We start from the raw sequence: 288,358 nt of genomic DNA on the forward strand, positions 1-288,358 counted from the left end.
TATGTGAAAACAAAAGCAAAAGATTACATTACTAACATGCCTGGTATTCACAAGCAAATTTACTTATATCAATAACAATGATGTAACATGAAACACATAGAGCTCCTTTTACAAAGGTGCGCTAGGGCCTTAATGCGCAGAATAGCGCATGCTAAATTGCCATGCGCGCTAGCTGCTACCACCTCCTTTTGAGCAGGTGCAGATTTTCTGCTAGCACGCGCTATAGCGTGCACTAATCTAGTGCTTGTGCTAAAAACATTAGCGCACCTTCGTAAAAGGAGCCCATAGTAATAAAAACAGCAAACCAAATCAACTGATTTGATTCAGCACTGTAATAATTATGCAATGTCATCACAAGCTTTAAAACAAATAATAAGCAGCAAATTATATATGATGTATTGTTCTTCCAAAGTTCAGCTTGAATATAGGAAGAATTCTCCAAAGACAAATACCATTAATACTTTCAAATAGTTCAAGTTACGCTGCTTTGACTAACTAGAATTCAATTGCAAATTTCTTCTCTATACAAAAACAAAACAAAACATCCTCCCGAAAAGGTTGCTCTATCCAATGCTTTTTGAACCAAAGTGATTGCTGGTGTCAAAACTGAAATACAAGGTTTCAAATGTGGGTAAAATTTGTTAATATTTTTGCTGCTCTGTTTGACTTGCAATATCTTTGCAAATAAATTAAAGCGGGCCTTGACAGTTCCAGGGACCGTTGTGGGCTATTCATTGGGGTTTGACTTTGGACTGTTCCTGTCTGTGGCCCTGGTTCCTTGTTGTTCGTTGGTGTGCTGTGTTTTTTTTGGGGGGTTTCTTTTCATACATTGGGTGTTGGGTCTCCCTCAGGGGGACTCATGTAATTATTTCTGGGAAGGGGTCCTCTCTGAGTGCTCCGCACACGCCGCTAGGGTACGTGTATGGTACAGGGGAGGTGGGTGGGTTGGTTTGGAAGCGATGGAGCTTTGGGTGGGAGAGTAGGGGTTGGGGGGTGTCTTGCATTGTTTTCAATTGTGGGTTGGTGGGGAGGATGTTTTCACAGAATGTGGGGTGGACTGCTGGTGGTTTGGGGTGTTTTCAATGGGAAAGGAGACAGGTTCAGGCTGGGGTGCCGTCTCCTCTAGGTATCTGTTCTGCGGTGGGGCTTGGGGACCTCTGATTTGCTGACATGTAAAATTGACTCTTGGAATGTGGGGGGATTCACTCCCCAGAAAAGCGCAATAAGATCCTGCATATGTTAAAATAGCATGGTTTTTCTACAGGAGACTCACTTGTCGGCTGTTGAATATCAAAAATTGTGTACCTGGTGGGTAGGGGATACTTTTGATAATCCTGCCGTGCATAAAAAGGTGGGAGTGATTATCCTATTTAGGAAAGGGCTTCTTGTGGAGAAACATTCCATCCAGGTTGATGACCTAGGCAGATATATTGTGGCTCATGCAAAAGTGGACCATCAGGAGTTGATTTTGGTCAATGTTTATGCTCCTAATATCTACAATAAACAATTTTTTAGGAACCTTATTCGACATACTCTGGCAGCCTCTACAGTACCTGTTATTATGGGGGGAGATTTTAACTCAGTCTTTGACCCCTTAGTGAATAGATCATCCCCGAAAGGAGTGGCTCCCATTGACTATACCAAAGAGGTACCATTATTATGCTCTGCTCTGAAACTCCAAGATGTGTGGAGATTTTTTCATCCGGATGGCAGGGATTATACCCACGTTTCTAGAGCACATGGGACCATGTCCCGTATAGACTACTTGATGCTTTCTGACTCACTCACCACCCATTTTGTTGGAGCTGGGATTGGACCATCATGTATTTCGGACCACACCTTTGTATGGATGGAGCTGTGGGAGGAGGGGGGTCTGCGAGTCCCTTCGCTCTGGAGATTCCTGAAGTCGCTTTATTATGATACTAAATTCCATGAGTTTCTGCAGATGAAATGGAGGGAGTATTCTGAGTTCAATCAGGGATCAGCCTCTCAGCCGGTTCTTTTCTGGGAGGCTGCCAAAGCAGTGCTGAGTGGCGAAATTATCTCCTATGCGGCCCATAAAACGCGTTCGGCAGCTGCTGAGTTGAGGAGGTGGGAATGTCAAGTTCAGCTTGATAGGCAACAGTATGGGGCCTCAGGACCCCAGTCTCATAGAGCGGCGTGGCTGACCTCTCAGGCTACCCTTAATCATCTTATTCAGGAACAGGCTCAGAGATCTGCTCTTTATTTTAAATTCCAACTTTATAAACATGCTAATAAACCAGGGGCTCTGCTAGCTAAGCTGATTGCTCAGGAGCGGGGGACAAGTAGAGTGTTGAAGGTCCGCAGTCGTCATTGGGATTTGATTCATGATGCCAGAGCTGTCCAGCAGGCCTTTCTTACTTTCTTTGCAGACTTATATAGCCCGCCTGATAATATGGGATTGGACTGTTCTTCGTATCTGTCTAATGTGGATCACCCCACTTTGTTGGATGCACAACAGCATGCGTTAAACTTGCCTATTCAGGAGGAGGAGGTGTCTTCTCTCATCGGGCTTAGCCCTCTGGGGAAGGTACCTGGTGAGGACAGCTTGGTGGCTGAATTCTACAAAATTCTTCAACAGCAGATATCTAGCTGTTTGGCGGCAGTCTTCAATTCTTATATTTCAGAAGTAGAATTACCATCTTCTCTCCGTAATGCTTTAATTATCATACTTTTGAAGCCCAGATAGGACTCTCAGGCTTTAGATTCATACCGGCCTATCTCTTTGTTATCATATGAAGCTAAATTATTTGCAAAGATTTTGGCGAATAGAATGGCGAGGGTGCTCCCTGATCTTTTACTGTCGTCCCAAGTTGGATTCGTCTGGGGTTGCTCGGTTTAAAAAAATCTGAGACACATCCTTCTGTCCCTGGAACAGATGTGGACTGCTTTCATACCCTCCTTATTGATTAGTTTGATGCTAATAAAGCTTTCGACCGCATCCAATGGGATATTTTTTTGTTTGCGCTTCGGGCTTACGGATTTGGGGGTACATTTTTAGATGGGATATGAGCTTTGTATCGTACTCCCCAGGTGCAAATTTTGGTGAATGGGGGTCTCGGAGAATTTTGTAGTGCGGCGGGGTACGAGACAGGGGTGCCCTTTGTCCTCACTTCTCTTTGTGCTGGTCTTAGATTCGGTACTTCGGGATATTCAGGCTCATCCAGAAATTGAAGGTGTGAACATTGGATTGTAGACTTTCAAGATTTCCGCTTTTGCTGATGACATTTTAGTTCATATTACCAATCCTGAGAGGTCTCTTCGAGCTCTTCTGGACACCTTTGCAGAGTATGGTGATCATTCGGGATTTTGGCTCAATCTGGATAAATCAGAGTATCTGTTCACCCAGCTGGACTGGACGCCCAGCTCGGCTTTTCACTGTCCATTGCGGCAAGTGCATGGCAGCTTTACATATTTGGGTATATTTTTGGGAGTGGATCCTGCCCAGTTATATCACCTTAATATACCGCCCTTGTTGCATTTAAAGGCGGCTCGTTTGAGCCAATGGTCTATGTTACCACTGTCTCTTATGGGGCGGGTTACTCTGTATGCTATGGTCATCTTTCTCAAGTGGTTGTATTGTCTCATAGTAACATAGTAGATGACGGCAGATAAAGACCCGAATGGTCCATCCAGTCTGCCCAACCTGATTCAATTTAAATTTTAAAATTTTTTCTCTTAGCTATTTCTGGGCAAGAATCCAAAGCTTTACCCGGTACTGTGCTTGGGTTCCAACTGCCGAAATCTCTGTTAAGACTTACTCCAGCCCATCTACACCCTCCCAGCCATTGAAGCCCTCCCCTGCCCATCCTCCACCAAACGGCCATACACAGACACAGACCGTGCAAGTCTGCCCAGTAACTGGTCTAGTTCAATATTTAATATTATTTTCCGATTCTAAATCTTCTGTGTTCATCCCACGCTTCTTTGAACTCAGTCACAGTTTTACTCTCCACCACCTCTCTCGGGAGCACATTCCAGGCATCCACTACCCTCTCCGTAAAGTAGAATTTCCTAACATTGCCCCTGAATCTACCACCCCTCAACCTCAAATTATGTCCTCTGGTTTTACCATTTTCCTTTCTCTGGAAAAGATTTTGTTCTACGTTAATACCCTTCAAGTATTTGAACGTCTGAATCATATCTCCCCTGTCTCTCCTTTCCTCTAGGGTATACATATTCAGGGCTTCCAGTCTCTCCTCATACGTCTTCTGGCGCAAGCCTCCTGTCATTTTCGTCGCCCTCCTCTGGACCGCCTCAAGTCTTCTTACGTCTTTCGCCAGATACGGTCTCCAAAACTGAACACAATACTCCAAGTGGGGCCTCACCAATGACCTGTACAGGGGCGTCAACACCTTCTTCCTTCTACTGACTACGCCTCTCTTTATACAGCCCAGCATCCTTCTGGCAGCAGCCACTGCCTTGTCACACTGTTTTTTCACCTTTAGATCTTCGGACACTATAACCCCAAGGTCCCTCCCCCCGTCCGTGCATATCAGCTTCTCTCCTCCCAGCATATATGGTCCCTTCCTATTATTAATCCCCAAATGCATTACTCTGCATTTCTTTGCATTGAATTTTAGTTGCCAGGCATTAGACCATTCCTCTAACTTTTGCAGATCCTTTTTCATATTTTCCACTCCCTCTTCGGTGTCTACTCTGTTACAAATCATCTGCAAAAAGGCACACTTTTCCTTCTAACCCTTCAGCAATGTCACTCACAAGCATATTGAACAGGATTGGTCCCAGCACCGAACCCTGAAGGACTCCACTAGTCACCTTTCCTTCCTTCGAGCGACTTCCATTAACCACCACCCTCTGGCGTCTATCCGACAGTCAGTTTCTGACCCAGTTCACCACTTTGGGTCCTAACTTCAGCCCTTCAAGTTTGTTCAACAGCCTCCTATGAGGAACTGTATCAAAGACTTTGCTGAAATCCAAGTAAATTACATCTAGCATATGTCCTCGATCCAGCTCTCTGGTCACCCAATCAAAAAATTCAATCAGGTTCGTTTGGCACGATTTACCTTTTGTAAAGCCATGTTGCCTCGGATCCTGTAACCCATTAGATTCAAGGAAGTACACTATCCTTTCTTTCAGCAAAACTTCCATTATTTTTTAACAACTGAAGTGAGGCTCACCGGCCTGTAGTTTCCTGCTTCATCCCTGTGACCACTTTTATGAATAGGGACCACATCCGCTCTCCTCCAATCCCCAGGAATCACTCCCGTCTCCAGAGATTTGTTGAACAAGTCTTTAATAGGACTCGCCAGAACCTCTCTGAGCTCTCTTAGTATCCTGAGATGGATCCCATCTGGTCCCATCGCTTTGTCCACCTTCAGTTTTTCAAGTTGCTCATAAACATCCTCCTCCGTGAACGGCGCAGAATCTACTCCATTTTCTCGTGTAACTTTGTCAGACAATCTCGGTCCTTCTCCAGGATTTTCTTCTGTGAACACAGAACAGAAGTATTTGTTTAGCACATTTGCTTTATCCCAGGACAAGCAGGCAGATATTCTTGACTGATGGGTGACGGCACCGACGGAGCCCCGGTACGGACAATTTTAGAGTGATTGCACTCTAAGAACTTGGAAAGTTCTGGTAGGCCGCACCGCGCACGCGCGAGTGCCTTCCCGCCCGACAGAGGCGCGCGGTCCCCAGTTTCTTAGTTTCCGCGGAGCTAAGAAGACGCGTTTCCTCAACGGCTGTTGAAGAAAATTTTTCGATCTTCCCGCTCGCGTAAACCTTTGCTTAAATAAAGGTTTCTTTATTTCATTTCTTTTCTTTTCTTTAAAAAAAAAAAAAAAAAAACTAACTTAGTTGTTTTTCTTTTCATTTTTCGTTTCGCCCCGGCGGGGCCTGTTGCCACAATCGAAGCCTCGGCCTTCGATTTGGCAGAGGCTGTCTTCACTTTCATGCCCCCTCAGCCCGGGTTTAAAAAGTGCCAGCGGTGCGCTCGGCCAATCTCACTGACAGACCCGCATAACTGGTGTCTGCAGTGTCTTGGTCCCGACCATCAAGCGTCCACGTTCACCCGCTGTGCAACTTTGAAAAAAAGAACACTTAAAAACCGCCAAATCCAGCAGTGGTTACTCTTCGGTGCCGAGATGTCCGATTCCACCGTACCGGCACCGACATCGATTCCATCTCAATCGGCACCGACTTCATCGACACCGCGCGATACCGCGCCGGCGTCGCATCCAGCAGGTAAGCCGGCTAAGAAGCCTTCCCCGCTGGAGCATCCTCCAGTCTCCACTGCAGTGAGTCCAATCCTGCCGACCTCGAAGCGCCCACGGAAGCGCTCCGCTCCGATTGAAGTTAGCCTCTCGACATCGGGTTCTTCGTCGGAGTGTCGAGCAGCACCCAAGGTACCGCAGAAGAAAAAAGCGGTACCGGTGCCTTCGCTGGACGAGCGTATTGCCGCCGTTCTGCAGGTACAGCTGAGAGAGCAACTCCAACAGCTACTGCCTGCTCTTTTACCCCAGAACCTTCCAGTTCCGGTCCGGTCGGAGCCACCGGTACCGATAGTGGAACGCCCTCTTCTATCGGCATCCACTTTGTCGATACCGGTTCTTACCACCTCATCGACTTCGATGCCGATTTTAGCTCCAGAACCTAAATCTCACCACCAGGCGGTACAAACCTCGGTACCAGCACAACAGGTTGCATCGCCTGGTACCGTATCCATGAGGTCGGGCAAGTCCACCCATAAAACCCGACACCTGGATCCCTCCACACCAGAGTCTCGACACCATGGCTCTCAGGTTAGGGATCCTGATTTATGGGGTGATTCTGAAGAGCCCTTTCTATCCGAAGGTGAATGCTCTTCTGATGAGGAGGAACGCCTTGTTACCAATCCCTCTTCTCACCCAGATTCCACATCTTTTCCATCTTTCTTAAAAGAAATGTGTGAATCTTTGTCTATTCCCTTGGAGGCTGAGTCAAAGAAATCTAAGGCATTTCTTGATGCATTGGACTTTGACCAGCCTCCAAGGGAATTTCTTAAACTTCCTCTCCATGATATCTTGAGAGAAACGTTTTATAAAAACCTAGAGACTCCCCTGACTGTCCCAGGAGCCCCTCGTAAACTGGACTCCTTATACAGGGTGATTCCTATTCCTGGGTTTGATAAACCCCAACTCCCGCATGAATCTCTTTTAGTGGAATCCACTTTAAAGAAATCAGCGGGAGCTAATGTGTATGCCTCAGTCCCTCCTGGCAGAGAAGGCAAATCAATGGACAAATTTGGCAAGCGTTTATATCAAAACGCCATGCTAGCCAACAGATCAGGAAACTATGCTTTTCATTTCTCATTTTATTTGAAGCATTTGATCCAAACAATATCTACTTTTGAGAAATATCTTCCTGATCGCAAAAAATCTAATTTTCAGGCCTGTACTTCCTCTCTTCTCCAGTTGAGAAAGTTTCTAGTAAGATCAATTTATGATACTTTCGAATTGACTTCTAGAGCCACGGCTATGTCAGTGGCTATGCGCAGGTTGGCATGGCTCAGGGTCTCAGAACTAGAGGTAAACCACCAAGACCGTCTAGCAAATGCACCTTGCTTAGGGGATGAGCTGTTTGGTGATTCCATGGATTCCACCACACAAAAACTATCGGCGCATGAGACACGTTGGGATACTCTCCTAAAGAATAAAAAGAAGACTCCACCTACTAGGCCTTTCCGACAACAATCGGCCTACCAACGCCGTTTTGCTGCTCGGCCCTTACCTCAGGCTACTCAACAGCCTAGACGTCAGCGACAACAACAACAACGTCAACCTCCGAGGCAGACGCAACAGCAACAAAAACCTCCTCCACCTCAAAAGTCTACCCAGCCCTTTTGACGTGTTTCTCCAGAGCATAGCCATTATTCCACCATCTGCCCATCTTCCTCAACCGATAGGAGGGCGCCTGACCTATTATCTCAGCCGTTGGGAGATCATTACATCCGATCAATGGGTCCTCAACATCATTCGCCACGGCTACTCTCTCAACTTCCAGACTTATCCCGATCAAAGTCTGCCAAAAGAGTCTGCTTTGAACACTCCTCAATCCTCTTTCCTGATTCAAGAGGTTCAATCCCTCCTTCTTCTAAACGCCATAGAAGAAGTTCCTCTAGATCAGAAAGGACAGGGATTTTACTCCCGTTACTTTCTAGTACCAAAGAAAACAGGAGATCTCAGGCCCATTTTAGATCTTCGAGATCTCAACAAATGCTTGGTCAAGGAGAAATTCAAGATGCTTTCCTTAGCAACTCTTTATCCTCTTCTCAATCAGGGCGAATGGCTATGCTCCCTCGACCTCAAGGAGGCATACACTCATATTCCCATCCATCTAGCCTCCAGACAGTATCTCCGCTTCATGATCAACCACTGTCATTACCAATACAAAGTTCTCCCCTTCGGACTTGCTTCATCTCCAAGAGTGTTCACCAAATGTCTGATTGTGGTGGCTGCTTTCCTTCGTTTACATCATCTTCAAGTTTTCCCTTACCTGGACGATTGGTTGATAAAGGCCAATTCTCCTCAAACAGTGCTACTGGCCACCAATCAAACCATCTTGTTCTTACAGTTTCTGGGGTTCGAGATCAATTTTCCCAAATCTCATCTCATCCCCACTCAGAGACTTCAATTCATTGGAGCGGTGCTGGACACGATCCTCATGAGAGCATTCCTGCCGTCCAACCGTCTCCACACTCTTCAAGTTCTGTGTCAACAGGTTCTTCCTCAAAGTTCCATCTCTGCCAAACAAATGATGATACTATTGGGACACATGGCTTCAACAGTTCATGTCACCCCTCTGGCACGTCTTCACCTGCGCACACCTCAATGGACCCTAGCTACCCAGTGGTCCCAAGCGACGGATCCTTGCTCACGTCACATATCTGTGACATCATCTCTTCGTCAGTCTCTACAATGGTGGTTGGTATCCTCAAATCTATCCAGAGGTCTTCTGTTCCATCTACCTCCTCATCAACTAGTCATCACAACCGATGCCTCCCCTTATGCTTGGGGAGCTCATTTGAACGAGTTCCAAACTCAAGGCCTTTGGACAGCCCAGGAAAAGAAGCATCACATCAATTTCCTGGAACTCAGAGCGATGTTTTATGCCCTCAAGGCTTTCCAACATCTTCTCTTCCCTCAAGTTCTTCTGCTGTGCACAGACAATCAAGTGGTGATGTACTACATCAACAAGCAGGGTGGAACGGGCTCTCGCCTCTTGTGCCAGGAAGCCCAGAAAATCTGGACTTGGGCCATAAATCATCAAATATTTCTGAAAGCAATTTACATTCAGGGAGAAAAGAATTCCTTAGCGGACAAGCTCAGCAGAATTCTCCAGCCTCACGAGTGGACAATCGATCCCTTCACTCTACAATCCATCTTCGCTCAATGGGGCACTCCTCAGATAGACCTCTTTGCAGCCCCTCACAATTACCAGCTGCCCCTATTCTGCTCCAGACTCTACTCTCCTCACCGTCTCGCAGCGGATGCGTTTCTCCTCGACTGGTCAAATCTGTTCCTGTATGCTTTCCCTCCTCTGCCTCTCATGTTGAGGACCTTGTTCAAGCTCAAGAGGGAACGAGCCACTATGATTCTGATTGCTCCGAGGTGGCCCAGGCAGCATTGGTTCTCCCTTCTACTTCAACTCAGTTCCAGGGAACCTTTTCTTCTTCCAATGTTTCCTTCTCTGCTTACACAGCATCAGGAGACCCTTCTACATCCCAACCTCCAGTCTCTGCACCTGACAGCTTGGTATCTCTCGGGCTGACTTCTCATGATACACTTTTGTCTCAGCCTGTTCGTTCAATTCTGGATGCCTCCAGGAAACCGGCCACTCTGCAATGTTACCATCAGAAGTAGACACGTTTTTCTTCCTGGTGTCTTCTTCATCATCATGATCCCACTTCCCTTGCAGTGGAGACCTTGTTGGATTATCTTCTTTCTTTGTCCGACTCTGGCCTCAAGTCCACTTCAATCAGAGTCCACCTCAGTGCTATTGCGGCTTTTCATGAGCCAGTCCATGGAAAACTCCTCTCAGCTCATCCCTTGGTATCCAGGTTCATGCGGGGTCTTTTTAATGTGAAACCACCTCTTAAAGCCCCTCCTGTTATCTGGGATCTCAATGTAGTTCTTTCCGCTTTAATGAAGCCTCCATTTGAACCTTTGGCTACCGCTTCTTTCAAGTTCCTCACTTGGAAGGTACTTTTCCTTATTGCTCTTACCTCTGCCAGGAGGGTCAGCGAGCTACATGCACTAGTTGCGGATCCACCTTTTACAATCTTCCATCATGACAAGGTGGTTCTGCGTACACATCCAAAGTTTCTCCCTAAGGTTGTCTCTGAATTCCATCTCAACCAATCCATTGTTCTGCCTGTCTTCTTTCCGAAACCTCACACGCATTCTGGAGAACAGGCTCTGCATACTTTGGACTGTAAGAGGGCACTGGCTTACAATTTAAACCGTACTAAGCCCCACAGATCATTCCCTCAACTCTTTCTGTCCTTTGATCCGAATAAATTGGGACGTCCTGTTTCTAAACGTACGTTGTCTAATTGGCTGGCAGCGTGCATTTCATTCTGTTATGCTCAGACCGGACTGACACTGGAAGGTTCTGTCACGGCCCATAGAGTCCGAGCTATGGCAGCATCTGTAGCTTTCCTCCGTTCCACTCCTATTGAGGAAATCTGCAAGGCTGCTACTTGGTCCTCAGTTCATACTTTTACATCTCACTATTGTCTGGATGCATTCTCCAGACGGGATGGACACTTCGGCCAATCTGTTTTGCAAAATTTGTTTTCCTAATGGCCAACCTTCCCTCCATCCCTCTTTTTGTTAGCTTGGAGGTCACCCATCAGTCAAGAATATGCTGCCTGCTTGTCCTGGAATAAAGCACAGTTACATACCATAACAGGTGTTATCCAGGGACAGCAGGCAGATATTCTTGCGTCCCTCCCACCTCCCCGGGTTGGCTTCTTAGCTGGCTTATCCTAACTGGGGACTGCGCGCCTCTGTCGGGCGGGAAGGCACTCGCGCGTGCGCGGTGCGGCCTACCAGAACTTTCCAAGTTCTTAGAGTGCAATCACTCTAAAATTGTCCGTACCGGGGCTCCGTCGGTGCCGTCACCCATCAGTCAAGAATATCTGCCTGCTGTCCCTGGATAACACCTGTTACGGTAAGTAACTGTGCTTTCTCCTCATCACTCTCCACATATTTGTTCCCAGCATCTTTTAGCCTAGCAATTCCATTTTTTATCTTCCTCCTTTCACTAATATATCTGAAAAAAAATTTTATCTCCCTTTTTTACATTTTTAGCCATTTGTTCTTCCGCCTGTGCCTTCGCCAAACGTATCTCTCTCTTGGCTTCTTTCAGTTTCACCTTTCTGCTCTCCTCTTCTTGGGGTTTTTTATATTTCATGAATGCCAACTCTTTCGCCTTTATTTTCTCAGCCACTAGGTTGGAGAACCATATCAGCTTCCTTTTTCTCTTGTTTTTATTGATTTTCTTCACATAAAGGTCCGTAGCCATTTTTATCGCTCCTTTCAGCTTAGACCACTGTCTTTCCACTTCTCTTATGTCCTCCCATCCTAACAGCTCTTTCTTCAGGTACTTTCCCATTGCATTAAAGTCCGTACGTTTGAAATTTAGGACTTTAAGTATCGTGTGGCCGCTCTCCACTTTAGCCGTTATATCAAACCAAACCGTTTGATGATCGCTACTTCCCAGGTGAGCACCCACTCGAACATTAGAGATACTCTCTCCATTTGTGAGGACCAGATCCAATTTCGCTTTTTCCCTTGTGGGTTCCGTCACCATTTGTCTGAGCAGAGCCTCTTGAAAGGCATCCACAATTTCCCTACTTCTTTCCGATTCCGCAGACGGAACATTCCAGTCCGCATCCGGCAGGTTGAAATCTCCCAACAGCAGAACCTCCTCTTTCCTTCCAAACTTTTGGATATCCACAATCAGATCCTTATCAATTTGCTGCGATTGAGTCGGAGGTCTGTAGACTACACCCACGTAGATAGAAGTTCCATCTTCTCTTTTCAGAGCAATCCATATCGCTTCTTCCTCTCCCCAGGTCCCTTGCATTTCGGTCGCTTGGATATTGATCTTTACATAGAGAGCTACTCCTCCACCATCTCTGTCCTTCCTAAAAAGATTATATCCCGGTATGTTTGCATCCCATCCATGTGATTCACTGAACCATGTCTCTGTGATAGCAACAATATCTAGATCTGCCTCTAACACCAGGGCTTGCAGATCATGAACTTTGTTGCTTAGACTGCGAGCATTTGTGGTCATCGCTTTCCAGCTATTTTTCAACGATAATCTCCTTTTTCGTATGGATTCTTGTGTCGTTTCACTTTCCGTTGCAATACTAAGAAATAAGTTGCTGATATTGCTTATGTTGCAGCCTTTACTACTATCACATCTTTTCTTTTGCCGGGGGTGGTCTCTATAATTGTCCTTCGTACATACACCACCCCCACCTTCTAGTTTAAATGCCTAAAAAAATATTGTCTAAATTTCTCTGCAAGGTTTCTTTTTCCTGCTGTAGTAATATGTAGCCCATCAGTGCAATATAGCTTCTTGTCCTTCCATGTATTTCCCCATCCTCCTATGTACCTGAAGCCTTCTTGATGACACCAGGCTCTGAGCCATCTATTAAAGTCCTCTGTGTTTTTCACTCTTTGCTCTCCCTTTCCATATGCAGGCAGTATTTCAGAAAAAGCTAAAGTCTTTACAAAAGGTTTCACTCCCTCACCAAGCTCCCGAAAAACTTTCTGTGCTGCAAGTGTGGAGTTGTTGGCCAGGTCATTTGTTCCCAGATGGATAACAACATCAGTGTTAAAATCCTTAGTTTCTTCCTTAATTATAGACAGTATTTGCCTGGAACTCCTGGTAGCTGAGAATCCTGGAAGACATTTTACTATTTTGGTCTCCTCACCCTGTGTTCCAAGGTTAATGCCTCTGATGATGGAATCCCCCAACAGTAATAGTTTTCTGTTTTTGGCTTTTTTATTTGTACTTAGGGTGCGCTTGTTCTCTTGAGTTACCTTCATTGGTTCCAGTCCCACCTCCCTTCTGTTTTCTTGAGTATCGCAGTGCACTAGTGGAGCGAAAGAATTCTGTAGAGGTAATATTAGTGAAGGTGGATGTTTCTGTGTTATATGTCGCAGTCTTCCTGAGCCTACTGTGACCCATTTATTCCTGGGCTGTTTTATTCTTTGAGGTAGAGGTGGTAAATTGGTATGATTTTGTATTCAATTCCTGTTTAAGTTTGCAGAGCTCCTCCTTAATACTGGCAAGTTGAAGACAGATGGGGCAAGCCTTAAGCCTCCAAATAGTATATCTTGGAATTAAAGCACCACAGTGATTGCATAGAATAAAGGTCATCTTGATTGGTTGTGAAGTATCTTGATTTGAGTAGTCCTGATTATATGGGTCTCTATGTATGAATAGTGGTCCCTGGGTTTGGTGGGACTATAAGTCTTACCCTTATTCCTATGAAGGGAAAGGGAAAGAGGAAATAAGATTTAACAGAGGAAAGAGTTCTAAACCCTTCTAAGGGTTTATTTTTTTGTGCTTTTTTTTTTTTTTTTTAGTAAGAAACAGGGATGAGAAGAGAAATTAAGCAGATATAATGCTGAAAACCAGTGAAAAGAGCAGAATATGAAATGCAGAGCAACTTATCTTATTGAAGTTCCAGGGCTCCAGACTCTTCTGCTTAGGGTGACCTCTAGGGATATCAACTTGTTGTATCAGGCAGTTGCACGTTTCTGTTGGGAGGAAAGAGAGCTCGCATGCGATTTTCGCGGTTGATTGGGAATTGGCGAAGGGGCGGCATGGGGATTCCTGATTTACACTTATATAATTTGGCCTGCTTGTTTCGGCACATGGGGGATTGGTATAATAATACTTCCCACTTCTCTTCTTTGGCACTGGAATATGCCTTCTGTACCCCTTGGCATCTTTTTTATGTGTTGTAGGCTAGGCCGCGCATGCTTCCAGGCCACATTCACCGCTCGGGCTATTTTCGATCTGCTCGGATGTGTTGGCAGGATCTTGCTAAATGGAGGGGGCTTTGACCAGCACAGTAGTCGTCTTTTACCAATGGGGAATGGCGATTTTCGCCCGGGATTGGAATCAGCTGTTTTTCAGACCTGGGAATTGAGGGGTATCAATCTTCTTCATCATGTTCTGACGTCTGCGTACACTGGGTTCCTTTGCGGGATTGGGTGGCTCGTGGCCGGTGGTTTTCGCCCATCGCCAATTGGATCATTATATTGGGTCCCTGCCCTGGGTTTCCTTATCGGACGCTGGGGTCAGCTGCTTAGACAAGTTGTTCTCTCTTGAGGCTGTAGATCAGCTGTCCATCTCACTTCTTTATAAAAAAAATTGGTTCAGGGACTGCCCCCACGGCAGCTTTTGGAACTCCTGAATAAATGGCTGGCAGATTTGGGTGTGGAATTGTCAGGGGCTGAATTTCTTCGCTTTAATCGCTTGATTCCCACTTGAGTGGTATCAGCAGAATTGAGGGAATGTCAATTTTGCATCATATATCGTGCTTATATCTCCCCAACATCAACTTTATTTAATGGGGGGGGGGGGGGTTAGCCACGGATTGCTGCGAATGTTGTAATGGGGCTTCCAATACTTTTCTTCATGCCCTGTGGTCCTGCCTTGTCATTGCAGACTTTTGGAAGGAGATTCTTCAGTATTTGAGGGAGGTTTTGCGGCAATCTCTTCGACCTCATACTGGCAGGATTTTGCTGGGACAAGTGCAGGCTTTGCAGGTTCGGGGTAGGGGTGCCCGTCGTTGGGTCCTGAAGGCTTGTCTTTTAGGTAAGAAGTGTATTCTCCAATTCTGGATGCAGGTGGAGGCTCCTTCTTTTTGGCACTGGAGGAACCGTCTACATGCCCTGCTGTTACTGGAATTTTGGGCCTTGACTTTCTCCTTTAAACGCTCCAAATCCTTTTATTCGGTCTGGGACCCATATATTCATAGACTGCCCCCTCAGAGTTATTTTCTTAACAAACTTGGGAACTTTATTACTCCTACCACGTCCACAGTTACTAGGCTTCATCCTCCTGTGATGCATTCGTAGGGTTGGGATTGGGAGTAGGAGGTGGGGGGGTTTCCCTAGGGTGTGTGGAGTCCCTGGGGACCAGGGGGGGTTGGGTTTCCAGGGGGCGGAGGTTGGGGAGGGCTTGTTTCTTCGGGAAGGGAGGTTTTGGGGATTGGGTGGGGGGATGAGGTTGGGGGGTTTCATTTGTTTTGTGTCTGCTACGGGGGAAAGGAGGGTTGGGGGACATGTTGGATTTTGTAAACTTTGATGATATTGTGACCACCACTGTGGTCCAACCAGGACTCCACAGCATAAGAACATAAGTAGTCGCCTCCGCCGGGGCAGACCAGAGGTCCATCCCGCCCAGCGGTCCGCTCACGCGGCGGCCCATCAGGCATATTGCCTGAGCAGCGGTCCCTGACTAATTTTATACCTACCTCTACACTTATCTCTAAACCTTCCACTGCTCTTATCTGTACCCCTCAATCCCTTTGTCCTCCAGGAACCTATCCAGGTCTTCCTTGAAACCCTTTACTGTGCTATTTCCTATCACGGCCTCCGGAAGGGTGTTCCATGTGTCCACCACCCTCTGTGTGAAAAAGAATTTCCTTGCGTTTGTTCTAAACCTGTCCCCCTTCAATTTCATCGAGTGTCCCCTTGTTCTTGTGGTTTCTTTTAAATTGAAAAATCTGTCCTTGTCAACCTTTTCGATGCCCCTCAGGATCTTGAAGGTCTCTATCATATCTCCTCTGAGTCTCCGCTTTTCCAGGGAGAACAGCCCCAGCTTCTTCAGTCTGTCAGTGTATGTAAGGTTTTCCATACCCTTAATCAGTTTAGTTGCTCTTCTCTGGACTCCCTCAAGCATTGCCATGTCCTTTTTGAGGTACGGTGACCAGTACTATACACAGTATTCCAGATGCGGGCGCACCATAGCCCGGTACAGTGGCAGGATGACTTCCTTCGTTCTGGTCGAGATACCCTTCTTAATGATACCTAACATTTGGTTTGCTTTCCTCGAGGCTGTGGCGCACTGTGCCGACGCCTTCAATGTCGTGTCTACCATCACTCCCAGGTCTCTTTCCAGCTTACTGACCCCTAGCATTGATCCCCCCATTTTGTAAGTGAACATCGGGTTCCTTCTCCCTATATGCATGACCTTGCATTTCCCTACATTGAAGCTCATTTGCCACTTTTTCGCCCATTCTTCCAGTGTCGTAAGATCCCTTTGGAGATCCTCACAATCTACCGTGGTTTCAACCTTGCTGAATAGTTTGGTGTCATTTGCGAATTTAATGACCTCACATTTTGTTCCCGCCTCCAGGTCGTCAATGAATATGTTAAACAGGAGCGGTCCCAGCACTGACCCTTGAGGAATCCCGCTCGTGACCCCTTGCCAGTCCGAGTAGTGGCCCTTTACACCAACCCTCTGCTTCCTGTCTGCCAGCCAGTTTTTGATCCATCGGTGGACCTCCCCTCGCACCCCGTGATTCCATAGCTTCCTGAGCAACCGCTCATGTGGTACCTTATCGAAGGCTTTCTGGAAGTCTAGGTAAATTATGTCTATGGGTTCACCTTTGTCCACCTGGCTATTTACCCCCTCAAAGAAGTACAACAAGTTTGTGAGGCACGACCTACCCTTGCAGAACCCATGCTGGCTCGACCTTAGCTGTCCATTTTTTTTGATATGATCACAGATGCTGTCCTTAATCAGCGCTTCCATCATCTTTCCCGGGACCGATGTGAGGCTCACCGGCCTATAGTTTCCCGGGTCGCCCCTTGAACCCTTCTTGAAGATGGGCGTGACATTAGCTATTTTCCAGTCCTCCGGGATCTCTCCAGTTTTTAGGGATAGGTTGCATATTTGCTGAAGTGTCTCTGCTATTTCATTCCTTAATTCCTTGAGCACCCTTGGGTGAATGCCGTCCAGACCTGGCGACTTGTCGCTCTTTAGCTTGTCTATCTGCCTGAGGACATCCTCCTGGCTCACCTCTAGTTGGACCAGCTTGCTATCTTTATCTCCATTTTCTATTGCCTCTGGTTCCGGAATGTTGGATGTGTCCTCCCTTGTGAAGACCGACGTAAAGAAGTCATTTAACTTGTCAGCTATTTCTTTTTCCTCCCTCACTACTCCCTTTCTATCCCCATCATCCAAGGGCCCCACTTCCTCCCTCGCTGGTTGCTTTCCCTTTACGTACCTGAAGAATGATTTGAAATTTTTTGCCTCTCCCGCTAGTCTCTCTTCATATTCCCTCTTTGCTCTCCTAACCACTAGGTGGCACTCCTTCTGGCTTTCCTTGTGTTCCTTTTGGTTGGCCTGCGTTTGGTCCTGTTTCCATTTTTTGAACAATGCTTTCTTGTCACTGATCGCCTTTTTTACAGCAGCTGTTACCCATGCTTGGTTCTTTATTCGATTTTTCTTGCACTCTTTTCTGAACCTGGGGACGTACAGGTTCTGTGCTTCGTGCACCGTACACTTGAGCAGGGTCCAGGCGCTTTCTACGGACTCTATCTTCCTGTGCTGCCGTTGAGTTTCTTCCCCACCATTTTCCTCATTGCATCATAATTCCCTTTTCTGAAGTTGAGCGCTGTTGTTGTGGTTCTTTTCACCCTGGATGATCCCAGTTCTAGTCTGCACTGGATCATGTTATGATCGCTGTTCCCCAGTGGGTCTAATACTGCTACTTCCTTTGCAGGTCCCCCCAGTCCACTGAAGATTAGATCAAGAGTAGCTTCTCCTCGTGTAGGGTCCGTGACCAGCTGCTCCAGGAAACAGTCCCTCGTGGCTTCCAGCACCTCTAGTGGTTACAATAACAAACAGCACTAACGTGTGACCCGGACTGGAGTCACCCTGCAGGCCTGAACTGACACCATTAGAAAACCAAAAACAGAAAAAACCCACAATCCATTCAAAAGGTTATAAATGAAAATGTTTCACTTTTATTCCTTGGTAAAGCACCAAAAGTTAGGTAATTATAGGTCCAAGCAAACAGGTAAGTAGACCACAAACTTAAACAGTCCAAACTCAAAAGAAAAGAGCAACAAAACAGTGCAAAATAAAGTCCATACTGCTTTCCTTCTTAATTCTTCACCCCTGAGGTTTGGGCTCACCTCAGAGCTTAATACAGTCTGCTCTCAAGCAGATTATTCAGTTTGGCAACAAAATAGAGTTCAAGGCACTGGCTCACCTCAGAGCCAGTATAATGAAGCCTCTGGCAGTCATGCACTAAACTGCCAGGCACAGGAGAGTGCCTCCGGTTTGCTTTAATTTTAGCTATTATATAGCCTACAAAATTCCCTCCCAGGTAATAGCAAACCTCTCCCAAAATAACAGACACTATCAGCTTCCTAAAAGCAAAAATGCAAAACAGTAAAGAAAAACCAAAAGATCCTCAAAGGTTCAGCTTCAATCAAAACAGTCTCTCAAACAAAGCAAGCTGAAAAATACACTCACTGTTTCTTCCAGTTAGCAGTTGCAGCTGGTGGAAAAACCAACTTCCATGGCTTCCTCACCAAGGCTCATTTCCTCTGGAATGTTGTCAGTCTCCATCGGGAGTTCAAGCTCAGACACTGATCTCTCCAGCATGTCTCCAGCCTCCTGCACCTCCATAGGTGAGGCTGGTTCGCTCCTGCTTGGCCCGAGGAGACTCTCAGGGAGGAAAGGTCTCAACCTTCTCCCTAGCCTGCCTCCTTCCTTGTTCCCCACTGCTGGTTTATATATTCTAGGGACACACCCTAACCTGGCTGACTCAGCAGGGAACAACTTAGCTCTAGGGCTCCTCCTGTGGTGGCCTAGATACTGTTCATCCAGGAGGTCCTTGGAGAATTCAGGCTCCCCCTGGTGGTCAACCTGAAAAACATCCCTTTTTACCTTAGGACACCCTTTCTACAATCCCATTTGGGTTTTACTAGGGGTCCTCGTAGGAGCTTTAGCTGGGACCAAGGCAGGCAACGTGTTTGACTGGTCACAATATATACTTATTTATTGTTTGCTGACAGTTTGTGTGGTTTGTATTGTTCCTTGCTATCATCAATAAAAATTGTTTCTACATAAAGCAGGCCTTGAAATTTTTGTAGATGAATAGGAACCAATAGTTGAGCATGTGTACCAAGCAAGAAGTCACCACTTGCTTAACCTAGACTTTTAAAACTCTAAAAGTTTATTAAGTATAAAAAGTTGCAGCAGTAGACTAAATTTCAGGCTGATGTTAGCTATACCTTGAAGTTGCTCATTTATTTCATACAACACGCACAAAAAATTTTAAGGCCTCTACTTAGGCACCTCTTACTATATGAATTTCATGTTTATGGGGTCGAAACTTTGAATGGCTTAGTGCCATAAGTTAGGGTACCTACATGCCAAGTTTCATTAAAATTGAAGATGGTAAGGTGGGGACCACTTGTACAGTTGACATGGACTGACCCAGGAGCTCTGTTCGACACTACTCATCTCAGGACGTTTCTACCGCAGCAAAGACAGTTTGATTCAGCTTTGCACTCAGACTTATCATCTGCCATCAATCTCAGACAGACAAATTATGGTATTTCTGGGTCACATGGCTTCCACAGTACATATTATTCCATTTGCAAGACTTCACCTCAGGATACATCAATGGACTCTCGCATCTCAGTGGTCTCAAGCATTCAACCCTCTTTATCAACATATTACAGTCACTCCTTCGCTTCAGCAGTCGCTGCAGTGGTGGATGAACTCTTCCAGTCTGTCCATACCCCTCATCATAAAGTTCTGACCACGGACTCGTCCACTTATGCTTGGGGAGCTCATCAGGACTGTCTTCATATGCAAGGTCACTGGTCTTCAGAGGACTGCCTTTGTCATATAAATCTGTTGGAACTCAGAGCTATCTACAATGCTCTCAGAGCTTTTCAGCATATTGTGACCAACACCATCCTTGATATTAAGTTGAAAAGATGAAGAGATTGCTGAATCGCTCAACTTACTAAAGTCTCTGGTGGAGATGGTTTTGGGATGGAGTGAATTAATGACTGGATTTAGGGAGCAAGAAGTAGTAATGAGAGAAAGATCAGACCAGGGGACCTGGCATATTTGGGGCTTTGAGAAACTGACTATCTGAGATGCTGGAATGAAGATAATATCAAGTGTATAGCCCCTTAAAGATTGGAGGGTGGCCAAAGTGACACCAATTTTTAAAAAAGGGTTCCTGGGGTGATCCAGGAAATTATGGACTGGTAATCCTGACTTCAGTGCTGGAGCTTGTAGACACACAGGGGCTCATAATCGAAAGAGAAAAACATTCAAAAACTGGCCTAAGTCGGCACTTGGACAAACATTGTCAAAATATGTCCAAGTGCCAATAATAAAAACAGGTTTTGGACGTATTTCTAAACGACCTAGACCTTCATAGTGCTGAACGACCAAGGCTAAATGGGGTGTTTCAGGAGGAGTGTCGAGGGCGGGATATGGGCCGGCTTAGACTTAGTCGTACAGCATGTATAACCGAAAGTTATACAGCCCAGGATCGATGGAACTTGGACGTTGTGACTTAGACCATTTAAAACATGGTCTAAGTCACAAAAACCCACCTAAAGTCACCAGATAAGCACTGCAAACACATAACACAGACCCCCCACACACTATCCCAGTGACCACCGACCCTCCCTCCAACCTCATAAAAATAATAATCACACCTTTAAAATTCAGCCTCCAGACCATCATCACCTGGCAGCCTGGCATAGGAAAGCCTAGTCGTCCAGCACAGAGGCGGCTTACGCCATCTTGGGGGTGGGTTAGGGACCCATGCCCATAAGCCCCTATAATCACTACATTGATAATGAAATGTGCACTCCCATATATACCCCCAAAAACCTTTTTTACTGGCATATAGGTGGCTCCTGCAGCCATAAGGGCTATTAGGGTGGTAGATAAGTGGGTCTAGGGGATTCTGGAGGTGTTTTGGGGGGCTCACCATGACCTATAAGGGAGCTGTAGTGAGGAGAAGACATGGCACCGTTTTTGTGAAGTTCATAGCAGTGCCCTGTAAGGTATTCCACTATTTAGGTGCCATGTCTGGGTGTTCAGTCCATCACTTTGCAGCACCCCTCCCATGTCCAATAGGGCTTGTTCTAGGCATTTTTGACTTGGACAAAAAGTTGGATGAAAATGTGGTATAAAGACGGACGATTTAGCGACATGGATGATCAGATCAGCAGGACATATAGTTAGACGATTTTTGAAACAAAAAAATTTTGGACGTATTTTTCGAAAATGTGCCCTAGGCTGGTTTTTACGTTGGATGACTTGTGACTTAGACGAAAACGGACTTAGACGTTCCTTTCGATTATGCTCCTCACATTGTTTAATGGGACAGAGTCAGCAGGGCCAAGAAAGGCCTTGTCTCATCAATTTACTTTATTTATTTGAAGATGTGAATAAACATGGATAAAGCTGAACCGGTTGATGTAGTGTATCTAGATTTTCAGAAAGCTTTTGACAAAGTTTCTCATGTCTCATGAGAGACTCCTGAGAAAATTATAGGAGGCAAAGTTCTGTTGTGAATTAGGAATTAGTTATTGGACAGAAAACAGAGCGTAGGATTAAATGGCCACTTTTCTCAATGGAAGAAGGTAAATAGTGGAGTGCCCCAGGAATGTGTATTGGGACCGGTACTCAGTGGCGTACCAAGGAGGGGGCGGTCCGTCCCGGGTGCACACCCCAAGGGGGTGCACAGCTGGCTACCCTCCCTATTCTGCTACTGTTGCTTTCCTTAACCAGCAGCAGCAGTAAACAGGGGCGTCAGCGGCAGTAAACGGGGGTGTCCATGGGTGTCCGCAGCAGTAAACAGTGGTGTCTGGCGGTTCTTCAGCTTCTGACGGCTCCCCTGCTCAAAGCCATGGGCGGCGGTTCCTCGCGTGATCCGCGGCTGCATCGGAAGCGTTCCCTCTGACGTCATGACGTCAGAGAGAAGGCTTCCAACACAGCCGCAGATCAGGTGAGGTAGAGACGCCCGTGGCTTTGAGCAAGGGAACCAACCAGAAATGCTGGGCAGGGAAGAGGAATGTTGTTGCTGCACAGGGAAGGGGGAGGGTAGAAAAGCTGCACAGGCAAGGGGGAGGGTAGAAAAGCTGCACAGGCAAGGGGGAGAGACATGCTGCTACTGCACAGAGAAGGGGGAAAAAATGCTGCACAGGGAAGGGGGGAGGGTAGAAAAGCTGTACAGGCAAGAGGGGGGAGAAATGCTGCACAGGCAAGAGGGGGGAGAAATGCTGTACAGGCAAGGGGGGGAGACATGCTACTGCACAGGGAAGGGGGAGAAATGCTGCACAGGGAAGGGGAGAGGGGAGAAATGCTGCACAGGCAAGAAGGGGAGAAATGCTGTACAGGCAGAGGGGGGAAAAATGCTGCTGCTGCAGCACCGAATTGGGGAGAGAGAGGGAAGGAGGGAGAAGGAAAACAAGGGACGCCACTGCCAGTACTTGAGAACTATGAAAAATTGCAGAAGAACTTAGGAAATTGGAAGACTGGGCATACAAATGGCAGATGAAATTTAAAAAGGACAAATGCGACGATAGGAGGCGGAGCTTACCCAAGATGGTATCTGCGGAGACGCCGTCGCGTTCGTGGTGAAGGTTTCCTAAAGTTTTCTAAAGTTTCTTTTTCTTCCTTTTCTAATTATGTAACTTTACCCCTCCCCTTCCTCTTAATCATCACTTTCAAGTTTGTCTCGTCCATGTCCTTAATGTACACTTCCCTTCTCTTTAATTAAACTTTACTTTTATAAGCATAACTTTTTATCCCTATTTTAACATTTTATTGTAAACCGGCTAGATATCCGTTTTGATGGTCGGTATATTAAAAATTAATAAACTTAAAACTTGTTTCCTAAAGTGCTATGGTGAAAAGGAAATCGAAAATACGGGTTTTTCCCGTTGAGGCAACGGCACCATTAGGCCCGATGGATCTCTTCGTCGATTGCGGCTCACGAACCCCACAACCGGAGGTTTCTACAGCTGGAGAGAGCGCGCAAGCTGAGGCACGGGATCTCTCCTTCTAGGCTGCCACCTTATCTCCGGATGAGCGAAGTCCACCTAGCTGTCCCATTGCGACGGAGGAGTCGTTTTTCGACGTGCCGGCTCGGGATGCTCTCTTGCTGTCCTCTCTGAGCGGGAGGACCGACCCTGGAAGGGGGAAGGAGGAGCTTTCAAGATCACAGCAAGCGGTGGTGAGATCACAGCAAGCTCAAGGAGATTCTTCAAGCACTCAGGAGGCTATAGGTATTTTGTGAGCCCAAGAAGTTTCTTTGATACCTGAGGTGGTCATTGGTACTGTGGGCATAGCAGGGAATCCTGGAATTGAGATTGTTCCCTTACAAAGGCCTAAGGTAATTACCATGGAATCCATATGGGAGGCCATATCAAATATGCAAACTTCACTGGGGAGTCAAATTCAACAATTATCTTCACGATGTACTACTGTTCTTTCAGAAAATTTGGAACTCAAAAATAAAGTATCAAGTTTGGAGAATAAAACATGTGACATTGAGACTAAAGTAAAAACTTTGGAAGTACAAGCTCTGACTTGGGTCAAGGACAGTGCTAGTTTGCACTTTAAACAAGAAATGCTGGAAAACTCTGTAAGAGAAGTAATCTCCGGATTATTAATTTTCCGAAAGTACAACCTATAACTGCCCTATCTATGTTTAAAATATATTTGTCTGAAATTTTGAAGGTACCAGAAACCTCGTACCCACCTCTCTCAAAAATATATTACCTTCCGAGAGCTAAATCTCAAAATCCAAATCCAAATCAGCAGAATTTATCTGTTGATAGTTTGGATTTGACACAGTTTCTAGAGAGGTCTGATATTGACATTCAGGTCCCTGCTACATTAATAGTACAGTTTGAAATTGATTCAGATAGGGATTGGATGCTTAAGATGTTTTTTAAGCATATAATAAGGATGTACCCTGATGTATCTCGTTCAACCCAGAGAAGAAGAAAGCAATTTCTAATATTGAGACCTCAGGCTGTACAGTTAGGGGCAACCTTTGTCCTAAGATATCCCTGTAAGTGTGACATTTGGGGGAAATAGATATGTATTCTATGATCCACAGCAGCTATCTAAGTTTATCTCTGATAGAGAGTCTTCATGAGCTTCTCTGCTCTCAAGCTAGCTCTAAATAGAATTGTTCAAGAGCAGTCAGATCGCCTCTTTAGTTTGCCTGATACTTAGTTTCTTGGTTGCTTTATTTCAGTTTTTTTTCCAGCTTCATCTCTAAAGTTGTGGACTAATATTACATTGTATAGGCTGATATCCTTTAAGCAATTTGGAATTTTGATTTAATTTCAGTTTACATTGTATGTTTGCTTTTATTGACTTATAATTATTGTCAATTGTTAAAATTATAAATAAATAATAATAAAAAGGACAAATGCAATATGACGCACATCGGGAAGAATGATCCAAATCATAGTTGCCTGCTGCTAGGGTCCACCTTAGCAGTTAACACCCAAGAAAAATATCTGGATGTCATTTAGACACTATGCTGAAATCTTCTGCCCAGTATGTGGCTGTGGCAAAAATAGCAAACAGAATGCTAGGAATTATTAGGAAAGGGATGGTAAAGAAGACTAAAAATATTATAATGCCTGTGTATTGCTCCATTGTGCATTCTCACTTTCAGTATTGAGCACAGTTCTGGTCGCTGTATCTCAAAAAAGATATAGTGGAATTAGAAAAGATTAAAAGAAGAGTGACCAAAATGATAAAGGGGATGGAATTTCTCTCGTACGAGGAGAGACTAAAGAGGTTAAGGCTCTTTAGAATGGAAAAAAGACAACCGGGGGGTATATGATTGAGGTCTACAGAATACTGAGTGGTTAGAACAGGTAAATGTGAATCAATTTTTCACCCTTTCAAAAAGTAAAGAAAAAAAAACAGGGGGCACTCAATCAAATTACATAGAAACATGATGGCAGATAAAGGCTAAATGGCCCTTCCAGTCTGCCCATGTGCAGCATCCACTATCTTTTCTCCCTGAGATCCCATGTGTCTGTCACACTGTCTGGAATTCAGACAGTCTTTGTCTCCACCACTTTTATTGGGAAACTATTCCAAGCATTTGCCATCCTTTCGGTAAAAGTATTTCCTTAGATTACTCCTGAGTCTATCACCTCTTAACTTCATCCTATGCTTTCTCATTACGGAGCTTCCTTTAAAACAAAAGAGCTTCACCTCATGTGCATTTATGCCACTTAAGTAAACATCTCTATCGTATCTTCCTTCTCACACCTTTCCTCCAAGATGTACATATTGAGATCTTTAAGTTTGTCCTCATATATGCCTTATGATGAAGAACACTAACCATTTTAGTAGCCTTCCTTTGGACTGACTCTATCCTGTTTATATCTTTTTGAAGGCGTGGTCTCCAAAATTGTAACCAACATTCTAAATGAGGTCTCACCAGAGTCATATACAGGAGTATCCCTACTGGCCATTCCTCTCTCTGTGCATCCAAGCATCCTTCTAGCTTTCGCCATCACTTTTTCAACCTGTTTAGCCACCTTAAGATCATCACACCCAAGTCCCGCTCCTCTTTTGTGCACAAAAGGTCTTCTCCCCCTAAATTGTATTCCCTTGGGTTTTTGCAGCCCAAATGCATGACCTTTTATTTCTTTGCTGCCAAATTTCAGACCATTCTTCAAGCTTTACTAGGTCCTTCCTCATGTTATTCGCACCATCAAGGGTGTCTACCCTTGTAAAATTTGGTATCATCCTCAAAGAGGCAAATTTTACCATACAGCCTTCAGCATTAACACTTACAAAAATGTTAAAAAGAACAGCCAAGAACTGAACCCTGAGGCACAGCTTTCCTCAGAGCAATCTCCATTGACCACTACTCTCTGTTACCTTCCAATCAACCAGTTCCTGACCCAATCTGTCATTTTGGGGCCCATACCGAGGGCACTCAGGTTTTTTTTAAAAATTAGATGTCTGTGTGGAACACTGTCAAAGGCTTTGCTGAAATCTAAATACACCTCATTTAGCACTCTCCCTCTATCCAATTATCTGGTCAAAGAAGTTGATCAGATTTGTCTTACAAGATCTGCCTCTAGTGAATCTATGATGCCTCAGGTTGTGCAATCCATGGGAATACTTTTAAAAACAAATAGGAGGAAATATTTTTTATTCAAAGAATAGCTCTGGAACTTTTGCCAGAGGATGTGGTTACAGCGGTTAGAGTATCTGGGTTTAAGAAAGGTTTGGACAAATCCACTGCATGCTGTTGAGACAGATGTGGGGGAAGCTATTGCTTGCCCTGGATTAGTAACCGGAAAAATTCTTTAAGGGGGGCCAAGAGGATAAACTATCGTGCATGGAGGTAAGCCTCGAAGACGTACTCAAACAGATAGACAAGCTAAAAACTGACAAATCTCCGGGCCCGGACGGAATCCACCCAAGAATACTAAAAGAACTTAGAGACGAAATAGCGGAGTTACTGCAGCAGATTTGCAACCTATCCTTAAAAACGGGGGTAATACCAGAGGACTGGAGGATAGCAAATGTTACACCTATCTTCAAGAAGGGATCCAGAGGCGACCCAAGGAATTACAGACTGGTCAGCTTAACCTCAGTTCCGGGGAAGATGGCTGAAGCGATAATCAAGGACAGTATCAATGAGCATATAGAAAGAAATAAGATGATGAGAACAAGCCAGCATGGTTTCTGTACTGGAAGATCTTGCCAAACGAACCTGCTGCACTTCTTCGAAGGGATAAGCGGACATTTGGACAAAGGCGACCCCATAGACATAGTATACCTGGACTTCCAGAAAGCCTTTGACAAAGTACCTCACAAGCGCCTACTAAGGAAACTGTGGAACCACGGGGTGGAAGGAGACATACACAGATGGATCGGAAACTGGCTGGCGAACAGGAAGCAGAGGGTAGGAGTAAAGGGACACTATTCTGACTGGAAAGGGGTCACGAGTGGGGTCCCATAAGGGTCGGTGCTGGGACCACTGCTATTCAATATATTTATTAATGACCTGGAAACAGGGACAAAGTGCGAAGTTGTTAAATTTGCAGATGACACGAAACTCTCCAGTAAGGTTAGATCTGTAGAGGAATGTAAAGAACTTCAAATGGACCTGAACAGACTGAGTGAGTGGACAAATAAATGGCAGATGAGCTTCAATGTAGAAAAATGTAAAGTTATGCACATAGGGAAAGGGAACCCGATGTACAACTACACAATGGGGGGATGGTACTGGGGGAAGGCAACCTAGAAAAGGACTTAGGGGTTTTGGTAGATAGAACAATGAAGCCAGCGGCACAGTGCGCTGCGGCCTCAAAAAAGGCAAACAGAATGTTGGGCATTATCAAAAAAGGTATCACTACCAGAACCAAGGAAGTTATTCTCCCGCTGTATAGGGCGATGGTGCGACCGAATCTGGAGTACTGCGTTCAGTACTGGTCGCCGTACCTTAAGAAGGATATGGCGATTCTCAAGAGGGTCCAGAGGAGAGCGACAAAAATGATAAAGGGCATGGAAAACCTCTCATATGCTGAGAGGCTGGAGAAGCTGGGGCTCTTCTCCCTGGAAAAGCGGAAACTTAGAGGGGATATGATAGAAACTCATAAGATCATGAAGGGTATAGTGAAGGTAGAGAGGGACAGATTCTTCAGACTAGCAGGGGCAGCAAAAACTAGAGGGCACTCAAAAAAAATTGAAGGGAGATAGGTTCAGAACAAATGCTAGGAAGTTCTTCTTCACGCAGAGGGTGGTGAACACCTGGAATACGCTGCCAGAGGAGGTGGTAGAGCAGAGTACGACTTTGGGGTTCAAAAGGGGATTGGACGAGTTCATGAAGGAAAATGGGATCCAAGGGTACAAATAGAGGGTTACTATACAGTACAGAAGGCTGTAAAGTAATAGAGTAGTAGAGTAATAGATCACTACAGGTCATTGACCTGGGGGGCCACCGCGGGAGCGGACTGCTGGGCGTGATGGACCTATGGTCTGACTCAGCAGAGGCAATGCTTATGTGCTTATATGTACTACTACCTGGACTTCTGCCAGGTACTGTGACCTGGATTGGCCACTGTTAGAAACAGGAAACTCAGCTATATTGACCATTGGTATGACCCAAAATGGCTGTTCCCATGTTCTTATGCCCTGAGCCACATGCCATAGGGGGCCTCAAAGCTGAAAAAGACACAGCCTGCTGGCAGGCTTTGGGTCCCCCTTCCAAATTTCTGCCCTGGGTCCAGGCATGTCTAACTGTAGCTCTACTGTGACAGCCAGTTATAAAGGCACATAAAATGAACAGTGCTTTTCAAAAATTTGAAGTGCTAAAAATACAAGAAAATTCTAGCATGCCTAAGAGACTTCTGTGCATAGAACTGGGAGTTGAGTAACCCAGGCAGTAGAAAAGTGCTTTAATGTCCTGGAAAACATGACCAGGATTGTCCTCATTCTGTTAGAATGGCAAAGTATTTTATCCTGGTTTCCGTCAGACAAACTAAACTTTTGAGATTGTCAAGTTTCTTTATTGGTTATCTTTTAATAACTTATGAACCATTCATCCGAATGTGATAGTAGCATCCCAGTGAATCCTCCAGCTCCTATTTTTCTAATAGGGTTACCAGACATCTGGGACTGAATGGGTGCCAGGAGTGATTTCCCAAACCCAGAAGTTTGTCCAGGTTTTGGAAGACCTTAAGCTAGGGGCTGCATCTGGAGGCCCTCAGCACATGCAATGATGTCATACATACACATGCATGCGCATGATGACATCAATGTCCACACATGCACAGAGGCCCTCCCGACTTTAGGGAAAGAGACAGGAGTTTTGTGGGGGGGGGGTGAGGCTGGGGTAGAAAAGGCGGAGCTGGAGGCACAAGGGGTGGGGCTGGGGCAGAACGGGGCAGGGCCATGTATCTTCTTTTTTTTTTTTAAGAGGAAATCTGGCAACTCTATTTTCTAATGTCCTCCCCACCATTAAAAAATGTATTTTTCTTTCACTTAGGAAAACAGATCACTTCAGTTCATATCTCAGGAGGATCAGATCATACTGTGATATCATCTTGTGTTTTTTAAAGCTGTCCTGTAATTGGTGTCATTGCTCACTTACCCCCCCTCCCCTTTTTACAAAGGTGCAGTAGCAACTGCCGTGTGGCAAACACTCCGACACCTATTAAATTCCTATGGGCATCAGAGTGATTATCACGGCCCGTCACGATAATTGCCTTTGTAAAAGGGGGCTTTAATTTTCAGTTTAGTTTCCTGAAGCAAAAAATTGTCTCATTATTGATGTACTTGTTTCACAGAGTAATTCACATAACAAACATGTCCAAATTGCTGTCCGATAGAAAGAATCTAAGCATTATTAATATTCACAAACCTTTAATTGGTTTTATTTGATTTTAATTTCCCTGCATCACAAAGCAGCCTTATATGCAAATCGTATTACAGATTGTCATCTGTTACCAGCCAGAATAAGCACAACGGAATATTTTATATCTAGTTTTCATTTAACAGTCTTTTTTTTCCTGTGTTTTATGTAGTAACTATATACAGATGTTACAATAAATTATCATAAAAATGTGATCCTAAATTTATAAAATAACATAAAAAGGATCCTAAATCCATTCTATCATTGCACAATATATCACAAAATCGGTGCATGCATTTATGTTGCTGCATTCGTTAGCATCCCGTTATGTAGCATGTTATCCGCCATCTGGTTGTATAGCATTTCTCCATTGTCTGGTCATCTACTGTTCTCTGTTGTCCAGCTCTCACAGGTCCCTCATATTGGTATTGTATCTTAACTCCATATTTATTTGGTGCTAAGGGAGGCAGGTTTCCTATGCTGTGCACTCCCTCTAGGTAGGTTTGGTGATGCATGAGCAACGCTCACATCTGTTGAAAAAAGGGCAGAAAAGGTTTAGAGCAGAGAGGAGGCTAATTTCCAAGTTACTCGGGGGGTCAAACATTTTATTTCCTAGTTGAGATCTCCTAGGCAGGAACAATGGTTAGGTAAGGAAAGAGCTTCAGGACAGGAGAAGAAATTATTTCATATTCTATAGAAGAGATAAGAAGACCCAAAGACAAAACAATTAAACAGTCTTGGTTGGATTTCCTTCATGAGGTGAGAGAAGATACTAAGACAAAAAAGCAAAACACAGCAGTGACTAAGGGGATAATTAAAAAATAAAATAAAAAATTTAAAATATGACATAACAGGGAGATGGATAGCCATCCATCCACAAAACGTCCAAAGCATATAATAAAAAACCAACCCAAAAAATGTTGCACAATGCTAGTCGCCAAAATCAAGATGTCTGCAAAGTGGACATTTCATGGGTGTAACATGGGTGGCATCAGAGGATGTGCATTTTGTCAAGATAATGGATAGTCAAACAATTTGTTTGGGCGGTCCAAAGCATGGCTAGACATAGACCTGCTTTAAAAGCAAATAAGGTGAGCAAATTTATTTTGATCCACTAGCGATTTGGTTGTATTGGAGATTGAAGAGCAAGAAGTAAGCATTTGTCTGAACTACTAGAGAGTTGCTGAGTGCTGTATTGTCTGTCTATGTCCTTGTCTGAACCTTCACCTAACCAGCCCTGCTCCTCTGCCTGCCACTACTTTTATCCCACATCCATACCTGCCAGACCTTTGCCACTCCATTCTCTCACCCCTCTTACCTGTTCTCATCTTTCACCCACCGTTTCACTCCCAGTCAGTCACTGTGATGTCACTGTGTGTCTGTACTCTGTTCTAGGAGCTGGAGAGAGTGCTGATTGTATTACCTGTATATCTGGAACATGTGAGGGGGTGGTGTGTCTAAGTGAGGACTGCTGTTGCTGTGTGTTTCTGAGGACCGTGTTCCAGGGTTGGAAGAGTGAGTGTCTGTGCATTGCCTGTCTGGGGAGGGGGATGCAAATTTCAAGTTTATTATGGCTTGATATACCGCTTATCAATCCTAAGTGGTTTACAAAAATAAACATTATCTAAAAATTAGGCTAAGATAGGGTAAAATAGACAACATGATACACGATATGTGAAATGAAAGGAGAACTTTTGGGATACATAATTTAATAAAATTAAAAAAAAGGGAAGGGGTGGAAATAACAAATTGGGAAGGGAATAAGATAATTCAAAACATCTGATTCATACTCCAAATGCATCTTTATAAAGGACGGTTTTAAGGCTTGCTTTGAATACACGAATACAAGATGTCCGGGGTGGTACTTGGAAAAAACCCCCAGGAAAGAGACTTGGGAGTACTGGTTGACAAGTCGATGAAGCCATCCGCGCAATGCAGAGAAGGTTATCATGCTGCTGTAACGGGCCATGGTACGCCCTTACCTGGAATACTGTGTCCAGCACTGGTCTCCGTACATGAAGAAGGACACAGTACTACTCGAAAGGGTCCAGAGAAGAGCGACTAAAATGGTTAAGAGGTTGGAGGAGTTGCCAAACAGTGAGAGATTAGAGAAGCTGGGCCTGTTCTCCCTTGAAAAGAGGAGTCTGAGAGGGGACATGATCAAAATATTCAAGATAATGAAGGGAATAGAATTAGTAGATAAAGGCAGGTTGTTCACCCTCTCCAAGGTAGAGAGAATGAGAGGGCATTCTCTAAAGTTAAAAGGGGATAGATTCTGTACAAATGTAAGGAAGTTCTTCTTCACCCAGAGAGTGGTAGAGAACTGGAATGCTCTTCCGAATCTGTTATAGGGGAAAACAAGACAAGGTTGGACATGTTCCTGCTGAACCAGAACGAATGCAGGTAAGGCTGGTCTTGGTTAGGGCACTGGTCTTTTACCTGGGGGCCGCCGTGTGAGCGGACTGCTGGGCGCGATGGACCACTGGTCTGACCCAGCAGCAGCAATTCTCATGTTCTTATGAATTTGGCCTCATTGGTTTCTTGCTTCATATTTGAAGGGAGAGAGTTCCAAAATGTTGGAGCTATTACAGAAAAAATTGTTTTACGGGTCGTGTTGTAAAAAAATCTGGCATATGGATGGAATAACCAGAAGATTCTGTTGGGATGATCGAAGAACCCTGGAAGTTGTGTATGGAAATAACAGGCTATCTATGAAAGCAGGTGAGTGATCTAGTTTAACTTTAAATGTGAAGGTAAGGAGGAGAATTTTGAAAGTGATCCTATGTGTAATAGGCAACCAGTGAGCATTTTTCAGAAGTGGAGTAACATGGTCATATTTTTTTGCCTTGAAGATTAATTTTATTGCCGTGTTATCTGAAGCCTCCTAATTTATTTTTGCATGATTCCCTGATAGAGTAAATTACAGTAATCTAAGTTGGATATCACCGGTGAATGGATGAGTATATTGAGGGCATTGTGACCCAAATGAGATGAAAGAGAACAAATCATTTTGAGTTTGAAAAAGCATTTTTGAACCACAGAACTGACTTGCTTATTGAAGGATAGCTTATCATCAAGAATTACCCCTATGAGCTTAATCAAAGTTACTGATTGGATGGGCGTTGAATCAATACAGATAGGAGATGATAGAGCTTCATTATCGCTTGTTGGAGATATCAAGGTTTTTTTTTATTTACTAATATTAAGTGAGAGAAAGTTCTCAGAAAGCCAATTGCTGATTGAGGCAAGCTTTTGGTTAATTTCCTGAATATTATTTTTGTTTTGTGTCTGAATAGGGTTAAGTAATTGTATATCATCAGCATAGGTGAAAATAATGAAACCTATTGATTGTGCCAATGTCAATAGAGGGGCTAGAAAAAGATTGAACAGCATGAGAGACAAAATGGAACCTTGGGGGACATCAAAGCTTTGTGAATGTGGCTCTGAAGCAGAGTTTGGAGTCTTAACCTGATAAGTTCTATTGGAGAAATATGATTTAAACCACTCTAGGGCTGTTCCTGAGATTCCCAGTGAATGAAATCTGAGCAATGATCAATTGTATCGAAAGCGGCTGTTAAGTCCAAGCAAGGATACAAGCAGGACAGATTTTCTCTGGTCTAGAAAGTATCTAATGGAAGTTAGGAGTCGAGTGAAAGCTTAGTTGAATGATGTGGTCTAAAGCCAGTTTGATTGGGATGTAAGGCGTTTGGTTTTTCCACACAGTGGGGATAATGGGGTGCACTGTGGTGGTAGGTGATGGATGCACTCAGTGCACTAGTGGCAGTGGAGGCTATGCTGCAGCCAATTAGGAAGAGGACATTGCTTTAGTAAGATTTTCTTCTGCTTTCTCTTTTCTTTCATCAGGTATGAGTACTTCTGCAACCACAGTCAGGGCCGGTTTCAGACATTCTGGGGCCCAGGGCATAAATTAAGGAGGGGGAACTTTCTCTTTCCTCCCTGCCTCTCACTCCTCCCTAATTTCACCACTTGCCATTATTTCCACACATAAAACAACTTTAAATGAGATGATTTCTTCACAAACAAAACAAAGACAGTCCTTCACAAACAAAACAAAGACAGTCCTTCACCAAATAGAAATCTGAAGATCAAAATTGAACTGGAAGCCCCAATAAATTAAACTCAGTAAGTACTTCAACACTTGAGAAATAAAAACAGAAGTGCATTTCTTTTGTACTGAACATAATCAGTAGCAGAGCCATAGGGGGTCCTGGGCCTAGGCCCCATTAAAATTAGCCACTTCCTTTACTATGGCTGGTGGGGATCCTGAAGCCCTGCCAGATGGAGACCACCTTCTCATCCTCCTCCTCCAGTCTGGCAGCCAGAAATCTCTAAGCTCTGCAGTCAACAACAGTATCCCTTAGTTGCCACTGGCTGCAGAGTTTGGCGAGATCTGGCTGCCAAACTGAAGGAAGAGGACTTCAGTTGTTGGGACATGTGGATTCTTGCCAGATCAGATATTTATATTTTGCATTTGGGCAAGGGACATGGAGAAAATTTTCCCCCTCCCCTTTCACAAAACCGCAAAAGTGGTTTTTAGCATAGGTCAGTGCACTGAATGCTCTGTGCTGCTCCCAACACTCATAGAGTTCCTATGAATATCAGGAGTAGCGCAGAGCATTCAGTGTGCCAGCTTGCGCTAAAAACCATTTCTGCAGTTTTGTAAAAGGGGGGCTCAGACCTCCCCCATCAGCTGTCTGGCTAAGTGACTGAACACATTACAAAGAGACCTGTGATGCACATATTCCAAAGTTAAAATATTCCACTTAAATTCAAAATAAAATACATTTTTTTCCCTCTGTCCTCGCAGTCTCCTGTTCATTTGACATTTCTTCTTTCTCCATGTTCATCCTCTATCTTTCCTCTGTTTATATCTATCATGTCCAGCATCTCCCCACTGTGTCCTTGCTCCTTTCCTCCCCATATTCAGATTCTGCCCTCTTAGTCTCTATCTTTCCCCCTTTGATCGGTATTGTCCCTGTGCTCCCTCCATGCCCAGCCTCTTCTCTGTGCCCCTTCCTCTCCTCTCCAATCAGCCCCCACCCTGGGCTAATACCTCTCCCTCTCTATTCCTTGTTTTCCCCTGCAATACAGTGTCTCTCCCCCTTTTTCAGACATGCCTGCTTAGTCAGATGTCTTGTTTCTATCGCCTACCTGATAGGGTCAGGAACGAAGAGGAATTTACTCATAAAAGACTCATAAATACTGAGCAACGAAACTACTGGCGCAGATGGCACATAGGTAGGTGTTTCCTTTTATTCTCATCTTGTTTATTTCATTTAGTAGTGGTTTAAAAGCACTGTTGTTTAATGTTTGTGTTTAATGTTTGTATTTAAAGCAGAATAGACTTACCATATTTTTTGCTCTATAAGACGCACCTGACCATAAGATGCACTTATCTAAACAGGAGGAAAAACCAAGAAAAAAAATACAGGCCATAAAGGATAAAAAGCCACTTCCTGCATTTGAGTGATCCTAATGTAAGCCCTATTTAAGCCATCAGTTCTTAGAAATATGATTGACACCAACCAAAAAGCTTGTAGTATTTACCATAAATGGACAGACCCTTCTTATAAATCTAGCAGGACCACAAAATATGCCCTCTATAGCTATAGGAAAGATCTGACTCATAGGTGCCTCTCTACTCAGATCTTTTATGAAAGTGGGCCCCAAATGAAAATGCTTGAGAGCTGGTATTGTAGTTAACCTGGTCCTTTTATTTCCTTAATGTGAGTGCAAGATTGGATATTATGCACAAAATGCAGAAGAAATGGAGTTCTGCAAATACTGTACTTTTAAAACCAACTCCAGTGAATGGGTAGGCAGATTGAATGAGAAATAAGGAAAAATAAAATAAGGGCTGGCACAAGGTGGGGAGGCTCCAGGGGACTAGGGCAGGACCGGAGAGAAAGGGGCTAGTTGGGGATAGGTGGGGGAAGAGCGGCAAGAGCTTTAAATAAGTGACCTCTGTATCTGCTTCACTTCAGCTGCAGCCTTCGGTCCTGGAGAGCAGAGTGGGCAGAGCTGGTCCCAGAGAGCAGAGCAGGCAGAGCCACGGCAGCAGAAAAAGAAAGAATGAACAGTCTGCAGGTCCAGTAGAAGTGCGTGTCAGGTCCACGTTGCAGTCAGCGCATCTTCAGAATGCGTGCCGGGGTGAGGCATCTTCAGAATGCATGCCGCGGTGAGGCATCCTCAGAAAATGTGTTGGGGCGAGGCTGAGAAGAGCAGGCATTTTTTTAAATTACATCCTGTGGCGATAGTGGCTCAGGACGGCTGTACTCTGCTGGAGACAAGAGCACCTCTGCATCTGGCAGCGTCCCGCTAGCAGCGCGTGGCAGCACTGGGGCCCAATGGACTAAAAAAAAGTACAGGGAGGGGGGGTTGGTGGTATTTGCTCCATAAGGCGCACCCTTATTTCCACTCTCTTTTTGGAGGAGAAAAAGTGTGTCTTATGGAGCGAAAAATACGGTATGTAGTTTTGGCAAGTTTCCCCCATACCCCTTGCTTATATTTGCACTCTAGGAGGAGGGAATGAGAGAAGTACTGCTGGAGATAAAAAAGGGAGAGGGAAAGGTGCTGCTGGACAGGGGAGGAAGGAAAGGGAAGGGGGAAGAGGTACTGCTGGACCTGGCAGAAGGGGAAGGGAAGGGAAAGGTGCTTCTGGACTTGAAGGAGAAGGTGAGGGATGGGAGAGGCACTGCTCGCTGGAGGGAAGGGTGAGATGGTGCATGGGAAGAGAACCCATTAGTTGTGTGTGGGATTAGTGGGAGGGAAGGAAGGTAAATTATTGCAGGAGGAGTGAGAGTGATGAGAGAGGGAGAAATGGGCATGGGGTTGAGGGCTGGGAGAAATAGTGCATGGGGTGAGAGCATGTTAATTGTGAGTAGGGTTGTGGAGGAGGGAAGGAAGGAAAATTGTTGCAAGAAGGATGAGAGTGGTGAGAGAGGGAGAAATGGCCATGGGGTGGAGGGGGGTAGAAACCGTACATGGTGAGAGAGAGTATTTTAGTTGGGACTGTGGGCAGAAAGGAAGGGAGGGAGAAATGTTACACTAGGGGGGAGATGACTCAAGAAAGGGAGAGATGTCAGATCTGGAGAAGGGTGAAGGAAGAGGAGAGAGAGAAATGCCAGACCAGGGAATGGAAGGGAAGAAGGGGAGAGAGATATGCCAGATTGTGGGAAAGAGAGGAGAGAGATACCAGACTATGGAAAGGGGGGAAAGGAAGGAGAGAGGTGTTGGATCATTGGGTGAGGGAGGGAGAGAAGGAGAGAGATGTCAGACCATGGAAATGGGGAGGAAAGGAGAAAGAGATGCCACATCATGAGAGAGGAGAGAGATAAGAAGGGAAGGTAAAGACATGGGAAAGTAGAGTTTGAGAAGAAGCAGAAAAATGGAAAAAAGTTGAATGTTAAAAGTTAATGCCAAAGATGGATGCAGGGCAGAAAGTGAAGGAAAAAAACAGTAAAGGGCTTATAATCGAAAGTTAAATACGTCTAAAAAACTGACCAAGTCGGCATTTGAAAGATCTAAAAGACAGGCCATCCAAATACTAATAATTGAAACGGCTTTTTAGACGTATTATGGTATGCAACCTATGCATTCTAGCGGTGTCCCCAGAGCAGTGCACACATTTGAACCAGACACACATAATACAGCATAGTTTAAACCTCAGATGGATAGGTTTGAGGGTGTCCCTCAGTCTAGAGGGAGCAAGAGGTCAGAACTGCCTACATTTCACAGCATACTTCACTTTAGAACTTTTCCCTGCAATCACAAAGGGGGTGGTAGCAAAGTTACTAGAGAAACTCCTATACGTGAGGATTTGGGGCATGGCTGTTCCTTTTTTTTAACTTTTTTTCCTAGACCACCCACTATTAGTCTCGTATGGCTGTGCCTTTTTACACTGGAAGGCAAAGCAGCTAGAGGAGAGGCATGCCAGACAGCTGAAGAGCCAAGAACACTCAGAGCTGAGGGTTCTGAATGGTAATGAGGAGCCAGAGGCCATGGACCTAATGGAGGCTGGACCAGAGAACCAGATGGTTCAAGCTATGGAAGCAGAGCAATACAGTGAAGTGAGGAGCAGCAAATGGAAGTGTGCTGTAATACTAGAAGCAAGTGAAAAAAATAATGCCTTATTTTTTGAAGTCTATTGCTAATTGTAACTTATGATTTGGAGCACTAAACAAATTTACTTTTTCTGCTGGTAATCCTTGGGAAGAGTTTTTGTTTACAAACCTTTTGAGGAACTTTGAAAGACTATTATTTTTCTTATTGTTTTTACCTACTGGAGTGGGGGTTGGAGTTTTGAAAGTTCAAGAGAGTGGGAATGCTCTATACTTAACTGTGGTAGGAATTGTGGGTATAATATTATTTTGTTATACCATCACACAGAGCACATTCTCCTGCCAGCATTCCATGAGCTGGTGACTAGTGCCTTAGCACTAGGTCAGGCTGTGTATCAAGACATGAGCTGAGTGGAAGTATTTAAATGAACTGTTTGCTTTTGATAATGCTGATAAGCTGATGGAGAAAAGACTTAGGCCAAGATTCACTAAAAATAGCGACTCAATCGCTGTTGGCTGATTCTCTGGCTGATTATCACACAGCGATTGATTCACTATCAAGTTTGCATGCAAATGATTTGCATGGAGGTGCAAATAATTTGCATGCAAATTCACTGACTCAATCGCTCAGTGAGTGATTGAGTCGGTGCAGAGCCTGACAGTAGTGCTGCCTGATTCGTGATTCACCGATTCGGTTTGAATCGATTTGTTTGCACAAAAAAATTGAACTCACTGATTCAAGGTTAGCCCTCTTGAGACCCGTTCGCGTACGGGCTTTCCCTCTGCTGTGGCTGCTGGAGTCCTTCATCTAATGTAACTTCCGGTTTTGCAAAACCGGAAGTTACATCAGAAGAAAGGACATTGGCAAAGGGAGCGCCTAGCGGACCTCTGTATGCACCTGTGTGAGTGTGCGGATCGGCAGCGGTGGCAGCAACTTGCAAGCACATTGATTTTTTATAGTTGTTGGCTCTTGGCTGGCTCGTTTCCGAAAGCATTTCTCCTCTCCTCCTGAGTCCCCACATTTAACGATCAGCGTAAGTAAAGGCTCTCTCTGCTGTAGTGCTCTCTTCTTTTTCTAAGGCCATGGAATTGGGGGGGAGGGGAGTGGGAAGCTGAGGTCCTTTTGTTGGGGAAGCTGAGAATCGGGGAGGAGGGGGGCTGGGGAGGGGGAATATGAGGTCCTTTCTTTGGGGATGCTCTGGGGAAGCTGAGAATTGGGGAGGGGGGCTGGAGAGGGGGAATATGGGGCCTATTTCTTTGGGGATGCTCTGGGCCTGGGGAAGCTGAGAATCAGGGGGGCTGGGGAGGGGGAATATGGGGCCTCTTTCTTTGGAGATGTTCTGGGGAAGCTGAGGATTGGGGAGGGGGAATATGGGACATATTTATTTGTGGATGCTGTGGGCCTGGGAAAGCTGAGAATCATCTCTGTAGGCTGAGAGGGGGAATATGGGGCCTCTTTCTTTGGGGATGCTCTGGGGAAGCTGAGAATCAGAGAGGAGGGGCTGGGGAGGAGGAATATGGTAGTGCTACACAATTTCCTTGATATTGCCTTGGTTAATTAAAATGTTTAAACTTACAAAGCTTTGTCATTGAAAGCGAATCGAATTGAAAAATCGATTCAACAGGATAAATCGAATCGAACCAAAATATTTTTCACTGAATTGGGCAGCACCACCTGACAGTAGTGACAGGAGAAGCAGCCCTCTCCTTCCCCCCCACGCTCCCCCCTCCTGCCATCGTCCCCCATGCTGAAGTGATATGGTAGGAGGGATGCCCACTCCCTCCTGCCGTCGGGCCCCTCGGGTTGGGTTGAGTCTCCTTCCCCCGGTTGGGTCGGGTCTCCCTCCTTGGTCGTGTCTCGTCACTGCATCCCCCTCCCTGTATCTTTAAGTTGGAAGCAGGAGGGGTGCTCAGTCCCTCCTGCTCCTCCTTTGGCCACCCATCAGCAATGTGGACCTTAGGCCCCGCTCCGGTACATCATGTGATGCACGGGGATGGGCCTAAGGCCCTGATTAGCTCAGAAACCTTGGGCTCTGCCCTTGGGAGGGGCCTGAGGCACCTTTGCCAATCAGGGACTTCCTTAGGGAGGAGCCTAAGGAAGTCCCCGATTGGCTCAGGTGCCATCAGAAGAGAGAGAACACTGGAAAAGGACATTATGTTTGGGAAGATTGAAGGAACCAGGTGAAGAGGGCGACCTGCAATAAGATGGCTGGACACATTGAAAACAACCATGGGGATGACGCTGGAGGACCTAGCCAGACTAGCACAAAACCAATTTATTTTTAGATCCGCAATTCATCAAGTCGCTAGCAGGGCCGGATTAACCAATAGGCCATGTAGGCACATGCCTAGGGCCCAAAATGGTCATGGGGGCCCACTGAAGGAGACTACTCAAAAAAAAAATTTTCAGACAGCGACAGCCCGGCCCCCCCCCCTCCGCAGCGATCAGCAACACCAGGCTTCCCCCTCAATCGGCAACACTGAGCCCCCCCCCTCGGTTGGCAACACCGTGCTCCCCCTCGATTGGCAACACAGGGCCCCCAGCTCAATCGGTGAAACAGGGCTCCCCCTCGATCGGCGAAACAGGGCCCCCCCCCTCGATCGGCGAAACAGAGCCGGCGACTGCTTTCTCCCGCTGCTGCTGAAGCCTGTAAACAACTTTAACACACACCATGGGGCTCTAGCAGTGCACGTGACGCTATCGGCTTCAATCCTCCTCCTCCATCAACCAAATAGGAAATTACGTCATGAGGGGGGAGGAAGGAGAAAGGAAGCCGTCGGCAGCACGCGCACTCTTAGAGCCCCCCAGCATGTGTTAAAGTTGTTTACAGGCTTCGGCAGCAGTGGGAGAAAGCAGTCGCCGGCCCTGTTTCACCGATCGAGGGGGGCCCTGTTTCACCGATCGAGGGGGGGCCCGGTGTTGCCGATCAGTGTGGGGGGGCCGGGCAGAGGAGGGAGAAAGCAGTAAATGAGTGGAAGTCGTCAGGCCTGGGGAGAGGAAGATGGAAGAGCAGTCGAAATACGGTTTGTTGGAGCATGGGATGAGAGGGAGGGAGAGAAGGGGAAATGTTGGCCAAGGGCAGGAGGGGTGCTAGACCATAGGGTGATGGGGGAGAGAACAGCAGGAAAGAGAGCAGAAGCAATCTTCGACCCTGAGGGGGAGGGAAGAGAGAGGTGGTGAGATGATTGATCATGGGGAGAGGGACAGAAAGGAATAGAGATGGGATAGGAAGATAGTGAAAGAAAAAGGATAGGGAGATGTCAGGAGAGGAGATGCCGGGCTACAAAAATGGAGGGAGGGGATATGCTGGAAATTGTGAAATTGTGGGACCGACCAAGGGATAGGGGTGGCAAGGACATGAATGAGAGGAAGATAACCTCTAGCCCCTCACCGCTGCTGCTTTCCCGCATGCGCCCGAGGCTGACAGCACAAGTTCTTCCCACTTCCATCATCTGCCCTCTTCTCTCCCTCCCTCCACCCCAGGCAATTCACTGAGGGGGGCAGGATAACTGATGGAATTGCCTGGGGTGGAGAGAGAGAGAGAAGGGGCAGATGATGGAAACAGGGAGCACTTGTGCCGTCAGCTTCAGGCGCATATGGGAAAGCAGCAGCAGCGGTGAGGAGGTGAGGGGCCCTCACCTCCTCACCACTGCTGCTGCTTTCCCACATGCTGAATGGAGGGAAGAAGATAGAGTTAGTGAGATAGAGGAGGGATGAAGGAAAGGGGTGGCAAGCTGTGAGTAGACACAGTGAAAAGAGGGAAACTGAGGACTGAATAGTAAGAAAGAATTTAATTTAGATGGAGGCAGGAAATAGAGAAGGAAGAAAAGGGAAGAGAATAGAATTTCCAGAAACGGGGGAGACAGATATCAGATCTGAGTGGAGGAAATGAGAAGAGAGAGACACTAAAAACCACAGGGGGGAGAGAAGGAGAGATGGAATGAGAGAGATGCCAGACCATGGGGGGAACAGAAGGAACATGATGGATGCTAGACCAAAGAGGGGTGGGGGGGAGCAGAAAGAGAGATGGCAGAGGGAGGTAGAAATTTTCTGGAAGGGCAGACACTGGATAGAAGGAAGAGAATGACAAGAAGATGAGGAAAGCAGAAACCACATGACAGGTAGAAGAAAAATTCTATTTTTTTATTTTATTGCTTTAGGATAAAGTAGTATTTTAGCTGTGTTAATAAATGTTTAGAAATAGAAATGGTGATCCTTTTATTGGACTAATTTTAATATATTTTTGGCTAACTTTCAGAGACCAAATTCTCCTTCCTCAGGTCAGGACAGGATACTGTAACAGCAGTATACTTTACTGACCTAAGGAAAGAGGGTCTGACCTCTGAAAGCTAATTAAAAAATGTATTAGTCCAATAAAATGGTATCTTATTTTCCATTTTTTGTTTTATTTTTATTTGTTAATTTGTAAAGTGATTTGTTATTTCTCTCTTTCAAATTTACATCTGCTATCTTTATATTTTGTTCAGTATTGGGGGATATGCACCACTGTTTCTTCACCCCTAAACTATACCGTTCCTTCGGTTTATAACACAAGACAGCATACTGAATGCTTTTGCACTGCTCCGATGGTCACAGAGTTCCTATAATCATCAGAACAGCACAGAACATTCAGCCCACCAGCCAGTGCTAAAAACCTCTTCCATGCTTTTGCAAAAAGGGGGGAGGGTGTTTAGTTTGTGATTACTTATTCCATACTGGGTGAGGGTGGCTCTGTGTCCTGTGTGTATGAAAGACATGGTTTTCTGTTAGCGTTGACCAGCCTTGTTTGGCGAAATGCATCAGGCATGGTTCCTGGGAGCACCTTGAATATACCTGATTTGAATCTCCTTATTGGCTGCCGATCTTCTTTTGTTCCACGTTGGATTCTTTGGTGGACCGCTTGCCTTGATGTTTTGATACAAATTAACATACATGGAGTGGAACATACTAGAGTAGTTACCCATATGTATTTATTTTTATACATACATATGGGTTACAGTTGGATGACATAGAGTGAGGCAGTTGAGATGAGTTGCAAACTTGATTATTAATGTAGACTTATGTTTCAGATAGTATTACTGATTTACAATGCATTTGAACACTTTTATATATGTATGGAAAGGGTTTAGAGTTAAAGTCCTGGGCAAGTAGATGGGAAGGGAAGGAAGGGGGTTTTGTTCAGAGATGTTTGGGGCTTGCATAGAACTAAAACTGTACACTGGCACTGGTATGGTAATCTTTGTTATTTGTTTTGAATTTTATAATAAAAGAAAAAAAGAAATACAAGTGGAAATAAAGAAGTAAATAAGAAAACAGGTAAATAAATGTGGGCAGGACAGGGGGTGGGGCGTGGGTGGGATGTAGGCGGGGCAGGGCTAGGGGGCCCAGTATACTTGTGTGCCTAGGAGCCCTCAACAAATTAATCCTGCCCTGGTCGCTAGGATTCGAACACAAGTCGATGGCACCTAACAACAATAACAATTCTACTTGAGTGGCCATATTCACCAACTCGGCAGTATTCTTATTTACCTAAGACGAAACTACACTTAAAGTTCTGTGCCGGTGCATTAACTTGTGGAACCAAAGCCTTGGGTAGGTTAGCAATGACCTTCCAAATAATATCAATAATTGTTGGGTGTACCTCCAAACACAATGGTAAAGGTAATTGCAATAAAGTACATATTCTTTTCACTGCAGTCATTACCATCATAGACTCCCACATCATTCCCCGCCTCCATTACAGAAGTTGCTAGAATAAGTGTGATAACACTAACTGCTGGACCATGGCTCACCAATTCTCTCTTACCCCAGATCCCTGATTGAATTCTGATCCAGGTACAGGACCACAAATAAAAACTTCTCACAAGGCTTGTTGGTGGCGGAGGGGGGGCGGGGGGAGCTTTCAGGACAAGGCTAACATAAGGTCCCTGGGAGTCTTTGAGTTCTTTCAATACCCTGGACATCTCCAGCAGGCTATCTCCTAATCATTGCAGCAGGGTTTCCAATTTGTTCACAAATCCATTCATAGGGATAGATAGTGTCAGGGTTGCTGGTTGAGAAGGACTATTACATCATTATTTTTAGGACCCCTAAGGAAGACATTTTGTTGAAACACAGACTATGTTGGGTCCACAGTTGGCAAGGATCGGGTCCTACATGTTTTTATGTGGATTATCAAGTTGATTTTTCAATAAAATCCATATCAGGAACATCAACTCTCCACAGCATTTTTTGTTGTTGTTCTTTAAGATTTTCCACAAATATAGAACTAACCTTCATTTTTCAGTTCAATTATCTCCTTCTGGCTCCCTCTTTGAGAAGATGGATTACAGCTTCTTTCCATCTGCTCACAATCTGCAGGAGGACGGGAAGCAGAAGACAGGCAGTAGATCAGGAAGAGATTTCTCACAACTCATATCCACTTATTTCTCTGCACATATCACCTCAGTCCCACTCACCAATTAACTCTATGGATAAACTATAACAGTAAAATAATGATGTGGTCTACCGTGTGTGCTTTGGGCTACAGTGTTGCTGATCTCTGCGCTCAAAATCTTGCTACTTGTTGGAGAGGCATAAATTGAAGTTTCCATATTTCCATAACCCATATTCTCATATGAATCAGCATCTGAAACAAAAAATATCATCACTTAGCAGAGCAATTTATACCATCACATCATTTATTTTTTTTTTTGTGGTGAGAAAAAATATTCTAGTGCTTTAATCTGAAAATGAAGAGGCCTTTGCATTAATGTGTATCAGACCTGCCCAGGATTACCATATGGCTCCAGAAATAGAGGACAGATTGAGACATCCAGGTTTTACTTCCACTGAAAACAATGGAAATAAAACCCAGATGTCTCAATCTGTCCTCCTTACTTCCATTCCTTTCAACAGAAATGCAACCCGGATGTCTCAATCTGTCCTTCTTTTTCTGGAGCCATATGGTAACTCTAGACCTGCCAAGTGTCCCGGATTCAGCAGATCATCTCCTGCAAGGGAGAAAAGAACTGCACAGCAGCCTCCCCCTCCATCAGCAACAGGAGATTTAATTTGGATGGGGCTCTATTGCATGCTAAACTGGTCCCAGAAATTATTAGCAGATGTATTTAAAATTAGTGTCTATGTACCTGCCATGAAGGAAAGTCAGATGATAATTAAAGTTTAGCTGGCATGTAGAAATATAGCAATGGAGGAACTTTCAGGGCTTTCAGAGCAGGCGATATGTGAGGTATAGAGTAGAAGATGGGATAGAGACCCAGGAGACAAAGAGAGAGAGCACTTTCAAAAAGTTCAAAATTTATTTTGACAAGAAAATATATTTCCAAATGTATACAATACTGCTCTTGCAAATATACACATTGATGCACAGCTTCTATGGCTCCTTTCAGGTTCTGTTCTGTCACCAGCTTCATCCTCAAACTCTCCTTTTTCAAGACTTTCTGATAGGGGAAGTGGACAGACAGAATCACACATTCATCATTGGTCTCTTACCCAGAGACTTAGAATAACAGACAAACAGGGGCAAGGGCTTTATAGAAAAAGAGCACAAGACATAAGTCCAGTGGCGTATCAAGGGGGGGGGGGTCCGCCCCGGGTGCATGGCCCAAGGGAGTGCACAGCTGGCTACTCACCAGAGAATAGGCTGCCACCAGGGAAAGGCTGCCATTGCCGTCATCAGGAACAAGCCGGTGCTGAGTTCTCCCTCCCTGCTTCTCTTCCCCGCGAGCCGACCAACTCTAGCCGTCTGACGTTAATTCTGATGTCGGAGAGGACGTTCTGGGCCAGCCAATCGCTGCCTGGCTGGCCCAGAATGTCCTCTCTGATGTTAGAATTGACCTCAGGCAGCGAGAGTTGGTCAGCCCGCGGGAAAGAGAAGCAGGGCAAACTTGGCACCGGCCTGGTTTCGATGGCCAGTGACAGCCTTTCCCCGGCGGCGGTAGCAGAAGCACGTTTCCCAATGGCGGTGGCATGGGGGAGGGCAGGAAGAAAGAAAGAAAGGGGGGAGGGAGACAGGGAGACAGAAAGAAAGAAGGGGGTAGGGTGAAAGAAAGAAAGAAATGGGGCACGGAGAGAGAGAGAAAGACAGACAGAGAAACAAAGGAGGCATGGAGAGAGAAAGAAGGGGGCAGGGTGAAAGAAAGAAAGAAATGGGGCATGGAGAGACAGACAGACAGAGAAAGAAAGGGGGCATAGAGAGAGAAAGAAAGAAAGGCAGGGTGAAAGAAAGAAAGAAATGGGGCATGGAGAGAGAGAGAGAGAGAGAGAAAGACAGACAGAGAAAGAAAGGGGGCATGGAGAGAGAGAGAGAGAGAGAAAGACAGACAGATAAAGAAAGGGGACATGGAGAGAGAAAGAAGGAGGCAGGGTGAAAGAAAGAAAGAAATGGGGCATGAAGAGTGAGAGAAAAAGACAGACATACAGAAAGAAAGGTGGCATGGAGAGAGAAAGAAAGAAGGGGACAGGATGAAACAAAGAAAAAGTTGGGGGACGGAATGAGATCTGGAGGAGAGGAAGCATACAGGAGGCTGAAAGAAAGGAAGAAATATTGGATGCACAGTCAGAAGAATAAAGTGCAACCATAGACTGATGAAATTACCAAACAAAGGTAGGAAAAATGATTTTATTTTCAATTTAGTGATCAAAATGTGTCTGTTTTGAGAATTTATATATGCTGTCTATATTTTGAACTATGGCCCCCTTTTGCTAAACCGCAATAGCAGTTTTTAGCGCAGGGAGCCTATGAGCGTCGAGAGCAGCGTGGGGCATTCAGCGCAGCTCCCTGCACTAAAAAACGCTATCGCAGTTTAGTAAAAAGGGAGGGGGTATATTTGTCTATTTTTGTATAGTTGTTACTGAGGTGACATTGCATAAAGTCATCTGCCTTGACCTCTTTGAAAACCCGTGGAATATAAATGATAATTAACATTTTCTCTGCGTACAGTGTGCTTTGTGTTTTAAAAATTTTATTGTTGGTAGATCATTTTGACTTGGCCACGAAGGTAAGGGGGGGAGGGAGGGAGGGGAGCTGCTGAAAGACATCTAGTAATCCTTGCAGGCTTGACTGTGCAGGGAATTATTTTTGTAAAATCATGTTTTGTTATGTGACTGGATTTATTTAGACTTTAATTTCTATGAATGAATAGAATGAAAATGATATAAAATTACTTGCTTGTTTTTACTTGCGTGCGCTGAAGGAAAGTGGAGAGAAAGTGGGCTGAAGACGCTGAAGGGAAATGGGGAAGAGAAAGTGGGGAGAAGACGCTGATTTATAAATTGACAATTGTACAGAATATTGTTTCTTTTTATACTTTAATATAATAAGTTCAATATAAAACAATTCAAGGCTTGTGTGGATGGAATCAGGTGGTTTGTGGGGATGAGGACCGAGCTTACAGGGATTAGTCCAATGAAATGGTATTTTCTTATTTCTCATTATTTGTTTTATTTTTATTTGTTAATTTGTAAAGTGGTGATTGTTATATATCAGTTTTTTCAAATTTACATCTACTGTCTTTATATTTTGCACAGTATTAGAGGACATGTATTACTGTTTTTGTGGTGTTGTGGTGTTGCATTGTATGCAGAGTCTGGTTTCTTGGCAGTTCAGTTTAACTTTTGTCTACATATTTCTATTTTTAGTTTGTGATTATTCCATATTGGGCGAGGGTGTATCTGTCTGTGTGTATGAAAGGGACATGACTTTCTGATAGCATCGACTGTATAGGATCAATTGATTGTGCAGGATCTGGTTTGTTTAGTTTTACAATGTATGTGTTGGTGTTCTAGTACTCACTGCAGTGTTTAAGATGCTGCCTTTTCCTAGGTACACTCTTGCGCGATATGTAGATTGTTACTAAAAATCATATTTTTCATATAGATGGGAGGTGTCAAAAAATGATTGGCCCCAGGTGTCACATATGCTAGGTACGCCACTGCACAAGTCTTCTCAAACTTTGTTCTTCTGCCTCCTCTCCTAAGGTCCAGTTGCTCTTCTGGACCTCCCCTCAGCCCTGACATCAGCCCATATTGCAGGTCCTTTTTGTATAGTTTTCAAACAGAGAACAGGAGCATTAAAAAGAGAAGAGAATGCTGTTTCTGCTGTTGCTAGGAAGATGTTCATGGTGCTGGTCCTCGGAGGAGTCATCAGAGTACCCCCTTATGGGCTGCACCCTGAGTGGACCCCCCACCCCCCTTGGTATGCCACTGCATCAGATGCTTCGCTAGAACCTGGCCATGGGGGAGGGGGTGACCTGTTGTGGTACTGGCTAGGGTGGACTATGTGGCAGGCGCAATTTATTACATGCTCAGTGTCATTTTATACAATCTCTGCCAATGGAATGCTCTGGATCAGGCAGTGGGCAGGAGATTTGGCATCTAAGGCCACCTTGAACAAGTTCCCTTTCAAGGGTCAGATGCTTTTTGGAAAAGGACTGAACGACTTGAGGACCAATGTGATGGATTGTTGTCCTAAGTCCTTGCCAGACAGTAAACTATGAGGCTCTGGGAGTAGAGAATGACATGCTGGAGGCTGTGGAGTGTCTTAGCACCGGTATTGTTCTGTGAAATGGTGTGAGAGCCTGAAGAGCTTGGTGGGTCTGGATAGAGCGTATGTGAAGCAGTGAAGTTGAAACCCCTGACGCAGCAACCAGAGCGAAACGGAGGGTTCCCCGTCGGGTTTAGTGGCTGCAGGGCCCAGGAGGTGAAGGACTGAGAGATCCTGGATGCCGAAGCAGCTAAGTTGTTTTCTTTTTTAGCTGTGTTCCACGCTGAATCCTGGACTACTTTGCTACAGTGCTGATTTACCCATTTTTTCACAATTGAGGGCTGTATGTCCCGGTATGTTTTGTAACATCTCCCTGCAGGCTACCATAGAGCTTTTTCTACTGGTTCTATATTTTGGAGTACAGGGTTAGCCTTGAAAGGTGGAGTTTTTTGCCAGATGAAGCTGAACTGAGGCTTTTTCTCCACCTTTCTTTCCTTTCTTTTTCCCTGTTACTTCCTGTTGTGTGATTGGCTTGTGTGTGTGTGAAATTAAAGCCTGTTAGTGTTGCAGAGGGGAGGTTTGTTGTCCATATGGGGTTCTGATTTAGAGGTAATATTATTGGAGTTTAACTGACCCTTTTCCTGAGAGTATATGTATTAGTGGGACTAAAATTTGTCCCCATACCCCATACCCCATACCACTGTCCCTGCCCCATTCCCGTGACCACTATCCCCACCCCATCCCTGTGACTACTGTCCCCGCAGTATCTATACAAGCCTCAGTTCTGCAATATTTAGCTTATTACTTCCTTATAAATCAAGGTTCTGACTGCTGAACTAGAGAAAGAGATGTTCAGCTGGTAGGGCTTTGTTTATACATTTTTATCAACACAACTAATATACTACTTTATCCTAAAGCAAAAAAAAAAAAAAGAAATAGAAAATTTTTTCTACCTTTGGTGTCTGGTTTCTGCTTTCCTCATCTTCTCATTCAATTCCTTACATCCACTGTCTGCCGTCTCTCTGTGTCTTCCATTTGCTCTGTTACTGTGCCTCTCCCTTCACCCCCCCCCACCCCAATTTGTCTGGCACCCATCTTCTTTCCTCTGCTCCCCCCATAGTCTGGCATCTCTGTCTTCTTCCCTTCCAGCATCTTCTCTCCACTCTCTTCCCCATTTCCCTTCATAGTCTTCTCCCCACTCTGTCTTCCCCATTTCCCTTCAGCATCTGTTCCTCCCCACTCCCTTCAGCGTCTTTTCCATTCCTTTGCACAACCACCCTTCCCTCTTGCCACCCCCTTCAGCATATGTTCCTTTCCACCGCCCTTCAGCACCCCTCGCGCGGTCCAAGCATTTCCCTCCCTCCCCCTTATCTTCGTGGCGCGTTAGTGTAATTTGTACAGGCCACCGGAGCCTGCCTGAAGTCGCGTGTGTATGCAGGCGGAAGCTTCTCCTCTGACGCAACAGTACTAAGGGAATTAGATCTTCGATATTAACGGACCTTAGAGGTATGAGTATTAAAGAAAAGAAATGGCAGTTATCTTTGAGAAATGGTATCTAGTTTTCCTGAGATATGGAGGAAAAAGAGTTGTGCAGAGCTGAAAACAGAATATTTTCTGTGTTAAACCCAAAAGGCTGATTAACACCAACTCGGAGGTCTCCTTGAAACATTTCTAGTGCCCAAATGTCATATCTGATGGTATTTTAATGAAAACTAACCCCACCCCCTCGGTGTAATCCTACCTACAAGTTCTTAAATGTTCTCACTAACAACTTGGCTATCATACTCAGTGCTTCTTTGTGTCTTGTCTGTCTTAATTAGACTGTAAACTCCAAGGAGTAGAGACAAACAATACTTTACATACCTGATATATGTGATAATGATGATAATAATAATCTAAAGTTAAGGTACACTTACTCACTGGTATAGGTTTCTCTTTCCTCAAAAAGATCTCCAGTTCTGAAGGAATCTAAAGCCCTCCTCCTCCTATTAATTATTTATAGAGCACAATCAGACGTATGCAGCACTTCCCTGCTCGAATGAGCTTACAATCTATTCTAAACAATCAAGATAGACAATCAGGATGTCAGGGTAGGAGTTACAGTTAGAGGGGATGGTTAAACTGCTGGCTAGGGTTGTGAGCAGAGGGGAGTAGGAGTTGAAGGCTGTTTCAAAAAGCTGGGTTTTTAGCCTACTTTTGAACAAGGGAATGGACATAGTGGACAGGCTCAGGTTGTTTATTCCTCCTCCCTACACTATCATCTGATCCATATATGGTCTCTGGGGTCTTGCACACATCTCCCTGTGCCTTGGTTGTAATCTGAGTCTGTGACCTTGCAAAATCATTGTTTCTTTCTGTGTGCTAGTTTACTTGGCTATAATATTCCTTTATTCCCACTCTTCTTTTAAACTTTTATAAAGTTCAGTCACCAAAATGCATCCCAAGCCATGCATTCCAGATCTAGCTACTGTAATTCTGAAGCATCCTTGAATGCCACCTGGATGAAAGACTTCAGGAATCCATCTTTTTGCTATCCATGCCACACTATCAACACCTTTGAAGGATTCCAGGACCCTAAGTGATTCAATAATACAGAAAATATACTGAATAGATTTTTCTCACCATCCTCCATGCTCCTGTCAGAATTTGGCTTCAGGGTTGTGACTGCTGGTGAAACTTGTGTCTCTCCATGCATATCTTCATAGGACTGGGAACCTGGCAAGATAAAAAAAAAGAATAGACATAGTGCCAACTATGTCCATAAGTACACCCTAGCACAATTACATCACTGTATATGTCTACTCTTGTTTTCATCTCCTGCCCCTAATCAGACATAAAACACATTAAAGAGAGATGCAAGATAGCTCTTAAGTGAGGAAACACACTCTAGGCTAGATCAATGTATTAGTGACTTCTAAACAAAATATTAAAATGGAGGTTCACCAGAGCATATAATAATCAAAATTTGAAATGATCAGGCACTTTGAAATGAACATTTAGAGATTCCAGGGAGCTAAAGTGTGTTAATGCTTTAATGGGTGTTAAATGCCTGTCATTAGGATGTAATACCTGCTGATTATGCAAATACTGCTATTATGAGTGACGAAAAATAATGCTTCTAATACAGAGAATAGTTAAATGCACTTGAATCCTACCCAGCACACATTATGCTTGTCTACCCTATCCAGTGATGTCTGAAGAAGAATCTTTGGGGCAAGAGTGATCTCTAATCACTCCCATCCCACTCCTTCTGATGATCAAAATACTGCCGGCTGATTTGAGGATCCTCTTTTCCCCCACATATATCACTTGTTTCATCAGTAATGAACACCGCCTCGAATGTTAGAGTAGCGGTATATAAATATATTAAATCTAAATCTTTCTTATACACGTGATAGATTTATATTCAACGGAGGTAGTATCCATGCAGATCTGTATCATGCATATTCTGAAAACATGGACTTTTGTGGCCCTCGAGTCCTGATTTGCATTCCAGGTCTAAATCCACCCATGCCCCTCCCATGGCCATGCTTCTTTTTGAGCTGCGAACTATGGGATTTGGGTACCCAATGTTATAGAATAGCGTGCAACCAGATGCGTGTGCCAATTAACATCAATATTTTATTATTAGTGCCCGATTATTGCTGTGAATTGGCTTGTATGCCAATTATGTACATCTCAGGAGTGCACCCAAAGTTTGGCACTCAAATTTGAGTAAACTTTATAGAATCCAGAGGATAAAGGCAGCTCTGTAACTGGGCACTTACATTTATATACTCCTTGTGTGCAAAGTAGGAAAATACTAGCAGTTATGCTTAGAAAATGGACTCTATAGATCCCAAAACAAGATCAGCTATAGCAGGGGTGCCCACACTTTTTTGGCTTGTGAGCTACTTTTAAAATGACCACGTCAAAATGATCTACCAACAATAAAATTTAAAAAAACACAAACTACACTGTACACAGAGAAAATGTTAATTATCATTTATATTCAGGTTTTTTATTTTCAAAGAGGTCAAGGCAGATGACTTTAAAATATGCAATGTCACCTCAGTAACAACTATACAAAAATAGACAAATATAGCCCCCTCCTCTTTTACTAAACCATGATAGCGGATTTTAGCACAGGGAGCTGTGCTGAATGCCCCACGCTGCTCCTGATGCTCATAGGCTCGCGATTTAGTAAAAGGGGGCCATAGTGCAAAATATAGACAGCAGATACAAATTCGGACACATTTTGATCACTAAATTTAAAATAAAATCATTTTTCCTACTTTTGATCTCTGGTGATTTCATGAGTCTCTGGTTGCACTTCCTTCTTCTGACTGTAAATCCAATATTTCTTTCTTTCTGCCTCCTGCATGCTTCCTCTCCTCCAGACCTCATTCCATTCCCCAACCAACATCTCTCTCTGTCCCTCCACGAGTTCAACTTTTTCTTCCTCTCTTCCTACCCCCTCCTCTTTCTTTCTTTCTCTCTCCCTGTCCCCATTCTTTCTTTCTGTCTTTTTCTCTTCCTGCTCCCCAAGCCACTGCCGCCGATTTAAGCCTGCTTCCCCGACACCGCAAAAGCCAGGCCCGTGCATTGGGCCCACAAGCCTTCCACCCCAACGTCAATTCTGACATTGGAGAGAAAGTTCCGGAACTTCCTCTCCGAAGTCAGAATTGACATGGGGGGGGGGGGGGAGGCTGGTGCTTGTATGTGCCTCACCTGGCGTTGGGGAAGCAGGGAGAACAGAATGCAGAGGCAACATGAGTCTATCATGGAGCCTGGGATGGACTCCGCGATCAACTCGCATTGCCTTTGTGATCTACTGGTCGATCATGACCGACCTATTAGGCACCCCTGAGCTATAGCATTGACACCTATACCTAAAGCCTCAAATCTTGACCTGACCAAAGTAGAAAATTTCAGGCCAGAAGCAGGGATGCCATATAGCCTGCCAAACTACTAGAATTCTATGTAAGTACACAATTAGTTAAATTCATAGATCAAACGTATTCTACAAATCACAACATGGTTTCAGGCCATGGCACAGCACCAAATCCCTATTACTTGAACTAACATCTAAGGTAAGATATCATTTCAGCAAAGGCAAACAATCCCCTTCCTCCCCAGACTACTTAAGCCACCTCTGTACAGCTCTAATAGGCTTTCCTATGTCAAGTGTTGATGGTCTGGAGGCAGGTACCTGTCTGAACTTTGTGGGTGTGCGACGGGGTCAGTGAACACAGGTGGGGGGAGTCTTTACTTTGTCCCTGCAGTGGTTATCTGGTCACTTTGGATACTTTTTGGGCACTTAAATGTGTCTTTACATTGTCTAAGTCACAACATATAGGTTCTGTCTAGGCAGTCTTGTCAAACCTACGATTATCCCTGCAAGATGACTAAGTCTAGGTTGGCACACATCCGCCCTAACCACTTTTCCAAAAATGCCCCTTTCAGTTTTGGGCACACAGCAGCATTCAGAAGCCTAAAAAGTCCCTGGATACATCTAAAATGCCGTTTTGATCATCCCAGTGCAAACTTGTGCGGGTTTTTAGACGTATTTCAGTTTTGATTATGTGCCCCATAGGTGTTTGGGAGCCAAATATACCCCCTCTTTTACAAAACTATGATAGCAGTTTTTAGCGCCGGCCAGTGTGCTGAATGCTCTGCGAGGTGTCGGGAGCAGTGCAAAGCATTCAGCGTGCTGGTCTGTGCTAAAAACCGCTATTGCGGTTATGTAAAAGGGGGGGGGGGGATATTGAGGTCTGGTTTTCTCCATTTTTGTCTTTATGATTTATTTGTCTTTTTGATTGCATGCTGTTTGAGTTGAGAAGTCCCAACGGTATATTAACAAGCAGAGCGTTGAGATTTTGAACTACTGATATTATACACTATTTAGTGTGTTCACAGTGATAATTATTATGTAACTCATTTTGTCTAATTATTATGTATGTTACCTTTTAAGCTGTTCTACCTAACATAACATAACTACCGTATTCTTCTGAGCTTTCTGGAGAGGTTGGGATATAAAACAAATTAAATAAATAAAATTTATACGATTATAATTATTCCAGATCTATGGCTGGCAGAACTGGTACCTGATAATGCTGGTATTCTATAATGGAATCTGGGTACCCAGATGTCATTATGGAATAGGTTCTCACCACATAGCATTGAGGCTCCTATTGGAGGCACCCAGTTATGCAATTGCCTCCATAAAGACTGCTGTGCTCACTGGGTCATTGTGTCATACCTGTGGATTTCTCGCTGTGTCTGTCCAGGTCCTTTGTAGCCTCCTGACAGCTGTGATTGAAAATCATAACATCTAGGACAAGAGAAGGCACCAAATGTTCAGGTTGTGTGATCTTCAATCCAAGGTTTCACATAACATACACAGTGCTCTACCCACAATGACCCTCCCTCTGCTGGCTTGTAGAGAAAAGTCATGGGGGAAGCCACTGCTTGCCCTGGATTGTAACATGGAATGTTGCTACTCTTTGGGTTTTAGCCAGATACTAGTGACCCGGATTGGCCACCTTGATTGGCCATTGGTCTGACCCAGTAAGGCTATACTTATGTTCTTTGGTGGGATGAGTGACTATTTTTCGCTTGCAACCTTGTAGAATGCAACAAATTGCATTCATATCTATAATGGCCAGTCTCACCAATCCCTGAAGCACTCAGAAGAAATCTGAGGGGATCAGGCAGGCATTATGAATTTCCCCAATGAATATGCATCTCTAGGTCCACAGGGAAGCTATTATACTCAAGACCAGGGGTGCCCACACTTTTTGGGCTTGCGAGCTACTTTTAAAATGACCAAGTCAAAATGATCTACCAACAATAAAATTTTAAAAAAACACAACGCACACTGTACGCATAGAAAATGTTAATTATCATTCCTATTCCAGGGTTTTTCAAAGAGGTCAAAGCAGATGACTCTATGCACTATCACCTCAGTAACAACCATACAAAAATAGACAAATATACCCCCCTCCCTTTTTACTAAACCACGATAGCAGTTTTTAGAGTGCAGGGAGCTGCGCTGAATGCCCAGCGCTGCTCTCGACGCTCATAGGCTCCCTGCGCTAAAAAACTCTATTGCGGTTTAGTAAAAGGGGACCTTAGTGTAAAATATAGACAGCAGATATAAATTCAGACACATTTTGATCACTAAATTTAAAATAAAATAATTTTTCCTACCTTGTCTGGTGATTTCATGAGTCTCTGGTTGCACTTTCTTCTTCTGACTGTGCATCCAATCTTTCTTCCCTTCTTTTAACCTGTATGCTTCCTCTCCTCCAGACCTCATTTCCTCCCCCAACTTTTCCTTCCTCTCTCCCTGCCCTTTCTTTCTCTCTGCCTCCCTTTCTTTTTTTTTCTGTTTCTCTTCTTTCCTTCTGTCTCCCTGCCTGCACTTTTTCTTTCTTTCTCCCTGCCCTCCCCCAAGTCACTGCCATCGGGGACCAGGACCCAAACCGCCACCAATAACATGCCCGAAAGCCGACGCCGCCCCAAGCTCTCCCTGCTTCGGCTGACCAGCATTCCTCTCCCTGACGTCAATTCTGCCCTCGGGGAGAGGAAGGCTGATTGGCCCAAGATCGCGATCGACCTATTGGGGGAAATGCTGCCGGGTCCTGCCTTCGCAGAAACAGAAAGTAGGCAGGACCCGGCAGCAAGAAGAGCAAATGCTTCACTAACCTGTCTCCCGCCTTAGCCCATAGCGAACGCTTGCTTCAGGGCTCTCAACATGTGCGTGCCGACTTCCCTTCTCCCCCCCCTCCCCTCAGACATAACTTCCAGTTTCGGAGGGAAGAGAAGGGAAGCCGGCACGCACACGTTAGAGCCACGGAGCATAAGTTCGCTACGGGCTGAAATCTCCAAGCCGGTTTTTTTTTTTAATGTTCAGCAGCGGCGGCAGCAGCAGATGACAGCTGGGCGGACTGCCCAGCTAAAAAGCCCTAGAGAGAACACTGGAGAGGAAGGCTGATTGGCCCGGTAGATCAGGATGGCAACACGAGTCTATCACGGAGCCCGGGATGGGCTGCGATCGACTCGCGTTGCCTTCCTGAGCTACTGGTCGATCGCGATCGACGTGTTGGGCACCCCTGCTCAAGACTAACAGTTTAATATTCAAATAGTGACCAAACATTCACACACTAAACACCATTCATTGCATCCTCAAACCTGCAGTTGTCCTCATTTATCATATATCATTAGTTCCTTTTCCCCCAAAATGTCAGATATATCAATGTGTTCATTAACTCCAGATTCCATGTTGATCCTTAAACGATCATCGAATGTTCCATAATCTCATAAAGGTTCTTCAACACATAATATACAGTATAGCCTAACACCTGGGAGCTACAGTATGTCTGTAAGGACTCCCAGAGTCATCTAAACATTCATATCACAAAATAATTATCTCCTTAAAGCAGGTCAGGGGTAAACATACCAGTCTTCTCCACACTTCACATCTCCCAACATTCTGGTCCAGCCATGGCCGAAGAGTGAGCTTTGTATGTGTTTTCTTCATGGCCAATCATAGGCTTGCAAACCATCCAAGAGTAGTCATTCTGGTGGCTCCAGGTTGGCCACTCAGACCATGGTAGGCAGACCTAGTTTGTCTTTGTACAGGTGCAGCTCTTACCCTATGTACAGCTGGAACCTCTTCTCAGGGAAAAGTTGAGGCATGACTGTTGCACGCATGGTGTTAGCACACATGGGTTACCCAGAGGTAGTCATTACTATTCTGCTCAGGTCTAAAAATAAAAAAAGAAGAAGAAGCCGACAACGGTTTCTGTTTATGCTAAGGCTTGGACAGCACTGATGCATCAGGGAAAAGGAGGAGCCTTTCTCTGCTCCAGTCTCCATGGTGTTAACCTTTCTCCAGGCTGGCCTTACTGAGGGACTCACAGTGGCGTCCCTTAGAGGCCAAGTAACAGGACTTTCTTATTATATAGTTCAAGACCGAAGAGCTACGCTGGAGTCTCATTAAGACAGCCAGATTTTTAAAAGGAGCAGTATGTATCAGGCCTCCTGGGAGGCCTCCATTCCCTTATTGGGATCTTATCCTAGTTTTGCTGGGGCTCAGCCAGGCTCTGTGTGAGCTGATGAAGTAAACATCCTCAGAGTTGCAGACTTTTTGCTTGCAGACAGAGAGCCTTTCATCAAATTTACTGAAGCTGAAGTTTCTTTGCACACTGTTCCATCCTTTGTGCCGAAGATTTTGGCATTCCATGACAATCAGGAAGTTGGATTGCTGGCTTTCTAGTCCACAGGTTCCAGGAAAAAGCAACAGATTTTGAAGAAGTTGAACGTTTAAAAGAGTCCAGGGCGGTACTTGGAGAGACCCCCCTGGAAAGAGACTTGGGAGTACTGGTCGACAAATCAATGAAGCCATCTGCGCAATGTGCAGCAACGGTGAAAAGGGTGAACAAAATGCTAGGAATGATTAAGAAGGGGATCACAAACAGATCAGAGAAGGTTATAATGCCGCTGTACCGGGCCATGGTACACCCTCACCTGGAGCACTGGTCGCCGTACATGAAGAAGGACACGGTACTACTAGAAAGGGTCCAGAAAAGAGCAACTAAAATGGTTAAGGGGTTGGAGGAGTTGTTGTACAGTGAGAGATTAGAGAAGCTGGGCCTCTTCTCCCTTGAAAAGAGGAGACTGAGAGGGGACATGATCAAAACATTCAAGATAATGAAGGGAATAGACTTAATAGATAAAGACAGGTTGTTCACCCTCACAAGGTAGAGAGAACAAGAGGGCACTCTTTAAAGTTAAAAGGGGATAGATTCCGTACAAATGTAAGGAAGTTCTTCACCCAGAGAGTGGTAGAGAACTGGAATGTTCTTCCGGAGTCTATTATAAGGGAAAACACCCTCCAGGGATTCAAGACAAGGTTAGACAAGTTCCTGCTGAACCAGAACAAATGCAGGTAGGGCTGGTCTCTGTTAGTGCACTGGTCTTTGACCTAGGGCCGCCACGTGAGTGGACTGCTGGGCGCGAAGGACCACTGGTCTGACCCAGCAGCGGCAATTCTTATGTTCTCCAATATCTTGAGGGCACCAATTAGTTCAGGCTATCTGTCCATCTTTGTATGCTGATAAATTTAGCAAGGTGTGGTACACCGGCTTCCAGGGTCACAATTACCAGATGGACCTGTAGGGCCATTTTGTCAGCATATATTGTTTGTGGGGAAACAGTCTCCTGTTTCTGTAAAGGCGCATTCAACTAGAAGCGTGGCCTCATTGTAGGCATAAACTCAGATAGTCTCCCCTGAATAGGATTGCCAGACATCAGGATTTACCCAGATATGTCCTCTTTTTAGAGGGCTGTCCAGACGTCCGGACAGCTTTTCAAAACCCAGTACTTTGTCCAGGTTTTGAAAATCTTTGAGCTCAGGGCCACATCTGGAGGGCATCTGTGCATGAACAGATGCAACGTGGTGATATCACACGCTTACGTGTATGCGTTTGACATCATTGCATCACATCTGCACATGCTCGGAGGCCCTCTAAATGTGGCTCCGAGCTCGAGGAGAAGAGGTTTGATGGCAGGGCTGGGGCGGAATGAGTCGTGACTTGAGCAGAACAGGGAGGGGCTGGGTAGAACAGGGCTGGGCTGAGGGGAGGGGGGTCACATGTCCGGATTTTACTGTTGTAAAATCTGGTAACCCTACCGCTGAGGAGATTACTAGGGCAGCGACTTGGTCTACTCTACATACATTTTCCAAGTCTTTCCAGAGTGGATATAGCGGTAAGGGAGGACTCTGTCTTTTATAATAATAATAATAATAACTTTATTTTTCTATACCGCCATAGTCAGGCGACTTCTAGGCGGTTTACAATGTAAGAAGGCTGGACATTCAGCGAATAACAAAGGTCTTAGTACAGTACAATGCTAATACAATACAATAACTCCACATATAATACAATACAGTAAGTCTAAATACAATACTATACAATAAGTTTAAATACCGTACCGAACAAAGAGTCTAGATGCCGTACAATAGTCTAAATGGTAAACTTACATATTAATTGGAGATCTATTTGGGTCCTCAATGTTACAAGCTGGCTCAGTGGTACCGCCCTAGCTTTCTGGGACTGCTTTTGTATGTCTCACTTGTACAGAATGACACACCTATTGCACTGGAAAAAAAATTAGGTTCTTACTTTGCTAATATCTTTTCTAGTAGATAGGTGTATCATTCTGGACCCCCATCCTGTCATTTATTTCCTGCACTTGCCTACTGTCTCACTCAGAATGTTCTTATCCAAACCTGCAAGTTGGATGCCAGTCAGACCTTAAGCGTATGAAGAGTAGTCTATTACTAGGATATCTTGGAATATCATTTGAGCTCCATTAATATTTCTGTTGATTGTTCAATGATTAATATGTTTGTTAAAATTTCAGAGCAGAACAGACTTGTTCTTTGGGGAGTTCCCTGTACCCCTGCTTCAATCTGTTTCATAAAGGGATTTTGCCTGCTTTGGAAATAATTGTAGGGAGTAGCAGAGCCCTCTGTGAAGCAGGAGGGATTCAGAAAAAAAAATCCAGAGTGGATTCCTTCTTGAATGCTTGAAAGCACTGGGATATAACCCACTTGTCTAGAATGATACATCTTTCTACTAGAAAAGATATTAGTAAGGTAAGAACACAATCTCTTTTTGCCACTGCCTTCTTTCTTATTTCAAACTGGGTGAACCAACTCTCCATACTGTACATAGTGTCTGGTAATGCTGTCTGCACCATACCTTATTACTGCCAAATATCATTCATTACCTGTGGTGATCTGGCCTTGACCAATGATTGGAATGTCTTCAATTGTATTTTCATAACATGCTCCATCTATAAATTAGAAATTGAGAAATCTGTGTCAGTAATGTTTATATAAGAGCTGTGAGTCTATTCTATGCAAGAGAGTCAGAAAGGCAGTATTTCTCAGTACAGTGGAAACTTGGTTAACGAGCATAATTCATTCCAGAAGCATGCTCGTAAACCAAATTACTTGTATATCAAAGCGAGTTTCCCCATAGGAAGTAAGGGAAACTCGCTTGATTGGTTCCACCCCTCCGGCCACCGGCGCTGCTCCACCCCACCCCACCCCACCACATCCCCAAAATCCCCCCCACCCCCAAGGCCACTGATGCGCTTTCACATCCCCCCAGCAAACTGGCATCACTACCCCCCCCAGCTCGCAAACGCCATCCCTCCCCCTCGAACTGGCATTGCCCCCCCCTCGCGAATGCCCACCCGTCCAAACTGAAGCCTTACCCCCATCTGGCACCGGCATGCAGCACCAACCTACAGGAGATGCCAGTGCCCAAAGATCGTGCTGCTTGCCGGACTGGGCCTTGAGCATCTGCGCATACTCAAGGCCTTCTGGCTCCCGCCTCTCTCCGAGATTCTCGGGGGGGGCGATGGGGTGACTCACAAATCGAGTCAACGCTCGGTTTGCGAGTCACGATTTGCGACAATGTTTTGCTCGTCTTGCAAAACATTCGCAAACCGCGTTACTCGCAAACTGAGGTTTGACTGTATTTCTGTTCTCTTTACTCTGTCATCTGTGTCTATCTCACACATGTATACAGTGGTACCTCGGAATCCAAATGTCCCAGAACTCGAACAACTTGGAATCCAAACTATTTTTTTTATTCATTCTTGCCCCGGAATCCAAACACTGCTGCTTTGGAATCCAAACGTATGGGAACTGCAAGCGTTGCTCAGCCCAAAGCTTCCCCTCTGATGCGGCTTCCTGTTTCCACCTGAGCAGTTTGCGTCAGAGGGAAGCTTTGGGCTGAGCAACACTTTCAGCTGCCGTTGCCGATCTTGCTGTCTGTGCCGGTGGGGGCCCGATCTTGCTGTTTCTGCCGGTGAGGGCCTGATCTTGCTGTCTATGCTGGTGGGAGCCCGATCTTGCTATCTATGCCAGTGGGTTTACTGTTAAATTTATTTGAAAATCTGAGTTTGTGGGACCAAGGAATGGATTAATTCCGTTTCTATTATTTTCAATGGGAAAAATTGTCTTGGAACTCAAACATTTTGGAACTCAAACGGGGTTCTGGAATGGATTAAGTTCTGATTCCGAGGTACCACTGTATTTTGGGCCCTATATTCAACACTATTTAACCAGGCAGGAGAGGTTCCTATCTACTACTACTACTACTATTTATTTATTTTTATAAATCTTTATTGATTTTTAAACTTTGACTGTGCAATACAATTACTTGAACATAAATATTTCATAAAATGCACTATTAAATACACAATTTATACATAAAACAATCATTTTCCTCCCCCTTCCTCCCAATTATTAATATAAGAAGACAATTATGTGTTTACAAAATTATAATTAAGTAATTTTAATAATCAAAATACATTTCCCTCCCCCCACCCTCCCCTGAATGTATAAGGAAAACCAACAACAACAACAAAAAAAAATAAATACATGACAATTATTACAATGTAACAAACAGTCAATGGGCTCCATACTCTATTAAATGTAGTACTAAACCCCAAACACTCCGCATTCATTCTCTCATCTTTATACATGGTACAAACATTTGTCCACCAAAACGTGTAATTCAGTCTGTCATAGCTCTTCCAATAATGTGTGGAATAGCTATTCTAGTCATGATCAAAAAAAGACGACTTTTATATTTATCCAAAGAAGGCTTGACATGTAAAAGCGTACCACAAATTATGGCTTCATAGGTTAAGGGAATTGCTGAATCAAGAATAAGATTAATTTGTCCCCAAATTGACTTCCAGAAATTAAGTATCAAAGGACAATAATATAACAGATGATTCAAAGTCCCTATATCATTATGACAATGCCAGCATACTACCACTGGCTGCTTCTAATGTAGTTGTGGCAGGGGACTTTAGTATAAATCAGTGGTCTCAAACTCAAACCCTTTGCGGGGCCACATTTTGGATTTGTAGGTACTTGGAGGGCAGCAGAAAAAATAGTTAATGCCTTATTAAAGAAATGACAATTTTGCATGAGGTAAAACTCTTTATAGTTTATAAAACTTTCCTTTAACAGTTAAAAGGAAAGATATATAAACTATAAAGAGTTTTACCTCATGTAAAATTGTCATTTCTTTAATAAGACATTAACTATTTTTTTGCGGCCCTCCAAGTACTCTATTTTTTTCTGCAGCACTCACATTTAAAGTTAAATATCTTTTCTTTCTCAAAACTGGCACATTTCAATCACTAAATTGAAAATAAAATCATTTTCCTACCTTTGTTTGGTAATTTCATCAGTCTCTGGTTGCACTTTATTCTTCTGACTGTGCATCCAATACTTCTTCCCTTTTTTCAGCCTCCTGTATGCTTCCTCTCCTCCAGACCTCATTCCCTCCCCCAACTTTTTCTTTCTTTCTGATTCCGTGCCCCATTTTTTGCTTTGTTTCTGGTTCCCTGTCCCTCTTCCTTCTTTCTTCCTTCCTCCGTGCCCCATTTTTTGCTTTTTTTTTCTGGCTCCCTGTCCCCACCCCACCTTCTTTCTTTCTTTCTTTCTTTCTTTCTTCCTTCCTGCCCTCCCCCATGCCACCGCCGCCGTGGACTAGGCTGCTGCCGCTATCGGGAACAGGCCATCTCCCTGCTTCTCTTCTGCACGGGGCCGACCAACTCTCGCTGCCCGATGTCAATTCTAACGTCGGAAAGGATGTTCCGGGCAGCCAGGCAGCGATTGGCTAGCCAGAACGTCCTCTCGACGTCAGAATTGACGTCGGGCCGCCAGAGTTGGTCGGCCCTGCAGGGAAGAGAACACTGGACCGCCCCCCCCCCTTGGTACGCCACTGGAGCAGCAGCGTGTCTGGCGGCTCGTTCGTTCAAAGCCGCGAATGGCGACTCCTTGCGAGATTCGCGCCTCCATCTGAAGCCTCTCTGATGTTGTGACATCAGAGAGGCTTCCGATGCAGGAGTGGATAGCGCAAGGAGCCGCCAACCCACGGCTTTGAGCGAATGAGCCGGCTGCTGCTCCAAAAGGAAGAGAATGATGGCCTCCAGACCGCGGGCCGCAAATAAAACCTGGAGAGCCACATGCGGCCCGTGGGCCGCGTGTTTGAGACCGCTGGTATTGGTGCACAATCAGCAAATACACAATACAAAACAAGAATACAACAAGGTCAAGATCACCAAAAGTACAACAAAACAATTTTTCAAATAATCCCCCCAAATCCAAACTCCACCCACTCCCGATTGCAAACACCCACCCCACCCTGAAGCCCTGAACCCCTACCCAATTCCTAAACCAGCAAGAAAGTAGAGACTGCTGAGCAAGCTGTGTTCTTATGCTGCTCAGCACGCATTAAACAAGACAACCTTACCCCAACCACCCGCCCACAGAATCGATCCCCATCCTACCCAACTAACACCACACACACCTGTCCATTCATACCAACCATCCACACTCAACCAAACAGCATACCAGCCATCCCGGGGATACAGCTGAGGGCACATGATATCATCAGTTAAACGAGTTTAAGACCAGACTTCTGGCCCTAGGGGAAAGCGATTGAATATAGGAGTCCCAGGTCTGCAGGAAAACTTTCTTCCACTTGAAGGATAAGCGGGCATGACGCTGCTCCAAGAGCATCAAATTATGAAAGCGATTCCTCCAAGCCCAGTAAGCAGGTGCGGTCACTTGCAACCAGACACTAAGTATGATCTTCTTTCCTATAACAGCAGCCTTCCGGATCAACATCTGATGTCCCCGAGCAGCCACCCTCAAAGATTCATAGCGATCCAAAAGCAAGCCCACCGGCGACATCGGAAGAGATTGTCCAAAAAGCCATTCCAGGAAACGGAGTACGGCCTTCCAAAAAATTTTCACACAAGGGCAACCCCAAAATGCATGAAAAAATGAATTGCATCCCTGGTGACATTTAGAGCTCTTGGGAAAAATATGAAACATAGAAACATAGAAAGATGACGGCAGAAAAGGGCCATAGCCCATCAAGTCTGCCCACTCTATTATCCCTCCCCAAACTACCCTCCAAGGGGTCACGCACAGGTGGCATAACCTCTACACTACCCTCGTAGAGATCCGACATGGGCATTTTTTTCTTAAAATCTTGTATGCTACTGGCCACGATCACCTGCTCCGGGAGTTCGTTCCAATGGTCTACCACTCTTTCTGTGAAGATAGACCACTCGAAATTGGCATTCCCTCAGTTCGGCGCTGATAGAAATAGAGGAAATACGATTAATAAGGGAAGAAAAATTCAAAGACTCGATAGGTATGCCCAAATCTCTCCCCCAGTGATGCCCCAAAGCCTCATAAGACTTCCGAGGAGAGAGACATCGTAAAGCGCCATGCAACGCAGACACAGTCAGGCCGCTATCATGAAACTGGGCAAAAAAGAGACGAAGATGGTGGCCCAAACGAAACTGTAGGTCTGGGTGAGCCAAGGACTCCACATAATGATGAATTTATTTGTAGGCGAATAAACTACCCACCCCTAATGAATGGAGCATGGAAAGAGCTCCCCAAGATTTCATAGCCTCCTCAGTGTCCAATAAATGTTCAAGAAGAAGCAAACCCTCTTCAGACCATCTCACAAAGATGGGGTTATCACTGCCAGGAAGGAACTGTGGATTACCCTGAATAGACAACTGATCCGAAACCTGAGGATTCCCCCCCCCAGCAACCCGACCAAGGACCTCCAGCAGAAGCGCCAAGACCGAATTAGAACACTGGACTGAAATGCAGGAGGCAAAAGGCGGACGGGTATCTGGGACAACGTAAAAAGGTGCCAAGATTGAAAAAGAGTAGATTCGAAGTCCTGAGAAAGATAATCATCACTCCGTAAGCACCAGTTACCCCAAATAACGAAGCAGGCATGCCAAGTTATACAGGCCTATATCCGGAAATCCCAAACCACCGATCCTCCCCGGGCCAAACAGATAAGTAAGCGAAATCTGAGACTTCTTACCCTGCCAAAGAAAGCAAGTCAACTGCCTATGAAGCTGTTGAAGATCCCTGCGCCGAAGATAAAGGGGCAGTAACTGGAGCACGTATAGCCAGCGGGGAAATACAATTGAACTCTGCTGTAGAAGGAAAGAGGCAGGGACATCCACTGCACAAAACTACAAGTCGTAGCGGCCAACATAGCATCAACATTAGCATGATATAGCAGTCCCACGCAGCTCGTGAGCTGCACCCCCAAATACTTGAACGAGCCGTCCACCCAACGTAAAGGAAACCAACCCGGCCACTCCCGACGCACAAAGTCTGCAGTAGCTAGTGCCATGGATTTATCATAATTAAGCTGAAAGCCAGAAAAATCACCATACTCTTCGAAAAGCGACATAAGAGTGGGGAAGGAAGCCCATGGGGAGGTCAAATGAACTAACAAATCATCTGCAAATGCCGAAATCTTAAACTCATGACCTCCAAGATGGACTCCCCTAACCTCCGTATTAGCAGAGATCTCGCGAAGCAAGGGATACAACATGAGCACAAAGAGAAGAGGCGACAAGGGGCAACCCTGTCTAGTATCCCTCTTAATTGAAAAAGTCTCCGAGGAAACCCCATTAACCAACACCGTGGCCTGCGGATTATGATACGCTTTCACCGCGGCACTAAAGAAGCCCCCCATACCATAATGTTGAAGAGTACAAAACAAAAAGTTCCACAAAACTCTATCGAAGGCCTTGTGGGCGTCAAAACTGACCAGCAAAGAAGAAACCCTCTCATGCTTCACCCACTCAGGGATGCCAGAATAGTATGTAGATTCCCAGTGGAAGACTGACCTTGGACAAATCCAACCTGAGGATCAGCAATAAGCGAGGGCAAAATCACCGCTAGCCGATTGGCCAATAATTTAGCAAAAAACTTCGCTTCAGCATTCAAAAGGGAGATTGTCTGGTAAGAGGAGGCCTGCAACAGATCTTTCCCAGACTTAAGCAAAACCACAATCTGAGCTACCTGAAGAGAAGGCGGAAGAGCCTCATCACGTACCACACCATTAAACATGCCAACCAGAACAGGAGCAACGTCCACGAATAGAAGTCGATAAAACTCGTTCCGAAAGCCATCGTGCCCCGCCGCCTTATGCAATAGGGAACTTCCAATGACCAGCGTTAACTCATTAACCGTGAAAGGTGCCTGTAATCGTGCGTTCTGGGTCTCTGATACCACCGGGTGAGAGACCTGATCTAAATAGAGCTCCCCCACCAGTGCAGAAACCTGCGGAGCATCGTACAACTCCTGAAAGTAATGTTGAAATACCGCTGCTAAATCTTCATTCCTGTGGACCAGACCACCATCTGCTCTACGAAGTTGCAGAATAGGGGAAAATCCCTTAGTGTGCCGAATTAGGTTAGCCAACAACTTCCCGCTCTTATTAGCATGCAAATACAGTTGATATTGATAATAAGCCAAAGATTTCATAGCCCAGTCATGTAGAAGTTCCCACACAGCCTGTTGCAAGGCCATCAGTAATGCCCTATTTACTCTGGTGGGATGATCCCCATAGCGGCGATGGTCATCCTGAACCTGGCGTTCCAACCGGAGCACCTGACTGTCATGCTGTTTTTTCTTTCTGCTGGAGTAAGCAAGGATCTCCCCCCGCAAAACAACTTTAGCAGCCTCCCAATAGAGAAGCGGGTCATCCCTATGTGCCGCATTATGACAAGCATAATCTTTCCATTTGTCTACCAAAGAATGGAACTCCTGGTCAGAACAGAGCGAGAGAGGAAATCGCCAATGAAAGCCCCTAGGGGCGTCTCCAGGAAACTCTAAAATAATAACAATCATAGCATGATCAGAAACATCATACCCCCCTAATCTCCGCCGATCCCACCTGAGGAAACAAGAAGTCCATAATCAGCCAGTAATCAATACGGAACTGCGTTGCATGGGCGCTAGACATGTGAGTGTATTCGCGGTCTCCGGGATGTAACACCCGCCACACATCAATCAGAGACATAGACGAGGCAAATAATGGAAGGCCTCTAGTCGGGACATACCTGTCATGGGGAAGGGGATTAGATTTGTCAATAGTGGGATCAAAAAGTTGGTTAAAATCCCATCACCACTGGAAGGTCCTGATAGAGGAGTCTGGTGAGAGAATGCATAAAGGACTTATCCCAAGTGTTAGGAGCATAGATGTTACACAATAACAAGTCCTGCCTATTAAAAGTGACTTTAGCTAAAAGATAGCGCCCCTGAGGATCAGACCAAACCTTATGGGTAGTAAGATGCAAACCTTTGCAGTATAATATGACCACCTGCTCTCCGGTGCAAACCTGAGGACTCCAAAACCTCACCAACCTACCAACAATGAAGTTTAACATGTTCCTCAGAAGAGAAGTGGGTCTCCTGCAAGAATGCTATATCAGTCTTCAGGCGATTCAATGTACTAAGAATTTTTTGACGTTTAACAGGAGACGTAATACCATGAACATTCCATGAGACAAACTTAATTACCATAAAAGAATACGAACAGGGCAAAAGGAAAAATAATCCAACATACTACCGGAGAAACCGTCCCAGCCAGTGATTCCCTCCCGGAACAAAAGACCACCCACAGTCCAAAAAGAAACAAAACCAGTCCACTGCCCCCCGGGTCCCATATGCACAACCATTCATACCCATTCACAACCAAACATGCACTCCCCCCATCCCAAACCTCCCCACAACCCCCCACCCCAGTCCATCCACCACCCTCCCTCCCCCCCTCTTCTCCGAAACCCCCAAACCCCAAAGTTCCATGCAATGGTCTGGGAAAAAACCCAGAATCAGGTCCCGCTAAAAGGCCCTCCCTAGCCCATCCCCCAACTTCCAAGCGCCCCCAGCCATGCAACATAAGAGAGGGCAAAAAAAACCCCAATGGCAATAAAACAAAATACCCACAAATGAAGAACAGTGCAATGAAGTCCAACAACCGGCCAGACAAAGTCAGCTGAAACACAACCAGAAGTCAGCTGGAGTCCTTTGATAGGGGACCGGCGTAGTAGAAGCAAGCAGCTGCCAGGCACCCAACAAGGCCTCTCCATCGACTGCCTGCGGCAAGGCCCCTAGGCTCCCCACAAGCCATAGCCGTGGCGGAACAGCATGGATGCCAGCCAGGAAAAGCCCAGGAACCCAGAGCAAGGAAGATCAACAAGCAGGGCCAGATTAATGAATAGGCCTAAGAGGCACGTGCCTAGGGCCCGAAATTGTGAGGGGGGCCCACTCACCATCATCTTTCCAATTTTATTTTATTTTTTACGGCCATGACAGCAAGATCGGGCCTCCCTCCAATGACAGAATTAAAGGAGGTCAGCATAAATTTAAAGTGAAGAAAGTCAGCACATGTGCGATATTTGAACCAAAGGAGTTCAGCACAGCAGGTACAGAAACGTAAGTAATGGACACTGGGAGTGAGCCAAGGTTGATGTTTGGTATGCCTGACAGAGTGAGGAACAGGGGGAGCAAGGGTGTACAGAGCAGAAGAGAGAATAGAGTTGTACGACAACAGCCTCATGAACAGATTTGGATAACATAGTGGAGGCAAGGAGAGGTGAAACAGTGTATGAGAGTATGGAAGGATCGAGGGCTTGAAGATTTTGAAACCTCTTTGAGGTGACTGGGCGTGGCAGAGGGGAAAAGGTGAGTAATGGTGAAGATTATCAGATGGTGATCAGAGATGGGGAACAGTGAGGTAGAGAAGTGGAGAACCGGTGGACATAATATACTTGGACATCCAGAAAGCTTTCGACAAGGTTCCACATGAGACTTTTCAGGAAATTACAAAGCCATGGAATAGAGGGAGATATACTAAGATGGATAGGCAAATGGCTGGAGAACAGAAAGCAGAGAGTGGCCATAAATGGGAAGTTCTCAGACTAGGAGAAAGTGACTAGCGGTGTGCCCCAGGGCTCGGTACTTGGGCCTATATTATTTAATAATTTCATCAATGACCTAGAAGAAAGAACATCCAGTGAGATCAAGTTTGCAGATGACACAAAGCTATGCTGGGCAATCAGATTGCAGAAGGATAACGAGGAACTCCAAAGTGACTTGCGTCAGTTAGAGAAATGGGCAGAGAAATGGCAGATGAAGTTTAATGTGGAAAAGTGCAAAGTAATGCATTTAGGCAGAAAGAACAAGGAACACGAGTATAGAATGTCAGGTGCAACTCTGGGTAAGAGCGAACAAGAAAAGGACCTGGGTGTACTGATAGATAGGACCCTGAAAACGTCGGCATAATGTGCGGCAGCGACAAAGAAAGCAAATAGAATGTTAGGCATGATAAAGAAAGGAATCACGAGTAGATCGGAGAAAGATATAATGCCGCTTTATAGGGCAATGGTCAGACCACACTTGGAATACTGTGTCCAACATAGGTCTCCCAACCTAAAGAATCTCCACTTCAAAATCACTGAGCTCTGGAACAACCTTACCTCCCCTCTTCGGAACTTGAGCTCTCTCCAAGTTTTCCGCAAACATCTGAAAACCTGGCTTTTCTCAAAAAATGTAAGTCTCCCTCCAACTTAGGAATCAAGGAAACTCTTATATCTTAGCATCCCAAGTCCTCTAAATTTTCTTCACACTTCTACCTCTAACCCTCTGTTGTAGTTCCTTCCTATTTCTCCTACTATAAACTGCGTCGAGCTCTACAAACGTGGAGATGATGTGGTATACAAACCTAAGGATTAGATTAGATTAGATTAGAAGTTAGAGAGAGAGAGAGAGAGAGCAGTTGGAGAAAAAGATAAGATCAAGGCAGTAGCCATCCCAGTGAGTGGGGGTGGTAGAGCAAAGCTGGAGGTCAAATGAGGAAGTAAAGGCAAGAAACTTAGAAGCATACTTGTCAGTGGGATCATCAGGGTGAAAGTTAAAGTCCCCAAGAATGAGGGAGGGATGAATCAAGGAAGCCCAAAAGCCAGGAGTCAAATTCAGTGAGAAAAGAGGAAGGGGACTTGTTAGGAAGACAATAAATGACCACTATCTGCAGAGGTAAAGGAGTGAATAGGCGGATGGAGTAGACTTCAAATGAGGAAAGGCTGTGGGATAGAGGGAGAAGAGGTTGGAATCTGCAAGGAAAGAGAAGAAGCCCAACACCTCTGCTTCAACCAGTAGGATGAAGCGTATGGGAGAAGTGGTAGCCACCATGGGAGAGGGCAGCCGCTGCAGTGGAGTCCTCAGGGCAAATCCATGTTTCAATTAGAGCAGGCAGGTGGAGGAACTGGGAGATAAAGAGGTAATGAATGTAGGGCAGTTTGTTGGAGGCAGAATGAGCATTCCAAAGGGCACATGAGAAAAGGAGAGAGGATTGAAGGAGAACAATAGGTATAAGGTTAGGGCAGTTACACACGTGGGGAAGCAGCTGGCATGGAGGGCCAAGGTTTGGATTTACATCCTCAGCAGAGAGCAGAAGAAGGAGTAAGAGAGTGTGCCGAAGCAAAGGGGAATAATGACGGCAATGAGGAAGACATGTTAAGTAGTGCTGACTGGGTCATACACAGATTTTCAGCGGCACTTAACCAGATAGCTGAAAATCCAGGCAGACTGTTGAACCATTATCTGTAGTGCGGGGGTGGAGAAATCTAGTTATTGCCATTAAATATCGGTGATACCTGGGCACTCCCAGCAGTCACCTTGTACCCCTATGTTCTGTGCCAGTGCCCAGATTGGTGCCGGCATTGATTATCTGGACACAATTCAGCTAGTGGCTGTTACCCTCTTTATTGCGTTCTGCATGTTTGATATGGTCTTTACTAAGGGGTCTATATTGAGTTTAGTTTATTCAGTAATTTGATACACTGCCTTTCAATGATACAGCAAAATAATTTATATGTGTACAAGAAAATGAGAAACAATATGCAATCACCAAAATGCATATTGTCACCAACCGGCTCAGGACAATGGGCCCTGAGCGGCTGGGACACGGGAGTTGTGCTCTTGTGAGCCGCGGTGAGCTGCACAAGGAAAATAATAGCGGAAGAAAAATACTGCCACACCAGGTAAGGGTAGTTACTTAAATCAAGATCAGGGTTTATTCTTACACTGGTAGTAAACATAAACTTTGTCAGGATATTCCTGCGTTTAGCAAATAGTCCCAAAACAGTAAAAAGAAAAAAAAACACAAAACAGCAAACTGTCCAAAAGTGGAAATGTCCCAGTTCAAGTCTTTTTCAAAGATTCAGGCTATTGGCTTCAGCCCTTACTCATTTCTCAGCAATGAAAAACAAAATATTCAAAATACAAACAGTCTTTGAATTGACTATCACAGCACTAGTCAGAGCTACGGCTGTGACTTACCCAGCTGCTAGAATGCTGGGCAGATAGTGCACTTCACATGGTGATAAACTACCAAACAGGCCCACAATCCCACCACAAAAAAATACGTGAGACCAACCCCCACTACCTGGGCTGGTAACAGTCCTTTCTCATGTAAGAGAAACACACAAAAAAAAACTTTCACAAAACTCTTTCAAAACTTCTGGAGCTCTTGGTTTCTAAAGCTCCTACAAGGCATAACATAACTTTGGAAGTCCTTCATACAATAAGGTCACAGTACTCACTTTTATTCCCCGAGCGGCTTGCCTTCCATGAAGCAAACTTCCATTGGCAGAATCTCACTCACTGGAGCAGCAGATGAATCCGGGTCAATTTCCATGGCCTGAGGTTCTTCATTCTCCTTCAAAGAAGATTCTTCTCCGGCTTCCATCAGCTCCATAGATTCTAGTGGAGAACTGCCATCAGTATCTCCCAGCCCTGAGCTCTCCTGCTTGTCCTGTGCCTCTCCTCCTTTTAACTGACTTCCCAGGAGCTTTCCTCTCTGGTCAACTAGTTTGCAGCCCCGCCCCCAACCCTCAGGTGGGAAGTATTTCCTATCAGCAACCCTGGGCCTGAGAGGGGGATGGACGCTCTGCACTCGTGCTCTCTGACTCCCTCTAGAGAGCAAGGGAGAAATAGCATCAGGAGAATCAAAAAAAGGTTTATCTGTAACACTGGGGGAAGGGTTAGCCTTTAAACTGGGCTCTGCACTAGGGACACACCTAGCAGGCATAGGCTGCGTACCACATACCCTCCCCCTTAAATGACTGCTAGGGGTGGATTTAGACCTCTGCGGTTCTTTCTCACCAACCCGGGATAAGGTATCTGCATTATTATGAAGACGACCTGGTCTATGTATGGTCTTGTAACGAAAAATTTGCAGTGCCAAATACCATCTGGTGAGACGAGCGTTATTATTTCTCATTGAGTTGAGTCAACTTAGAGCCGCATGGTCAGTAACTAGGGTAAACTCCTTGCCTTCGAGATAGTGCTCTAAACTCTGCATAGCCCATTTGGCAGCCAGACATTCTAATTCCACCACTGCGTAATGTTTCTCATTATTATGTAGTTTCCTGCTCATATAGAGGACCGGATGTTCTAGCCCTTCCACTTCTTGACTCAAAACTGCTCCTAGTCCTGTCTGAGAAGCGTCCGTTTGTAAAACAAAGGGTCTTTGAAAATCTATGGAAGTAAGCACCGGTTCTGAGCATAAACAAGTCCTAAGGTCTTCCAGGACCTCTCTACCCTCAGTGTCCCATCACAATTTGTCAGGCCTATTTTTTTTAAGCATCTCCGTCGGAGAAGCGGCCCGAGTGGCGAAATGCGGAATGAATCGCCTGTAGTACCCTACCAACCCTAAAAATCCTCTCAGCTGTCTTTTGGACTCTGGAATAGGGTACTCTCTAATGCACTGAATTTTATCCACTAAGGGTCTTACCATCCCCCCTCCTACCAGGTACCCCAGATACTTGACTTCTTTCTTCCCCACACAGCATTTCTTCGGGTTAATGGTTAATCCTGCTTCTCTCAAAGCTTGTAAAACAGCTTTCACTTGTTCCACATGCTGCTGCTAGGTCTGGGAGTGTATGATGACGTCATCAAGATAGGCCGCAGCGTATTCTTGATGCCCCCTTAGAACCTGGTCCATTAGGCGCTGGCATTACGCAGCTGCTTCATGTAATGCAAAGGGCATTTTGGTAAATTGAAACAGCCCCAAAGGGGAACTAAAAGCAGTCTTAGGTCTGGCCGTGGCCGTGGCCGTCAAGGGGATCTGCCAATATCCTTTGGTAAGATCAAGAGTGGTAAGAAACTGTGCTTGGCCCAACTTATCCAGAAGTTCCTCCACCCTGGGCATGGGGAAAGTGTCAAATTGAGATATTGCATTAAGTTGGCGGAAATCAATGCAAAATCTAGGTGAGCCATCAGCCTTGGGCACAATGACAATGGGACTTGCCCATGGGCTCCGAGGTGGCTCAATGACCCCCAGGGCTAACATTTCTTCTACCAATTCCTGGACCAAACCCTTCTTCTCCTTGGACAACCGATAGGGTTTGACCCGCACCACCTTCCCTGGGAGCATCTGGATATCATGGCTCACCAGGGAGGTACTGCCAGGTATGGGTGAAAAAACGTCCTTAAAGTCTTCCACTAAGGCTTCTACCTCTTTTTTCTGTGTAGGGGTAAGTTCCTCGCCCATATTAACCTGTTCAGCCAATTTAAATTCTTTTATCTGGGGCCCAAATTCATCCTCCTCACAGCTTTGAGCGATGAGGGCCAATGTCTGGCGCTCCCTCCAGGGCTTGAGTTGATTAATATGGTAAATCTGTTCTTTACCCTTACTATCTCGCACTTTATAATCCACCTCATTAACTTGCTGTATGATCGTAACCGGACCCTTCCATTGAGCAAGAAATTTATGAGGGTCGGTAGGGACAAGAACAAGTGCTTGCTCTCCCACCTGTAATTGCCTCTCTTTAGTTTTCCTATCATAATAGGTTTTTTGTTTAATTTGGCTTTTCCCAATTTGAGCTCTACCTTTCTCCACTAACTGGCTCAACTTCTTTTTGAGATCCCCCAGATAGGTTATTATATTCGTCCTACACTCTGGTGGGGGATCCCATTTATCTTTAAGGATATCCAGCAGTCCCCTCCGTTTCCGGCCAAATAGCATCTCATATGGGCTGATTCCTAAGGAGACCTGGACTTTCTCTCGGTTAGCATATAGCACCCAAGGTATCATTAGGTCCCAATCTGTAAGCTCCTGCCCTGCTACCTTCTTAAGCATCAGCTTGAGCGACTGGTTAAACCTTTCCACTAACCCATTCCCTTGGGGGTGATAGGCAGCAGTCCTTATATGCCGGATGTTGAACCTCAGCCAAAATGCCTCCATCTCCTGCGAAACAAAATTACTACCCTGGTCAGTGAGAACTTCCTTTGGAAACCCCACCGAGCAGAACAACCCTATTAATTCCTTTGTAATGTTGTGGGAGGAGGTTCTCCTTAATGGAAAGGCCCAGGGGAATCTAGTAGCTACATCTACAATCACCAGAATGTACTGATGACCACGGGGTGTTCTTTGAAGGGGCCCTACAATGTCCATGGCCCACCTACTTAAAGGTTCTTCCACCCACAGGATGGGAATCAACGGAGCCCGGGAAGGTTTTTGTATGGCCAATTTTTGGCAGGTGGGACAAGAGGCACAATATTCCACAAGCTCTTGTCGTAATCCCGGCCAAAAAAAACCTCTGTAGGATCTGAGTTTCAGTAGCCTCCACCCCCTTATGTCCAGCTAAAGGGTGATCGTGAGCCATCTGAAAAATCATAGTCCTAAATCCTTGAGGAACCATCAATTGCTCTACCTTCTTGTCCTGACCACCAGCCCCACTAACCCGGTACAACAAGCCACGTATAACTTTCATGTTAAATGTCCCCCTGTGGGTCACCCCCACCTGTTGCCACGCTGCTCTCAAGGTAGGGTCCGCCTTCTGCTCCGCCTGAAACGAAGGAAAAGTCTGCAATACCTGCCCTGGGAGTGAAGGAACCTTCTGCTGTTGTGAAGTGCGGGACAGTGCCTGCCTCCGTTGCCATTTTTGACGCTTCACTTGGACCCTGGAGAGACAGGCCTTTTTCCTACCCTCCTGAAATAATTCCCCCTGAAATGGGTATTCCCCAGTGTCTCTTCTGAAGGTTCCTGCTTAAGCCTCTGGGCTCGGGTACTAACTAGGGCCTGTTCAGCGTCCCAGACCTCTGATCACCCTTCCCAATCACAGCCTAAAATCATGTCAAAAGGAGCTCCCGGGACGATGGCTATTAACAATTCATCCTCCCGAGCTTTATACTGAACCTTCAACCGGTATGTGACATAATCATGAATGTCCCCGTGATTACACTGAATCGCTACCTTCGGGCCTTCTGGACACACCTCCTTCCTCCCCGCCTTAATAGTAGTCCAGACTTGGCCTTTTATCATTGACTGAGAGGCGCCTCTATCCAAGAAGGCCATCATAGAGTGACCCCCTACTTGTACTGGCACCTGATATCCCCCAGGGGGATTATTCGAAGAGGATTCTTCCCCCACCAAGTTCATTTTTCCCTCACATCTACTCTGTACATGACCAGTTTTCCCTCACCTAAAACAGGTTATATTCTTCTTGCTGGGCATTCCAGTGTCCTGCGCATTTTCTCACAGGCTTCTGGTAATTTTCCTGAGCCTTACTATGGGCACCTGCTGAAGTCAATGGTCCCCTCCTTACAAAGGTACCCCCATGTGTGCCTCCTTCAGACCCAAGGGAAGTGGAGGAATCTATGTAAGCCTCCTCTAACTCAATGACTTGGCCTAGTGGAAGACTCCCCTGTCTTTGAATCCAGGCTCTGAGGTTTTTTGGTAGAGCTTCTAAAAATTGCTCTTGTAATACCTCAGCAAGCATAGCCTGAGGATCCGTCAGGCAGGGTTGTAGCCACCGCTCAGCCAACTTCCTCAATCTATGTAGGAGTGCTTTAGGCCTTTCCTTGTCCTTCAGTTGGACACTCCTAAATTCCTGCCTATAATGTTCCCGGGTATACCCTAAATAATCTAGGATGTGGTTCTTTATGGCACGGTAATTGCTGGCTAGCTCAGGGCTGAGAGTCTGATAAGCAGCCAACGCTGTTCCAGCAAGGCACGGTATCAGCCTTGTGGCCCACTGCTGTTCTGGCCAGCCTGTGGCCACCGCCATCCTCTCAAACGCTAATAGGAAGTCGTCAGGTGCATCTGTAGGCCCCATTTTACACAACTGCATGTTGGAAAAAGAGTTCACTCCTACCGGGTCTCCTGTTCCCTCTGGCAACACAGCACTCTGACCACTAGCAGTTGTGCCTTGAAGCAACTGTGCAAATGTCCTGCTCTGTTCTCCCATGGCGTGTATCAACTCCTCATGCCGCCGACCGGTCTCCACTTGGCTCGCTCGCCAGAGATCCTGGTTGGCCTGCAAGACGACCTTCAAGTCTTCAGTCTGTTTCTGACGTTCGGAAGCCAAGAGGGTGAATAGCTGCTGCAGATCCATGCTGCCCCTGAAAAGTAAGCACAGAAACAGAACCCAAGTGCGGAACCTTTTTTTTTTTGTTTTGTTCCCACACCCCAGAGCGCTAGCCCCCAGCTCCCGCCTCCCAGCAAGGCTATTAATCCCAGTATCCTCCACCAGCTGTCCCCAGGGTACCCTTACCGGACAGACTGATGAGTCTGAGCCTTTGGGATTAATAACTTGGGACGGCGTTCTAGAACACTGCTGGGCTCCCTCCGGTTCTGCTTCCGGTTCTGCTTCCCCAGCTTCTGGCAAACACGGACCCCGACACAGCTTCTTCCCAGGTCTTTACTCCTGTTGCACCACTCTCAGTTCCGGTTTCACGAATTTTCATTCAGCAAAAATCACAACAAGCAAAAATTAAATTACTAGTCCAACTCTGCATTCACAGTTCCAAACCCTGGTTAAGTTTTTTCTTCCATACAGTCTCCAACACAAAGGCAGTAAAATAAAAATCCCACTCCTGATACCAAATATGTCACCAACCGGCTCAGGACAATGGGCCCTGAGCGGCTGGCACACGGGAGTTGTGCTCTTGTGAGCCGCGGTGAGCTGCACAAGGAAAATAATAGCGGAAGAAAAATACTTCCACACCAGGTAAGGGTAGTTACTTAAATCAAGATCAGGGTTTATTCTTACACTGGTAGTAAACATAAACCTTGTCAGGATATTCCTGCGTTTAGCAAATAGTCCCAAAACAGTAAAAAGAAAAAAAAACACAAAACAGCAAACTGTCCAAAAGTGGAAATGTCCCAGTTCAAGTCTTTTTCAAAGTAGGTCCTGCCTCATAGTGTCTGGCACGGTTGCGCTGTCGTGCTCGGTTGCACTGCCCACAATGTTGCATAGTTTAGCGTCATCCGCAAACAACAAAATTTTACCTCAAAGTCCCTGAGGTAGATCCCTTACAAAGATATTAAATAGTATTGGACCCAAAACCGAGCCCTGTGGCACTCCACTGGTCACTTCCGACATTTCCAAGGGAGTACCATTTACTACCACCCTCTGAAGTTTGCCACTAAGCCAGTCTTTAACCCATCGTATTCATCTTGTTTAATAATCTACGGTGTGGGACACTATCAAAAGCCTTACTGAAGTCTAAATTCATGATATCCAGGGATTGTCCCCAATCTAGTTGTTTCGTCACCCAATCAAAGAAGCTTATCATATTGGTTTGTCAAGACCTTCCCTTTGTAAATCCATGCTGGTGGGGATCCTTCAGTCTTTCATCATCCAGAAACGCATCCAATCTGTTTTTAATCAACGTTTCCATAAGTTTACACACTATTGATGTGAGACTCACCGGTCTGTAATTTTCAGCCTCCAACCTGCTTCCATTTTTGTGAAGCGGATTGACGTTAGCAGTTTTCCAGTCCAAGGGGACTTTTCCCTTGCTTAGGGAAAGATTGAAAAGTGCGGCTAACGGTTTCGCCAGGACATCTCTTAATTCCTGAAGTACTCTGGGGTGTAGATTATCCGGCCCCATGGCTTTGTTCACTTTTAGCTTTGATAGTTCGTGATAGATGTTGCTCTCGGTGAATTCAAAATCTCGGAACGGGTCCTCCGAGCACCCCCTTGACTGTAGCTATGGTTCAAATCCTGGCACCTCACGGGTAAAGAATGAGCAGAAGTAGCTGTTGAGTAGTTCGGTTTTATCTGAGTCTGAGTCTACAAGGTTACCGTCAGGTTTCCTTAGGCGCACAATCCCGTCTGGGTTCTTTCTTCTGTCGTTAACATATCTGAAAAAGGATTTATCCCTTTTTTTAACCTGCCGGGCTATATTTTCTTCCATCTGGAGTTTGGCATCCCTGACTGCTGTTTTAACAGTTCTGGATTTTACCAGATAGATTTCTTTAGCTTCCGGCCGTTGTGATTGTTTGTAGGATAAAAATGCTTTTTTCTTTTGCTTTACTAGTTCAGAGATCTCTGTGGAGAACCATTGGGGTCTATTATTTCTCCGTCGTTTACTCATGGTTTTTATGTAGAGTTTGGTTGCTTCTTGCAGGGTGGATTTCAGGGTTGACCATAGTACCTCCACACTGTCCGTCATGCCCTGATTTTGCAGTGTCTCATAGACAAAATCTCCCATGCTCTGGAAGTTAGTTTCCTTAAAATTTAGAACCTTTGTCGACGTATTTGACCTAGTAACTCCCTTCCTGAGGTGAAACCACACCATGTTGTGGTCACTGGAGGCCAAATCATCTGCTACTGAAACTTCTGTGACACTGTCACCATTAGTGAGTATTAGGTCCAGAATCGCCTGATCCATGGTGGGTTCCAATACCATCTGTTTGAGGCTTGCTCCCCGCATGGAGGCCAGTAGCCTCTTACTTCCGCTGGTCATAGCGGAAAGTTTGTCCAGTCTACATCAGGCATATTGAAGTCCCCCAACAGCACTGTGTCTCCACGCAGAGTGATGGTTTCGATATCTGCAATTAATTCTTTGTCTATGTTGTCCGGTTGCTCTGGGGGTCTGTAAACAACACCAAGATATAGGCATTTGTCATTGCCTCTGGCAAGATTCACCCAGAGGGATTCTCCCGTATACTTGACATCTGTAGTAACTTTGATATCCTCTCTAATGTATAGTGCTACTCCTCCTCCTGTTTTGCCTACTCTGTCCCGATGGAGCAAGTTATATCCTGGTATAGCCATATCCCATCCATGGGACTCTGAGAACCAGGTTTCTGTTATCACCACCACATCTAGGTCAGCATTTCTAATTTCTGTTTCCAGCTCTAGAATTTTATTGCCCAAACTACGTGCATTAACATAAATGGCCTTCCAATCTTTATGCTTGTCCGGAGATTTTCCCATTCAAGTTAGTTTGTCTCCCTTAGTATTGTTTTTGACGCAAATACTTACCTCAGAATTGTATTTGACGCAATTACTTACCTCAGACTCAAAGATGGAGTTATTTACCCTATTAGGATGAGAGTGGGTCCCCTCCCCCAGTTCATCTAGTTTAAAGCCTTCCGGAGTAGGCGATCCAGACGTTGTCCAAAGACGTTCTTCCCTCTTCTGGTCAGGTGTAGCCCGTCTGATCCCTGTAGTCCTTGAAATGCCTCTCTGTGATCCAGGAAGCCGAAGTTCATCTCTTTGCACCATCTGCATAGCCACTCGTTAGTCCTCTGGATATGTTCTTCCCTAGCACTCCCCTTGTCTCTCACTGGAAGGATGGAGGAGAAGACCACCTGTGCTTCCATCTGCTTTAGCTTCTTACCCAGGGCACTGAAGTCTTCAGGTATCTTCTCTGGGGTTTTCCTGGCGGTGTCGTTCATCCCAACGTGGATAAGAAGCATCGGTTAGTAGTCTTGAGGCTTGATTAGTCTTCCTAAGCAGATGGCTCCTGACAGTTCCCTTACAAAAATGCTGATACAAAGAGTTGTGTTTTTAGTCATTCCTTAAACTTCGCCCTATCAGTACACAGCCACAGTTGACCCAGCAAAGTATTCCATATTGTGACATCTAGTCTCAGTATATTGCACTTTAGCCATTGTGTCAAGTAGCATAACATTTTCAGATCTCAAAGATCTACCAGGGCAATAAAACACCAAAAATTATTTAAAATACTGTGGTATTGAGTGGTAAAGAGTCTGGTGAACAATAGAGATAATTTTTATATTGGACCCTACACATCACCTGTAACCAATACAAACTTTGAAGCACAGGTGTTATATGTTCATTTCTTGCATCACCCATAACCAACCGTGCTGACGTGTTTTGGACCAACTGCAATGCCCGAAACCTCATTTAAGATATACTGAGGTAAAGGGTATTGCAGTAATCCAACCATGACATAACCATTCCTTGTACCACAGTACCAATCAAAAGGAGTAAGCATTGGTATAAGGCGATGCAACAAATATAGTTGTCTAAAACAAACCTGAATGGTTTTATCGATTTGACATTTCATGGTTAAACCAGAGTCTAGTCTAACTCCCAATACAGTAATCTCCTTTTTCACTCCCAATACATTCATAAAGTCTGGCCACAACTTCTTCCCACTTCGTCCCACAAACATCACTTCTGTTTTTCCCACATTCAAACTTAGACCATAAGCATCCATCCAATCCACATTTTTCATACAGAGATAAATAATTATTCAAATCAGATCCCCATCTGCTAACTGGAAAGAAAAACAAAATATGATCTGCATATTGTCTATAAAATACATTAAATGAGTCAAAAACTACTCCCAGAAACACCATGTAGATGCTGAACAATAGTGCTGACAGGGCCGATTCCTGAGGACCCCTCTTCTCACAGGGGCCTCCTTGGATATCTCAGACCCACTACATAGCTGGAATGATGAGAACCACTGTAGTATATTGCCTCCCATTCCTAATTTTTCCAATTTCATCAACAACTGTAAATTAATAGAATCAAATGTTCCAGACACATCTAAAGAAATCATACAATAAGTCACATTTTGATCCATACCTAGCCTCAAAACATTCTATACAGAGACCAACAGTAGCTCTACACTGTGTGCCTTTCTGAATCCAAATTGATATTGATTCAAACAATCCACCTGTTCAATAAACAGTGTCAATACAATTTTTTTCCTATAACAGGAATAGTAAAAACAGGGCGAGAATGAATCAATTGCTTAGGGCCTGCTCCCTCGTTCTTCAAAATAGGCCTGTTTACACCTATCTGGGAATAAACCCTCTCTCAATGACATTCACTAATGCAGTTAACATTGGAGCAACTTTATTCGCCAACTGCAGAATAATCCCCGAAGAACATGGATCAATCAGAGAACGAATGGGCATACATCCAAATTATGTAGGAATCATTATTCAGCTGGTAGCAGTGAGTGTTTTACTGAATGCAGCCGGTTTATGTGAAGCTGGCTAATGCATAACTGGTTAAGTCAATATTCAGAACTTAAGTGGCTATTGTTTAGCACATAAAGATAGGACTGTGATTTCTGCTGAATACCAGTACTTAACCAGCCAACAGCCGAATCTGTCCCCGGAATGTCCCCAAAATAGTCGGTTTTCACTTAGGCATTAATTGCTCATTTTCAGCTGCAATAACTGGTTAAGTGCTGCTGAAAATTAGCAGATAGCCCAAACAAATGATTTAAACAAGTAGTATTTTGAATGTACTGGTGGATTCACTCCCAATACATTCATAAAGTCTGGCTTTAGCTTATCAGCTCCTGTTCTCTCTCTTTACTCTCTGTTTCTCCTTCTTCTCTCCCTGCATCTTTCTTTTTCTTACCTGTTGAAACATTGTCTGTCACCTCTTTGATTTCCTCTTGGGTGTTTTCATAACAATCGCCATCTGGGTGCACAGAAAATGCAAGACTGATTTATAAGGCAGGATATGATTCATTTCCAGCCAGCCACTTTTAAAAATAGAAACTGATACCACCACAAAAAAAGGCTGCTTCAACACTATTCACAGAAAAACGCTTTACTTAACACTCTTCACATACTTTTCTACAATCCACAACTGCCTCTACATTGTTTTAAAGAAAATCAGATCTTTTGCAATATTGGTATTTATTTAAAATTTCTGGCCCTGACCTTTACCACAATCAAAGGGGAACTAATCTACACAGAGATGCCAAGTTACCCAGTTCCAGGCTGAAGACATTTTGCCTGTTCTGGTTTTGAACTTACATTCCAAAACATATGGGATTTGTAGTGCTTGATCCTGCCCTTTGAAATCAGTGCTGGAAGTCCTATAATGCACCATGATGAGGTGGTCAGAAATCTAGGACTCTCCAAATCTCCAGCCTGGAATTAGGTAATTTAGTATGAATGGATACAAAAGCTTGCACAACTCTGCAGAGATGAACTCTGGCCTGACTGATAAAGAAGTGCTTCTACATAGTTATGTAAAAAAAAAACCCAAACCTTCTGTTTTGCTTGACAGACCCTTGTGGGTAGAAATGGAAGTTCATTGTGAATTACTACTGTAACTACAGGAAGGTTGATCATTGCCAGTGGTTTTTGATACAAGCAGTAGATTAAAGAATGAGTTCTTTAAACAATTCAGATATGTTTTTCAATTAGGCCTGGATTTTGGTCTACCCTACTCAGAATGTTGCTATCTAGAAAAAGAGTGGCCACCAGGTCAGACATGCAAGCTGATCTCATCTAAATTGCAAGATTTATGTTTCTGATTTTCTTTTCTTGTATAAAGAGGACATACTCAGGCACACAAGTACGTGACAGCATAGGATGCTGGAACAGAACAGCTGTCCCAGAACTCAGAGTTAGGGTAAATTTCTGGGCATGTACATGCTTTCCTGTGCCCCTTTTAGGGGTTTTTTTCCCCTCCTTTACTGAACTAACACAAACTCAAAGATCTCCTGTGAATATTTTTTTTCTCTTAAACCTTCCTACATTTTTTTCATCATCTTCATTTGTTCATTATTATTGTTTTAAAATCCTTCATGTCTGTGGAAAGCAAGTTTTAGGCCTTGCTTAGAAAGTATATAAAAAATAAATTCAGAACTTCAATGTCCATGCTAGGTGTCTCTGGGCTCAGAGCATAACCAGGTTGATTCAGAGCACTCCAGTGGGACCTCTCCTGTGGAAGTTGTCTCAACTCCCATGTGCAATGACTTTAAAAATCCAGATATGAAGGGACGGTGCCATCTGTCCTCTGGTTCAGCAGAAGTTTCAGCAGTGACTTCTCATCCTAAAATGAAGATGTCTATCTAAGCACAAGGTATTTCCTAAGCCATATTCTAAAGTGATAGAGAAGTGCCATCATCTCAGCACAGATGGCTTTGTTCAGGGCCACTATGTATAAACACAAACAGGTACCCATCCCTTCTGCGCCATCTGCACCAAGTAATAAGCACCAACAATCACACAGACCAAGGACCAATCTCTGTAGAACACCACTGGTAATGCCCACATCCACAGAATGAACTCCAGTTATAACTACCCTTTGTCACTTCCCATTCCACCAGTTCCTAACCAGTTGTGTCACTTTAGGGTCCCTAGCAAAGGTGCTCATTTAGGTTACTTATGAGGAACTAGTGCTCTCTAGCTCCAGCTCTTGTCTTGCCTATCATGGTACAGGGTTCTGGTTTATCTGCTCCTGTACAACAGACTTTGAACTTTGGAGATGAGGATGTGAAGCCGCTGGCACTGACTCCTGTGTCATTCATGGTTCCAGATGAAGCTTAAACCAAAACAAAAACTGCAAACCATGTACAAGATGCAGGCACTGTTTATTTGCCATTTGCCAACTCCATCTCGGAAACAATTCCAAAAGCATCAGAAGCCATAAACTTGATGGAACATTGGATGACAGACTTCAAACTCAAGCTCAATACTGAGAAGACAAAATTCTTTGTCGCTTCACCGCGCCCTCTTGACACTAAAACCCCACTAGACATCAACAAACATAACTACCCCATATAGCCCACCATTAAAATACTGGGTGTAACTCTGGACCAATGCCTCACCATGAAAGATCAGGTGGACTCCCTAATCAAAAAGAGTTTTTTCACCCTCTGGAAACTTAAATCCATTAAAGCATACTTTGTTAACTCTGCCTTCAGAATCTTGGTACAATCCCTCGTATTAAGTCAACTCGACTACTGTAACATCGCCTACTTAGCAATCCCCCAAAAGAATATGCGACGATTACAACTAATGCAAAACACTGCGGTCAGACTAATCTTCGGTCTAAAGAAGTTCGATCACGTGACACCATACTTCAAACAGCTACACTGGCTGCCGATGGAAGCTCGTATAAAGTTTAAGTTCGCCTGCCTCTGTTTTAAAGTTTTCTATGGTCTAACCCCTAAATACATCACTGACCTATTCTCCTTCTCAGCCAACAAACACAAGAGAAGTTCCCACTCGCACTTCGTTTCTCCCCCGGTTAGAGGATGCAAACTAAAAAAACACCATGAGCATCTTCTCTCACATCAGGCTGCCCTATGGGGTAAAGACCTAGAACAACTCCTATTGCCCACCACTTATGAGGTATTCAGGAAACGCCTCAAAACTCACCTATTCCTGAAATACCTAGACAGCTGACCCACTTCCCTCCTTCCCCTCTCTTGCCCTTTCTCCCCATTGTTCCCACATCCCTTAAGTTAACTCAACTTGTACGTCAACTCAACTTGTACCCCACTAATCTTCTGTAAACCGCATAGAACTTAACGGTATTGCGGTATATAAACTGTTATTATTATTATTATTATTATTTATTACAATATTAATGCAGTATGGTAAATATACCATCTTATTACCAACCAAGGGACCCAACACGGTTCATTTTTCAGACAACACCTTCCTCAGGGGTCCGTGGTGGATAAGGTATGTAACAGACAAGTGCCGTTCCGACTCTTCCATGTTCACTGAGATGTTTCAGTTCCTCCATATCATCACCCTTGAAAATCATTTCAGAAAAGACTGAAGCAAAGAATTAATTTAGTCTCTCCACTATGGCCTTATCCTTCCTATTGCTCCTTGGTAATCCAATGGCCCTACAGATTCCCTCACATGCTTTCTCCTTCTGCTATACCTGGATAAGTTCTTACTAAGAGTTTTTGCCTCTAAAGCAAGTTTCTCTTCATATTCTCTTTTAGCTTTCTTTATCAATGCTTTGCATCTAACTTGAATGTGCTTATGCTGCTTCTTGTTTTCTTCATTTGGATCCTTTTCCATTTTTTGAAAGACGATCTTTTGGCTCTAATAGCTTCTTTCACCTTTTTTACTATACTGGATGCCATTTGCTCTTCTCAGCCTATTGCATTCTTATAGAGAAAGCTCTAGCTTCCTAGTACTCAATTGTTTTCAGTTTCATAAAGGGGTTTCTTCATGTCAAACCACCAATACAGAAGTCTCCTGTTCAATAGAACCCTAATGTCATTCTTATGTAGCCATAAAGAAATACATGCACTATATTTGTGGGCAAATGTTTCCAATGACTCTTAATGTCCTGCTATTATTAGGCTACGGGTTTTCTGCAGCACTAGCTGTTGCAGCGCTATTAATTAAAGCTGCCTAGAGTTGTCTGTGGGGTTAAGATTTGAGCTATCTGCAGCTGTGAAGATAGGAAGTTCAAAGGAAGTTTATACAGTGTGCAGACCTGCTGACACCAGAAAAACTGTCAGGAACCCATGTTAAGGGGGTTTTGGTAGTCTCTGACAGCAGAGCATAATAAAAGTTGAAGCAGCCCTTGAATTTTTGAGGGGGATGGAATAGTGCAGTAGCTACACCCCCAGAGAGGATTTAAGATCTATTTTTGGCGTCAAAAGGGTCTTTGGATTTTTCTCCTTCCATTTCACCATTCATTCTAAGGACTGGAGATATTGTATATAAGTTTGAATTATTTGAGATTTGAAAACATTCAAGCAGAGTACCTCTTTCACCAACAAGAAGGAGTAAATATTTATTTGTTTGGGACCAGGGCCAGGACCAGCTTCCAAGCTGGGGGCCAGTTGCAAGCACGCACTTCTCCAAGAACTCAGACCACACCAGGTATTGAACATTTAAACTCAACTTTTTGTGTACCTCGTCAACCAGCATCCACGTATGGTTGAGGCAGCCACTTAGAACCCCGGGGTTACACTTACATCACTCATGAAACTAGTGGCGTAGCGAGGGTAAGAGGCGCCTGAGGTGGTAGTGCCCCTCCCCCACCCCATCCCCATCCACTCCTTCGCCCCCCTCCAGCCACACGTGCGCCCCTTCCCTTATACCTCTTTAACATTCCCGGTACGAGCAACAATCCCAATGTGCCTGCGCTGGCTCTTCCTCTGGCGTCACTTCTTAGGTCCAGGACCAGGAAGTGACATCAGAGAAAGAGCCAACACTTGGTTCAAACAGCAGGTTGGGGTTGCTGCTCGCACCGGGAACATTAAAGAGATATGGGGGAAGGGAAGGAGTGCGCACTGACTAAGGTTGGGGTTGCTGCTCGCACCGGGAACATTAAAGAGATATGGGGGAAGGGAAAGGGTGCGCACTGACTGAGGTTGGGGTTGCTGCTCACAACGGGAACATTAGAGCGATATGGGGGAAGGGAAGGGGTGCACACTGACTTAGGTTGGGGTTGCTGCTCACACAGGGAACATTAAAGAGATATGGGGGAAGGGAAGGGGTGCGCACTAACTAAGGTTGGGGTTGCTGCTCACACCGGGAACATTAAAGAGATATGGGGGAAGGGGTGCGCACTCACTAAGGTGAATTTTCCCCCTCATTCTATAAAAGGGTGCCTAAATTTAAGCTCCATTGCCCGAATTCTATATATGGTGCCCAAATTTGGGCACACTTAAGAGATGTGCATGCAATTTAATTGGTTAATGTGCTGTTTACCATCAATAACAACCAATTGACATTAATTAGCAAAAACTAGGATTTGTGCTTGCATTTGACAACATTGGGTGGTTAAATCCCATAGCATGCAACTCAGAAGGAGGCATTGCCATGGGAGGGGCAGGTCAGGGGCGTTCCAAAAAGTTATGCACAGTGTTATAGAATATTGGGTTTCTACTACTACTACTACTACTTATCATGTCTGTAACACTACCAGGTGTACACAGCACTGAAAACCAAAACATGGAAGAGGCAGTCCCTTCTTGAATGAGCTTACAATCTAGTTGAGAGAGAAACTGGACAAAAAGGTGCATCTATGCACAGTGCTTGGGTGGGTGAATTGCAGAGGGAATGATAATACAGTTATGGGTGCTTAGCAGGTGGGTTTGAATCTGGAAAATTCCTAAATAGTCACTGGGATTTACACCAGGTTTCAGCAGGTATAAGTCTGGTGCCTAGACAGTGGCGTGCGGTCAGTAAATCCCTACCTCTACAGCCTCACTTTTTTTTTTGGCTTACTTTTTGCTTGATGCAATTTGATTGGTTGAGCAGGCAGCTCAGAACCTAACATCGGAGCTAGAGCTAATTAGAGTCAGACTGGTGCTAATGTTAAGCTACGCAGAATGATTAGAGGGTAGTAGTGTGGAAACAACCCGCTTGCCAAAAATTACTGCAAATCATATTCAAATGTAGGCAGATGGATGTAAAAGTGGTCATTAGGTATTCCATCCCAATGCCCAGAGAAGCAGCAGTACACTCAAAACAATAACCCAGTCCCCTAACGCAGAAAACTTACTGTCAGCTTAGAGCTGGCATTGGGGTATAGATAAGAGGGGAATGGTTTACAACAGTGGTCTCAAACTCGCGGCCTGGGGGCCACATGTGGCCCACCAGGTACTATTTTGGGGCCCTTGGAATGCTTATCATAATCACAAAAGTAAAATAAAACAGTTTCTTGATCAAATGTCTCTTTAGTTGTAAATTGCAATATTATTATTAAGACAGCTAAAAGGAAAGATTTATAAACTATAAAGAGTTTTATCTCATGCAAAATTGTCATTTCTTCAATAAGACATTAACTATTTTTTTCTGAGGCCCTCCAAGTACCTACAAATCCAAAATGTGACCCTGCAAAGGGTTTGAGTTTGAGACCACTGGTTTACAAGCAAGTATTCCTTTACTATGTGTTCCTTTTAACATAGCTTATAGTCATATGGCGGGTAGCACTTTCCTGTTCACAAATGCAGCTTAAGTTTTTAGCTCTCATCTTGCTACCGGAAGGTTCTTTCCTTTTTTAAATGTATGGAAAGATAAGCCGCCTGAAGGATGGTAAAATCACAGCCCCATATCAGTCTGGTTTTTAAACAAATCAGCTTGAGATTCCAATCTAGAATGTGACTGGGATAAGGGTGGGCACCATTTCTTCTACTTTGTGGAGTTGTACTTGAATAGCTATGTTGCCTGCAATAGTGCCATTGGACCCAAGGAGTACAAGCAGAGTCTTCCCTCCATGCATGTGCACAAGAGTTATGCTTACTGTGAAATCCTTGTGCTCATGCTCTAGGCTCATTCCTCTCCCTTAACCTCCCAATGCTAATGGTACCATACTGTGGTTGCAGAAGTACTTACACCTGGAAGAAAAATAGAAAGAACAGAAAAACCCTACCAAAGCAATGCCTGGTTGGCTGAAGAGCCACAAAAGCTCCACCTTAGTAGACAGGAGGAAATTAACCTCAAGGGTCACCTATGGAGCCTGATCTTTAAGAAAGTCCTCAGAGTTCACTTAAGAGTTTTCCAGGCCTCTCTCCCATTTACTACTCCCCAAAGTTTCAAAAAGGTCCTAAACAGATCCAAAGAAGCCTTTCAGTCAACAGCTCTCTCCTCAAGCAAATAAATGCAAATTATATATGCAGTTCACAGGTTGCTGTGAAAACTATCTTTAATGCTGAGCCTCTACAACCTCTCTCTTAGGACCAGGCTTACTGAAGGTTAGACACCAGGCCAGCATTCCTCCCCTCAAGGATCACCTGTGGAGTCTTTTTTTCTCCATTTTTTTCTTCAGTCTCTTGCCCTCATATTACCAGGGCTTTTTTGAGGTGGTACTCAGGGTTACTGAGTACTGGCACCTTTTCCATTGCTTGATAAAAATGACCCATGGCCCCGAAGTATTAATAAAAGAGCTCAGTGCTGCCTTTTCATGGATTCTGTGGCTACTGTGGGAAGGGTCCCTCACTGATCACCCCATTCCTGAAGAATGGCCTGGTATGTGAGTACCAGGCCATTTTTTGCTAGAAAAAATGCACTGCATATTACCGTTGGAAATCTGTGAATCCTTGTCATTGTCAGGGCTTTCATAGAATTCTTCGTCTGTGGAAAAATTGACAGCCAGATATCAGGTATGATGGCGTGCCCAGGGGCAAATGGACATACAAATTCAGTTTTGGTTAAACTGTAAAATGCATCCTTTAATATCTGTTGATAATACATATCTTTACCCATTAGATATTATTATAATATGTGGTTTCATATTATTGTTTTTTCCAATCCAAAGTAAGAACATAATAATTCCCATACTGGGACAGACCAAAGGTCCATCTACTCCAGTATCCTGGTTCCAACAGTGGCCATAAATCAAGTCCCAAGTAATATTTGGTAACTGCTCTATTCAAATTACCCCTCCTCTCATTCCTTCCAGGTCAGGGTCACATACAGATAAAACACTGAGACTCACACTCATATCTCAATTGATTATAGGTTATCTAAATAGAAGCACCTTTTAAGTAAGTGTGCACTTAAATGCATAAAACATGGCAGTAGCATACCTTTAGCACCGGTGGCATAGCAACAAGGGGGCCTCAGGGACCTGGGTCCCCTACCCTTCAGCTTGGGCCCCTTCTGCTATAATGGCTGGCGGGGTTGCCAAGCTCTGTCAGCTGAAGAGATCTCCTCCACAACCTCGCCTTTGTTGTCCAAGCAGCACTTGTCAGCAAGCACACTCAGCCTCTGTTGCTGGCTCTTTTGTTCATGCTTAATGCTGAGATTGAACTGAACATGCATGGGAGTGCTGATGTCAATGGCTGAAGTGTGCTGCTGACTTGAGCACTGCTCTGGCAGCACTGGCTGGACTGGCAGAAGAAATTTCTTCAGCTGGTGGGGCTTGGCATCCCTGTCAACAAAGGTATGCGGTTGTGGTAGTGGTAGCAGCAGCAGAAGGGAGAGAATACCTGGCCCCCTCAGTCCATCTTTGGGCTCCCCAAAATGCACTTCTGGCTACGCCCCTGCTTAGTGGTATTCTATATTCCATTCTATGCATCTACAGGGAAGGGAGAATAAACATTATATAGATGGAGTCAACATTTATAAGCACAACATACTGATTACTAAGTTACATAAGAACATAGGAATTTCCGCTGCTGGATCAGACCAATGGTCCATCCTGCCCAGCAGTCCGCTCATGCGGCGGCCCGAAGTTCAAGACCAGTGCTCCAAATGAGTCCCGTCTCACCAGTTTAGCATGAACTTGTCCAACTTTGTCTTGAAACCCTGGAGAGTATTTTCCCCTATAACAGACTCTGGAAGAGTGTTCTAGTTTTCTACCACTCTCTGGGTGAAGAAGAATTTCCTTATGTTTGTACGGAATCTATCCCCTTTCAACTTTAGAGAGTGTCCTCTCGTTCTCCCTACCTTGGAGAGGATGAACAGTCTGTCTTTCTCTACTAAGTCTATTCCCTTCAGTATTTTGAATGTTTCGATCATGTCCCCTCGTAGTCTCCTCTTTTCAAGGGAGAAGAGGCCCAATTTCTCTAATCTCTCGCTATATGTCAACTCCTCCAGCCCCTCTCTGGGCCCTTCTCTGGACCTTTTCGAGTAGTACAGTATCCTTCTTCATGTACTACTTGAATATAAATGTTGTATTAGGCACTAATATACTTTCAAAACCAATAGGAGGAAATGTTTTTTCACTCAGAGAATAGTTAAGATCTGGAATGCATTGTCAGAGGTTGTGGTAAGAGCGGATAGTATGGCTGGTTTTAAGAAAGGTTTGTAAAAGGTCATAGTCTGTTATTGAGGAAGACATGGGGGGAAGCCACTGCTTGCCCTGGATTGGTAGCATGGAATGTTGCTACTCTTTGGGTTTTTGCCAGGTACTGGTGTCCTGGATTGACCACTGTGAGGATGGGTTACTGGGCTTGATGGACCATTGGTCTGACCCAGTAAGGCTATTCTTATGTTCTTAATAAGGAGGAAGGGCTGTGGCTCACTGGTAGAGCTGCTGCCTCTGCACCTAGAGGTTGTGAGATCAAGTCCCAGTGCTGCTCCTTGTGACCCTGGGCAAGTCATTTAATCCTCCAGTACCTATCACTTTGAATGCCAAAGCAACAAAAAGTATACAAGTTCCCTTTCCCTAATATTTACGTGAGCCATTAAGCTGACATAAATGTGTAACCTACATTTAGGTGCTCTGATTTATACTAGTATTCTATAAAGACACATGCACATTTTAGTGTTCTTATAGAATAGGTTTACTACACGTGTTATTAGAGCACCTAATTTGTGGTTCTCTATTAAAGAGTAGCCTCTATTCTATCTCCTTGACTCATAGGTACTGATCATCGAACATTTACCCTCTGAGGTTTCACTGAAGAATTTTACTCTCAGCGTCCTCTGATCTTTCATGGTCGCCTGTCTGTCCACATTTTCGTAGAACACAGTGTCTGCATCCTTGACTTTCAATGAGTTGTCTTTAAAGTCTAAGACTGTGGAGTTAGGGTCTTGTCCTGCAAACAAAGAGGCAATACATGAAAGGACACTGGAACAAAAAGCAACGTACAAATTTCTAATACTGCACAGCTTTCTTCCTACAAATTAATTTTGATCCCAGAACATAATACTTGTCAACAAGCATTTTGCTACTGGAGTTCTGTCACCTGTACCTTAACAAGGGCTACATGCTGACTCTAAATCTGAAAACAGTTTTTGTCTATCACATCCTGTTTTTAAGTTATGTATCAGTTTGTGTTTATATCATTTTTGTCACTAATGCTACCATGAAGCGTCGGTAATTTATTGTTTCTGTAACACAATATTGCATTTTAGGACAGTTCATCGATCACATATACCAGTAATTTGAAAGTTTATATTAAAAAGTGATTGTGCTGCTTTTTCTACCTGTGAATTTTTATATTTTGTTTGGTTTTGTCTAAGATATTATAATTATTATGAACAGATGAGGTTGTGTTAACCATCCTGATAGTTTCTGTTATGTCTGCGGACAATTTACTGCACAAGATCAGCGAAATAATCTCTCCAGCAGACTTCAAAATGCATACAAGTATTATTTTGGCTGTAAAGTTGGCGACCAAGATAAAGCGTGGGCATCTCATGTGTGCTGCACTGTCTGCTATTCTGGATTAACACAGTGGCTGAATGAGAAACAGAAGAAGATGTCTTTCACTGTACCCATGGTATGGCGTGAACCAACAAATCATCACTCAGACTGTTATTTTTGCATGACAAAAATAGCTGGATTCACAAAGAGGAATAAATCAAAAATTGTTTATCCTGATTGCCCATCAGCAATTAAACCTGTTCCTCCTGACTCGGAGAATCTAGTTCCAATTCTTCCTTCTACATCTAAGAATTTTACCTCCCTAGTACTCCCCAATGTAACATTTAACCAGTCAATATTGGGGTAATTGAAATCACAAATATCAAAAAGATTTTTATATGCTAGACACTTCGTTTAGGCTTGAAGGGTATAGGTACAGGTACTAAATGAATAGGGGATGAATAATTTAGGTAGGGACCAATTATAGGTCACGGACCTGGGGGGCCGCCGCAGGAGCGGACTACTGTGCACGATGGACCCCTGGTCTGACCCGGCAGAGGCAATGCTTATGTGCTTATGAACCTGCACCAATGCGAAAGTAACTTCAGCAATACAATGAGGAGCACCAATAAAAAATTTTTTGAGAAAAAAAGACCTCAGTTAGATGGCTTCATGGGTCTCAAAAAAACTCAATAAATCATAATTCCAATAAACATTGATGAACTGCAGTCAAATCCAAAAAGACTGAAACATTCTCACAAATGTGCTGTTAATAAGCAACGGTCTGGCATCAGCACTGCTTATTCAAGTACATAGAAGGGTACTTAGCTGTACACCTGGGATCCAGCGTGGTGATTTTCTTGCTGCTATTTTCCTCCGGTTCAATGCAGTAAGTTCTCCTTCAAAGAAACCCAACAGGGAGTCCCCGTTTCGCTAATCAAAGCTGTGTCTGGGGTTGAAAAACTAGTAACCAATGCTCTTGCGAGTACATGCTCCTGCACAAACTTTCACAGTTTCAAAGATGGCGCCAGCAGCCTGGTTCCATCCCGGTTAAGGTTGAGTCTGTCCTTTCGGAACAAGCTCCCCCTTTCCCAGAAGGTTGCCCAGTTCCTAACAAATCTAAATCCCTCATCCCTGCACCATCGTCTCAAGCAAGCATTGAGGCTTTGGAGCTCTACCTGCTTCTTGGGTCCTGCGTGTGGAACTGGGAGCATTTCTGAAAATGCAACCCTAGAAGATCTGGATTTCAGCTTTCTACCTAAGAGCCTAAATTTGGCTTCCAGAACCTCCCTCCAACATTTTCCAATTTGGGATTTGCCCATACAGCCTGTAGGTGAAATTGATCTTTTTCCTGAATGGAAACCTATGGACTGAAATTTTCTATCATCTCCAGTGGCTGTAAAATATCTTGCTGATAGAGCAACTCTTGTGCCTTCACCACTTATTCTCGTGCCCCGATGAATTTAAGTTACAAACTAGACATATGGATGGTCAACTTGCCCTTTGTTGATGTTCCACACATCTCATTAAGCAAGCCTGTTTATAAACTAGAATTGAAAACAGCTGCTATGTACAGTGAAACAGAGCAGTATATATTCTGTTATTTTCCACAGGAGTCTCTACAATGAATATGATATTCTAGTGGTATTGGCATAACCTGGGTCTTCATTCAATTCTTTAAACTTCCTCTACTTTTGCATGAGAGACATGTGCACATCCTGAGAGATATGTTGGTAAACTTTAAGTTTAGGTCCAGCTTTGATGATCACTTGATGACCAAGAATGTACACCATATGGTCATTGGTTGGTGTGCACACAATACTTATTGTCACTGTTTTCTTAATATCTATGTAGCCTGTAATAAATTAACGCACTAGGTCAGTGTGTCACACTAATCTCAGGGCTGCGGCTGGAGGGCACCCAGAAATGCACGGATGTTGATACAGTGAAGCCACGCGCATGCGTGATGTCATCACGACAACATCCGCACATGCACGGAATGGATGTCCCCTAGCTGTGGCCCTGAACCTCCTATTAATGCTGGTGGTGGGGGGGAGTGCTGCAGAAGGAGAGGTGAGGAGAAGGAGCAGAGGTGCCGGCTGACTGACTACAGGATGTGCCTCTTGCCATGGGAGGCACGTCCTGTAGGCAGTCAGCCGGCGCGCCTTTTCCTCGCCGGCATCTCAGGGCACATCTGGAATCCTCTGGGGCACACTAGTGTGCCACGGCACACAGTTTGCGATACACTACATTAAGAAAAAGTTTTTTAAAAATGATATTTTAGTAATGAAAGTGTGACCTTTGGTGCCTCCATTTTTCATATCTGTCAGTGGCTTCTATTATATGGTAGAGTGGTAGAAAACTGGAACGCTCTTCTGGAGTCTGTCATAGGGGAAAACACCCTCCAGGGATTCAAGACAAAGTTAGACAAGTTCCTGCTGAATCAGAACTTACGCAGGTAGGGCTAGTCTCAGTTAGGGGGCTGGTCTTTGACCAGAGGGCCGCCGCATGAGCGGACTGCTGGGCACGATGGACCACTGGTCTGACCCAGCAGCAGCAATTCTTATGTTCTTATGTTATGTATAGTTCTGCTAGCATGAAGAAAATTTCATGGTCATTTAATCACATAGACCAGCATCTCTCAAACCGTGTGCCACAGCATAGTGGTGTGCCCTGAAGAGATTTCAGGTGTGCCATGAGAAATTCCAGAATTTTACTTTATTTTAAAAAATTCCCTTCATAAGTATACTGTACACTAGAATAGATGACAGCACGTCATGCATACAAGAGTCTGTCAATGTTATGAGCATTTGTGTGCTTAAGGATACAACTGCCCAAACAAGCATCATTCCTTGAAAACTAATGAAGAATTTTAGTTTTAGTTTTATCTTTTTATGCAGTAACTTGAGCAGCAAAGCAATCAAGGCTTTATTACCATTTGGATCTTCTTTGTGAACTTGGATTTTTAGCTCTGACAGAAATTAAATCAAGAAAAAGAGAGTGCCTGCAGATGGTGGATGAGGAAATGTGTGTTTGCTTATCTACTATCGGGCCATTTTTGAGTTAATTTGCACTCAAAATAAGCACATCCATCACATTGATTAGCAATTCTATTTTATCTACTTTAGTTTCACTGCTGTTACAATTATCCATACATAGCTTAAAGAATTTTAAATAAATAACTCTCAAATTGAATTTTTTTTTTGTTGGTTTTGCAATTTTATAATTTCAATTATAATGTGCCACAAAAAAAAAAATTGCTCTGTTTAATGTCCTGCAAAAAAATATTTGCTCTGTTTATTGTGCCGGAAATAAAAAGGTTTGAGAGACACTGTCTTAATGGTTGAATAACTCAAACCTGAGGCATACAATGATGATTTAAACAGGATTTTGTAGAAATGAGAATAATACTGGATGCACTATATATTATTCTTACCAAGATTATTAATGAGATTAATTTATCAGTTTTTGGGGGGTTTTTCTGTGAATTATATTTATTGATTTTCAAATCAAATGAGCCAAGAAACAACTTTGTACAGAAAGCAAGATTAGCAATCAAATACATATCAAGAAAATCATCAAATATCATTAGGAATAAATCTTAGCTAAATATGCTCAAGTCCTCAATTATAAGATCCAAGGTGTTCCAAATAGCGAGAAACAAAGAAACATGAACTACATATGTTCTAATACATGACAATGGCTATAGAGCTTAGTGCAGGGATTAAATTCTATAATCCTTAGGGTTTAAGATTTTCTACTTCCAAACGGGACAGCGCTAAGAAAGAAGTCAACTGAGTAGGGTCAAATAATACATATTTAACAGTGCGATGATGCACTACACACTTACATAGGTGTCGCAAATAAAATGTAGCACCTACAGATATAACACCTGGTTTCATCAACAAAAATTCATGGCGACGCTTTTGGGTCTCCCGTGAAAGATCAGGGAACATCTGGATTTTAAATCCCATAAATTCTCTCTGCCGAAAATTTCAATGTCGGAGGGGGGAGTGAGCCAACAGGGACAGTGACAAGAACTACAACAGCCCGGAGAGCGCTATGGTATTACACTACCTCTAATTTCACTGGAGAAACCCTCAGAGATAACCCTGGATTCATTATGGGATATTATGGCCGGCCTTGTGAAGACCATAAGCCTTAACTTCCAGCAAATTAAAGGGAAATTGCTTCAACATTCTATTGAGCTGAAAGATTTGAAAAATGAAATGACTGCTTCTAACTCCTCTGTTCAGATGCTTGAACAAGAAATTAAGGCATCTAGACAATTACAGGAAAGTCTAATGAAAGATAATATTAGTCTCAGGAGAAAGATGGAAAACCTGGAAAATAACGCCAGATATAATAGCTTAAGATTAATTAATTTCCCTAGGTTAATGTCGGTAACACCTAGAGAAATGTTTAAGAGGTACCTTCTTGAAGTTTGGGGGGTTTCGGAAGATTTGTTACCCCCTTTATCACGAGTGTACTATTTACCTGATAAAAATCAATTTCAAAAAAGGTCCCTAGACCAAGGACCACTGAATGTATCTGAGTTACTGGACAGATCAGACAAAGAAGCAGCAGTGTCAAGTACTTTGATTATATCTATAGCTCTCTCTTTTGATAAAGTTTGGTTGTTAAAACTTTTCAGTTTTTTTAAAGCATGTTTTCATTTTTCATTTTTTGAATTTTATAGTGGCTTTTGGTTTACACAGCCTTCTTTTGAGTGCCTAGTTCAAAACACACATCCGTGTGTGATTCCCCAGCCATGTTTTCATTGATTAATCTAAAATATGTGTATGCTCTTTATTTCTTTGAACCACTACAGGCTTCAAGCTTGCAAGTTGTGATTGGCTACTCCTTTGAAGGTCTATCAACTCTAGCATCCTGTCTCTGACTGTGGTCAGTCAAGGTCCCAAATACTCAGTAGATCCCAAAACACAGATCAGTTTCTTACAGCTCATTTCCCATGATAGGCAATGGCTCTCTTAAGTTTATTTAGCTACACTATGTTAAGTTATCTTAATCATTTTTCAGCAATAGATATCAAAACTTAGGGGTCCTTTTACTAAGGCGTGCTGATTTAGTGCACGCTAAATGCTAACGTGCCCACAGAATACAGTGGGTGCATTAGCATTTAGCGCGCCTTAGTAAAAGGACCCCTTAATTATGTGTTGCAGGGAAATTGCATTCTACGATTAAATTTCAGTCCGTTGGTCACTAGTTTTAGTGTCCATTTGTTATAGTGTTTTTGAAGAGTTAAATGACCATGCCTTAATTAACCAATTCCACCCCACTCAGGATTTTATCAATATAGTATGGAAGTCAAAGTTTCTGGTAGTTGTGGGCTTACCTTGTGGACTTTGGTCAGGTGATCGGGAGGAGTTTGGTGACAAAAATGATAAAATTAAAACTATCCTTCCCCTCGCTAAAAGGCATTTCCCACACAGGAAAGCTAGGGACCTCCCTCCACTTCAAAATGACTGAGCTCTGGAACAACCTTACCTCCCCTCTTCGGAACTTGAGCTCTCTCCAAGTTTTCCGCAAACATCTGAAAACGTAGCTTTTCTCAACAAATGTAAGTCTCCCTCCAACTTAGGAATCAAGGAAACTCTTATATCTTGGCATCCCAAGTCCTCTAAATTTTCTTCACACTTCTACCTCTAACCCTCTGTTGTAGTTCTTTCCTATTTCTCCTACTGTAAACCGCGTCGAGCTCTATGAATGTGGAGATGATGCGGTATACAAACCTAAGGATTAGATTAGATTAGATTAGATTAGATAAAGTGGCTAGGGCTCTACAGTTTGGAGAAGAGATAGCTGAGGGGAGATATGATAGAGATCTATAAAATATTGAGTGCAATGGAATGAAATGGACATAGGACTAGGAGGAATGCAATGAAACTACTAAGTAGTACATTTCAAACAAACTGGAGAAAATATTTATTCACTCAATGTGTAATTAAACTCTGGAATTCATTGCCAGAGAATGTGGTGAAAGCAGTTTTCTTAGCAGGGTTTATAAAAGGTTTGGATAATTTCTTAAAAGAAAAATCCATGGAGAGGCATAATCGAAAGAAACGTCTAAGTCCGTTTTGGGCCTAAGTCACTAGTCGCCCAAAGTTGACAGTGTCTAAAGTTCATTCTTGAAAAATAAGTCCAAAATATTTTGTTTTCTGAGAGTCGTCCAACTGTGCGTCCAGCTGTTTGATCGCCCAGATCGCTAAGTTGTCTATCTTTATACCCCATTCTCATCCAAAAATTCATCCAAGTCAAAAATGCCTAGAAAGAACCTTTTGAACGTGGGTCAGCAAAGTAATGGACTGGACACCTAGACATGGCAACAGAGTAGTGGGGTACCTTTCAGGGCACTGCTGTGAACTTCACAAGGGTCCCACATAAACATCTCACCATAATTCACTTATAGGTCATGGTGAGCTCCCCAAAACCTACTAGACCCACCAGTCTACCACCCCAATAGTCCTCACAGCTGCAGGTGGCACCTATATGGCAGTACAGTAGGGTTTGAGAGGTGCACATGTTTCACCATAAATGCAGTGGCTAGAGTGGCTTATGGGCCTGGGTCCTCCTCTCTATGGTTTACGAGCCCACCCCCCACACTACTTAAGCCACCTCTGTGCTGCTGTACTAGGCTTTGCTATGCCAGGTGCTGATGTTCTGGAGGCAGGTATGTATGTTTTTATTCCAATTTTTATGGTGCTGTGTGTGTGTGTATTGTTGGGGGTGAGGGGGTGGGGTGGGGTCAGTGATCACTGGGGTTGTGTGTGTGGGTTTGTACTTTGTGTCTGCAGTGCTTACCTTGTCACTATGGATACCTTTATGGCACTTAGACCTGGTTTTACATGGCCTAGGTAACAACGTACAAGTTCCGTCTAGGCTGTGACGTACCAAGGGGGGTCAGGGGGGGTGGTCCGCCCCGGGTGCAGCCTTAGGGGGGTGCACAGGCGACCAGGTCCGGAAAATTCCTGGGCTGCAACGGCAACGGCACTCAGCAGCATCGGCGACGGCACTCAGCAGCATTTGGCGCCCTCCCCCCCCAGCGACGGCACTCAGCGGCATCAGCGCCCCCCCCCCCTCTGTGACGGCAAACAGTGGCATCGGCGCCCCCCCCCCCCCGTGACAGCACTCAAGTTCGGCCTCCTTCTCCCGGCATCAACAGAACTTCAGATCGGCAACAGGTACTCAGTCAAAAGCTTCCCCTGACTCAGCTTCCTGTTTCCACCCAGGCAGTTCAGTCAGGGGAAGCTTTTGACTGAGCCCCTGTTGCCGATCTGAAGTTCTGTTGAAGTTCTGTTGAAGTTCTGTTGATGCCGGGAGAAGGTGACCTAACCTGAGTGCTGTCGTGGGTGGGGGGGAGGGGCGCCAATGCCGCTGAGTGCTGTTGCGGAGGGGGGGCTTGCCAATCTTGTTGCCAAAATCAGAAAGGTGAGGAAGAGAGAAAGATGGGCCTGTGGTGGATGGAGAGATTGAGAGAAGGGGACAGATGATGGAAGTGGGGAGAAAGAAGAGGGCAGATGATGGAAGTGAGGGAAAGAGAGAGAAGGGGCAGATGATGGAAGTGGAGAGAAGGGGAGCGAGAAGAGGGCAGATGATGCAAGTGGGGGAAAGAGAGAGATGATGGAAGTGGGGAGAGAGAAGAGGGCAGATGATGGAAGTGGGGGGAAAGAGAGAGAAGGGGCAGATGAAGTGGGAGAGAGAAGAGGGCAGATGATGGAAGTGGGGGGAAAGAGAGAAGGGGCAGATGATGGATGTGGGGAGAAGGGGCAGATGATGGAAGTGGGGAGAGAGAAGAGGGCAGATGATGGAAGTGGGGGGAAAGAGAGAGAAGGGGCAGATGATGGAAGTGGGAGGAAAGAGAGAGAAGGGGCAGATGATGGAAGTGGGCAGAAGGGAGAGCAAATGCTGAATGGAAGTGGAGAAAGAAAACACATACTGGATGGAAGGAGGGATTAAGAAAAAGGACATATGCTGGATGGGGGAAGAAGATAGAGTTAGTGAGACAGTGGAGGGGTGAAGGAAAGGGGTATACAGATGGGGGGGTGCCAAAAAATGATGGGCCCCGGGTGTCACATATGCTAGGTACACCACTGCGTCTAGGCAGCCTCGTTAAACTTTCGGTTATATTTGCAGTACGACTAAGTTTAGATCAGCCCACGTCCTGCCCAAATCCTGCCCTCACCACTCCTCCTAAAATGCCCCTTTTAGCTCTGGTCGTACAGCAACACTGAAAAGGCCTAAGTCGTTTTTAGATACGTCTAAAACCCGGTTTGATTCTCGGCACTTGGACGACTTGTCTTACTGATCATCCAAGTGCCGATTTAGGCCGGTTTGTAGACGTATTTCCATTTTGATTATGAGCCCCATAAGCTATTATTGATATGGATGTGGGAAAATCCATTGCTTATTCCTGAGACAAGCAGCATAAAATCTGTTTTACTCTTTTGGGATCTTGCCAGATAATTGTGACCTGGATTGGCTACTGTTGGAAATAGGATATGGGTTTGATAGACCTTCTGTCTACCTGTACAATTCTTACTCCAAAATAACTGTTAATCAATAGCTGTTAATCACTAGCTCTTAACTCTGTTTATTCCACTCAAGTTGTATCATCTTTTAATCATTGTAAACCGCATAGAACTTCACGGTCCTGCCGTATATAAACTGTTATTATTATTTATTATTATTCTGTCTGTCCCAGTATGCCAACTCATAAGTAAAATTTGAATTATAAACACAAGGACTGGATATACAGTATATGTGGTGAATGGCATATGCCATAGTTCTTTGATACTGTCAGGCACTACAGTATGTATTTGTGACACCTCTATATTAAATTTAGGACACATATTTTAATAAAGATTTTAATTTGATAGTTATCTGCTTTCAGCCACTCGGTGTATTTTGATCTATTTGGAGTGTGGGTTAAATTCCTGATAAATTACAGCTCATTAGGAATTTAATCTTTTAACTGGACATTTTGGGGCAAATGGCCTGACATACTTACCACTGTTGGCAGGAGAAGCATCTGAATATTGGTTCAGAGTTCCATTTGCACTGATTTTGAAGAAGCTTTAAAGTAAAATCAGAAGTTAAAATTTTTTTTACCATTTTTTGACAAGTAAGAATCTGTAATCTTTTTGTATGTTAAAATATTTTCATTAAACAAAGTCTCAAGAAAAGGGAGCCAAGAGATATTACAAAATACCTTTTGCTGAGGACACATGGAGGAGCATTTTCACTAGAACATCTAAGTCTGAATTTTGACATTTCCCACTAAATGTCCAAATTTAGGAGTGGAGAAACGTCCATTTTCAAACAGGATGTCTAAATAAATTTTTTTTAAAAATTGCCTACTTGGATGTCTTGGATACCAACATGTCTAGACCACTAGGCTGTTTAAAGTTATCATCATTTTTGACCACAAAAATGTCTAAATTAGAAACGTCCAAATCAGAGGGGTCAGCATTGTAATGGACTAGCCAACAGAGCACTACTGTGAACTTCACATAAAGGGTGTTCTACTAGGCTTTGCTATGCCAGGTGCTGATGTTCTAGAGGCAGGTATGTACATCTCACTATAACCCCCTTATAATTTTTGCTGAGCCCTCCCAAACTTCCCCCAAACCTACTATACCCACCTGCCTACCACCTTAATAGCCCTTATGGCTGCAGATGGCACCTATATGGCAGTAGATTAAGGTTTTCACGGACTCATACTTTCTACCATACATGTAGTGGTCAGAGTGGCTTATGGAACTGGATCCTCCTCTCTATGGTTCACTAGCCCATCCACTAGGCTACTTAAGACACCTGTGTGATGCTGGCACGTAGATGTTTTAAAAATAAGTCTAGGCAAAAACGCTTAAGTTCTGTGTAGGACATCTTGCAACAGGTTCGATTATCACTGCAAAACGTCCATATTTAAACTGCTCAAAACACACCTCTTGCATGCACCATTTAGACTTAGACATACTTGAGGATGAACGAACAATCAGCAAGACATCCAAATTTCTAGTTTCTAAAATTGGCACTTAGATGTTTTGGTGAGCAAAATATCCAAGTGCCAATTTAGATGTGTTTTTGGATGTTTTGATTATGCCCCTAAACACTACTTGGCATTCTTCAGCTCTTTGAGGGTAATTCTATAAAGAGCCACCTAGATTTAGAGAGTAGATACATACTGGTATTCTAGTCATTTATGCGTGTATGTTACCGCATATGAACATAAATATGAGGTATATGCTGTTTTGCAAGTACATACCAATCTTTGATGGTTTGTGCATTGCATCCAGGCATTCACAAAGGCAGAGTTTAGGCCATGTATAAACTTAAGTGCATAAATTATATCATACTATGATTTATGTGCATACTTTCCCAATCTAGGTGCAACCATTTACCTTCTATGGGTGGGGTAAGTGCTCTCACATAAAAACTTATGCATATGTTTGACTAGTTGAACTAGTATTCTATAAAGAAAAACAGGTGCCTACATTTCTTAATAGAATAAGCTCTAAAACAGGTGTCCCTTTAGAGAATTACCTTCTATGGTGCCCAAATTTTGGTTGCTGAAAAAAAAAAGTGTACTGATTGCTATTCTATAAGCAGCATTCCAAGTCGGGCACCATTTATAGAACAGCATGTGGTACTGGGATCCGCACTCAACTTGGGTGTAAGGATTTACACCACCTGAAACCTGGTGTAAATTGATACATGTAAATTAGATGCAGATCCCCTCAAATGCTATAATACTGCACACATCTTAGTGAGCGCGCCAGGCCCACCACGCTCCTCCCATGGCTATGCCCCATCTTCAGTGCATCTGTATAGAACAGGGGTGTCCAACCTGAGGCCCATGGGCCGCATGCGGCCCTGTGAAGTATTTTGTGTGGCTCCGTTTTAGGGCGATGCAGTATTTTCCTTTGCTTCCCCAGGGTGTTTACTGTCTTGCTGACTCCCTCCTCTGTCTTGCTGCAACGTTTGCACATTTGTGCGGCCCCAGAAACATTTTTTCCGGCCAATGCGGCCCAGGGAAGCCAAAAGGTTGGACACTCCTGGTATAGAATAATGCTTGGCAAAATGCGCACCTTAATCCAAATTGTTGCTAATTAGCACCTCAAATTGATTACTAGCATCCAATTATGGGAGCAAATTGGATCCTTACTTGCACATAAAAATTGGGTGCCCTTTATTTGAGATATCCTTGCAAATATATTGTGAGATATCAAACTCTGAAGCATTTCTGGCGATGAAGCATATTGAGGGAATCCAAGAGGATTCTTCAATTTAGCTCTTATTTTTGTGTAATCTCTGTCTCTTGAATGTTAGGTGATTTTTCTTCTGTTATTCAGTTTCTGTTTCCCACTCATTGTAGTCTTGGATCTATTATTATATGGACTTGAGAAATGTATACTTTGATTTACTTTACATATTTCCTTGACTTGTAATAGTGTATATTTATTTATTTCAATTTCTATCCCATTGTCCCCAAAGAGTCCAGAATGGGTTACACGTTCTTTTCTGTACAAGTTTGTTTGCTTGGTAAAAAATATGAAAACTTAACGTATAAAGAAAAGAAAATTGGGTATCCACCCAAATTTGTGCCTGTGATTTTGAGGGCTATGATTAAATTAACTTGTCTCTTCTTTGATATTTCTGGGCCATAGACTGTAAAGTCTAGTATTGTCCTAGGTTCCAAATGCTGAAGTTGCCCTCCAAGCTCACTCTAGCCTATCCTTTATATCCAGACTTTATACCCAGCTATTCCTGTCCCCCCCTCATGATTTTTCTCTATAGCTGTTCATGCTAGTTTCATACATTAGCCCCCATATTCTATAAAGATTGCTCAAAGCTGGGCGTAGAGACCATATGCGTATATATATATGAACTAGTCAGTTGGGTGCTAACAACCAGTTGTTGGCATTAGCATTAATTGGCACTAATTTGGGTTTACCCATGCATCTGCCTACATGCTATTTTATAACACTGTGAGCCCAAAGTGTCTCACATGCAACCCCAAAAGGGGTGTGGCCATAGGAAGCGCTTGGGTGGGTCTGGATTTTTCCAAATATTTAGGCGCAGCGTTATAGACTACCAGGGCTGTGTGCCCAACTTTCATGCCAGGATTTATTCCAGATTTCAGTAAGCATAAGTCCTCACATACTAAGTTGAGCATAGGAATTGGTGCTAAGGCCCTGATTCTATAAAAGATGCCTAAAGTTAGGAGCCTAGATCTAGGTGCCTAACTTAATTATTCAATTAGACTTAATCGACACTGTTAATTGAAAATTGCTATTAAATAACAATTAAAGAAACAATTTGATAATGGGTACCTAATTTGATAGGCGTCTACAGCTTCCAGGTAGGTTTCTAGACCAAGGCACTTACCAGAAAGTAGATGTGGATAGGGGAAGATTGTGGGCAAGACTGTGGGCCAAGAAAACCCTAGTATAAATAGGGGATACCTAAGGTTTTGACACCTACTGGCACTTAACTCCAACTTAGGTTGCTAGGTTCGATACTATAAACATCACTTAACTCAAGATTGACAGCTGCTATGCATTGCATTGCTCGGCATTTAGGCACCGTTTATAGAATCCGGGGGATAAGTACTTTTCTATAAAAGATGCTCAGCCTGGAGTACCTTTTACAGAATAGCACTTAGGGTCTAATTCTGGAAACGGCGCCTGTCACAGCAGGCACCTACCGCATGTCAATCACCGGCAGGCACCACATCCAGAATCACGTCTTTTTGTTAACATAGGCACCTTAAATGCCTCATGTTCCATTATTGCAACGGTAAAGACATCTGCTCAAGGTCATCGCCGAGGTCTGATTTTTCACACATGTCTGCCTCCTGAGGGTATATATTATCACGTGGTGCACAGTTAGTCACTGCTGCAGATACTGGCATGCTGGGAGCTTGTTAAAAAGTGATGTTGAATTTTCAGAACATTTTTGAAGAACCATGCAAAAACAGGTAAATACAACTTTACTGCACTACATTTATACTAGTAATTTTTTTGTCTACTAGTTATGCTTTTGTACTTTAAAAATAAAATACCAAAGTTATTATTGTTGTATTAGTTATGGGTCTGACATTTTGCATGTTCCATTTTTTGGAGCACTGGGCAAAACCACTACCACTTAGACTAATAATATATTTTTCCCTTTTTTAGTTGAAATCATTTTACAAGTCTCAAGATGCCTCAAACTCTAAATTTATATGAAATAACTAACCTATTAGAGACAGATGATAGCATAGAAGCAAGTGCTATAGTGATACAACCACCTGAAAATGCTACAGCATTGAAAATATCGTTCATATACAATTGCAAGATTTTCTGGATAAAACTAATACTTTACACCCAAATCAAACTGGCTTTAGGAAAAATTACATCACAGAAACTGCATTACCAGGTTCACCATCACTTAGCACAGGATAAATCAGTACTTAGACTTCTCAGCGGTGCTCAACTTAGTAGATCATTAAATTCTTTTATCCAGACTACAAGATATTGGGATTAGTGATACAGTTTTTAAATGGTTTCAATCATTTCATAAAGATCGCACATACAATGTTTCCTTCAAAGCTAATACTTCTCATAACTTCAATCTTTCTTCTGGTGACCCTCAGGGTTCAACTCTATCTCCTACTTTATTTAATATTTTTCTCTCTCCTTTACTGACCCTGCTTCAGTCTTTAGGTTTCACTACATTTGTCTATGCCGACAATATCCAAATCTTATTAATCACTGATCCTTCTGATAACACTAACATCAGAATCATTAATGACAAACTAAACACCTAACAAATTGGCTTGCTCACAATAAATTAATTATCAACCCATCAAAATCTAAAACTTTATTCTTCGGGAAATTTAAAAATTCTACCCTATCATATCCAGTTCTATTAAATGATACCCCAGTACCTCTAGTTACCACAACGCGGGTATTAGGAATAATATTAGATTCTGCACTTTCATTTAAAGCACAACTATCTTCAGTTGTATGAAGTTGCTTCTACAATTTATGACATATTCGATGTATTTACTCTTTGCTTTAACCCTCGGCTATAAACGTCCTTGTCCATGCTTTCGTCATTAGCAAATTGGACTATTGTAATTCATTGGATAAGGGTATACAGGTAAAAGAACTTAAAAGGCTTCAACTGATTCAAAATACAGCAATAAAACTTATAACAGGTCATAAAAAATATGTTCATGTTACGCCATTACTCAAATCGGCTCACTGGTTACCTATATGACACACACCATCTAATATAATAAAATGATAGGCCGCGCATGCGCACTAAAAAAATCGTGTTCCCTGAGCTGTCCCGTTTTTTTTAGTGCGCATGCGCGGGTTGCACGTCACCAGCCAATCGCCTCCACAGGCCGGACCGCAGCCAGACGGACCGCGGGAAGGGAAAGGGGGAGGGGAGGAGGGCTTTGAGGGAGCCGGCTGTCGGAGGAGGGCAGACGCGGGCCCAGGAGCAAGTCCAGCTGTACAATCCTGTCCCTTAAGCTGCGGCGGCGGCTTTGAAAATGGCTCCCTTAGTTCTTTGTTCGATTTTTTTTTAAAGTTTAACGCTGCCGCCGTGGCTCCTCTCACGATCCCGGCCTGTGTCAGAGAAGGCTTCCGACGCAGGCGGGATCGTGAGAGGAGCCGCGTCGGCATCTTTAAACTTAAAAAAAAAAAAAAATCCAGCAAATAACTAAGGGAGCCGTTTTATCTGCATGCTGCTACGAAGGAACAGGTGAAGGGGAGGGAAATGCTGATGCTGATGCACAGGGAGCAGGCAGGCATGGCAGGCAAACAGGGGGAGAGGGAAAGGGGCTGCTTTGGGGGTAGGGGTGTGTTGGGGGCACACAGCAATCATGGGCAGGGGATCACAGAGCAGGCAGGCATGGCTCAACAAGGGGAGAGGGAAAGGGGGCTGCTTTGAGGTGAGGGGTTTGCTGGGCCAGCAGCAATCATAGGGGGGAAACAGAAGGGGGCCACGGAGCAGGCAGGCATGGCACAAAAGGGGGCAGGGGCATTGGAAAACGGGGCTCTTTTGGGGGGAAGGGTGTGCTGGGGGCACACACCAAGAGATAGGCAGGCATGGCGCAATGGAGAAATACAGGAAGTCAGGGCACAAGGCAGAGACACAGACAGAAAGAATGACAGACAGACAGATAGCATCCTAGCACAGAGAGAGAAAGGGAAAAAAAACAGTCTACTCTAACACTCGTTGGACAGGGGGGAGAACGAAAGAGATGCTGATGGACAGGGGGGGTGAAGAAAAAAGGAACGGAGGACTAATGTTGGACAGGGGGAGAAGGAAACAGGTGCTGCTGGACAGGGGGGAGGTAAAACAAAGGGAGAAGGGCTGCTGCTGCATAAGGAGAGCAGTGAAGGGGTGGTGGTGGACACAGGGGAGGTAAAAGGAAGGGAAAATGGACAGGGGGAGCAGGCAAGGGGTGGTGATGGACAGCCAAGGAAAAAGAAAGGCAGAAAGAAAAAAAGCGGCTAAGGAGAGAGAGAGAGAAAGAAATAAAGACAGACACACACACATATGTTCTAGCACCCGTTAATGTAACGGGCTTAAAGACTAGTATTACTATATTATAAATTATAAAATTCTATTATTAGTATTCAAAATCCGTTCTACAGACACTCCATTATTTCTCAGGAAACACTTATCACCTTATCTCGAATTCTCAGATCTCTCTATCAAAACTGCCTAGTGGTTCCTACATTTAGAGAGATATTTCTAGACTCCATACGTAATTTCATTTTTTTCTTTCAGAATCCGAGCTATGGAATCTGCTTCCCAGTCATCTTAGACTTCAAACTTCAATCAATATTTTAAAGAAATATCTCAAGACTTATTTTTATTCACCAATGATTTTTCATAGGCACTTGATCTTATAATTTTGTAATACAGATTACTCCAGTTGGAACTAGAGTTGCGCAGGGTCAGAAATCCAACCCGTTCCTACCTGCCCCTACCAGAATCCTGCCCACCCCCATCTGTACCCGCCAGAATTCCACCCATCCCCGCCCGTTCCCTCAAGAATCTCCTCTGTTCCCACCCATCCCTGTGAGAAATCCCCTTTGTCCCCCCCCCCATAAAAATTAGCTGTCCCCATAAAAAGCAGCAATTGCTTCTGACAGTTTTGATTTTAGTTTTAATTGAATTTTACAGAAAATTCAAAACAAAGTCAGACATCTGCCAGAACAGGCATAAAACCAATACCCCTTCTCCCTCCCTCTCCCCAATTGGATGGGGTTGGCATATCAACAAAATGCTATCCCAAAGAAGTAGATTTAAGGCAGAATTTGATGAACAGAAAGAAGATGCCCAGTGCAGCAATTCTCTCCCCCTCCACTCTTTTTTTTTTTTAAGTTACATATTTAATGTTGGCACCTGCTAGGTGAAGCAGTTTAATGCAGAGTAGTCTGGCTCTGGAGCCGCACAGTTATGCTACCCATCTCTCCCACGCTCCTCTGCACAGCTGCAGTGAGTGGTGGTGGGCTTGAGCCAATGATATTGTTGAGGGGAGGTCTCATGCCAAGGCTCATTACTAGGAAAGCTCTGCACATCCACCAATCTAAGACCACTTCTACGAGGAAGTGCTCATGATTAGCCATCAAGCTCCAGCTCTGTATTCCTGATTGGTGGATGTACAGAGCTCTCCCATGTGAGTGGCAATCAGCAACTGATACACTAAGGGATCGAAGAAACTTAGAGGGAACATTGGAACAAAGGTAGGCTGGCATTTCTGTGGGAACTCCGGAGAACCAGCGTCCATCCCCACAGGAGTCCCGTGGACCTAGGGGGGGATCCTCGCAGGAGTCCTGTGGACCTAGGGGATCCCCGTGGCAATCTCGTGGGCCTAGGGAGATCTCCATGGGGTTCCCATGGGACCTCGGGATTCCCATAATCTCCGTTCCCATGCAGACCTCTAGTTGGAACATATAAACAGTCCCTAGACCTTTTGTGTTATCCTTCCCCTTGCTTTTCTATTAAAAATTGTAGTTCTTTCCTTTTACACTTTTGTGTTGTATGAAGTTTTTATAAATATTTTTATACTTTATTTTATTTTATATTTCTATTTATTTGTTATTTGTAGCCATACCAATTTTATTGTAAGCCGTTTAGTTATAATACAATTTGCGGGGTATCAAGAATTAATAAACTTGAAACCTGAGATGAAGAAGGTAGAAAAATAAATAATCTGCCAGGTTTTTTGTTGCATGCACCTGCATATCTTATTCAAGATGGCTACGATGCTGAGTCTGACTCAGATGATCACTCATACGCACCCGAAGATGACTCTCTTGACCATGAAGTTCCATCTATGTCTACTGCACAACAACCTCCTCCATCAAAGAAAAAGAAAGTGACAAAAATTGTTCACAAATGGAAAAAAGCTGACCTAACTGCACAGCCCGTAGTAGTAGAGTTACAGAACCAACAAACAACTTCTTCACTGAAATGAGAACTCCCACAGAAATTTTTGAACTTTTTCTTGATGATGAGGTCATTAAACTCATTGTCATGTACTCCCAACTTAAAGTATATGCTGAAAGTAAGGATGTAAATCTTGGCTTGACTAGGTCCAAGTTCAAATGTTTTTTGGGAATTATTTTTCTAAGTGATTACGCCTCAGTTCCTAGAAGGCATATGTTCTGGTAACAAAAAACAGATGTGTATAATATACTTGTTAGTGCTGCCATGAGACTTGATCACTTTGAAACTATATTTTCTAATTTACATGATGCTGACAATGCAAATATGGATCCAATGGACACGTTTTCCAAGTTGCAACCTCTTTTATAAGCAAACTCAATGAAAGATGCATGAAATTTGTTCCAAATGAAACATATTTCAGCTTTGATTAATCCATGGTTCCTTATTCTGGTCGTCGCAGGTGCAAACAATTTATTAGAGGAAAGCCCATTCAGTTAGGCTATAGGTTTTGGTGTGGTGCAACATGTCTGGACTACATTAGCTGGTTTCAGCCATATCAGGGTAAAAACCCAAATACTAAACATGAGGAAAGCGGTGTCAGTACATCACTTGTCCTTCATTTCATTTTTGTGCAGACAGAAGCACACCCATTTTGTATTCGATAACTTTTTCACCAGCATTGCACTTCTTGATAAGCTCAGTTCAATGGGACATCAGGCAACAGGGACAGTGAGAAAGGATCACATTGACAAAGCTCCATTGGAATCAGATGTGGCTCTAAACAAAAAAGAAAGAGGCACATTCGATTATCAAATTGACGGTAAAGGCAATATTGTCTGCAGATGGAATGATAACAGTGATGTCACTGTTGCCTCATCTGGTGCTGGCATCGATCCCCTATGTCTTGTCAATCATTATTCCCAGAAAGTGAAAAAGAAGATCCAAGTTCAGCAGCAAAAAATGGTAAAAGTATATATCCATTTCATGAGAGGCTTAGACAGAGCTGATGAAAACATAAGTATTGGGCATCAATCTGTAAAAAGTATTCAAGCCCTCTTTTGTTCTGTTTTGAATTGGTCTCACAAAATGCTTGGCAACTGCATAAAACATATGATGAGAAGCCAATGGATTTTCTGGAGTTTCGTCGACATGTGGTATGCCATTATCTGGAGACCCATGGTCATCCTCTAGAACTTGTCCGAACAGGAAGACCCTCTCAGAAGCATAACATCGACTCACATTATGATGGCATGAATCATGTGATTGTCAAACACGGAAAGCAAACATGGTGTGCTGAATGTCATAACACCACTTTACAATATGAAAAATATGATGTTGCCTTACATGTGAAGTATTCTGTTGAATATCACACTGAATAGCAGATGTTCCTGAGATAACATGATTTTATACATTATGTACAATGTAGCAGTGGTTTTGCCTAGTGTTCCAGTTTTGGAACACCACATAACTCAACAATGGAATATAATAAAAAAAAAATTCCTCTTCAAATTCTTGGCCTTAGGTGTGCCTCCATAGGTGCGAGACAGGTGCCTAAGAACAGTGTCTGCATGTAAAAAAAAAAAGTGCTTCCCAATTGGTTCATTAGATTGCGGTAGGTTGCCTACCGCTGCCTAACTTCGGGACACCGTTTGAAGAATTTGGCATTTACTGTGGATTTATCCCAGTGCCTATTTTTCTGCATCATTTATAGAATCTGGTCCTAAGCAGCTGCAGTCTTTCATTCTATTTAATTTTTACTCTTCAATGTATTTATGCTATACATACTTTTCTCAAACAAAAGCTGGATCCAAAGCAACTAACATCGAAGTTCAGAATATAACAAAATACATCTTGTTCCATGCAACACAGAGAAAGAAACAATTTTTACCAATTATACAAAACTTATTCAAATACAAAGTTATCTCCTCCTTAGACCACAATATAGGGAGTGTGATAATCAGATAATATTAGAGACATTAAGTTAAAAAATAAATTCAAAGGAAAAAGCTTAGTGTGGCACAACTACCATCTAATTGTAATCCATTCTAAATCAGTCCTTAATGATCTTTTTGACTTTTAGGAACTCCTTCAAGTGGTCTGGAGAAAAAAATACATACTTAATTCCCAATAACCTCACTGGACATTTACAGGGATAAGCTAATAGGAACATAGCCCCCAATTTAAGAGTTTCTTGACGTAGGAAAAGGAAATCTTTCCTTCGCTCTTGAGAAACTTTTGAAACATCTGGATAAATCCAAATCTAGGCCAAAGGCACATCCCCAATAATACGTACAGGAGCCCTTTTACTAAAGCTTAGCATGTTCTAAAGGAATTAGTGTGTGCTAAATGCTATGGGGCTCATAATCGAAAGAGAAAAACGTCCAGAAATCGGCCTAAGTCGGCACTTGGACGAACATTTCTTAAAAACGTCCAAGCGCTGATAATGAAACCGGGTTTTGGACGTATTTCTAAATGACTTAGGCATTCATAGTGCCGCTCAACGTCCAAAGCTAAACGGGGCATTTCGGGAGGCATGTCGAGGGCAGGAGTTGGGCGGGACGTGGGCCGGCTTAGACTTAGTTGTACAGCATGTATAACCGAAAGTTTAACAACAGAGCCTAGACAGAACTTGGACGTTGTGACTTAGACCATGTAAAACATGGTCTAAGTCACAAAAACCCACCTAAACTCACCAGATAAGCACTGAAAACACATAACACAGACCCCCACACACTATCCCAGTGATCACCAACCCCCCCCCCTCCACCCCCATAAAAATTTTATTCACAACTTTAAATTTCAGCTTCCAGACCATCATCACCTGGCCGCCTGGCATAGGAAAGCCTTGTCGTCCAGCCCAGAGGCAGCTTAAGCCATCTTGGGGGTGGGTTAGGGACCCATAGAGAGGAGGATCCATGCCCATAAGCCCCTGTAATCACTGCATTGATACAGAAACATGTGCACTACCCTATACACCCCCAAAACCCTGTTTTACTGGCATATAAGTGGCTCCTGCAGCCATAAGGGCTATTGGGGTGGTAGATAAGTGGGTCTAGGGGATTCTGGAGGTGGTTTGGGGGGGCTCACCGTCACCTATAAGGGAGCTGTAGTGAAGAGAAGCCATGGCACTCTTTTTGTGACGTTCACAGCAGTGCCCTGTAAGGTACCCCACTGTTTAGGTGGCATGTCTGGGTTTGCAGTCCATCACTTTGCAGACCCCTCCCACATCCAACAGGGCTTGTTCTAGGTGTTTTGGACTTGGACGGACAGTTGGACGGAAATGTGGTATAAAGATAGACGATTTAGTGGCTTGGATGATCAGATCAGCAGGACGTATAATTAGACGATTTTCGAAAGTAAAAAAAAGTTGGACATATCTTTTGAAAATGTGTCTTAGGCTCTTTTTAACTTTGGATGACTTGCGAGATGGACGTAAACGGACTTAGACGTCCCTTTTGATTATGCCCCTCTATACATCCTATATTATTTCTATGAGCCTCGCGGCACTTAGTATATGCGAAAATCCATTAGCGGGCACTAAGGTTTATTTAAAGGGCCCCACAGTAAACAATCCTAATCTCAAAACATTTCACTAGAGCAATGCATTTCCTAGTTTTCTGGCCAACCCCTCCCCCCCCAGGAATTGAACCTTCACTAACCCTAATTTCCTCCTCCACATCCACAAATCCCTCAACCTCACATTAATACAAAAATTTGTAGTAGGAATAATTCTTCCACAAAGGACAATCTATGCTTTGGGAATATCTGGAACTATTCATGCTGTATTCAAATATTCGAAACAGAAAACCTCTACCACAGGAGCTTTGAAATCTCCTCTCCCTTCTTCCAGATACAATAATTACTTGATACTGGCCCACACACTGACACACAGGCTGTTTACCTTCTCAGCATATCAGACTGATATTTCTTCTTGGCTTTTATTTCTGAAAAAAGAAGACAACAGTTTAGGGGACCTTGTCTCTTAGCCTTGGAGGCCATCAAACCATTGATCCATGTAAATAGTGCTAGTGCCTGCATAGCGGGGCATATGGCACCCCATAAAAAGTAGTCCTAACTTTGCCTGGTTAGTTATATAAATGCCAGCACTGAATATTGTCCAGCACCCGCATAACTACTGGGTTGCGGCCTCAAGCTGCTTTGCGCTCCCTCTTATCTCCCCCCCCAACATAATCAGATCCCCCCAGTCCCCCAGAAAGTCAACCCCACCTTTCTTCCTAGTCCCCCTTCTCCCACTTAGCCTTTCCCTCAAGTCATAGCAACTCCCCAGTCTACTTTAATAGACCTGATGGTCTAGTGCTGGTGGAGCAGGAGCAAACCCTACTTACTCCTTCCCCTCATGGCTTCTGTTGAAAATGACTGCTGTGACATCTAGCAATATTCTCTTATGTAGGTCTGAACTGAATATCAGCTGGGACTTCTATAAGTTCTGGTGGACAGGAAAAGCCCACAGAGTTCCACATATTCAATGCCAGTGCCTTGATATGGTCTAGTACTGACTATTTGGGGTTAATTTAGTTAGTGATGGTCAGCTTTTAAAAAAAAAATGCTGATTGCTGTTGGATGAATATTGATTAGCATATATCTTGATTCAGATATTGAGTGGTGAAAGGCTAACTGTAAAAATCCAACCATTAAATGTGTGGCTCTGACTTTATCTGTATATAGCTAAGACTTCTGTTTAAATGGACTAGCTTACACAGATAAGTTATATGGATAAATGGTAATTTTTATAAAAGATCACCTAGGTTGATACATCAAATAGGTACCTATTTAAGGGCTATCCTATAAAAACAATATACACACCTAATTGTCTATAAAATAGTCTTACAAAACATGCTGAAATTGTGGCTATTTACACCTGCTTGAGAGCAAATGTAAAGGTAAGTGATTAAATCTTTCTTCAGGCTACTTTTCATATGTTGACTTTTTTGAATGAATTGTATGATTACCAGATTCAGCTTGGCTAGTATCTATAGATATTGTTCTGCTTCCTGAAAATATTTTGTTATGTAAGAGGTTTTTCAATTATATATTTTTATCATATGAAGATATAGTACAGCTGAATTTAATTTTTATTGTTGGATGAATTCTTCAGTTTACTATTTCCGTTAATTAAGTATGAATTTTCTGGATCTTCATACGAAAACAACCAGACTGGAACAACTCTAAGATTTGAAGTTGTCATCTGCACTGGTTAAAAGTGGATCTACCAGTGAGTCAGACTTAATAGACTTAGTGAATCTCTGCTTTAGAGGAGTATTTTGAAACAGAAGCTAAATTTGCTAACCAGGAGCTTTTGCTCCAATATATTCTACTACTACTACTACTACTACTACTATTAATCATTTCTATACTACTACTTATACATATTCCTATTCTTCAAAACATAGAAGAGACAGTCCCTACTCAAAAGAGCTTACAATCTAGTCAAGACAGACAAACTAGATAAGAAGGTGCATCAATACACAGTACTCAGGTGGGAGAATAACAGAGGGAATGATAAGATAGATCTTGGTGTTTAGCAGGTGGGTTGGAGTTTGAAATTGAAAGCAGCTTCAAAGAAGTGGGTTATGAGTTTGGATTTGAATACTACCAGAGACAGAGCTTGACGTAGCAAGTCAAGCAATTTGTTCCAGGGATACAATACAGCAAAGTAGAAGAGATGGAGTTCTGGAGTTGGCCATAGAGGAGAAGGGTACAGATAAGAGAGACTTTTCCAATGAGCAGCGTGCCCGGGGATGGGGGGGAGGGAGAGTGTGGGTAGAGAGAAGAGATACTGAGGAGCTGCAGAGCGAATACACTTGTAGGTTAATAAGAATAGTTTGAACTGTATGCGGAAACAGATAGGGATCCAATGAAGTGACTTGAGGAGAGGGGTATTGTGGGCATAGTGACATTGATGGAATATGAGGTGTGCAGCAAAGTTCTGAACAGATTGAAGGGGAGAGAGATGGTTTAGCAGGCCAGTGAGAAGCAAGTTGCAGCAGTCTAGGTGAGAGGTGATGAGGGTCTTGGTAGTGCACTCAGAAAGGAAGGGTCTGATTTTAGCAATATTGTAGAGAAAGAAATGACAGGTTTTGGCAGCTTGTTGGATATGTGAAGAGAAGGAGAGAGATGAGTCAAAGATTACCCCGAGGTTACAAGCTGACGAGACAGGGAGGATGAGGGTGTTCACAGAAATAGAGAACAGGGCAAGAGGAGAGAGTTTAGGTAGAAAGATAAGGAGCTCAGTCTATGCTATGTTTAATTTTAGATGACAGTGAGACATCCAGGTAGCGATGTCATTCAGGCAGGTTGAAACCCGGGACTGAATGTCTGCTGAGATTTCAGGTGTAGAGAGACAGATCTGTGAGTCATCAGCATAGAGGGGATACTGAAAGCCATGAGAGGAGATTAGAGCACTAAGGGAAGAAGTGTAGATGGAGAAAAGAAGTGGTCCAAGGCCAAGCTGATTGTTGTAGTGGGTATACAAATATTTCTCATGCATATTCATTAAGGCCTGTTTGAAGCCCTTGAGGACTGAACTGGGACAAGCTTCAAAATGGATTGTTTCCTTTGTTTTCTACTAGCTGGTCCTAATATTATATTCAGAATTTGGTGAAGCCCCTATCATTGCTAGGACAACCTCAGCTCAGTATCATGGGCAGTTGATAACAAAAAATTGGAAAAACTGGGACAGACTGAATTTCAACTTTTGGTGGGAAACTCTGTGTCAATTTTATAGATAATAGAGAATGAATTCGGAACAACTGGAATATTATAAAAAATTTACAGAGACTTGGGGTCCATTAACGAAATTTGTAAAAACTGATTGAACAAATAAGCCCTTGATTCCTAATTGATTTTCACACACATCCAGGGAGGGGGGAGGGGGGAAATGTACTTTATATTATTATTTGTTTGGATGTAAGTGCTGATTATTATATTAATTAATTATATATTCTGTGCCCTTTTGTATGTGATTTGAAAAATTAATAAATAATTTTTAAAAAAAAGTTTACTTCTTAAATATTCTCCCAGTTTTGATGGTCCAAAAATATATTTTTAGTAAATATCACTGAATATAGCTAGTTTGAGAGTTGCCGTTGATAGGATTTTCATGTTCACTCTGCATCTTCTGGCTCATAGTGATTGCCCTGATGGCTATTTTATAATCTCTGTGTATACTTTGTGACTCCATCTATGCTCGTCTGCCCAAACTGTGCTCTCAAACATGCTTACATATGGGTCATGTAAAAGTATGCACCTTCTTATCACTATGGGGTGTTTTTACTAAGGCACGCTAGCCGTTTAAGCGTGCGCTAAATGTTAATGCGTCCATTATATTCTATGGACGCGTTAGCATTTAGTGCGCAATAATATTTAGTGTGCGCTTAAACAGCTAGCTCGCCTTAGTAAAAGAGGAGGTATGTTTGTAATTGCATATATATCATTATGTTTTAACTGGGTTTGATACCAGAATTTAATACTTTACTGCTTTGAACATGTAAGGGCTTTGGCAGAATACAGATTGGAATGGAATAAAATGTAATGCGTCCCCCCTTCCCCCCCATTTCTTTCTTTTTCTTCTTGTACTGCATTGTCTCCTTGTCTTTTCTCTTCCTTCTTCCTGGGGGTTGGGGTGGGTATGGTTGTGGGTGGGATGAGGGTTTTCACTAGTACAGTGGTGCCTCACCCAACGAACTTAATTCGTTCCAGGAGCAAGTTTGTTATGCGAAAAGTTCGTTATGTGAAACGCGTTAAGCGCAGTGACTAACGACTGCCTGCAGTGCCTGCGCGGAAGGATGCAATACATCGGAAGCGATCGTGGAAGCTCGGGCGACTTCGTTGTGTGAAACGAAGTTCGTTGTATGAATCAAGACATGAAGTTCGTTGTGTGCAGCGTTCGCTGTGTGAGGCGTTCGTTATGCGAGGCACCACTGTATATCAAAAATTTTTGAGCATATGTATCTCCTGTATATGTTTTGTATATTTCTGCTTTGCTTGGCAATTTTGTTGATTGCTGTTTGCTCAATAAAAATGATTTAAACATAAAATGTAATGTGTAAAGCCCATGTGGTAATTATTATGGGAGGGTTTATGTCCCATAGTGATTGGATATCCCTGCTAACTTTATTCTTCACCCCAAAAATGCCTCTGGCCATATCTCATGGCATTTGGATACATTTTCACCTTATATTGACTTATATGGCTGAAGTTTATTTGAGTACCCAAGGAAATTCAAATATCGACCCTATGTGCTCTTCCTCCATTGGGGGCCTGAGAAAAGAGTTTAAAACTCCTTCTGTATGGTGTTCCCTGGTACAGAATTGCAGGCTGTAAAGGAGCCAGTGCAGGAGTCTGCTGATGAGGAAGGAAGGAGGAGGCCCTGCTAGTAGCAAGGGGAATAAAAGAAAAAGAGTGATGTGGAAGTTGCTGGGCAGGGGACCTGTGAGACAGAATGAGGCAGAATAAGCCATAAATATAGACACGCACGTTGTGAAAGGGAGATGGATAATGTTGGGGTGGGACAGACACAAGAGAGATGCTGGGGCAGAGAGAAGAGGATGCTTAGGAATGAGGAAGAAAGAGGGGTGATGCTGTACTGGAGCTGCCACTACCACCACTGCCACTGAAGAAGGGAGAGCTATTCTGGATCTGCTTTGGAATTATTATGAGAATGTAGTCTTTTTTTCCACACTTATACACTAATTAAACTGTATTTGTTGCATGCTAGATATTATTCAAATAAGCAAGATTTTATAGTTTACAAAAAGATGCAGAAAAAGATAGGCATCACTGAAACAATGTTCACAGGGAAATGGAGATATCATATGAAGACACTGACAGTTACAGAGAAGGACTCACGTTGTCTTATCTGCAAGTAAAGGAGGAAAAGACACAGGCAGAACATGAGGTTTCCTCCTGTCACCACGAGGATTATCCAATATCTCTCACCAAGGATCTCCTGCCATCCTGCAAGAGAACATGGTTCATTAGCCTTCTTGTACATTTGTTGCATATTAAATGACTTAACCTATGACTTAACACATATTGACATACAGTACATTGAATTGATTTAGAACACACTAAAGGGTCAATATTTAAAAAGACTTATCCAGGTAGCAGGAGCTGCTACCTGGCTAAATTCTGCCATGGCAGATATTCAGTGGCATTATTCAGATAGTGCTGCTGAATATCCTTACAGGCCACCATGGCATTATTCAAACAATTACTTTAATAGGGAGCCCAACACTTGAATTAAATACTCATGTCCATTATCAACCTCACAATTTATCCACAAGTCTGTAATTATTATAAAAATTTAAAACTACAACTAAATATAAATTTTTTGTGAATAAAGTGCTCAGACCACTAAACCTCAGTGCTTGATAAATAAAGCAAGCGTAGGTTGTCAGAGGGACCATCACAGCACTTCCAAGGTCCCTCACACCGCCACAGTGAGAAATGAATACATTAATCCACTTGATATTATGGTTCAAGTAAAAATAACTTTACTTATCTTAGTTACACTTTATACTCAATGCTGGTGGTGTTACTCTTCAATATCCTAAATTCAGGGGACTGCTTTGATTCATCTCACAGGATCAGGAATAATGGGTCTGTGGCACTAAAAAGAAAGATTAGGTTCTTATTTCAGTAATCTTCTTTCTAGCAGACAAACACATTGTTCCTGAAGCCTGCCCTGTCAGATGTTCATTTGCCTGCTTACTCCTTCGAACAGGCCAGGGAATCTGGACGTCTTTTTTCTTTCCTTTATCCAGCATTGACAAGTATAGAGGATGTGACTGCCATTTTGAAGAATCTAGGGGGTATCAATGTTCCACACTCTTAGTGCAGGTTGCACTCCAATAGATAACTTATTTGCTTTCACTTTGTTATGTATTGCAAATGGTTAAGTTAATCTTGGTTGGCATACGTATATATCTATTCAACACAAAACAAAACTCGTCTACTAAGAAACAAACCAAGTACAGTAGACTCTCAGTTAATCAGCACCCATGCGGATTGATAGATGCCAGATAAATGTATTTATTTAAAAAATTTCTATACTGTTTAAAACTAAATGGTTTACATCATTTACATACATAATTTTAAAACAAAAAGATGATAAAATAAACATACAAACAATCCTCAGAAATCATATCTACAAAATAATACCATAGCTTGCATAGTAAAGATCATGAATAATTCATCAATTCTGCCAGAGAGGAAAATTATTGGCTAGAAAAAGGCATCTACAAATAACTGTGTCTTTTCTAAACATGCCCTTTTCACAGCAATTTCGTATCTGACCCACCAAGGAGTTCCATATCTTAACTCCTGCACAACAAAAAGTCATTTTACCAGTCTCAACAAGCCTTGGATTCACAGTCGTCTTCAGTAAAGCTAAATTCTCAGAGCACAATGATCTTTTTGGTGTATAGCTAAGTATATTATTTTTAAACTATTGATGACAAATCATTACTGCTTTATACTGTACTCTGAAGGTGACTGGTAGCCAATGCAATTTTTGGAGATATGGCAAAATGTGATCATGAAGTTTCTGGTTGTTTGAGAATTACTATTAAAAATAGGCCTAACTAATACTATACCCCATACTATGCCATACCATAAACTGTTCCAGACCAACTACCGGATATGTGGTAGGCAAACCATGGGCATACGCAGGTGTGGCGTGCCAAGTTTACACTTAAATTTCCAACAGAAATTGATTTTATTTTCATTTTTATTTAAAGTATTACAATATTTCTTAGATTTTTTTTTTTCTGCTTGCTTGAAAGTTCTGGTTAATGGAGTTCTGGTTAACAGAGAGTCTACTGTACTAAACTAGTACATGAATACACTAAACTGTACTGTACTAAACTAGTATATGAATACATTAAACAAACCAATCAATGCACATTCTCTCAGCCACATATGCTACTAAAAATCTAGTGATAATCACTAGATGTTTGGTAGCATATGTGGATGAGAGAGTATGCATTGATTGGTTTGTTTCTCAGTAGATGAGCTTTGTTTTCAGCTATCAATCAGTTTCAGGTTTGTTACCAGGTTATCTTGTGTCTCATTTTTCTTTGAGTTATGCCTAAAAGACCACACGTAGAGTGCAGTTGTTTTCATATCCCTCATTAAAATCCTGTCATTATAAGAAGTTCCTTGGGAGAACCCTCTCATTTCAAACCGCTAAATTGAAAGTATGGCTTGGAAAAATTATGTTAGAGGTCTCTTCCTATCTTGATTTTAGAAAATTGTTAAAGACTCAACTCTTTGATAGGCTGGTATCTTAATGCATTCTGCTTCATTTTTTCAATCAAGTTCCTTATATTCAACTTGATGTATTTTATCTGTTCTATGTATTACTTCTTTCCCTGCCATGCCGGTATTTTCTGCATTATATTTAAATGCTTTCTGTCTTTATCTGTTTTTAAGTTTATTATTCTAATTTGTATTTTATCTGTATCCCATGTATTAGCTCACCTTGTTGTGAACCGTCTAGAACTTTTTCGGTATGGCGGTATATAAGAATAAAATAATAATTATTATTATTCTACTATACTTGTGTTGTATTTGCTATGAGGGAGTGCTGAAAAGTTCTCAGCCCAACCAACCAACTTCTTAACTTCTGAGTGCTATTTTGCTACTAGCTGAAAAGAGTTTGTTATCTTATTTTATTACGTGCCATTTGCAGAAATGAAATTCTCTGTTTTGACATTGTTTCAGATCATTGATTGAACCATATCCACGTCATTCTCTTCTTGGTTAGGCTGAAAACTTTTCAACTCCCCCTCATATATCTATTCAACAGACATAAACTATATTTAAAGCAATTACTGGTTGTCAGTTAGGGTATAACAAATCCACAAGAATTAACAAGGAAATTCCCAGTTAAAGCCTTAAGAGGGCACTTGTAGAGAAACATGCAGTAGTCTTCATTAATTTTTAAGATGGAGCCATTTTGGATCCAACTGAGTTGAAGGAGAGCTGCCAACTATTTTCCCACACAAGGCTGTGACACTGCTGACTAATGTGTGTCAATGACATCCACTCCACCAGCCTGTCTTCAGACTTTTTATTGTGTGTATACTGAAGAAATGCACTTTCTTCATCTACTGAGAAATGCCTTCCCCTTCAAGCATGTGGTTTTTCCTCCCATTCACTTTTCCTCTTTGTGTCATGAGCTTGGGTACAGAGGCAAAGAACAACAGAAAAACAGCCAGAATGACGAGGGAGGCTGCCTCAGAGGACCTTAGGGGCCCTCATTGGCCCTGGGTATTACATTGAAGAACATTGGCTTAGAGGCTGTTCCTTTTTTGACTTAAGTCCTATCTTTACTGGTACATAAAATATATTTTTGCTTCTTTGATGTGCAATGTATAATGTTATTTGGTTACCTTGATTACTTTGCCTATGTTTGCCAATCTGTTGGAACTATAAAGTTGCAGCAAAGTCCAACTCTTATGATATGCAGGTCCTCAAGTTTTCTTGAAATTCTCACAAAGGCAAAGGTGTGTGGCAAAGGTAGAAAATTTTACAGAAGTTTTTTTTGTAATCCTGAGGCAGTTTGGCAGCAAGGTCTCCTACATGTCTTTTCATATTACTGTATATGCACAAAAGATAATTTGGTTGAACATTAATGCTTCTAAATTATCTACTTTCTTAACTTCAGAAAAGGTAGTAACTTTTCACTACAAATCTGATACTAGGATATTCTCTGACCAGATATTAGGGCCTGTTGTGGTGCAGAAGTGCCTGCAGAACAAATACAAAATGTATAATTGGCTTCAAGAAGTAGCCATATCAAAAGGAGCAAATTTATTATATGTCCCATAATTTAAAACAAAAGTACATTCTTCAGCTTAGAATAAGCCTTCAAAACATGAATTTTGTCACCCGCTGTAGAGAATGAGGCTAGGTCTAGAACTGGTTGAGTGGAAGGCGACAGAGGGTAGTGATCAATGGAGATCGCTCTGAGGAAAGGGATGTTAACCAGTGGCGTGCCTCAAGGTTCTGTTCTTGGGTCTGTTCTTTTTAACATTTTTTTTTATAAACAATATTGCTGCAGGGCTGTCGGGTAAGATTTGCCTCTTTGCGGCTGATACCAAAATTTGCAATAGAGTAGACACCCAGGATGGTGTGAATAACATGAAGAAAGACCTAGCGAAGCTTGAAGAATGATCTGAAATTTGGCAGCTAAAATTTAATGCTAAGAAATGCAAGGTCATGCATTTGGACTGCAAAAACCCGAGGGAACGGTACAGTTTAGGGGGTGAAGAACTTATGTGTATGACAGAAGAACGGGACTTGGGTGTGATTGTATGTGATGATCTTAAGGTGGACAAACAGGTTGAAAAGGTGACAGTGAAAGCTAGAATGATGCTAGGGTGCATAGGGATAGGTATGGCCAAAGGAAAAAGGAGGTATTGATGCCCCTGTATAAGACTTTGGTAAGACCTTATTTAGAATATTGTGTACAATTCTGGAGGCCGCACCTTCAGAAAGGATATATATATAGGAAGGCTACTAAAATAGTGTGTGGTCTTCATCAAAAGGCATATGGGGACAGACTTAAAGATCTCAATCTGTATACTTTTGAGGAAAGGCGGGAGAGGGGAGATATATAATAGAGACATTTAAATACCTACGTGATATAAATGCACATGAGTCATCTCTTTCATTTGAAAGGATGCTCTGGAATGAGAGGGCATAGGATGAAGTTGAGGAGATAGACTCAGGAGTAATCTAAGGAAATACTTTTTTCCAGAAAGAGTGGTAGATGCGTAGAACACTCTCCCGGAAGAGGTGGTGGAGACAGAGACTCTGTCTGAATTCAAGAAAGCCCGGAATAGGCACGTGGGATCTCTTAGAGAGGAAGAGATCATGGTTACTGTGGAAGGGCAGACTGGATGTATCTGCCATAATGCTTCTAATATAGCACTTGTTTTGATATTGTCCTGGGACTCTTGGAGAAAGAGTAGTTGTAGATGAAGGCTCATGGCACAGAATCCCAGATGTTTCTGACCAAGAAAGGAGTAATGAGCAGGCCTGGTTTATTGTGCTGATTTCAGCCATATGGTGACTGACTCTCCATTCACTCCACACCTGGGCTAGCTTGTTTCTCTCCAGTTCAAAGAGAATCTGCAGTTCTACACCACATAATGCCAGCCTGTGTGTAACTCTGAAAGACAGATTTCGGAAAGGTGGTAGCGATACAGAAGTCCAAAGAAGAAGTAGCAAATGTTATAAGTGACTATCTGAAAGAGATCAAAAAGTGACATCATTCAACACAAACAGTGAGCAAATTAACCTTGGTTAAGAGTACGTATTGCCCTATTGTTTAGCATAAGAGTATCAGCTTCAATCTAGTCAGGTTTTCAGGATTTCTCTAATGAATATGCGTGAGATTATTTGCATGCACGTCCTCCATTGTATGCAGTTAAATCTCACGCGTATTCATTTTGGAAATCCTGAAAGTCTGACTTGGCATGGGCTGTTGTTGTTCACCTCTATTTAGCTCATGTACTACGGTTACCATAGGGCTCCAGAAAAGGGAGGACAGTTTGAGACATTCGGGTTTTACTTCCAGTGAAAGCAATGGAAGTAAGGAGGACAGATAGAGACATCTGGGTTTTACTTCCATTGAAAGCAAAGGAAGTAAAACCTGGATGTCTCAATCCGTCCTCCTTTTCCTGGAGCCATATGATAACCCTATCATGAACTGAATCCCCTGCCATAAATGTCACTGCTCATCACAGATCTAAACGCACACTATAGGTGACCTGTGTGAATCACTTTGCTGCCAGCATTTTAGCTTGAGGATCATGTGGTAACAGACCTGCAGTTTCCAATTTGAGCAGTTTCTTGCATGACAAACATTTAAAGGTGACACAGCTTCACTTCTGAAGCAGCATAAGGTTCCTAGGTGGAATTATTGAAAATAGATGGGCCTGAACACCCCACTCCTCTATCTCTAATGGGCAGAACTTAACAAAGAATAGTATTCACCAGGAAGAGTGATGCTACAAAACTCAGGGACCCCTCATCTGTCTATTGATTTCACCCATTGCTGACAAGGAAGATATCTGTGAGATAAGAGAGGCTAACTGTTTTTATGCACTGATAGCCAAATATTGTTAAAGATGTTTGTTTCTGTTGTGGTTAGAGGCTTGCTTTTTTATTTTCGCCAGTGCGAAACGTCAAACTGTTTCATTTTCCCTTGTGGCCAAAAACTTTGCTGTTTTGTTCTACTCATGGTCAAAGCCAGAACTGCTTTACTTCTCTAAATCAAAGCACCAGCATGTAGCCAATAAATGGCTGGTTAGTGAAAGTTCTTGCTCAGACCAAAAGCCAGGTTAGAATCACATTGAGGAACAGAGCGCTTCTCAGGTTCCTAGCCTGAGTTACTTGAACCACAACTATCCATTCCCTGAGTTACTTGAACCACAACTATCCATTCTAGGTTCAAGTTGAGTTTATTATTAAATAGAACACGGGTTAGAATCACGTTGAGGAACAGAGCGCTTGTCAGGTTCCTAGCCTGAGTTACTTAAACCACAGCTATCCATTCTAGGTTCAAGCCAGAGTTTATTATTAAATAGAAGGTTTGCAGAAACAATATAGAGGTTAATTCCACCTTCACCTTCACTGCCAACTCCAGACTCCGTCCCTTCTATATTGCTGCACTGTATGCCTGGATAAGACTACCTGAGTCATTGTGTCACGCTCCATCTCTAGCAGTATTCAAATCCAAGCTAAAAGTTCACTTTTTTTAGGCTGCTAATTAGATTGTAGGTCTGAGCAGAGACAATCTATTACATGTAAAATGCACATGTACAGCGCTGAATATGTTTTTCAGTGCTTTAGAAATGATAAATAGTAGTAGTAATTCATAGAATCCAACACAGATTACATGTTCCTTCAAAATAAGGAGCACAGATAGTATACAGTTTCTAGTAACAAGTCTGAATAGTCTCACAGTTAGCCAGGTCAAGATCAGATTATCCATGCTCACTTCCAAATCACTTTTGTCATCCAACTTAATTTCAAGAGTCATGGAGCCCCTTCTACACAGCTAAGCAGTCTTCAAGTTGTAGGAACAAACAGTTGTTCCCAGAGATACCTTTTAAGCCTTGAGATCCATCTCCGCGTCTGAGGGACAGAGCTTCTGGTGCTTGTATCAGGTTTCCCCTGCATAATCTGGGTTCAGCAGTACCATCCAGTAGTTCAGGAGATAGGGCTTATGTATTTTACTCAGCAGGTTCTTGGTTCAAAACAAAACCAAACTTTTTTTTTTCTCTGAATGGTACCATGAACTATCCCTTTTATTTGAAAAAGCTTCTAACAAGGGAAGGTCAAAGTGGGAAACCAACACTTAGGGGTCCTTTTATCAAGCCGCGCTAGCGGGGTTAGTGCGTTGGACATTTCATCATGCGCTAACCCCTGCGGCCGGCTAAAAAACTAATGCCTGCTCAATGCAGGCGTTAACGGCTAGTGCGGCAGGCGATTTAACGCGCGGTATTACGTGTGTTAAACCCCTACCACAGCTTGATAAAAGGACCCCTTAAAGTCATCAGACAGCCAAACTCTGCTACTAATCCATGACAATCAGCATACACTCACTTTCAAAACAGAAAAGGATAGAAGGAAGGAGCAATTATTATGTTAAAGTATGTAGAGGGTCACTATATATACCTACAGGCTGACTTTACCTATGAAATACTCCAATTCAATATATGTAGTCCCCCAAAAATAGAATCCAAAATGAAAATTAAAAAAGAATTCAATGGATACCCACACAGGTTATCTATGTAACTCTCTGTGTGAATTTTAGTACCCCATCACTAATCAGAAAAATCTCCTCAAAAAAAGATGTCCATTGACTTATTTGTTATATTTCTTATTCACACATATTCATATTCACATTCATAATCTTCTTTTACAATCCATTAGAGTAAAAATAAATTTCAACTTATTTTAAATATCAGCAGTGACTGAGGCAGATAGCAACACTCAACAAAGTGTCCGTTTCACAACTGCTTCATCAGGAGCTACTTACTACTCAAATGTTTTTCACTCATGCTGCTTATCTCAATTCATGCATACACCCTGCTTCACTGCACTAGTTATTCTTGTGTAAAGGGACACCTAGATTATTGAATTGCCCTTTTCCATTTCTAGACCGCAAATACCTTTCAGTTCAATGCGGTGTACAAAAAGTAACAAGAGAAACTGTACAGAAACAGTACCTACACAACGCACTGAACATAATCCAAACTTTTAAAGAGATAAATGTTACCAAGACCATCAATTTCCTAGAAATCTAACGAACAGAGATGATTCCAACAATTTTCTGAAATGCCAATACGAAGATGATAACAATTAACAATTTCTGAAATTCGTCATTCCAGCTAGCTGCCTGAAAATCAAATGATCATTGTAAAAACTTCTTATAAACACAACTTCATACTGAAGGGAACACAAATAATGTCATGTCGTAATGGGTGATCAGTATTCAAAAAGCTAAATTGCACCACTAAATACCCTGGAACGACTTTATAACAGAGAGATCCAAATTTGAACAACACCCTGGCTTCAAAAAAAAGCCAGTGAAGCTCTTTATAGTACTGGGTGACGTGATCAGATTTATTCAGATTGAAGATCAAATAAATGGCCACCATTTGGATTTTGCTTAGTCTATATAAGTTTTTACACTGACCAACAAGATGGACTGCAATAATCCAAAGTGCTAAGTACTAGTGATTGAACCAACAATCTGAATGAAACAAGATCAAAGTATGATCAAATTGCACACAATTTCCATAGTATAAAAAAGCATTTCTTAACCAACACATTGGTGAAGGTCTTCATAGAAAGAGTTTGGTCTAAATAGACTCCTAGGACTTTTAATCTAGTTTCAAGTGTTTTTCTAATACCTGATTGGAAGGAGAAGCAAAGAAAAACCTGGTCTTATCAGTGTTGAGTTATAGCTTGAATTCTTTCATCCAGTTTTCTACTTCATGGACAATATCATGAATCTGATTAAGAAATGCTAAAACAGTGGTACTAATAGGAATTATGATGGTGATATCGTCCATGTAAGTTGTAGTTACTATTTAAAGACAAACATACACATCTTATTTTATTAATGGGCAACAGCAATGTGGATAATTCACACCAGCCACAGCTGATCTTATTAGACACTAAATTCTTGATGGTTCTTTACCATCCAACAGGTCTCTTTACCCCTACTTCAGTGTGCTAGGAGTTCTACTCTGACCCTTAGTCTGGGAACAGGCACCCATGGGATCTGGGTCAGTCTGAAAAACATACAGAAAAGAAAATACTCATTAGTGTATTGAGTCTAAGAAGTGCAAATGAAAGCATAAACTTAGATTGAAGATTAACTTGCAGTCTAGCAGCACACCTTGGACCTATCAACAACATGTGTTAATTGTACCCCCCTCTACAGAAAGATAGACAACAAGACATGCCAAATTTGCTAGAGTTGGGGAAATCTTTTTCATTTAAACTAACTGAATTACGGAATGACTAGTGTTTAATCCCGTTACATTAATGGGTGCTAGAATAGATGTGTAAACTTTTAGCACAATGGAGCGCTGAGGCCTTTCTTTGCTTCCTGCTCCCCCTGTCCAGCAGTAGCCCTACTCCCTTCCTTTTACCTCCCCCCTGTCCAGCAGCACCCCTTCCCTGCTCCCCCTGTCCAGAAGTAGCCCTTCTCCCTTCCTTTTACCTCCCTCTGTCCAGCAGTAGTCCTTCTCCCTTCCTTTTACCTCCCCCGTGTCCAGCAGCACCCCTTCTCCCTTCCCTACTCTCCCTGTCCAGCATCCACTTGCCCAGGCCTGCCTTGCATTATCACAGCCTAGCAAATGCCCTGCGGCTACTTAATGAAACCGCGGCTGTTGCCGCTGCTGGTCCAGGGGTGAGAAGAAGAAGCGTCCCGGCAGCGACAGCATAGTCAGAAGGCAGGAAGTCATCTGGCATTAGAGATCGGGGCAGGAAATCAGCTGAGGCAGGCACTGCGCATGCAACACGCCACCACAGAAGCTGGAGCATGGAGTTTGAAGTGCGCATGCGCACTAAGGGTTTTATTATAGTGGATAACCCTCTATGTTTGAGAGAATTAGGTTCACTTCAATTTTTCCGTAAAAATCTAAAAACCTGGCTATTTTGAAAATTGTAAGTTATCAAGTTTGCTGTTTCTTTCTTTAATTGTTCTATTTTATTTACTGTAAACCGAGTTGAGCTTTATTTTATAAAGATGACCCAGTCTATAAATTCATGTTTTAGTTTAGTTTAGATGGACCCACCAGGGAAAGACCTCCTTATCTCAGCATTGGTCCTTGTGGATCAGTTTCATGAAGGCAGATCCAAATTCCCAAGTTTATTTACAGTTTGATAGACCGGCCATCAGCAGGTATCTGGTTGGTTTACAGTGCTAAAATAAGAGTTTAAAATGGTTAAAATAAAATAGGGCAATAAATGGACAGGATAAAGACAACAAGGAAGACAGGGGTTGATACAGAAGGTGCTGGGGAGAGGGAAAATTCAAAAATACATCGAAGTTAAAATAAAAATTAAAGGGTGGTAAGAAGGGGAAGGGAAAGAATAAGCGGGGAGGGATGGTCGCTTCTTAAAAGCGGTTCTTATTAATCATTGAGAATGGCTGGAGAAGGGATGCAACTTGTATTTTGGTAGGTGTCTTAGAATAGAAAGGTTTTAAGTTTGATTTTGAATTTGTCAAGGGAGTTTTCAAGGTGGTGTGATGGCATGACATTCCAAAGGAAAGGGGCCGTGGCAGAGAAGATGGTGTTTCGAGTGTAGAAAAGTTCTTTGATTGAGGGAACAGTCAAGGCTTGTCACCAGAAGTAGCTTGGCATTGAATATCTGAGCTCAGTGCTGAACACAGGAGTTACATAGAAACATAGAAAAATGACGGCAGAAAAGGGCCATAGCCCATCGAGTCTGCCCATACCAATGACCCACTCCCTGATTCTTACTCTTCTAGAAATCCCACATGAATATCCCATTTTTTCTTGAAATCTAATACGCTGCTGGCCTCAATCACCCGCTGAGGCAGCTCGTTCCAATGATCGACCACCCTTTCGGTGAAGAAGTACTTCCTAGTATCACCCCGAAATTTCTCACCCCTGATTTTCAGCGAGTGTCCTCTGGTTACCGAGGGCCCTGTAAGACTGAAGCTGACCTCCCTCCCACAGTCTCAATATCAGCCCCTTTGTGTTCATTTTTTCAAGATTATATTTTGCACCAAGTACTTTCTGGCTAGGGGAGTATTCAGACGAGGTAAGGACTGAGGTAAGAAGAGAATTCTGGGTAGGAAATGGTGTTCATTCATGTTGTGTTTGCTACTGGTATCTTACACTTCTTGGGTGCCAGTGTCCATCAAACCTTACTGTTGTAGGACGTAGAGAATGATACGGTGACAAAATTCATCACCGTCCCCATCCCTGCAGATAACTGTGAGAAACCATCTCCATGTCATTCTTTAAGGAGAGATAGAAGAATTAGAGTATGAATGGGCACAACCACTGATCCTCAAGCCTTGCATTGAAGAATGCTGGTGTAGAAGGACTGAGGTTGAGACAGACACTAAATAATGGCATGGGATGGTTTCCTGCTGTAATCTGCAAAGACGGGAATGGTGATGAATTTTGTCACTGTGTCATTTTACCTTGTCATGTCTGAATAAGGCTTTTAAATTCTTTTACAATATCTTTGCCTAATTCTCATGTTTATCCAATTAAAATACTTATGTGTGCACACCTGTTAGTGATACTGAAGGGTTCAGCGACCTCTTTTATGATTGGAATGAAGGGGTCAGCAACCTCTATTATGATTATAACTGAATTATTTTGCTTGAAGGAATGTGGGCCTTGCTCATTATTTTAGGATACATTTCATTTCCTTAATTTGCTCATTATTTTAGAAAACTGTCTGTGCATAAGTTTCATCTCCTTAGAAGGGTGCCTTTTCTGGGAAATCACGTGTTGCATTCCTGTTTCTGCTTTAAGAAAGTGATAATGTACTTCGCCCTCCTGAACATGTAACAATCGAAACTGCAATGCATAGATAAGTTGTGTATTTACTATAGGCTCATAATGACACCCAGATGACCAATGGTATGCTTTGTATTAGGATCAATCACGAGTTGTAAAACTGTCAATAGTTAATCTATAGAAACCCCCTTGTAGCATCCAATATGTATATGAGAATGGTTTAAAGGAACTTGCTTTTCCTCATTTGGACACTTCTGAGGCAGCTAGTTTACTGCTCAGGAGTCCTGCATATGCTGAATAAAGATACTTTTGTACTTTCTTCACGTCTCTGATTTTGTGTCTGCACAAGTGACCTTTCAATACTATTACTGAGGTGACAACAGAATTTGGAATTGGTTTTCTATGGTGAGTACTAGTAACTATAAGTTTGCCAATTCAGGGATTCCCTCAACCAATATTGCCATCTGTACCTGTCTGCCCAAATCTCAAAGTCTGCAGTCCAGTTTCTTACCTGAATGTGGGATCACTGTCATATTTACTGAATAATTTTGGTCTTCACTGATACAGAAATATATTCCAGCATCGCTGAGAGTCACATCAGGTACAAGAAGGAGGATAGAGCCACGCAGAAAGAATCCCCATGACTGCTCTGAAGTTCTGCTGATGGTAAACAGCACGTCATAACCATTCTTCCTTGTGATCAGGGAGCAGTTTCTCCAGTTTTGGGCAAGAGATTCATTGCAGTGGAGGGAGACATAGGAGCCAGGCTGAGATGCAATGGTGCAGGATTCTGTGATATAGTCCATGGCAGAAAAAGAAGAGAGCGTGTTTTAAACAGCATAAGAGAGGAAGATGGACAGGTCAGACAGATAAAGAAGCAGTAAGTGAAGGAGGGGAACAGATTGAAATAAATAGAAAATAAAGAGGAGAATAATGGACAGAAAGGGGCAGCCAAGGAGACAGATTGGAGGATGGAAAGAGATAAGAGATAGGGAGGAAAATGAATAGGAACAGATAAATAGATAGAAGTGAGTGAAAAAGAACAACAAAGCATAACGGCTTACAGAAGATTATAGGGGAGGGAAGGAGAGAGTGTGTCAGTCTTGGAATAGAAAACAGCATTTTCACATGAAAGGTCCCTGGATTTGTTTCCAAACTGTATGTCCTGCACTTAGGGATGGCCAAGGTCGGGAGCAGCGGAGGCAGTATAGCCCAAAGAGGAGTAGGAAATCAAGGTCATTAGCAAGGGCAATACCTGATGGCCCGATTTATGGCCCATGATTTAGGATTCTGAAAAGTGCCCTGATGCATGGCTGCTGGCCACAGAGACACTGGTGCAACAAAGACTAAGAATAGTGGAAAGATATTTGTTTAAAACAGAAGAAACTTCCCTCAGAGTTTGCAAGTGGGAAATCATGGTGCCAAGATACTGAACTAAAAGTCAAAAGAAAGAAGGGAGGGGAGTTGTGTGGAATCTTGCACACCCCACCCTTATTACACTTACTTCCATCTTCCTTTCTGTGCAGCCAGAGGTGAATGCGCAGGCATCTCATCTCTGTGTAGCAGAAGTACCAGCCACTGTCTGCCTCTGTCAGATTCATGATCACCAGAGACTCGTTGTTGATGATGTACTTTGAATTCTGGGTTATATTTTGGACATGGCCTTCCTGGTGCTTGTGCCATGTGGTGTTGTCTCCTCTGCAAGGAAGCTGTGCATTTTCTCCTGGGATCCCAGTGGCAAACACCTCATCTAAGTCAAGAAAACATACAATAAATTTATTTATATTTCCATACCTGCCTTTCCAAGGAAAAACAAGAAGTAACAATCTGTCTATTGTTCCTCACAGCAGGGGCAGTCTAAGGTCCAGAAGAGACTTATGAAACTAGTCTAAGTAATGAAATAGTGAGATATGATTTCCAGAGGGAGTTGATGAGCAAAGTCACACAGTAGAGCCGTGCATTGATGGTTTCTACTGAAAGATTAGCAAAAAAAATATTCTGCGACACTACAGTAAGCCTGTGAGATGCAAATTCAAAGTGCGCAGAACGTGCATGCTAATCAGTCACACAAGCATTGTGCGGTAAGGGCAGCTTCAGTGCACACATGTCTAATGAAAACAAAAGTGCAGGTACATCTGTGCATGTGGGAGCCCAAGAGCTAGTCTCAATGGGTGATGGGCTGTATAGCCCAGATGGTGATACATAGTGGATGGTTAGGGAAGGGAGAGGTAGAAGTGGAGGATGGTTAGAGAGAAAGGGAGGGGGAAAGAAATGTGGAGAGAGAAGTTGTGGGGAGGGTTATAGTTCATGGTTGAAATCAGCAGGGAAACATTTTTTTGAAAGTGGGTTTCCCACCTCAGGGCTGGGCATGGATTGGGCATGTCATGCAAAGGGAAGGACCATGAGGTTGGGTTATTTAAAAGAGGGTGCCTCCAAGTCTCAAGGTTTTTTCCTGCTCCTTGGAGGCGATGTATACGCCCTCCCTATAGGTAGGATGGATTCAAGGAGGTATCGACTTGTTCCTCTAAGATTTGGTGTCTCAGTGGCATAAACCTAAACTACAGAGCTTGGTCTGCCTCCACTTTATGTGGGCATTTGCTCCGTTTCTTGTATAAGAACTAGTATAAGTGTATACTAAGATGTATAAGTAAAGTGTGTTCTGTGGACTTAAATCCCCAGAGGGCTTTGCTTCTCCCAGAGAGCTAGGCTGCATCTACAGAGCTGAAGCCCCGGCCTTCTTCTCCAGTATGAGAGAGAACAGTTGCCATTTCTGCAGACCGCATGGCTGTATGAGAACCTGAGTTACCATTATTCTCCCACCAGGTTTTTCAGCCTTTATTTCTAACACATCTTAGTTTTATATCTCAGTTTGGAGAACAGTGTTATTTCCACAAGGTGTGGACACACTCCCAGACCCTTTCTGGATAGAAAGCTGGTAGAGTGAGAAGATTCTGTGACAGAGTTGAATTGCCATGAAGTCATCAATTGTGAGTGTTTATCCTTTATTTCATATTATTAAAGAAAGTTGTCCAACAAATACAGAGTCTGGCTGGTAACACTAAGATTACAGAAGTAAGGGTTGGCTGAATAGGAGCCTCTTACAGTTGCCAATATAACTCAGAGGAGTCCTTACTTTCAGCACAAAAACCTGAGAAAATCAATGGTAAAGACAGTAAGCTGAACTAAAGCTGTATAGTGAGATTCAATCAGCACAGAGCTGTTAGCTCATCGGGGGATGAGCGGTTATATTAAATAAAGTTCTGTGAGCAGTTGCCAGATGGGTCAGGTGACCCACAAGGAGTCATGGAGGTTTGTGCCATCCTCAAGCTCTAGCTGTCAAGGCAGGGTTATGGGGATTAGGAAATTACACATTTTGATTAATGTTACACTGTTGTAACTTGGGTAAAAAGATCTGTTGTCATAAGTTAATGGTTCTATTGTTACTAGAATAAACAAAGCTGTGGCCTACCAACAACTTGTGTATTCATTATTGAATCTTTTGTTAGGATGTTAATTAAGAAAGAGCTTAAACCTAAGGGAAAGGAGGGGAAGTAACAATTGAAAACATATTGCAGCCCTTTTATTAAGTCCGTTATAATTTGTGGTTAACACAGCTTAATGTTGTATTTTCTCTTGCGTTAACTGCCAATCTAATGAAGCACTTTTAACGTTTTTCATTTTGCAGGTCTTGTGCTGTTGTCATTAACACGGTACTAGACTAATCCTTCCAAAAAGCTCTCCCCTTCCTATTGTGATCGAGAGGATCCTGGACGGCGCAGAAACAGAAGAGACAGCAGTGATAATCCACGTGGTAACAAATGATGTCAACAGGAGAAATTACAGCAGGACTACACTAATTGAACAGTTCAAGATCCTAGGAAGGAAACTGAAGCTGAGGACACAGAAGATAGCATTCTCAGAGATTCTGCCAGTACCGAGGGCAGATGTGAAGAGGCAGACTGAGCTACAAGCAATAAACGCATGGATGAGGAGATGGTGCGAAGAAGAAGGATTCCTTTTTGTGAGGAACTGGACAACTTTTTTGGGGAAGAACAAGCTCTTCAGGAGGAACGGACTACACCTGAGCACGGCAGGAACGAGGCTGCTAGCAAACAACGTCAAGAGAGGAATTGAGCAGGCTTTAAACTGAGAAGAAGGGGAACGTCGACGGTTCGGACAAGAGTATCCAAAGAAGATACTGAGTGGGAAAAATGCTGGGAACAAGCAAGAGACGAACAACAGAAACTGTTGACCAACAAGAAGGGCAAACAGATAAAATTAGAGGAACAGGAGAAATCGGAAAATCAGGTTGCGGACGAAAAGGATGCACCAAAAAATGAGGAAGAAAGGAGCAGAAATCAGGGACTGGCGGCCCAAATAGGTGATGGCAAGAGGAGCAAAACACATGAAAAACCAGCAGAGAAAAGAAAAGACCGGGACTTAAATTGTTTGTACGCAAATGCAAGGAGCCTAAAGTACAAAATGGGAGAGTTAGAAGTCAAAGCCAAAAAAGAGGACCTAGACATCATTGGAATCACGGAAACATGGTGGAACGAGGATAACCAATGGGACGTAGTACTGCCAGGATACAAACTCTATAGAAGAGACAGGACTCACAAGAAGGGTGGAGGAATAGTACTATACATAAAAGACTCCATTCCCTCATCCGCAGTGGATATAGAACCAAAGGCGGAAGAATTGGAGTCATTATGGGTTAAATTACCGGGAAAAAATGGCCTTGACATAAGATTGGGTCTATACTATCGTCCACCTGGACAAACGGAAGCAAACGACAAAGATCTGGCAGCAGAATTGAGGCGGGAAGGCAACAACAGGAATGTGACAGTAATGGGAGATTTTAACTACCCCGGGATAAACTGGAGTATTGGAAACTCAAACTGTGCAAGGGAAACAGAATTCTTAGAGGCTGTGAGGGACTGCTTTATGGATCAGCTTGTCAAGGAACCAACAAGAGGGAATGCCACTCTTGACCTAATCCTCAACGGACTAGGGGGACCAGCAAAGGAAGTGGAAATAGTAGGACCACTAGGAAACAGCAATCACAACATGATCCAGTACAAATTAGAAGTAGGTACAGCAAAAGGGAAGAGAACCACAGCGACAACATTCAACTTCAAGAAAGGGAACTATGATGCTATGAGAGCAATGGTAAGGAAAAAACTCAGAAAAAGCTCAAGAAAAACAGAAACCGTAGAGCAAGCCTGGTCTCTATTCAAGTGCACAGTGCAAGAAGCACAACATATGTACATCCCCAGATTTAGAAAAGGGTGCAAAAAAAACCGAGCAAAAGATCCCGCATGGATAAACGATGAGGTGAAGAAAGCGATAAGGGACAAGAAAAAATCATTCCGGAAATGGAAAAAGAGCAAACTGGGGAGAACTGGAAAGAACACAGGAAAAGTCAAAAAGAGTGTCATCAAGTGGTTAGGAGAGCGAAAAGAGAATACGAAGAGAGGCTGGCCAGAGAGGCAAAAAACTTCAAATCGTTCTTCAGATATGTTAAAGGGAAGCAACCGGCGAGGGAGGAAGTAGGACCTTTGGATGATGGAGACAGAAAGGGAGTGATAAAGGAGGAAAAAGAGGTAGCCGACAGGTTAAACAAATTTTTCTCGTCAGTCTTCACAAGCGAGGACACATCCAGTGTACCAGAACCTGACGTGATCTTCCATGGAGACCAAGAAGAAAAACTGTCAATAATAGAGGTGATTGGAAATATGGCAAGGGTATAATGAAGTGAATGCTATATCCAGTCAAATGCAATGTAGGTAGATGTATAATATTGTCTGGATTGTGATAGCTTTTTGTGATTTCAAAAAGACGCCTCAGCCCCACCACTCCACCGCATATAATATTTTATACAGCGGGAAGCATATTGTGGCGCTTCATCATTGGCTGTCAATTTTTGAATGTTGTTCTCTCCTTTTTATCTTTAATTTGTCTTTTTATCTTTAATTTTCTATACGTATTGCTCCTAATAAATACTTTTAAGAAATCAATATTTCAAAAACACTTTGCTTCTTCAGTGTCGTAATATATGCTTTAAAAAGTAAATGGTACTTATCTCAGCCAAAACCTGGGGAGTCAGACCCAACATGTTTCACACAACCGAGTGTTTTATCAAGGGTCTCCCTGTAAAATATAGAGCAGAAACTGTCACATACAATTGTGTCCTGCCCCTCTCCTATCCAAATTTAGTTCGAAATTAGTCTTCCGACTCCTATTTACTTGTGAGAAAAGATGGCGGCGGCGTCCTTTGCTTGAAGTTTAAATCCTCCCTCTCTAACCACAATGTGTCCGCCCCCTGCAGCTCATTGGTCCCAACTAAAAGAGATCCCCCTGCTGAATCTTCTTGGCTCGAACTAGAGAATACGATGAAAAGGGCTATAAGAGCCGAACTGCATTGCAGCACATTAGTGCAATACTTAAAGAGTGCAAAGATCCCTAGGGGGTCTGCGCATTTTAAAGGAGCCTAAAATGATTCGACAGACAAATCTTTTACAGACCGCTGGACAGCGATATTAAATAAATGCTCAAGAGATCTCATGATTCTCTTGGTGGAGACCACAGAGAAGGAACTATGTATAAAAGTGAGCAGTATTGAGAGTGAATTACAACAACGACCAGACACCAGCGAATTTGACCAAAAATTGAAAGATTTGAAAACAGCTATGAAGAATTTCAGAGATGAAATTAGGACCAATAAAATTAAAAAATGGAAGAGAGACCAAAGGGACTATCTACAGTACCGGGTATACTCATGGCAAAGAAAAACCCCGATTAACACACAGAAGAAGAAAGTGACATTCGACAGTACGTCAGGTGAGTCGGATACTTCCAGCGAAGGCTCTACTGAAGTAAACACCGAGAAACCAGGGGATTCTACCAGTATAGTCTCTCGCGGACGGGGACGGACAAGATAACAACGCACAAGGGGCAAAACTCGACGACACCCTCTCGACAGTAATCAACCTATCATCTTTTTGCCTCACTAGCCCACAGATGGAAATCTTGGAGAATGGTTTGGGATTTGTGATGTCCCACCCCCCAGATTTCTTTAAACTTCATGTTGCACTTCATGCATTCATTAGGAAGATGCAATTGAAAGTCTTTTTTTGTGACAACATTGAAGAAGAACTCCAACCAACGGAGGAAGAATTAGCGAGGGGCCAAATATTAACAGAAAGGGCTCTATTTCAGTTTGCAGGATAAAATCACATTGGATTCCCCCGGATCCCATGGATCCCCTGATCTTCACTTTCCGGGAACTAATTATTATGGAGCTCAGGGACCTCCAGAATAATTGGCAAAATGTAGGTCCCTACAACACAACTAAAGCCCAGCAAAGCGGTTTCCAAGAGCTTTTGACGAACAAAGACATTATTATAACTAAAGCCGATAAAGGCGGGGCCATGGTTATTCTTAACAGGAGTGATTATAATAACGAAGCTGCACGTCAATTAGCGGACACACAGGCATACAGGCTTTTACAAGGGGATCCCACGACAACATTAGGGGAAGAAATATTGCAATTTCTGAATTTACATCGTGAACGAGGGGAGATCACTGGCAAGGAATACAATTTCATGTTTGAGAAGAATCCGAGAATTCCAAGGATTTCGTTCGTCCCTAAAATACATAAGACTTTGACGAATCCTCCAGGGAGGCCTATTGTTAATACCCGGTCCTCGATTTTAAAACCCCTATCTAAGGTGGTGGATTTCTTCCTTAGAGAGGAAGTCCCTAAAATTAAATCATATATTAGGGACTCCTCCCATTTTTTGAGAAATTTGGATCGGCTCCAACTTAATATGAAAGATAAATGGTTGGTGACTCTATACGTTGTCTCTCTGTACACTCAGATTCCCCAAGATGAGGCACTTGAAGTTATAAGAGAGTCGCTCCAGAAAAGAGACATCCACCACATTTCCACTGAATTCTTAATGCAGCTAGCCTTTTGGGTTATTAAAAACAACTATTTCCAATATTATCACCAGTTTTTCCAACAAATACAGGGGGTGGCGATGGGTGCCACTTTGGCCCCCTCTGTAGCTGCCCTATATATGGCAAGATTCGAAGAGACTTGGGTATATACATCATCATGGAATTCCTATATTTGTTTTTGGGGCAGATTTCTGGATGATATTTTTTTCATTTGGCGCAGTACCAAACAAGATCTCGATGTGTTTGTAGATTTTTTGAATTCAGTAGATTCAAATATCAAATTTACTATGACATGCCACCAGACGAAAATTGATTTTCTAGACATCACTGTTCAAGTATGCGGGGACAATATCAGCACATCCCTTTATAGAAAATCAGTCACTCGCAATACTATACTGCATTTCAACAGTTTTCATCCGTTCAAGCTCCGTTTAAACTTACCTATTGGGCAGTTTTTACGGATACGCAGGGTTTGTTCCACTATGGACGAGTACAAAACACAAGTTAGGAAACTGATGGACCGCCTCCGAAATAGGGGTTATCCAGAAAGATCTATCAAGCAGGCCTTTCATAGGGGCAAGTATGCACAGAGAGGGTTACTTTTGCAGGAACCCTCTAACATTCAAGGGGAGGATGACCAGCTTACCTGTGTTCTTCCTTTTTCAAGAGCAACCAAAGCGGTGGTAGATATGTTCAGAAAATACTGGTTTATTGTACAACCTCACAAACCCTTAGAATCTTTCCCTAGGATTGTGTATACCCAGGGGAGCACATTAGGCCAACGATGCAACTTTCAAAAGTACGGGACCCGTCCTGAGGTGATGGAGGGGGGTCACCACGGTGTATGTGGTAGATGCCAGTGGTGCCCCTCCGCCATCCAGGGGGTTTCTTGGCAGGTCCCTGGGAGGCCAGTTACTTTAAAATCTGAACATGTCACGGATTGCAACACCCAGGGTGTAATTTACACCATAGTTTGCCCTTGCGACCTCATATATGTGGGGCGTACAAGCAGGAAAATAAAAACACGATTGACAGAACACAAATCACGTATTGCAAATGGGATCATGCATGCACCTCTGGTTGAGCACTGGTTGAGGTTGAGACACACTACCACTGATCTGAGATGGCGTGTCATTAAAAAAGTGACAGGGTGGGATGGAGGGGGCGATCTGGTTAAGCTTAATGAGAGTGAACAAAGATTCATTTTTTCGCTGGACACTGTTGAGCCTCGCGGGCTGAACAGCGAAATCGAGTGGGGATCGTTGAGGTAATTTTAGTTGGGACCAATGAGCTGCCGGGGGCGGACACATTGTGGTTAGAGAGGGAGGATTTAAACTTCAAGCAAAGGACGCCGCCACCATCTTTTCTCACAAGTAAATAGGAGTCGGATGACAGCGGCAACCTTGGTGAGCACACTATTTAAAATTCAAGACTAATTTCGAACTAAATTTGGATAGGAGAGGGGCAGGACACAATTGTATGTGACAGTTTCTGCTCTATATTTTACAGGGAGACCCTTGATAAAACACTCGGTTGTGTGAAACATGTCGGGTCTGACTCCCCAGGTTTTGGCTGAGATAAGTACCATTTACTTTTTAAAGCATATATTACGACACTGAAGAAGCAAAGTGTTTTTGAAATATTGATTTCTTAAAAGTATTTATTAGGAGCAATACGTATAGAAAATTAAAGATAAAAAGACAAATTAAAGATAAAAAGGAGAGAACAACATTCAAAAATTGACAGCCAATGATGAAGCGCCACAATATGCTTCCCGCTGTATAAAATATTATATGCGGTGGAGTGGTGGGGCTGAGGCGTCTTTTTGAAATCACAAAAAGCTATCACAATCCAGACAATATTATACATCTACCAATAATAGAGGTGAGCCATGAGGATGTCCTCCAACAGATAGATAGATTGAAAAGCGACAAATCACCAGGCCCGGATGGTATCCACCCTAGGGTACTAAAAGAACTAAGAAATGAGATAGCGGGAATACTCCAACGAGTTTGCAACCTATCCTTGAAAACTGGAGAGATCCCGGAGGACTGGAAGATAGCAAATGTTACACCTATCTTTAAAAAGGGGTCAAGAGGAGACCTGGGAAACTATAGGCCGGTAAGTTTGACATCGGTTGCAGGCAAGATGGTAGAAGCACTGATAAAGGACAGCATCTGTGAGCACATCGAAAAAAATGGGCTGATGAAAGCGAGCCAACATGGCTTCTGCAAGGGAAGATCGTGCCAAACAAACTTACTGCACTTCTTTGAGGGGGTAAACAGTCAGTTGGACAAAGGGGAACCCATAGACATCATTTACCTCGACTTCAAAAAGGCCTTTGACAAGGTACCCCATGAGTGGCTACTTAGGAAGCTGTGGAACCACGGGGTGGAAGGGGACGTGCACAGATGGGTCAAACACTGGTTGGCAGGCAGAAGGCAAAGGGTTGGAGTGAAGGGTCACTACTCGGGCTGGAGGAAGGTCACGAGAGGAGTTCCACAGTGGTCTGTACTCGGACCGCTGCTGTTCAATGTATTTATCAATGACCTGGAAACGGGGACGAAGTGTGAAGTTATCAAATTTGCGGATGACACTAAACTCTGTAGAAGGGTTAGAAATGCGGAAGAGTGTGAGGACCTACAAAGGGACCTAAACAAACTGGAGGAGTGGGCGAATAAATGGCAGATGGACTTCAATGTAGGGAAATGCAAGGTCATGCATATAGGGAGAAAGAACCCGATGTTCAGCTACCAAATGGGGGGATTAGTATTAGAGGGAAGTAACCTTGAAAGAGATTTGGGTGTACTGGTGGACACAACAATGAAGCCAACAGCACAATGCGCAGCAGCCGCGAAGAAGGCAAACAGAATGTTGGGTATTATTAAGAAGGTATTACGACCAGAACGAGAGAAGTCATCCTGCCGTTGTATCGGGCAATGGTGCGCCCGCACCTGGAGTACTGTGTTCAGTATTGGTCACCGTACCTAAAGAAGGATATGGCAATACTTGGGAGGGTCCAGAGGAGAGCGACACGAATGATTAAGGGCATGGAAAACCTTTCATACACTGAAAGATTGGAGAGACTGGGGCTCTTCTCCCTGGAAAAGCGGAGACTCAGAGGAGACATGATAGAGACCTACAAGATCATGAAGGGCATAGAGAGAGTAGAGAGGGACAGATTCTTCAAACTTTCAAAACATAAAAGAACAAGAGGGCATTCAGAAAAGTTGGAAGGAGACAGATTCAGAACGAATGCTAGGAAGTTTTTCTTTACCCAGCGTGTGGTGGACACCTGGAATTTGCTTCCAGAGGATGTAATAGGACAGAGTACGGTACTGGAGTTCAAGAAAGGATTGGACAATTTCCTGCTGGAAAAAGGGATAAAGGGGTATAGATAGAGGGCTACTGCACAGGTCCTGGACCTGTTGGGCTGCCGTGTGAGCGGACTGCTGGGCACGATGGACCTCGGGTCTGACCCAGTGGAGGCATTGCTTATGTTCTAATGTTTTCCCTTCTTCTCTTTCATATCTTTTTTTCTCTCGATGTAATTATGTTCCCCATACCCCTCTTTCCTCCCATATCTTGTTAGTTTCATGTTGTCTGTGTTATCAACCCATTAAAAAAAAATTATTATTTTTTTAAAGATTCAACTGTTTTTAGCTTTTATATATTTATTAACTGCATTATAAACTGTTTAGATATTCTGGATAGATAGTATATTAAGTAACCAATAAACTTGAAACTAAAGTGAACGTGGGAGCGCTTACCACCTCCTATCTAGGAAGTGCTAAATACTCTTTCATTAACTCTGCATTAGCCATTTAGCATGCAGTTAATATAATGCACTAGCTAGCTAATTCATCCACATCCACTCTCCACCCAAACCATGGGCTAGATTCACAAAGCAAACCGATTGTGTACCGATCGGTTTGCGAGACCTTTGTGACCAGATTTCCCTCTGGCCCGATTTTTAAAACCAACTGGGCTGGCCGATCAACCAAAGAAGCGACTGCTGGGGACCAGTCAAAAACGTCTATCCAACTCTCCAGCTCCATAGAAGCCCTGCTCTCTGCTGCCACAAATCTCTCCTGCCTGCTCTGCCTGATACTCCCTGATACTCCCTGATACTCTTCCCCGGATCTCTCCTGCCTGCTCTGCCCCAAATCGCCGCCCTGCTCGTCCCAGTTTTTCTCCTGCCTGCTGCCCCGAATCTCTCCTGCCCTTCCCTGCACTGCAAGCCCATGGTTTTAACCCGCGGGTTTAAGCGGGTTAAAACCATGGGCTCGCTGGGCTAAAAAGTTAAAAAAATTTAAAATATAAGTTTAAAAAAAAAGTTGTGGCTCGGACAGGTCTACATGCATACGCAGACCATCTACAGCGATCCATGCCGGCAGAGGGGGGCATTCCTCCAATCGCCCCCATCTGCATATTGGAGGTTTAAGAATCCATTGGACCTGCCCAGATTGTAACATAGTAACATAGTAGATGATGACAGATAAAGACCCAAATGGGCCATCCTGTCTGCCCAACCTGATTCAATTTAAATTTTTTTAATTTTTTCTCTTAGCTATTTCTGGGCAAGAATCCAAAGCTCTACCCGGTACTGTGCTTGGGTTCCAACTGCCGAAATCTCTGTTAAAACCTACTCCATCCCATCTAAACCCTCCCAGCCATTGAAGCCCTCTCCAGCCCATCCTCCCCCAAACGGCCATATATAGACACAGACCGTGCAAGTCTGCCCAGTACTGGCCTTAGTTCAATATTTAATATTATTTTCTGATTCTAGAACCTCTGTGTTCATCCCACTCTTCTTTGAACTCAGTCACCGTTTTCCTCTCCACCACCTCTCTCGGGAGCGCATTCCAGGCATCCACTACCCTCTCCGTAAAGTAGAATTTCCTAACATTGCTCTTGAATCTACCACCCCTCAACCTCAAATTATGTCCTCTGGTTTTACTATTTTCCTTTCTCTGGAAAAGATTTTGTTCTACATTAATACCCTTCAAGTATTTGAATCTCTGAATCATATCTCCCCTGTCCCTCCTTTCCTCTAGGGTATACATATTCAGGGCTTCCGGTCTCTCCTCATACGTCTTCTGGCACAAGCCTCCTATCATTTTTGTCGCCCTCCTCTGGACTGCTTCAAGTCTTCTTATGTCCTTCGCCAGATAAGGTCTCCAAAACTGAACACAATACTCCAAGTGGGGCCTTACCAATGACCTGTACAGGAGCATCAACACCTTCTTCCTTCTACTGGCTACGCCTCTCTTTATACAGCCCAGCATCCTTCTGGCAGCAGCCACTGTGAACTCCCACATCTCCCACACTGTGAACCACGGACAATGAGGCCAGTCCGGAGCAACTAGAATCATGAGTTTGTGATGAGTCATCATCCAGCGGATGACCTGACCACCAAGAAGCCATGGAGGGAACATATAAAGAAGCTTATGCGCCATTCAGAGCTGAAACAAGGCATTCAACCCTAAGCCTCCACTCTGTGACTGATGAAGCACCTGACCTTCACGTCCTCTACAGAAGCCATCAAACCCAGCTGGAGCCATCTTGTGCCTCCTTGACTAGTTACACATGCCCTGGCATCGTCAGAGAGTACTCGCACTGCTATTCCTTCCAGAGTGGGCTGGAGAGCAAGTAACTGCAGCCGAATCACCTGGAGTTTCAGATGAGTGATCAACAAACACTTCGGACAAGGAGTTCACTGCCCCTGAATGGAGCAGGCCCCACAATGAGCACCCCAACTCGATAGGCTGGCATCCATCATGATAGATGTCCATTCAGATCCGAAGAAGCTTGCCCTAGCGGAGAGCCTCCCCCTAAAGCCACCAGCCAAAACTGCCTTGTCACACTGTTTTTTTGCCTTTAGATCTTCGGACACTATTACCCCAAGGTCTCTTTCCCCGTCCATGCATATCAGCTTCTCATCTCCCAGCATATACGGTTCCTTCCGATTATTAATCCCCAAATGCATTACTCTGCATTTCTTTGCATTGAATTGTAGTTGTCAGGCATTAGACCATTCCTCTAACTTTTGCAGATCCTTTTTCATATTTTCCACTCCCTCTTCGGTGTCTACTCTGTTACAAATCTTGGTATCATCTGCAAAAAGGCACACTTTTCCTTCTAACCCTTCAGCAGTGTCACTCACAAACATATTGAACAGGATCGGTCCCAGCACCGAACCCTGAGGGACTCCACGGTCCTGATTATGTAGGTTCGTGAATCTAGCCCCATGTCTTCTTTGAAAACTATTTTTGAAAAATCACTAACATTTGATTTAACGCACAGAAATAGGACAAATACTGCAAATTCAGTAGTAGCACCTCTCTTTTCTTTATGTGAGGGAAAAAACTATGATGTATCAAAGTTTGATGTACTATCTATAGTACAACAGTTACACACCTCATTATTAATTAATTCAACCCAAATCCTCAGCAGCAACACTTTAGGCTCAAAAGATTCTCACTGCCTAAAGACTGATGTGTCAAATTATCACTGGATCTTCAATGTGTTAGGTATAGATTCTTTAATCAATAAGTTTATATTCTTATAAATATTAATTTATGTAGTTTAAAAGAGTACTCAGTTTTGTGGTCCCTAAATATCCCTATTTTAGAGACCACAAAGCTAAGTGTAATGTAATGTAATGTAATTTATTTCTTATATACCGCTACATCCGTTAGGTTCTAAGCGGTTTACAGAAAATATACATTAAGATTAGAAATAAGAAAGGTACTTGAAAAATTCCCTTACTGTCCCGAAGGCTCACAATCTAACTAAAGTACCTGGAGGGTAATAGAGAAGTGAAAAGTAGAGTTAGAGGAAAAATAAAAATAAAATAAACATTTTAACAAGACAGCATTGATCTAAATACTTTGGAAGGTAGAAGAGAGGAGTGAAAGGAATAGAAGCATGATGAAGTGATGAAGTGGAGCAAGTAAGTTTAGGAGGAGCGATTGACGTTTCCAGAAAGGGCTTCTTCAGGGAAGAGACTTGGCCGACAGTCCCAGGATGCCTATGTCTCCTCCCCTGAGATGTTCTCCCATCCATGCATTCCCTCCCAGACACACTGCCCGTGCCCCAGCCGCTCCAAGGAGGCTGCCCCAGATGAGGCCCACGGTGAATGCAGGATTCTCTCCTCTGCGGGAAAGCCGCCCGGAGCCGACAGTCGATCTTCTTAGCGGATTGCAGGGGGGGAAGAGTTCACACTCTTGGTAGTATCGGGTCTGTGTGCTCTTGGTGGTTGTGGCTGGTCTCGTTGCTGCTTAGGTGTAAAAGCAGTTGATCTCCACTGCTGCTGATATTTAAAAGCAGGCAGATTGATCTCTCCAATGGACTGCAGGGGGAGGAGTTCACACTCCTGGCAGGATCGGGTCTGTGGGCTCTTGGTGGTTGCGGTAGGTCTCGCTGCTGCTTGTATGTAAAAGCAGTTGTTTTTCTACTGCTGCTGATATTTAAAGCAGGTAGATTGATCTCTTAAACGGGATATAGGGGGAGGAGCTCACATGCCTGGCTGGATCGGGGCAAGGGCTCCTATTATAGGCAGCTGGTCTTGCTGCTACTTAGGTGTTAAAGCAGTTGATCTTCCTAGCGGACTGCAGGAGGTGTGGAGCTCACACTCCTGTCATGATCTGGTCTATGGGCTCTTGGTAGTTGCGGTTGGTCCCAATGCTGCTTAGGTGTAAAAGCAGTTGTTCTCCCACTGCTGCTGATATTTAAAAGCAGGTAGATTGATCTATCCAATGGAATGCTGGGGGAAGATCTTATATGTCTGGCTGGATCGTGGCAAAGGGTTCCCGGTAGTGGCGGCTGGTCCTATTGCTGCTTAGGTGTAAAAACAGTTGATCTTCTTATCGGATTGTAGGGGGGGCGGATCTCACATTCCTGGCAGGTTCGGGTCTGTGGGTTCTTGGTGGTTGCGGATGGACCCGTTGCTGCTTAGGTGTAAAAGCAGTTGTTTTCCCAATGCTGCTGATATTTAAAAGCAGGCAGATTGATCTCTCCAACAAATTGTATGGTGAAGAGCATACATGTCTGGCTGGATTGGGACAAAAGCTCTCGATAGTGGCGGCTGGTCTTGGTGCTGCTTAGGTGTAAAAGCAGTTGATCTACTTCTGATGATATTTAAAAGCAAGCATATTGATTTTTCCAACGGAATGCTGGGGAAAGAGCTTACTTGTCTGGCTGGATCAGGGCAAAGGGCTCTCGGTAGTGGTGGCTGGTCCTGTTGCTGCTTAGGTGTAAAAAACAGTTGATCTTCCTAGTGGACTGCAGGGGGAGGTGGAGCTCACACTCTTGGCTGGATCGGGTCTGTGGGCTCTTGGTAGTTGCGGATAGTTCCGCTGCTGCTGAGGTGTAAAAGCAGTTGATTTCCCACTGTTGCTGATATTTAAAAGCAGGTAGATTGATCTCTCCAATGGACTGCAGAGGGAGGAGCTCACATGCCTGGCTGGATCGGGGCAAAGGGCTCTTGGTAGTGGTGGCTGGTCCTGCTGCTGCTTAGATGTAAAAGCAGTTGATTTTCCTAGCGGACTGCAGGGAGGGTGGAGCTCATATTTTTGCAGGATCAGGACTGTGGGTTTTTGGTGGGTTGGTCCCGTTGCTGCTTAGGTGTAAAAGCAATTGATCTCCCACTGCTGCTGATATTTAAAAGCAGGCAGATTGTCCAGGGAGAGGAGCTCTGCACTCAAACTGCCATCCTCCTCGCCTCCAAGTTCCGGAAAAGTGCTTTTTTTAAAGTACATAAATTAATATTTATAAGAATATAAACTTATTGATTTAAGAATCTATACCTAACACATTGAAGATCCAGTGACAATTTGACACATCAGTCTTTAGGCAGTGAGAATCTTTTGAGCTGAGGATTTGATGAATTGATTAATAATGAGGTGTGTAACTTTTATGTTGAATCAATTTTTATTTTCAAACAGAAATCCAACCAACATAGAACCAGCAACCTTGAAGCAATAGCTGAAGAAAACCAATTACAAAGCAAACAGACTCAATATCTCTGTCCCTAACCCCCCACCCCCCAGCCCCCCCCAGATCCAGAAACAAAAGAAAGACCACAATGCATTAGGCTTGGACTCTTATAGCCCACTGCCGATGAGTGATACCTGAACCTCTGTGCTCCCCCCCAAGAAGATAGACCAAAAAAGGAAGGCAAACCAACAGAATTACCCAAAAGAAGAGAAAAAGGAAGAAAAGAGAGAGAGAGAGAAAAAAAAAAATAGGGGGAAAATTGTGTCCTCTCACACACCATGGGCACCCCCGCATGGACAATATGCGGAACCCTGGCCCTTGAGAGGTTTACAAGGAATTCAAAATGTCATTCTGAGCTCTCGGTGATAAGGATTGGAGATAGGAGTCCCAAATCTGAATAAACTGCCGTTTTCGGTGAAGGCTGTGACATATGTCTCTCTGTTCCAGCAGCAGCAGAACATGCGATGTGTAACTTTTATAAAAGGGTCGCATACCCCTCCCCCCCCCGTTACTAAGTTGTGCTAAAGGTTATACTGCGGTTGAAAGCGCTAAATTCATCAAGCATTTAGCGCCCCAGGCTGCAGTAGAAACCTATATCATGACTTAGTAAAAGAGGGCCATAGCTTTATAATATTTTTCATATTTTCTATGATTATATTTTCTAACAGGACAACATGTTCCACAAATCAAATCAAATATATCATTTAGACCCATCAAAGGAACAATCAAAAATTTATATGGTGTGATTTATTAGATGTTTTATTACATTAGTTTCTTTCTTTATTTTATGATTGAACACAGTGTATTATACTCCTGAGGCAGTTTCAAGCTGGAACATGGCCATATCAGGTTTTATTCTGGGATTTTTTTTTTCACGCTTTCATTTGTTTTTTCCTTTTTTAACTAATCCCAAATATTGTAACTTTTAACCCTATTCCTCAAACTCATGTCTGTATTGTTTTAAATTTGAAATTTGAATTTATTTTGTAAGTTTCTTCTATCTAAATTATAATATGTACATCGCCTAGAAATTGTAATAGGCGATTCATCAAAAATTAAATAAACTTGAACTTGAACTTGATTTGTAATATATGGTTGTATCAGTGATTATTCTTTTTTTTTTTTTTTTTCTTTTCTTTCTCTGTGCATGGTATTACTTTTTGTGAAGGCTTTATCTTTTATAAATACCTTTTTAGTTTGGACTGTGAGGAACAGATTCCGCCACACAGGTCATAATAATCTGCAGCAATTTGTGTGTAATCTACCCAGAAAACCAATTTCTACTAAATATTAGCATTTTTAGAATTAGTGGGAGGGAAGCATTTCAACTGAAGGAGACAGGGAGCAAGTGGCACAGCCCATACTGGCACCGGAGAAAGGGGAATTTGACCTACATCATTAGGAACTGCGGGGAGGAAGAAAGCAGCTTGTATCAGCATGGGAAGGGGGAAGATATTGACAGGTTACATAGGCATCAGTTAGTTTGAGTGATGGAGAAAAACACTCATACTTCCACCAGCTCATATTTCCACTAGCACAAGGAAGGAAAGCAGCACTTTGTATCACTTAGAAGGGAGGGAGGCACTAGCAGCTTGAAGCATTCAGAGGGAATGGCAGGCATAGTAATTGCCACATTACCAGTGAAAGGGAAAGGAGTGAAGCCAGACCAAGGTTCTTTTGACAATATGCATCATAGATTAAATACTATGGCAAACAGAGGGTAGCCAAAGGTAGGCATGGGATAGATAGGGTTGCCAAATTTTACTATAGTAAAATCTGGAACCCTAGGTCCACCCCTCCCCCCCCCCCCAGGCATGACCAGTTCCACCCATCCCCATCTGTCATACCCTAGTCTTGCCCTCAATCCCACCCCAGCCCTGCTCTCATTGGGCAGGAGGAAATCTGCCTGACACGATTTAGAGGAGGCTTTTCAAAACCTGGACAAAGTGACGGATTTTGAAAAGCCATCCAGACTCCCAGACATGTCCTCAAAAAGGAGGACGTGTCCGGGGAAATCCAGATGTCCAGTAACCCTAGCATGGGCGAGCTGTAGGAGAGATCGACTCTTCCCTTTCACTTACCACTTCCATTGACATTGAGGAAGATAGTGCTGCTAATATTATCAGCAGTGAACGTGTAAATGCCACTGTCGTTAGCTGTGAGGTTCTTCAGGATCAAACTGGCTCCAGCCTGGCCTGGTAGGAAGAGGCGTCCATCATAGGAATGCCACATTTTAGCATGCACTGTCAGCTGCAGCCCCTGCTTGAAGTTCTGGTCTTCCTTTCTCCAGGAAACCTCCAGGGGATGGTCACTGCTGGACTTATTCCCACAGAGAAGCAGAATATCATTTGATTCTGAAAGAGAAGAAAGAACAGGAGGGAACTTTAAGGTAGCCTAGTCCTGTATTCAAGACCAGACTCTGTTTTATGAAACCTAAAGTAATATATAGAAATAAAACAAAAAACACTTCAGTGAGGGAGTGTTCTTAAGGAAACCCATTCTTATTTCCTTTGTTTTTGTTTTATTTCTAAATATTACCTTGAAAAGTAGACTAACATGGCTACCACTCCATTTCATTCATGAAACCTAAGGAAAGAATTTTCCCGTAACACTGCACACTAATTCCAACTCAAGAGAAAGATCAGTCTACTTTAACACTGATTTAACCAGAGAAAATTGTATTTATAAAGTAAAAACATCCCCTCACTTCTTTAACTCTGAAGCCTCTTCCTTGCTTTTCATTCTTTCCAAACCAAAGAATGTTTGTCTGTCTTGGGGAAATATAACTCTCTGAAGTTTTAACAGAATAGGATGAAACTTGGTGTGGTACTGTGGATTAGCTACTGGCTGCAGGAAGCAATGGAAGTAAAATCCAAGTGTATCAATCTGTCCTCCTTACTTCTATTGCTTTTAACGGAAGTAAAACCTGGATGTCTCAATCCGTCCTCCTTTTTCCTAAGAGAGAAGAGCTGAATGATGAACATGGACAGAGAAGAAATACCAAATAGACCAGGAGACCTTGGCAAAAGAGTTGAGAAGACAGAGGAAAGTGGAAGCCATAGACTGGGACCAGCACAATTAGAAACTAAAAAATAACCAGTCAACAAAGGTAGAAAATGAATTTTATTTTCTATTTATTGATTAGATTATGTTAGTTCTTGTAATGTTGTACATATATGCCAGAACTGGTGTTAGACCTGCTTGTGGCCCATGAAAAAAACCTTACTTATTGCCCTTCAGTCTCCAGCATGCCAGTGGTAAAACTCTAGCTTTGGGATGGACCACCCTTAGCATCTCTGTTTATATCACCCATTTCCTCATACTTGGCATGTGGAAAAAACCAGTAAAACCCCCCCACAGAGTTCTAACATGGGCCAGATCAGAGCAGAAGTTCCAGGGAAATGAGCATCTCAAAATATGGTTTAATGCTTGTCTATGGGAAAATGAGTTCCAGCTTTGGTAGCCAAAACCTTCTGAAATAATAACATCTATACTTTCCCTTTTTTCTTAAAGATTAACATTGTCTTAATTGTACTTATCCAAATTATTATAGAGAAGGTATAGAAAGAGAATTTCAGGAAATAGCATTGCAATAAACATCTTCACCTTCCTATGGAAGGAAATAAAATCACTTTCCTTTGCAGGGCCAAAAGGACAGCATTCCAGTATAATGAACCATAAACTGAAAAGACACAAGCCCTAGATAACATCAGTAGCACCTCAGATGGCAAGGAAACAACCAGAAACTTTCTGTCAGCTGAATACAATGTCCAAGTTGGTTGATACACTGATACCAGGTGTTTTGGAAATAGAGAGGCCTAACAACCTAGAGTTCTGGAACAATGATACAAGCATTTTAAACCATACCCTATAAATTATCATCAACCAATGTAAAAATTCCAAATATGGGGTAATGTGGTATGTGTAGTGACATCTAAGTAAGCAACCAGTCAGAAGAATTTTGAAGGAGCGCCAGTGCTTGTAATGTAGCCTGTAGAAGCCTGATATACATCGTATTACAATAGTCCAGTCTGGAGATCACCAAGGCAAGATATCCACCTAGAATTTGAGAGTGTCAGCACAGCTCTGGTACACATGAGAACCTTCTCCCTGCCAGGCCTGCTATTCTGCTGGTGCCCCCTACATCCCATGCCGGCCCCATGCTTTAAAACAAATGAGTGCTGCACAGACCTTGTAAATACAGGCCTGACTCAAGCACTGTCTTGTCCCACCCCCATCTGAGATATACTTCCTCTCAGAAGGAATGGTACATGGCAGTGCCTCAGCAAGGCCTGTAGTTTCAGAGCCTGTGCAGCACTCACTGTTCTTTAACCCTGGGGCCAACATGTGAGGAGGTGAGGAAGTAAGGGACTGTGACAGCAGCCCAGAAGCAGGAGAGGGGGTGGAAAAGATGGGGCACTTTTGAACACAGCAGGGAAGAAGAGCTGTCTACCAGCTGCCTCCCCCAGTGGCATAGTGAGAGTGAGAGTGACCCACGGTGGTGGCATCCCTCCCCTGCCATGTTCTCCGCCCCCTCTCCTTCCCTGCCCCCGCAGCACATGTACACCCCTTCCCCCATACCTCTAACTTTCCCGGCGCAAGCACTATCACAAACTTGCTGCCCGCATCGGCGTTGGCTCTCCCTCTGATGTCATTTCCTAGGAGCAGGACCCGGAAGTGATATCAGAGGGAAAACCGATGCTGGCACAAGCAGCAGGTTGGAATTGCTGCTTGAGCCAGCAAAGAGCTAGAGGTATGGTGGGATAAGGTGATGCGCGCATATTGGGGGGGAGGAGAGGAGAATGGCACCAGGGGCGGACCACCCCCCCTTACTATGCCACTGGCCTCCATAGTACCTCTGTTACTGATGGTACAATTCACACTTGTATGCACTTCAGGGAATTATGTACCAAAAAAATCAAAACAATGCACAGCAAAATGAAACAGCATATCGAACAGAATAGTATTTACAGTATTCTGGAAATATATCCAGGTACTTTAACATTTGGTAAAGAATTGATTTTGGCCACTGAAAAATCTAATAAGAATTTGAAAATACTATCACCAGGATCAACTAAAGTTGATAGTAGGAACATTCAAAATTTTATTATTGTAACATCATTTACTTGGGTTGCTCTGTTGATGAAATTACAAACCGTCTAAAATACCACTGCTTGACTGATCTGCTCACTGAAAATATTGAAAAATTGGAATATACATTTTCATTGGTTACCAATCAAAGCTAGGATTGAGTTTAAATTTGTTTTATTTTTAGAATTCTTCATAGGGGACTTCTGATGACATCCAGGACAAATAACAGGAAGTTCTGCTTCACGCAACGAGTGGTGGACACCTGGAATGCTCTCCCAGAGGAGGTTATTGCGGAATCTACCTTTCTAGGATTTAAAAGCAAACTAGATGCACATCTCCTTACGAGAGGCATAGAGGGATATGGGTGACTAAAATTACACCAGGTGTACACCTGGCTGGGCCTCCGTGTGTGCGGATCGCCGGACTTGATGGACCGAAGGTCTGATCCGGAGATGACAGTTCTTATGTTCTAAAGAATAACACGGGGGACAAATTTTTCCCCATCCCCACAGGAACTCAATTTTCCCATCCCCGTGAGTTTTGCCACTGTCCCTGCCCCATTCCTGTAAGCTCTGCCTTAACTGCACAAGCCTCAAATACTTATGATTTTAAAGTGCTTGAGGCTTGTACAGATGAGGACAGAGCTTGCAGGAATGGGGAAGGGACAGGAAAAGAACTCGATGAGTTCCCGCGGGGACAGGGAAAAATTTGTCCCTGTGTCATTATCCATCAGGATATCCTGTAACCTAATTAAAAAACTAAAAGCTACTTTCCAGCTGTACTACATGATGAAAATGGAAATGCTTGTGGTGGGGTATTGCCTGTGTCACAGCAGGAGAAATATTTGGCCTCAATTTCCTCTTTGACTGAAGCAGTCTTATTCTACAGTAGTCCAAATATCTTCTAAAATCACAGCTCTAAATGATAATAATAATAATTTAAATTGTGAAAACCTCAGACCCTGAACCCGTGACTGGTGATAACACCGAACTGAGGTTCATTGGGGGACCATCATCGTTTTCACTGTCCCCTTTACCATCCAAAGATAAATATGAATATAACGAACAAATGAAAAAAATGAAAAAAAGAACTTATCTGAAATGGATGGTATCCAATCGTTAATGATCCTCAGTGGTGAATAAAGTGACTGGTGCATGTGCTGATTTAAAAAACCACTTTACTCCTCCATTATATAATCCCTGTCCCCCCGACTCAAGTTTCAAGTATTTTCTTCTTCAGGGAAGGACTCTGTTATTGGCTCTGCATTTCAGCTTGGGACCGAGAGTGGTGTCAGTCCTGCTCTCGGTCCCAAGCTGAAATGCAGAGCCAATAACAGAGTCCTTCCCTGAAGAAGAAAATACTTGAAACTTGAGTCGGGGGGATAGGGATTATATAATGGAGGAGTAAAGTGGTTTACGCAGCACACGCACCAGTCACTTTATTCACCGCTGAGGATCATTAACGATTGGATACCATCCATTTCAGATAAGTTCTTTTTTTCATTTGTTCGTTATATTCATATTTATCTTTGGATGGTAAAGGGGACAGTGAAAACGATGATGGTCCCCCAATGAACCTCAGTTCGGTGTTATCACCAGTCACGGGTTCAGGGTCTGAGGTTTTCACAATTTAAATTATTATTATTATTATTATTATTATCATTTAGAGCTGTGATTTTAGAAGATATTTGGATTATTTAAATATCACAGAGGAATAATATATATCTCTCCATATTAAAGTGAATATTCTACAGTAGCACTCTTCCTGATAACAAAAAGAAAAAAAAGTCCTACAAAATATGCTACAAGAATTGAAATTGGCTATAGAGACTGAAACTACAGCCCAAGTGAACAAACTTAAGGCTCTCTTTCTATGGTGTCATAAGGGGTAGGGGCAGTCCACCTTGGGCACCATCAGGAGGGAGTAGGCATCCCTCCTGCTGATTTTGGCAGGCACGGGAGGTTGTTATCGGTGGCAGGAGGGAGTGGGCATCCCTCCTGCCTCCCTTCTTCCCCTGTCACTCAGTTGTTTGGGCTTCCCCAAACTGGCTCTGCGCATGTGTCGAAGTTGGTCTCAGAGTGACTGGTCATAAGGGATTACGGCGAACCTCCATTCAAATCATTTGCATGGAAACTTGGAACATCGATTGCTGTTCCACAATCGGCCAACAGTGACTTGCATGGTCTTAGTGACCTTATTCAGCCCCAAGTCCTTCAAACCATCTCACCTCCCCTTTTTTTCTGCATGCGGTCTCACAGCTCTATTTATTCCCCCCCCCCATTACATAACACTTTAATTTTCTTCCCTGATCCTCACTATCTCCCATCAAATCCCCAAGTCCCCACTTTTCTGTCTTGTCTAAACTCTGAATCCTCATTCCTAAATCCATCCAGGCCCTGAGCTCCCACTTACATTTCCAACCCCCAGCCAGTCTGTCTTCTTCTGATCTCCCACCTAATCCTAGATTTCCCACCTAAGTATGAATCTTTGCTTTTCCATATCCCCAAATTATCAGTATCTGCACTCCTGTTTTTTTCCCCTTTCCTAAGTATCATTTGCCTATGCTTTTTCACCGTATTTATTTCTCTCCTTCCTTTGTCTCTTCCAATCCCCAGTATATATCTTTGCTTCTCCCGCTCATAGATCTGTCTGTTTCTCCTTTCTCCCAGCATCAGCCTCCAACCCCCTTCTCTCATCCGTAGCCCCTAGCTCCAGCATCAGCCTCAACTCCCTTCTCTAAAGCTACAGCCTCTTCTTTCACCCCCAGTTCCAGTATCAGCCTCCTGCTCCCTACTCTTTAACCTTCAGCCCCCTTCTCTCAAACCCCAGCCTCAGCCCCACATTAGCATCCAGCCCTCTCAACCCCCAATCTCTAGTCCCCAGCCCACTTTATCAGTCTCCAGCTGTCAACTCTCAGCCTCCAACCTCAGCATTATTCTTCAGCTTTCTGTTATTCAGCCTACAAGTTTATAGAATAAGGTCAGTTTCATACTTAATTGTTTAATTAGATGTTAAAGAGCTTTATCAACCAATAATTGCTGTACCATGCAACCACAAATCAACAAAGTAATAAAAACATCATTTGTGACTATGAGAAACCTGAAAATTCTTCGACAGGAAACAATTCCAACTTTTGGTACAATCACTTATCCTTGGACTAATAGACTACTGCCACATACTTTACCTCCCCTGCTCAGCAACCATGATAAAGCACTTACAAACAATACAAAATACAGTCCTAAGACTCATCTACTCATTGAAAAAATATGATCACATCACAGAAGCATACCACGACTCACACTGGCTCCCAATACAAGCAATAGTACACTTCAAATTCTACCGCCTACTATACAAAGCTATTAATGGAGAAAGCCCAACATACTGGAACAACCGACTAACCCAGCGGTCTCAAACACGCGGCCCGCGGGCCACATGTGGCTCTCCAAGTTTTATTTGTGGCCCATGGTCTGGACTGGATAATTCCTTCCTTTTGGAGCAGCAGCGGGTCTGGCCGGTTCATTCCGTTCAAAGCCGCGGGTTGGCGGCTCCTTGCGCTATTCGCTCTTGCATCGGAAGCCTCTCTGACATCACAACATCAGAGGCTTCAGACGCAGGCATGGATCTCGCAAGGAGCCGCCACTCACGGCTTTGAATGGAATGAGCCGGCCAGACACGCTGCTGCTCCAGTGGCGTACCAAGGGGGGGGGCGGTCCGCACAACTGGTCACCCTCCACTGTTCTTCATAGAGTGCGGCTCGTCTAGAGCAGGGGTGCCCAACTGCTTCCCTTCCCTTCTCACCGCCGGCACCATGCCCTTTGATCTTCCTGCTTCTCTCGCCGCCCGACCTCAATTCTGAAGTCGAGAGGACGTTCTGGCTAGCCAATCGCTGCCTGGCTGCCCGGAACGTCCTTTCCGACGTTAGAATTGACGTCGGGCAGCGAGAGTTGGTCGGCCCCGTAGAGATCTCGGCCTGTTCTCGATGGCGCCGCCAGCAGCAGCAGCAGCAGCAGCATATTCCCCGGCGGCGGTGGCATGGGGGGGGCAGGAAGGAAGGAAGAAAGAAAGAGGGGGGGCAGGGAGCCAGAAGGAAAAAAGAAAGAAGGGGGGGGAGGGACAAGGAGCCAGAAACAAAGCAAAAAATGGGACAAGGAATCAGAGAAAGACAGACATAGAAAAAGAAAGAAAAAGTTGGGGGAGGGAATGAGGTCTGGAGGAGAGGAAGCATACAGGAGGCTGAAAGAAGGGAAGAAATATTGGATGCACAGTCAGAAGAATAAAGTGCAACTAGAGACTGATGAAATTACCAAACAAAGGTAGGAAAATGATTTTATTTTCAATTTAGTAATAGAAATGTGCCAGTTTTGAGAAAGAAAAGATATTAAACTTTAAATGTGAGTGCTGCAGAAAAAATAGAGTACTTGGAGGGCCGCAGAAAAAATAGTTAATGTCTTATTAAAGAAATGACAATTTTGCATAAGGTAAAACTGTTAAAGGAAAGTTTTATAAACTATAAAGAGTTTAACCTCATGCAAAATTGTCATTTCTTTAATAAGACATTAACTCTTTTTTTCTGCGGCCCTCCAAGTACCTACAAATCCAAAATGTGGCCCCGCAAAGGGTTTGAGTTTGAGACCACTGGACTAACCCAATCTACCTCAACCAGGCACAGGAGAACCCACTCACTATTCATACACCCACCAACCAAAAATGTAAAAAGAGGAAAACTATATGACAACCTAATGGCCACCAAGGCAGCTAAACTAGACAGACAAATCACCAATCTGCTATCTACGACCACAGACTACAAAACCTTCAGAAAAGAAACTAAAACCCTACTCTTCAAAAAACACATAAAACCTGTTTAACACAAGTTCCTTCCCTAACTCCACCTACCACACACTCCACCCATATCTAATCTAAAATGTTTCTTATTACCCAACATGTTGCTCCTTAAGCTCTCGACAATTCTTATGTAATTCTTAAGTTCTCGACAATTCTTATGTAATGTTACAACTCTTGTAACCTCCTGACAACTCTTGTGTAATCCGCCTTGAACCGCAAGGTAATGGCAGAATAGAAATCACTAAAGTAATGTAATGTAATAATTGCCTGTTAGCATTAATTGGCACTAATTGGATCTAATTGGCAATTAAGCATATAACTGGCCTTTTAGTATTCTATAAACTGGGTGCACAAAATCCATAGCATACAGCTTATGTCCTCAAAAAAGAGGATGTGTGGCCTCGCCTTATTCTACCCATAGCCCCACCCTATTCCACCCATAACCCTGCCCCGTTCCGTTCCCCAACCCTAGCCCCACACAAATTCTGTCTCTTCGGGGCTGCATCTGGAGAGCATCTGCTCATGTGCAGATGTGACTTGATGGCATCACATGCATGCGGGCATGCGCACATGTATATGATGTCATCACATTGCATCTGCACATGCGCAGATGCCCTGAGCTCAATGGTTTTCAAACACGGACGCCTGGACAGTCCTCTAAAAAGAGGTCATGTCCAAGTAAATTCGGACATCTGGTAATCCTAGTATAGCTACTAAGGAGATGTGGGCTGGGGAAGGGTATGGGCGTGTCAGGGCCATGTCAGTGACTTGCATGCACAGGTTATAGAATACTAGCGGTTGCGCACCTAACTGCAAGCAGTTAGACACATGCATTTATACCAGCCTTTTAGCTAGCAAAGGTGCTTGTGTCTAAAGTTAGGCTGCATGTGCAGACTTAGGCAAGTATGCTGTAACAGTAATTGCAGAAGCAATTGCCATTATGGAATCCACGCTTAGGTCCAAATTCTCTATATGGCACTGAAATAAATGAACGCAAAGCACTATTCTATAAAAGCCCCAGTCTAAGTTGAGCACCATTTATAGAATAGCACCTAGTTCCGGGATCCATGCCTAACTTTTAGTCACGAGGATTTACACCAATTGAAACTTGGTGTAAATCCCCATGCCTAAATTAGGCCTAGATCCATCATCTTCTGAAACACTATGGCCTGGATTCTCTAACCAGCGCCAATTTTTTAGCACTGATGGGCACACAAGCTCAGTAACAAACCATTAAATGACATTTTTAACTGAGTTTCAAGGTGCCTACTGGCATCTAAAAAATCAGTGCCGAAATTGCGCCTCCATAGGCTCTTTAGGCCGCCTAACACCACTATGGGCATGGCTTACATCAGAAGTGGTATTAGGAGGCCTAAAGCGCCTAAGTAGGCATGATTCACAACAAAGATAGGTGCCAGAAATGTAGGCCTGGGAAATCCTAGCTTACATTTCCGATGCCTATCTTTCCTGGAGGCACAATTCTCTATACATTGCCGTCGCATGGTTGACACGTGATTGGTGGCCCTTTTAAGTGGTCACTGATATCGGTGCCGTATAGAGAATATGGGCCTATGTGCAAATTCTTGGAATGCCAATGACCCATCCATATTCCTTCCATGGCCATGCCCTTTTTCAGATCCACATATAAGAATTTATGCATGCATAAATTCCAATTGTTGCCAAACAGAGCTAATTGATTATTAGCACCCAATTATCAGTGCTAATTGGTTTGTTATTCAATTAAATTAAACACCGACTGGGCTGGCTGATCAACAAAGAAGCGACTGCTGGGGACCAGTCATTCACGTCCTTTCCAACTGCCCTCTTCTGCTCTCTGCCAACCTGCTCAGTAAACTTCTGCTCTCTGCCCCGATTCTCCTGCTATCTGCCGCCCTGTTCAGTAAACTGTCTGCCTCGATTCTCCTGCTCTCTGCCCTGACTGCTCTTCCCAACAGTGTGAGCCTGTGATTTTAACCCGCGAGTTTAAAGCGGGTTAAAACCATGGGCTCACAAAGTAAAAGTAAATGTAAAAAGTAAAGTAAAAGTAAAAAAAAAAAAGTTTGCAGCTCTGTAAGCATGTGTAGACCATCTACAGGCAAAGAAGAAGGTCTGCGTATGCGTTGGGATCGCTATTCAGCGATCCGTGCGGTTGGTTGGGGCGTGATTCCAATCGCCCTCATTTGCATGAGGGTGCTTCGTGAATCAGCTCCCCAGTCATGGATTGGATCGCTCACGGATCAGATCCGTGGGCTTAGTGAATCTAGCCCAATTAGTGTGCAACCTCCAGGTACCTAACTTTAGCAATCTATAATTACCTCCAATATATCTATCATGTATAAGTGCTGCATTATTGTACCCCTCCTTCATACATATGTACAATTCTCTGAAATTTTTATAAGACCCTGCTTCAGCAAGTAAAACACTGTTCTATATGCTCGAGTTCCTTATAAGATTACCTCCAAAATTCACTGGCTTGAAATTGCCTTCCCTCAGTATGGTTAAAAGTAGGGGTTTGGGCTCCATTCCCACAGCTAGTTTCCTTTTCAAAGGGAAATCCCTTCTGCGATTTCCCTTTAATAATAAGATTATACTCACAAGACTCCAAACTAGCTGCAGGGTCTGAGTATGACCCCATAATGATTTTCCAAGAGTAAAGCAAGAACTTCATGAATACTGCATGCATAGGTACAGTACGTATACTGACAAGAGCATGCAAACTTTTTTAAGGCCTGTGCCAAAGCATCACTGGGGACTTCTTTTGGGTGGAACAGGGATGCAGTTATATATTCATACTTTATAAAATACATGTGCATTTACACATAATAGAAGCAGAAATTTGCACCTACCTTGGAGCAGGAGTTTGTGTGAAAGCATTTGTGCTCTACTGGGGATTATTCTAGGAGCCTACTTTAGAAACTACGCATAAAGAATGCAATTCTACAAAGGGCGCTAAAAGTTAGGCACCAAATTTCTGAGTGCTAAGGGGTAAATTCAATAAATGGCACTGAAATTTAGGCACAGGGAAGATGTATGCTGAGCGCAAATTCTAAAATGGCAGTTCTATGGTGAACTGCCGTTCTAGAATACTAGCGTAAGTTTGCAGTGGCACGCTAACCTTAGGTGCAAGCACTTGTGCTGTATGAGGAAAGACTAAAAAGGTTAGGGCTCTTCAGCTTGGAAAAGAGATGACTCAGGGGAGCTATGATTGAAGTCTACAAAATCCTGAGTGGTGTAAAACGGGTACAAGTGGATCGATATTTTACTCCATCAAAAATTACAAAGACTAGGGGACACTTGATGAAGTTACAGGGAAATACCAATAGGGAAATACAGTGGCTTACCTAGGGTATTTGGTACCCAGGGCCCATCATTTTTTGACACCCCACCACCCCATGTAAAAAAATATTTTTTGTAATAACCATGAAATGGAATAAATGGTCAGAATAGAAACAGGCAGTGAAAATTTTCTTTTATTGAACCTCATTATTCCAAATATAACATAACATAAATTATGTCTGAATTGTCATAACATTAGAAATACATATGGAGTAGTTTCAGGTGATGCTTGAGACATTTCTGATTGAGTTAGTTTGGTTTCATGTGGTTTTTGAATAGAAGGGTTTTTATTTCTTTTCTGAAGGTTTTGTAGTCTGTGATCGAGGTCAATAGGTTGTAGAGTTGAGGGTTGAGTGTTGCAGCTCAAGTGGCTAGGATGTTGTCGTACAGTTTTTTCCTTTTGACATTTTTGGTTGGAGGGTGTGTGGTGTCAGTCTAGCAATCAGCATTTTCAGTTAGCATAACTAATGTCAGCAAAGGCCTATAGGAAATTATATCAATCTGACTCTGGGTCGTTGATGCAGATAGATCACATACAGTAAGCATCCAGGCAGACTGTTTCAAACAACCCTAATTCAATCAGTGCTTAGAGGACCTGGCAGTAAAAAGGTGCTCTAAGAGATGTTAAGAATGTCTGAAGATATACAATGGATCCAGGTGGTCAGTGAAACTAACTATTGTTTCAAACAGTTTACAAATTCTAAACAGAAAGATACTGGGAAATACAATAGTTTCTATATTTAGAATAAGATTCCAAGCTATAAAAGATTCCTCTTGCATCCACCCCCCCTCTCTTGCTCCTCTGGCTCCTTTTGCTCTCTGGAACCGGAAGCTTGGGGCATCACCCTCCCCACCCCCTTTCTCTCTCTCTCTTTCTTTGTGTGTTCTCTCTCATTCACAAGAACACAGAAGCAGTCTCTGTAATTGTAAAACTTATATCTCATTAATTTTAATGCTTAATTGTAACTTTTATGAATCTTACTTTTCAGTAAGCCTATTTCTATAATATATTCTTTATGCAATCACTTCTGGCTGTGCTTCTTATTTGATTCTACTCCTGGTGGGTCTTCTGTGAAGGTATTGAACTCGGGACCTGGCGTTTGTAAGGGCGCCTCACATAACCCCTACAACCTAATATTGTGGGGCCACTACAAACCTTACATGTGGGTTCTCCTATGTCTGTTTGAGGTAGATTGAACTAGTCGATTGTTCCAATAGGCTGGGCTGTCTCCGTTTATTGCTTTAAATAGTAGGCAGGAAAATTTGAAGTGTATTCTCGTTTGTATTGGGAGCCAATGTGAGTCGTGGTATGCCTCTGTGATGTGGTCGAATTTCTTCAGTGAATAGACCAGTCTTAGGGCTGTGTTTTGTATTGTTTGTAGTTGTTTTATCATGCTTGTGGAATCTTGACTGGTTTTCCTCCATTTTCTTTTTAGTTGTCTGCATTGTCTTTTTAGTAGGAGTAGTTCATTGCTCTGGGAGTTGGTAAGTATGAGAGAGAAAGATGAATGTAGGCAAACTTGTTGGAGACAAAAGACTTTTCACAAGGTACATGAGAAAGAGAGAAGGAATAGGAATAAGATTGGAAAGGTGGCAATTTGAACCAGTGGGGTAAGAGTTTAAAGAGTTAGGATTGGGACCGATAGCCCAAGCAGAGGAGAACAAACAAGAGAGAGTATGGCGAACAGAACGGAGATGGCTGAATGAAAAGACCAGTAAAAGCCATCACATTGTTTCAGATCAAGTGTGAAAAATATGATCTACTCTGGTATTTGCCAGCTACTTGTGATGCAGACTGCCCAAGGAACTTGGCTTGGCATAGCAAGGCTTATCTTAAGAACATGTGAGGAAAGTGGATACTGAGAGGGGTGAAAGAAAGAGGAAGATAGGTTAAAAAAAAAAAAGAGGAGACATTAAAAAGTTTGGGAACCTCTATTCTAGGGATCCTATACTGTTAGTATATCCATTTTTAATGGCCTGGCTTCTGAACACCAAAGTAAACTTATTTAGCTGAAGAAATTAGTTACCCCCCCCATTCCACACACATTAATTGTCTTCCATTTTTGTTCCCATTATAAAAAACACTGATAAGTTCCCAGAAAAAAAAAACATTAAAATAAGAAGTGAAAACAAAGGCCCCTACAGATGAGAACATAACATAAGAATAGCCTAACTGGGTCAGACCAATGGTCCATCATGCCCAGTAGCCCATTCTCATGGTAGCCAATCCAGGTCTCTAGTACCTGGTCAAAACCCAAAGAGTAGCAACATTCCATGATATCTATCCAGCAGATGCTTCCCCCATGTCTTAATAACAGACTATGGAGTGGACTTTTTCTCCAGGAATTTGTCCAAACTTTTCTTAAAACCAGCTACACTATCTGCTTTTACCATAACTTCTGGCCACTTCATTTTTAAGCTTAGATCTTTCCTTCCAAACAGAGACCTTGCTAGATGTCAAATACAGAACAAGGTAACTTCACATGGACTTGGCTGTGCAGGAAATGTGAATCTCCTCATACACCCACCATGTAGTGCAAAAATGTGCAAAGGTCTGTTTTTTTCTTTTGATCACTTTTCCTGGAGAAAAAGTCTATAGAGAGGCATATTCGAAAGGAACGTCTAAGTCTGTTTTCTTCTAAGTCGCAAGTCATCCAAAGTAAAAAAACAGCTTTTCGAAAAATAGTATTTTCGAAAAATAGTATTTTTGAAAAATACGTCCAAATTTTTTTTGTTTCGAAAATCGTCTAAGTATATGTCCTACCGACCTGATCGTCCAAGTCACTAAATCGTCCATCTTTATACCACATTTTCGTCCAGGTCAAAAACATCTAGAACAAGCCCTGTTGGACGTGGAAGGGGTCTGCAAAGTGATGGACTGAATGCCCAGACAGGGCACTGCTGTGAACTTCACAAAAGGGTGCCATGTCTTCATCTCACTACAGCTCCCTTATAGGTCATGGTGAGCCCCCCAAACCACCTCCAGAATCCCCTAGACCCACTTATCTACCACCCCAATAGTGCTTATTGCTGCAGGAGCCACTTATATGCCAGTAAAAAAGGGTTTTGGGGGTATATATGGGAGTGCACATGTTTCAATATCAATGCAGTGATTACAGGAGCTTATGGGCATGGGTCTTCCTCTTCATGGGTCCCTAACCCACCCCCAAGACAGTTTAAGACACCTCTGTGCAGCACGACTAGGCTTTCCTATGCCAGGCTGCCAGGTGATGATGTTCTGGAGGCACAATTTTCAAGTTGTGATTAATATTTTTATGGGGGGGCAGTGATCCCTGGGATAGTGTGTGGGGGTCTGTATTATTTGTTTGCAGTGCTTATCTGGTCACTATAGGTGGGTTTTTGTGACTTAGACCATGTTTTAAATGGTCTAAGTCACAGCGTCCAAGTTCTGTTGATCCTGTGCTGTATAACTTTCGGTTATACATGCAGTATGACTAAGTCTAAGCCTGCCCACATCCCACCCAAATCCCGCCCTTGACACTCCTCCTGACATGTTCCATTTAGCTATGGTTGTTCAGCGGCACTATGAAGGCCTAGGTCATTTATAAATATGTCCAAAACCCGGTTTTATTATTGGCACTTGGACGTTTTTGACTGATGATCGTCCAAGTGCCGACTTAGGCCAGTTTTTGGATGTTTTTCTCTTTTGATTATGAGCCCCATAGTCTGTAATTGAGATAGACAAGGGGAAAGTCACTGCTTGCCCTGGATTGATAGCATGGAATTTTTCTACTCTTTGGATTTTTGCCAGGTACTAGTGACCTGGATTGGCTACCATGAGGACAGGCTACTAGGCTAGATGGACCATTGGTCTGATCCAGTAAGACTATTCCTATGTTATTCCCTCGTTCTCCATCTCTGTGGACAACACTGTCATCCTTCCTGTTTTGTCTGTTCGTAATCTCGGGGTCATCTTTGACACTTCTCTTTCCTTCACTGTCTATATTCAACAGATTGCTAAAACCTGCCGCTTCTTCCTGTATAATATTACCAAAATCTGACCCTTCCTCTCTGAGCACCCTCCCAAAACACTTATCTAAGCCCTCATCACCTCATACTTAGACTATGCAACTCGCTACTCTCAGGCCTTCCGCTTAGCCATCTTGCTCCCCTCCACTCCATCCAGAATTCGGCTGCATGACTCATATTCCAGGAGAGCCACTATACTTGCGTTACCCCTCTTGTAAAGTCACTTCATTGGCTTCCCATCCGTTTCCAAATACAATTCAAACTCATCTTACTGACCTACAAATGTACTCACTCAGTTGCCACTCACTATCTCTCTTCATTTATCTCCCCCTATGATCCTCCCCCCCTCCCCCGTAAGCGCCGCTCAACTGGTAAGTCTCTCCTATCTGTGCCCTTCTCTTCAACTGCCATCTCCAGACTCCGCCCTTCTTTGAGTGTTTTCAACTTCTAAATCCTCTTACCTTGGGTTCTGCACACCAACCTTATATGTCATGTCTGTCTGTCCAAGCAGGGACCGTCTATAAATGTCAAAATGTACAGCGCTGCGTACACATTTCATCACTATAAGTGATAAGTAGTAGTAGTTCTTAAATCAAAATCTGGTGTAAATGCTTGTGCTGAACTGTTGGCAGTTAGACTTATAACCCCTGGCATTCTAAATCTGCATGCATAACTCATAGGCATGCCCCTGACCCACCCAAGTTCGTCCCACATCCACGCCTCCTAGAAGTTGCACACAATGGAGATAGCGCACGGAATTTCTAGAATAGTCACTAAGGTAAACTGTGTGTGCAACCATCAATTGGTGCCAATTAACACCAATTAACAAACAATTCTTAAATATAAATATTTATGACTAAAGTGGTATTAGCCCCCTATATATATATGAGGCACTCGAAATTGTGAAAGTAAATTCAGGCATGTGCAATTTAATTGCTTACCAATACTAACTGCATTCCATATGTATTTTTCATACAGTTCTTCACTGTCAGTTTAATTTCCATCCTATAAATTCACATAGAATTTTTCTTTTTTCAACCATCTTTATTTTCTCTTCTTTATTAATTTCCAGGTACTTTAGTTAGATTGTGAGCCTTCGGGACAGTAAGGGAATTTTTAAGTACCTTCTTACTTCTCATTTATAATCTTAATGTATATTTTCTTCAAACCGCTTAGAACCTAACGGATGTAGCGGTATATAAGAAATAAATTACATTACATTACATTACATTAGTGACAATACTCGGGCACTAGCACGCAATTAGAGGCACTAATTGGCAATACTTTGGAATTTATGCATGCATCGTTATAGTTGCTATTTTATAAAGATGTGCACTTCAACTTTTCCATACGGCTCTGAAAAAGGGGCGTAACCATGGTAGGGTTTCTAGGAGTTGTACGCAGTATTACAGAATTGAGGGATCCGTGCCTGATTTAGGCGTGGTGATTTACACCAAGGTTTAGTTGATGTAAATCCTTGTGTCCAAAATTCAGCATGGTTTCTGGTGCTAAGTGCTATCGTATAAACAGTGCACTTTTTTGGCACCCAAATTTGGACACCATTTATAGAACTGAGTACTATGTGTTCAACTGATGGTATATTATAAAGCAGAGTTTCCCAAACTGTGTGCCCCGAGAGATTCCAGAATTTTACTTATTAAAAATTCCCTTCATAAGTATACACTAGATCAGTGGTTCCCAACCCTGGAGGACCACCAGACAGTTGGGTTTTTGGGATAGTCCTAATGAATATGTGTGAGAGAGATTTGCATATAATGGAGGAGACAGGCATGCAAATCTGCTCCATGCATATTAGGGCTGTCCTGAAAACCTGACTGGCTGGTGGTCCTCCAGGACAGGGTTGGGAGTCACTGCACTAGATGACATATACATCACATACGCAAGAGTCTGTCAATGTTATGTGCATCTGTGTGCATAAGCATACAACTCAGAAAAGCATCATTCTTTGGCATGATTGCTCCTTGAAAACTAACGGCAAGTAATTTTAGTGTTATTTTTATTTTTTATGCAGTAGTTATCCTAACTTGAGCCGCAAAGCAATCAAGGCTTTGTTACCGTTTGGATCTTCTTATCTTTGCGAACTTGGATTTTCAGCTCTGACTGAAATTAAATTTAAAAAAAGAAAATGACTTCAGATGGGGGATGATGAAATTTGCTTGTCGACTATGTTTGCTTGTCGACTATGGAGTTAATTTGCACTCAAAAACAAGCACATCCATTGCATTGATTAGCAATTCTATTCTATCTACTTTAGTTTCACTGTTGTTACAATTACCCATATATAGATTTAAAGAATCTTAAATAAATAACTCTCAAACTTAATTTTTTGATGGTTTTGCAATTTTATAATTTCAGTTGTAATGTGCCTGAAAAACATTTGTTCCTTTTAGTGTGCCCTAGCTAAAAAGGTTTGAGAAACTGCTATAAAGCATGCACTGGAATGGGTAAAGCACCCATGAGCCACCCATGCCCCTCCTATATCGATGCTCCTTTGCAGTTATTTATTTAAACACAGAGCTTGATATACTGCATAGGCCAGAAATGACATTAACAAGGTTTACAATAAAACAGAGAGCTTCCAATGATTACTGTTAGGTTGAGTGGAAGTGGGTCACAGTGAGGGAAGATGAAGAAGTGGACAAATTACAAAAGGAGGTCATAGGAAGGACAACTCAGGAAGGAGGGGAGGAGGGTTTGAACAGAGGTAGGTAGACAAGGTCAGGGTCATGGAAAGACCTGGATGAAAAGGTGAGTTATCAGGGCAACTTTAAATCTGGCATAAGAAGGCTCTACGCATAGCTGAAAGCAGTGACAAGTTGTTTCTAAGTAAATTATATGTGCAAAGTTACAGAGTAGCACCTAAGGTGCATACACACGCATGACTCTCTTTTTGTCATTTTGGCACAAACTGCCATTGCACTCAGTGGCATAGTAAAAGAAGGCGGTGGCCAGGGTGGAGGAAATATGGCATCCAGCACCCCCCCTCCCAGGGATGGGGTCTCTTGACTGCACTCTCCTCCCCCTGGTACTTCTTAAATCCTTCTGTTTTTTAGCAGCAGCAAGCAAAGAACTTCTACCTGCTGCTTGTGCTTTCCCTCTGATGTAACTTCCTGGTCCCGTGAAACAGGAAGTTACATCAGAGGAAGAGGTTGAAGCAAGCACAAGCAGCGGGTAAGAGTCCCTGCTCGCTGCCAGCAAAGAATAGAAGGTAAGAGGTACTGAGGAGGGGATAGTGTATCGCCGGTTGGGAGCGAGGAGAGATATTGGGAGTCTAAGATGGCGCCCGAGGCACTCTGTCCACCCCCCCCCTTTACTAAGTTACTGATTACAGTGCAGATGTTTCATGCTGAATGGATGCATAACTTCTGGTGCACTGTTTAGAATTAAGGGGAAAACGGACTCACTTTTTATTGGTTTTTTTGGGCATCATATTATACAATTACTCCAACAAATGCACAACAGGGGCTATTTGAAATGTATTAGGGTAAAATGTAGATGTTTAATAGAAATGTCCCTTTAATACACACTGATTACAACTTGACATAAAACCCCCCAAAAAACAGTTTAACACTGTGCATGTTGTTCCTACTTCTCATTTTTAGGAAACAGTAATTCTTCTTCAGTCAGTGAGCATTATATTTTTGTTTCCAGTCAGCAAAATAACAATTATAGTTTTTCATTCTTACAACCTTCTTCTTAAATCCATAAGGATTGTGCAAAGCAGTTTACAACAGGTTACAATTCAAAAACAGAATTCAAATGTAAAATAATTAAAAATCTAACAACTACCATGCTGATTACGGCCTGAGGAAAGAACATCACATGTTTTTTCTTAGGGGTCTGTCATGCGCCATGGCTCTTACCTTTTGCTACTGTACTATGAAGGTGCAAGGAATCCAGGGTGGCAACGGCCATTGCACAAGAGACCGTGATAAGGAGCGGGAGTGCCCAGGACATTTCAGAGAGCCAGTGAAATAACCATATCAGGAAGTTCCTTTCTGAAATGAAGAAAGAGAAAGGCTGGGGGGGCATTCAACGTTCAGTGTTTCAGGGAGGAACAGGGCTGCTGGGTAGGAGAGTTGTTCTGAAACAGCTGTGGTAAGAATCCCTGAAGCATGAAATTCTCGGCAGGCACTCCCCAGAGAAATCAACCCCATAACATTCTCTGTCCTCCTCTCTTCTCCTTTTCTTCTCTTGCCACGTAGGAGCCCTCCTCTTAGGCTGGGCAGTGAGCACTTTAGTCTGTTCTTCCACATCTTCCTATGTTAAGAATATGATTCCAAGGGTACACAGCTAGTGGAATGAGGATAAATAAAAGAGAACTAACTCTTCTAGAAGCAATTTAGGGTCAAGCTGCCTGACTCAGTGTGACATATGTGTCAGTGTATATGTGTCAATGGAATATTTTACAGAATGCTTTTGTGTACAGTATGAGGGTATGGTAATTCCCTAAAGGGGTGTGTCTACATGTATAATCAGTAGTACAATCCCCTGGATTCTATATATGTCGCCCGAAAATGTGCTTGCATCTTAATTGAGTAATGAGCTATTAACTAGCATTAATTGTGCACTGACAACCAATTATTGTACTTCATTGTTCTCAATCAGGATTTGCACATCTTGCTAAGCACTATTCTATAAACATCTGCATACCAATCTTTTAACATGCAACTCAAAAGGGGGTGTGGCCATGAGAGGGGCATGGTTGGGTCAGGGCATTTACTTAAGATATATAAAGAATTATAGAATTCAGGAGAGCTGCGCCTAATGTATGTGCTGGGATTCTGTGCCTAACTTATGCGTTATGTGCTATTCTATAAACAGCGCTGAATGATATTCTATAAAGGACACCCTGGAATGGGGATCCATTTCTTTTGGAGCCGAGTTCTGAGCACTATTTACTGAATCTAGTCTAATGGACCTACTTGAAGCCTAGTCTATAAAGAAAAGCTGACGCCTACTTTTCTTTCTAAAATTCCTACATAACATGCAAAAATGCGACCATAGTCTGTGGTTCCCAAACCTGTCCTGGTGGAACCTCAGCCAATCAGGTTTTCAGGATATCTGCAATGAATATTCATGCCTCCATGGCATGCAAATCTAACTCGTGAATATTCATTCTTGAAAACTTGATTGATTGAGATAGGATAAGTTTGGGAACCACAGATCTAGGGTCATTTACACCAGCCATAGATCTGGTGTAAATCATTGTACCTCGATTGCTAAAAAATGCACAAAGATAGTGTCTAGGGATCTGAAGGTGCAGAAACAATGTGACAAGGCAGTGGCTGTAGCCAGAAGATTACTAGGCTGTATAGAAAGAGGCATAATCAGTAGAAGACATCGGGGTCCTTTTTATCAAGCTGCAGTAGGGGTTTAATGCTTGTAATACCATGTGTTAAACCGCCTGCCGCGCTAGCCGCTAACGCTTGCATTGAGCAGGCGATAATTTTTTAGCCGGCTGCAGGGGTTAGCGCGTGATGAAATGTCTGACGCGCTAACTCCATTAGCGCGGCTTGATAAAAGGACCCCCATAGGCTGTATAGAAGATATAGGTTGTATAGAAAGAGGCAGAAGAAAGGAGGTATTGATGCCTCTGTACAGGTCATTGGTGAGGCCCTACTTGGGGTATTGTGTTCAGTTTTGGAGACCGAATCTGGCGAAAGATATAAGAAGACTTGAAGCGGTCCAGTGAAAGGTGACAAAGATGGAAGGAAGTTTGAGCCAAAAGACATACAAGGAGAGACTGGAAAACCTGAATATGTATACTCTAGTGGACAGGAGGGACAGGAGAGATATGATACAGATGTTTAAATACTTAAAAGGTATTAATATATAAACAAATCTTTTCCGGAGAATGAAAAAATGGTAAAACTAGAGGATATAAATTGAGGTTGCAGACTGAGAAGTAATATTAGGAAATTATTTTACATGGTGAGGATGGTGGATACCTGAAATGCCCTTCCAAGGGAGGTGGTGGAGAAGAAAACAGTGACAGAATTCAAAAGAGTGTGGGATGAACACATAGGATCTCTAATCAGAAAATGAATGGTATAATTGGAAGAACTAAGGCCGGTACAGGGCAGGCTTGAATGGTTTGTGTCCTGTATATGGCTTAGGATGGGCTGGGGAGGGTTTTGATGGGAACTCCAGTATACTGAAATGGTCTAGATCAGTGTTCTCAACCTTTTTAAGCTAAGTACCCCCTAAGCCTAACAAATACCAGCCGAGTACTCCTGCCCAAGCTTCACCCCAGACCTGCCCATACTCCGCCCCTGTCTCCACCCCCATAATAATAGTACTAATTGTAATGCAATTTCTTCCATCCATTTTTCTTATTCACACAATATAATCTTATTAATAAATAATGGTAACCACAAAATTTAAAAAACACAAAGCACACTGTACGCAACGAAAATGTTAATTATCATTTATATTCGGGGGTTTTTCAAAGAGGTCAAGGCAGATGACTTTAAAATATGCAATGTCATCTCAGTAATAACTATAGAAAAAATAGACAAATATAGTGCAAAATATAGACAGCAGATATAAATTTTCAAAACTGACACATTTTGATCACTAAATTGAAAATAAAATAATTTTTCCTACCTTTGTTGTCTGGTGATTTCATGAGTCTCTGGTTGCACTTCCTTCTGACTGTGCATCCAATATTTCTTTCTGCCTCCTGCATTCTTCCTCTCCTCCAGACCTCATTGCATTCCCCAACCAATGAGGCCCCACTTGGAGTATTGTGTTCAGTTTTGGAGACCGTATCTGGCGAAAGACGTAAGAAGACTTGAGGCGGTCCAGAGGAGGGCGACGAAAATGATAGGAGGCTTGGGCCAGAAGACGTATGAGGAGAGACTGGAAGCCCTGAATATGTATACCCTAGAGGAAAGGAGAGACAGGGGAGATATGATTCAGACGTTCAAATACTTGAAGGGTATTAACGTAGAACAAAATATTTTCCAGAGAAAGGAAAATGGTAAAACCAGAGGACATAATTTGAGGTTGAGGGGTGGTAGATTCAGGGGCAATGTTAGGAAATTCTACTTTACAGAGAGGGTAGTGGATGCCTGGAATGCGCTCCCGAGAGAGGTGGTGGAGAGTAAAACTGTGACTGAGTTCAAAGAAGCGTGGGATGAACACAGAAGATTTAGAATCAGAAAATAATATTAAATATTGAACTAGGCCAGTTACTGGGCAGACTTGCACGGTCTGTGTCTGTGTATGGCCGTTTGGTGGAGGATGGGCAGGGGAGGGCTTCAATGGCTGGGAGGGTGTAGGTGGGCTGGAATAAGTCTTAATAGAGATTTCGGCAGTTGGAACCCAAGCACAGTACTGGGTAGAGCTTTGGCTTCTTGCCCAGAAATAGCTAAGAAGAAAAACTATAAATTGAATCAGGTTGGGCAGACTGGATGGACCATTCGGGTCTCTATCTGCCGTCATCTACTATATTACTATGTTACTATGTAACCAACATCTCTCTCTGTCCCTCCATGAGTCCAACTTTTTCTTCCTCTCTCCCTGACTGCTCCCCCACTGAAGCCAATACCGCCAATTTCTCCCTGCCTCCCCGCCCCACCCCTGAAGCCGACCCTGCCACCTGACATGCTCCATTCCCCTTCCCTGCTGCCGCAGCAACAGGAACGGGCCAGGCATGTGCAGCGGCTGCATGAGGCCAGCCCATAAGCCTTCCCCCCCAACGTCAATTCTGTTGCTACGGCAGCAGGGGGGGAATGGAGTGTGTTGGATGGCAGGAGTGAGACAGTGAAGAAATGGCAGCAGCAGTGGCTTCAGCGGGGGGCAGGCAGGGAGAGATCCCAGGTGGCGGCCAGCCTGCGTACCCCCAACAGGCGGCTCGTGTACCCCCTGGGGTACAATTACCGCAGGTTGAGAAACACTGGTCTAGCTAGGCTGGAGTGAGCTTTGACAGCAACTCCAGTAGTTGGAACCTAAGTACATTACTTCTACGGTCTATAACCCAGAAATATCAGTGAACAAAGACAATTAAACATAATCATGGATTTGTAATGCATGTACTTATTGGGCAGACTGGATGGACCATTCAGGTATTTTATCTGCTGTCATTTACTATGTTACTATGTACATAAATGTGTACCCTGCCCACATTTATGTCTATGTTAGCATTAGGCCTATTTCCCAGAGAAAAAGGGGACATATTGCTTACTTACATACCCAAAGATTTGGCAGCTATGAGAAATGAGGTAGCTAATTACAGACCAATTGCTTTTATACCACTTCTAATTAAGATGAAGGAGGATATAGTAGCACATCAGTTAATGGAATTTTTATCTACATATGATATGCTATATGATTCTCAATCTGGCTTTAGGCTTAAATTTAGTACAGAGACAGCTTTAGATAGATTGTGAGCCTGCCAGGACAGAGAGGGAAAAACTGCTTGAGTACCTGAATAAATGCATGTAACCATTCTGAGCTCCCCTGGGAGAACGGTATAGAAAACTGAATAAATAAATAAATAAAATAAATAATATCTAAGCTTAGGAAGATTAGTCAAGGAAGGAAGATCATACTACAGTACTTCAATTTGATATGTCAAGTGCATTCGATACTGTAGATCATGATATATTGCTAATGCTGATTTTTTTGGTTTTAGTGGGACAGTTTATAGATGGCTCCAAAGTTTTTTGAAGGATAGAGTGAAAATGTCAGGCTCTTTTTATTCAGATTGGCCCCCTGAATGTGGGGTCCCTCAGGGTTTACCAGTCTCACCAAATTTATTTAATATTCTAATGTCTTCATTAGGTAGGAGGCTTGCAAATTTGGGTTTATGTCCTTTATATATGCTAAATATTACTATTTCTTTCCCTTTCAAGAATGGTGTTCAAAATGTACTAGCAGATATATAGATAGGACTGGATACCCCGGAAATTTAATCTAATCTAATCTGGGATTTATGAGTCACACTATGTCTAACTAAAACTTCTAGGAGTTATAATTGACAGAGGCTGTACCATGCAACCACAAATCAACAAAGTAATAAAAGCATCGTTCGTGACCATGAGAAATCGAAGACAAATCCGAAAATTCTTCGACAAGAAGAAATTCCTACTTCTGGTACAGTCTCTTATCCTTGGACTAATAGACTACTGCAACATACTATACCTCCTTTGCCCAGTGACCATGATAAAACAATTACAAACAATACAAAATATAGCCCTGAGACTCGTCTACTCACTGAAAAAATATGACCATATCACACAGGCATATCATGACTCACACTGGCTTCCAATACAAGCAAGAGTACACTTCAAATTCTACTGCCTACTTTTCAAGGCTATTAATGGAGAAAGTCCAACCTACTGGAATAACCGACTAACTCAATCCTCTTCAACCAGGCACAGGAGAACCCACTCGCTATTCACACACCCATCATCCAAAAATGTCAGACGAAAAAACTACATGACAACCTAATAGTCTCCAACGCAGCTAAACTGGACAGACAAATCACCACTCTGTTATCATCGACCAAAAGCTACAAAACCTTCAAGAAATATATTAAAACCATACTCTTCAAAAAATACATAAAACCCATCTAGCACGACCAGTCCATACCCAACCCCCCAATCTTCTCTATACCCTTAATACTCTCTAATGTTCTTCTATCTACCCAACATAGTCTAAAATGTTTCTAATTTACCCAATACTTATCTCCTTAAGATCTCGACTTCTCTTTGGTAATTCTTTACCCAACATTTATCATCTTAAGATCTCGACAACTCTTTGGTACTTCTTAAGTAAATATTATGACATCGCTTATGCTGTTCCTGCAAACTTCTAATGTAATTCTTGTTAACTTTGATGTAATCCGCCTTGAACCGCAAGGCATTGACAGAATAGAAATCTCTAATGTAATGTAATAACTTACAGTACAATTCAAGGAGATACAATTTAGTACAGTACAAGGATGCTACAGAAGATACGTTACAATACAGATTGAGAGATGGCACAAAACAAGAAGAGATCAACTAGTATTGTTGAAGGAGTGGTACTGAAATGTAGGAGGATGTATAGGTGGATGCCGGTGCATATCATGTCATTGAGGTAGCAAGGTGTTTTGTAGGCTCAGGGGACATTTACTGTGTTGAATATGATGTTGTAGAGATAAATCTTTAATCTAATCTAGTCTTCAGTTTATATACCGGGTCATCTCTTGTCGGAGCTCTACTCAGTTTACAAGAATTCAAGAGACTAGAATATACATAAAATAAGGAGAAATAAAATTTAATAATAATAATAATAATAACAACAGTTTATATACCGCAGGACCATGAAGTTCTATGCGGTTTACAATAAATTAGAAAGATTTTACAAATTGAATGGAACATTCATAGTTAGAGATTAGTGGTTAACAGTTTACAAGATCAGATTTGAGGGTAGGATTGTGATGGGGTCTATAAAGATTAGTTTACACTATCATAGAAGGAAATCTTGCAATGTTAACAATTAGTAGGTTCTGCAGGTAAGCTAATTAGATATTGTGAGAATAGCAGGGTTTTTAAGGTTTTATGAAATAATTGTTCGATTCAGATCTGAAGGTTGTTAGGAGGTTATTCTATGTCTTTGTGCCAATATACATAAACATGGTGTTGAAAATCCATTTGTATCTGAGGCCTTTTGTTGTGAGGTAGCTCATCAGAACCTTACTGAGATTTCTGGTTGAGGAGGATCATGAGGAAGTGAATAGGTTTATAAGTGGCAAGGCAGAGTTTCCATGTAGGACGTGGAAGATTATGCAGGAAATTATGAAGTTTATTTGAGTAGTGATATATAACTGTTTGAGATATGTGGAGATTGGGTCATATTTTTTTTAGCTAGAAAATGTCTAATCACTGTGTTTTGGATTAGTTACAGTTTGCAGGTCATGCTGTGACAAAATTAGCATGTGTTTGAAATATCAGGAATATTCTGAACAATATGCCAGTATCCATGGAGTATCTGTACTATTTCATGGGCATGTGGTCATAAAAAAGTGTGCACACAAGTTTATTTTCATTATCATTCTTCTTAAAATCCTTAATCTTCAGCAGTGATTCCCTACCATATGCCATAGTTCTATTCATACCTTCTCTGAGGTGCTTCACAGGATATCCCCTTTCTTTAAACCTGTTAAACATCTTCTGTAAATGACAGTCATAGTCATTTCTGGTGGAGCAAATGTGTTTTACTCTAAGGAATTGAATAAATGGTAAATTTCTTTTTAAAGATTGACTGTGACACCTTCTGTGGTGTAGCATCTTCTTTACATCTGTTTCCTTCATATTTAAAGTAGTGTTAAATGTGCCATTATTATGGGTGATGATGATATCTAGAGAAAACCAAAAAAGCTCTGTGGAGTAACTATGTTCCAAAATGGACTTTATTTGACACTTTCAAATAAAGTCCATTTTGGAACATCGTCACTCCACAGAGCTTTTTTGGTTTTCTCTGGATGTTTTTCTCTGTGGATATTTCAGGTCAATTCCTTTTGTTTTTTGATGATGATATCTAAAAATAGTATTCTGGACATATAATAATTCATCTGAAATTTAAGATTATTGTCTCTAAGCTACCAATTGATTTTCATTACCTGACCAGATGATGAGAATGTTATTGATATAACAACGCCATAGGACAATATAATCTTTAAATGTATGGTTCTGTAAAAACATTTCTTTATCAAATTTAGCTACATAAAGATTAGCAATTGAGGGGGGCATAGTGGCTCCCATTGCAGTATCTTTAATTTGCTTATAATAGCAGTCTTCGAAAATAAGTAATTCTGTCAGGAATTCCATGGGGAGTCTCAAATCATGATCTTTCTTAGTCAAAGTTTTCCTAATAATTTCAACTGCTCCTAAATGCAGAATATTTGCATGCAGTAATTCAATGTCCATTGTAGCCAACAAAATATTACTTCTAACATTAACATTCGCAAGCATTTGGATCACATGAGAGAAGTCCCGTGTACAGGATGGGACTGTATAAGTGGTACAAAATATTTAAAAAAAAAATGGTCCACAAAAATAGATGAGGGATCTAGAAGCGAGCTTATAGCTGACACAATCAGTCTGCTTGGAGAAGTAAGTGATTTATGAATCATAGGGAGTACGTAGATGACAAGGGTTGTAGGAAAGGGTACCTTGAAAAAAAATCTAACTCTTTATCTGTCAAAAATCCACCTTCCCTAGCTATATCCAAAAGTGAGGAAATCTTTCTCTGAATTTCCATAGTGGGATCTCTATCAAGTTTTTCATAAAATTGTTATGGACTTGTCTGTTCACTTCTGCTATGTAATCTGGAGTGGAGGAGTGGTTAGAGCAGCTGAGGTAGTGAGTTTAATTCCCACTGCAGCTCCTTGTGATTCTGGGCAAATCATTTATTACTTCATTGTCTCATGTAAACAGCTTTGATTGTGTAAACCATATAGAAAAAGCAGCATATCTAATCTGAACTTCTGTATCACTTTTCCAGAACAGGTTCAAGGCGATTTACAAGCGAAGAGACCCATACAGTACATGGGGAATTACATATTTGAGAACAAGATAATTATATCTTACAGCTGCAAATTACAAGTGATGAGACCCATGCAGAACACGGGGAAATTACAAGTGGAGAACAAGATAATTACATCTTATAACTGTACTAGTGAGTACAGATACAGTTAACAGGGCTTACAGATATATTAATATGCAGATAAACCCAACCTCCCTCTCTACACCACTGATCCCCTTGGTTTTTTTGGTGTGGTTTTTTGTTGTTTTTTTCATTTATAGGACTGTTAGCAGCCTCCTCATTAGTGGTAGTAACCTGAACCAAAGGACTTTCAACAGTAACAGGCCTATAATTTTCAAGAGGCCTTCTTCCATTATGCCATGGGTAGACTGTTTTATATTTCTAATCCATTCCTTCACATTTTACTTTGATTAGCTGAACCTTTATAATCTTACTTCTAAAATAATCTGATTGCTTATTGTAATCCAACATCAAACCTTGTATCACTTTCTTTCAGTAATCTTAATTCTGTATTTAATTCTTCTTTTACATGTTCTAATTTCATATTAGAAGTCTGAATCAATAAAATCATAAGATCGAGCAAGCATTTATTGAAAATTGCTTCCCGCTTCATCATGAACTCTTTATCATCATCATCATCCATATGGGGTGCTTTATTAATTTTTAAACCTCTAGGTGTCATTTTGCTTTTACAATATTCTGAGTGGTAGAATGCAATTGTGGGCACACTATTTGCTCAATCAACTGACTTCTTCCCAGTGTCCTCCTTCTCATCCTCATTCCTTAAAGCAGGTCCATTAGGTAAGAATTCCTGCAGATGTGCTTCAGTGAAGCTCAAGATGTACCTTCAAGGAGAGAACAACACAATGCCTCAGATGAACAAGGGGACGTCAGAGAGGCAAATGATCTGCAATGCAAGCAAGAGTAGACCAAGAAAGCAAAGTACATATAATGCAATACTTTAATAAAAAATAAATCATATGCCTGATATGGTCGTGTTTTGCCAAAGACTGCTCCAGGACAACAAAGCTGTAAGGTAGAACAAAATGCAAATCATATTCCATACATATATAAAATATATCAGACAAAATAACTTTAAATCATAACATTATATCTAAAACATGTAGTATATAGAATAAAGAGTAAAGAGGATCATGCCTATATAGGTAAAAAAAAATAACAAGTATAATGTATAAGCAAATTAGTGAATTTATCTTGCTCATGTTCAGAAAACATATTTGAATATCCATCATATCTCCCCTGTCTCATGTTTCTTCTATGATTGAATTGGACCCATCTAGATCTGCGGTTCCCTCTGCCTTAACCTCTGTATAAATGTAGTTTAGATTTACCCTCTCTTCTACAAAGCGATGCTAGCATCTGCCGTGTGGCAACAGCCCCAAAGCCCTTTAAATCTCTATGGGCTTCTGGGCCATTACTGCGCGGCAGCTGCTAGTGCGGCTTTGTAGAAGAGGAGGTTAATGTTGCTTATAGAGTGACTATGACAAAAGCTGAAGAAGAGTTTCAATTATCTATCTCTAATTTACAATAACAATTAAAGACTAATAACTCTGAAGAAGAATATGAGAAACAACATTCAGAATTACAGCAGAAGATACTCATTCCACTCCTCATTAAAGCAGTATAAAATACAAACTGTAGGAGGGATGAGAAGGATTACAAACAGAATTGAATATATCCTTGAATGTATAAACAACCTGGAGATAAGGCAGAGGCACAGCCATTCGCTGATGCTTCATCTGTATCAGACTTTTGTGGGGATGAAGGTCAAAGATGTCAGCAAAATTTGCGAGGAAGAGGGGATTTTTTACTGAACTGTCCTCACTTTTCTTCTATGCATGCTTAGATGTCTAAGTTTCGCACTATTTTGGTAGGCTTTTTCTTGACTGCCTCAGTTCTAACTTATCCTTACAGAAGTCAAATTCTTCAGAAGTGGACATAAAAAAGAAAATTAAGCTCACATCTTTTTTTGGACTAAGTTGATACATTTTTGACTAGCTTTCAAAAGCTATAAACTTCTTCCTTAAATCAGAACAGTATGAGCAAAAAATGACAATATCAGAAAATATAAAGTGAAATATACAAGCATTCCAATGTCAATCTCAAGGGGGAAAGTGTGTTTGTGTGTGTAGGATGGTGCGAAAGGGTGAGATAGATGGATAATCAAAAGGTGACAAAATGGTAGAATTTTATGGTTTACAATGTGATGGGAAACTGTTAAATTCTCTCTTCTTGGTCTTGATCAGCTTCAAATGTATCATGTTCCCGGATTATTTTAAACTTTCTTTTTAGTATTCTGTCCATAAGATCATTGATGAGCTCTTCTGGTCCGAAGAAGTGCTCCATCACCTTCGTTTGCTAGGTGGTATCTAATGTGGTTCCCTTGACAATCTGAGTGGAAGAATAGCTTAATTATTAGAGCAGTGGGCTGAGACCTAAGGGAAACTGGTTCAAATCCCACTGCAGCTTCTTGTGATCATGGGCATGTGTCTTAATTACAAACTCAGATTGTGAACGCTCCAGGGACAGAACCCCCCCCCCCCCACCTACTTTGCCAATAGCTTCCATCTTCATTTTTTCTGAGGGAGAGCATAAATAAGATCCCCTTATCTTAAATGTTTATTTCATAGCAATTTCTTCAAATAGGTTAAGGGGCTGGAGGAGTTGCCGTACAGTGAGAGATGAGAGAAACTGGGCCTCTTCTCCCTTGAAAAGAGGAGATTGAGAGGGGACATAATCAAAACATTCAAGATAATGAAGGGAATAGACTTAGTATATAAAGACAGGTTGTTCACCCTCTCCAAGGTAGAGAGAACGAGAGGGCACTCTCTAAAGTTAAAAGGGGATAGATTCCGTACAAATGTAAGGAAGTTCTTCTTCACCCAGAGAGTGGTAGAAAACTGGAACGCTCTTCCGGAGGCTGTTATAGGGTAAAACACCCTCCAGGGATTCAAGACAAAGTTAGCCAAGTTCCTGCTGAACCAGAATGTATGCAGGTAATTAAGGCTATTCTTAGTTAGGGCACTGGTCTTTGACCTAAGGGCCACTGCGTGAGCGGACTGCTGGGCACGATGGACCACTGGTCTGACCCAGCAGTGGCAATTCTTATGTTCTTATGTTTTTTGCACATATCATGACAGGAATGAACCTCATTCCTAAGCCAGGACATGTAGTTGTAGAGTATGATTTCAGTCTCTAAAATTTAATGCTAACACTTGTTTTAAAACTTGCATAGTTCTAAAATCAGTTCCCCCCATGTTACATCTTATGAACTCCAAAAAGAAGCTCTGGGATTATGCCAGTTATATGGCGATATTAGAAGTTAATTTAAGAGAATGAGATCATGTTCCACATGCCTTGGCTGAGAAGGTTCAATCCTTTTATGGTAGGTGAGTAACTGTGGGGTCCGTGATATGTGCTGACAATAGTTTGCAGCCTGGGGTATTGCAGGAATATGTGTCATTCTCTTGTTTTTTGAGCTTCTGTTGGAAGCTTGCTTTTCACTCAATTTAGCTTCAGATTGGGTGGTTGTCAGAAAGCCAACATGGGTGGAGCAGGAAACCTTCTTTTTTGTAATTCATCCTTCCTAGAATAGTGACTGTAGGTTTGTTATGATTTTTTTTAAGTTTTTGCAGCTCTTGGTCCCATGTCACTGTAAGGGGGACTTTCTCTGAGGTTTACTTTCCTTTGTACTGCAATAGATTTTCCCTGGGTGTTTTAATTGAAGAAGTAGTCTTCCTGGAGATGATTTTGGGGTATAGCCTTTCTGATTGATGGATTCAGTCAGGGTTTTAAGGTGTTCATTTCTGTCTATTGGGTCTGAACATATACAATAGTATCATGTGGCTTGGCTGTGTATAATAGACTTTTTTTGTTTGTGAAGGGTGGAAACTGGAATTGTGGAAGCAGCTGCATTTGTCAGTTGGTTTCTTGTTTACAGATATTAGTTTCTACTGACGATCCTCCCAATATTCAGCCGGCAGCAGTCAGCATTTTTTAAAACGCTGTTTGTCGCCAGGTACCTATATCCTGATTTTCCGTGCTGGGCCACGACAGACACCTGAAACGTAGGCCAGCAAAATGCTGGCAGAACGGATGCCTACTCCCTCCTGTCCCTGAAAACCCTCCCAAAGAAAATGGCACACATCCTTGCAGTGTGGCAAACTGCAGCCTGTGCAAGCACATCTCAAAGGCTCCCATGCTCCCTCATATGGGAAAACATTCCACATAAGAGGATCCTTCACATGTTCATCTTCTAATGTGGTGTACATCATTCAATGTAAAAAGTGCAAAGACGGATGTTACATTGGTGAAATAGGCTAGATGCTAAAGACCAGAATCAACTTACATAAATATCATATTAAAAATTGTAATACCAACCAAGATGTTTCAAGATCAAGTTTCAAGTTTTATTGGCATTTGATGAATCGCTTATTAGAATTACTAAGCGATGAACAAAATTAAAAAATAGGGTATATTACATAAAGACAAACCAAATAACAAAATTCTTTAATATAGTACAAACATGAGTAGGGAGGGAAGGAGGAAAAGTTACAATTTTATCTTAGAAGAAATAAACAAGAAGGAAAAAACAAGATGGAATGGGGGAAGTTAAAACTTAAGGACATTTAAATTTATGAAAGATTTAAATGTTAAAGGCATCTTTAAAAAGATAAGATTTTAAGGATTTTTAAAAAAATGTAAGATCCTTTTCGTTTTTAATGTATTGTGGCAAAGAATTCCACCATTGAGGGCCCATTACGGAGAACATGTCTGATCTTCTCGTGCCTACTATTTTCAAAGAAGCAACAGATAAGAGATTTTGGTATGATGACCGAAGTGGACGTAAAGTGTTATGGGGTATTAACATTCTGGATATGAATTGGGGTTCGTTAAAAGTTAAAGTTTTAAATATAAGCAGCATAACTTTAAAAGAGATGCGATGGCTGATTGGGAGCCAGTGGGCATCAATCATCAATGGCTATCGGACAACACTTTGGAATAACTGACCACTTCACCAATGATTTTATGGTAAGAATACTAAAAAGGAACTTTAAGATAATCCAAGAACGTAATACCTTTGAAATTAAATATTTTGACACCTACCAGGACTTAACAAAGATTTGGGCTCTCTTTCCTATAGAAAGAGATTTAAAACTGCTTTTCTCACCTCTCTGTCTCCTACTCACCCACCCACCCCAACCTCTTCCTGTGAAACTATCCCTGAAATGCTTTCATGTTTTCCTTATATACACTACAAAAGAACATAAGAATAGCCTTACTGGGTCAAACCAATGGTCCATCAAGCCCAGTAGCCCATTCTCACGATGGCCAATCTAGGTCACCAGTACCTGGTCAAAACCCAAAGAATAGCAATATTTCATGCTACCAATCCAGGGCAAGCAGTGGCTTGCCCCATGTCTCTCTCAATAACAGACTATGGACTTTTCTTCCAGGAAATTGTCCAAACCCTTCTTGAAACCAGATATTTGTCAACATTTGCTTATTTCTGATCTGAAGAAGAAGGGTCACCTTTGAAAGCTCATTATAAAATGCAATGTGCTAGTTCAATAAAAAAGGTATTACCTTATTTCCTTTGCTTTTTGTTTTATTTCTATATATTACCTTGGAAAGTGGACTGTAGGAAATGGTATAACAGTTCACAAAAAAACTCCAAAAGTCTTTAATAAAGCAGAAATCTTTTTATTTTCTTCCTGGCCAGAGAGGGTGTCCAGTTTACATCACAAGAATAAGGTGACCATATGTCCCATTTTCAACAGAACCGTCCCGTTATTGGACTGACTATCCCATTGTCCCGACCCACCACTTCGGGATGCCAAAATGTCCCGTTTTAAGGGACAGTGTCCCGAAGTTGTGCGCGGGGACAACGGACCGGCGATTGCTTCCCCTCCCTGCCGCTCTAAAGCCTACCTTCCTCCCTTCCTCCAGCGCTGATTCAACACCCCCCTGATCCGCCACAGCTGCTGCTTCTTGATCCTTCCTGACCTTTCCAAAAGCTAATATATTCTAGTTTAAAACACTTTATTCCAGCTTTCTCATCTGCACATTTTATTTTTTACCATGCTGGTGCCAGATTCTTTTTTCTGTTTTCCTGCTTATCTTCTGCTAGCTCTCTTTCTAAAGGCTGCTGTTCACTTGTCATTTCTCCTTGCTCCCCATGCCGTTTCATTCCCTCACTACCCCTCTCTTTTACTAAGCATGATAGCATGGGCCAATGCGTTAAATGCTCCTATGCCCATAGGGATTGAATGGGCATTGGAGCATTTGCCATGCGGCACTCGCTTCTGCAGTTTAGTAAAAGGGGACCTACATCTCTTTCTGACATTAATTTTTCCCTTTTAGCTCTTTCATTCCTTTCTTTTCTGCCTTTGTCCACTCAGATTTTCATCCTCACACTCTCCAGTCCTCTATCTTTTGTTTTACTTTTCACCTACCTATCAATTTTCTATCTCTTTATCTTATCCCCTATCCTATTTTCTCTTTTTTTACTCATTCCCATTTACCATACTGTTACTCTCTGTACTCACCACCTTTCTTTCATTCATCTCCTAGACAACCACTCTCACATGATTCCACCATTCCGAATATCTCCCTTCCCTTTCCCTCACTTCATCTTTGTAGCCCATCTCCTCCCTCTCGCGCTCTTTATTTTCCCCAACCCTTGTAGTCTGACATTTACCATCCTTTCTCCTCCACCCCCAGCATCCTGTCCCATTTCTCTTCCCTTCTTACACTTCCTATGATTCAGCATCTCTTAAGAACATTATTCTTCTTTCCTACCACCACCATAGTGCAGCATCTATTTCTCTCTTCCCTCTCTTCAATGATAGCTACTTCCCTGCTTAAATGGATTGAAAAGTGTGTCCAGGTCATTTGGACTTGGTCCATCAGGTATTGCACTGGTGATCTGGGATGAGGGTTTGCTTTCTCTGTAACTGGAGGAGAAGACCCAGTTTTCTTTGCTTGGATCCTTGCAGCTCTTTCTTCAGCTGTCTCATAAAATAGGCCTTTATAATTTCTTCTCTTTGGGTTTTTATCATTTTCTACTCTTTGTGTTGTTGATGTATGAGTTCATTTCTCGATTTCTGACTAGTATGTTGTCTGCACAGTCAGAACTGTATGTAGTGGTCAAAAGATGTTTGATCTTAAGTCCTCTGGGGATAATGTTGATTTTCTTGCAGTGTGTCAAAAGTAAAGGTGGCTGTTTTGTTTCCTGTTCTGTGAGTTTGATCATTTGTTTTCTCATATGGCTGTATGTGGTATCTTCCATTTTGGACATGGCAGCCATACTACTTTATCCACAAATGGACAGAATATTCTAGTTCTTTTATTTTTAATTCTAGTTTTACTCATTGAAACCATACCCAAAAGCAAACAAACATTCCCACCCCACACTAAAGATATAGTTTTTACAGGTGACACAGTTCAGTGCTTAATTTCAGCAGCCGAGGAGCTTCCTGTTTGTGAGTTTTAGCTCTCCAGAGACACAGTTGTCAGGAGGGATGCTGTGGTTAGAGGCTGGGAGTCTGATAGGCCCAGATGCTCTCACAGAATGAATGAGTGATCAAGTTCTCCTACGCTACTTTTAGGGGAACAGAAACAAACAGTGAGGCACCCTATACATACCTACATATTGAGTTGAGTAAGTTCAAGTTTCAAGTTAAATAAAATTTGATAAAATCGCTTATCAGGGTTTACTAAGCAAATAACAATACAGTAAAGGTACAGTTAAAACATAAAGTAGACATTTACTAATAACAGAGGGACATAACAAACCAGTACAATAGGTCAATAAGGGAGAAATACAATCTTTATAAGGAAGGAGCCAAATAAGGTGAATACAACAGGAATGTGGGGAGAAAAAAGTCAGTTAAAAAGGAGCTAAGGAAATTTTAGCAACTGTAAGCATCCTTAAAAAGGAAACATTTAAGGTTACTTTTGAAATGATCTATGTTCTTATCTTCCCTTAGATATAATGGGAGGGCATTCCAGGTCTGAGGGGCAAATACCAAAAAAATGTCTATGTGTACCTATAACAAGATCACGAATACCTCTTTGAGATTAAATGGGTCAGACCACCCAATTAATTCTACCATCAAAATCCTGGGTGTCATCTTGGACCGAAGCTCAACTTTCGAAGATAGAAACATAGAAACATAGAAGATGACGGCAGAAAAGGGCCACAGCCCATCAAGTCTGCCCACCCCAACAACCCTACCCCCTTGAATTTACCCCCCTAGAGATCCCACATGTGTATCCCATTTCCTTTTAAAATCCTTCACGCTGCTGGCCTGAATCACCTGAGGTGGAAGTTCATTCTAACGATCGACCACCCTTTCGGTGAAGAAGAACTTCCTGGTGTCGCCATGAAATTTCCCACCCCTGATTTTCAGCGGATGGCCTCTTGTGGCAGAGGGGCCTTTAAAAAAGAAGATATCATCTTCCACCTCAATACGGCCGGTGATATATTTAAACGTCTCTATCATGTCTCCTCTCTCTCTACGTTCTTCAAGTGAATATAGCTGCAATTTATTCAGCCTTTCTTCATACGGGAGGTCTTTGAGTCCCAAGACCATTTTGGTGGCCATTCTTTGAACTGACTCAACTCTCAGCACATCCTTTTGGTAATGTGGCCTCCAGAATTGTACACAATACTCCAGATGAGGCCTCACCATGGATCTGTACAATGGCATTATAACTTCGGGCTTCCGGCTGATAAAACTTCTTCGGATGCAACCCATCATTTGTCTTGCCTTTGATGAAGCCTTCTCCACTTGATTGGCAGTCTTCATGTCTTCGCTAATGATCACCCCCAAATCACGTTCCGCCTTGGTCCTAACTAAGGTTTCACCATTTAGTGTGTAAGTTTTGCATGGATTCCTGCTGCCGAGGTGCATGACCTTACATTTTCTAGCATTGAAGTTTAGCTGCCAAGTCGAGGACCAATGTTCCAATAGAAGTAGGTCCTGCGTCATACTGTCTGGTAAAGTGTTCTCACTTACTATGTTGCATAGTTTGGCGTCATCGGCGAATAATGTGATTTTACCCTGAAGCCCCTGAGTCAGATCTCCCACAAATATGTTGAAGAGGATCGGGCCCAAGACCGAGCCCTGAGGCACTCCACTGATCACCTCCGACGTTTTTGAAGGGGCACCATTTACCACCACTCTCTGAAGTCTACTGTTTAGCCAATCACCGACCCATGTAGTTAACGTCTCTCCCAGTCCCATTGATTTCATCTTGTTCAATAGTCTGCGGTGTGGAACGCTATCAAAAGCTTTACTAAAGTCCAAGTAAACGACGTCCAGGGACTCACCCACATCCAGTTTCCTTGTTATCCAGTCAAAGAAACTAATCAGATTGGATTGGCAGGACCTGCCTCTGGTAAATCCATGTTGGCGGGGATCCCGTAGATTCTTCTCGTCTAGGATTGTATCTAATTTATGCTTAATTAGTGTTTCCATGAGTTTACTCACTATGGATGTGAGACTCACCGGTCTGTAATTCTCAGCCTCTGTCCTGCAGCCCTTTTTGTGGAGTGGGATTACATTGGCTGTTTTCCAGTCCAAGGGGACTTTTCCCGCCTTCAAGGAAAGATTGAAGAGCACAGACAATGGCTCTGCCAGGACATCACACAGCTCTCTAAGCACCCTGGGGTGTAGATTGTCCGGTCCCATGGCTTTGTTCACTTTGAGTCTTGATAGCTCGCAGTAGACGCTGCTGGGTGTAAACTCGAAATTCCAGAACGGGTCATCTGAGCTATGCCTTGCTTGCAACTGTGGACCGGACCCTGGCGCCTCGCAGGTAAAGACTGAGCAGAAGTATTCGTTTAGTAGTTCGGCTTTATCGGAATCTGATTCTGCATAAGTCCCGTCTGCTTTCCTAAGGCGTACTATCCCATTTGTGTTTCTTTTCCTATCACTGATGTACCTGAAGAAGGATTTATCCCTTTTCTTAATGTCCTTTGCTAGATTCTCTTCTATCTGAAGCTTGGCCTCTCTGACTGCCGTTTTGACAGCTTTGGACTTGGCCAGATAGTCTTCTTTTACTGCTCCTCTTCCTGAATGTTTGTAGGAAACAAATGCTTTTTTTTTTTTCTTAACGAGGTCCGAGATTTCTGTAGTGAACCACTGGGGTCTGTTATTCCTCCGTCGTTTGCTTGTTGTTTTTATATAGCGATTTATTGCTTCATGTAGGGTAGATTTCAGGTTTGCCCACATAGCCTCTACATTATTGGTTTCGGCATGGTCTTGCAGTGCCCGATGGACGAAGTCTCCCATGCGTTTGAAGTCAGTGCCACGAAAATTTAGGACCTTTGTTGTTGTGGTCGATCTGGAGAAACCCTTCCTAAGGTTGAACCAAACCATGTTATGGTCGCTGGAGGCCAGCGTATCACCTACCGAAACTTCTGATACGCTGTCTCCGTTGGTGAGTACCAGGTCTAGTAACGCCTGGTCCCTAGTGGGCTCCAATACCAATTGTTTGAGCTGTGCACCCTTTATGGAGGTTAACAACCTTCTACTGCCGCTAGTTTGTGCGGTAAGTGCATTCCAATCTGTATCGGGCATATTAAAATCCCCTAACAGTACTGTGTCCCCACGCAAGGTGATGTTTTCAATGTCTTCGATTAATTCCATATCCTTGTCTACCTGTTGTCTCGGAGGTCTGTAAATCACACCAAGATACAGGCATTTTTCATTTCCTCTAGCCAGGTTCACCCAGAGGGATTCCCCGGTATACTTGACATCTGTGATTATGGTAGTTTTGATGTCTTCTCTAGTGTATAGAGCTACCCCTCCTCCTAACTTGCCCTCCCTGTCTCGACGGAGTAAGTTGTAACCCGGTATAACCATATCCCACCCGTGTGAGTCCGTGAACCAAGTTTCGGATATCGCCACCACGTCTAGGTCGGCGTTCATTATTTCCGTCTCTAAATCTAGAATTTTATTGCCCAAACTGTGTGCATTGACGTACATAGCTCTCCATACCTTATGTTTGCTAAGTCCCTGTACAGAGTTTCCCGCCTGAGTTAGTGTGACCCCTGATGTATTGTTTACAGTGTGTGCACTTACCTCAGACTCAGAGTGGCGACTCACCTCCTCAGGATAGTTACTTACTGCTCCAGAGAATGAATGGATACCCTCCCCCAACTTACCTAGTTTAAAGCCCTTCGAAGTAGGCGGGCTAGTCGACGTCCGAAGACGTTCTTACCTCTTCTGGTCAGGTGGAGTCCGTCTGGTCCCTGAAGTCCCTGCAGTGCATCTCCATGGTCCAGAAATCCAAAGTTCATCTCCCTGCACCATCCATGTAGCCACTCGTTAGTCCTCTGGATACGCTCCTCCCGGGCTCTACCCTTACCTCTTACCGGGAGGATTGATGAGAAGACCACCTGCGCTCCCAACTGCCTCAGCTTCTCACCCAGGGCTCCAAAGTCTTTGGGTATGGTCTCCGGGGTGTTCCTGGCAGTGTCATTCGTCCCAACGTGGATGAGAAGCATGGGGAAGTGGTCCTGTGGTTTGAGAAGTCTATCTAGACAGGTGGTGACATCTCGGATTCTGGCCCCAGGCAGACAGCAAACCTCCCTTGATTGTATATCCGGTCTGCAAATTGGTCCCTCGGTGCCCCTTAACATGGAATCCCCAATGACCACCACCCTGCGTTTCTTTGAGGGGAGCTGTTCAGTCGTCCCTGGGACTGGGATCATGTGTTGGATGTCTTCCTGTTCCTCAACTGCAATCCCTTCCTGTAAGATCTGGAATCTGTTTCTCAGGGCGATTTGTGGGGTCGATGTAAAACTGCCCTGTTTGAGAGAAAAGGAAGAAGATGAAGAAGAAACTGAGAAAGGGGGGGGTCTCCTGTGCTTGCCTGTGGAGGAGGTTACCAGCTGCCAGGAGTCGGCGTCCCCAGCCATTTCCTGTACCCCAGTCGTTGGTCTCAAGGCTGAGGGTCTGGGTGTCACAAGGATGGATTTGTCCAGTGCCTGCTCGGAGATTTGGGACAGCTCCTGGACTACGCCGTCGATGAAGGCCTCATCCTCTCTGATGCTCCTCAATCGCCTCACCTCCTCCCTTAGGCTCAACAGTTCCTGTAATATGTCTCCTTCCAGCTGTCCCATCTCCTCTGTCTGTGTAGAGACAGAGGTGTATTGCTGGGGGGGGATGGCCTCGGTCTGCACACACGCCTCTGTCCACCGTCCCGGGTCATCCTCCGTCTGTACATAGGCCATAGCCATCCCCTGGATCCCTCCGGTGGCTGGAACGCTGGTCTTGACTGCAGTCCTGGTGCCTCTCGTTCTCCCTGCCATTTCAAATTGTTATTTAGGTATGCCTGCCTGTTAGTTAGTTGAGAAAGCCTGCCTGTTAGTTAGTTTGTGAATTTGAGAGAAAAGTCTGCCTGTTTAAGAGCTTGAAAGAAAGGAAAAGGCTGCCTGAGAGTTTGAAAGAGAAATCTGCTTGCTAGTTTGTTGGTTTGTTTCTATTGGTTGTCTGTGGTTTTGCTTACTGTTTGTTGTCCCCTGAGAGTTGTGATTTTGCTGGTGCTACTGTGCGTGCGGTTGAGTGTTTGTCTGGGGAGTGTGGTGTTCCCTGAAGCTTGTCTAGGTAACTGACTGATGTATTGCGATTTGGAACCCTCTGTGGGCAGCCTAGCTCCCTGGCTCCTTCTTAAGGCTCCTTCGCAAAGGCGCCCTCGCCGCGCGCCGAACGGCTGCGCGCCGTTGGCTCCCCTCCTTTTAAGGGGGAGTCCGGGCGCTCTGACTCGCTGGGGGGTGGGTGGAGCTTCTGACTCGCTGGGGGTGGGCGGAGCCTCCTCTCGCCGCTACCCCGCTCTGCCTGCCTTCGCCTGCTCTGTCCCTCGCGACCACGCTCTTACCAGCGCTTCTCCTCTCCCTCTCCTGCTGGTGCCTGCTTGAGCTGCTGCCTCCCCGACTCGGCCCGAGCAAGTTCCCTTGCGCCGCGGTTCTCCTCCTTTTAAGGGGGAGTCCGGGTGCTCTGACTCGCTGGGGGGTGGGTGGAGCTTCTGACTCGCTGGGGGTGGGCGGAGCCTCCTCTCGCCGCTACCCCGCTCTGCCTGCCTTCGCCTGCTCTGTCCCTCGCGACCACGCTCTTACCAGCGCTTCTCCTCTCCCTCTCCTGCTGGTGCCTGCTTGAGCTGCTGCCTCCCCGACTCGGCCCGAGCAAGATCACACTAACTCTCAGGTTAAAAAATGTTTTTTCACTTTATGCAAACTTCACACCATTAAATACTATTTTGACTTCTCTTTTCGACTGCTGGTTTAATCTTTGATCTTAGACCAGTGTTCTTCAACCTTTTTACACCTATGGACCGATAGAAATAAAAGAATTATTTTGTGGACCGGCAGTTGAAGAACACTGGGCTAAGTCATAGGCCAGACCCTGCCCCCATAATAGTACTAAATGTAACACTATTTTTTCCATTCATTTTTCATAGATACTGTGACAGGGAAGCTCCTGTCCCAGGTAAAAAGACTGTGGGTCCAGTCAGAAATACTGCCCTTTAGGCTGTAAGCTCTAAAATAAAGCCTGTTTCTCCTGGTAAAAGCAGCAGGGTAGCACAGTCAAATAGCATGGGGGAAAAGCAGGGGTAGAGTCAGCCCGGAATTCAGGAAGGGAGGGCACTGAAACCACAAGCCAGTCCCTATTACTCCTTTCCCCAGGTTAGAGAAATCCAGGTAGAAGGGGATGGAGCTGGTCACCAAGCCCTGCAGCCTTGCAAATCTCAAATAGGCAGAAGGCAGAGTAATCGAGGAGGAGGAGGAGGCTCAGCCATTCCTGATTGCAGGAGCCCAGCAGGACTCCAAGAGAACTGCTATCTCCCTTCTTCCCCGAGCCAGCCAAGAAAGTTCCGAGGACGCCAGCCCATCAGGGGAGAGAGATTACCTCCAGGGAAGTACAATCACTTTCCTAACACATTTTGGAGTGAGGGGCTGGAAGGCGTACCTGAAGGGGAAAACAATTGGAGAGGGCTTGCCAGCATCCAGAGAGGGGGATGGGAAGAACCGGCAGAAGTGCAGGACTTCATAGAGAGCCCTAGTGCCCTGGAGCCAGCATGGGAAATGCTCAGTGAGGAAGGCACTGAAGAATACATGTTTGGGGAAGACATGGACATTGAGTCTTGAGCTGGAAAAAGGCATGGCAACAGTGCCTAATTAAGCAAAGCAAAGAGAATTCCTTGAACCTCAGTTCTCCTAGGTGCCCTTTGAATTAAAGTTCTGGATGTTAGGGGCATGTTCAGGTGGGCTATAAGACCTTCAGCATAAGGGAGGCTTGCCCGCACAACCTGGGTTCAGGTTGTGAACGTCCTTCAAAGGGAGGGACTAGGAGAGAAAGAGGAAAAATAATAAAAGCCAAAAACGGGTTTTTTTCTACTGAAAAAATAGTGGAAAGCTTGCTGGCACCTGGTGTGCTCAGCTGTGAATTAGCAAACCAGCTCTGGCTGGGAGAAGCCTTAGTCCTGAGAGGGAACCCTACAGAGGCAGTGAAGAAACTGCAGAAGCATTTTTCTGATTTTTGTTTTCTGATTTCAATGTATTGAGGAAGATTGACAGTCCCAGGCGGAGGCACATCGAGCGTGCCCTGGACTTGTGTAATATACTGTGAACTCAATGACTTTGCCCTGAGACAAGTGTGCATTTAGTGATGTTTTGTTTTTGCACTTTAATAAACCCGGTGAAGTTTTGTGAAAAGTCCAGTTTCCGGGTTTTCCTTTGACCAACCATATAAAAGGCGCTCTTAAAAATCTTACCTGTGATCCGAGCCAGGGTTGCCCACCTACTCGGGGACTGGCCCGGCCACAATACACACAATATAATCTTATTAACAACACATAATGGTTAACCACAAAATTAAACTACACAAAGCACACTGACAGCAGATGTAAATTCTCAAAATTGACATAATTCAATCACTAAATTCAAAAATAAAATCATTCCCCCCTACCTTTGTTGTCTCCCTCCCTCTATGCTATGCCTTACCTTCTGGCCTGCTCCTGCCTGGCAATTTTATGCCGCCCCCGGTGTTATCTTCAAGCCGGCTCCCTCTTCCTCACTGATGATTGAATCACTGATCAAGGATAGCATAGTTCAGCACTTGGACACACACGACTTGATGAAACCCAGTCAACATGGATTCAGGAAAGGGAAATCGTGTTTGACGAATTTACTCCAATTCTTTGAGACCGTGAACGAGCAAATTGATAGTGGAAAGCCGGTGGACATAATATACTTGGATTTCCAGAAAGCGTTCGACAAAGTTCCACACGAAAGACTTCTCAGGAAACTACAAAGCCATGGCATAGAGGGAGATATACAAAGATGGATAGGCAAATGGCTGGAAAACCGAAAGCAGAGAGTAGGCATAAATGGGAAGTTCTCTGACTGGGAGAAAGTGACTAGTGGTGTACCCCAGGGCTCGGTACTTGGGCCGATCCTTTTTAATATTTATATCAATGACTTGGAAAACGGAACATCCAGTGAGATCATCAAGTTTGCAGACGACACAAAACTCTGCCGGGCAATCAGATCGCAGGAGGATAGTGAGGAACTCCAGAGCGATTTGTGTCGGTTAGAAAAATGGGCGGAGAAATGGCAAATGAGGTTCAACGTGGAGAAATGCAAGGTAATGCATTTAGGCAGTAAGAATAAGGAATACGAGTACAAAATGACAGGTGCAACTCTGGGAAAAAGTGAACAAGAAAGAGACCTGGGTGTACTGATAGATAGGACCCTGAAGCCGTCGGCACAATGCGCGGCAGCGGCAAAGAAGGCAAATAGAATGTTGGGCATGATAAAGAAAGGAATCTCGAGTAGATCGGAGAAAGTAATAATGCCGCTTTATAGGGCAATGGTCAGACCTCACTTGGAATACTGCGTCCAACATTGGTCTCCCTACCTAAAGAAGGATATAAAACTGCTGGAGAGGGTGCAGAGACGAGCAACTAAACTAGTGAAGGGTATGGAGAAACTGGTATATGAGGATCGACTTAAAACACTGGGATTGTTCTCCCTTGAGAAAAGGAGACTGCAGGGGGATATGATCGAGACCTTCAAAATACTGAAAGGAATCGACAAAATAGAGCAGAGAAGATTATTTACATTGTCCAATTTGACACGGACAAGAGGACATGAAATGAAGCTAAGGGGGGACAAGTTCAGGACTAATGTCAGGAAGTTCTGCTTCACACAGAGAGTGGTGGACATCTGGAATACTCTCCCAGGGGAGATTATTGCGGAATCGACAGTCCCAGGCTTCAAAAGCAAACTAGATGCATATCTCCTTGAGAAAGGCATATAAAGATATGGTGGCTATAAATAAACCAGGTGTATACCTGGCGGGGCCTCCGCGTGTGCGGATCGCCGGACTTGATGGACCGAAGGTCTGATCCGGAGATGGCGCTTCTTATGTTCTTATGATGTAGTGCACAAAGCTGCGGGCAGCGGCTCCTTGCACATCCCACACCTCATCAGGAAGCCTTCCTTCTGACATTGCGATGTCAGAGAGAAGGCTTCCGGTTCAGGCGCAGGAAGCACGTAGGAGCCGCTGCCCGTGGCTTTGTGCACTGAATCAGTGAGGAAGAGGGAGCCGGCTTGAAGATAACGCCGCACTAAGCACACAGTGGACCGGCGGTTGAAGTACACTGTTTTGGCCTGATGCACGTGCCGGCCCTGTGGACCAGCAGGAAATTTCTGTGGACTGGCACCGGTCCAGGGACCGTGGTTGAAGAACACTGTCTTAGACTATTGCAATATTATATAGGACTCTAGCATATCAAGCTGTTAGGCAACAATCTTGGTTAGGTAAATGTATTCAGCAAGCTATGTTATCCTATTGCAGTTTTCTGAAATTAATTAAGACCACTTTGTTTGATAAGTTTATTACTTAGTGAGTTTTAACATTGAAATTCTATTTTACAGATATTTGTATTTTACTGTATTATTGTATTTCACTGATAGTCCATCTCTTTTTAGTGTAAACCGCCTAGAACCTTTGGTTATGGCGGTATAAAAGAATAAAGTTATTATTATTATTAAGAAAACCATCAATCGACTGAGAATCGTTCAGAACGCTGCAGCCCGTCTCATCTACGGTCTCAAGAAATCGGATCATGTAAGCCCATATTACAAAAAACTACCGTATTTTCACGCATATAACGCGTGCGTTATACACGATTTTACAAAACGTGTATAACCATGCGCATTATATTCGTGAGCGCGTTATCCCCTTTTTTTTTACATAGTTCCCCCCGATGTCCGATTCACCCCCCCCCCGCAGGACCGCTTGCACCCGCACCCCAAAGGACCACTCACGCTCGAACACGCACCCGCACCCCCACCCTGAAGGACCGCTCGCACCCCCACAGCCTCCCCACCCCCCCATCATGTAGAAGTTTCCTACCGTAGTCTTTCTGCTTCCTCTGCCGGCGGTCCTGCCCCTTCTCTTAGCCCTACGTCTACGCTGCTTCCTCTTCCGGCGGTCCCGCCCTTTCTCTGACATCAGCAGGACAGGCGGAGGAAACTGACTCAGAAATGATGGAGGAAATCAAACAAGAATGCAAGACGGGAAATGTAATTATATTGGGAGACTTCAATTTCCCAGGGATAGACTGGAAACTAGCAACCTCCAACTGCGGCAAGGAGGCCAAGTTCCTGGAGGTGCTAGGGGATTGCTTCCTGGAACAAATGGTTAAAGAGCCGACAAGAGGCAACGCCACCTTGGACTTGGTCCTAAATGGCCTAACGGGACCGATAACAGAAGTGGAAGTCGTGGTTCCACTGGGAACGAGTGATCACAATGTAATCAACTTTAAACTTGACATCGGGAAAGGGAAACATGCCAAAACCTTAACCACCACCTTAAACTTTAAAAAGGGTAAATACGATTGCATGAGGGCCATGGTAGAAAAACGACTAGAGAAGATGGTAGACAAACTTGAAACGGTAGATCAGGCATGGTCCCTACTGAAAAATACTATCACAGAAGCACAAGATCTCTACATTCCGAGGATTTCCAAAGATCGGAGAACAAAGAGCAAAAGAGAACCGGCATGGCTTACCATACAGGTGAAGGAAGCCATAAAAGAAAAGAAGGACTCTTTCAAAAAATGGAAATGCATAAAGACAACCGAAGCCTGGAACAAACATAAAGATGATCAGAAGAAATGTCACAAGGCGGTGAGGGATGCCAAACAGGATTATGAGGAAAAAATAGCCCAGGAGGCCAAAAACTTCAAGCCCTTCTTTAGATACGTGAAAGGGAAAAAACCTGCAAAAGAGGCAGTGGGACCCCTGGACGACCAGGGAAGAAAAGGGTACATCAAGGAAGATAAACAAATCGCAGACAAACTAAATTCCTTCTTTGCGTCTGTCTTTACGAAGGAAGACACCTCAACAATACCTGAAGCGGAGAAAGTGTTTCCAGGAGAAATAGAGGACAGCCTCACCACAGTTGAAGTGGACTTAGACCAGATATACTATCAGATCGACAAACTTAAAAGTGACAAATCCCCTGGACCGGATGGAATTCACCCGAGAGTCTTAAAGGAATTGAAGGTTGAAATCGGAGAGTTATTGCACAAACTTGCAAACCTGACAATCAGAACTGGACAGATACCGGACGACTGGAGGATAGCGAACGTCACGCCAATTTTCAAAAAAGGATCGAGAGGGGAACCGGGCAACTATAGGCCTGTGAGTCTTACGTCGGTTCCCGGCAAGATGGTTGAAGCACTGATCAAGGATAGCATAGTCCGGCACTTGGACGCACACGACTTGATGAAACCCAGTCAACATGGATTCAGGAAAGGGAAATCATGTTTGACGAATTTACTCCAATTTTTTGAGACCGTAAACGAGCAAATTGATAGTGGGAAGCCTGTGGACATAATATACTTGGACTTCCAGAAAGCGTTCGACAAAGTTCCACACGAAAGACTTCTCAGGAAACTACAAAGCCATGGCATAGAGGGAGATATACAAAGATGGATAGGCAAATGGCTGGAAAACCGAAAGCAGAGAGTGGGCATAAATGGGAAGTTCTCCGACTGGGAGAAAGTGACTAGTGGTGTACCCCAGGGCTCGGTACTTGGGCCGATCCTTTTTAATATTTATATCAATGACCTGGAGGAAGGAATATCCAGTGAGATCATCAAGTTTGCAGACGATACAAAACTATGCCGGGCAATCAGATCGCAGGAGGATAGAGAGAAACTCCAGAGCGACTTGTGTCGGTTAGAAACATGGGCGGAGAAATGGCAGATGAAGTTCAATGTGGAGAAATGCAAGGTAATGCATTTAGGCAATAAAAATAAGGAATACGAGTATACAATGTCAGGTGCAACTCTGGGGAAGAGTGAACAAGAAAGGGACCTGGGTGTACTGATAGATAGGACCCTGAAGCCGTCGGCACAATGCGCGGCAGCGGCAAAGAAGGCAAATAGAATGTTGGGCATGATAAAGAAAGGAATCTCGAGTAGATCGGAGAAAGTTATAATGCCGCTTTATAGGGCAATGGTCAGACCACACTTGGAATACTGCGTCCAACATTGGTCTCCCTACCTAAAGAAGGATATAAAACTACTGGAGAGGGTGCAGAGACGAGCAACAAAACTGGTGAAGGGTATGGAGAGACTGGAATATGAGGATAGACTTATAACACTAGGATTGTTCTCCCTTGAGAAAAGGAGAATGCGTGGGGATATGATCGAGACCTTCAAAATACTGAAAGGAATCGACAAAATAGAGCAGAGAAGATTATTTACACTGTCCAATTTGACACGGACTAGAGGACATGGAATGAAGCTAAGGGGGGACAGGTTCAGGACTAATGTCAGGAAGTTCTGCTTCACTCAGAGAGTGGTTGACACCTGGAATGCCCTCCCAGAAGAGATTATTGCGGAATCGACCGTCCTAGGCTTCAAGAGCAAACTAGATGCATATCTCCTTAAGAGAGGCATATAAAGATATGGTGGACTATAAATTACGCCAGGTGTACACCTGGCGGGGCCTCCGCGTGTGCGGATCGCCGGACTTGATGGACCGAAGGTCTGATCCGGAGATGGCAGTTCTTATGTTCTTTTAAAATTCACGTAGTCTAATCTAATGCTTATACATATACATCATAAACTTAAACATTTATTTTATTAAATTAATTATTTAGTTATTTTTCATACCTGTTAATCGGCTCTTTCTCATGGAGAGGACTACCACCGCCTCTCTCTATGTATGTCCCAACTTTTATATATGGTATCCAATTACCTACTACCCTAACCGGAATAACTCCCTCTGCACCGGAAGTAAAACTTTTACAGAGCAGTCCATTCTACTTCCATATTTAACCCTGTGTCTGTATATGTTTTCCAGTTGAATATGAAGCGTTGTTCCTTATAATGTAGTAATTTACTTATATTGCCCTGATATTCTGTTATGTGTATTAAAACTGTATACCGTAACGTATCCACTTCATGACATTCCTGTAACCAATGGGTTACAAGGGGGGCGGTTACCCGAGCACATCGGATATTACTGAGATGCTCCGTTATACGGGTCTTTATCATCCGGCTCGTCTGACCTATATACAGTTTATTGCACGGGCATCTAATACAGTATATGATGTATATGTATAAGCATTAGATTAGACTATGTGAATTTTAAAAGCATTTAGTAATTTACTTTTTGTATTGCTTTTATGCTCCTAGTACCCCTCCTGACGAAGATATTCTCGAAACTCGAGTTGGGGGGTAAAAGTAACCCGAAGGAGTTTAATATACAGCACTACAGCACTTTTTGCACTAGCTCACTTTTACTCAGTGGTTATTAACAAAATCCAATTCAAAGAGAGACTATAAAAGAATGCTTTAGCCTACCGATAGAAGATTGATACTTTGATAAAGAAGAGTATGAAGTCCTTTTGAATAACCACTGCAGATTGTCATTCACGCACAAATGATCACTTTGATAAAGCACTTTATGAATGTATGAAAGAAAAAGAAAAATATTTTAAAGAAAATGAATAAAGCTGAGATTTTAGATATTTATTGATTGATTATTCTATCCAGCTATTTTGATAAAATCTCCCACAATTTTGAGATAGAGATTTAATCAAGGCAATGTACTGTATAGCAGGTACAGTTTAACATAAAACTTACAATTTTGTTAGCAGCATACCGATAATGAAATGACTGAATATAAACATCTATACAATAAACTCAAAATCAGAAAATTGAAACCTAACAACAGGATTACAATGAAATAGTATCAAAATATACACATGTACCCCCAAATTCTATTTTAAAAAAGTGCTGAAAACTGTGTGCACAATTTTGGTCACATACTCAAATTGTACATGCAGTTTAATTGGCTGAAATATCTAGGTATTTTCTTGTTGAAGGCTAATGCCATCAGGTCAATTGTTGGCTTCTCCCAGTGCCTTACAGTGCTTTACTGTCTGCAAGGACCTATGACAACAATTGGCCACTAGCCATAAGGTCATCCAGCCCCATGCTGAAAAGCATTTGCCCTTTGAAAGGGAGCCTACTCAAGGTAACTTTAGATGCAGAATCTCCCACCCACTGTCTAATCCAGAGTATTCTGCAGGCGGATATAGAATAAACAGATACTTTGCTCATGACTCTGAACACATCAAATAGAGTGTCTGCTATATAATCAATTCCTGAAAGTACCACCTAGGGGCATGCACTCGCATCTGGAGCTAGAGCCTGGTGCAGTAACTTATGGCAGGTGTGCATCACAAAGGAAGCTTCCGCCATCACCTTCAGACCCAAGACTAAAGCTTCAAACTGTCGTTTGAGGACCAAGTCTACCTCGCGATCCTGTGCATCCTTTAGAACTACTCCATCTTCACTAGGGAGTGACTTATGCTTCATAACTTGTGCTACCAAGGAATCCACCTTAAGTGGAACAAATAACTACTGGAACTCAAGAGCCCTCAGGTACAATCTATCATGGCCCTGGAAACCTTTAAAGGGCCCTCTGGCACCTCCTAGTGCTCCGTCAGCATCATGGTGATCTCTGGTCGTGAATGGTGTGGACTGGGACTTAGAATTGCCCATAAGGGAAATTTGAGCTGTAAAAGTTTGAGGAGTTCCAAATTTAATGACTTCTATTAAATCTGCTGGTTTAAACAGTCTGCATACCATCGGGTCTTCTCCTTGATCCAGGGCTGCCATCTGCGACCTAGAATTTTCTAAACCTGAGGATTCACTTTGCAGGAACAAAGGAATCAATCCTGATCCCCCAGTCATTCCAGTCCTTCTTTGACTGGACCTCTGGTTCCTTCAGCATACCTTTCTGTGATGGAACAGAACTATGTAAAGGTACACCCCCCTTACAGTCTCCAGAATATTTCCAGATGATGCAGATGACCCTTTATATTTAATATAAACTTCAAATATTAAACTTACAAAATCAGAATCAAAACCCCAACCTGGTTCTCCTAAAGATCTCTGTAGGGACACTTCTTGTCTCCTCATGGGTTCCAGTGCGTCTGTGCATTTGCATTTTGCCAACAATGCCGACTCACAGTTTGAGGGCTCTAGGAGGGATTTTTGACCCACCATTTGAGCTTCCTACAACCTGATGACCCTGAAGGGACCAGAGGGGGCTGTCCAGTGCTCTGCCCTCCCCCCCTCATGTGTCCTGTGGCATGTGGCACATGGACGCTCCTCAGCCAGCAATCCAGCACAAAGCTTGCATTATATAGGTGTAGAAAGGCCTGGGGAGGCCAAAATAATTGATTATTAGCAAAATAAGTGTTTTAAAGCAGATAGAGACTTAAAATCAGGAAATCCAAGATGGCTACCGTGGCAGCATTTTGGCACAAAAAAAGGCCCGGTAGAGCTATATGAAAAGTCCAAAAATTCAATATAGAGGTTTTTTGGAGGTGGGAGACCCTATAAGAAGTCCCAGTGATCCTCAAAACTTCAAAGTTTGAACCACCCCAATGTCTCCCATAGACAGTAATAGAACTGCCTTGTGCTGTGCCTGCATCAGCTCACACTTCAGCTGGGTCATGGAGAAATCCTCCAGAAGCTTGTCTTTTGGGCTGCCTTTTAGACAGGCTCTGAGAGTCTGAAACCCTTCACCCCACTAGTTCCTCTGTGTTTTCAAGGGGTGGGGGATTCAGCCAGCACTTACTAGAGTCCTCTGGACTTACATGGGACCATTCAACCTGCGTTCAAGTGCCTGATAAATCAGGGGCGAGCTTAGCTCCCAGGGGAACTCCCTGAACTGTATTAGTGCAGGCTGGCTAGGTAGGTTCCCTGTAAAAGGATTATCTCCCCCCCCCCCCCCCACGGCTACAGCTCTCTGAACACAGAAACTGCATCTTCTCCCAGGCAGAGTTGTCCCGGGACTTCTGGGAACCTCTGCAGCACCGGGAAGCCTTGAAATTCAGATACAAAACACGATCAAATGCAGAGCAGATGAAAAGACACCTTCTCAACTTGCTTGCTGAAAGAAAAACTGAAGAGTTGAGCACTGCCCAGTGACACAAGGAGGCAGAGTTGAAAAATATAGATGGTGCCTTCTGCAATACTCAAGGGGGGGGGAATCGAAGATACCCACTAGTCAAGACTACTGTGCACTTTGCACTAGAAATAGAATTTAGCCCTTAACAGCACTGAAATTCAAATTGTCAGCATAAGAAGCCAAACCATTAAATACTTTAGCTGAGATCATATTCTGATTCCATATTGTGGCCAGGCCAGTCTCCCAGTTGGTGAGAAAACCTGGCTCGGACCACAAGTAAGAATTTTGTAACGCCTTTTATATGGTCTAGTGAAGGAAAAACCCGGATACCGGATTTCTGCAAAACAGCATCAGGTTTATTAGTGTCCCCAAATAAAAAGAGAAAAAACAATCAAACTTGGTGCTCTGGACTTTCTCTCAGCCCCAGCTCATATTCCCATACCGCTCAGTCCAGGGGCATTACATTAGGCTCAGTACTGCACTGGTTCAGTCCTCATCATCAAATTAATCCAAATTCAAAACCAAAAAATAAAACTCACCCTGGATCAGGGCATTCACTGTTCTGACATCCCCTTTAAGGCTTTATCAGTTTGTCCTGACCATAGTTCCTTGCTTTACAGCTGAGCACGGCCCGTGCCCGCTTTCTCACATCTCAGTTATCTTCACAGTCACAGTTCAAACCCAAATTAACTTTGCTTCTGGCTTTAACACGCTGTTCACTGTAGGAATTTCACTCAATTAGGCAGGGCTGCTCCAGCCCTGCTTCAGCTCCAGTTTAAATGAAGCAGAAACTCTTCCCACAGGACAATACCGGGCCCTCACACACTATATTCTTCTAGGTCCAGGTCCTCACCAAACACACTACCCCAGGGTCACTATACATTTCCCACTCACCCTCTTGGGAACCCTGGCTTTCCATTTCCATATTCATTCCAGGCTTTACATCCCATCCCCCTCTCTGCATGTCTGCCAGCTCCCCTGCAGCATTTCCATTAGGGTAAACTTCCAGCCCTTCCCTCTGGGGTTTAATAGGCAAGTCACTATACCTCCTATGGGTTATACTGCCTCTCCTTGTGGGCTGGCCTCCTGCAAAACGTCCCTGCTGGGGCTTAGGCAATGTGTTGAAGCTAGGATCACCGTGGGTTGTTTGGCTTTCCCAATCAGAGCCAGCTGAGCCTCTCTCCTGCTGCCTCTGCTTGTTTCCCATTTGAGGCTTCCCAGCCTGCAAACTCCGGGGTCTGACTCTACCCCTCTCCAAATTGGTCTCAGGTTTCTCCCTGACTTGGGGAAAGGAGTGATAGGGGAAATTATCTGCTTGCAGTGCCCTCCCTGCTTGAATTTTGGGCTGTGCTACCACCTGCTTATGCATTTTCCTTCCTGGCTGAGCAGGCTGTCCAGGCTCCATGCCAGGTTTTCCAGGGACCAGGGCTGTGTGCTTTCTGGGTTTAGTAGTCCTTTTAGCTGGGACAGGAGCTTCCCTGTCACAATATGCAACTTTCTTTAAGATACATCCCTTATTCTCTATCTATCGTATCTCTCGTTACTCTCTTATCTGTCTATATATTCTGCCTCCTCTTACACCTTAGGGCTAGTCTCAGTTAGGGCGCTGGTCTTTGACTAGAGGGCTGCCGCGTGAGCAGACTGCTGGGTATGATGGACCACTGGTCTGACCCAGTAGCGGCAATTCTTATGTTCTTATGTATTGATATTGTACATAGCATACTATGCCATAATATGTTGTTATTTAAATATTATTTTCAGCTGAAATTGGATATTGCCTATGTCCAAATTTTTATTGCTGTATACTGCCTTGGATGAACTTCTTCAAAAAGCTGGTAAATAAATATGATTCATTATCATATAACTGGATCATAATGTACACTGAAATATTTGTTATTAAAACAAGTATATGAGGTCTAACAATTAAGTTTGCAAACTTGCCTCCATGCACTTACATTGGCAGCATTGTACAAACAACTCGGTAAGGTTTCATATCCTTGGAATATCAATGTCTCACAGCTGTGTTCGTGTCGACGTGTGATGGTGTCTTGCTGAGTAGCATTCATTATTGTTATGTGTGTTTTTGTGTACCATTGTGAGACTGTCAGAGCTTGAATCAGAGCAACGAACAAACATTAAATATCTTGTTAAACATGGCAAAAGTGGAAGTGAAATCAGGGACATGTTCATCCAAGTTTATGGGGATAATGCCATGAAGAAAACGGCAGCGTACAAATGGATTAAACGTTTTTCTGAGGGGAGAGAAAGCGTCACTGATGAAGAAAGGTCAGGCAGCCATTGTCGAACTGTATTTGCAAAAGTGGTCCCAAAGGAGCTCACCAATGAACAAAAGCAAAGGAGAGTCGAAGTTTGCCAAGACCTTTTGGAGAGGCAAGACGATGTTTTGGGCCGTGTTATCACTGGTGATGAAACATGGGTGTACCAATATGACCCTGAAACAAAGTGTCAAAGTGCACAATGGAAGTCAACTAATTCTCCACGACCAAAAAGTTCCACCAGTCCAAATCAAGAGTCAAAACAATGTGCCACATTTACAAAATGGAAAGAACAATTGCTATACAGAAAGGGAATTATAATAATTTTAAAAAGATTTTGGGGCCATTGACAAATTATTGTAATGATTAGACATCATTTTCCACTGACAATATATTTATACATAGGGGGGAAGAGAGGATGGTATAAAGTTCTATTGAAGGTTTAATCAATAGATAAGAATACAATATTTATATGATATTTTTGATTGAAATTTTTGTAGGAAGGGTGGGTGGGGAGGGAATAAATTTATGTACTTGACAATAGAAAGAAATTCAAGTGATGTGTAAAAGTTTTAAATGATGTAATATTGTGTACTTGTTGTAAGATGAAAAATGAATAAAGAATTTGAAAAAAAAAGTGTCAAAACAATGTTGCTTACCTTTTTTGATATCAAAGTGATTCTTCATTTTGAATTTGTACCAACTGGAGAAACAGTTAACCAAGTTTACTATTTGGAAGTGCTGAAAAGGCCGCATGAAAAAGTTAGACGTAAACAACCTGAACTTTTCACCAACAACTCATGGCTCTTGCATCACGACAATGCACCAGCTCACATGGCACTGTCTGTGAGGGAGTTTTTTAGTCAGAAAACAAATAACTGTTTGTTTATAATCTGCCTTTATCAAAGAGGAGTACAGTATAACACACACATAACATCGGGATCTGGATGTGCCCCTTTGCTCCCTGACTAACCACCCCTACCCCACAGATGTTACCCTGATACACCTCCTACCTTTTAATAAAAACACGACAACAACTTTGGGAATTAGCCGCAGCTCTGTTTATTAATAAAATTAACATATTATAATTTCCATCAAACAGTGATTAACCCAAAAACCAACTTTCAGTGCCCTCGACCCTGCCACCTCAACAAGGGTCAGAGGGGTGGCATGTCCCTCATGCCCCTTTATCCGGGTCACCTGACCCCCCGGGCACGGCACCCCGCCGGCCCACCGCTCATCACCCGATGAGCCCAAAGACCGAATAGCTCGGGAGATCCGCCCCCGAACTACTCCCAAGCACCAAAAAACAAAGGGAGGGTGGGAGGGAAAAACGCCCTGGAGGACCCAAACGGTTGAGTCCTCCACTGCCCCCTCCTTAAATCCCCTCGCCTCCGCACCTCCTCCGGCACGCACCCAATCAGCTTAAAAGCTGGCTGTCGCCTTTTAACAGGTCAATCAGCCGTCGGGCGAATTACACCGCCCCCCCGACCGCCCCGGCCGATGAGCAACACGGAGGCCCACCAGCCCCGTATTATATTTTGCCCATCGGCACGAGGCCTCGGGCTCCCATTAACATCGGGATCTGGATGTGCCCCTTTGCTCCCTGACTAACCACCCCTACCCCACAGATGTTACCCTGATACACCTCCTACCTTTTAATAAAAACACGACAACAACTTTGGGAATTAGCCGCAGCTCTGTTTATTAATAAAATTAACATATTATAATTTCCATCAAACAGTGATTAACATAAATCCAAGAGCTCCTCCCGAGCTACCCCAAAAACCAACTTTCAGTGCCCTCGACCCTGCCACCTCAACAAGGGTCAGAGGGGTGGCATGTCCCTCATGCCCCTTTATCCGGGTCACCTGACCCCCCGGGCACGGCACCCCGCCGGCCCACCGCTCATCACCCGATGAGCCCAAAGACCGAATAGCTCGGGAGATCCGCCATAGGCCTGTGAACGCACAGGCCCCCCCCCCCCCCCCCCGGCAACAGAGCAGCGGCTAACCCAAACCCAAAACACGCTCGCAACCCACCACAAAATCGTCCAAGAGCAGATCCCACCCAATGTCAGACAAATGCACTCTATCTGTGTGAAAGAGCCCTCCACAACCCACATCAACCCATCCATGTAACAGCTGCTCACCACCCTGCGACTCAACCCACTTCCCCACCTGACGGTTAAACTTAGACAAACCACGGGTTCACCGCCGGGACGCAAGACGCCGTGGACGCGGAATAACATCCGACCATAAAACACGCGTACCTGGAAACCAAGCAAAAAGAACCCGCAGATCATCCTTAATGATGTTAACTAACTGTCTAGCCGTCATAGAATCGACATCATTACCCCCCAAGTGAATAATGAGCACATCCGGACGACGAGGGCCAGCTCGTAAAGGTGACAAAAACGGCAAAAGCTGATGCCATCTCATGCCACGCTGCCCCCACCAAGATACCCGCACACCCATATGACCAAGCCCAAGATGTCGACCTCCAGGGCGCAACAAAGCCCTCTCTCCAGCCCAATGCACAAAGGAATGCCCGATTATCCACACAGAACAGCTCCGACCAGCACCTGAAAAACAAAACAAATCAGCCACAAACAGAACAGACTCACCCCCCGTCCCCAATGCAATCACTGACCCACTGAACTACGCCCACGCCCTCTAGCCGAACACGATGGCCTAATGTAGCTGCGGAAAGCCCCAGACACCCATCGCCCCAACCGCCGGATACCCGCCTCCGACATACCAGCAGCACAAGCGCTGGTGGCGGCACCAATCCGAAAGGAGTGAGTGCCGTAGCTCCTAGGCTCCTCGCCGCAGCGTATCAAAGCCAGGCGCAGCACAGCCAAGAACTGAAACCTAGAGAGAGGGACCCCATCCACATGCACAAATAAGACAGGAGAAACCGCAACCCGCACCAGTAAAAAAGCCCTCAAACAAGACACTGGACAAGAAACACAACCTTCCACCTGGCGGAGAACCAACCACTGGCCACGCCCGACCTGATCCGTCTTAGAGCTAGCCACACAGATTCTTGCCTCACTGGCGCCCAGCTCCACATGTTCAACCAACAAACCACGCCCCCTTGCCATATCGGCTGTACTAACTAACAATTCCCCCACGCGCAATGCCCCAAAAAACGCTAGAGAAAAAGCCGCCCGAAAAAGAACCGCCTCGTAAGGAGAGCGAGCCAAATCGGGCAATACTGACAAAAGTCGAACAAGCAAGTCATGCCGGATAGGCAAACGAGAATCCGGCCTAGGAGGGGCCACCCTTCCCAACGCACGCATCAGGCGTTGGACAAGAAAACCCGAGGAAGGGCAGTTCCAACCCAAAGCCCGACAGAAGAAGGCAAACCCCGCCAACCTCCCCTGCACTACCCGTCTAGATACCCCAGACCTGCCAGAATCCAGCACAAAATCCTCAAGAAAGGACTCGGCCACATCTCCTGGAACCCAACCCCTGCCGACCAAAAAGGTAAAGACCACACGGAAACCGGCTGAGTAATGCGACCAGGTAGTCGGTGCTACCGACAGGCGGAGCATTTCCCACACTCCTTCTCGACCAGGCTCCACAAATGCTCCGGCATCGCCAAACCGTCCTCCTGGGCCTCCGGCGCCAGTCGACGAAACTGCGAAAAATGGAAACGAGAGAGAGCATCAGCTATGCCATTCTGCAGACCGGGCACATGCCGCGCTCTAATAAAAACATTAAGACGCAGGCAACGCAAAACCAATGCTCTTACCAACACATTCACCGACAGGCAGTGTGCAACCTGTCTGTTCACCACCTCCACCACCCCCTGATTATCGCACCAAAACACTACCCGCCGATCCCTCAATTTGTCGGGCCACAATTCACAGGCCACAATGAACGGAAATAATTCCAAGAGCGTGACATTACACGTGATACCCCGAGCCACCCAAAATTGGGGCCACCGCTCAGCACACCAGGCGCCCTGACAATAAAGGCCAAAGCCCACACCTCCAGCCGCGTCAGAAAACAGCTCCAAGTCCCCATTAGACACCTCCAGAGCCTGCATAGGCAAGCAGCCATTAAAGTCGCGCAAAAAACAAGACCACATGCGCAGATCGCCCGCACCCCAGCCGACAGGCGCAAAAAATGATGCTTGTCCCGGACACCGGCCGTGGAAGCCGCCAACCGACGCGAAAAGGCACGACCCATGGGCAAAACCCGACAAGCAAAATTAAGAGAGCCAATCAAAGACTGAACCACGTGCAAGGTAGATTTTGGAGTAGATAACACGCGCTCAATAAGATCAAGCAATTGCCGGACCTTAACCAACGGCAAACGAGTCACCAACGCCTGGGAATCCAACTCAATCCCCAGAAAAACCAGAGACGAAACTGGACCCTCAGACTTGTCCTGCGCCAACGGAATCCCAAATTCCGCGGCCATTGCTTCAAAAACCCCCTTAAGGCGCCCACAATCATCCGAATCACCAGAGCCTATGAACAAAAAATCGTCAAGATAGTGAACCACGGCATCCAGCCCAGAACGCTGAACCACAACCCAATGCAGGAACGTGCTGAACATCTCAAAATAAGCACATGAGATGGAACAACCCATCGGTAAACAGCGATCATAAAAGTAAGCACCCTCGAAACGAAACCCCAACAAAGGGTAAGACTGAGGATGGACCGGCAATAACCGGAAGGCCGATTGAATATCGACCTTCGCCAACAGTGCACCGTGGCCAGCCCTGAGAATAAGCCGCAAAGCACAATCAACTGAGGAATACCGCACGGTACACAAATCCCGCGGGATACCGTCGTTCACAGAAAACCCAACAGGCCGGGATAAATTGTGGATAAGGCGGAACTTACCCGGTTCCTTCTTAGGAACAACCGCCAGCGGAGACACCATCATAACCAGAAACGGCCGCTCCCGGAAAGGACCGGCAATCCGCCCTAAACGCAATTCCTCCTCCAATTTGCTACGAACTACAGAACGTAAATGATGCACGGACGACGCATTCCGCGACCGAGCCCCCAACAACTCGCCATGAAATGGTATCTCGAAACCCACGGAAAAACCACGCTCCAACAGAGTAGCTACCCTCAAAGGCCGGTAACGACGCAGCCACGGGCCTAAAACTCCCACCAAAACCGGCGTCGGCACCGAACACAACCTATCCCTATTTGCCGACCCCTGAAGCACCCCCAACCTGCTTCTTGGGACACTTAAGCAGGGAATGCGGCTGGCCACATTGGGAGCACGCATGACGAAACCTGCAGTCAGTGAAGGAGCAGCTCGACTTGTTGAATCTCCAACAGACGTCATTAACTGCTCCCCCACCGGTCCCAACCCCCGCCCCGGACCGAAAGGGCCGCCCGCCACCCGAAACGCCCACAGGTATACGGCCCCCACTCGCAGAGGCCGCCCCACCCTTGGAGGACATATGTGTGAGCCACAGATTAACATCTTGCGTACCCCACGACATATGCGAGTTCTCCTCCATCTTATCCCTAAATGCCCATAGTTCAACCACGTCCATCCCCCCAAGCGCTGGTACGCGTCGAGCACCGAGTCAGCATAGGATAACAATAAACCGTAATCACTAGGATGAGCGTGCCCCCAAACACTAGCCAGCCGCATGAAAGAACGAATCCAATTAAGAATGGATCGCGCAACTGGAAAGATCTTGGAAGCGCCAGACTCCCGCTTGGACTTCTTACGACTCCGCCGATGCACTCTGCCCCCATAAGCCGAAAAATATCTATACAAGAACGGCGTCTGATTTTACGCCGTAAAGCCCGCGGCACACGCTCCCAAAGTTCCGTCAGGGCCACCAAAGCTGGCACACCACGACCCTCACTCTGCGGAGCCATGCCACTACTCCCGGCCTGACCCACCTCCCCCACCGGCCCGGAAGCCGGGGAAGAGGAGGCAGACGACGAAGAGGACGCCGAGGAAGACTGACTAGACGAAGAAGAATCACGCCTGCGCCGTCGCTTCCCCCTACCCTTCTTTCGACATGCACTCCCCCCAGCAACCACAGCAGGCGCCACCTTACCCGAAGTGGAAGGTCCATCCACAGCAACAGAGGTGCCACTGGAAATAACTTGATGGTCGCTCCTCAACAGTGACGCCACGGCCAGCAACCACCACATCAGACGAGGGACCAGCCGCGCCTCCGCCAGCAGCCACCGACTCCCTCGCAGAAGCCGCTGATGATCTCTCACTGTGTTGCCGCTCCGAAACAGAACCAAGGCAGCCCGTCGAGCGTCCTGGAGCCCCCCCCCGCCTGCATTCCACTGGGGCTCCGGCAGAACAAGCGGACTCTGTGGAGAGAAACCAAAACCAGGAACAGAGCCCGGAAAAACGCCCCCAGGCGCCCCCCAACCCGCACCGCCAGACCCACTAGGTAACATACCCCCAGACCACCCGGGAGCAACCCCCCCGGCCCAGAATGGGGGAAACAAGGCAGGACTCCAACCCTGCTGCCCCGGACCCCACGGGAAGGAACCATAAGGAACCCCCAAATGTCCCGCAGAACCAGGACCCCACGCTCCAGTCCCCCAGCTCGTGGAAGGCAGAGGCGACGGTTGAAACGGCCTCCCCTCTAATGTAACCGACCCCTCCACCTCCGACACCGGCACTGCACGACCCTCGACAACACTAGGCAAGGATGGAGTCTGGTGAGCTCCAACAGGTTCAGAAACCACAACGGAATCCTGTGGGGAAGCCCGAACCCCTAATTCAGGAGCCTCAGAGCTACGACCCTCTGGCCTAGCAGGCTGCCGCCCGCTCGACTTGCTTGACCTACCCCCCCCCACCAGATTTACTCGTCCCGGGACCCCGCGTCAAGGTGACCCCAGTTGAGCCGACGCCCGCTGCGGGAGACCTCCCACCCAAACGACCTGCAGAACCAGCGATCGCAATAGCCGAAAGCGCCTCACGCTTCGACCTGCGATCCGGCCTACCCTGCACAACCACGCCCGCCGAACCCACCTGCTCATCCGGGTCCTCGATAAGGGAATCGCCCGCCTGAAAAGAGATTTCCGCTGCATCCGACACCAGACCTCCCGCAACCGCCGACCTCGCCGCCATGCCGCCGCAGCAACAGACACGCCAGCGAGAGGAAAAAACGCCCTGGAGGACCCAAACGGTTGAGTCCTCCACTGCCCCCTCCTTAAATCCCCTCGCCTCCGCACCTCCTCCGGCACGCACCCAATCAGCTTAAAAGCTGGCTGTCGCCTTTTAACAGGCCAATCAGCCGTCGGGCGAATTACACCGCCCTCCCAACCGCCCCGGCCGATGAGCAACACGGAGGCCCACCAGCCCCGTATTATATTTTGCCCATCGGCACGAGGCCTCGGGCTCCCATATAAAAGTAACATATTACATAAAAATAGCATTTAAAAAAACATAAGCATTTCACATTACACGATCTACATCCAAAAAATCAGCATACCTCTACAATTGCCAACTCATCTTTTTTCATTACCAAACATCAGCAATATAATTGCAATACGTTTCTAGAATCATTATAAAACTCAGCTAGCATGCTTCATAAGGCAAAACAAGTGATGTTTCAGCAACTTTTTAAATTTACCTATCCTTCCCTATTGCCTAATGTAAGATGGGAGTTTATTCCACTCTTCTAGTGCTGCACAGAAAAAGACCCCTGCTCTAACTATCTGCAACCTAACCTCTCTTCTTGCCGGTATTGTGAAACCACGCTGCACAGAGTAAAACTTCAATAACGAAGTGTAAGTAGTTATACATTCTGCCAGATAGTTTGAAGCACGACCCTGCACACTCAAGTATTATGTATTTGGGATGAGTGTGTGTGTATGAGGGGGGGGGACAGATGTGGGGGACTGGGGGCTTGGGCCTGTTGTTTTGTTCTGGGCTTCTTTGTAATCGGTTCATTGTTGATTGTATTGTGTTGCTTGTGTCTTCTTATTGAAAATAAAAATTGTTTACACCTCAAGTAAGTCAGGAGTAAGAGCTTATATCTAACCTGAAACTCCATTTTCTAACCCGAAACTCCATTTATTGGAGCACTCTCCCTACTCACCTGATCTGGCCCCCAATGACTTTTTTCTTTACCCAAAGATAAAGGAATTATTGAAAGGAGGTCATCATTTTGATGACATTCAGGAGGACATCAGCTCTGATGGGCATTCCAGAAAAAGAGTTCCTAAATTGCTTTGAAGGGTGTATTAGGCGCTGGCATCGGTGCATAGCTTCCCAAGGAGAGTACTTTGAAGGTGACTGTAGTGATATTCAGCAATGAGGTATGTAGCATTTTTTCTAGGATGAGTTTGCAAACTTGTCAGACCCCGTACAGAAATTTTTCGACAATCATGAAGTTTTGGAAAACCTCGACAGTTAGTTGTGCTGCGCCAAAGATAGGGGATTCATCCTATCTCAGCCAATAAGCAAGCCCTACGTACTTTGCAAGTAACATTGAATGAAAAACTTCACCAAAGAATAGCTAAGACTATGACAGACCCGGATTCTGTAACTGACGCTGTATAATATAAGTGTATAGTGAGGGATAAGAGGCATGGACGCACCTATGTTGACCCAATTCAGTTGGAATCTTTTACCTACTAATAAGAATTCTTAGAGGGTAATTCTGTACAGATCACTTAAAATTAGGCACCTAAAGTGTGTGAGCTAAGTGCAAATTCTATAATGGAAATTAAGGCCCAGGTTCTATAACTGACACCATTGTCAGGGGCTGCCTTAAAAGCGGCTACTGATCGTGTGTCAATTACGTGATGGTGCCAGGTACAGAATCATGTCTACGGCAAAGGTAGATGCCAGAAATGTAGGCCAGGGTTCGAGTCTTAGCGACTTGATGAATTGCAGATCTAAAAAGAAATTGGTTTTGTCATTCCCATGGTTGTTTTCAATGTGTCCAGCCATCTGATTGTAGGTTGCCCTCTTCGCCTGGTTCCTTCGATTTTCCCCAACATGATGTCCTTCTCCAGTGATCTCTCTCTTCTGATGGTGTGACCAAAATAAGAGATTGATAATTGTGGTTTCACTGACTTTACTCTTTCTTTGCATTATAGGGATGTAGAATTGCAATTAAAAATATTAAATAAATAAGGATGCATGAAGAAAGAAAGATATACCTATGTGATATAAATAATGTGGGTTGTGATGTTGATAAAAGTTCCAAGTGTATTCCTTCCCTTGGTGATTATATTACTATGTCCAATATATTTCTCTGGATTAATAGAGATGTAATCGGTAGGGTTATATTAAATGAAGCCCTCTGTGGTTAAGGGAGGGGGGGCGAGTAATGAAGGAACATCCTCCGTTTTATACCCTGCAGCATTCGAGTCCCGGCAACAACTCCACCTCAGCAGCTCCGTCGCGAAGACAGCCGAAGTCGGTCGGCTCTAGCCGGCCCCAGCGCGGAGATAGGGGCGTGCCACACAGCCGAGTTTTCCCGAGTAGGTGGAGCTAAGGAGGTGTGGCCCGTCTGCCAACGTTCTGTGCAGAGAGGCATGGCTGGCGGCCGAACTTTCCCAGCGGGGCGTGGCCGGTGCCGGATAGCTCCCGGGCTGAGCAGGAAGTGTCTCCAGGATTGAGCCCGGGTTCCCAGTGTATGATGGCTGCGGCAGCTGTTCCTAGGGCCGGCGATGAGCCGCTGCAGCTCCAGTCTGGTAAGACGTGCGAGCTGTGGAAAGGGACGGTATGCAGTTTATGGGAAACCTTAAGACGGACTAGGAAAGGTCTGGTTCCGTGTTGTTCACAGCAGTATATGTATATTATGTGTACATTCTCTGCTATCAGATGCGTCTGTTTCTTTTTATACTATCGATATACACACAGACCTCATTGTACATTATTTTCTGTCCTATATGACTAAAACGACTATCAGCTAGTAACTGGTTATTGATATTATAGTGCATGTTATAACTATATGTGCCTTGTTATGGTGTATATTTACATTAAGTATACATTCATTATTACAATGACTAGTTCTATATATAAGTTTCTATGTTGAAGGTTGACTATGGTGATTACATAGTCATATCAAGCAACTAGGGGTAGTACAATGGATGGGAAGGGAGCAGGAAGTCCCAGATGTTGGAATGTTTAGTCTGTTCTGCTTAGCACTGCTTGTATTTGAGAAATACAGAATTGATGGTTTGAGTCTTACTTGGGGTGAGTTTCTTTGCTCGAGGGAATCCTCATCTCTCTTTTGTTTGTAGAGGGAGAACAGATCCAGCGGTTACAGGTTCAACTCCAAGAGGCACTGGCAGAGATTGAAAATATTAAAGCTGTGGCAACAGTTAGTGAAACCACAAAGCAAGAGGTGATCGACGATGTGAAGAGGCGCTGCCAAGAAGAAGTGGCATCGCTGCAGGCCATCATGAAAGGTAAAGGGTAGAGGGAGTGGGCAGATGTACAAAGAATGTCAACTTTTAAAGCCATTTATTTACTCAGGTCTGATCTGAAAATTGCTCTTTTCTGCCTAACTCAAAAAATTTCTCTTTTTTTTTAAACTTAAGTGTTTTTCTTTCCCACTTCAAATAGATTGCCCAAAGCAATGTAGAACAAGGAAGATAAATGTAATTTAAAATGAAACACAATCCAAAATAATCCATAATAAAAACAATAACTCCACAGTAGTACTCTCCACCCTTAAAATTCTAAGAACATAAGAAAACAAGACAGGCACTACAGGAGCTAAGAGTGAACAGCAGGGGAAACAATCCAGCCATTATAACCCTGCCCTCCTCGTAGAAAAAGCCAGGTTTTCACCATTTTACGAAAATGTAAAATAATTGCTTTCTATTCTGACATCTAAAGCTGAACGATCCAAGATGGGGGCCATAGCAGAAAACACTCTCTTTTTAATTCATCATCTCCTTACCAAAAGGGATTGATTACATCCTCCCCTACTAGACTGCAGATCATGTTGTATACTAGAGAATGACATGGGAAAAAAATCTGTCTCCGTCACTGCCCTATCACCGGACCACCGTCCCCTTCACCGCCCCGTCCCTGAACCCGCTGTCCCCTTCACCGCCCGTCCCTGCAGCATCCACTCTTCCCTCTCGCTACCTCACTGCCCTTCAGTGGCCTGAGAATCTCCCTTACCTTCACGGCGGAAAGAAACTTAAGGGAGGGAAGGCGCACAGTCACTGATAATGCGCGTGGCCCCTTCCCTCTCTCCGGCCAAATCTATCTCCCTCCCCCTTACCTTCGCGGCACTTTAGAAAAGAAACTGATGGCGGCGAAGCCTGCCTGTGCCGCCCTGCAGTCGTGTGTGTGTGTGGGTGGAAGCTTCTCCTCTGACAATTGTCATTTATAAACACAAATAAAACAGAGCAAGGTTCAACAAAATCCATCTCCCCTCCCTTTCACTAATATCCCCTTCACTACTGTGAAAATTGAACAAACCAAATTACTACAGAATGCTACATAGAAGAATCAAGCTAACAGAATACTTTAGTCACGCATGGCAAGAATAATGTTAGGGGAGTGCAACTAGGGCAACTGCCCCCTGGTCAGAGAGCGAGCCTTAAGCCAGCTGAAAGCTAAAGAAGCACAGCCTGGACTTTGCAGTCCCCAGCAGTGTTCCCTCTAAGCTGCGCTGGCGTGCGCTGGCGCACAAAATATTGCCTCGCAGCGCACAATGTCACGTCACAGCGCACGGCGTACGAAGATGGCAGGCCGCGGCGAGAGGAGAATCGGGCGAGTTGGCGCTGGCGCCCGATATTTTTAGCGCACGGGGAAAAAATTTTGCTCACACCACCCGCCCGCTTAGAGGGAGCACTGGTCCCCAGTTATGTCTAATACCAGCTCTGCAGGATACATATTTCAAATCTGAAATATTCTAATCGCAAAATATAAAATAAATTTATTTTTTTCTTTTTGTTGTCTGGTAATTTTATTCTTCAAATCACATTGGTCTCAGGCTTTGGCTTTAGGTTCCTTCTATCTTCATCGTGGCATGGCTGGCTCCTGAAGGTAAAATAGGCGCAAGAGGAACTGGGGAGAAGATGCAGAGTCTGACACGGGCGCAATTTTTTTTACCACAGGAGTAAGACTTTTCACCACTCCCACGGGGCGGTAAAAGGTCTTGTCCCCATTCCCGCGGGGCGGTGAAAGGTCTTGGCCCCATGCCTGCAGTAAACCAGTTGCAAATGTCTCCATTCCTTTGGATTTATTGCGGTGACCCTCGATAAACGGTCCCCATGTCATTCTCTATTGTATACTAGGTATACAATAATCCAGCGATGAACCCAAAAAGAGGGCTCAGATTATTTCAAAAAAATTTGTAGAAAAATATAAACTCTTTTTTAATAACCCACCAAGATATTTATCTCTCAGAATTCTCTTAAGATAACTGATTAGACTCTCCAGCATGAAACAGTCCTCACTGCTCTATAACATAATATAACATAACTTTATTCTTCTATACCGTCACAATCAGACGATTTCTGTGCAGTTTCCACTGAAGAGAGCTGGACAAATAGCAAGAGTCCAACAATTTCCTAAGAGTAGTCAGAGTAGAATTATTATTATTAATATAACTTCTATTTAGGAAATGAATTTATCAAACAGTACAGTCTTAATTTCTTTCCGAAATGCGCTGTAAGACAGCCTGGCTCCACTGATGTAATTACCCAACCAGGACTGCTGCCTACTTGCTTGAAACGAAAAAGTCCTATCCAGAAAAGACCTGTATCTACAACCAGTAATTTTTGGATAGGCAAATAAATTACAATTTCTGGTTATCCTCGTAGGGCTGGTTTGGGGATTGACTCCTCCACTTCAACCAGTTTCACTTTCCATGGGCATCATAGATGTCACAAGCAGCATCACTCATCCCACATACTGAGGCAATATGGCAAAAGATCCAAGATAAAGAGTAAAAGAAATACAATAAAATAGGAGAGGTAGAGATAAAAACATATCTTGTAATGTGAATACAGTCTTCATTCTTGCCAATTGACCTAAGTAATCTAAGGATTAAAAAACATATTGAAAAAGACATATTGAAAAAGTAGACTTTCAAACTCTCTTTAAATTTTTAGTACGATGGTTTTAGGTGCAGAATAAGTAGGAGGTTATTCTATAATGTAGGATCTAAAACACTAAAAATAGAAGAATGAATTGTATCAAAACAACCACTAAGATATGCTGAGATGAACCCAAAGATTGATTGTGTGTATGGTGTTTATTTATTTATTCAATTTTTTAGCCCATCTTCCCAAAGGATCTCAGACCGGGTTACAAATCAGATACTCAAGCACTTTCCCTATCTGTCTTGGTGGGCTCACAGTTTGTCTAATGTACCTGGGGCAGTGGAGAATTAAGTGACTTGCCCAGGGTTACAAGGATCAGTGCAGGGTTTGAACCCACATCATCAGGGTGCTGAGGCTGTAGCTCTAACTACTATGCCACATTCTCCTCTCCTTATAGAGGTGGTAAAAATAAGGAGGGAAACCAAGAAAACACTGTGGAGTGATGATGATCCTGAAATGGACTTTAATGAAAGATTCAAAGTTCCAAATATACAATAAAATAATCTACATGAAAAAATAATAAATAATCAACATACAAATCAAGTAGCTAGTAGTGCAGGACCCAACACGGTCCGTGTTTTGACAAGATATCTTCTTCAGGGGTCCCCAAGAGTCCTATGATGATGAATACATGAAAAAACTGGTATGTGGAGAGACGAACGCTGCTTGAAACCAAAGGAGAGGCCTGAGGTGTAAATTTTATGTAACCAGAGTTATGATTTTGTGGGGATTCTAGCTGAAAGTGGCAGCTACTGTTCTTTTTTGAGTAATGGGAGTGATATGATTATACTGCTTTGCCCCTAAAATAATTTTAACTGCTATGTGTTGGATTAATTTCATATCCTTAATGCGAAAACCAGAGAAGACTGAATTGCAATGATCCAGATGTCCTAAAACTGATGCATGATGTACCTTCTGGAGAGCATTTGTTCCAAAAAAGATCTTATTGAGGGAATCTGTTTTAATTCAATTACACATTTCAACTGTAGTACAAAAATGCTTTTTTTCAAAGTTTAGTTGATCACTGATTACAACACTGAGGATTTTTATGAAATTAACAATATTAGTATTTATGCCAGCTTGAAGGATGCTTGGATACATAGGGAAATGATTGGTCAGCAGGAAGAAGGAAGTGATAATGATAATATAAGATTTTTTAAAGACCCCATTTTGAGTACTTTGTATAATTGTGGAGACCACACTTTTTAAAACCAATATAAACAGGAAGGAGTCAGTGCAGAGGATGGTTACTATAATCGTCAGTGGTCTTCATGATGGTGTCTGAGGATCTTAAGGTGATGGCCATTGCCAGAAGGATGCTAGGCTGCATAGAGAGAGGAGTATAAACAGTAGAAGAAAGGTGTCGATGTACAGGTCATTACTGAGGTCTCATTTGGAGTATTATGTTCAGTTTTGGAGGCCGTATTCAGTAAGGATATCATCTTTATTGTAATCCGCCTAGAACCGCAAGGCACAGGCGGAATAGAAATCCCTAATGTAATGTAATGTAATGGATATAAAAAAGACTTTGAAGCAGTTCAAAGAAAAGTGACAATAATGGTATGGGGTTTGAGCCACAAAACGTAAGAGATTTGATGACTTGAATATAGTCTTGAGGAAAGGGGGGGATTTGATACAGACGTTTGGAATAAACACAAAATCATGTATGGAAAGAGAATGGAATCAAAACAAACTTAACAATGCTTAGATGGCAGCTCCATTAATTGGTAAATAAGGCCAGTGCAGGGCAGACTTCTACAGTGTATGCCCTGATCTTGGCTGGACAGATCTGGATTGGCAGGAGTAGAGAGAGCTTCAATGGCAACTGCAGTAGCTAGGGAAGAAGGCCAGCTCCGGGCAGGCTTCTATTGTCTGTGTCCCTAAAATAGGAAAGACAGATCAAGAATAAAAGTGATTGGAATTCCATCTTTCATATGGTCATTTTCTCTCTTAAGATGATAATATTGTTCTTATATCCATTGTCAAGAATTCCTCAGTAGGTTCACACGAAGCTTCTAATTATAGACAGTGGCTTCTGTACCACTGTTTACCATTGAATATTCAGGTTAGGTTAAGCCTCTGGTGGGCAGCAGCTTTAAAAACTGCAGACTACTGCAGACTGAATATTGGGTGGTTTGTTCTTATTTAGAGCAACCAAAAATCAGTCTAGCACCAGCTATGGGTTTCCCACTAAGACTACTTTTTCTAATGATCCAGAAAGCCACTGCCACACTGTTTTTTGATTTACTACTACAGCAGTCCAGATAGACTAATTAAAGCCTGGACCACGCACAGTAGGGTTGTCCAGAAAAACCTAAAGTTGGAAAAACTATCCCCCTAGCCCCTTTTTACAAAACCCCGTAGCATGTTTTTTTAGCACCGACCTTGGCAGTAACAGCTCCGACGCTCATAGCTAAAAACCACGCTAGGGTTTTGTAAAAGGGTGTGTGTGTGAATTGAAGTTTTTCCCATGAATTTGATTGTGCTTGATTGTGCTTTTTAAAAAAATTTGAATCCTGGGGTTCCTTAAAGCCACTGATCACATAAAGCTCCATTTTTCTTGTTGCAAGGAGTTGAATAGCATCGCAGTCTTTATCTTGACTAGCTCAAGAAGACATTGAATGCTTGAGTGTTTGAAACGTCATTGGTAGAGGACTACACCAAAGTGGCTGTGTTTAGCTATTAGCAAAGTATGTTAAATTTCTGTTATATTCCACAATAAAGTGCAGATACTGAAGGTTCATTTAATAAAATGCTGCTGGACCTTTTTGCATAAAGTTTCCATTCATCATCTTTAAATAGGAAATCATTTGTCTGAAAACTAAAGAGAAGACCCCTGAGGCAGGCCAAGAGCTGAAACATTGGCAGTGTCGGGTCTTTTTCCAATAAATAATTATTTGTCCCAGTTCTGTCGGCATGTACACTTCTTTGTGGGTGTTACTGACTGTTTTGTGTTTTTGGATCCCTTTTTCTGTACTATATTAGACCTTTTTGTATAAAATGTCTTTTTATCATTATTATGACAGGAGAATGTTTTCCTGTTCTTTTCTGATTGTAACACTGTATTAGTGGGATTGTAAGGAATCTAACCTCACTTGTTATAATAAGCATATTGGAAACTCTAGTGTTACTTCTCTGCTGATTTATTGTTGTTGGTTTTTTTTCCAATAAAACAGACTTGCCATTCAGGGTCAGATTCCACAACTGCTGCCAAAAGTTAGGCAGTGATAGCTGCCCTACTGCCGTGTAACTTAATTGGTTTAATTGGGTCTAAGTGGCACAATACTTGTTCATGCCATTAAAACCCAATTAAACCCTCATTTAAGAATAAAATAGGCGCCGCTGCATGGCCTCTGATAGCTAGCAGCGCATAGTGACACTAAAACCTGAAAGTGGGCATGGTTAGGGGTGGCGCTGGACTTCAGTGTCACCATGCACCACTTCCCGCAATTTGCAAAGGAAATATAGGCCTGTGAAACCCAGGCCTACATTTCTGGCTCCTAGTGTCCTTGGGAGCCAAGATTCTGGAAGCTGCATCTGTTGGTGATTGACTTGCACAGGTGCTGCTTATAGAATCGGGGCCAAAATGTCTTTTTATCAAGGTATCATTGCTGAGTGTGAAAACATAAGTTATAGCTATGATACCAAGAAAGTTGCTCTATTAAACAAAAATACTGTATATACTTGAATATAGAACGAGATTTTTGGGCCACAAAAATGGCCCCAAAATGGGGGTCTCGTCCTATATTCGGGTCATCACCCATTGACCACCCGACCCTCTTCCGGACTTGTTGCAGGCCTCAACTGGCCTACCGTATAACCTGGTAGGCCGGGACAGGAGGGATCTCTCCCATCCCGGCCAACTAACAGTTTTTTTTAACCTCCCCCCCCCCCATGCACATACCTTTTTTTTTAACTTCCCTCTCCTGCCTGTACTTTTTTTTCACCATTTTTAATCCCTGGGGGTCCAGCAGTGTATGGGGCAGGAGCAATCTTTCTTCTCTTCTGCCCCGAGCTGAGCCTCTCCCTCCCTGGATGTCTACCTCCGATCTGGCGGCCAGCGGCGTACTCAATAGGACCAAGCTTTTCATGCTCCCTGTCTGGCCCTGTGCTCTCTGAATGGCTACCGCCGGTTCTCGGCTGGCTAGGTGAGCCTTCCAGAAAGAACTGAGGAGCAGTGCTCTAGCAGAAGTCCAGTGCCTTTTCTGAAGTCCAGCACATTTCAGATTCACTTCAATTCACAGCCTTGACTTGATGACTTTGCTAGACACACTTTATAATCTTACACTGGCTGATTTCCAGGCTTGGGGAGTTCCAAGTTGAACCATCAAGCACCCTTTCTCTTGTTTATACCAAGAAAGTAACTGCTAGGCTGGTATTTTTAAGGGTGGAAGATTAGGAGCAGGTTTCTTTGCTAATAAGACAGTCATTTAACACTTTGTGGGTGTAATGTTTTTCTGTACATAAAGCTTTTTTTACTCAAAGAAAAAGCCTTTTATAAAAGTGCACAGCCATTTAAATGTGTACATGCATAAGTGATCCCATGGGTTTAGTTTGGGTTGAGCGGAGGCAGAATTGATATGTAATACAGGGTAAATGCATAGAATGAATGCATGTATTCCACCAACTTCAGATCAGGTATAAATATGTGTATTAGCATTTGCGTGCTCTTGCATAGGCACTTATGTTGTCTCTATAAAATAGGGACAACTTCATACATGTTGGTATGGGAGGGGGATTTAGGGAGAACCTTTACCACTCAGGAGTGGGAAGGTATTTCAAGACAATTTCATCATTTTGCTTCGACTCCGGTATTAGTTGAAAATGCTCTTAAAGTGCTGGTACGATGGCATATGACCACTGTTATAATGGGCAGAATGGAAGGGGCAGCCGGAGCTGAGTGCTGGAGGGGGTGTGGGTCTAAGGCAGCGGTCTCAAACCCGCGGCCCGCGGGCCACATGTGGCTCTCCAAGTTTTATTTGCGGCCCGCGGTCTGGACTGGATAATTCCTTCCTTTTGGAGCAGCAGCGGGTCTGGCCGGTTCGTTCTGTTCAAAGCCTCGGGTTGGCGGCTCCTTGCGCTATTCGCTCCTGCATCGGAAGCCTCTCTGACATCACAACATCAGAGAGGCTTCAGACGCAGGCGCGGATCTCGCAAGGAGCTGCCACCTGCGGCTTTGAATGGAATGAGCCTGCCAGATACACTGCTGCTCCAGTGGCGTACCAAGGGGGGGCGGTCCGCACAACTGGTCACCCTCCACTGTTCTTCATAGAGTGCGGCTCGCGGCTCGTCTAGAGCAGGGGTGCCCAACTGCTTCCCTTCTCACCGCCGGCACCATGCTCTTTGATCTCCCTACTTCTCTCGCCGCCCGACCTCAATTCTGACGTCGAGAGGACGTTCTGGCTAGCCAATCGCTGCCTGGCTGCCCGGAATGTCCTTTCCGACATTAGAATTGACGTCGGGCAGCGAGAGTTGGTCGGCCCCGTGGAGATCTCGGCCTGTTGCCGATGGCGCCAGCAGCAGCAGCAGCCTATTCCCTGGCGGCTATGGCATGGGGGAGGGCAGGAAGGAAGAAAGAAAGAAGGGGGGGGGGCAGGGAGCCAGAAGGAAAAAAGAAAGAAGGGGGGAGGGGGGACCAGGAGAGCCAGAAGGAAAAAAGAAAGAAGGTGGGGGGACAAGGAGCCAGAAACAAAGCAAAAAATGGGACAAGGAATCGGAGAAAGACAGACATAGAAAAAGAAAGAAAAAGTTGGAGGAGGGAATGAGGTCTGGAGGAGAGGAAGCATACGGGAGGCTGAAAGAAGAGAAGAACTTTTCTTTCTCAAAACTGGCACATATCTATTACTAAATTGAAAATAAAGTCATTTTCCTACCTTTGTTTGGTAATTTCATCAGTCTCTGGTTGCACTTTATTCTTCTGACTGTGCATCCAATATATATTAAACTTTAAATGTGAGTACTGCAGAAAAAATAGAGTACTTGGAGGGCCGCAGAAAAAATAGTTAATGTCTTATTAAAGAAATGACAATTTTGCATAAGGTAAAACTGTTAAAGGAAAGTTTTATAAACTATAAAGAGTTTAACCTCATGCAAAATTGTCATTTCTTTAATAAGACATTAACTATTTTTTTTCTGCGGCCCTCCAATTACCTACAAATCCAAAATGTGGCCCCGCAAAGGGTTTGAGTTTGAGACCACTGGTCTAAGGGGACTTATTATCACGTGTGATGAGAATGTGTCAGTGTATAAAAGTATTGGGGTTTAGCATTCGAGTATGTGAGTAAGATTATTTCTTTCCCCTTACCTAAGAGGGCGTACTTAGAGCTTTTAGGAATGTAGATGGAGGGGATGGCTGCTACATAAGACCGGTTTTCCATGTTGGCCTTTACGGCAGCTAGAATGGTACTAGCCCAATATTGGAAGGGGTCCAGGTGTCCCTCTTTGTCACTTGTGAGGGACCGCTTGGGATGGATATGTCAAAGATATCGTCTCTCAGATATTCTGACTTGTAGGTGGCAGAAGTGGGTGATATCTGGAGGTGGAGGGGGTCATGGAAGGGGATGCTGCTCGAATGTTTTCCTGCTTTGGAGTTGTTGTTTCCTACTTGGGTTATCGGGGAGAGGATTGGTGGATGGGTTTGTTTGCATTACGCCTGGGCCTGACATTGGGATCCTTTGCTGGGGAGCTTAACCCTGATCTGACACGGGGGTCTTGTATAGAGTTTTAGTGTCTCGACTCTCTGGGTTTATCGATGGTCAGTATTAGCAGGGGTGGGGGTTAATTTTGGCTTCAATGGTACATTGATAAATGTTTATATGGGGCAAATCTGCGGGGACTATTGAGGCTTGTTTGTTTGGCCTGCTGCTTTTATTTGTCCCCATGGGGGCTCATTGTTCTATGTATGGTTTGTGCACATTGATGATTTCAAATAAACAATTACAAAAAAAATAGGGACAAGATATTAAAAAAAAAAAGCTGAGCTCCTAAATTTGTGACTTATTTTCAGCCAAATGTAGGAACCTGAAATTTCTTTTTTTTTTTAATCTTTATTTTCATTTTATGCTTTTGACATAATTATTAGTCAAAACAAAGAAATAATACAATACCAGTGTCAACATTGGAATAACACAATAGTCTAAAATGAAAAATTTACATAAGAGAAATGAAAAGAACTTCTTTTTCTCATCACTTTAAAGGTAAAGGAATTAAACCCAAATATAAAATATACTGGATTGTAAAATTAGACCTTAATTAAAGAGGAAGAAAGCTATGCATTCGCTGAATTTTCTAATCAAACAGTACAAGGAAAATAAAAGATGGTAGCTGAGTGGGAACAAGAACCTTTTTAAACTGAGCTAATTGTAACAGAAATTCTCTCAAGAATACTAAGTTTGCTCTTTAGCAGAAATAAACTTTATCAGCTGCTGAGGTTAAAATAACCCACATATCTATTCCCTTGATAGATCATCACACATTTACAGGGGTATCTGAGTACGAACGTCGCACCCAACTGCAAGGCCCTTGGTCTCAAAATAAGAAATTGTTTTCTTCTCTTTGGGGTTGTTCGTGACACGTCTGGATACATTCTCACTAATTTAGTCATAAATGGTATATCCTTAAACTTAAAGAACAACTTGAGCATCCATTCTCTGTCAGAGTCAATAGCAAATTGTACAAGCAGCGTAGCAATTGCCGGTATTTCATTATCAGACCTCTCAAGGAAATTTGTCAAATCCAAACTATCGACAAATAAATTCTGCTGGTTTGGTTTTTGAATAGGCGGTCTGGTTGGTAAAAAGTATATTTTAGTGAGAGGCGGATAAGAGGTTCCAGGAACTTTTAAAACTTCTTTCAAGTATTTCTTAAATATATCTTGCGCTGGAGTAAGTGGTAAACATAGAAACATAGAAACATAGAAAGGTGACGGCAGAAAAGGGCCACAGCCCATCAAGTCTGCCCACTCTACTGACCCACCCCATTAAGTCTGAGTGCTGATGACTTAGTTCCTTAGCTCGACCCTCGTAGGGATCCCACGTGGATATCCCATCTATTCTTAAAGTCGAGCACGCTGGCGGCCTTGACCACCTGCATCGGAAATTTGTTCCAATGATCCACCACCCTTTCCGTGAAGAAGTACTTCCTGGCGTCACCACTAAATTTCCCTCCTCTGAGTTTAAGCAGGTGCCCCCTTGTGACCGAGGGTCCCATGGGAAAGAATATGTCGTTTTCCATCTCGACACGACCTGTAACGTATTTAAATGTCTCAATCATGTCACCCCTTTCCCTGCGCTCCTCTAGAGTATAGAGCTTCAACTTGCCCAGTCTTTCTTCGTATGAGAGACCCTTGAGTCCGGAGACCAAGGTAGTTTTGAAAAGTTTGTAATCCAAAGATTACATCTTCTGGTCATGTTTTCAAACATTGCTACTTTAAAATTAAGGTTTCCACTTTACCCACACCGAGGCTTGGGACTCCACAGTTTTTATTCTGGTCTCATGTCCATCCACTATAATTTCCATGCTAGTTAGTCTATTTTTCAATTCCAAATTTTCAGACACAACAGTAGTATAAAGTGTTGTAAGTTGCTGCATTTGGGTCCAGGAACCTGAAATTTCATCTTAATTTAGGAGCTTAAGAGCTATGTTTATAAAAGTAGGCCTGCCATTCATTTGCCTAGACCACTGTCTTGCAAACTGTGTGCCGCTGCACAGTGGCGTATCGTGAAGAGATTCCGGGTGTGCCGTGAGAGATTCCAGAATTTATTTTTAAAATTCCCTTCATAAGAAAACAAATATATACTAGAATAGGTAACGTGTATGTCGTGTACGCAAAAGTCTGTCACCACCGGCACCTCTCCTCCTGTCCTTCCCCTGGCATACCTCTGTAAATGTTCACCAGCGCGAGCAGCATCGTCCACCAGCTGTTTGCACCAGCCTCGGCTCCCTTCTGACGTCACTTCCAATCACAGGACCAGGACATGACATCAGAAGGGAATCGAGGGTGGCGCAAGCAGCAGGTAGGAGATGCTGCTTGTGCTAGCGAACATTTTGCAGATGTATAATTTCGATTATAATGCGCCGTGAACAACATTTGCTCTGTTTAGTGTGCTGGAGCTAAAAAAAGTTTCCAAGACACTAGCCTAGATTTATGAGCCTAGTTCTGAAAATCAGTGTTTAGCTCCTATTTTCCCAGCACCGAATCTGTCCTTATTGCCACCCACTTCTTATGCTCCTAAATTTAGGAATTTAGAGAAATTTTGTGGAAAAATTTATGCACACTCAACTCTGGTAAATTTTCAAAGAAGCCAATTTATGAGCATAAATAACTCTCTCCAAAGTTAGGAGCATAAACCTTTTGAATATTGAGGCCTCTATACATGCTTTCCGTTTTACAGTTTTAACAGGCAGGGAATAATTTTATAATCCTAAACTTGGCTCTAAATTTCTGCTGGGAGTTAATGAAATTTGTGCATTTTTGTGCTGATTGTAGTCAAAATGGAGGTATTTGGTTAAAATTTTCAGTGCTGGATTTTGCCACCTACTATATATATGCCTTGGAAGACTTCAGTTTTCTTTTTCTTTGTCTCAGACTCCATTAGTAGCTATGAGGCTCAAATCGCAACCTTACAGAGAGAGCAGATCCTGTACCGGGAGCTGAAGGAACGGGAACTGAACCAACTAAAGAGACGCGTGTCTCAGACACACCCGCTGGAGTCCTTAGAGAAGCAGATGGAGAAGGTGAGATCAGGAGAAGAGACATTTTCACGTGAAATAAGATGAAAGATAAAAAATGTCTTAAGCTTTTCTGAAAGATCTTGCTGCACAAGGGACTTTTACTCTTATACTGTATCTAATCATAATGAAAGGAATATTATGATAGGTAAAATTGAAAGCATGCTTTGATCTGAACTGACTAGTTAATTTAAATAATTTAACATACTGATGTAAAGGGGAAATAGGTTTATTGCAGTGTACGGTGGTTAATCTGAAGGGAGAGAATGTTTTGTATAGCAAGGGCGCAGAAATGTTTGCGTTGTAAGATTAGGATGACAAGCAGGAAATGTGTGTTTTTTTAATTGCTTTTTTTATTTTGTGTTTTATGGGTTCATGTTTTTAACTGTGTTGTATTTCACATAGATTTTTAGATACTTATCCTAAAATATTTAGGGCTCCTTTTATCAAGGTGCGGTAGGCAGTTAACCGCCTGCCGTGCTAGTCGCTAACGCCTCCATTGACGAGGCGTTAGTTTTTAGGCTTGCCACGGGGGTTAGCGCGTGATGAAATGTCCGACGCGCTAACCCCCATAGCGTGCCTTGATAAAAGGAGCCCTTATAGTTTACATAAGTAGTAGATTTCTGGATGTTCTTCCAGATCTTAAATTGCAGCTTCTTGGGTTTTCTGAATGGTTTCATAGCAGAGGAAGCAGGACCCTCTGGATTATCTAATATCATTTTTAAGTATATTTCGTCTTTATCTTGAGGTTCTTTTCTTCCCACCTTGCTGACACTTTTCTCTCTAGAAACTTTAATAGCAGGTGAGGATGGTAAGGTTTATCTTGCTTACCTAATTGACTGCTTTACAGTACTACATTTTCCTGGTGACACTATAGAAGAGAGACAGAAAAATATACAGTCTCTTCATTGTAGAGCTTCCTGTGTTGTTCCCCCTCACTTTTTCACAACTAAGGATGCTGCTCTGTACTAGAGAATGACACGGTGACAAAATTCATCACTGTTCCCGTCCCCGCGGATAACCACGGGAAACCATCTTCATGTCATTCTTTAAGGAGAGAGGGAAGAATCAGAGTATGAATGGCCTCAACCACTGACCCGCAAGCTTTGCTTTGAAGAATGCTGGTGTAGAAGGATTGAGATTGAAATAGACACTAGAAAATGACATGGGATTATTTCCCGCGGTTATTTCCCATGTCATTCTCTACTCTGTACTTATTCCTTGCTTTCTTGAATTTTGTTATATTTGCATCCACTACTTTGAAAGAAAGGACTTGAAGGATGAGATGTACAGCGTCAGCATCTATGAGACAAACATGTTTTTTTCTGTTACATAGATCTTTTGGACCCCTGTTAGGTTACATAAATTAGACAGTTCTAAATCTAACAGATGCTGGCACTGTTATCTAGACACAGGGACACTGGATCATCTGTTCTATTGTCCTTTGATACTCAGCTTCTGGAAATCAATATGGGGACAGATTAATCTCATACTGGAATCAACAATTCCTTTGATGTATGAGGTAGTTATATGTGGAACATTGCTGCATATTAAGCCCCCTATGGACCGGTACAAATGCAGGCTTTTCCTAATTATGACAGGGATAGCCATGCAAATGGTGACTCGCAATTGGAAAAATTGCGACCGCCTTAATATTCCTTTTTGGTGGGCCAGTTTATGTTTAGGATACAGATATGAAAAGATGAATGCTGATATGTTAGGGCATAGCAATCTATTTAAATTGGTTTGGGGCCCATTGACATCCTTTGTTACTTCAACAAAGTTGTCTTTTGTTTTAATTTTTGTTTCTTTTTATACACATCCAGGACAGGGTGGGATATCTTTTTGGTTTATTCTTTGATTAAATATGTTGGATGGGAGGGCAGGGATATTTTTCTTCTGCATTATTATTGATTGAATTTAAGTGCTTATTTTGTTTATTAATGTCTGTATAATTCCTGGTACTTTGTATTAATTTTGAAAATTAATAAAGATGTAAAGAAAGAAAGGTGTACATCTACCAACCTTTCCATTCAGAAATATCTCCATACAGTATTCCTGAGTCTAACTCCTTTCAACCTCATAGCCCTCATTTTCTAGAACTTTCTTTTCTACGCTGAAGTTTTTGTGCCACTGTAGTAGGTGTTTTTTTTTTTTAACTTCAGGCTCATGAGGATGCGGAGAAGCTACGTGAGATCGTTTTGCCGATGGAGCAAGAAATTGCAGCACTGAGGAAGAAGCTGACACGGGCAGAGGGGCTGATCCAAGAATTTCAGGTGACAAAGGTGGGGAAGGGAGCAGGCAAAAAAGGGGTGGTGTAACAGAGGCACCAAGGGCCAAAAGACAATATTGGAAAGGGCTGGTGTTCTCAAAAAGAGTGATCCAGGGCCCAAATGGTTTGTCACTCACTAACGACCCATACTTTGACTTATACCTTTTACGCTCTTGGTTTCCACCACTCTCCTCACCTAAAAAAAAAAAAAATCCTTTCTTTATGTGAATTAATTTGGTGTTGATTCCTTGCTGTTTGGCAGATCCAATATACTAAAAAAAAAAAAAAAAGAACAAAGTGTCAAAACTGCAGTCTTTGTGTGTGTGTATACCTTTTGATCAACCAAAGACCGCCATGACAAACACACTACACCGAACACTAGAAACAGTAGCAACCTGGATGAAAGATCACAAACTGAAAAGCAACACAGACAAAACTAAATTCATCCTCCTCAAAAATGACAAAGTCCCAACCATAACCAATATAGTAATTAACACAATCAACTATCCCATTCAAACTACCATAAAACTACTAGGAATGACTATAGACCGATGCTGCACCAAGCAACCGCAAATAAATAAAACAATAGAGAAATCCTTCACATTGATGAGAAACCTAAGACAAGTCAGGAAATTCTTCAAAAAACACAATTCCAGCTTATAGTACAATCCCTAATCCTAAGTCTAATAGATTACTGCAACATCCTCTATTTCAGTGTTTTTCAACCGCTGTTCCGCGGCACACTAGTGTGCCGCGAGATGTTGCCTGGTGTGCCGTACGGTCAGGGCCGCCATCAGGGCAGTACCACCAGTCTAGGGAGAGGGGCTGTCCGCCCCACGTGGACAGGAGAGAGCTGGACGGGGGACCCGCGGAATTCAATACATCTCGAGCCGCGAGGCTCGTCTTCTGTTCCTGCCTGCCCTGCAGCTAACATATAGCCGATCGCAAGCGTTCCCCGATGTCAGCGCTGACGTCGGAGGGAGGGCTTAAGCAAAGCCTGCCCTCCGACGTCAGCGCTGACTTCGGAGAATACTTCCGTTCGGCTATTTGTGCGCGGCAGGGCAGGCAGGAAGCAGAAGACAAGCCTCGCGGCTTGAGCTTCGTTTTGCTGAGAAAGTTGCAAAAATGGGCTGGGAGGCAAACACGGAACACAAAAGGGGGGAGGGAGTGCGTTTTGGACACAAGGCATGAACTTGGGAGAGAGGAAGGGAGGGAAAGAGATGCTGAGGTGGGGGAGGGAATGCGTTTTTGGACACAGAAGAAATGGACTTGGGAGAGAGGAAGGGAGGGAAAGAGATGCTGAGGTGGGGGAGGGAATGGGTTTTTGGACACAGAAGGCATGGACTTGGGAGAGAGGAAGGGAGGGAAAGAGATGCTGAGGTGGGGGAGGGAATGCGTTTTTGGACACAGAAGAAATGGACTTGGGAGAGAGGAAGGGAGGGAAAGAGATGCTGAGGTGGGGGAGGGAATGCGTTTTTGGACACAGAAGAAATGGACTTGGGAGAGAGGAAGGGAGGGAAAGAGATGCTGAGGTGGGGGAGGGAATGAGTGTTTGGACACAGAAGGCATGGACTTTGGAGAGAGGAAGGGAGGGAAAGAGATGGTTGTGTACACGGGGAATAGAAGAAAGGAGAATTTTTGGTCATAGGGAGGGAGTGAGGTACAGATAGTGGCATACCAGGGTGGGGGGGGCGCGGTCTGCCCCACCCCGGGTTTACGTCCCAAGGGGGTGCACAGCTGGCCACCCTCCAGTGTTGTCCCTAGGCCGGCAAACTGCGGCTCTTTAGCCACTTGAGTGCCACCGCCGCCATCGGGAACAGGCCGGCGCCAAGTTCTCCCTGCTTTTCCCTGTGGGGCCGGCCAACTCTCGCCACTCGCGTCAATTCTGACGTCGGAGAGGACGTTCTGGGCCAGCCAATCGCTGCCTGGCTGGCCTAGAACGTCCTCTCCGACGTTAGAATTGACGACGGGTGGCGAGAGTTGGTCGGCCCTGCGGGGAAGAGAAGCAGGGAGAACTCGGTGCCGGCCTGTTCCCGATGGCGGCAGTGGCAGCCTATTCCCCAGTGGCGGTGGCAGCATTATAAAATACTTTCTTTGTGTTTATTTGATTCCTATATATTTATATATAGTCAATATAGGCACAGTTAAATTTTTTAACTTTTTCTAATGGTGGTGTGCCTTGTGATTTTTTTCATGAAACAAGTGTGCCTTTGCCCAAAAAAGGTTGAAAAACACTGCTCTATTTCCCCTGCCTTGCTACAATGTCTAAACAACTACAAAGAATCCAAAATGCAGCTCTGAGACTCATCTACTCATTGAGAAAACACGACCATATTACAGAAGCATACATCAACTCACATTGGCTACCAATCCAAGAAAAAATAATATTTAAATTCTACTGTATGTTATTTAAAGCCTTAAACGGAGCCAGCCCAACCTACCTGAACAACCGCCTCATCCAAACACCTCAATCAGACATAGAAAAACACACACCCCATTCACACACTCCTCGATCAAAGAAGTAAAACAGAAAAAACTATACGATGGCCTCCTGGCCACTCAAGCAGCTAAACTAGATAACCAAATCTCCAATCTACTGATAACGACACCAGATAACATGACGTTCAGAAAAGAAATAAAAACTATACTCTTCAAGAAATTCCTGAAACAGCCATAACTTCAGGAAAGAAATTAAAACTACATTCTTCAAGAAATTCTTGAAACAGCCCTAACTTCAAACTTACCGTCCTTCCCCCCTCCCTCTTCCCGCCACACAGAAACTACATAACCTACTCTTTACCTCTCTAGAAAGGACAAATGTTCTTCCATTGTAACCCTCCATTTTTTATCTCTTTTGTAATCCGCCTTGAACTGCAAGGTAATAGCGGAATAGAAATCTCTAAGGTAATGTAATTATATATACATTATTCCTGTAGCTTCAAAAAGTGTTAAGAAAGGGACACTTATCTGGAGCCAAGACACTTTTTTCAGATAAGTGTCCCTTTCTTAACACCTTTTGAAGCTAATAGAAGCCGTTGTGCTGTGATTAAAGAACATACAGTGTCAACCACCATGTATCGCTGTTAGGCGCCCTGCTGAAAGACTTATCAGCACAACAAAAAATTTAAAAATTTAATATTTTTAACATTCAACTTTTTTCCATTTTTCAATTTTCTTCTCAAAATCTATTTTTCCATGTCTTCCCTTCCCTTCTGTCTGCTCTCCCATGGTCTGGCATCTGTCTCTTTCCCTCCTCCTCTCACCCAGTGGTCTGAAACATCTCTCTTTCCCTCCTCCCCTCCCCCAGTGGTCCAAAACATCTCTCTTTCCCTCCTCCCCTCCCCTAGTGATCCGAAACATCTTTCTTTCCCTCCTCCCCTCCCCCAATAGTCCAACACCTCTCTCTTTCCCTCCTCCCCTTCCCCCAGTGGTTCAACACCTCTCTCTTTCCCTCCTCCCCTTCCCCCAGTGGTCCAACACCTCTCTCTTTCTCTCCCCCCTTCTCCTGATCTGACATACTGTATCTCTCCCTTCCTTCAGTCATCTACCCCCCTAGTGGTATATTTCTCCCTCTCTCTTCACTCTCATCCCTCCTGCAACAATTTTCCTTCTTTCCTTCTCCCCAATCCCATTCACAATTAACATGCTCTCTCCACATGCACCATTTCTCCTGCTCTCATCACTTGCCCCTCCTGCAACAATTTTTCTTCCTTCCTACCCTCCCAACCCCATTCACAACTAATATGCTCTCTCCCTATGTACCACCTCTCCCTACCCTACTTTTCAAATCCAGCAAATTCTTTCTCTTCCCTTCCCCTTCTGCCAGGTCCAGCAGCAACACCTCTTCTCCTTTCCCTTTTCCTCCTCCCCTGTCCAACAGCACCTCTCCCTCTCTCCTGTCCAGCAGTACTTCTTCTCCATTCCCTTTCCCTCCTCCCCTGTCCAGCAGCACCTCTCCCTCTTCCATTCCCATATCCAGCAATACCTCTCCTCCCACCTAGCAGCAGCTCACTGTGTGCTTTTAACTTCCCCACACAGCTGCCGCTAGGGGGGAAGAGAGGTACTGCTGCTGCTAGGCTGGTCCGCCTCCGATAATGCAATGCAACTTTCTCTTTTGTTGGAGGCAGGCTGGCCTAGCAAAGGCCTCGACGCTGCCCTATGGAATCACTGGCTAAACTAACACTAGCAGCAGCTGTGTGTGGAAGTTAAAAGCACACAGTGAGCTGCTGCTAGGGAGAGAAGAGGTATTGCTGGGGAAGGGAGAGGTACTGCTACTAGTCCCTGGGGAGGGGGGCTGGGAAGAGAGGATGAGAAAGGCAGGAGATATGTGACAGCTGAAGGAGGATTAGGATTATCGTGTCACGTACCCCCTGACAATGGTACGTGTACCCCCTAGGGTATGCATATTGCATGTTGAGAATCTCTGTCCAAACCAGTCTGGCTTTCATGATATCCCTAACGAATATCTATGAGATATATTTGCAGGGGGTGCCTCCATTATATGCAAAGGTCTCATGCATGTTGATTGGGGATGTCCTGAAGACCCGACTGGTTTTGCATTTCTACAGGATTGTAATATGGACACTTCTGGGAGAGAATATCTTGACATCCCCTTTTCCGAATCCATGCTTTTCTTTGGCTCCAGCTTGGCCTTTCTGGCATCTCCTGGATAGCTTGCATCGAGCAATGATCTGTCATCTGAATCTTGGGCCACACAGAACCTCATACTTTGAATTGTATATTCTAGGACCCGAGCAAGATCCGTGTTTCAGACTCCCCTGAGCTGCAGGATTTGGAAGCCCACTTCAGACACCTTGCTGGAAAAGGAGAACCTCAAGCGACTGACACAGAAGAAGCTGTGGAGAGCGAGGGAGACTCTGCAGAGGAGCCAGATGTGTCTGCAGGTGCTGAAACCTTTGCAAGGAACTGTGACAACTTGTCCATCTCCTCCTTTAACCTGTGTGGTGCATTCCCTGGACGGGGCCTGAGCCCAGAGCATGAGGAAACTGCATCGCTAGTCTCTACGGGAACACTAGTCCCAGAATGCATCTATCTCCCACCTCCTGGGTATCAGCTGGTGTCTGAGCTGGAGGTGAGCATTGCTGCAGGTCCAGGGATTCGAAGGTGTCTCCTGCAGTAGGGGACACAGGGGTCAGAAATTTATCATCACTTCCTGGCTCTGGTTTGTTGTATCATGATGCTTATTCACAAGAATGATATGCATGCATTGAAAGAACAATTTACATAGTCCTAATGTCTGAGAGACCCTTAGACATATGCAGGGCCATTCCAAGGGCTGTACAAACAGAATGTGTGGCTGTAGAGAGCATAAGGGAGATTGGGGACAGCACAAAAATTACTTCCATTCTTTTGTCTCCTTGTAGTGGCCACGGTGCAGTGGGTGGGGTGTGTCACACAGGGCACGATACCAGCTTGGGACACTCTTGGAATTATGTAAGGTTGCCACCTCTTCAATTCATAGGGACTGTTTGAGTGACAGATGTGACTATTATTACTAATCATTTCTATATCGCTACTAAATGTACGCAGAGCTGTACATATTATATGCAGGTACTTTCTTTATTCATAGTGGGATCACAGTCTTTGTACCTGGGGCATTGGAGGGTTAAGTAACTTGCCCAGGGTCACAAGGAGCTTCAGTGGGAATCGAACCCAGTTCCCCAGTCCACTTCACTGATCATTAGGTTATGAAGTCATCTTGAGTTTTGCTGCCTCCTATAGGGTATAGAAATGTGTAAGTAAAAGCAAAACAAAAAAAAGAATATAAGTTGATATATTTTTTATTGGACTAACAATACATTTTTGACTAGTCTTTAGGAGCTGAAACTCTTTCCTCAGGTGAAGATAGAAATAAGTTTTAGCTTCTGAAGGCTAGCCAAGAAATGGATTAGATTACTCCAGTATAAAGGCCCTTATATTTTATCTCACAGGTGAAACAACAGCAAGTTTCCCTGCACCAAGCAAACGAGGAATTGGAGAGAGCAAAACAGGAGAAGAAATGGCTGGAGGAAGCACTTCAGCGTAGTACAGATGACTGTGCCAATCAGGTATGTTAAACCTTGCAGAGAGGGATCACTCTCTCTAACTATCTGTTGGACATAATTTAGGGAGCAGAGTCTGAAGGTGCTCATTTTCATGGTGCTGTGTGGTGCATCCTACTGTTGGGAGCACGATAGAGGAAGGAGATATCTTTTCTACATCTGTGGAACCATCCCAGAATGCACCATAGCTAGCCTTTGCTCCATTCTGTTTTTGTTTATGAAATATAGTTCGTTCAGCAGCAATGGGAAGCACCCTGTAGTATATAAAAAAGAGAAACTGATCTCTGGTGGAAAGGTTGCAGAAGCCTTTACAATTGGTTACTTTCCTGAAACCGTGAGTTTCTTGCAGAAGGATATCGTTTATATCTTTCAGCTCCGCTTCCTTCCTCAGTAGCTGTACTGTGTCTCCTCAGTTTTTCCTTTTGCAAGCAAGTTGAGAAGGTAATTTTCTGATCTGCTTTTATTTGAATTGTGATGCTTTCGGTGCTCATGAAAATCCCAGTAGCCCTGGGGTATCTCTGCCTGGTAGGAGATGCAGACTCTTTGAGCAGAAATCTGTAGCTAACAGGGCAACCATTTTAGGGAACCTGTTTAGCTGACCTGCATTTTAATTTGTGGAGCTTGGGGACCTTTAGAAGGTAGGCTTGCCCCTGATTTATCAGGTGCTTGAGCGCTGGCTCTTTAGCCTCTTGGCAGTTTGGAAAGGGCTTTAGTGGGTGCCAGCTGTGTTTCCATCCCTCTTTCACAGCGTGGATTCATGGGGGTCTAACTGGCAGCCTGAAGATTGCAGTGTGGAAAATTGTGAGAGTCCCAAAATTGAGGTATTGGTCATTTCTGGGGCTTGCTATAGGGTTTCCCATCTCCCTGTTTAGAATTTTTTACACTTTGGTGAATCCCGGCCATTTTTTGGCGCCAAAATGCTGCTGTGGTAGTCATCTTGGATTTTCAAATTTTAAATAAAAAGCCTTTATCTGCCTCAACAAAGCCCCTCAATTTAGGTTAAAATTGAGTGTAATGGACTCCTCGGACCTTTCTACCTCTGTATCATGCCAAGTTTGCATTGAATGACCAGCTGAGGAGCATCTGTATGCCATGTGCTATGGAGCATGTGAAAGTGGTGATGGTTGGGGGGGGAGGGGGGAGCAGGAGCCATGGCTTAGCTCCTTCTGTTATCTCTAGGACTGGGAAATTGCAGATGGCTCATTTTCAGGAAGAAAATCCCTTCCAAAGCCCTTGGATGGTGTCTTGATGAAACGCAGATGCGTGGATGCCATGGAGCCCAAGAGAAAACGTGGTGAGTCCCTAAAGGGGTCTTCTGGGCTTCCTGTTCTGGGCTTTACTCCAGATTTTGAGTCTTCTATGGAAAGCTTATGTAAATTTTGGAATCCTCCTGCGCCTATGAGGGCAAGCCGGTGGCTGTGCAAGGGGGGTGTCTCTCTTCACAAAGAGCACTCCTCCCAGAGAAGGTTACCAATCAGGAATCAGAAGACCAGTCAGAAGGACTGGACAGACTGAGGGTCAGAGTCCATGCCTTTACTGCTACAGAGTGAATCTTGCCTTTTAGGAGATGTGGGGTCTCAAGTAGAAGCCAACATTGAAGAGGTGGTGGTAGCCTTTGACCAGGATGAAGAACCGACAGTATGCTGATTTTTCAAGCCAACAACTTTGCTGGAGATTATTACTGATTCCCTGCGAGAGTTAAACCTAAGGCGGCAGCAGTGGCCTCGTTTGTGGCATGCACTTGCCATACCAGGTTAAATTGTACTCCTGCAGCAGATGACGATGTTTACCCCCAGTTGGTAATGGTGTGAGCTGATTATGTAGCAGATGCACTTTGACATAATCAGACTTATGAGCAAGATTTTTGCTTATTCTATTTCTTCCCGCTGAGTGCTCTTATTCTACCCCCAGTTGGTAATGGTGTGAGCTGATTATGTAGCAGATGCACTTTGACATAATCAGACTTATGAGCAAGATTTTTGCTTATTCTATTTCTTCCCGCTGAGTGCTCTTATTCTACCCCCAGTTGGTAATGGTGTGAGCTGATTATGTAGCAGATGCACTTTGACATAATCAGACTTATGAGCAAGATTTTTGCTTATTCTATTTCTTCCCGCTGAATGCAATGGGTAGGAGATTCCACTTCTAAAGCTGTTTTAAGCAGTCTTCCCTTTAAAGGATGGATGCTCTTTGGTAAGTGATTGGACGACCTGATGGCCAGTGTGACAGATCGTCACCCTAAAGCATTTCCAAACAGCAGACCACATGCCCCTAGGGGTTCTGGTCAAGGCAATTTTCAAGGATCATTTCAGGGGTCTAAATGGAGGTTTAACAGCAACAGATGACCTCTTCCCTCTGGTTCTTGCACCACAACAGCCTCCAAGAAATCCCAATGACTCAGATAGTAGGGAGACTGTCAGCCTATTGGGAGCTCTGCTCGGATTGCTGGGTTCTGGATATCATTCGAGAAGGATACAAGCTCAAATTCTGTCACGCTCTGGCAGATCTGTTTGTGGACTCCTCCGGCCGGACAGCTAGATAAAGCGGACAAAATCTGAGTGACAGTCAAAAGTCTGTTAGATATTTGGACTATAGATCTTCAGTGGCTCATAGAAAGGTGAGGGCAGATAAAGGCCAAATGGCCCATCCAGTCTGCCCATCTACAGCAACCACTATCCCCTCCTCTCCCTAACAGATCTCATGTGCCTGTCCAATGCTTTCTTGAATTCAGACAAAGTCTTAGTCTCCACGCCTCTACAGAGAGTTCTATGTATCTACCACCCTTTCGATAAAAAAGTATTTCCTTAGATTACTCCTAAGACTGTCACCTCTTAACCTCATTCTATGCCCTCACTCAATTGAAAGAGACTTACCTCATATGTATTTATACCACATAGGTTTTGAACGTCTCCATCATATCTCCCCCTCTCCTGTCTTTCCTCCAGAGTATACATATTGAGATTTTAAAAGTCTGTCTCTGTATGCCTTATGACGCAGACCATCAACCATTTTAGTTGCCTTCTTCTGGACCAACTCCATTCTGTTTATACCTTTTTGAAAATGTGGTTTCCAGAATTGTACACAATATTCTGAATGAGGTTTCACCAGTCTTATACAGGGCCATCAATACCTTCGTTTTCCTACTGGCCAATCTTCTCCCTATGCACCCAAGCATCCTTCTAGCTTTCACCATGACCTTTTCAACCTGTTTGGCCACCTAAAGATCATTACATACTATCACAGCCAAGTCCAAATCCTCTTTTGTGCACAAAAGTTGTTCACCCCCCCTAAACTGTACCATTCCCTTGGGTTTCTGTAACCCAAATGCTTGATCTTGCATTTCTTAGCATTAAATCTTAGCTGCCAAATATCAGACCATTCCTCAAGCTTCCCTAGGTCCTTCTTCATGTTTTCCACACTATCTACTCTATTGCACATTTTGATATCATTCGCATAGAGGCAAATCTTACCTGACAGCCTTTCTAAAATATCGCTTACAAAAACTCCCCCCAAAACAGACCCAAGAACTGAACCTTGAAGCACACCATGGGTAGCATCCTTTTCCTCAGAGCAGTCTCCATTGACCACTACCCTCTGTTACCTTTTACTCAACCAGTTCCTGAACCAGTCTGTCACTTAGGGGCCCATACCAAGGGCACTCAGTTTAGCTTTGCTAAAATCTATGCGAAATACACCACATCTAGCGCTCTCCCTCTATTCAATTCTCTGGTCACCCGGTCAAAGAAATTGATCAGATTTGTCTGACAAGACCTGTTTCTAGTTAATCCATGTTGTCTTGGTTCCTGTAATCCACTAGATTTCAGAAGCTGCACTATTCTCTGTTTCCATTAATTTACTTACCACAGAAGTCAGACTTGCTAGCCTATAGTTTCCTACTTTTTCCTTACTTCCACTTTTGTGAAGAGAAGCCATATCTGCTCTTCTCTAATCCTCATTCACTGGGAGAGGAGAATGTGCAGGCAGATTACCTCAGTCAGCAAACATTGGACCCGGGAGAATGGGCGTTGTCCCAGAAGGCCTTCATCTGCTTTGTGCATCGGGGGCACCCAATATTCAATCTGATGGCTTTGGCAGTAAACAAGAAAGTACATAGATCTTTTCTTCAGTCTGGGAGTGCTGGATTAGATGCTCTAGTTCAATGTTTCTTAACTTGGTCCTGGAGTACCCCCTTGCCAGTCAGGATTGCAGGATATCCACAATAAATTTGCATAAACTTGATTTGAATACACTGCTGCCGTTATATGCAAATTTCTTTCATGCATATTCATTGTGGATATCTTGAAAACCTGACTGGCAAGGGGGTGCTCCAGGACCGAGTTGAGAAACACTGCTCTAGTTTAACTGTGGCCAGAGACAGGGCTGTTGTACGTGTTTTCCCTTTGGCCCATGATAGGTCGTGTTCTCTGCAGAATAGCTGACCATCTGGGGTTGATAATCCTGGTGACACCGGCTTGGCCACATTGGCTGTAGTATGCAGATCTAGTACACCTTCAAAGAGACAGGTGCCTCAAGTTACTGATTCATCCAGAACTCCTATATCAGGGATCAGTTTCCATGAAAAATCCGGAACACTGGTGTGCTAAAGATAATATGGAGTCCTTCAGAGAACCAGTTTCTTTGGTCCTTCCATTTCTGCAAGCTGGATTCGAGAAGGGTCTGGTGGTTGGATCCCTCAAAGTGCAGGTGGCTGGTCTCTTGTGCTTCAGGGCCCGAGTGGAAAAGGGGTTTTCTGGCTTCTTATCCGGATGTGGCCAGATCTTAAAGGGGGTGCTCGGGTTGTACCCTCCTGTATGATCTCCTTTTCCATCATGGAATCTTAATGTTGTTTTATAGGGACTCAAGGCTTTGTATTAGCTTCTATAGAAGGCATCGCTGCTGGATCTCATTGTTAAGACAAGCTATCTCCTCTGCGAGAAGAGTCATGAGTTGTAGGCATTTTCAAGCAGAGAGCCTTATCTCAAGTTTATAGAAGCTTGGGATTTCCCTGTGAATGGTTCCCTGTTTTATGCTGAAAGTTGTTTCGGCCTTCCACATCAATCAGGAAGTCCACTTACCTGTGTTCCATTCCATTCCACAGGTTCGAAGAAAAAGGTCTCACTTCCGGCTCACACAATTGTTTCCCATGTATTCACCTTTATAGGACCCCTGAAGAAGACTTTTTGTTGAAACGTGGACCGTGTTGGGTCCTGTATCCCTAGCGGACTAGGTCCTTTAAGGCTTTTATGTGGATGATTTATTTTTATGTGGATGAAATTATTTTATGTGGATGATTTCAGTGTACCTTTGGAACTTTGACACTTTCAAATAAAGTCCATTTAGGAACATGTCACTCCACAGAGTGTTTTGGGTTTTACTATATTGTTCTGCAGGCCAGAATTAAGTTGTTGGGGAGGTTCCCTTTACCACCATTGCTTGTTATGTCTCGTATTAGAGCGATTCTCACCTGCTTTGGTACAAACTGAGGAGACAAGGTATCCTTGTACAAGAAACATGCAGTTTCGGGAAGGTAACCCAATTGTCAAGCCTCCTGTATCCTTCTACAAGAAAGATGATTGTTGAGGTAAGGTCTTAATCTTTCCCTAGCTCTCTTTCTGTCTCCTTTGACTTCCAAAATAGCACTGCAGACAGAAAAGAGACAGTTTTGAAATTTTGCATGTCCAGGGGCATAGCCTGTGGTAGGTCTGAGCCCCTCTTCCTTTGTTTCAGGCCCACTCAGAAGCTAGGTGCCCTAGCTGATGGATATTCCCATATCTCACCATGAAAACCTCCAGAACCCACTTTGAGTTCGAATAGTGTGACAGTTGGTGTCAGCACTCTGAGCTGCTGATGCCAGTACTGTGAGCAGATACTTTCTGGTGTGGCAGTTAGGTACAAGAGGCTGGAAAAGCAGCATGCTCGGGTATGCTTCCTCTCTTCCCCACCCCGCCATCTCTTATGCAGTTGCTGTAATGCTTGTTGATGAGTGCAGATGGGAGGGGTAAAAGCCAGCGTCTAAAGAGAGTTGCAGGCAAGAGGGGAAGAGGCCCCAAATTTTATTACTGTATCCTAAAGGTAATTTTGATTGTACCTTCCCCTTTGTGTTCCTAGAAGTTCTTGTTGATGTGGGATAATGGAGTGATTCTATAACTTGACGCCAAGATGTAGACGCCACAATGGAATGAGCTGATTTTATAACAGAACCTGGGCACACCTAAGCCATTATAGACTATTAGCACAAAGCTGCATTGGTGTATTGAACTGTAAATGCCCCCACTTGTGATAGCTTAATGGGTGGCATGCCTAAGTATGCTAGACAATACAGACAACTGATAGCATTCTGTACGTTGTGTGCATTGTTGATGACATGCCTGTTCTCTGCCCATGATCTGCAGTGTGTGAGATCCCAGTTAAAAACCCACCTCTTCGAGAGTGCTTTCGGCTTCTAACTCCTCTCACCTTGGGTTCTGCATCCCCAACCCTACATGTTATGTCTGCCTGTCCAAGTTAGATTGTAAGCTCTTCCGAAGAGGGACTGTCTATAAATGCCAAAATGTACAGTGCTGTGTACACCTTTCAGCGCTTTATAAGTGATTATTAGTAGTAGTAGGTCCTCACAGTTACATGCCACTTTATGGCATAGCAACTGGCACTTGTGCACTTAACTGCCAATTATTGGTGCTTCTCACGCGTGTAAGTGCTACTGTTCCATAACATACATGAATTGTAATCTTATTTTATTTATTATTTATTTTATCTTTTTGCAATTTTTTTTGGTTTATTGGCTTTTAGATTGTAAGCTGCCCAGAAGGTCTTTACCCTTGGAGTGGGATAGTAAATTTGAATAAACTTGGAACTCATTCTGTAATCTCGTGTATAAATTTATGTCCACATTTGCGTACACGAGTTATAGAACAGTAACAGTTACAAGTATGAGTTAATTATGTAATAAGGTGCAAATTGTCTCTAACAATCAATAGTTGTTGATATTTGGAGTTAATTGTCCATATTGGCACTTATTTGTAGCTATGTGCATAAGCGCTATTCTATAACGTTAGGGTCTAAGTTCTATGGTGCGTAACTGCGAGAGGACGTGGGAGGGGCAGAGCATGCCAAGCGCAGACTGAGCTTTTAGTATACTATCAGTAACGCATGTAATTGTTGCATTTAGGCACGAGAATTTACATCTGTCATAGAGCTAGTATAAATACTCATTCTTAAAGATACATGTGTAAATGCAGATTTACAGTATAATCTCATTATAACGGACTCGCTTATAACGGAACTCGCCTATAGTGGACGAGGTCCACTGATCCCGGCTGTGCGCCTTTATAAACATACAGAAAATCATTGCATATAGCGGACTCGCATATAATTGACTTTCGGATATAATGGATAACCAGTTTGGTCCCCAGAGCCACTCTTACCTGTAGTTTTGTTTGGCTATAATGGACATGCAGGCTCCGCCTACAAGGTGCGTGGCATGCCAGTGATATAGTATCAAAATGCAGCCCAGAAGAAAATGACAAAGAGTATTTTTCTTTCCAGTACAGTATGACATAATGCTTTAGAACATCTTTTAGTGTTCTGGTTTTACAATCATTTCGTGTCATACCAATGTTTTGCTGAGTTTTGGTATTGATGTTGCTGATATGCTTCTGCAGTGACTGTTGTTCATCGATTGTATGTTGTTTCAAGTTGACCTAAATAAAGTTTTTAAAAAATGCAACTGGATATAACGGACTCTGGCTTTTCGCTAAAATGTAACTACTCCCTCCCTCTCCATTAAACTATGTCCCCTCTTTCTTTCTTTTTACCAAGCCCTTCTCCTTTCCATTGGAGTTCCTTTCTATATTAATTCCTGTAAACCGTGTCAAGCTCCACTTTTGTGGAGATGATGCGGTATATAAACTTAAGGTTTAGTTTAGTTTGGTTTAGGTCCCTTGAAGTCCGTTATAACGAGATTATAATGTAGTATTATTTTATGTGACCCACTCAGAACTTTGGATGGAGCAGGATATAAATATGATGATAAAATTAAAATTCTGTAACGGTAATTACATGTGTAATTGCTATCAAAGCATTTGCCCTTAGTGCTCACACTTTAGGCACGTAATTAGGCGACCTATACAGAATTATCCTTTGGGCACTTTACATTAGGCGCAAAGCTATGAAGTGAGGGGATAAGTGACAACTTCTAGCATGTATCTCTGCATGCTAGGGTCTGTCCTGATGGGCACAACTCATGTTAATGCAGAGTTGGCGCAGCCTCCCCGCTTACTTTGCCTTTCTGCTAGAATGATTGTGGACCTCTGAGCCATCTTCCTCTCCTTGCCTGGTCTCGGAGCATGACGCTGCTGTTTTGGGGTCTCACGCAGGTGCAGGTGCTGCTGGATCAGATTCAGAACTCTGAGCAGCTGTTGCAGAACCTTCAAATAACAGTGTCTCAGACCCAAGACAAAACTCAACAGCAGCTGGTGAGTACACAAGGCAACGCACGTATGTTTGTGATAGACATGTATATCTTTCTGATGGGATGTATAGCACTCTCTTTACCAAGACTCATCTGTAGGAAAGGAAAGTTACAAGCCTGAGTAAGAAGTGTTTTGTAGTACACATTGTGCCTTGAAACTGGTCTCGTTGACGGTGTGATCTGCTCTTTTTATCACAGGCTGAGCTAGCCTCTTCCCACAAGCAGCTCTGTTATGAAGTGAAATGCTTGAGTGATGAAAATGAACGGCTGAGAGGTCACCACAAGCCCTCGGCATCTCACGACGAGGAGACTGAAAAGGCGTTGCCCACTTCTGTATCGGTACAAGAGATGTAATCCCCTTTTTCTATGAACTTGAGCCTGACTTGACACTTATCCTTGGATTCTATAAAAGGTGCCCAAGTGTCTGTGCCCAAATTTGGGCACAATCCCGAAATGTGCACGCAAACTAATTGATTAATGAGCCAATTAACATCTAGAATTGGAACACCAACAATCAATTTTAAATTGGCACCATTTAGGGTTTATGTGCACATGTGACTAAGCACTATTCTATAATCCTAGGGGCCCAAATTCCAAAGTGTTCAACCCAAAGGGGAGTGTGGGTGTAAGTCCTTGCACCCAAAGTTGGTGAATCGTTTCTGAGTGCCTTATAGAATAGTGCTGAGTGCTGATGGTGCCTATTTTGTGTGCCGTTTGCTGAATCCGGCCCTTAGTGTGCAAAGCAGCTTCAAAAGTTATAAAATAGTATCACTTGTGCCAGCAAACTTAGTATAATAATTAGCTGCTGTTTGATGTTAACTGGAAAATGACAAATTTGTCCCGGTCCCTGTAGGAACTCAATTTTCCCGTCCAATTCCCTTGAGTTTTGCTCTTTCTCTGTCTGTGCCCCATTCCTGTAAGCTCTGCCTTAAATGCACAAGCCTCGGACACTTATGATTTTAAAGTGTTTGAGGCTTGTGCAGATGAGGACAGAGCTTGCAGGGATGGGGCAGGGGCAAGAAAAGAACTCGCCAGGATGGGAAAATGAGTTCTTGCGGGGACGGGGAAAAATTTGTCCCCATGTCATTCTCTACTGTTAACTACCAATAATTGGTGTTAATTGCCACTAATTAGCAGTTAACATGTGCAATTACCTTAGTCGGTAGTCTATAAATTGTGGATCTGGGAGGGGCATGAGTGGGTTGGGAGCATGCCTAGCAGTTACATCCTAAGGCCTGAATTCTCTTAAATGGCGCTGATTTATTTTTTAGGTGCCAGTAGGCACCCAAGCTCAGTTAAAAAAACGCCATTTAAACAATGTTTTTATCTGAGTTTCAAGGCACTTACCAGTGTCTAAAAAAATTGGTACCAGAATTGCGCCTCCTTAGGTGCTTTAGGCCGCCTAATTCACTGTGGGTGTGGCTAATACTGGATGTGTCATTATGCGGTCTAAAGTACCTACGTAGGCGCAATTCACGACAAAGATAGGTGTTGGAAATGTAGACTTGGATAACCCTGGCCTAAGTTTCTGGCACCTATCTCTCCCGGAGGCACGATTCTCTATATGGCACTGTCACATGATTGACATGCGATCAGCGGCCGCTTTATAGGTGGCCACCGATATCGGTGCCATATAGAGAATCTGGGCCTAACTGTCTACAGTTAGGCGTGAGCATTTATAGTAGCTATTTAGCTAGCATAACATTAGGTGTGTTACTGCAGATAAGAGCATAAGAATATCCATACTGGGTCAGACCAATGGTCCGTCTAGCCCAGTATCCTGTTTTCCACAGTGGCCAATCCAGGTCACAAGCACCCGGCAGAAACCCAAATAGCAACATTCCATGCTATCGATCCCAGGGAAAGCAGTGGCTTCCAAATAGAAACTAATGGAATATCTCAGAATAATCACAACCAACTTTATTCCACAAAACTATGGGCAATCAATTGATTGCAGACTATGGAGTTTTCCTCCAGGAACTTGTCCAAACTTTTTTTAAACCCAACTATGCTAACTACTGTTACCGCATCCTCTGGCAACAAGTTCCAGAGCTTATCTATTCTTTGAGTGCAAAAATATTTCCTCCCATTGGTTTTAAATATTTTTCCCTTTAACTCCATTGAGTGTCCCCTAGTGTTTGATAGAGTAAAAATCGTTTCACTTGTACCCATTCTACACCACTCAAGATTTTGTAGACTTCAATCATATCTCCCCTAAGCTGTTTCTCTTTTTCAAGCTGAAGATTTACATTAGTATACTATAAATGCAGTTGCATGTGCAATTAATGACATAAAATTTGCTTAGTGTGCATCATCCAGCACCCAATTTTAGGCAAGCTATAGAAAATTAAACCCTATATGTACAGTCTTGAACCCCATGCATTGGTAGGGGAGGGTTGCAAGGCTTGGTTATATGGATAAATATATTACGTGCATAATCTCCTGTGTTGTGTTATTGGTTCAGGAACTGCAGAAAATGGTCCAGAAATACCGGCAGGAGATCTTTACCTTACAGCGAGGTTCTGATCACCAGGAAGAGAGACTTCGCATCGAGATTGTGACCGTACGGGAAAAGCTGCAGGCAGAACAGCATCTCCGAAGAAACCTGCAGGACATAATGCAGACAAACCTGGAGTCACAGCGAGAAGAGACGGGTATAGGCTCCGAGGGGATGAGGGATAAGAAGCAGTAGCTTTGCTTTCATTTGGGAAGGGAGTCTGAAAACAGGGCTGACCCAAGCAATAGGCAAACTGGGCAGTTGCCAAGGGCAGCAGCTTCTGAGGGGGTGGTAAAGAGCAGCTATGGCAAAACAAAATAATCAGTCCTAATAACTATCAGCAAATTTACCCATAAGGAGGTGAGCAGTTTTCAAATATTTAAATATCAATATGTTAGGGTGGAGCTACAGCCCTGTGAGGGTTATGGGGGGGGTCATGGCTAAAGGTTTCCTTAGGGCAGTGAATACCCTTGTGGCCCTGGTTGGAAACATGTATTTTTTTTTTTTTTTTTTTGATGGGGGACATTTGAGATGGGAATGGGATGATGTTGGGATGATGAATGGGATGATGTTAACTTACATTAACAGCTTATGTTTTTCTCTTTCTTGCTTTAATTTTGCCTGTCCTTGCCTTGGATCTCCTTTCATCCCACCCCATGATAGAACTGCTAGAGGGTAAGAACTGCTTGTTCTCCCCATAGAAGTGTGCATGAGCCTTGCATTTTAGAATGGAAAAAGACACTGATATCCGTCTTTATTCTTTTCCCAGCCAGGCTGTCCAGTGTGAAATCAGAGATGGACAGGATGCAGCAGGAAAGGAATGAGGTGAAACAAATACCTGTGGAGTATATTAGTAGGGGGTTCTCTGAGGGTGCTTCTGTGGCATGGATCCCTAGTGCATGACTGTGAAGTGGTATTTGCAAATCTTTGTTCGTTCATGTTTTACAAATAAGACGATTAACAACCAGCCAAGTCAAAGGATCATGCAATTCGCCTACATATGCACCAAAACATAGACATCACAAATTTATTTATTTATTTATTCAATTTTCTATACCGTTCTCCCAAGGAGCTCAGAAAGGTTTACATGAATTTATTCAGGTACTCGGGCATTTTCTCTGTCTGTCCCAGTGGGCTCACATTCTATCTGGGGCAATGGGCGGATTAAGTGGCTTTCCGAGGGTCACAAGGAGCAGCGTGGGTTTGAACTCACATCCTCAGGGTGCTGAGGCTGTAGCTTTAACCACTTCGCCACAAAACTTTACAGAATATCACCTCCAAGATATTTTATCCCTTAAAGCTGTAAGTTCAAGTTCAATTTATTTAATATGCCGCAAATATAAAACCATAGGTAAATCTAAGAGGTTTACAATAAAAATTTAAAATAACAATGTAAAATTAAATAGGGTAGGAAACAAAAAAATTAAACAAAGCGTAAAATACAAATGAGAACATGAGGAAAGGAGGGAATCAGCGGTTACAATAAAAACAAAAAGATTAAATGTCTGATTATTTTGAGTTGTGACACACTGGAGCTAGATTGCATTTTTGGTTCATGATTGTTTGTCGGGGGTGGAAGGGGTGGAGGGCAGTGGGGCGGGGAGGGTGGTGGGGGGCAGGTGGGGTTTGATTGGTGTGGTGTAGATTGGCCTTTTTTTCTGTGTGGCGCTTTTTGTATTGTTATTGAAATTCAATAAAACATACTTTGGAAAAAAAAAAAGATTGGGGAGAGGAATGAACAATATGGTGGGGTAGAAAACAGAAAATTAGTTCTGCCCACACTGATTTGATAAAACTAGGAATGCAACTTTTGGGAAAAGTTGCCATCAAAGGAAAGTAAATTAAGAGCAGAAGGCCAAGGAGAAATAGTATGCCTTTAATTGTATCTTGAAGGTCACCCCACCCCACCACTATCCTGTGAGGATACGTGGTATAGCCATAGCCCACCCACTTTATGCTCAGGCCCACTGGATATTTGTTCTACTTTAATGTGACTTGCAGGAATCCCCAAGCCCTATCAACCAAAGACATCCTTCCTGCTGAATAAACTTACATCATAGGCAGCCATTGGTAGTGTCCTCAATGCGCTACTGCCAGCTGCTAGCCCTTCGCACATGCTCAGTTTTCTCACATGTGCAAAACTGAGCATACATGGAGGCTAGTAGCTGGCAGTAATGGCTCAGGGATACTGCCACCGGCCGCCCAAGATGGAAGTTCGTTCAGCGGGGAGGAAGTCTTCAGTTGGTGCAGCTTGGATCCACACCAGCACAGGCATTTCTTTTAGGAGGGAGGGAGGGAAAATTTAACTTTGAATATTTCCTTTATGTGGTGGTGGTTGGGAGTAGAGCTGCAGTTGTGGGCCACCCTAAATCAGCTGTCTGGCTAAGCCACCGGTTGAGATAGACAGACATTCAGAGGAAAGTCTTTAACTTGTCCAATGTCTATTAACGAGTATAATTAAAGAACACTGAAGATTAAGAATGTTACTTCTGACAATATCTGACGGTGTTCCAAAATAGTTCCCAAATTGCTTGAAATTTTTCCAGGTTCTTCTTACCGTCTACTGTCATCCTTACCATGATGAGCATATGTATCCTTTGCACTCAACATCGGGCCACAAAGGGAGCCTTCAAAAGCTTCCAGTTAATTAAGATGCACTTCTAGTGCAAAAGGCATATGAGTCTTGAACCAGTGGGTTATTCTCCTTTACGTGCAAGTTTGTAGAAGGCATTGGCGTGCGGTGACATTTATGGCAGGGGATTCAGTATATGGGCTAATGATGTCATCAGTTAATTCATTATTAAACATACATGGTTATCTACAGGCAGAGCGTTACTTGGAGGCTATAGACTGGCTCTTCTACCGCCAGGTGTCTCATTATCTTCAATCTTTGGATGCTGCTACTTTGAATGAAGACATGGCAGACGTGGTGTGTGAGACCTTGATTCTATCCCACTTGACTCGGATCAGTTTATCCTTTCATCAAGTCAGTTTGGGCAGCTTCAATACCCCTTGGGACTATGAGGTTGTGGCAGCCTTGTCACGGGGGATAGAGTTCATCTCCTTATGAAACATCTTCCTCGACTGACTCATTCGGTTTGGCCCCTAAATATATATAACTGACCTTTTCTCTTTCACAGCAAACAAACATAAGAGAAGCTCACCTCTGAATTTTGTTTCCCCACCGGTTAGAGAATGTAAATTTAAAAATCATCATCAACATCTTTTCTCACATCAAGCAGCATTATGGGGTAAAGATCTGGACCAACTGCTTATGCATACTACTTATGGGGAATTTAGGAAACACCTAAAAACATATCTGTGCTTGAAGTATTTAGGTAACTGACCTATACAATCTTAGTCCACAACTACTGATCCCCGGAACTGTTAATCACTAAACCTTAACTTTGTTAAATCTACTCAATCTGTAACATCTTTTAATCATTGTAAACCGCATAGAACTTCACAGTCCTGCGGTATATAAACTGTTATTATTATTATTATTCCATTGTGCTGCAGGAGCAGCAGTTTAAGTTTATTCTACGGCTGCATGTGTCTCCTTACTGGGCATATGTTTCTGTGTATGCCTCTCATGCTTGGTGTCCTAAGTGCCAGTCCACCCCCACCAGTTTGCTTCACATGCTTTGGTCTTGTGACCGCATTTAAACATTCTGGTCCTTTATACGCTATACTTACAAACTGCACTGGGTAAGCGGATTCCTTTGAGGGCGGATGTTCTGCTCTTTTCTCAGGTTGCTACTTTGGGTTTGTCTAGAGGAGGAAATTTGTTACTGCAAAAAGCCTCCTTACTGGCCCAGAAATGTATTCTTTTGTTGTGGCGTCAGGCTGAGACACCCATTATTACCATGTGGAGAAATGAACTGTACACTTTGTTAAAATTTGAATATTTGGATGTTCAATCGGGTGGTCCAGGTCCCTGGAGGAAATTCAGGAGAATCTGGGCTCCTGTTTGGGAGGGACTGTCCCATAAAGCTAGAAGTTCGCTTTTGAACTTTTGACACTGGAGTGCTGGGGGGGGAGTGTCTTTGGTGAGGGGCTTGGATCTCTAGGTCTTCGTGAAGGATTAACACGGAAGAACTTTCTGGTTCTGCTGTTATCTTAATGTTTGCTGTTGTGGGGTGTTGTATGTTTAAATAAAAAATTATAAATAAAAAAAACATACATGGTTAATGTACTCTCCAATCAAATTACATGCGCAAAGATATCATCCAATTACAAATTGCATACTTCAGCATTGTACTTCCGTTACTTACAATCACATGGTTATAAGCTCATCCATATTTTCACCTAAATTGTTAAAAGTGAAAAATATGTTAGTTTTTATTGCTTTCCAAGCATTTCCAAGGGAACAATTTGAATATCAGGTCAGTCTGACCACTAGCCTGTATTTCCATTATTTCTAAGATATTTATGACTTTTAACTATAGCCTACTGTTATGTTATGATTGTCACATTCTCATGGTCTTGTTTTCTAGACATTAATTAGCAAGTCACATGGTTTCTTTCATTAGTATTTTCCCTAGCAACTATTATGACTGTTATCACATGCTATAACATTTGCTAATCAAGCAATATTATTTTTAATGTAATTGAAGCATTTTCATCCTTCAGCTTCATAAATAAAAAAGTGTCGTTTCAGGATTCCCAGAAAGGGATGTCTCCTACATATTTGGTTATGGGCCCCCCCTTATCCTGCTTAATACAATTATCGCCATCAGCCACTGTATCCTTCTCTGCGACAACCATTCCCGATGTGGAATCTTAACTTGGTCTTGCAGGCTCTCAGTAAAACTCCGTATGAGCCTTTACGAGAGGCGTCTCTCATGGATCTTACTGTCAAGACCATTTTTTCTAGTAGCTATTGCTCCAGCAAGAAGGGTTTTGAAGCTACAAGCTCTGTCGTGCAGCGAGCCTTTCCTCAGGTTGTCTTCCTCCGCACAGACCTTTCTTTCTGCCAAAGTGTCCTCGAACGTCTACATAAATCAGGAAGTTTGACTACCCGCGTTCCTTCCCATAGGTTCACATAACATATAAAAATAAGAAAAGAACGTTTTAACATTGCTGGGTGGTAGAATTCTTCTCCATTATCTATAAGTGACAAATGGTTTATGTCTCTCAGATCATTTTTATGCTAACGAGCCCAAGCCCTGAGGCTTCTAGTTTCTGGTGGATTCGTGCAGCATATAATGGGTGCGATAAACTACCACCAATTGCTTTGAGAGTATACTATAGGATTTGGCTTCTTCATGGGCAGAGTTCCGGCAGTGTCGCCCGAGGAAATTTGTAAAGGCAGCTACATGGTCCACCCTTCATGAACTTCTATAGAGTGGAGGTGGCAGCACAAAAGGACTCCGCTTTTATGTCCTCGGTTCCCACAGCAGGCTTATCTTCCCTGCCATAGACTCAGGGGACTGCTTTGGTATGTTCCACTGGTTCAAGACTCGTATGCCTTTTGCACTAGATGGGAAGATTAGGTTCTTACCTCAATATGCCTTTCTACTAGTAAAAAAGATTGAGTCTTGAAGGCCCAAATGCCAAATTTCACTTAGCCTGCTTTCAGGCTCAGATATGTATGTATTTTCGGATGTTGGTGTCTGTCAGACAGATCCAAAGAGTACTGATTTATCTCTCTGTTTCATTGAGTTGAGCGAGAAATTGGAGAGCAACACAAGTATTAGTGCAGGTTGCAGTCAGGTAGCTGGCTTGTTCATTTCCACCTTGTTTTCAGTTATGATTACATTGGTATTGACTTGTTGCAGATCAGAATAGAAATGGTTTGGTCAAGGAGTACCCCGTATCCTGCCTCCTTATTTTCTCCTTTTATAGGAATTGTCAACTGCTTTGATATAAACTGAGGAGTTGGGGCACAGCCCAGAGATGCAGGAGGCGGAGCTGAGAGGAAAAGGTAGATGATGCCATCTACAAACTTGCGATTAAAGGAGAATAACCCACTGGTTCAAGACTCATATGCATTTCTACTAAAAAGAAAATTTTGGGGTTAAGAACCTAATCCTCCCTTGTGGCAACCAGGAAGGGTTATTTCAAACACAGGATCTCTACTCCATTTTCTGAGTTGATCTCCCAAATCAAATATGGCCCCAAGCAAAGCCACCATAGTACATCTTAAAGCCCAGAGCAATATTGCCATTAATAATAATAATAATAATAATAATAACACCAGTTTATATACCGCAGGACCTTGAAGTTCTATGTGGTTTACAATGATTAAAAAGAATGCTACAATTGAGTTCTTCCAAAACAGATTCATCATTGTGCAAGTTCAGAATTCATGCCCAAGGTGAGCCCCATCTCTATGATACTTGGGGACATTCATCTATGTTGCTAATCTTTGCTTTGTATGCTTAATGTGGTGATATTTATTGTGAAGTATTTTTAACATTGCCCCCTATCTTTCCTCAGCTTGAGCTCAGGCTACAGGAAACAGAAGCACAGAAAGAGAATCTTCTTAGAGACTGGAAGGACAAGGAGGTGCGAACCTGGGTCGGGCCCTGTTGATGTCTTCCTTACCCCACATAATAAAACCAACTCTGTTCTGTATACACAGACTCTACCATTACTGTGCCCCTCCTTCCTCATCCTAGGGCATAACACTCATTTTATCTCTAATTCTCTTTGCTCCTGTGCCTACTCTGATTATATGCTAAGGGGACTATGTTGCACTTTGTTGCAGACAAGCTTCAGAGATGCCTTGAAGGAGGAGAAAAGCAAGGTGCATCGGCTACAGACTGAACTGACAACTAGCGAGGATGTTCAGAGAGATTTTGTCCGTTTGTCACAGTCATTGCAGGTGAGGTGATCCTTGGAGGTCACTAGCTACAGATTTGGTAGGCATGGTGAGGTCTAAGTGAGAAGATTTTAGGGGAGGGGAAACACGTCTAGATTTTCTACATCATGGGATTGCCATTCTGGATATAAGAAACAGGAGGATTTTGCAGAGGTGTCACTGGACACAGACACTGCAGGTAAGGGGTGAGGAATCCTTAACAGATTTTAATGGAGGGAGGAAAATCACTGAGAGTTATCTTCCCAAGACATTTGACATACATGAAATTTGCATGAGTCCCAGGGCCAAACTCTGCAGGCAAGGAGATTGGGGGGAGACACTGCAAGGGACCAGAGTTATCTTGGAGGTATCTGACTACTAACATTGTAAAAGACTTATAACTCCAATACAGATTCTGTTGCTAGGTCAGCCTGGAGCAGATCCGGCAGGCTGAATCCCTGGAACAGATCCAGCAGATCTTGAATGGGACAAGAGTGAAGGATGTAAGCGAGCTGAAGGACACTTGAATATTAATGGTTGTATGAACATCTATCTATTCTATGCAAGGGCAAAAAAACAATTGAACTCCTGGCAGTATTCCTTATAAGTAGACATGTGATGTAAATTTATTCAATTGGTTTATTGCTAGGAAAGGTGGTAACCCAAACTCTTATCCTGTATGACACTTGGGTTAGAACATACATTCAGTGAGCATCACTGGAACTCTGTTAACTTTGGATGCATGCTAGGAAAAAATAACAGGAACTATTTGCAGAGATATTGCCCTTAAATGGATCTTCATCACCGCTGGGTAACTGAAGTATGCAGAGTAACCACACGATGGCACCATAGTACCATAAGTGATGCTTTCCCTCAGCAAAGACACTCCATTTGGTATCCAGGCTCTTTGAATCCAGCTCATTTCCAGCTATGGCTATGACAACTGAACTCCAGACAGTATAATAAGGACCAGTTTTTTCCATTACCTGTTTTTTTGTGCAACCTTCTTGTCAGCCCATTTGTTCCATGATTAGGTGCCCCCAGGGATTCTGACAATGCTTTCTTGTTTTTATAGGAAACTTTCTTTTAAATGTATATTAATCCCAACTCTATTTTCCCTAAAATAAAAGTAGGGAGTCTGGGATGTTGTAGGGCTATACAGCCAGCAGCGGCTATCTCTTACTGAGCAATTGTGCATTCCACCCTTGAGATGGCCAGTTATTGCACTATGAAGTCAAATATGCACTATTGTACTGTGTATGAGCTGGACATCTAGATAGATGGGAATGACATTAAAATATAAATAAATATGTATGTATACAATATATTATGATCTTCAAACTGATGACCATTGCTATGGCGAAGGATTGCAATTTTCTCCAAGTCAAGTCCTCCTCCTCCTACTTATATTCCTCCCTCCTCCCAAACTCTAATGTATATCCTTCATGATTTCTATGTTGTGTGTGTGTGTAGGAACCCACCATATAATTTCAGCTTTATGGAATAACCTGCTTACATTACATGTATAGGTGACAAGCACCTGTCACATTCTGAGGAGCAGCATCATTTAGATAATTATGCTACCGAGCGGCAAATAAGATGATGGCTTTATGCTACTTAAACTCTTCTCCCTTGTGGCTTTAGAATAATTTATTTAGTCTCTATCAAATTTCAGAACCTCTGTTTAGTGGGGCAGGGAAGGGACTAAAGAAGTTGCTTGCTTTGTGCTTCCACTTAATAGTTCTTACCTCCAAAAGACAAATACTGAGTTGCAATGGGCTGCCATGGAGCCACAGAAACAGTGAGCACTAACAAGCTTTGCTTTTCAGGGATATGGGCTCCTGCATAGCAGTAAGCGCAATAAAAAGCCAAAGCACGAAAGGAAAGCGGTGGCTGCATCAGTTAACTGCAGGAGTTCCAAAGATTCTCTCCAGGGATGAGGGTTATTGATTTCAAGAGAGCAGCCCTGATCAGTATAGAGCTTCTGGAAGAAGCATGGGAAAACAATGCACATAACCTTTAGAAGCCACCTCTTTAACATATGCATAGAAAGTTCCAGAATAATCCAAATGAGGAAATGCACTGCAATTGCCTAGCTGTCACTGTTGCACTCATGCCTGTGAGATGAAACAGCACATACTTAAAATAACAGTAATATTCTTTAAAATGAAGCAGATAACTTAATACTTTCATTAAAAGAAACTACTGTACTGAGATACCTGACTGCACAAATGTAGTTGGATTCTAGGTAGTATCAATGAGCTTGCCAAAAGGAGCAGAATTCTGAGCTGTGTTGAATTTTGTGACAAGGTAAAAGGGGTAAGCCTTGATATACCCCTTTTTCTGTGTGGTTACACAAAGCGGTTCCCAGTTGACATTTGTAGCGTATAAGAAAGAATATGGTATGGTACATATTTTAGACAGGTACTTATTTTGTACCTGGAGCAATGAAATGTTAAGTGACTTGCTCAGAATCACAAGGTGCTGTAGTGGGAATCAAAACATCGGCTCTAACAACTCCATTATCACCTGAGCTCCCCATCCCCCTGCAGGATTGCAGGATAGTTTGGACTCATTCCTTCTACAAAGCTTAAGCACAAAAGAGAAGAATCTGGAATGAACCCTCATTAATGGTAGCCCCAGATTAGGGTTATCAGATTTTACGATTGTAAAAATCTGGATATGTGGGCCCTGTCCCCAGGCCAACCCTGTTCTTCCCAAGTCATGCCCTGGTGTGCCCCAGCCCACCCCTGAACCTCTTCTCCTTGAGCTTGGAGCTGTATTTGGAGTGCCTCCGAAGGTGTGATGCAATGATGTCACAGTGTGTGACATCGCCCTGTTTCGTCCACGCATGTGCACGTGACTCCGAGCTTAATGCTTTACAAAACCCAGACAAAGTGCCAGGTTTTGAAAAACCATCTGTACGCCTGGACAGTCCTCTAAAAAGAGGACTAATGTAACCCTACCCCAGAATAATGAGCTTATTTATTTGTTTTACTCCTCAGACCTAGCATTAGAAATCGGTGTGCACAGCCCTCAGGTCTTGTGTGAAATTCTTTACATGTGAGTTGCACAGCTAATGGGCAAACATGCAAAGGAAAAATCCAATAGAGACTGCAGTACAGGAACAGCAAATATAAAACAAGAAAAAACTTCAGACAGAATGTACAAGATGCAGGCTGTGTTTATTATATCAAATGTGGTTAAAGATACCACCTTTTTGCAAACCAAGGAACCCGACATGGTCCGTGTTTCGGTAAACACACCTTCCTCAGGGGTCCATGGTTGATAAGGTTTTGAATCAAACTGCAATTTAAGTTGATAAATCAGCAAAAGACGATGCAGTAATCAGATAGACGCGAGCTGACGGTTCCAGCACAAAAGGGATACTGAAGCAAAAAAAGTTGCTTAGCATTCAGCATTCAGCTTTACACAATTCTTTCTACACAGTTTTATATTGAAAGTAATCTAGTTTGCTGCAGAGCTCATGCTAAGTTCTACTCTGTTTCCCATGCATTCTTACATCTGCTTGGGGGTGTAGCTTGTTGTTCAGGAAAAAATCTATTAGTCAAAATTAGGGGAAGAATGTGGAATTCAAAGGTCACAAATCAAGATCACTCCAGGTTATTTCCTAGCAAGCCTTGGAGGTGAAATGTGCATCTGTTATTTATTTAACAATTTATATACAGTGGTGCCTCACACAACGAACTTAATTCGTTCCAGGAGCAAGTTTGTTATGCGAAAAGTTCGTTATGTGAAACGCGTTAAGTGCAGTGACTAACGACTGCCTGCAGTGCCTGCGCGGAAGGATGCAATACATCGGCAGCGATCGTGGAAGCTCGGGCGACTTCGTTGTGTGAAACGAAGTTTGTTGTATGAATCATGACATGAAGTTCGTTGTGTGCAGCGTTCGCTGTGCGAGGCGTTCTTTATGCGAGGCACCACTGTACCGCATAAAACTATGCGGGTTACACATTGGTTACATACATATTATCCTAGTCGCCCTTTAGTCGCTAACCATATGATACAAACAATAAACAAACATAAATTTCCCATCCCCCCCGAGAGAAATAAAACAGTATCAAAAGCAAATATTATTAAATCAAAAATCAATACACACATTATCAAGTCATAATTTCAACAATTAAGATGCAGAAAAGTATTGAATAATAAATTCAAGGCAAAAATATTCTTTAATACTGTATCGTCTCATAACACTGTTAAGAACATAAGAATTGCCGCTGCTGGGTCAGACCAATGGTCCATCCTGCCCAGCAGTCCGCTCACGCGGCGGCCCCAAGGTTAAGACCAGTGTTCCAAATGAGTCTAGTCTCACCAGTTTAGCATGAACTTGTCCAACTTTGTCTTGAAACCCTGGAGGGTGTTTTCCCCTATAACAGACTCCGGAAGAGCGTTCCACTTTTCTACCACTCTCTGGGTGAAGAAGAATTTCCTTACATTTGTACAGAATCTATCCCCTTTCAACTTTAGAGAGTGTCCTCTCGTTCTCCCTACCTTGGAGAGGGTGAACAGTCTGGTTTTCTCTACTAAGTCTATTCCCTTCAGTATTTTGAATGTTTCGATCATGTCCCCTCGCAGCCTCTTCTTTTCAAGGGAGAAGAGGCCCAGTTTCTCTAATCTCTCACTGTACGGCACATTAAGGTAGCCCAGCTACATATATATTAAATAATTCTATCTCCTTGCATTTTAGCTTTGAAGAGATTTGTTCTTATTGGATTTTAATAATCTGAAGAAATTATCATTACTGACCACCACTAATAGGTTCAAGCTTTTGACTAGATTTCCTGTGTACAGTGAGTGTAAAGTGCGCTGAAATGACATAACGCTTTGCTAAGGTGATCTGCATGAGATGTTTCACAGGAGATGAAATTCTCATCCCAAGGCTGTCTTGAAATTTTGTAACTTAAATGACTGGCCTGGAGCTGAAGAAGGAAACCACCGACTCTGCTGCCTGTGCCTTATTTTTATTTTTTATTATCTCCTGTTCTCTGACCTTTTACTATAAGCTGTAACCCATTATATTTTGGGAAGGATATGTCACCTCCACCCCCACAATAAGAAAAACCTCATCTATCTAAGATGATAGGAAGCCAGAGGAAGAATCTCCAAGTGGATGGGCCAGTTTGTGTGTTTTATCTACTACTGCTACTACTACTGCTTATATCTATAGCTATACTGGATACAGTATATGTAGCGCTGTACACTCAACATGTAGGAAACAGTTCCTTCTCTACTGTTTATCATATCTGGAACTTTAATGACAGTTCCAAGTTTATTTAAAATTTGATTAACCGCCTAATCAGAATTCTAGATGGTGTATAATTTAAAATACAAGTATTTAAAATTAACAGAATACAGATACTCGGGGGACTAAATCCAAGACATAACATGCAGAAACATATGGAATATTGGAGAGAACTACAATCTTTAGAGGTAAAGAACAAATTTTTTTTGGGGGGAGACATCTTCCTGTTGTCCTAAAAAGGACAGTTATGTTCCAAATGCGTCATTGAATAAAAAAGTGATTTGGATTTGACTGAAAGTGGATCTGAATGGATATGGTTCTGTCTGGCACTAGGCAGAGGGGTAGCAGACCATGAATATTTAGGAAGCGTACATATTTAAAATTTGTTTGGTTTCTTGCTCATTTTTTCATGTTATGCTTAAATTGCTTAAAAAATGTTTCCCTAAGACACCTATAACATTTTTAAGGTGCTGGAGTACCTAAATGTCTCCAGTTTGCCATCTCTAAACCGCATTTCTAAACCGCCTTGAACTGCAAGGTAATGGCGGAATAGAAATCTCTAATGTAATCTAATGTAATGTAAACAAGTTTAGTAAGATTAGTATATGGCACCCCCTTGTGATCAAATCTGAAACCACACAGCTAGAGGAATATCATAAGTTTATCAGGGGTGTCCAAAACGTCGATTGCGATCTACCGGTCGATCGCAAAGGCAATGCCAGTAGATTGCTGAGCCAGTGTTCTACCTAGCATCTTTACCATCTTTTAGCCGGGCGCTCTGCGCTCAGATGACACGCTTCCCCCTCAGTGTCCTCTGTTCTTCCCTCTGGACCTATCACAGTTGAAAGTTAAAGATGGCAGCCTGCAGAGCAAACATAGCAGGCTGCCATTGGCCTCTGTAGCACTTTCCCTCTGCTGCGGTCCTGCCCCTGATGTTAGAGGAGGTGCGGGACCAAGGCAGAGAGAACTACAGAGGGAGTTGCTACAGAGGCTGATGGCAACCTGCTACATTTGCTCTGCAGGCTGCCGTAATTAACTTTCAACTGTCATAGACACAGAGGGAAGAACGGAGACAAGGACAGTTGCAATCAAGAGGTCTGAGATCCTGACAGTCACTGTGTGCAGGAAGCAGCGGAAGTAAGGCTGTGCCCATCATGAGGGCCCCGGTGGGATGGGGGTTGCTTTAGAGATGTTGGATCGGGGGAGGGGGGAAGACTAAAGGACCTTAAGGAGGGGAGGGGGAATGCAGCCTTGAACCAAAAGCCTTGAACCAAAAAGGAGGGGGAAGGTAGGGCAGATCCTGGACTACTAGAGGGGTTAGAGAGGGGAAACACCCTGAACTGAGGAGATGCCAGACCCTGGAGAGAGAGAAGAAAGAGTGAGAGAGACAAAGACCTGAACCAAAGGTGGGAGGACTCAAAATGTTAGCAGAAGGAAGATAGAGAGAAGGAGAAACCTGAAATAAAGGGGAGGCAGAAGAGAGGGGGGCAGATGTTGGACTATGGAAGGTGCAGACAGAGTTGGAAAGACCCTGAGGAAGGACAGAGAGATGCACAATCATAACAGAGGAAGGAGAGAGAGGGAGACATGTTGCCAATAGGGGTGAAGGAGAGAGAAAGAAAAGTTGGACTCCTGGAGGGACAGAGAGAGATGTTGGTTGGGGAATGGAACGAGGTCTGGAGGACAGACAAGATGCACAGTATATATAATAAATAAATTTGGGGGGTCTTTTACTAAGGCATGCTAGCCGATTTAGCGTGTGCTAAATGCTAATGCGTCCATAGACTATAATCGACTAGCGCACCATAGTAAAGGAGGGGTTATATGTTTAGTATTTTTATTGTTGGTAGATCATTTTGACTTGGTCATTTTAAAAGTAGCTCGCAAGCCCAAAAAGTGTGGGCACCCCTGGTTTAGATATTAAGCATGTTAGACTTATGTATTTATTTAATTTATTTATTCAATTTAAATTGAAAATATTACAGATTACATGCCTCAGGAAACAGAGTATAGCTATTACAATCACTTATATTACAACTAAAAGTCATAAATCATGTATTTAGGCAAAATTATATAGCTCGATCCCCAATAAGCCCACATGTAAAAGAGGGGGAGAAAATTATAGGAAAAGGAGGCACTTCCTATTTTAAGAAATAATACAAACAGATTAATGACATCTCAACTGATACTTTATACAACCTTCCTCATTAAACTATTCTCCAGTTTCTTTCCTTGGACCCACAGCTTGGACCTGTATCTTACGCTTATTTTCAAGAAAAGCCTTTAGACTTATTTATTTTATATAAACTTGTTTTATTTTGCATCTGCCAAACAACTAACTTCGTACTATTTTCAAATGTTTCCCTTGATATATGAGATGGTATATGGGAAGCTACCAAAGGTGTGTGGGGTCAGCACTAAAAGCTATATTCTTTAAATTGAAATTTGTTGTTCTATCAAATCCCCCCTCTAGAGGCAGAGAAATTGTTTTTTTTAGGAGAGAAGATGTTTGAGACCAGCAAGTTGCCATATGAGGCTCTGGAAGGGGGAGGAGGGTGGGGAAATAGAATGAGGAGCAGCACTGAAAGGGGGATGGTTGCATACCGTGGACTCCTAGTTCAGGCGCTGAAGACACAGTAACATAGTAGATGACGGCAGATAAAGACCCGAATGGTCCATCCAGTCTGCCCAACCTGTTTCAAAATTGGTAGCGAATCAAAAGTGCCTGGGCTAAGCTGAGAGGATCCCTGGTGGCAAAACTATAAGAGAAGAGCCAAGAGTGGGTCTGAGCAGAATGGGCAAAAGTTCATTTTCTGCTGTCATGTTCTGTGAGAGTGGTAAAACTGGGTGTTTACTGTATTTCAATTAGCCTATCCTTCACTCCCTGAAAAGAAAGATCAGAAGTAATATGAACAAAACAAAGGGTGGAGAAAGGATGCACAACCCAAGGATTAAGGGTTTGATGGAACATTTTTGACAGATTAATTATTAGGCGGGTCGGTGCCAGCAGCCAGCAGAAATTGTTTGGGTTGGCATCTGCAAGTAAGTGCATGTGGAGTGCTGCTCAGTAGGTTTGCAGGAATTGAAGAGGCCAGATGTTAGGAAAATGGCCTTTAGTAGTTTGGGAACTTGTTTGTTACAAAGTTGGGAGGGAAGACATTAAGGGCTGAGTGAAAGATTAACTATGGGATCTTGTCTGTTCATCTAATAAGGCTGGTAGAGAAACTGGAACAACCTGCAAGTATGGCAGTTAAAACCTGAAATGACTGATGGCATCAAGAAGCACATTGGCACTGTGGCGTACCTAGCATGTGTGACACCCAGGATCCATCATTTTTTGACACCACCCATGTATATGAAAAATATGAATTTTTTTTTTAGTAACAATCCACATATCGCACAACAAGAGTGTACCTAGGAAAAGACAGCATCTTAAGCACTGCAGTGAGCACTAGACTAGAACACCAACACATTGTAAAACTAAACAAGCCAGATCCTGCACAGTCAATTGATCCTGTAGTCAATGCCAACTGAAAACTATGTTTTTTCGCCCAATATGAAATAATCACAAACTAAAAATAGAAATATGTAGACAAAAGTTAAACTGAACTGCCAAGAAACCAGACTTTGCATACAATGCAATGCCACAAAAACAGTGACACATGTCCCCTAATACTGTGCAAAATATAAAGACAGTAGATGTAAATTTGAAAAAACTGATACATAATCACCACTTTACAAATTAACAAATAAAAATAAAACAAATAATGAGAAATAAGAAAATACCATTTTATTGGACTAATCCATTTTTCAATTAGTTTTCAGAGGCCAAATCTTTCTTCAGAACAGTACAGTATACTGCTGTTATGGTATCTTGTCCTGAGGAAAGGGGTTTAGTCCAAAAAATTGCCTTATTTCCATTTCCTATTTATAAACTTTTATCAATACAGTTACAGTACTACTTGATTCTAAGTAAAGCAACAAAAAAATCTTTCTACCTTTTGTCATTTCTGCTTTAATCATCTTCTCTTTGCTCTCTTCTTTCTATACAGTGTTTGTCCTCTCTCCCTTCCATGCAACATCTGCCCTCTTTTTGCCCTTTCCACCCAGCTTCTGCCCTCTCTACCCCTTCCATCTACTGCCCACACTCTCTATGCCCCTTCCATCTACTGTCCACCCTTTCTCTCTTCCATATGGCATCTTTCCTCTTTCTATGTCCCTTCAGTAAACTGTATATATGGGGTCCCTTCTCTCCTTTGTACATGATTCATTTCAGCTTCACCCCTCTCTATTTTTCTGTCTTCACCCTCTCCCCTATGCTTTGGCATCTCTCTCTCTCTTCTCCTTTCCTTCCTTCCTTCCCACTCCACACCATGGTCTGGTATCTCTATCTCCTTCCCTTCCCTTATGCCATGGCATCAATTCCTCCCCCTCCATGGTCTGGTATCTCCTTTCCTTCCCTCCCATGGACTTGACAGCACTGGTTCCTCTCCCTTGTCTTCCTTCTCCCTCCTTCCCTCTCCCCAATTGGGTGCTGCAGCAGCAGCATTTCTCTCCCTCTTCCCTGTGCAACAGCAGCATTCCCCCTTCCCTGTGCAGCAGCAGCATTTCTCCCCCCTTGCCTGTGCAGCATTTCTTCCCCCTCTTGCCTGTGTAGCAGTAGCATTTCTCTCCCCTTTGCATGGGCAGCATTTATCCTCCCCCTTCCCTGTGCAGCAGCAGCAGCTGCATGTCTTCCCCCCTTGCCTTTGCAGTATTTCTACCCTCCCCCCTTCCCTGTGCAGCAGCAGCATGTCTCTCCCCTTGCCTGTGCAGTATTTCTACCCTCCCCCTTCCCTGTGCAGCAGCAGCTTATCTCCCCCCTTGCCTTTGCAGCATTTCTCCTCCTTTGCCTGTGCAGCATTTCTACCCTCCCCCCTTCCCTGTGCAGCATTTCTACCCTCCCCCTTCCCTGCCCAGCATGTCTGGCCGGTTTTCCCGCTGAAAGCCGCGGGTGTCCATACCTCACCGATCCACGTCGGAAGCCTTCTCTCTGACGTTAGAGAGAATGCTTCCGACACAGCCGCAGATTGCGCGAGGAGCAGACGCCCGTGGCTTTCAGCAGGGGAGCCGGCCAGAAGCTGAGCAACACCGGTGAGCACCCGCGGACCCCCCTGTTTACTGCCGCTGCTGCTGGTTAAGGATAGGCAGCAGCGGCAGAATAGGGAGGGTGGCCGGCTGTGCACCCCCTTGGGGCGTGTACCCGGGGCGGACCTCCCCCCTTAGTACACCACTGCATTGGCATCATTTGCACTGGAGTGAACTCATTTAAAGCCTGAACATACATGGACAGGGAGAGGCTGCATATCATGGACCACCACTTAATTAATTTTGGTAACTAAGAATCAGCATAAAACTTAGGTTGAAGATGTGGAAGGGGGCTTGAGCACAGAGCTATGGAAGGATATTGGGTACCCTAGGCAAACCTTCAGCTTTACCCCTCCCCCCAAGAAAACACAAACCACCTCCTGGACTAGGCTACTGCCTGCTTTTGCTTAATGCCGTGCCTGGGCATTAGCTTAGGAACAGGCCTTATAAGAATTGGAGGATAGAGGGTAGTGGGAAAGGGAGCAGAGAGGTTGGGTGGGAGGACTGGTGTATGTTCATGTAGGGAAATCTGCTCATATACCTAGGATAGCAGAAAATCAGAGGAGGGTCAGTTTGCATTTTTATTTGCTGTCATTTACTGTGTTACTCTGGGAGTGTGGAGGAGCATTTTCATTAGGACATCTAAATCTGAGTTTGGACATTTTGGGAAAGACGTACAGAAATCCAGTAGAGACAGGGCAGGATTAATTCTGTGAGGGTCCCTAGGCAAACAAATACACTAGCCCTGTCCCACCCCGCCCCCATTAATTTACCTGTTTTCTTATGTACCTCTTTATTTCCACCTGCATTCCTTTTTTTCTTTTATTTTAAAATTCAAAACAAACAACAAAGATTACCATACCAGTGCCAGTGTAGTTTTAGTTATATGCAAGCCCCAAACATCTCTGAACAAATCCCCCCTTCTTTCTCTTCCCACCTACTTGCTCAGGACTTTAACTCTGAACCCTTTCCATACGTATATAAAAGTGTTCAAATGCATTGTAACAAAAATAAAAAGAAAAACTGCAGAGATGATGTACAAAAATCAGGGATTTTATTGAAAAAGTCAACAAATGTTTTCTAAATGGTTCTTGATAGAACACCGGAACCTGACACGGTCCATGTTTTGAAGAAACACTCCTTCCTCAGGGATCCTAAAGTGAGATGTATGGAGGTAAGAAAAAAAATATGAGATTTTGGAAAGTGAGTAAGGAGTGAACGGCAAGTAAGACAATCAGGACTAAAATGCTAAAACGAAAATTGAAAATAAATCCTGTGTTATATTTAAATACGGACACCTGTGAGACACAAGTGCATTGTGCATGTGAAAGTCAAACAAGAAGAATGAGAGTGATTATTGTAAACAAAATTTGAGAAAGGGCACCTGAGAGTGCCTCTTATGGTGATAATAAGAATGTGTGGATCAACGATAAATAAATGAGGTGAGCAGGGTAATTTGTGGAGGACAGAGAGCATGTACATACCTAGCTGTGAACCGTAGTAGGTGTAATGAGAACCAAATGGAAATACAAACCATAAAACGTGTACATTTATTAAAAAAAACAAAGTATACCTTAGAAGATAATTAAAAACAAGAATGAGATAAAAAATAGATATAAACATGATATATATAAATGTAAATACAATATCTTTAAACTATGCAATAGATTTTAAAAAAATGATAAGGACTATATGATGGCGGCTATCAAGTAAACATCACAATAAGCATGATAAAGAAAAAAGAAAAATCATAAACATAATACTAAAAACATAATCAGACATCTCAAAAGAACATGGCAGACCACTTATTTTGTTAAATGTACGTGATAATAGATATCAGAACACCAATACAATGAGCGTAGAGAGAGAAGGAGAAAGTTATCAAAACAGCACAGGAAATGTATTAAACCGTATTAAAAACATGAGTACAATCAATATGGCCACATGTATTAAGGGCTCCTTTTACGAAAGTGTGCTAGCGTTTTTAGCGCACGCACAAGATTAGTGTGCGCTAGCTAAAAAACTACCACTTGCTTAAAAGGAGGCGGTAGCGGCTAGCGCATGCGGCATTTTAGCGCATGCTAAAACTTCTAGCACACCTTTGTAAAAGGAGCCCTATAAGTAGTGAAATATCAAATATCAAATAAATGAACTAAGTGCTGTGCCTATTGGTAACCACGGGAAAGCGCAACCTCTGCTATTAATGAAGACTATAAACTTGAAAAACCTAATAAGAAAGCCCTGCTCGGCCATTGATTTTTGTGGCTGAACATAAGCTGGCTATTAAAATTATATTAAAACCACACAAAAAAGGAGGTATGATAAGAAATAAAACTTAAAGTGATTTGAAAATACACTCATTACGTATGGCACAAAAATGAAAATGAGTTGGTACAGACAGTTGAAGACGTGTACAAAACAAGTGGCGTACCAAGGGGGGGGGGGGCAGTCCACTCCGGGTGCACGCCTTGAGGGGGTGCACAGCCGGCCAGATCCAGGTTCTCCTGCTCTACTGTGCAACTGGACCTGCACCTCAGCACCTCCTTCCTTTCCCCCAGTCCGCGCCGCTGCAGTCTTACCTCCCCGCTGTTGCTAATCGCCGACAAGAAGGCGTCTTTCCGACGTCAATTCTGATGTTGGAGAGGACTTTCTGGGCCAGCCAGGCAGTGATTGGTTGGCCCGGAACGTCCTCTCTGACGTCAGAATTGATGTCGGAAAGAAGACTTCTTGTTGGCGATTAGCAGCAGCAGCGGGGAGGAAAGACTGCAGCGGCACGGACCGGGGAAAAGGAAGGAGAGAGGCTTTTTGTTTCCATGGCAGGGAGGGAAGGATGTAAGCAGGCAGGCTGGCTGGCTTTAGTGCGGCAGGGAGGGAGGGAGATAGGTAGGCAGGCAGGCAGGCTGGCTTTGTGGGTGGACAAAATCTGGAAGGCAGTGGGGGGACATAAGATGGAGGCACTGGTGGCACTATGGACACAGGATGGAGGCACTGGGGGCACTATGGACAAAGGACGGAGGCACTGGGGGCACTATGGACACGGGAAGGAGGCACTGGGGGCACTATGGACACGGGACAAAGGCACTGGGGGCACTATAGACACGGGGAGGAGGCACTGGGGCACTAAGGACACGGGAAGGAGGCACTGGGGGCACTATGGACACGGAACAGCAGTACTGGGGGCACTATAAACATGGGAAGAAGGCACTGGGGGCACTAAGGACACGGGAAGGAGGCACTGGGGGCAGTAAGGACACGAGACGGAGGCACTGGGGGCACTAAGGACATGGGACGGAGGCACTGAGGGCACTAAGGACATGGGAAGGAAGGAGGTTGGGAATAGAAAGAGACAATTGGGCCTGAGTGCAGAAAGAAAGAAATGAAAGAAAGGATACACAGTCAATTAATAGATGTCCCCTTTTGATGAAATAAATAAATGGTCACGTTACCTCTGACTTACTTTTTCTACAGCAGAGTCGGCAGCCGCGCTGAGGTGCAGGAAGGTCCCGCGATGACTCGTCTGCCGGCTCTGCTCTGGAAGAAGTAAGTTACGTCGGAGGGGGTGGACCCGGCAGACGCAGTCATTGCGGGACTTTGCTGCAACTCCCTGCGTCTGGCTGGTCCACCCCTTCCGACGTAACTTACTTTTTCCAGAGCAGAGCCAGCAGACGAGTCATTGTGGGACCTTCCAGCATGCGGCTGCCGAGTCCGCTCCAGAGCAAGTATGTCGGAGTGGGATGGATTGGCAGCAGGCAGCTACAGTCATCGCGGGACCTTGCTGCATGAAGGGAGAGAAAGGAGCAGGATTACTGGAATGGAAGAGTGGTGGAGGGAACGAAAGGGGGCAGGGTGGTATGGAAGGGTGGTGCTGATGGAATTGATGTACAGAGAAAGGGGAGAGACATAAGGGGGAAGGATATTGGAGGGAAAGAAAGGGGGCAGATGCTGATTGAAGAGGGGTGGATGGAGAGAGAAATGGCAGATATTGGATGGTAATGGGGAGCCTATCCTGGATGGAAGTGCAGATGGGAGAGATAAGGGAGCAAATTCAGGAAGGAAATGGGAGGAGAGAAAGAGGGAAGCAGACGCTGGCTGGAAGTGGACAGAGAGAGGAGAAGGTACTAGATGGAAGAGTTGGAGAAAGAGGGTACATGATGGAAGGAGGGGATAAACAAAAGGAGGGCACATGATGGGGAGAAAAGGATTGAGTTAGGGAAACACTGGAGGGGTGAGGGAAAGAGGTGGCAAGCTTTAGGTAGACAGTAAAAAAGGACATTGATGAGAGGGTAGTAAGAACAAAATCTAGAAAATAAATTGAAAACGAAAATGAGGGAAAAAAGGGAGAGGGATTTCAGAGGAGAGGTGTGGGAGAGGAAAGGAGAGGAGAGAGATGCCAGACTAATAGGGTGAAAGGAGAGATGGAAGGGGGAGGCATACAGTTTCTGGAAGGGGCATAGAAGGAGAGAAGATACCATATAGGGGAAGAGAGATGGCAGACTGGATGGAAGGAAGAGAGTTACAAGAAGTTGTCATTTCAAGCTGGCAAATGGAATAAATGTCTAACCACCCTCATTTCAAGTGCACCCTCCTACCAATCCTTCAGGAAATCAATTAAAACCTATCTCTTTGATAAATTTCTCTGACCTCTCCCTACCTTGTTACATCACTGAAATACCTGCTGGATCTGAAATATTTCCAGTTATACCCAACCTCTCTCGGCCCACTAATGTAATTGAAATTTGTTCCAATGTAGTTGACAATACTTCCTGTAACATCGCTGTATATGTACAGTCTCTTCCTCTGTAAACCGCTCTGAACTGCTTGTGGTATTGCGGTATACAAAATAAAGTTATTATTATTATGTAGGTATAGTAAGATTTGGGTGGGATGAGGGCTCACTATACAATATAAGCAGGTTATAATGACATGTACTTGAGGCTTTTAAATGTGACATTCACTGCAGTACCTCCTAGAATGCCCCTCAGCTCAGCTCTGTCAGCTGTCGGTGTGACTCTGAAGCTGTAAATACAGGCTGGAATGTACTGTTTTTTTCACGTCTTTGGGTGGTGGAGGGAGGTGGGTGTCGGTGACCACTGGAAGAGTAAGGGAGGGGTGGGGGGGGGGGGACATGCCTTAATTTCTCCAGTGGTTATCTTGTCAGTTTGGGCAATTTTTTGACCGGTATTAATTTTTAAAACAGGTCTAGCTTCAAACATCTAAATGATTCCCTGGACATTTTGTTAAAAGTGTGATTATCCCTGCAGAATGTGCTAAGCCCATCCAAAACACACCTCTAATACACACCAATAAGATTTAGATGCACTGGAGACAAAACAACCAGAAAGATGTCTGAAAAGTCAGTTCTGAAAATGCCCACTTGTCGTTTTGACTAGTAAGACGTCCACGTGCCAGTTTATGCTGTCTTTTGGATGTCTATCTCTTTTTGAAAGTGACTGAAGCTTGGATTCTACTAAATTGTATGATTCTTTCTGTCGAGCAGAGGATGACAGAGATCCTGGAAATTCATAAGAAGCATTCACAATAAATTTGTATAGTTTTAAAGATTTACTTGCCTATTTTTCTAGTCTAATTTCAGCATGTATAATCCACCTTATCAATCAAATTCAACAACGTGTTGTGTAAAAAAAATTTAAAAATTATAAAATAAATATATGAGGGGGTGCTGAAAAGTTCTCAACCCAACCAAATTCCTAAATTATGAATGTTATTTTGCCACTGTAGCTGGAAAGTGTTATTTTATTTTGCAACGTACCAATTTGCTGAATTGTAATGCTATGTTTTGACATTGTTACAGATCATTGATTGAACCATGTCAGCAAAAAGTGTGGAATTTTCAAGTGTGGAACTCTAAGTTGAAATTCCTGTTCCTACAGAAGAAAACTCCAAAGGAATGTATGTTGCAAACATTGAGGGCTCCTTTTACGAAGGCGCAGTAGCGGTTTAACGCACGTAATGGCGCACGCTAAATGCCGGCCGCGCTAGCCGCTACCGCCTCCTCTTGAGCAGGTGGTAGTTTTCCGGCTAGCACGGGGGTTAGCGCGTGATGAAAAGTCACGCACGTTAAAGCCGCTACTGCGGCTTCGTAAAAGGAGCCCTGAGTGATGTGCCCGTCATTAACAGTGAAGAAGTGTAGAAACTTCCAGAGTGGAGATTTTGAGACCAAAGATGCAGCACGATCTGGGAGGCCTCAAATGATGTCAGCTCCTGAAATTGTTGACCATGTCCATCACTTGAGTAGGACAATTGACGGATATCAGCTAAAACAACTGCTGAGACACTACAGATATCCAGGGAACATGCTGGGTGCATAATCCATGAGCAGCTGCGTATGCAGAAAGCCCAAATGTTTACTGTTGAGAAATAAAGCCGAGTAGACGCTTTCAAGTTGATTATGCAGCATTTTCAGCAAGCTGGTGCCAACTTTTTGGAGTGACTAGTTACTGCTGATGAAACATCACTATGATCCTGAGACAAAACAGTCCATGCAGTGGTGGCACTCAGGTTCTCCAAGGCCAAGAAAGTTCAAGACTCAAAAGTCAGCAGGAAAAGCCTTGGCCACAGTGTTTTGGGATTAGGAAGTGCTGTAATGACTGACTAGAATTCTATTGTAACTTGCTGTGCCAATTGATTGAAAAAAAAGAAAAGAGAGTGAAGCTGCAGAAAGGAGTTCTCTTTTTGCAAGATAATGTCCCTGCTCACAAAGATATAGATATTTTGATGCAGTTGGGGTTTCAGTGCATAAATATCCACCCTACTCGCCAGCTTTTGCTGCATATGACTATTTTCTGTTTCCAAACCTTAAAAAAGTTTGAAAGGGTGACAATGTTCGAGTGATTCGGAGGCAGTCGCAGTAGAAGAGCAGTATTGCAGTGACATCAGTATTTTTGGAAGAGTTACAGAAACTTCAGACGCAATGTACCAAGTTTGTTGAACGTAGGGAATAACTTAAGAACATAAGAGGTTGCCTCCGCTGGGTCAGACACAAGGTCCATCGTGCCCAGCAGTCCGCACCTGCGGCGGCCCTTCAGGCCCATGACCTGTAATGTGATCCTTTTCTAATCCCTTTTATCCTTCTATCCATACTCTGTCTAAAACCTATCTCTACCTCTATCTGTATCCTTCAATCCCTCTATCGTTCAGGAATTTATCCAATCCTTCCTTGAACCCCCGTAGTGTACTCTGTCCTATCACAACCTCCGGAAGCGCATTCCAGGTGTCCACCACCCTCTGTGTAAAGAAAAACTTCCTAGCATTGGTTCTAAAATTGTCCCCTTTCAGCTTCTCTGAGTGCCCCCTGGTGCTTGTGGTTCCCAATAATCTGAAGAATCTGTCCCTTTCCACCCTCTCTATGCCCTTCATGATCTTGAAAGTCTCTATCATGTCTCCTTGAGTCTCCTCTTTTCAAGGGAGAAGAGCCCCAGCCTTCCCAACCTGTCTGTGTATGAAAGGTTTTCCATACCTGTTATCATTTTCGTCGCTCTTCTCTGGACCCTTTCAAGTACCGCCATGTCCTTCTTGAGGTACGGTGACCAATACTGGACACAGTACTCCAGATGCGGACGAACCATCGCACGATACAGCGGCATGATGACTTCCTTCTTCCTGGTTGTAATGCCCTTCTTAATAATACCCAACATTCTGTTTGCTTTCTTGGAGGCCGCTGCACATTGTGTCGTTGGTTTCATTGTAGTATCTACCAGCACACCCAAGTCTTTTTCAAGATTACTATCCCCTAGCACTGACCCCCCCATTTTGTAGCTGAACATCGGGGTTTTTTTTCCTAAATGCATGACCTTGCATTTCTCTATATTAAAGCGCATTTGCCATTTGCTTGCCCATTCCTCCAGTTTGTTTAGGTCCCTTTGTAGGTCTTCACATTCTTCTGTGGTTCTAACCCTGCTGCAGAGTTTGGTGTCATCCGCAAATTTTATAACTTCACACTTCGTCCCTGCTTCTAGGTCATTTATGAATACATTGAACAGCAGCGGTCCGAGCACCGACCCCTGGGGAACACCGCTCGTGACCTTCCGCCAGTCCGAGTAGTGGCCCTTCACTCCGACCCGTTGCTTTCTGTCTGCCAACCAGTGTTTAATCCATCTGTGTACGTCCCCTTCCACCCCGTGGCTCCACAGCTTCCTAAGAAGCCGCTCATGGGGCACCGTGTCAAAGGCCTTTTGGAAGTCGAGATAGATGATGTCTATGGGTTCTCCTTTGTCCATCTGGCTGTTTATCCCTTCAAAGAAGTGTAGTAGGTTTGTTTGGCACGATCTTCCCTTGCAAAAGCCATGCTGGCTCACTTTTAGTTGTCCATTTTTTTCTATGTGTTTGCAGATGGTGTCCTTTATTAGTGCCTCCATCATCTTGCCTGGGACTGATGTCAGGCTTACTGGACTGTAGTTCCCCGGGTCACCCCTCGATCCCTTTTTAAAGATAGGTGTGATATTTGCTATTTTCCAGTCCTCCGGGATCTCCCCAGTTTTCAAGGACAAGTTGCAAATTTGTTGGAGAGTTTCCGCTATTTCGTTCCTTAGCTCTTTTAGAACCCTTGGGTGGATTCCATCCGGGCCCGGAGATTTGTCGCTTTTTAGTCTGTCTATCTGTTTGAGGACCTCCTCATGGCTTACCTCTTTTTTTTTATAAACCCGTGATGATGTGTTGAGGGCTGGGTACTTGTGTAGTCCCAACCTCTCACAATTGAGGTTTATTTTTCTCCGTGTTATTGTTATTATTATTATTGTTTTGATTTTCTATATGTTCTAAGTGACGTTAATGCTTCTGTTGGATGCAGCTTGAATGAGTCCCTGCTAATAACTATATTCAACAATACGTACAGAATCCACATATATTGACTATTACGATTGTATCCCAGAAAATTGCTAGTTGTTACCTCTATATGCACCAGTTTTTCTTCCTGATCTCCACTTATGATCTCTTCGGGTTCTGGTACATTTGATGTGTCCTCGCTCGTGAAGACCGACGAGAAGAACTTGTTTAACCTGTCGGCTACCTCTTTTTCCTCCTTTACCACCCCCTTTCTGTCTCCATCATCCAACGGTCCTACTTCCTCCCTCGCCGGTTGTTTCCCCTTGACGTATCTGAAGAACGATTTGAAGTCTCTGGATTTCTCAGCCAGTTTCTCCTCGTATTCTCTCTTTGCATTCCTAACTACTCGGTGACATTCTTTCTGGTAATTTTTGTGTTCTGTCCGGTTCTCCTCGGTTTGGTCCTTTTTCCATTTTTGGAACGATTTTCTTTTATCTCCTATCGCCCTCTTTACTTCTGTCGTTATCCATACCGGGTCTTTTGTTCGATTTTTTTTGCACCCTTTCCTAAACCTGGGAATGTACAGGTTTTGTGCTTCCAGCACCGTGTCCTTGAATATGGACCATGCTTTCTCTACGGTTTCCATCCGTTTTGAGTGATTTTTGAGTTTCTTTTTCACCACTGCTCTCATAGCTTCATAGTTCCCTTTCCTGAAGTTGAGCGTTGTCGCTGCAGTTCTTTTCACTTTGGATGCTCCTACCTCTAATTTGTACCGGATCATGTTGTGATCGCTATTTCCTAGTGGTCCTACAACTGCCACTTCCTTTGCAGGTCCCCCTAGTCCGTTTAGGATTAGGTCGAGAGTAGCATTCCCTCGCGTTGATTCTTTAACAAGCTGTTCCATGAAGCAGTCTCCCACAGCCTCCAGGAATCCCGTTCCCTCGCACAGCTTGCGTTCCCAATGTTCCAGTCTATCCCGGGGTAGTTGAAGTCCCCCATCACCAGTACACTTCCGCTTTTGCATTCTCTTCTCAATTCTGCTTCCAGTTCTTTGTCGTTTGCTTCCGTTTGTCCAGGCGGGCGATAGTACAGTCCCAATTTTATGTCAGCTCCATTTCTTCCTGGTAATTTAACCCATAATGATTCCAGTTCTTCCACCCTTGCTGCTGTATCCAATCTGGTCGAGTGAATGGTGTCCTTTATATATAGTGCTATTCCTCCGCCCTTCTTGTGGGTCCTGTCTCTCCTATAGAGATTGTACCCGGGCAATACTACGTCCCATTTGTTGTCCTCAGTCCACCATGTTTCTGTAATTCCTATAATGTCCAGGTCCTCATTCTTAGCTGTGACTTCCAGTTCTCCCATTTTGGCCCTTAGACTCCTTGCATTAGCATATAAACAGTTTAAGTCCTGGTATTTTCTCTTCCTCGTTGTTCTGCCTTGTGAATTTTCCCTCTTGCCGTCCTCCTTGCGGGCTTCCAGCCCCTGAATTCCGTTTTGTTCTTCCTCTCCCAATGTCTTGTCCTTCTCGTCCTCAGCCTGGTTCCTCAATTTCAACTGTTCCCCTAACTCCTGCTGTATGCTCTTTTTTTTGTTCTCTGGTTCCGCTTGACCTTTGGACCCCTGTGGTGCGTCATTCGTTTCTTCCCAGCATTTTTTCCACTCAGCATCTTTATTTGATACTGTTTTCCGAAATGTCAACTACTGGTCGATGTTCGGCTTTCCCCTTCTTCTCAGTTTAAAGCCATCTCTACTTCTTTCTTGATGTTGTTCGCCAGCAGTCTTGTTCCCGCCGTGCTCAGGTGTAGTCCGTCCCTCCTGTAGAGCTTGTTCTTCCCCCAAAAAGTCGTCCAATTCTTCACAAAGTGGAAGCCTTCCTCTTCACACCATCTCCTCAGCCATGCGTTCATTGCTTGTAGCTCAGTCTGTCTCTTTACATCTGCCCTCGGTACTGGCAGGATCTCTGAGAATGCTATCCTCTTCGTCCTCAGCTTCAGTTTCTTCCCCAGGCTCTTGAAATGTTCAGTTAGCGTAGTCCTGCTGTAATTTCTGCTGCTTACGTCGTTTGTTCCTACGTGGATTATCACCGCTGTCTCTTCTGTCTCAGCTCCTTCCATGATCCTCTCGATTCTGTCGGTGATGTCCTTCGTCCTTGCCCCTGGGAGACATGTCACCAGACGGTCCTCTCTCCCTCCTGCTATGTGACTGCCCACTTCTCTCATGATTGAGTCTCCCACCACGATTGCAGATTTCCCCTTCCTCAGCTTCCTCTTTGGTCTCAAGTCTGTATCCTTGGTGAGACTCGATGCTTCTCCCTCAGGGTTCTGGTGACTCCATGGCTCCTCTGTCTGCTCGATGCTTTCATAAGGTCCTCCTCCCCTGGTGTCTGGCGGCTCCTGTCTTCCGTCTGTTGGTTCCTGTCTGCACTGTTGATGATCCTGATTTTCCACGCTCCTGTAGGCCTCCTCGATGAATCTCTCGAGCTCCCGTACTTGCTCCTCAAAGTGGCTCTCTCTTGTGGGGTCCTCAGCTGCCCACGGTTCTTCCGAGATGCGGAGTCCCTCCAGCTCCTGGACCCTGTGCTGCAGTCTGCCGACCTCCTTCTTCAGGCTTTCCAGTTCCTGACACCGACCGCATATGTAAGCCTGCCTCCCGAAGGGGAGGTAGTCATACATATGACACTCCATGCAGTACACCGGAAAGCTTCTCTGGATTCCTGCTGCTTTCATTTCTCTTTCTAGTCTCTTGGTGTGAAGTGTGCAAGGCGGTCCCTGCTGTGAAGAGAAAAAGAATAAAAAATATAAAAGAGAAGTACTGGTGACTTACTTTCTTTCTAGTTTAATCTGCTGGGTGGCCTGGTCTCCTGGCTCCTTCACAAGGCTCCTTCGCGAAGGCGACTCTCATTAAGGCGAGCGCCTTTGCCACTCGCCTTCGCCGCGCGCCGAACGGCTGCGCGCCGTTGGCTCCCCCCCTTTTAAGGGGGAGTCTGGGCTCTGACGACGCTGGTGACGCGGTGCGGGTGGGCAGAGCTTACTCTCGCTACCCGCTCCTCGCCACCAACAGTCCCTGCCTCCTCCGGGCTCTGCTTCCTCTGCCCCGACTGCTTCCTCTGTCCTCTCCTGCCTCAGCTGCTGCCTGCTTTCACCTCCTCCACGCGGCTTCTGTGCCCCTCGCGCCGCGGCTCCTTCCTGCTAAGGGGGAGTCCGGGCGCTGACGACGCTGGTGACGCGGTGCGGGTGGGCGGAGCTTACTCTCGCTACCCGCTTCTCGCCACCAACAGTCCCTGCCTCCTTTGGGCTCTTCTTCCTCTGCCCCGACTGCTTCCTCTGTCCTCTCCTGCCTCAGGTGCTGCCTGCTCTCACCTCCTCCACGCGGCTTCTGTGCCCCTCGCGCCGCGGCTCCTTCCTGCTAAGGGGGAGTCCGGGCGCTGACGACGCTGGTGACGAGGTGCGGGTGGGCGGAGCTTACTCTCGCTACCCGCTCATCACCACCAACAGTCCCTGCCTCCTTTGGGCTCTGCTTCCTCTGCCCCGACTGCTTCCTCTGTCCTCTCCTGCCTCAGCTGCTGCCTGCTTTCACCTCCTCCACGCGGCTTCTGTAAGTTTTGTTGTTCCATGTGCTTTCTTCGTTGGGCTGAGAACTTTACAGCACCCCCTCATAGTCTAGGGGTGATCTTTGACAGCTACTTTTCGCTTTCTGACCATATCTCCCAAGTAATATCCGCCTCATTCTACTACCTACAGAAGCTACGAAAAATCAAACGATACGTAACATAGTAACATAGTAGATGATGGCAGATAAAGACCTGAATGGTCCATCTATTCTGCCCAACCTGATTCAAACTAAAAATTTGTTGTTGTTTTTTTTTCTTCTCCTTAGCTATTTCTGGGCAAGAATCTAAAGCTCTGCCTAGTACTGTTCTTAGGTTCCAACTACTGAAGTCACCGTCAAAGCTAACTTCAGTCCATCTACACCCTCCCAGTCATTGAAGCCCTTCCCAGCCCATCCTCTCCCAAACAGCCATATATAGACACAGACCGTGCAAGTCTGCCCAGGACTGGCTTTAGTTCTTCAATATTGACTATTATTTTCTGATTCTAGATCCTCTGTGTTCATCCCACGCTTTTTTGAACTTCGTCACTGTTTTCCTTTCCATCACCTCTCTCGGGAGCGCATTCCAGCCATCCACCATCCTCTCCTTAAAGAAGAATTTCCTTACATTGCTCTTGAGTCTCCCACCCCTCAACCTCAAATTATGTCCTCTGGTTTTACCATTTTCCTTTCTCACATTGGGAGGGGGCATCCGCGAAAGCTGTGGATGCAACATGGTGACATCACATGCACATGACATCATTGAGTCACATCTGTGCGTGGATGCCTTCTTGCCCAATTCACAGGCAGCAGAGGGCGTAATGGGGCAGGGATGGGTGGAACTGGGCAGGGGTCCGGATTTTGCTGATGTAAAATCTGATAACCCTAGCGCATCAAGAAACACTGAAAACCCCACTTTTCCAACCTCCCCTGATGTGTCTCACAAGCTGCCAGCCTGTGTACTCACTGTGAGCTGACAGGATCTGTGCTTCAGCCTGCTTTTAGCTCTCTCTGGATGAGAAAATTCACTGCCACCATGCTGGGAATGCTTCTGCAAAGCTGATCTGGCTGCCAGTCAGACTCCTATGCCTGACCACACCTCCACCCCTGCCAGCCAACAGATGGGCAGAGCGGCACACTGGGATGGGCAGAGGCGCGAAGATGCAGCCGGCACCCTGCGAGACACCGCCGAGCCTCCTATGGGTGCCTAACAGCCTGCGCTCAATCCCTGCTTAATAGTAGGTGAGACCACATCAGGGACGGCCCTGAGCTCCAGAGAGAACTATGCAGGCTGGCTAACAGGTATCCAGTGGTCAGTTATAGATCAAAGTCTGAATTTTCAAGCAGGCAGAGATTCAAAATCGCTCCAAGAACCAAATTACTCAAAAAAGGGATTAAATTACATCAAATTAAAAATAATAAAATGGGAAGAGCAGAACAAACACTCCTGCAGGCATGCGTGCAGAAGGAAAGAACTGTAGGTGGAGCTAAAGTACCCAGTGAAGTACAGCAGAGGCAGAGTGAAAAATCCAGAGTGGATTCCTTCTGCAGCATGCGACTATAGGGACCTATTGCACTGGAAAATTATTTAATCATGTTGAGGTTTTTATTTTAAAGCAAGAGCATTTAAAAAAAAAAATGGTAAAATGATTTCAGCCTCTGAAGGCACTCTACAAATTCCAAATTGACTTTGATCTTCTGTTTGGAGAATTCTCCATTCCCCCTTCCTCCCTCGTCCCCACAAGTCAGAATATAGGAGGAAGATGATGGAAGCGCTAATTAAGGACAGCATCTGGGAACACATCGAAAACAATGGGCAGCTAAAGTCGAGCCAGCATGGCTTCTGCAAAGGCAGGTCATGCCTCACAAACTTATTATACATCTTTGAGGGGGTAAACAGCCAGGTGGATAAAGGGGAATCCATAGACATCATTTACCTTGACTTCCAAAAAGCCTTCGACAAGCTACCACACGAAAGACTGCTAAGGAAGCTATGGAACCATGGGGTGCAAGGAGTGGTCCACCGATGGATCAAAAACTGGCTGGCGGACAGGAAACAGAGGGTTGGAGTAAAGGGCCATTACTCGGATTGGAAATGGGTCACGAGCGGAGTTCCACAGGGGTCGGTGCTGGGACCGCTTCTGATCAATATATTTATTACGACCTGGAGGCGGGAACAAAATGTGAGGTTATTAAATTTGCAGATGACACTAAAGTATACAGCAGGGTCAAAACCATGGAGGACTGCGAAGACCTCCAAAAAGATCTGACAACGCTGGAAGAGTGGGCCAAAAAATGGCAAATGAGCTTCAACATAGGGAAATGCAAGGTCATGCATGTTGGGAAAAAGAACCCGATGTTCACTTACAAGATGGGGGGATCACCGCTAGGGGTGAGCAACCTTGAAAGAGACCTGGGAGTGATGGTAGACACAACATTGAAGGCGTCGGCGCAGTGCGCCACAGCCTCAAGGAAAGCGAACAAAATGTTGGGTATCATTAAGAAAGGTATCACGACCAGGACGAAGGAAGTCATCCTGCCACTGTATCGTGCGATGATGCGCCCGCACTTGGAGTACTGTGTCCAGTACTGGTCGCCGTACCTCAAGAAGGACATGGCGGTACTTGAGAGAGTCCAGAGAAGAGCAACTAAGCTAATAAAGGGTATGGGGGACCTTTCATATACTGACAGACTGAAAAAACTGGGGCTTTTCTCGCTGGAAAAGCGACGACTTAGAGGAGACATGATAGAAATCTTCAAGATCATGAAGGGCATAGAAAAAGTGGACAGGGACAGATTTTTCAAACTATGGGGAACCTCAAGTACAAGGGGGCACTCAGTGAAATTGAGAAGGGAAAGGTTTAGAACAAATGCCAGGAAGTTCTTTTTCACCCAGAGGGTGGTGGATACATGGAACGCACTACCGGAGGATGTGATAAGCAGAAGCACGCTACAGGGCTTCAAAGAAGGTCTGGACAGGTACCTGGAGGACATAGGGATTGAGGGGTACAGGTAAGAGTAGAGGTAAGGTTATAGGGATAGGATTAGAGGTAAATGGTAAAATTAGTCAGAGACCACTGTTCAGGCAGTGGGCCTGATGGGCCGCCGCGAGAGCGGACCGCTGGGCGAGATGGAACTCTGGTCTGCCTCAGCGAAGGCAACTTCTTATGTTCTTATGTTCTAGAATGAAAAAAAAAATTACCAGGTTTTTTTTTTTTACACTTCTAACTGATATTTTACCGGCGTTATACCAAGAGTTCCTGTACGCATTGTGTCAAACTTTCAGAACAGACTCTTGATAAAGGTGCAGATGCATGTTAAACAAGCATTATTGTTTTCCCTGCCGTTATTTTGGAACAATCTGTGCTGCAACATTAGCTCCGCATCCAAGTCTAAGCTTGCATCATCAGAAGGATGGTCAGCTGCTGGAAAGTGGCGAAAATGATGTAGTCGCATCCCAGAACATGAGAGAAGCAATAGCCATAGGTAATGCTATATAGGAGAATAATCTTAGTCTTATATTGTAGGGATTACTGCCCTGAGGAAACCCCCTATGGGTGAAACATGTTGGCGTTTCCATCCCTCCAGACCTACTACCCAAGTTAAGTACAGCTCTTATAATTAAAGTATTAATATAAACCATTTATACAAATTATTATAAAAAATGACCCGGTGACGATTTGGTACATAAAGCCATATGTTATGAAAGAAATTGAACATTTGGTGGTACCTCTGAGGGCCGGAAAAAATTGTATGAACTATTTTACATTTGGAAAGTGGTGAATGGGAGGTTTGACCTTAAAACCCTCCAAATATCAGATTATTTGATACTTTCATTGACAGTTATTCCAAGCTACGGGCCAATGCCTTCTGATAAGGGCATTGAAAGTCTCTTAGAGGCATCAATTGCAACAGAACCTTTCAAGTAGTACAACATTATGAAACAAAACATTGATGTTATACTATTCCTTGGAGAACGTGAGCTTGCTTTGCATAGTAGTTCACAGCGAATTGGTGACGACAATGGAAATTTGGGGGGGCTAATAGAGTTGTTGTCTCATTGGTATCCAATGAATCCAATTCTAAAAGAACAAGAATCACAAGAAAAGGGGGAATGACTTCAAGTGCATTATCTCTCTGCTGATTCTCAATATGAGTTATTTGCTGAATGTTCTGAACTTGTGAAACAACACATTTTGCAGGATAGAGAAACTGCAAAGTACTTTGCAGTGATAGTTGATTCCACACCATCTCATGTTGAGAGGGCAACATTCCTACTATGTTATGTAATTCAAAATGAATCCCAGTTTGAAATTGTAGAAAAATTTCTGAAATTTGTTGACTGTTGTGACAAAACCAGATCTGACATAGCACAGATGATTGTAGATACATTGAAAGAACATGATATTCCACTCTCTGACTGCCGAGCACAAGGTTATGACAACGCAGCCAACATGTCAGGAAAATATAAAGGTGCACAAGCAAGAATACTTGAGCAATGTCCAATAGCTATATTTTCTCCATGTGGATGGCACACACTCAATTTGTGTGGAAATGATGCAGAATGTATTCCTGAAACCATAACATACTTTGGAACTATACAAACTGTTTATAATTTGTTTAGCTCTAGTCCACATCTATGGAAAATGACATTTCCTATGTGCGGGCGAGTGTTGTCGTGAAGAATGATTAGCTCAGCCAAGAGCAACTGAGGTTGGGTTTTGTGCATTTTCCTATGCATTATTTTGCAAAAAATCACAATAATATACTGCTGTGACACTTCTTCCAAATAGAACTTTGTCTGTGATGATGATGCCTTCATGATCATAAGCAAAAATCATCATATGTTTGACTTTTGATTAAGCTCGTCAAAATTTTTTTGGTCGTGGTGAAGATGGAGCTCTTCTCTTGTCATTGAAAAACTGTGCAAATACAAATTGATAAGGATCTGATTGTGGATATCCAAAAGTTTGGAAGGAAAGAGGAGGTGCTATGATATCTTCTGGCTCATAGGACCCTCAACCACCAGAGGGCACCCGCTGAAAATCATGGGAGGGAAGTTTCATGGCGACTCCAGGAAGTACTTCTTCACCGAAAGAGTTGTAGATCATTGGAACAGACTCCCACTCCAGGTGATAACGGCCTGCAGCGTGACGGATTTTAAGAAAAAATGGGATACTCACGTGGGATCTTTAAGGGAGTAAATTCAGGGGGGGGGATACTTGGAATGGGCAGACTTGGTGGGCTATAGCCCTTTTCTGCCGCTTTTTTCTATGTTTCTACTGTTGGGAGATTTCAACCTGCTGGATGCGGACTGGAATGTTTCATCTATGGAATCAGAAAGAAGTACGGAGATTGTGGATGCCTTTCAAGAGGCTCTGCTCAGACAAATGGTGACGGAACCCACGAGGGAAAAAGCAATATTGGATCTGATCCTCACAAATGGAGAGAGTATCTCTAATATTCGAGTGGGTGCTCACCTAGGAAGTAGTGATCATCAAACGGTTTGGTTTAATATAACGGTTAAAGTGGAGAGCGGCCACACGATACTTAAAGTCCTAGATTTCAAATGTACGGACTTTAATGAAATGGGAGAGTACCTGAAGAAAGAGCTGATAGGATGGGAGGACATAAGAGAAGTGGAAAAACAGTGGTCTCAGCTGAATATAAAAATATATAAAATTGCTCTTCTTGTTTTCAAGACTATACAAACCAATGCCCCAGCATTCATAGATAGACTTTTGATTCCATATGACCCCCCGAGAGCTCTTAGATCTACCTCACAGTTTACCCTTAACGTTCCTTTCCTGAAAATAATCGTAACTCGTCGTGCTCTTATTTTTTCTGTAACAGCTCCAATGATTTGGAATTCTCTTCCCCTATATTTAACGAAATCTGCAGAAGTTTAAAAGCAGTTTAAAGTGCTTTCTTTTTAAAGATGCCTTTAACTGAAAATATGTGGAGGGGCATAAACGATAAATCGTATAAAAGCTCTATGCGTCAGCGGCGTAAGACGTCCAGGGAAATGTGTCGATAATTGAAAGACATCTAAGGCGGTTGATTATCGGCACGTAACACGTCCACCAGAAACGCGTCCACATGCGCTATACCGAAGCGTCCAACTTTACCTACCAAAATGTCACTCGTCCAAACAGGACATACAACTATTTTCGCTGCGTTCCGCTAGACGACTTGCTAGTCATATAGTGCTCTTTATCTATTAGTTGGCCTGGCACATGTCCCACTAATGTCACACTGTCCCCAACAATGTCCTGCATGCCCATATATAAACCACCACGTGGAAGGGCGACCCTTGTGTGTGTAGTAGGAGTTTAGTGAGGAGCAGGAGAGTGGTTGGAGTTTGGTGGAGGTTAGGAGAGTTTAAATTGATTACTGAGTGGGATCAAGTGTTTGGAGAGTATTTCTGTGAGTGTGTATGTGAGAGCAAGTGAGAGAAGATTGTAAGGGAGACAGACAGGAGAAATAGTGTGAGCGATTGTGGGAGTTAGAGATAGTGTAGTGAGGAAGGGCGTGCCAGGAAGAGTGTGTGGCCACCAGGGTGAGTGTGGGAGAGGGTGTGGGAGTGTGTGTGTGAGAGCTTCTGTGAGTGTGTGCGGGTGTGATGGTGGAGCGAAGGGAGCCGAACTACTTCCTAGCGGAGACTGAGTCCCTTGTGGAGCTCTGTCTCCAGTATGAGGCACGGGTGTTTGGCCACAATGGCAGGAGGCCACCCCGCAACGTCGTCATGAGGGCCTGGGCCAGAATATGGGACACCCTGCTTAGGTGAGAACCCCCCCAGTACCTATCACTATGTAGCCAGTGTGTCCTAGTCACTAAACCTGTCACCCATTGCTCCCACCATCTTTCAAGGAATTACTTGCTTATTCTGTGTTGTATATATATATATATATATCTAATATAATAAAATGGTAGGCCGCGCATGCGCACAAAAAAAAAACGTGTTCCCTGATCCGTCGCGAAAACACGATTGCGCATGCGCGGGTTTTACGTCACCACTTGCTCGCGGCGGCTTTCAAATAAAAATAAAAAATTACACAGCTGCAGCGGCCTTCCTCACCCCCGCCTCTCACTGTCAATGGTACCGGCTCCTCTCTCAAACTGCACCAGGATTGAGAGAGGAACTGCAGCGCCGGCTTTCAACTTAAAACAAAAAAAATAAAAAAACCCCAACTGGAGATCGCCGCTCTCACCCGGCTACCACTGTGCAAACCCCCACCCCCAACTGGAGATCGCCGCTCTCAACCCCCTCCCCCCTCAACTGGAGATCGCCGCTCTCACCCGCTCCCACTGTGCAAACCCCCCCCAACTGGAGATCGCCATCGCCGCTCTCACCCGCTCCCACTGTGCAAACCCCCCCCCAACTGGAGATCGCCGCTCTCCCCCCTTCCACCCCAACTGGAGATCGCCGCTCATACCCGCTCCCACTGTGCAAACCCCCCCCCCCAACTGGAGATCGCCGCTCTCACCCCCCTCACCCCCCAACTGGAGATCGCCGCTCTCACCCGCTCACACTGTGCAACCCCCCCCCCATGGGAGGATGCGCCGCAGCAAAGTGCTGCACAGGTACTGGAGGGGGAGAGACATATCACTTCTGCACAGGTACAAACATCCCTCCAGCGTTGGCACTCGCTGCACGTTAAACAGGCTGCTTCGGCCTTTCTCCTGCAGTTGAGTCCCTTTGCCCCTTCACTGATTACATCATCAATGACGCAACAGAGAGCCTCAACGGCAGAAGAAAGCAGAAGCAGCCTGTTTAACGTGCAGCGACTGCCAACGCTGGAGGGAGGTTTGATATTAAAGTCAGCTGAATATAAAAATATATAAAATTGCTCTTCTTGTTTTCAAGACTATACAAACCAATGCCCCAGCATTCATAGATAGACTTTTGATTCCATATGACCCCCCGAGAGCTCTTAGATCTACCTCACAGTTTACCCTTAACGTTCCTTTCCTGAAAATAATCGTAACTCGTCGTGCTCTTATTTTTTCTGTAACAGCTCCAATGATTTGGAATTCTCTTCCCCTATATTTAACGAAATCTGCAGAAGTTTAAAAGCAGTTTAAAGTGCTTTCTTTTTAAAGATGCCTTTAACTGAAAATATGTGGAGGGGCATAAACGATAAATCGTATAAAAGCTCTATGCGTCGGCGGCATAAGACGTCCAGGGAAATGTGTCGATAATTGAAAGACATCTAAGGCGGTTGATTATCGGCACGTAACACGTCCACCAGAAACGCGTCCACATGCGCTATACCGAAGCGTCCAACTTTACCTACCAAAATGTCACTCGTCCAAACAGGACATTCAACTGGGCTGGGAGGGTCGCAGAGTCAGCGGGGGTTGGGCTGGGAGGGGAGAGAAGCGTCTGCCTCGGGTGCTTCAGGCAGCAGCAGCGTTTACAATTCGCTGCTGTTGGGGCTTCAGGCCTTCCTCTCTGGCCAGTCCTGCCTACTTCCTGTTTTCATGAAGACAGGACCGGCCAGAGAGAAAGACCTGAAGCCAGCAACAGCAATGAATTGTGAATGCTGCTGCTGACCAATGAAGTAGTTAAATGAGGAAAGGGAGCAGAGGGGGAGAGAATGCCTTGGAGGGAAGGAGGAAGGTATGCCAGACCAAGGCAAAAGGAAGGAGGAGATGGAGAGAGGCCATATGGGAGAGAAAGAGAGAGATAGAAAGAGAAGAGAGGGCAGTGAATGGAAGGGGCAACATAGCCGTTAATGTAACGGGCTTAAAGACTAGTATATATATATATATATATATATATACAGGAAACATAGATAGATATATTGGAGGTACCCAATAAATAGGCCAGCTCTAGGCACAACTAAAAGACTCCCCCCTTACTCTAACACTGTACGCAAATTCCCCTCCTATTGTTTTTTTTCCCCATATGTGTCTTATTTACTATGATGTGCCTTATGATGTAGACATATGTGTCTTATTTACATAGATAGATAATGAAGGATAACAATATGTTGGCAGGCAGATGTTTAATATCTGGATATGTCCCTACGTCATCAGAATATACATGACAGATGTGATGTGCTCAGTGCCCTCATAATGCTGCATATGTTTGATAAGGACTGTCACCTAACCCTATTCTCCACCATATCTTTCTTCCAGGCGATATGGTGTGTACCGGGACCTCGAGTCACTGAGGTGCAGGTGGCGCAGGGTCCACCGTGAAAACCCAGTCCTCATCCGGCGCACCAGGCACTGCCTCCGAGCTGTACGTAAGTGGCAGCCCCCCCAAACAAAAAAGTCAGTAGCACAGGTATGACAGCTGCTATGTGAGAAATACCAGATATCCTGAAACGTGTAGGTGACTATCAGATGCTAATAAGTTATAATGGAGGGACAGGAGGTAATGGCCAGAGCAATGAATATCTCTCCAGTTGATATCGGCGCTGGTAGCATACTGAGTGCTCATTCTCTGAAGCCCCTCTCTGCAATGAACTGCATTGTCAAGGAGGCATACCTGAACATGGGATATATGCCTCCACAACAGCAGGCCTGACACTGGTCTGGGGGTATGAAGATGGGCCAATGGATGATGATGATGTAACCAGGCCAGGGGTACAGGGAGCAGCAGTGAGATTAGAGGCCACAACCTCTGGAGACAGAGGCTGTTGCAGCAGGACAGCCCTCACAGATATTTGCTGTCCCTTACAAATGAAACCGTATGTGAGGCTGAGAACTGCTCGCTTACTTTGCACAGGTCGGAGCTGTTTCAGGCATGTTGGGCCAATCAGCCTGGCATGTGCCATGTTGTTACCATAAGTATGATATTGTGTTTTCTCATAAAGCGTACATATATGTATGGTGAATGTTCTATGACAGTCTATTGTGACCAGGTGGTCTAGCATTCATGTTTACCTCAGCAATGGTGTATGCATTTGTATATGAATCATGACAAAACAAAAGCAGAACTAAATAAATAACAGATATCTACCTCTAAACTAGGTGTCATGTGTGCTCCCTGATGTCATGTCACTGACCTGCACCTAACAAAAGGTCAGGCAGCCTACTGAAAGTGGGAAGGTGCCCATCTTGTAAGTGAGATGTGGATGAGACCATGTCACATGCAGGACCTGAGACAGAGGTTGTGTTAGTAAGAGGTCTAGAATGAGGGGAGAGACATAGACCTGTGGGTTCCATGATTTGCAATGCATGTACCACCTGACAGCGCAAATAGCTCCCCCTCATGGCGGCGAACCTGAGGAACGCCGAGATTTTAAATATCCAATGTGAACCTACCAGGACTTACGTTCATCACGTCACTAACGTAAAAAACGTGATGAATAAACATCTTTAAAGAGAACCATGTGATCAAACGAGATACAAAAAAAAATTTTTTTATCTTCAGCCAAAAACTGGCTAATGTGTTGTATCGATAAAGGAATTGAAACCAAAACCAAAACAAAACAAAAACAAACAAACAGATAGCAAAAAAGCATTATGTTGATATTATGCAAAATTAGTAATAACTAGACCAATCGATCTTGTCATTTAACCCTTTTGGTTGAAGGGTTTGTAGCGTAAAAATCCAAAATGTTTCACGTCGCTTTAAGGCTAAAGTTCTATCCCCTCCTCTGCTGTTCTTCTTAATGACATCTATAACAAGTCCTTTTAATTGATCAAAGGTGTGACCTGCCTCTAGGCAGTGTTGTACTAAAGGTTCTTTGGTTTGTCACAAAAATTGGATGGGAAGTAATTTTGTATTCATAGAATTCATTTGATACTTCCTCAAGTACTTGCATTTTGGTTTTACCAAGTATTGCCATACCATGTCTTCAAGCAATTGGAACACCACCTTTGGGTTCAATATTGAACAAGCAGAATCCATTCTTAATGTACCTTCTCAATATGACATTAATCCTACCGGGAGTGAGAATTTAACCACAGATTGGAACCTTTTTTTCAACCAAAATAAAAAAATTATGAAGATTGAGCTTAATAGCGGCATCCTTGTAGAATACTGCAAAAGTGAAAGAATCCCCAGGGGTTTAAGAATTAATAAAGAACCCCAGAACTTTAAGGAAGACAAAGAGTTTCTGACCAAATGGAACATGATCCTAAATAAATGTTCCTTCGACCTAATGTTGTTAATTATAGAAAAAAGCAGACAACAAGTTCAGGAACTTAAACAAGATTTAGAAAAAACTTTAACAACTTTAAAATCAATACAATCTCCAGAATTATTCCAAAGTCAATTAACTACAACTAATGACAACTTACAAAAGTTCAAAGAGAATACTAAAAAATTCAAACTGAAAAAATTCTACAGAGATGAGAAAGATTACCAGAACAATAAGGTTTATCACTAGATGCAGACCAATGAAAATCAAAATGCTGTGGCTTTAACCAACAACGTTGATTCCAGTACTTCTTCAGGCAGCCTTAGTTCTTCAGGAACCTCTTCCTCAGGAAAACCTTTTTTAGGGGTAAGAGGTGGATTTCAAGCAAGAAAAAACAGACAGGGCCGGACTGCCAACAGAAGCAGACCTTGGACAAGATCTCAACAAAAGAATCAATAACAACAGTCAATCTTTCACAATATGAACTCAATTCTGGGGACATCGAACTACTCAACCATGGACTATAGTTTGTTCCGACGGTTCCCAGTAATGAATTTCAGTTTAACATCGATTTTGAAAGATTTATTAGAGTTTTGGAAATAAAACTTTTCTTTGCCACTAAAAAAGATTTTGCAGACAGAACTACAATCGCACCCAAATCAACATGGAAACCTTCTGGTCCTATGGAAGTCAATATAAAAGTTTTCAAAGATTTAGTATACAAAGATTGTAAAAAAATCTTTAGTCAATCTAATAAAACCAAATTTAAATCTAATTTGACATATCAAGAACACACCGCTTTAACCAACCTTCAACACAACAAAAATATTATCATAAAATCAGCCGATAAAGGCGGAGGGATTGTGATCCAAGACACTTCAACTTATAGAAGTAAAGCCATAGAACATTTACAAGATCCAGCAGCATATATGCTGATTAAACTAGATCCCACCAAAAAATTACAAAACAAAGTACATAAAATGACAGATACAGCTTTAAAAGCAGGATTCATCACCAACAGAGATTATCGTTTTTTGAATGTGAACCATCCAATCATTTCTAATATATATTTTCTCCCAAAAATACACAAAGATCCAGTCAATCCACCATTCAGACCCATTACTTCAACCAAAGGGTCTGTTCTTGAACTACTATCCAGATTTGTGGACCAATTCATAAAAAATGAAGTTTTCAAATGCAAATCATATGTTAGAGACTCCAAACATTTTCTCAATAAATTGAATTCAGTGGATGTGAATGAAGGACCTTTTATAATGGTCATACTTGACGTAGCTTCATTATATACGTCTATTTCACAACATCACGCTCTAGAAGTCATCAGAAATACACTTGAGGTATTGGAGGTGTGACAAGATGGCGGCGGTGAGTGAGTCGCAGTGAAGCGTGTAAGAAGATCGGGACGTTTGCCGGACGTTTGCAGGAGTATTTTCCTCTTACCTCTCTTTTGAGTGCAATGCCGCCGAAAAGGAAAGGGGTGTTGAGGGCCGTTTCCTCGCCAGCCCTCTCTTCGACACCCATGCAGCAAACTATCCAGCAATTGGTGGAACGCTTCTTTACGACTCAATCGACGGCAACCTGAGTTATCGGAGGTGGTGACCCGGTTTTGGGAGAAGGCGGTGGAGAGCTTTTCTCCCTTTCGGGGAGTGAAATATCTCTGTCCCCTCTGGATCCTTTCGTCCCCGGGTGTCCTGCTACAGCCGGGACTCAGCAGCGGGAGAAACATGACCCCGGAAGGGAAACCATGGAGCTGCCCGGTGAGGGCGCTGGACCGGAACGAGCAAGTGCAGGGAAGCTGAAAGAACCAACAATCAGCATATCTACACCAACACCATCGGAGGCTTCCTTGGGAGATATCTGGGTGCTTCTACAACGTATGGAGGCTTCTATGGCTAAAAATACTGAGGAGGTAACAAATATTAACTTTAAAATTGATACTTTAACTAAATCTATTGACTCAGTTAAACTGGACTTCTCAAACCAAAACAAACAGATACAGGAGGATATACAACAGCTTCAAATGTTTAAAACAGCAATAATTAAAGATAATTCCTCTATACATAGGAAATTAGAGCAATTTGAAAATTATAATAGGAGATTGAATCTTCGTATATTGAATTTCCCAATTTCACCTGGTATTCCGCCTATTGATTTCTTCAAAAGATATTTGATTGAAAAATTGGGAATTTCTCCTGAAAATATTCCTCCTTTAAATAAGATTTATTATTTGCCAAACAAAAAATTTCCTCAGGAAAAAAATGTTGAACAAGAGAAAAATAATGGACAAGAGGAACAGATTGACTTTGCCAATGTTACTGCTCTTTTGGAACAAACCTTGAATCCAGATACTGCAAGATCTACACTTCTAATATCTTTTGTTTTTGAGCAAGATTTAAATATGATCTTAAGATTATACTTTAAAAATTCTCAAAAATTATTAGGGGCACAACGTA

General features: G+C 43.6%; 2 protein-coding genes across 8 annotated transcripts; one reads left to right on the forward strand and one right to left on the reverse strand.

Annotated features, from left to right (window-relative positions):
* Window positions 1–29,467: 29,467 nt before the first annotated feature.
* CD19 (CD19 molecule) lies at window positions 29,468–202,152 on the reverse strand. 4 transcript variants are annotated; one of them, XM_033944278.1, is made up of 18 exons: window positions 171,395–171,444; window positions 168,649–169,078; window positions 149,587–149,859; window positions 132,048–132,293; window positions 131,055–131,333; window positions 118,356–118,463; window positions 113,389–113,431; window positions 101,035–101,099; window positions 91,303–91,455; window positions 88,991–89,044; window positions 81,606–81,668; window positions 59,817–59,882; window positions 54,277–54,348; window positions 50,658–50,750; window positions 44,058–44,177; window positions 43,823–43,903; window positions 34,838–34,884; window positions 29,468–29,997 (listed from the first exon to the last, which is right to left on the reverse strand). In XM_033944278.1, exons 2-18 carry the CDS (start codon window positions 168,815–168,817, stop codon window positions 29,992–29,994), a joined length of 1,938 nt encoding a protein of 645 aa, XP_033800169.1. In that variant the 5' UTR covers window positions 168,818–169,078; window positions 171,395–171,444; the 3' UTR covers window positions 29,468–29,991. The 4 variants fall into 4 exon arrangements, with proteins under 4 accessions (XP_033800169.1, XP_033800167.1, XP_033800168.1 ...); XM_033944276.1 differs by lacking the exon at window positions 34,838–34,884; XM_033944277.1 differs by lacking the exon at window positions 34,838–34,884 and having other exon boundaries at window positions 168,649–168,783; window positions 171,395–171,430.
* A 10,453-nt stretch (window positions 202,153–212,605) lies between these two features.
* Window positions 212,606–255,531, forward strand: RABEP2 (rabaptin, RAB GTPase binding effector protein 2). 4 transcript variants are annotated; one of them, XM_033947166.1, is made up of 14 exons: window positions 212,606–212,879; window positions 213,363–213,530; window positions 225,775–225,923; window positions 228,083–228,202; window positions 232,937–233,281; window positions 234,141–234,257; window positions 242,627–242,725; window positions 242,920–243,060; window positions 245,186–245,375; window positions 245,882–245,893; window positions 245,988–246,043; window positions 251,660–251,728; window positions 251,931–252,047; window positions 252,436–255,531. In XM_033947166.1, exons 1-14 carry the CDS (start codon window positions 212,753–212,755, stop codon window positions 252,475–252,477), a joined length of 1,752 nt encoding a protein of 583 aa, XP_033803057.1. In that variant the 5' UTR covers window positions 212,606–212,752; the 3' UTR covers window positions 252,478–255,531. The 4 variants fall into 4 exon arrangements, with proteins under 4 accessions (XP_033803057.1, XP_033803055.1, XP_033803056.1 ...); XM_033947164.1 differs by having other exon boundaries at window positions 212,608–212,879; window positions 252,449–255,531; XM_033947165.1 differs by having other exon boundaries at window positions 212,610–212,879; window positions 228,083–228,193; window positions 252,449–255,531.
* Window positions 255,532–288,358: the final 32,827 nt, after the last annotated feature.

The sequence above is a fragment of the Geotrypetes seraphini genome, chromosome 5 (genome assembly GCF_902459505.1).
Source record: "Geotrypetes seraphini chromosome 5, aGeoSer1.1, whole genome shotgun sequence".
Classification (NCBI taxonomy): Eukaryota; Metazoa; Chordata; class Amphibia; order Gymnophiona; family Dermophiidae; genus Geotrypetes; species Geotrypetes seraphini.

Coding starts and splice junctions, on each gene's coding strand:
- CD19 (XM_033944276.1), bottom strand. CDS start 168,817: ATGCCCCCCCAGCCTTTCTCTTTCTTCATTTCAGAAAGGAACTTCCTG. Junction 131,334..132,047: donor GCACAGAAAGGAAGATGGAA/GTAAGTGTAATA, acceptor ACTATATCACAG/AATCCTGCACCATTGCATCT. Junction 43,904..44,057: donor TGTAGCCCAAAGCACACACG/GTAGACCACATC, acceptor GTCCTCCTGCAG/ATTGTGAGCAGATGGAAAGA.
- RABEP2 (XM_033947164.1), top strand. CDS start 212,753: ATGATGGCTGCGGCAGCTGTTCCTAGGGCCGGCGATGAGCCGCTGCAG. Junction 213,531..225,774: donor GCTGCAGGCCATCATGAAAG/GTAAAGGGTAGA, acceptor TCTTTGTCTCAG/ACTCCATTAGTAGCTATGAG. Junction 251,729..251,930: donor GAGACTGGAAGGACAAGGAG/GTGCGAACCTGG, acceptor ACTTTGTTGCAG/ACAAGCTTCAGAGATGCCTT.